We start from the raw sequence: 285,768 nt of genomic DNA on the forward strand, positions 1-285,768 counted from the left end.
GAGATGAGGTGACAGAAAAACGGAGAGGAACACAAGATAATGGAGTTAAGAGACGAGAGAATCAAATATGGTTGTATTCACAGTTTAAAAGCAGGCTGGATCAGAGAGAGTACCAATAAGTGCTTCTCCTCCTGAGAATGCAGCTCCCTGCGGCTCATCGTCTGAGCTGGACTTTCCCGGCATCTCCATGTCTGCTGCCTCTCCATTTGGCACCTAGAGACAAAGTAGAGGAGAAAATTATAGCCGTGGCAGGAATTTAGTCATGAAATCAAATATGTGGGATATAATGCAAAACCACTCCCCATTATTCATCAAGTATCATTTTACAGATAAAAGTCACACCATAGTCAGGTAGCGATGGGTATTTTTACTGCATTTGACCACATATTGGGACAAGAAACAATCACATTCTGTCAAAAGCTGGTTTGGTGTCACTTCAACTTACAGTAATGTTGTTTGACTGAACAACCTCTGTAAAAAATGTGATGAACTTGATGTGAGGATTTCCAAAAAGGTTTGAAAGGTTTGAGGTCCAAACATTATACTGTAACACAGGCCTACATCCCCATGAACACTGCACACCTCAAGGCATATATGTTTGAATCTTAGCTAAACAAACTATGGACAGTTTTTCTACCCATTTCATGACTGGGAGAGATGCACCAATGATAAAAGATATGCATGTATTAAGACTTACGTTGTTGCTGTTTTGATTGTGAGACTTATCCTGTGTTAGACTGAACGGGCTGACGTTACCACTGGAAGGTGATGAGTTCATCCTAAAGCAACACAGACACATATCAACTTATAACAGCACAATGTAACATCTACAACAACTGATAATGCTTGTTTTTACAGCTGGAACTGTGAAATGTTGTTTAAGACTTAATTAACTCACATTAACAATTCCAAACAGAAGTAACAGAAGTAAAGAGGACATGCTCTGTTGTGAGCTCACACCTGTTAAAATCCAGCAGCTCATTGGCAATCTGGGTCCCTATGCTTCCAGCATAAATCATAGTCCCAGGTGTGGTCGAGATGCCTGGTATAATTGGAAGGGACTTCTTGCCATCTTCTAGCAGAGTAAAAAGTCAGACAACATGTACTTTACAGCGTACTATGACTTGTAGATCTACATTTTTCAATTATCGCAGGCCATCAATGAGATAATAACTTCTTTTGTTTAGGCTGACCTTCAGAAGTCTTGGAATTGCTCGACTGTTCAGACTTGTTTCCTGACCGACCGATTCGACTGTGATCATGCCTTTTCATGAGATAAGAAAACAGATGAAGTGCTGATTAAAATACTGTAGGTCTTATTCTCAAGTAAAAGGTATTTAGGTGATGCACAAAGGGACTGAAGCATATACTCACGATATAACTGTGTTAGTTGACACTATGTATTCTACTTCTTTGGTCCAGGGATTTACAAAACTAAACCACTGACTTTGCAGTGTGACGAAAGAGCCATGTTTTGTTTTGAACTTATAGCAGTTTGTCTCTATTTTCTCTTTACTCCGCAGCACTACGAAGAAAAAACAGTGAAAGGTCGAGTTAGAGGGCTCAACGGTGGAAAATTATGTGCTAAAGGCAGAGGAGATTAAAAACAGGTGCAGCGGACACGAAACATGGGCGAACCATCGTGATTTGGCAACACAGTGGCGACTTAAATAATAAACATATCAAGATCTCAAGAGACAGAAATATAACTGAAGAATGTAGGCATCATCATAGCAGATAATAATAATAATGCTAATAAAACACCAAGACAACACAAGACAATTAGGAGAAGGTGTCAGGTCACCGAAAAATGTCATTTACCCTTTCGATGTCTGTCAGCTAAATGTGGCAAGTCGTCTTGATGGAAGTACTCATAGCATGATGTCCCAAGCAATTCTTGGGGAAGATAACCAAGAATGGTTGTCGCTCTGCAGAACAGAAGGAAAAACCTCTGTGTTAGAAGTGTTAGTGTAACTCTAATGTATTTGAAATACTGCATGTACAGTTGAGCAGTCTCAGAAGGTGTTACAAATGTCAATGGAGGATATTTGAAATGTCTCAATGATAATACATTAGGTTATCAAAGTCATGCACCAAGAAACTATGACCCTCTCAAAACCCCTTACTGAAATTCAATTCTACCTTTGATCGACAAAGGTGAATTTGCCATCCATGGCATAGCGTGTGATGAACTCTGTGGGTTTAACTCGGACCTCTCCATTAACCTGGGGAGATGAGTGGGAGTGGACGCGTCCCATCGCCACCAGGCAGCTGAAGTGGGAGCTGTCCTGCTTGTCTCCCTCACCCTCCCCCTCTGCTCCCAACTGATTGGTGGGCCAGCTGCGCATGTAGCCTGTGCAGTGGACTGTGCAGTACTTCTGCGACTCTGTGGGCACATGCAGACATAAATCACATAATACACACATAAAACAAAAACTAAATAAACTTTACACCAGGAGTTTTCAAAGTCTGACACCGTTTGGACAAAATCAAGACAACAGTGTTCCTCTAAAGCTCGGCCCCACAGCGCATATTCTTTTCTTCATGTCCACAGGTTCTCTGTACTTTGCACATACTGTATCTGTATATGAGCAGATATAGGAGGCTGCTCAAAAAAATACCAGAACATCCTGGGCCTCGGTACTGTCCTGTACTGTAATATTCATTTTGTCCATATCACAGATTGTTAGAGATTTTCATATTTCTTTGTTTTATTTCTCTTTAAAAGAACATCATGCTCTAGGTTTTTGGAACTACAGTTCCCATAATACTTTGGGATGTAAACAGGAAATATAATGTTATAGATTCAAGGAGTTGCGCTCTGGACTACAACTTGATTTCTGCTTTTTATTCGTTTACATCTGGGCAAATTAGCACTTTTTGCAATGGAACCACTGGTGTAGAGATAAATATCACAGTATTATTTTGACACTGAGGAAAACTTACAAACCTGATTATTGTCGGTCGGTAGTTGTCTGGAGTTATAAGAAGTTTCTTTTTTTCTGATTTCTAATTGGGTTTATGGACATTTATAATCAGACTCCTGACCAAATTGCATGATTCACTTCACACAGTACATTTGCCGTTTGTCTCCCCTTTAAATCTGCCTCACAGATTGAACAGCTCGGCTTTACACAATACTTCTCAGGAATGGAAGGGATTGCTGACTAATATCATATTTACTATGAATGTACAAAAGTGATCTGCTGAATAATCTGCAGCTGGGTAATTACCCTTCTTTTTGGAGGTGCTGGCTTGAAATTCCTTCTCTTCTACTTTGACAGAAATTTTGTTGTACTTCATGCGGCAGAAGAATGAGCGCCGTGCACCAGAACACAGCCGCGCTGCACCGACTGGGAGGTCAGCCTGGACCTGCAGACCGGCTACAGACATGACAGGAGGGTTAAATGAGCTCACACTCAAACACACACACACACACACTCAGACACACAAAAATACTTTACTTTTAGCATCTATTAGCCGTTCACGGGGGTATAATTCAGAAGCTGACAGCTGCTCCTTCACTTTTCCCATGTCCTTTGGGTGTATATAATCAAATAGACTCTGTCCGATCAGCTCCGCCTGCAGGAACAACAAACAGCTCATGAAGCTCACCTATAAAAAGACATGTGAAAACCATTCTGCATCTAAGGCAATTCCTGCTGACAAATAACAAATGTAAAACAGTACACCGATTGTGGACTGCTGACCCCAGAGCACACCAGATACTGAGTGGAGCAGAGATGCAGGAGAATAAAAAAAAAACACAACGGCTCATTTCTCAAAGCTTTCTTGAAGGCCGGTGTATAAACGTCCTTTTCTGCCAGAAATCAAATATATCATATATGTACATTAAAGTGCCCACAAATAATTTGTATGCATCAATATCTTTGTTTTAAATCATGTGTGTCTTCTTTCCAGTGAGCAGTTCAAATAAGAATTTGGCATTTTTTTTGGAAAAATCTAAAAGACCTGTCATGATTTAAAATGTACCATTAAGTAGCACTAGAATATCATTTGAAGACAATCCACAAAAGGGAATACAATACATACTATAATACATTTCATTTTAGGGTTATTATATTCAACTTGCATGAATAAACAAAGACTTACTGATATGCCTTTTAATGGCATTATGCAAATATAACCATTGAGTTTGTAAATCTCAATGTAGTGTATTTCTGTGAAATCTGTACACACAAAGCCAAATGCGTCGCTACAGGCCCACGCACGTGCTGGTGGGTTTTTAGTCCATGAACACTGGCGCCAAGAAAGCACAACCCATCTGGTGTGTCCGGGGCTTGACATGAACAAGGATGCTGCAGACACAGTAACAAATGTAAAAGCGTTACCCGACTATAATTTAATATCTTCGTGACGGACTCTGAGACAAAAACTATTTTCCCACGATCACAGCCCACTACAAACAGGAACCCATCCGCAGCCTGCACGACAAAAAAACATGGGGAAAATGGGGGATCCAATGTGATGAAATGGTCAAGACAAAAGTAAGAGGCCACTGAATACATTTTTCATTTTTTAAAATACATGCTGTTGTATTTGATATAGTTTTGAAACTCAATATAGGGGTTTCAATTACCATGAAGAAAATTCAGTGCATCAACGTTGAGGAGAAGAGCCTCTCTGATGATGGTTTATGAATGAAATGTTTAATAGACATCATCAAGTGATTGAAAGGTCATGCGCTTAGCTTTACATTAAGATCACTTAGAAGATGACCTTAACAATAAAAAGGTATTCCCTCGCAGTTTCAGTTTCTCAAATTGTGAGTACATAAGTAGTGAGTTGTCTTGTCTGTAGGCTTACCTTGAGGACAAGATGTTTGAGCTCCTCTTCAGGAAGGAATGACGGTTTGTAGCTGGCTTCAGAAAAAGAGCTTCCTGAACCTAAAAATAGACAAAAATGTTACACAGACAGTCTAATGTGAGATTAATATAAATATAAATATTAGGTTTTAAGATTAATTCCAGTTCATTACAACCTGGATTATTTTCATTGTTTTAGGCCATTGTACTCACCCTGTCTGACGTGTTTTTAGCTAGTTTCTCACATTCACTGAACTGTCAACTCAGTAAGAAACATGTGCAATCATGCAGGTCTAGACAGGTAGTGAACAAACCCTTGTGTCAAGTGTGAAAGAAAATAAAAGCAAAGGGTAAAATCATAATCCAAACTGTTAGTTCAGAACCTGCTATAAATGCTGCAGTTTTCCTGTTCAATGAAGGGTTGTTATCAATTTTTGTGTGTGAGCTCACTTTAAATTTTACCTCAAAAGAAAGTGGTCCAACTCAACCGTTTGCTTGTTTAAAAACTGCCGGTAAGTGTAAATTTCTTCACCAGATGAATGGGCCACAAAAATAAAACCAAAGTTGCAATAAACCAGAATCATCCCTTAATTAACTGAATGCATCAGTGATGACAAAGTGAAGGTAGATGGTTTTTTGACATGAGTGGCCATCGATGGGCGTGGTACCTTTGAGAGATTTGAGGTGCTGCACAGCCATTCTGAGCACAGTGAGTTTGTCCAGCTTTCGGGACATGGGGTTACAAGTAGGGATCATGGCTGAGAGTTTGTCAATGAGATTGTTCATTTTGTCCCGTCTCCTCTTCTCAATTTGGCTGTGTGGTTCCCTGCAGAGTCATGAGATAATAAATAATTTAATTTCAGCTAAATTTTACAGGACTTAAACAATGGACATTTTAAGATTGATGATAATATTACAAGGTTGTAGGAACATTATAGATGAGGTGATGTCACATAGAACCCTACCTGAAGCATTTAATTTTGACATGTTGGTCTTCTCCATCTGACCTGTGAAGCAGAAAAACACACATTTGAAAGGGATTTATGCTATGCAACAATATGAAAATGCACAATAGCACAAAAGATTTAGGTCAGCTCTGAGAGTCCTTTATTAGCGCACAGTACCCGTTTTGATCGTCTTCCATTTCTGCATCAAGGATGGAAGAAGATTTTGTATCACTGGGAAGAAAATTCCAGAGTTAACAATAGCAATCAGCAACAATTTAGGTCAGTGGATTCATGAGACTTTCTGTGAGCCAAATTGAAACAATCACTCCACTTACTGGTTGTCCATGCTGCCTTTGCGCTTCCGGGGCATCTCCATGCTCAAGGACATGCCAGCAGCTGAGGACGGGGTCATCAGGCTAGGCAAAGTCATAGAACTGCATTGGTTTTCCTCAACCAGCACGTCCTCTGAAACACGCAAGGCAGAATGAGCTGTAATACGGTCTGCTGCAGTTCTGCAATTTTTATTATCATACACATGATCACAATGTTCTTATGGGAAGCTCACAAAAGCCACTTCTTTAAAATGGCCCCACATCAGTCTGCTTACCGTAGTAGTAGTAACAGTGTTAATAAAGGAGAGACAGAACACTTTCTGTTCATAATTTCTAAATTTTTTAAAAATCATAATATTTTCTCATCAGATTCTCTATTTTGCTCATCCGAAGTGAGTCTAGTTGTTAAAAGTAGCTAGAAGTAGTTTTTATCTGCATTTGTTGAGAAAATGCAAGCCAGATCAATATCTTTACAGCATCTCATTCCAGGAATCACAACTGCTTTTGTCCACAGGAATCGCCAAAATTATCACAAAATGAAAGTCTTTTCAACATAAATACATGTCCCTGGCGTCTTTAGACACTTTCAAACTATGAGAAAAGACCATCCTCTCTCCTTTTCTCCTGCTCCATCTTTTTGTAAAAGTGTGTAAAAACACTCAGTTTTAGATTTGGCCTTGTCTGTGGTGTTACATGCAGGGATCTGTTGATCATGTGACCTCCTCCAGCCAGGTTTAGGTGTTGTCGGCTACAAAAACCCACACAACAGTCTTCGTGTCTTCCCATGTACCTTATTTTGGATGGAAATGTGAGGAAAATGTGCTCACGGCGACTGCAAAACACATCTATCTATGTATGTAACATTATTTTACTGGGGACTGCTTTCTTAACAAGGGCTGTTAGGCAGGATAGTCCCCTTCCGAGCAGAGTTCTTGCTTCACAGAGACAGCAGAGATAATGCCAAGGTTGATGGGTGCTGCCTGCTCAGGCTTGTGGGAGCTGACCAATCAGAGCAGACTAGGTTTATTTTGGGGAGGTGGGCCTTAAAGAGACAGGCTGAACAGAGCAGTATGTTGTATACACAGTATGAGAAACAGAATGTGTGTGTGTGTGTTTTTTTTTTTTAAATGTGAACATGTAAACATATCCTAGTAAGACACCCAAATACAAGAATTAACTTGAAAATGAGCAGTCTCCTTTAAGATGTTAAGCTGCTGATGTTTTCTAAATTCAGTGGTGGCCTTTAATATTCACAGTAAGGTCAGCTAAGGTTTAGCATTGCTGTTTGTGATGAAAAGGCCAAAAGCTGAAATCTGCAGTGCATCTGACCAACAGTCTAAAGCATGTACGTGACCGACTATGGATGTGTATTGTTTGCTGCATTTTAAAACTTTTGTTACATTTTGTCTCCGTTTTTCATGAAAAGGTATTAATTTAGCGTGTGCATTCTCTGTATGCATGCTTTTAAATCTAATTAATGCAACTGTGCCAAAACAACTACAAGTGCTCAATTAATGTGAAGCTGGAAAAGGAAGACTCTCACATGACTGTAACCAGCATATGTTTAATAATGAGTTTTACATTCAGCCGCTTGTCAAAATGGTCTCAACTAATCCATTGTCTTTTTCTCACGTGCCACAGAGACTTCTTAAGTGTCTTTCCAACCAAAGCCAACAGCAGGTGACTGGAGTGTTAATCAGTGAAATCACCTGCTGTCATCTCACCTGCAATGGAAACTTGTATACTCTCCATGGCTCATTAGTGAAGGACTTATCGATTAATCAATTAATCCTTTCAGCCCTACATCTCACTACAGCTGAAATCAATTCATCAGTGTCAGCCGTCAATGCTGAAAATACCTGAATGGATGCGGGCATGTGTTAATGGAGATTAGTAAAGCCCAGCTGCTGTGATGGAGCTGTTCAGAGACTACCAACATGATGCTGCAGATCATCTGCCTCCCTCTCTACATCTTAACAGCCACTGAGTTGTCTATGGCAGAGAAACTAAGGAGAGCGGCACGAGACAGAACAAATGCGGCTCATTTCCATCGCACCTATTTTTAGACCGTGTGACCCAAATAGCCATTAACAGATCAGCAACAACCTGATTTTTAATCCCTCTGCCCCTGTCAAGATCTGTTGGATTACAGGGTTACAAAGAAGGTAACTAGATGACTGGACATCAGGCCACACAGACATCCCTTGTCAACTCCCACAATCCGTCTCTCCTGCTCACCTGTTCATTAACATGCTCATTCACTCAATCCTTGAATGAGCATGTGCTGGATTTAAATAACCTCACAAGCTGTATGTCCTACTCGTGTTCTCACACAGAAACACAACTACAAGAAAATGGCTCATGGGTTTGTCACACTAATCATACTTTCATCAGCTTTGACATGTCACCATCTTTGGAAAAACTGCAGACGTGTTAATAGTTATGTAGATGCAACAATATTATGTGTAAAACAGCAATGACCAGACAAGTCTGGAAAAAATGGTGGACTTCACACTCATGCAGTTAATCATAAACACAACACCTGGGACCTGCCCACTAAGTCCACAATCTTCAATGTCAGCTTAATAGCTTTATTTGGTAACACTCCATCAGACGTCTACGCCATTATAACATACACTTAACTACACGCTGATTTAATGATAATTATTGTGTTGTTAGGTAGAGAAAAACATGTTCTATGGAAAAGCAAGTGCCGAATATAGCTTCTACTATAACAGTAGAAAATAAATGATTCTGGAGATTATTATTTCCATATAGTCACAGTGTGAGATCCTCTGCAGCATGCAAAGAGGGTCTTTCAGTGAACATGTCGAACAGATCAGGCAATATGACAACATTACCCTGGACTGTAATTATACAGGTACTAAGCAAATCTTGTCCGTCTAAGAAAACACAAAGATTTCTATTATTAATAATCACAGCAGCTTTACTTGTGACAAAGGTGTTTCAATAAAACTAATCAAACTAAACCCTACAAATCAAAGTCAGTTTTTGTGTTGCCAAGTTGCCAGATGGAGTCTGATGTCCAATATGCACAAAGTACAAGACCAGATTTAGTCTTTATCGTTTGCTTGGGATCTTGAGAAAGTATAGTCATACATGCCCGGTATGTGAAACTGTGTTCAGCTGGTGAAGTGCATGTGTTGTCTGATTAGGGGTCTGCAGGGAAAGTCCTGTCCATAAACTTACAATGCTGCTAACTGCTCAAAATCCTGATTCTGAATGAAAAATACTAGAAAATTGTATCAGATGTTGGCATTTTTATCAGATTTCATGCACCTCCCTCTGGAGCCACAAAAGGCAGTACAGATATTTTTTCCCACACATGCAGCAGTTCTCCCAAAGCCAAATTTGCTGGTCATGGAAGACGATACGTTTACTGGTCTTCCAATAATTTCCCAGTTGTTTACTGAAACTATCTATGCGGGGACAGACTACTGTCCACATCTGCTTACAATCAGTGGTGTGGAATTTTACTAACAGTGTCCATATCTTTTAAACTACACACAAAATACGTCAAAAGAGTCATTTGCAATAGCCAATTTTAATGATCCTGGTGTTTGACCTACATTTTATGTAACAGCACTGAGCCCACTAAAGCAGCATAACAATTCAATATACATTATTGTAACCTTTTTTTGTAAAAAAAAAAAAAAAAAGAAAGAAAAATCTTGGCATTGGATATATCTCATCATCAATTCAATATTCATGTATAAAATCTGCTCAAAGTGGCTAAGCGTATCTCAGGCCAAACATTCATCACAATCATCCAAAACAGATGGTCTGATCTCTTGAAAACATGAAGCCCACAGTAGCTGCTTCGGCTGGTTGTCGTGGTTTTAGTTATGTGTCCGTTTAAGTAGTCGAGGGACATTATATCAATACTGTTCACAACTCTTGTTTATGTCCTTTGGTGAAGCTCGTCTTTGACTCATTTATCACAGTTATACTTAAACAGCTGCTGAGCAGATTATTGACATGTACAGATGTACAGTCAGTGTGTGGAGACTTTGTAATGGTACAAATAATTCACAGCCACTCCTAGCTTACATTAGACAGTCGGGTCGAGCCATCATATAGGTATTTAACGCTAGCTAGTGAGGCCTAAACAGCAACAAACATCGACGCTAATTCAACACACACTGTGACAGCAGGTCAGTCATGAAGTCCGGACTACCAAAGGCTAAATAATGTGCAAAGGGACAGACAGTCAGGGGCTGTGACACCACCTCATACTGACTCTACCGATTTGGCACCGTCGCCCTGATAAACAGGCCTTAGCAACCACAGCTAAGCTAACATTTCCACCATTTAGTCGTTTGAGTTAACATTGGCAGACACCACACGTACAGTTTACGCGTTAATAACGTTATTCTTAATGACTGAATGGCGGAAATATAGCTTTATTCCCCACAATACTCTGGCGACATGACAAACAACGCCGGGCACAGTTACATAAATGGCGTAGAGGGCGAGTTTGCTCTACTGATCTACTGACCTAGTTTTGGAAAGCGCAAAGTTGCAGTGAACGAAAACACACCTCGGCGCCCCTCTGCTTGCTGCTAAATATCACTGTCTCACACACACTTTGGCTCTGCCGCCGTCAACACTCGCACTCTTGAATGCTTTGCTGTTGTTTTGGTTACCTGCCGGTTCGCCTCCCGCTCTGTCACCGCCGCCAGCCGCTGCGTTCCTGGCCGACATGGCTGGAGCCGGAGCCGGTGCGCTGGGGCCCAGGACTCCAATGCATGGATGAGGCGGTGCGCTGCTCCGCGATGTGGCTCTGTTACTGGGACACGGTAAGAGGGAGCCGAGGCGGCGGCGGAGCGATACACGACTGCCTTATTATTTTTCCCAAATGAAGAAAAAGAGAGAGGGCGCTGAAACGTGCGGTACAATCAGGACAGCGGAGCTCGGAGGGGAAACGCGGAAGACAGGAAACAGTCTCCTCCTACTGGCGCACCGGAGTCACCGCTACCACTGCTGATTCCTCCTCCTCCTCCCCCCCCCTCCTGCTCCTGCTCCTGCTCCTCCTCCCCCCTCCTCCTTCTTCTTCTTATGGTTTTTGAATTTATGACGAGTGACAACCAACTTTAAGGTGCATTACCGCCACCTACTGAGCGAGTTACTCCTTGGGGAATGAAGAGGAAGTATATTTCACTGAACACTAATTTCTCTCAGTCAGTCCCTTTACTTTCAGGTAGTTTCCTTGATCCGATGTCCCTGAAATACATTCTTTAGGCTCCTCATCTCCCTTTTAAACATTTCAAGATCTACTTTTGACAAGAATTATATGATTCACTGACTACATGACAGTATTCATATAATCGTGTGGGATGTTTGCCAGATAAATGCAGTGTTTTACTAAGTCTGGTATGTCCTACTAGATAGATAGATAGATAGATAGAAATACTTAATTCTGGTGTCACAATAGCTTAGAAAGTTAAAGTGACCACCACCATGACTACAAACAACTAAGCAAAATAAAAAGTAAAGGTAATAAATAACTAAATCAGTGGTGGCCGTCAGGGTTACCAGGTGGTTAGAGTGTTTGATGTTTATATGGAGCAGGTGCACAGCAGCGCAGCTGTGGCTGCAGTGAAAGGTGACTTGTTGAATTCTTTTAATTGGGTTTCTTGCTTTAGTGATGACATTCATTCTCCAGCATGAGATACCTGTCTGCGATGCAACGTCCCGTTACACTGCCTTTCTGTATAATATTGATGGTTTCTATAGCTGTGGCGTCATAATGATGGTATTAAGAGGTGGTTTGATTCAGGTAGGATGCCACTGAAGGCCCAGGTGTAAAATGAACGGCCCGCCACTAAACTAAATAAAGGAAATAAATACAATGTAATATGTAATATGTGTAAGTGTATGTAATATACACTATAAGAAGTACCAAAATGTAATGCGCAGAGTGACACCATAGTGCAAGTTAAATAAAAACTGTTTTTAGTGAGTGGGATATCCATGATTGCTTAATGTTTCAGAGCCTGCTTAGCTAAAGCTTCTACAGTTTCATTGATCTTAATCCCTTTGTGTGCTGGTAACCACATAAAAGTTATTAAAATGTTAATATTTTTAAATCTGTATAGCATTTCATATATTTCCTTAACTATAACCTTTCTACTGTGAGATTTATTGACTATAAAGACATTAAAGCAGAGCATGAAAAATAGGATAATGATCTTCTTTTAGTAGAAACTTGTAAGGATGGTATATTAAAAGCAAAACCCGTGTTCCCTATCCCTCCCTATCTTCAACCAAGACTGCAACATTTCCAAAATCTTTAAGAACCCGCATTTTCCCAAAAACATGAAATTCGATAGAGGAAAACCACCAGGGCGGTGTTACTGACAATGCTACCATAGGGATATTTCTATTCTGATTTAATGTTATGCTTCAAGCCAATTCCTCACTGCTCCATGCAAAACACTCCAGTTTGGCCCTTTCTCATTACCAACATGGGAGAAGTACTTTTGTAGTTGGATGTCGATCTTCAAAATGCCATTGAAGATTTACCCAGTAGTTTTACGGTGGCCGGGAGGTGCAAAACAATTTTACAATACGAGAAACACTTTTACAAAGCTGGAGACAAATTTACATTTTAGAAAACATTTTTACAAATCAGAAAACATTTTTACAAATCAGAAAACAAAATTACATTGCCATAACACATTTACAAGTCCTGAGACAAATTTACATTTGAGAAAACAAATTTACAAGACGTGAAACTTCTGTGCTAGTCACAGATTGTCCATAACGAACACCATATTCGAACACAAGGGCGTCCATCGGTGCATGTGGCACCAGGACGTCCTAGGCCGGAGGTCGATGATCGACTTTGTTGTCGTGTCATCTGACCTCCGTCCGTGTGTTCTGGACACAACTGTTCACCACCTGGTGGTGAGTTGGATCCGCTGGCAGGGGAGGAAGCCGGAGAGACTCGGCAGGCCCAAGCGTATCGCGAGGGTCTGTTGGGAACGTCTGGCGGAACCCGCTGTCGCTGCGGTTTTCAACTCCCACCTCCGGGAGAGCTTCTCACAGATCCCGGGGGATGCTGGAGATATTGAGTACGAGTGGACCTTGTTCTCCACCTCCATTGTCGGCGCGTCCGCTCGAAGCTGTGGCCGTAAGGTTTCTCTAACACAAATGGCGTCTGGAAGTCTGCATAAGCAAGCACCGGGGTTGAGATAAGGGCAGCTTTAAGTTGATGGAAACTCTGCTCACACTCTAAATCCCAAGACCTGGTTAAAGGCTTTTGGGGTGTTTTGTCTTTTCTACCTAACCCTAACCCTAAATCTAAGGTTGAGAACCACTGAGCCCCTGCAAGCGCATCCAGCGATTAAATTCTTGGCAAAGGAAAAGCGTCCTTTCTTGTCTTTGCAGGCTGCCATCCATCTTCTGAGCAAGAACTATTGGAGATGAATATGGACTAGTACTCTCTCTGATAATCTGGCTTTGTAAGAGTTGTTTAATGTGATTAAACAAACAATAATAACAGTCATCCCCAAACCACAGAAGGACAAAAAATACTGCCAAAACTATAGAGCGATTTTAATCTTAAATACAGATTACACACTTTACACCTCAATTATATCAAACAGACTTCAAACATTTGTAACAGACCTAATAGATAAAGATCAAACTGGCTTTGTTACAGGTAGACAAACGCAAGACAATATTAGAAGGACATAATATAAACAAAAATAATCTGCCAACAGCACTGATTAGTCTGGATGCCGCTCTTTATTAGATTGTTTGTTCGCTTACACTTGTTTATTTCAGTGAACTTTGTAAAGCACTATGAGACATTCTGTTGTGATATTGGGCTATACAAATAAAATTGAATTGAATTGAATTGAATCGAGTAAATTGGAAATTTCGACACTTGACTCTAGAAAAATTTGGTTTTGATAAAAAATCAGTTCAGTGTATCAAGTCAATTTATGACAAACCCTTAGCTAGAATAAAAATTAATGGCTCCCTTTCCAAAAGATTTTTACTACAGAGAGGAACCAGACAGGGCTGATGTCTAAGTCCTACTTTGTTTGCCCTATATATAGAGCCATTGGCACAATTAATTAGACAGGACACCTCTATAACAGGAATAGAAATCAGTAAACAAAAACACATAATTAGTCTTTTCGCTGACGATGTTATGATCTACTTAAAAGACCCAGTAAATTCTTTCTTGCCACTCATGCAAATTCTAAAGCAATTCGGCAGGTGCTCAGGCTACAAACTTAATATAACTAAAACCCAAATCCTCTTATTTAATTGCTCACCAAACCAAAAAATTTAAAGAACTCAAACTAAACTGGAATGCAAAGTCACTTAAATACTTGGGAGTAAACATAACTAAGAACCTATCAAAATTATATGAAAGTAATTATGGCAGTATTGATGCCAACATAAGAAAAGATCTTGAAAGATGGTCTACATATCCAATTGGGTTTACGGACAGTGACTCAAAGAGGTGAAATCATAAGCTTCCAAGAATTAAACAACAGATACGACTTAACAAATTAAGACTTATTTAGATACTTTCAAATGAGAGATTATTTCCACAAAAAAATGAAGACGAATGAGGATAGAATACATCCTATTATAAAGATATTTATACAAGCATATGGTAAAACTACTCCTAAAGTTGTATCCACCTTGTACCACTGTTTACTGGGATCTAGAAGCGACTCGACATTATATGTTAAAAAAAAATGGGAAAATGAATTGGGTGAGGAGATCCCAGAAAAGATGTGGAGCGACATGTGGAAAATACACAAAACAACAACACAAACGCATAAATGGAGAGAATTTACGTGGAAGAACCAGATTCGTTATTTCATCACACCTAAAATCAAAACAAACCAAATAAAGATTCAACAACCATGCTGGAGACTGTGCAACCACACAGAACCAAATCATATGCACATATTTTGGAGTTGCATGAAAATACAACCTTTCTGGGAAAACATACATACTACTTTGTGTGAGGTTCTGGGCTACAAAATCCCCCAATCTTGTCAAATACTCTATTTAGGTCACTTAGATGGAAATGTACACAGAAAGGACCAATATCTGACTGTCTTGGCTGCGGCCAAGAAGGCTATTACACAGAACTGGCTTAAGACTGAAGCACCAAATCATAAACAATGGCTGTCTCTGATAGAAGAAATACTAGAAATGGAAAAGCTCACATACAAGTTAAAAATGAAAGAAGATAAGGGGCTCAACCAATAGCTCAACTGGCTCGTGCACTGGCATTTTTGGACATGTAACAGGTACATAGATAAGAGCTCCAGCTGGAACACAGAAAGACTTCTTACCCTCCACTCAGGGCTCAAGAGAGTTTGCCATGGCTTCCATCATCTGGCAGTATCTCAAGGCTCTCCTCCAACCTCGGGGTGCTGTTTTCAAAACTGGCGCCTCCCACAGATCAGGGCCATATTGCTTGTACAGTTCACCATACAGAGGGGTAAATACATTCATCCCCAACACCCCTGGTACAGATGCCTTTTTCTTTCTCATGTGACCATCATTGGGATCTTCTACAATCAGTACCCCTTGATGGGGCAGACAAATCCCCAGAACCACAACATCTAATTCAATGTAACCCAAATAGGGGTTTTTTAAGCCATTTGCTGCCTTAAGCCCTAACCAGCCACAGTCCTTAAGTTTTTCATCAGTAAGGTGAGAAAAGTTCTTTTTAAAAGAACTCTCTGTAATGGTGGTGACCATTGATCCAGTATCTAACAAACATGGAACAATTATCCCCCCCAGGTCAATTTTCCCCTCCAGGTATTCACCCACTAAGTGGCTAAAATCAGGGTTGTCACTGCCACTGGAGCCTTGTAACTTTCCCACCAGTGTGTGGCTCTGCACACTGGCGGGTTCTAGTTTTCCACCGGCTTGTTTACTGGAGAGGCTTGTTCTCCCTCCTGTTGAATTTTTGCACTACGGGATGCCACGGGGAAGTACCTGGCAATGTGTCCAATTTGCTCGCACCTAAAACAAATTGGTTTTCCATCTGCAGTTCTTCGAGGTCGAGTGGTATGGGTGCTGGGGGCAGACAGTTTGGGCGGGGCTAGTGCCTTAATGACCAATTCTAGCTGTGTCTGCTGCGCTTTCAATAAGGACTTCAATTCTGCATATTTTGATGAATTTGTAATTGCACTTTCACAGGAAACATGTTCTTTAGGAGCTGAGATGGACTGGCTGTATCTATGCCGGTAAGGCTGGTTCTCATACTGTGCCATCCACTGGATAGCCTCAGCTCTAGCATCACGAATAGGCCACTGGGGGTTGGCAATGACTAAATCTCTCAGCCTTATTCGTAAGGCCTGATCTCTAACACCATCACTGAACTGATCGCGGAGATCTTTTGGAGCTTTCCTTGCAACCTACTCGTCAGTTTTAATAATTTGATCCATCAAATCCATTAAAGAATGAGAATAGTCAATTAAAGTCTCTCCCTCTTGTTGCTTACGGTTAAAGAATCGACGTTGTAGAGAAATATGAGAATGCAAACAACCATAAACTTCTTCAAAGATTTTTTCAACACTGTCTTTCTGATCCGTGGGCAAAAACTTAATTTCAGTACGTGCTGCGCCCTCAAGATGGTCACAAACTATTTGAACTCGTTCCTTTTCTGTCCTGCCTCTTGTTTGTACAAACCCTCTGATCTTGTCCATCCACTCATCAAGAGTCAGTGAATCTGTATTGTCCAGTTTTCCTGAAAAAGTGGGCAGCTTTCTAACTTGCTGCACATACACTACAGAGTCACTTCTCGCAGTCATTTCAGATTTCAGATTCAGCCGCTCCTGTTGATGTCGAAGGCCTCTCTGTGTCCACAGGTGCAGCCCTCAAGCTCCTTAGTTCATTTTCCAGTTCCTGTATCCGCTGGGCCATGGTTTGCTCCTCAGTGCCTTCCATAGTCTCTACTCCCCTGGAAGAATACAGTGGTAGTCCCGCACTGGTGCTTTTACCCAGTATAAAGATTTCCAACTGTCCCTGCTGTCCTCGCAACAACAAAACAAAAAAATACAAAAAAATACAAAATACCTAAACAAAACAAAATACAGTCACTTCCCCATTTGATCCTGCCGACAACGCCAAAATGTTGAGCCTGACCCCCCAGGCCAATCATTAAATACAATGGAGTACATGGAATGAAGGTGTACAAATGTTAATATTTATTATCCACAGTGCATATCATAAAATCACAATCCTATTTATCCAAGCGGGGTTAAATTATGTATACTATCAATACCTATTGGACATGAACCCGATAGACTAGGGGTGAAAATCAATGCAAGCTTAAAACGCCACTGCACATCAATTTCATATCAAAATGGAGACCACAATCAATTCACACGTGACTATAACCGGCACACATAAGTCAGGTCTCAGTACTACTAGGGATTATAGTTGATAATTACCCACCACGGATCTTAAACAGGGAAGTGAATATACAAACAAAACAATTAGCAAAAATTAAAGGAAGTTAGTCCGCTCTCACAGGATGCACCCCCAGGTCTTTACATCCACGGGCCCTGCAGGCCGAGCCGACTAACTCAAACAAATCCTACAAATGAAACTAAAAACACACGAACACATGAACAGTCACTGTAAAAACACAAACAATAAAAACACAATTAACTAAATAACTGATTAAATACACCCAAAGCAGAACAACATTTTTAATAAACATCCTTAAAAACCGCATACCTGCTACGCTGGCACCTCACACGCAGCAGGAAATCAATCCTCTCATAAAAACTGTGTGGCCACCACTGATGGGCAGTAACATTACTGTAATCTAATTACTTTTTTCAAGTAACGAGTAAAGTAAGGGATCACAATTGCAAAAACAGTAATTAGATTACTGTTACTTTCAGGCTGCGTTACTGCGCTACTGCGTTACTAAATCGTGATCTTGTTTTGTGAGACTGTCTCGTGACAATAATGTATTAGCGGCGTGACGTCAGTGGTAAACAACAGACACATGAAATGAAGAACAAGAGACAGCATGGAGCGCGGGAGAGAGCAGGAACATACCGCGTTTAATGGTTGGAAGTACCGGCATTACTTTGAGTTTGACTCTGTAAAAGGTGACAAAAATATTAGCGTCCGCTGTACACTCTGCATGGGAAGAAAACTTTTATCCACATCAAAAAATTCCACCTCAAATTTAACCAAGCACCTAGCTAGCCGGCACGGGAATGTCAAACTCTCTGAGAAACCCCCAGTTCCCCCCACCGACATGCCCGCTGAGAAAAAATACCGACCCAAAGCGGTGTCAAGCTGCCGCAGAGAAAGTCATTTGCAGGATACCTTGAGAGAGAATACGCCATAATGGAAGCTAATTTGAAGGCTGCACTCAGAGATGTAGACTTTGTTTCCACCACTGCTGACATCTGGACAGTGAATAACAAAAGTTTTATGGGTGTAACAGTTCACTGGACTAATTCCACTTTACAGCGCAAAAAGGCCGCCCTAGCATGTAAGAGAATTAGAGGCAGGCACACCTTTGATGTAATTGGAGCAGAGATTGAAGAAATCCATTCAACATATGGACTGCATGGCAAAGTTGTTGCCACTGTAACGGATAATGCATCTAATTTTGCCAAAGCATTCAGAATTTGTCAGCCTTCTAATTTAGAGTCTGAATCTGAAAATGAAGAGGAAGGTGATGACCAGGAACCGACTTTTACAGATGTCATAGAAGCTCTTTCAACCACATCTGGTGATGGACAGTTTAGCCTCCCTCCACACTACAGGTGTGCATCACACACAATTAACCTGATTTCAACAAGCGATGTTGACAAACATCTAAATTCCAGTGCAGACACCAAGGCTGTATATAGGAGTAGTATAGCAAAATGCTCAGCTCTTTGGACTAAAGCAAGTCGATCAACATTAGCCTCTGAACAGGTGGAGGAAGTCAGCCGCAGGAAGCTAATGGTACCCACATCCACAAGGTGGAATTCCCTGTACGAGGCCATTTCCAGAATCATCACAATTCCAATGAATGAGCTGAATCCCCTGTGTGTAAAACTGGGAATCAAGTGCCTTAATGAAAGGGAGTACCTATTCTTACAAGAGTACTGCACCATGATGAAGCCCCTGACAGTAGCACTGGACATCTTACAAGGGGATGAGTGCACCTATGGGGCTTTACTACCAACACTCACAAGCCTGATGTCAAAGACACTTGCCCTGAAAGATGACCTCTCTAGAATGACAGCCAGCCTTCCAGATGTCATTGTAAAGGTAAGATTATTATTTGATAATTGATTTGGGTGGATCTGTTGAATTTATTATACCATTCATGGTGGGCAGATGTTACATTTTGTTTGTTTTAAGAAGTGAGTAGAATTTTTAAAATGATAGAATATAATAAAAGATCAATTATTCATCCCCTGTTCAATATCAGGGATACTGAGCATAATTGATCATGAAAATTAATCTTAACATCAACAGAAGATTGAAATAGAGGTCAAAACAGCCTCAACCAAAATTAAATCTCAGACAGTATTGATAGCACATGAGATGGTTTAGGTCAGTAAAGCCCACAAAATAATTAAAATAGCCAATTATGTAGTAAAATAAATATAGTCTTAGTTATATCATATTGTATTTTACAGGCCATCAAGATTCGTTTTGATGCTGTACTGGATAGCCAAGAAGGACTTCTTGCAGCAGCCACTTGTCCCAAGTTCAAACTTCGATGGCTGAGAGATGAGCGTAGGAGAGAGCATGTGAAGGAGCTTCTGACAACAGAGTGTCGTAAAGCTGCTCCTGTAGCTGACAATGCTAATGTGTCCCAACTGGCAGCCTGAGAACCAGTCCACAGAAAGCTTCTCAGCAGAAAAAGAAGTAACTGACTATTTAAGGTCAGGGTATGAGCTTGAGATTCTGAATCAGTTCCCAAACCTCAAAAAGATGTACATGAAATACAACACTCCACCTCCATCCAGTGCACCAGTGGAACGGCTGTTCAGTTTAGGTGGATTGGTGCTTTCCCCGAAAAGGAACAGACTGTCTGATAGGAGGTTTGAGAAGCTTCTGCTGATGCGATATAACCACTGTTTCACTCCAAAAGAAAACAAAAAAACATAGGGCCTAGTCAGGGTAGCCATAAAATGAGACTGGACTAACAGCCCAACTGTGGCATGTGGCAGCATTTTCTGTTTTGGTAAACTCATTATTACTCCTCTCTGCACTTTGCCAACTCTTAAAAGATGTAAATGTTAATCATTTGGAATACAGTCAGGAGAGACTTTGCTTTTATTTATTTTATTGCTATATTTTTTTTACACTTATTCGAATGGAGTGTACACACAAAAAAGATTTTTATTTTTGTCGCGTGTTCGTTTTTTTCGATGAAGGACAGGCAACTTCTCTCATTTAAGGTGTTTTATTTTCTGTGTGAATAAGTATTGAGCTTGGCCAAGGACTCAGTCTGAGCTCTGAAAACCACAGTCAGCAAGCTATTAGTCTGTAGCCAACAGGTCACAGAGTGAGCCCCGAAGCACATATGCAATAACAGTATATACATTCCACCAAGAATACAATTATTTTTGATTGGTTGTCTAGGTGGGGAGTAGCCTCCCACCAACCTCGTCCTTGGAGCTCCCAGTACTGGGTGTGAAATGTAGTTTATGAGGTGTGTAGTAGTGCATGTAAGCGTGCTTGTGCTTTCTTGCCATAAACATCCCACTTAATCATCATGTGTCTGGTCCCTTCAGAACCTGGGGCCAGTGCTTGTTCCCCTCTTTATCAACTTTGGGGTATGGCTCTTCCCTGTGGCGGTGCATTGCATTAATATGTCTCTCCCTGCAGATTAAAAACAGTGCATACATTGTCAGTAAGAACTGAGCTTCCAGTGTTAGCAACACAAATGGTTCTAATGGTTGATTATATAGTGTTATTAGTTCACTCACAGGTCACTTAGTTAGTTCAAATAAAGGTGATACAGTTTATTATTAATATAATGTTAGTCATACAGTTATTATTGCTAATTCAAATCCAGTGTTCTGTAATTAGTTTTACATATAGTGTTGTTAGTACAAATTTAAGGCACACAGTATTGTATATTTGGCCTTTTTATAAGTAGTGATTAAAAGTAGTATTAAAAGTAGTATTAAAATTCCCCACATTTTATATGCTGGAATATGCAGAAATATAAGTTAACAGAAAAAAAACACTTGCTTTATTTTATTAAAATATATTATTTTATTAATAGAGACTGTTGCATTTCATTTCATTTTTGGTTGATGCAATGTGCATAAGTTTATGTGCATAAAGTTAAAAGACTGAAACTAATAAAACAAGTTTTAAAAAAGATAGTTTCATTTGATTCAATTTTATATAATGGAATATGCAGAAAGAATAGAATTAGGCTGAAAGGTCTATTGCTTTATAGTGTATTCAGGTTGTGCATCATGTTTTTGAAAAGTAACTAAGTAAAGTAATTAAAGTACCTAATTACTTTTAAAAGTAAGTAATCAGTAAAGTGACTGGATTACTTTCTTGGAGAAGTAATCAGTAACTTATTACTATTTCCAAGTAACTTGACCAACACTGGTGGCCACACACAAACCACCGCTGAAACCTCGTACAACAGCAAGCCCCCCTCCTTTCCGTTTACCGCTCCTGGTGCAGTCCCTGTCGGCCCGAACAGTTTGGAAGCCACCAATGGAAACATTGTCGTCGTGAATGTCCTGATGCAGCCACGTCTCCGTAAAGCACACCAGACTACACTCCCGGTGCTCCATCTGACTCCTGGCTAACGCTGTTAGCTCCTCCATCTTGTTTACCAGCGATCTCACGTTGCCCATAGTAACGATGGGGAGACAGGGTTTACATTTCTTTTCCTCCATACGCCTCCGTTGTCTCCTTCTGGTTTCTCTCCTCCGCTGGTTCTTCTTTCCTCTGCAACCTCGGTGTGTTTTCCTCCACAATTCTTCTGGAATTTGTGAAGCTCTCGTGGTCAAGATGCCAGCAGGTTTCAGAGCGATCAGCTGATCACTCGTGTAGACAAAACGGCTACCAACGGCCATATGTTTACTGCACCCGGCAGAGTTAAAGTAGTACTTTCACAGCAAAAAGATGACAAGAGCTCTCTCCACCAGCATGTATTGGAGAGGGAACGTCTTAAAAAATATTACCAACAAAAAAACTAAAATAAATAGTTAAAAAGTAAGAAAAAATAAGAAAACGAGCAGGAGCAATCGTAACAGGCAGCATATACTTCCGTACATGCGCACTAAAAACGATAGCTCACTTCCTGTAATCTGCTCATTCTCCTTTGAAGTGCATTCCATTCCACGATCACGCCATAGAATGTGATGATGTAATAAAGGCATAAATGAAGTAAGGCGTTGTCCTGAGTTCTTACCTACCTGGATAATTTGTCTGAGCTAGGTCAAGGAGATTTCAGCACTTCAGAGACGTTTGAGGACAGAAGCGGACGGAAAGAACAACTAACCACAGATAAGTAACTAGTTTTGAAACTATTCTGTCTTTTCAGAGCCTGTAACAGCTTCATTCACACAGTAGGTACATGTCTAAATTAAATTTGAACAGCTCTCTGTGCAGTTCAGAGGTATCACAGGAAACATATAGCTTGTATGTATCAAGTGAGGCAGAAATGACTCAGCCACAGGAGCTTTTAAATGTTCAGGAGCTGGAAATTAGCAGCAGAAACGATCAGGAGCAGACGGCTGAGAAAAACAGTCTGCAGGAGTCACTCCAATCAAAGGATGGGGTGCTTCAGTTGGACTCAAAGCAGGTAAGGGACAGAATGAACCAACTTACAAAACAGGTGCAGTCTCATAAGGAAGTGATAAATACACTGCATAGGCAGTTGAGGCAGCTCAATTCCCAGCTGGAAGATATGATACTGGAAGTAAATTGTCTGTGGTCAGGGAAAACCAAGCTGCAGCAGTCACTCCAATCAGAGGTAAGCAATCTGCAGTCAGAGTTACAAGGGGCGAGGGACAAGGAGAGATACCTTACACAACAACTGCTAACTCATCAGGAAGAGTTCAATAACCTGCATGGCCAGTGGGAGGAGCTCAACTCACAGTTGGAGATTAGCAGACTCCAAGTGACTAACCTGAACGATGGCAAAACCAGGCTGGAAGACTCAGGCAGTGAACACGCAGAGATCAACGAAGAACTGGCCCGGGTCTCAGTTCTTCTGTCTAAAGAGGAAAATGTCAGGAACAAATATGACACTTACATTAGAAAGCTGGAAGAGGAGAGGTTGGTTTTGAGTGAGGAGAATGTAAGTATGGCTGCTGAGCTGGCAAGGATTGAATCTCTGAGAGAGAAACTAAGGGCTGATAATCAAAGTCTGTCAGCAGCAGTGCATGATCTACAGGAAAATGAGAAGATCCTAAATGACAATCTCATTGCTGAGCAGGAGCAATGTAAATCTCTCCGAGACAAAAACGATTCAGTGGTTGAACACCTGAAGGCAGACTTGCAGAGTCTTCAGAACTATATCACAATTATGAATGAACAGATGAAGATTCACATTTCTGAGGTGACTGAACTTGAATCTCTGACAAATGAAAAACAAGCAGAGATTGAACAGCTGAGGGCAGTTGTGTATGACTTTGAGAATCAAGCAGTGGCTCAGCACAACCACAGTGCTGAAGGTGAGCTATTGTGGAAGGTGGCCCATCTTGAACAGCTGAAAGAGAAAATGCTGACAGAGAATGAAAACCTGTCGGCAACAGTGCATGAGCTGGAAGAAAGCCAAAACATTCTCAGGGAGCAGAATAAGATCATCAGCACTGAGATGAGTCTCCTTGAATCTGAGACGGAGGAAAAACAGGCACAGATTGAGAATCTGTGGGAAACAGTTCATGACCTGCAGGAACATGAGAAAATCATCAATGCACAGAACAAGGACCTCACTGATGAGGTCGCCCATCTTGAAACTCTAAGAAAGAATAAATTACGTTTGACTGAAAGTCTGAGGGCAACGGTGCACACTCTTCAGTGTCAAATAAAGGAAGCCAATGACATCCACAGGGAAAAAGAAGAATTAATACAGAGGCTGACCGATATAGAATCTCAGGCAGTGAAAAACCACGCAGAGAATGAAAGGTTGAAAATGGCTCTGCATAATCTTGAAGAGCAGCAAGTTTTTCTGAATGAGCAGAATGAGAGAGCCGTTGCTGAGCTGGCTCGATATGAGTCTGCGACAGAAAAGCATTACGAAGAGAAGAAAAACCTGAAGGCAGCTGTGCAATATCTTCAGGATCAACTGGAAGAGACTAATCAATTAATGAGGGATAACGATGAGCTAATATTAAAGCAAAAGAAGCAGATTGCTTCTAAGCAGGAAGAGATAGAGAAGCTTTGTAGCCTCATAACCAGTTTGAAACAATCTAACCGTGACCTTAAAGACCAGCTAGAGATGAAGAATGAGGAGGAGATATTAGCTGGCATTAATTTCAAAGAGGAATGTAGGATTCTTACTGAAATCACAGAACTGGACTCACCTGAGGATCAGAGAGATGAAAGTCCCCTTCAGACTACTGCCACTGATCAGCAGCAGTTAAACATTCTTACCGCTGAACATCAGGAGCTGGAAAGTCTGAGGACAACAGTGCACACTCTTCAGTGTCAAGTGAAGGAAGCCTGTGATATCCATAGAGAAAAAGATGAGACAATACAGAGGCTGACCGATGTAGAATCTCAGGCAGAGAAAAGACAGGCAGAGAATGAAAGGTTGAAAATGGCTCTGCGTAATCTTGAAGAGAAGGAAGATTTTCTGAATGAGCAGAATGAGAGAGTCGTTGCTGAGCTGGTTCAATATGAGTCTGCGACAGCAAAATATTGCGAAGAGAAGAAAAACCTGAAGGCAGCTGTGCAAAATCTTCAGGATCAACTGGAAGAGACTAATCAACTAATGAGGGATAACAATGAGCTAATATTAAAGCAAAAGAAGCAGATTGCTTATAAGCAGGAAGAGACAGAGGAGCTTCGTAGCCTCATAACCAATTTGAAACAATCTAACCTTGACCTTAAAGACCAGCTAGAGACGAAGAATGAGGAGGAGATATTAGCTGGCATTAATTTCAAAGAGGAATGTAGGATTCTTACTGAAATCACAGAACTGGACTCACCTGAGGATCAGAGAGATGAAAGTCCCCTTCAGACTACTGCCACTGATCAGCAGCAGTTAAACATTCTTACCGCTGAACATCAGGAGCTGGAAAGTCTGAGGGCAACAGTGCACACTCTTCAGTGTCAAGTGAAGGAAGCCTGTGATATCCATAGAGAAAAAGATGAGACAATACAGAGGCTGACCGATGTAGAATCTCAGGCAGAGAAAAGACAGGCAGAGAATGAAAGGCTGAAAATGGCTCTGCGTAATCTTGAAGAGAAGGAAGATTTTCTGAATGAGCAGAATGAGAGAGTCGTTGCTGAGCTGGTTCAATATGAGTCTGCGACAGCAAAATATTGCGAAGAGAAGAAAAACCTGAAGGCAGCTGTGCAAAATCTTCAGGATCAACTGGAAGAGACTAATCAACTAATGAGGGATAACAATGAGCTAATATTAAAGCAAAAGAAGCAGATTGCTTATAAGCAGGAAGAGACAGAGGAGCTTCGTAGCCTCATAACCAATTTGAAACAATCTAACCTTGACCTTAAAGACCAGCTAGAGACGAAGAATGAGGAGGAGATATTAGCTGGCATTAATTTCAAAGAGGAATGTAGGATTCTTACTGAAATCACAGAACTGGACTCACCTGAGGATCAGAGAGATGAGAGTCCCCTTCAGACTACTGCCACTGATCAGCAGCAGTTAAACATTCTTACCGCTGAACATCAGGAGCTGGAAAGTCTGAGGGCAACAGTGCACACTCTTCAGTGTCAAGTGAAGGAAGCCTGTGATATCCACAGAGAAAAAGACGAGACAATACAGAGGCTGACCGATGTAGAATCTCAGGCAGAGAAAAAACAGGTAGAGAATGAAAGGCTGAAAATGGCTCTGCGTTATCTTGAAGAGAAGGAAGATTTTCTGAATGAGCACAATGAGAGAGTCGTTGCTGAGCTGGCTCGACATGAGTCTGCGACAGCAAAATATTGCGAAGAGAAGAAAAACCTGAAGGCAGCTGTGCAAAATCTTCAGGATCAACTGGAAGAGACTAATCAACTAATGAGGGATAACAATGAGCTAATATTAAAGCAAAAGAAGCAGATTGCTTATAAGAAGGAAGAGACAGAGGAGCTTCGTAGGCTCATAACCAATTTGAAACAATCTAACCATGACCTTAAAGACCAGCTAGAGACGAAGCATGAGGAGGAGATATTAGCTGGCATTAATTTCAAAGAGGAATGTAGGATTCTTACTGAAAATACAGAACTAGACTCACCTGAGGATCAGAGAGATGAAAGTCCCCTTCAGACTACTGCCACTGATCAGCAGCTAGAGACTCCTGTCGCTGAGCTGGAGTCTCCAGCTGCTGAGGTTCCTGCTCAGACCACAAGTATGTGGCGTCGCTGTTCTAAAGGACTACTGAAAGTATGTTTACACGCTGGCATCTTCACTTTAGGTGCACTTATTCCTGTGGGTGTCATGGCCGCCACACTGGCTGCCCAATCCAATACAAACCTAAACTGTATGGACTGTGTCAACCAGGTGATGGCACCCTTCTGCAACTACGGACACATAGCTCCTCTTCCCTTCTAAACTACTATACATCTTTAGAACGGATTCTGCAATCAAGGTTCAGGTAATTATTAATCATCAAGAAGATGACACATTTCCACTAGTAATATATCTGCATATTCTCCCATACTGCATGGGTTTTCTCCAGGTGCTCTGGTTTCATGATGTGCAGATTACTTTAATGTAGCATAATTTGGTATGGATAATTGATGTAACAAGAAAATAAAATAAAATAAAGCAAATGAAATATGATTTTGAAGTGTAATTGAATCAGTAAAATTAGACAGAAATGGAATAGGATTTTTAAAAAACTAGAACAGTAACACTGTATCTGTACACTGTAACTGTATCAATGGAAAATATAATACATTTATGTATGCACACACTAACACATATTGCTGAAAAGTTGCTCAGAAAAGGTGGTAAGTAAGAGAGCACAAAGTTAATAAAAAACAGAAAAACAGGATGCAAATGGCCTTCAGTGGCGTCCTATTGTGGGTTAAAAAAAACTGCTATTAATACTTACGATTATGATAAAGTTTTAGCTCGTGCAGGTCGCTACAGATAAGAATCGCTAGCTTTGGCTAAGCTCTCTGACCAGCCAGTCAGAGGACGTGAAAATACTGACGTCATCGTACGCCTGCTAGAAGGCCCTGGGGTCACCAACTCGAAATCTGATTGGTTAAAGCAACAGTTTCATTGTGATGATCATTGTGAATCTTGATCTTGTGGCGATGAAACAAGTTCCACATGTTCTGGCTGCGTGGTACTTTGGACATTGAGGAATAGGTCAACATCATCCTCCGCTCCACCAGAAAAGTGGAGAGGAAAAGTCTGTTTTACCTCTGAGGGACCCTTGGCACCACTGAAAGGTGGAGCCAACCCCCCCCCCAGGTGCGACAAACTTGGGAAGGATGAAGAACAGCTTCTAGTGGATTTCTCAGAACAAACTCCTGTGCTCCTGTGCTAATCATCAAGAAGATGACACATTTCCACTAGTAATATATCTGCATATTCTCCCATACTGCATGGGTTTTCTCCAGGTGCTCAGGTTTCATGATGTGCAGATTACTTTAATGTAGCATAATTTGGTATAGATAGTTGATGTAACAAGAAAATAAAATGAAAAAATAAAATAAAGCAAATGAAATATGATTTTGAAGTGTAATTGAATCAGTAAAATTAGACAGAAATGGAATAGGATTTTTAAAAAACTAGAACAGTAACACTGTATCTGTACACTGTAACTGTATCTACAATGGAAAATATAATACATTTATGTATGCACACACTAACACATATTGCTGAAAAGTTGCTCAGAAAAGGTGGTAAGTAAGAGAGCACAAAGTTAATAAAAAACAGAAAAACAGGATGCAAATATTCCAATGCAATATCTTATATATGTATAATATACATTTCCCACATCAGATCAAATGATATTGATGAAACAGTTCATTCTGTAGGTTTTTATTCCCAGTGGTTTCTATAAACTGCTTAGTGCATAGTGATTTTCTCAGGATACATTAATAGAGTACCAGAGAAGGTCAGATAATAGGTCCCACCGACATGACTATGGACTTTATCTCATTTGACCGGTGGCGGGCCGTTCATTTTACTTCTGGGCCTTCAGTGGCATCCTACCTGAATCAAACCACCTCTTAATACCATCATTATGACGCCACGGCTATAGAAACCATCAATATTATACAGAAAGGCAGTGTAACAGGACGTTGCATCGCAGACAGGTATCTCATGCTGGAGAATGAATGTCATCACTAAAGCAAGAAACCCAATTAAAAGAATTCAACAAGTCTCCTTTCACTGCAGCCACAGCTGCGCTGCTGTGCACCTGCTCCATATACATCAAACACTCTAACTACCGACTCGGCTCCAAACACAGAGTCATTCAGTTGCCAATACCAGACATTCCCAGCAATACAATTTGCTCCTCTGAGCCTGTAAACCAAAGGTATCGCTTGTAGTTGCTGACCTGAAAGTGGCGGACGAACCCTTTTCCCGGCTGGGACAGGCTTGCTAGCTTCCGGGTGGGCCGGCATTTCCTCAAAATGTCGAGCTTTTCTTGGAAAGTCCGCCTTGAAAATGGATTTCTAAGTAGATCTGTGACCAAATTAACATCTTCTCCCCCGTCAGCCATTGTGGGTTAAAAAAAACTGCTATTAATACTTACGATTATGATAAAGTTTTAGCTCGTGCAGGTCGCTACAGATAAGAATCGCTAGCTTTGGCTACGCTCTCTGACCAGCCAATCAGAGGACGTGAAAATACTGACGTCATCGTACGCCTGCTAGAAGGCCCTGGGGTCACCAACTCGAAATCTGATTGGTTAAAGCAACAGTTTCATTGTGATGTATTTTAAGCTACGGGCGCCTGCACTTTTGATTCTGAAGGCCTCAGGGCAGATTTCTTTGACCCTGGCAACACATGATGGCTGAAATAATATTGGATAAAAGTTCTAACATAGACATACACTGCTGGAAGCACCCCAGTCAGAGACACAGAGACACGCTATGAAATGAAGAACATAGACTATTAGGAATAATCTAAAAAGATTAATGGGAAAATATTAAAACGTAAATCAGTGATTCTGAGTTTAGGCCAGCAGAGAAGGCCTTGCTGGCCCTGACGGCCCACCACTGCATTTGACTAAATGTTTTGGGCAATGTGTTCATGCTCATTGCTGACGAACATGTGTGTCACTTTCTCAGTGCAAACACCAGATGGTAGTCATGACTTTGAAATGGATGTTCCAAACATCCTTGGCTTCATATTCAGACATTAGGCTATATTGAGATTCAGAAAGTACTTTAAATCAGCTGTTTGCTAAATCCATTAATTGTATTACTGTGGTTTAAGCTAATTTAACAGTTCCTGGAAAGCAGCAATAGACACAAGACTGCCCACTTGAATATACATCTAGTTTAGAGTTACATTTGAAAATGTGCATCTGTTTACATCTTTTCCAGCTTTCTTCCACCGTAATGTATGCGTGTGCCATTTTACCACACTGCTGTGTAACTGTAGTCACTCCATTGTTATTTATTAGCTTAAGAGAACAGAAACATCAGTGGTCTTGCAGGTTGAATTTGATCATTTTGCTCATCTCAAAATTGTATTAATCAATTACTGAGCGACAATGTGTGTTGTAAAGACTATTACTGCCATTTTGACCACACAATAAATCTAGTTTCTGAGGCAGTATCATAGGTAGCATTATAGGTAGTTTCCTGTTATGGAGGTGGGATATTTTATTGGTACAGAGAACCTGATTTATTGGAAGATTTCATTGGACGTGAAGCTCTCAGTTTATTTATGGAGTGCATACACAGCTGGAGTACCAGCACCACCCTGAGCACTTGCTCTGCAACAGCCCATTGCTAAAACAGACTCTTGGGGCTCAGGCCCAAACCGACTGGTCTACTGTTTAAATTTTAAAATGTCAATTTCTAAGTTTTTAAAACGCTGCATGTTTGATTATCTGGAATGAAAAAAACTCACTCTGGAAAATAATGAGATCCTGCAGCTGACAAAATAATCAGTGTAAAATGGTGAAATGAGATATGGTGTTATCGCTTAGCTCTTGAATGCTACAACTTTGTGGCAGCAGGTATACCTCCCTTCACTCCCTCATTAAATGTAGAAATTGTAAATGGCTGTTATGGAAAAGCATGAGCGTAAACCTGGAACTTTATGGCTCTGTCTTAGGTTACACCGCAGCAGTCACCACAGCTACCCCCGTCTCTCCTCAATGCAACTTGTCAAGCTCATGTATATTTAATCGTTGGCTCACTATCAGATGAACTTAACTAGCTGAAGGGGTGGTGCTAGGGAGATGATGATGCGTAAAACGAGGGGCTGGGTTTGGGAAAACCAGCTACACCTGCCCCTCCTCTCCAGGAATGGATGAGTTATGAGATGGAGAGGAGATCTAAGCGGCCCTTTCAGTTCAACTGCAGACAAAAGGGAGCTCACAATGCCCAGAGACTAGAAACCGGATTCAGCATTTCCATTTCACTCATCAGTCTTTCTTGATCTTGTGGCGATGAAACAAGTTCCACATGTTCTGGCTGCGTGGTACTTTGGACATTGAGGAATAGGTCAACATCATCCTCCGCTCCACCGGAGAAAAGTGGAGAGGAAAAGTCTGTTTTACCTCTGAGGGACCCTTGGCACCACTGAAAGGTGGAGCCAACCCCCCCCGGTGCGACAAACTTGGGAAGGATGAAGAACAGCTTCTAGTGGATTTCTCAGAACAAAGTGTGTCAGTGAGGTATAAAGACACTATTTTGAGATAAAGGAGGAGAGAACACAACAACACAGAGAAAAATGCCTTTTGGTGGGTTAGCAGGTTTGAAGGAGCAGGTGCTTAAGCCTGGGAAGGAGGAAGTGAAGAACACAGTGGGGGACTCTCTAGGAAAACTGCAAAGGTGAGAGGGTTTGTATGGAGCGTGGTGGGCAATAGGCATGAAGACTGTGTGCAGGGTCTTTGATGCACACTCCACTGTTTTTTAGATGTTGTTGGACTGCGCGGAATAAGCGAACAGTCATTTCACTCATTATCCATATATTGTTTTCAAGATGGATATTACATTTTAAAATACCTTTCTAAACTAAGAGGGATGAAACATCTATCGTCAGAGGGATGTGGAGAGCCTGGATTCGCAAATGCATTCTCAGAGATCCTGACGATAAATAAATATTTGATTCTTGTGCTTGCCAAGCGATTCCAGTGATGTAATCACAGATTTTATTTTAAGACATTAATACATATTTCATATCTGATGCATATTTCACAGAGGAATGTGTGTGGTGGTGGCGCAGGGAGCCCCCCACACAAGGAAGATTGTTGTCATTTTACGAGATGAAGTACTAAGTAGGCAATTTCCTGAAAGATAAATATTGTGCTTGTATCCTTAATGTGCATGCACTTTTGTCATGAATAATGAAAATACAGTGACTTACGTTATAAACAAGTAGAAATGGGAATGGGACTTGTAGTCTTTTCTGTTGATATAAATACAATAGCAATAACACCGACATTGTAGATGGTGAAATAACCTTGCAATTTTTTACACTTCCAATCTAAGAAAAAAAATCAATTTGTTAAATTTCTTTGCAAAAATTTAATGTTACACTTTTCATCTAGCAGTTCATATATGATTTGAAGAGTCCACTCCATGATGGGAGACTTTGGCCAATCACAGGTCCTCTCAGAGAGAGAGAGTTGCTACTGGCTTTTTTACAAACGCAGATGCTGCTAAAATAATGGTGGATTCAGTGCAGAAAAAGTTGCTGTCCCAGCATTGGCAACAACTGTCTACACTGCAAAGCCACTCAAACAAAGAAAGACGGACTTTATTATACAGAAAGTGAGAGGATGGGATGAAGATGAGGGGATGATTTTAAAAGCATTAAAACACAAAACTCAATATTGGCAAAGCGTTTCAGTGTCATGTTATTATCTTATAGTATCTAAATGTGTTGCCGTGGGTTGTTAGATTGTGTCATGATTCAGCATTATTATAAGACCTCTTATATCCATATGTTGTGTACATAGATTTACCATGACGGCATGATGAGTAGCTATGTTGAGTGTTGCTAAAAGTTCAGTCCTCTGCTAACCATGTTAGGCTTGGTGGCTGTGGCTAATTCAAGTTCATCTTTAAGTAATGTTCTATGAACAGCATCAAGATTACAATCAGGATCAGGATGATCTGATGAAGCTTTACTTTCCTATAATGTGTAGATGTGTTGCAGTGGTTTTCTACGTAGAGTAGGTATAGTTAAGTCTTCTGTCAACTGTCTAACGGCCTGCAGGGGGCAACTCCACTGGCTCCAAAAAGAAGTCCATTTGTATGGAAGTCTATGAGGAAGTGATCCTACTTCTCAAATACCTCAGTCACTACTTTCAAGTCTTCTTCAACATAACATGATGTTCGTTTAGTAAATTATGCTCTCATTTAGAGTATGATAGACCATATAGCAGGGTAGACTTTAGAGCGGGACTACCTTGTGACCATCCAATCAGAGGCAGTCTTTGTGGAATGACTTCTGGCTCCAAAAACCAAAATGGCAGCAGCCACAAAACCAAGATGGCAATGTCCATAAAGTCTTGAGGCTTCAAAACTGCAGGCAACAAACCAATGGCTACGTCCACTTCTTATACGTCGCTGGTCCATGCTAGTTTCGTGGGTGTTTTTTTTATTTTTTATTCTTATTTTGTCTTTACCAGAGAACTGCCTCCTCCATTTTAATTCAGTTCACAAGTAACAGTATCATATTTACAATAAGTGCACTATTAGACTGAATATATTTCTAACTTAATTTATTTTTGACCAAAAAAAAAAACTTTCTTTTCCACAACAGTGTATTATTCTACAAGTGCTTAATAACAAAAACGTATCCCAATTTCTCATGAATTGGTGCCTTGCTGGAGGAGACTTGCAACATAGATCTGCTGCAGGCAGATGAAAGCAGGTCATGACAGGTCAGGACAGCGACAGAGTTGGGTACCAATGGTTAGTGAAACAGGTGTAGAGAGTGATGCATCTGAAAGCAACCTGAGAACAGCAGTGCAGTGACCTCTTTAGTCGTGTGTCTTGGCTTCACCTCCTGCCCTCTGTGAGAGAGCTGAGGAATTTGTGCTACTGTGCTATTTTCCTTTTCAGGGTGCAATTTCAGCTACAGACAAAAGAGACAGGAATTTTAAATGATTATCATGTGAATATGACACAAAACTACGGCTTATATATGCTTGTATGGGCTGGAGATGAATTTAGCTAAAAAAAAAAAAAGGGAGGAAACAAGAAGGATATGGATGAAGACAAATATTTTACATACAACTGAACAGATAACAATTGACTAGTACCACAGATGCTCGCATGGTCTTACTGTGAAATATTTTTCCTGATATTTGCTTCTTAGGAAAATAGATGGTAGCAATGCAGAAGAAGAGGACAACATCGAACTGACGGAGGATGGACGTCCAGTAGCATCAGCACCGCGTCCTGCCCCACTGCTGGACTGCAGCTGTGGCGGTCTGCCCAAGCGCTACATCATCGCCATCCTTAGCGGCCTGGGCTTCTGCATCTCCTTTGGCATCCGTTGCAACCTTGGTGTAGCCATTGTGGAGATGGTGAACAACAACACCGTCTATATCAATGGGACTCCTGTGCTTCAGGTAGCTGGATCAAATCAGAGTTTTTTGGACTTTGTCGATATGTCTTTTGTCTTGCTGCTCAGAAAATAGTCCGGCCTTACGGAAGCAAACCTAATTGTAGTTTAACCATTTAAACAATTCTTTTAGGGATCTGTCCAGAAAATACCAAATGAATCCAATTTGGTGGTAAATGGGGAATTTAGTGTGCTTCTGTTTTTTAACTGTCTTTTCAGAGAGCTCAGTTTAACTGGGACCCAGAAACAGTGGGGCTGATCCATGGTTCCTTCTTCTGGGGCTATATTGTCACTCAAATCCCTGGAGGTTTCATCTCCAACAAGCTGTTTGCCAACAGGTGATAATGATAAATGTCAATAGTTCCACTGACACCCTTCTTTATCTGTGAATATGTTTGGGTTTAAAACAGTTGGCTTGAAAACGATTTGACGATGATGCTTTTGACTTTGAATGTTCTTGTAAGAGCTGTTTTTTAACCATTCTCTGACGTTTAATTACAAATTAATTGATAATGAAAAGTATCAAACACAGTGCTGAGAAAATGGATGCTGTTGCACATGAGACTGTTCTGTGTGAGGTGTGCAGAGACAGGGTATGTCTTTTGTTGTTATATCTGTTGATATTTGAGGCCATGGTGGCTGCAGCCCTGACCACATATGTTAAGACAGGATCACAAGCAAGACTAAAAAAAGATAGAGGTTTGGGGGAGCGCCTCATCTGCCTGTGTGGTTTAAGGGTTAAAGCTGTGCGGTGTGGTGAGCGGTGCTGATGGAGCAGATAGCAGTCCTGTAATAAAAGCTTCACAGGAAAAGAGGACACGCCACTGACAGAGTTAATAATGAAAGATCCTGCCTCTGATTTCTTTCTGAAACACCAGCCACTGGAATATTACAAGTGTCACTTACACACTGTTTTGGAAAAAGAGAAGGAAGGGGGGATGGGGTGAGGGAGGAAAGAGAAGGGAGCTAAGCGGCCCTGTGGTGATGAGGAGAAACTTGTGGATTGAATGGGATGTCTTTATCTCAGTGTATGAAAGGCAGAGGCGTGAGATCTGTCTCATTATAAGGCTGACTGAGATGCTTTGACCGTGAGATATTTGGAGATATACTGCCTGCCAATATTAGACATCTACACAAGCTTTCAGACACTGGGTCGTATGTGTTTGTTGTGTTTTTACTTGTGACAGACAGATCAGACAAATATCACAATGTAAGTCAAGGTTATCATTTCCAAATAATTTGGAATGTTTTGTGTAGTTTAAATTTCACAGTTTTATTGAAAGATTAATTGAAAGTGTACTATTTTAACACTTTCTCTATAATTAATATCAAATTGGATAGTTTTCTTCAAGAAACAGCTCTCAATCTGTAATATAAATGATTCAGGAGGAAATTTATGTTACCAATCTTTCATTTTTATGTGCACACATGATATGCTGACAAATATTTCTACAGGGTATTTGGGGCTGCCATCTTCCTGACGTCGGTGCTCAACATGTTCATCCCCTCAGCAGCCAGGGTGCACTACGGTTGTGTCATGTTTGTTCGCATCCTGCAGGGTTTAGTGGAGGTAAGAAAAGAAATGTTAAAATAGTGACTTAACCACATAAACAATACTTTGATATTTTAAGAAAATATCCATCCATCCATCCATTGTCTGTACAGCTTATCCTTAAGGATCGCAGGGGGGCTGGAGCCAATCCCAATTGATGGGATTTAAGAAAATATGCTAGTTTGATTTCTTCCCTGTTTGAGTTACATGATGTGTGATCTTTAGAGAAACTGGTCTGGCTGTTTACAGTTTTTGGGCCAAGCTAAGCTATCCATCTCAGGTCAGTCAATCCAAATTTACCGTCCAAATACGAGAGTGCTATCGATCTTCTCATCTAACTCTCAGCAAAAATCAAACAAGTGTGTTTCCCAGAATGTCCAACTGCTCTTTTAAAGCATTTCCACTTTAAAAGATGAATCCCAGGATACCTCTCAAGTCAATCTTTGACCTTTGATGTCTTACACATTCTGTCCCTACTAGGGTGTCACCTACCCAGCATGTCATGGGATGTGGTCCAAATGGGCGCCACCTCTTGAACGGAGTCGACTGGCCACTACTTCATTTTGTGGTGAGCGATGCCTCTGTTTCCTCTTGTCAGAATACTCCAAAATACCCAGCCTGATGGCAATACAAAGCTTTTCACTGATACAAACCTGTTTCTCCAACCCTATAAGTCATAATGGAGCTGGTCAGTAAATGGACATGAGAGAGCTTATTTTGATTTGCAGATTTAGTCTGCTGCTGCATCTGCTGAAATTAAAACAACCTTGTTGCACTTAAAATTGGTACCATGACAACCCATGCATCAAAACCCTCTTGACATTGTCTGTAAATGAACACCGCTCACCTGCGTACTCTAAAGGAGCTTCTCCCTCTATTCACCTAAATGAAGTGTCACATTGCCTACTGTCCAAAAGCACTCTCATGCTCCCTGTTCTATTCAACACAACAGTGTTCATGAATCCGCCAGATAATAGGAAACACATTAAAACACCCTCAGTGCCAATGGCTCATTTTGACAGTGTTCATTCAATGAAACTAATGTGTTTCTGTGATCTGTTTGTTTTTATTAGGACACATTTTCAATATGCTGTGTAGTTTTTTGCGCAATTGAAGGCTGTTGCCCTGTAACTTCATAAAGTTAAATATTTCTGCTTCAAATTTAGGAAACAAAAAATATAAACAAGATAGAGTGGATATATTTTTGGTTAATTGTCATTTAGGATATCACTATTGGTATAATAATGCCTTGTCACTAAAATCTGACACCAATTGTTCCCAGGATCCTACGCAGGAGCAGTGATCGCCATGCCTTTAGCTGGAGTGCTTGTTCAGTACGTCGGCTGGTCTTCGGTCTTCTATATCTATGGTATGAATGAACATGACAAAAAAAAATCACAGCAAACACTTCAATCACTCACCGTCATTAATACATGAAACATGTATTGATCTTTAACTCGTGATAAGAAAGCTACTGAGAGTGTTCCCCAAAATGTCAAACTATATCTTTAAGCTTAAGGGGAGAGCGGAGTGAGTTGAGCCAGTTTTTACTTTATACATCTTTACACTGAGGGCATTGACATTAATGTCTGCAACTAAAATATGTACATGTATTTCAGGATGCGGTGCATCCCTGGTAATAATCACTTTGGATCTTAAATAAACAGTTTTCAAAATATGACTTTCCAAAGTTTCCAAAGTGGCCTCTTGGCTCAAATTGCCTATGATGAGGGGTATGTTGGAAGAGGATAAGTTGAGCAACGTGGGAGTGAATTGTAAAAAGTAAAACTCAACCTTTTCCCCTCCTACAACCTCATGCTATATCAAAGAAAAACAAATCCAATGCCAAATGACTTCTTAAAGGTTTTATTTCAAGATAAAGTTGAACAAAATCACATTCAAAATGAACAACAAAATAGACTGCAATTAGCTATAATTAACTATTTCAACTGTGTGTCCATGAATCCTAGCTAATTATTTCAGCTGTAACTTTAGCCAACTATGTTGGCTATATCTTTTAGCTGACTTTTCAAGTGGTTATCCAGACTTTACGCTAAGCTAAACCAGTTGGCTAATGGTAACGTAAACAGGAAGTGTAATGGTGTCACTGAGCCACTAAATTAATCTGTGTCGACTGAAATGTGACTCAGAGTAGAAGAAGAAGAAGAATGGGGAGGGTGGGAGGATTTCTGACTCAACATGCATCGGTTGGACGCTGCTACAATATAGAGTTACTGTAGAATTATGCTTAGATAATAGTGGAGACATGTTTAGCCACTGGCTCAACTTCCTCCAGGCCTCTTGGCTCAGAATTACCCCACTCCTGCCATTTTAATGAACTTGTATCACCCAGCAGTTTAGAGCTAATGCCGTGCTAACAGTGTAGCCTCATACTGTAATACTGACTTTTTTCCAAACTTGTCTTTAATCACTCAGACACAAGAATCCTGACTCCTTGTACATAAAAAGTTTACTTTGAATGGCAAAGAAACAATTTTAGAACATAAATGTGCTCACCACTTGCTCCATGGGGCTCTCTCCATCACAGGGAGAGAAACTTGGACAACTTTTCAAGAGTGTGTGGTCACATATCTAATTTTGTCCAGGGCTGTGCTCAGAATGGCATACTAATTTACAATTCATACTAAGTATAACGTCAAATTGAGTACGAGGTGTGTTTAAACTGTATGGTATGTGGATTTTGTGTATGTGAGAAATTCTCTGATGTATCCTGTATTAGCAGGAATTTAAATTATTCCCCTGTGAGCTCACTGGTTATACTCAACCGCCCCAAACTGCACTGCGTCTCCTCACACTGTCGTACCATAGGCGGTTCAAGCGCCACAGTGTGGCTGGTGAGAGGCGTGGTTGGATAAAATAAATAAGAATGATGGCGAATAGTGATGCACAGATTATGTACGTATAGATTATCCGCCACCACCCACTGTGGTGTGTGAACTTTTGGATGTGCAGAAGATCAAAGAACATGAACTGACATGAGACAGATCCTGTCTGCTTGTCTGAAGGTTTGAATTATTGATGAATTTGAATATTTAATAATTAGTTTATAGTTTACCTTGAAATGACACTGAAAAATATATTGAATGGCAGTGAAGTGGCAGACGCTGATTTACAATTTCATTCAGCTGTAGCTCGGACCGGTGATTAGTACATTAATTAATAATAATGAGATGCAGAAAAGAGGCAGTGTTTGAGCATACATCAGTGTGAACGGTCTGCTGGTAATGGCATTCTTCATCTTTCATTTAATAGGCAGCATGCAGTCATAACTGTTTGCAGGCAGTATGTTAGTATGCCATTGCGAACACAGCCTATGGTTGCCTTAAAACACCTTACAGCCATTTCTTTTCAATTTAACAAATGTATGTAAACCAGCAGCGGTGAGGCATATAGGCTGTTCATCAGTTGTTAAGTCATTATAAACATTAGGTGTCACTTTATGACATGCAAAGTGCTTTTCATAATCTTTGACTGGCACGCTGCTCTGTGGCAGTTGTACTTTGTATGCTTCGCACCATATCCGTTATCTGAATTGGTTTGGAGTTTGATTAAAATGATTAACACTGACATAAAAGTCATACTTTGCCAAATGTGTTTTAATAAAGATCTACTCTGGTTCTTCTTTGATATAATCTCATGATTTATTGATGTAAATTAGCATTTTCCTGTCTGGGCAATATGACTCATCCCTTGTTCATTTCATTTCAATAATAATGAAAATTCTTGTGGTCCAGAGAAGGTCGGGCCCATTTTAATTAGTTTGTCCTGCCCTCAAGCTGCTTTTCAGTGCCCCACAGAACCTTCACGATGAATGTAAACACCTTAAAGTGTTTATGTACAGAGGAATGCATTCACTTTTTTGCTGTTGCCGTTTTGTTAAAAGGGTGTTTTGGGATTCTGTGGTATATCCTGTGGCTCTTGCTGGCATATGGAAGTCCTGCTGAACATCCCACAATCACCGACGAGGAGCGGACGTACATCGAAACCACCATTGGTGAAACAACCCAGCAAATAAGTGTGACAGAGGTGTGTACGCATCATTCAAAGATCATTTCACCAAAGCCCTGACACATACACAGCTCTAACAGCAGACACTGACTTATCTCCCAATCACAGAAATTCAAGACTCCGTGGCGTCGTTTCTTTACCTCCATGCCCGTTTACGCCATCATCGTGGCCAACTTCTGCCGCAGCTGGACCTTCTACCTGCTCCTCATCAGCCAGCCGGCGTATTTTGAGGAAGTCTTCGGCTTCCCCATCAGCAAGGTTGGCCTTAATGACAATGACAAATATCCACAGAGACAGACTTAATTAATCACAGGACTCATTTACATGACGGCCTCCTGAATGTATGATCTCCCAACAGGTGGGGATCCTGTCCGCTGTTCCCCACATGGTGATGACAATTGTTGTTCCTATTGGAGGACAGTTGGCTGACTTCTTACGCAGTAATAAAATCATGTCTACAACAAATGTGCGGAAACTCATGAACTGTGGAGGTACGTCATTGGAACCTAGAAGCAATACGTTTCGTCATTCCTCATTCACTCCCTGTTTTTACTGTATTTTAAACATTTATCATTAACGTTTATCATTTCGTTTGTCACATGAGCTTTTGACTCACATTCTCTAACTGTGTTTTTATAGGATTTGGTATGGAAGCTACTCTGCTGCTGGTGGTGGGGTTTTCTCACACTCGAGGTGTCGCCATCTCCTTCCTAGTTCTGGCTGTGGGGTTCAGTGGATTCGCCATCTCAGGTATTAACACGTCTGCACTGAAGAACATTTGTGTTTCACCTGAAATTATACACTTTCAGTTTGACTACTAAACCTAAAACATGACAGTTTTGTTTGAATGGAGGCAGCTGAAAACACTCAAATGCACAGGATGTTGCTGTTGACACAGTGTCTCTCTCTGTGTTTTCTGTCTTGTGGATCATGAAAGACTTATCTAGAAATGAAATGCAGCACTACTTTTCCTTTGGGTGTGATGCAGTACACAGGCACTAGCCCACCAGCCCTACTACACAGGCATTTCTCCTGAATATTTTATAGATTGCTGTCAAGACAGCCAAAACATCTCAGTATGCGTGTGGATCTAAACCATGCTCACTTTTACAAACATATTAAAAGAGCCAAAAAGAAAATCATGAGGATTTATATTATTTGTTTGTAATTGTGTCATTTTTTACTTACTATCAAATGTTCTGCATACTTTGTCTTCAGGTTTTAATGTCAATCATTTGGATATTGCTCCTCGCTATGCCAGCATCCTGATGGGCATTTCTAATGGTGTGGGAACGCTGTCAGGAATGGTGTGTCCTTTGATTGTTGGAGCCCTCACTAAACACAAGGTACAACAAGTGGATTTGTAACACTGCAGAAACAGTTTTGCATTTATATTATGTACGTACACTGATCAGTTGTTTTACCAGGATTTCATCTTAGATATTTTTCTCTTATCGTGACTGTAAATGAATACTAATGTGTCGGTCCTTTGATCTCATATTCTGTTGAAATTCCTTTATTTATTTTGAATTATTGTGAGCTCTCTGTGTAAAACATCAGGGGAAATTCACAAACCCTTTCGCTCATTGCATATATAAAACATGTATAGCACAGAATCACAGTATGTAATCTTACATTAATCAATGGCTGTAGCCCTGTAGAATTCATTATACACATTGCAGTTGCAGTTTTTCCAGTGCCACGAGTAAGGCAGTGGATTTACATCATTACCTCTGTGGCACATAATCAAAAGATCAGTGCGTCTGCTTTTGACAGAAATTCATGACTCATTCAGATTCATTTCCCCACAGACTCGCCTCGAGTGGCAGAATGTCTTTCTTATTGCGTCCATGGTGCACTACACTGGGGTCATTTTCTACGCAATCTTTGCCTCGGGAGAGCAGCAGGACTGGGCCAACCCTGAGGACACCAGCGAGGAAAAATGCGGCATTATCGGTGAGGATGAGCTAGCTGAAGAGTCAGAGCTCAACAACGAGAATGTGCAGGCTCCTAAAAAGAGCTACGGAACCACAGACAATTCATCTGGTCGAAAACAGGGGTGGAAAAAGAAGAGAGGGGTGACCATGCAAGAGGAGGAGGAACATTATGGGAACGGCGACTACCAGGACGGGTACCAGTGAGACGCACTGTGGGGCAAAGGACTTCCAAAACATTCAAATCTGATCAAGGCTGAACGTTTGATTTCACCCACAGAAATGTGAGAAACATCCGAGAAGTGACAGGAGCAGCAACATCATTAAGTACCTCAAGACGGCCCTTTTTCATGTGATGTACTGTGATGTTCCGGTATGTCTGCAGCTAAAATCAAACATTTGAAACTAATTGGAGTGAAATGAAAAAGAAAAAATATTCATGAGAAAGTACATGATATAATCAGAAACTGAACAATCAATTGAATCTACACTGACAAACACTGTAGACTAGTGTGCTTAGTTTAATGGAAACTAAACCACTATTCACGAACCAACTAGTGCTGTGTTACAAAAACATCAGAAAACATATCAACTTTTAAACCTGATGTTACTCTTCCTGCAGCCTGCGTTGATCGCACTTCCGTCTGTGCAAGCAAACGTCGACTGCACTTTATGTAGCTTACTTTTAACCATGTGAACAGTTCTCGAAATATTTTGTGTCAGCTATGCAACGTGAAAAGAGACGTGCTTTTGGAATGTAAAAATGGGTTTTGACAGAAGACCACAGTGTTAATGTAATGAGCCTTATTCTTCTTTTTGCTTGTATGTATTTGCTGTTGCTGAATGATCGCACTCTGTCAGCTTGGCCCGCTCTCCCTGCCCGAGCAGGTCTTTGTTGTTCACCGTCCGTCTATAATGCACTTCTTCCAGCTTTATGTCAGCTTCATTATTTGTAGTGCTCTGGGCTCACAATGGGACGAAGTGGATGGTGACTCCAGCGCTGGCATAACTCTATGAAGCATTTAGTGTAACTCTATTTATCCTTCCGGTGGTTGTCTTTTTTTTGCAATTTCTCTTGTTGTTTGATACATGAGGACCCAGGTTGTTCTAATACAATCTGTAATGTTTCACTTCAATCATAAAAGAGTATGGGAAATTTACATGTACTGTTCATCATTACTGCTAAAAAAGAGAAGATCAATTTTGTACAGTCAATTATGATTATTGTTTGAGAGAGCATTGATTTGATTTGCACTTTACTTGAACACGCTGGGGATGTAATAAACTACATTTCTATTCTGTATTAAGATTCTTTAGAGGCATAAAATCCTGAAGCTTTAAGGTTCTGCGTACTTTATGAGATTATTCAACATTTCATGTTACTTTTTGTGCAAATAGCTATTCTAATCATAGACTCTATATAAGAAGTGGACGCATCATCATGCTTTACTGAAGAGGACTTGAAACCTGCGATTGAGACCAAAAACTCTTTAGGAAAGTGTTTGCTGTGGTAATAAATCAAGTGAGAAGGAGGGTCAGTTTGTCATAGACTTCCATACAATCAGACTTCTTTTTGGAGCCAGTGGAGTCACCAACTGTTGGTCTTTAGAAAAAATGCAGGTTCAACGCACTTCGCCACTGGCTTCACTTTTCAGACCTCGGAGCAACGTCCTTTTCCTTCATACAGTCTATGGGTCTAATGGGGAAAAATACAAGGATCAGCACTAAAAAGCCAACAGCAGAGGCTGATGGGAAAGACGTTCATTTTGCAGGCATTTAGTCATTAACAAGGTTTTAGACAAATCAAAATTTTGAGTTTGAGTATTGGGGAAATTCTTTTGAATCATCCTGAGGCGAACATGAATATATGGACCAAATTTAATTTCTGCCAGTTTAGTATTTGACAAGGTTTCACTCAAAGCCAGAGTGGATAGCCCAGTGGCGATATTAGAGGAAAGGTCACGGGGTCACCAAATTCAGTCAGCTTCATACTCTGGGAAACATTAATGTCTGGACAAAATTTCATGGTAATACATGCATTTGTGATTTTCAGCATGGCTCAAAGTGGTGGAGTGACTGCCATTGCCATCCATAGAGTTGTGCTGGTTAAGAGGAAAGAAATAAACTAGTGATTTCTTACTCAGTTGTATTTTTTAGTTCAGCTATTTAAAATTAGTTTTCACCTCTAGAGCCTTTTTTTAGATTTAAATTATGAACATAAAGCCTTCATAACATGACACAATGTGCCCTTAATACATTTTAACTTCTTGTTATCTTCTGTAACTGCTTGACAGAATAGACTGTCCCTGTTTATGTTAGTGGGCTCAAATTAGACATTTTTAAATATTCCACAGGCTGCTCTGTTTCCCATCACATCGTGGTAAACATCCTCTGTCTTATCTCTATACATGCCTGCTTCATTTTCACCACGGAGGATAATTACTGGACAGGATATTCCTCACCAGTGTCAGACTGGCTTCTCCAAAACTACTGCGGCTTGTAAAGAAGACAGAGGAAGCAGTTTTATTGTGAAATACACCTATGTACATATGTTTAACGCCTAAAATTCATGCTGTGATCTATGAAAAGTCTAATGATTGTTCCCTCTTGCCTGCTGATGAAAAGTTTCAAGCTCATGGACTTTGTTGCTGGTTGTCCTTGAGAGCATGTGGGTGATTATGTCACTAGCCAAGGTGTGTTTCTGTTATTTCATGTGCGCGTCACTCACAATACAGTCTGTCTGGAATGAGAAACAAAACACCAAGGTGAAAGCTAAGACAAAATCCCCAAGTTAAACCCAGTATCCATTCTAGTCCTCATCATACCACATGAAGAAAGATATTGAAAACAGGTTTAAATGAACCTCATCGATACTTGTGAGAACCCAGACTACTGTACATGTAACTTAAATGTTCACAGGAGTTGTATTCGTCCCTTCCCAGAGGCCTTCTCATTCCCCACATGCTCTCAAACACAGACCAGATAGTCCACAAACAGCCGGCAGCCAATGGCAAAGGTTCTGTTTATTCCAGCAACACTGTCTGTTGACTCAGCAGGGCCTCTTTAGATGGAGCAACAACCCATCAATGATTAAACTATTGGTTTTTGGACAAATTAAGGATTACAAATTAAAGATTCTGATTTTCATCTTAGAGTACACAAAGATAAAACGGGCAGTTATGCTGAGGTATGGAAGTGCCAGTATAAATAAATCTGGTGTAGACTGCCATGATAAAATGACCCAATAATCAGTTCAAGGACGGATTGCCACAGTCGGTTTTTTGTCATATGCCAGTCTAACTCTTGCAATGAAAAGAAGACACAAATAACGGCCCCGATCCTCTGTTTTCATTCACTTGGCTTGCATGTACTGACACCAGTTGCTTGCTAATGATGGGATGTATGTTCCATGTGTGATATTTGGGTGGGTGGGATTTCTGGTCTGCTGGAGAATTCATGAGGCTTGCTCTCTTGTCTTGTAAAGAGGGATTTTTTTTTTGAGGGGTGGGAGAGGTGGGAGTGTGTTGGGGGGGGAGACATGGACAGGGATAGAAAGTTTAATTAATAACCACCATCCATTTCTCCCTGACCTCAGCTGGTCACACATGCTTTCACTGGAGCCCAGACAGAGGCAGCTTAATGTTCATTAGCAAATATTGATTGAGCTGTAGCTCGCGGTGTGGATATCACAAACGAGGCTGGAAAAGAGGAAAGTTAGCAGGCAGGAATACAACATTAACTGACAGGGATAAGGTAAGAACTACGAGATGAAGTCTGAAAGTATTTCATGTTCACAGCTGAACAGGTGGCTCCTTATGAGTCCACAGTGTGCCACTGTGCCTGAGGTGTGTTTGGCCGATGTGTGGGTTGTTAGAATGGATGGGGCCTCGTGGGTTGCTTTTGGATCTCAAGGGAAATTACACTGTGTTAATTAAAAAAAATGTGGCGGATGAAGTTTAGAAAAGTATGTTTCACTTGTGACCATGTTGTGGCCTTGACACCAGAACAGCCGCGGCCAAGTTTAACTACGTGTCTGTTATTCAGGAGAAACCCTCAAACTCATGTAGTATTCAGGTTTTACCATATGATTAAATAAGCTGTATATGCTAACTAAGACTGCTTACATTATGTTTACTAAAATTACATTAAGAAAGACAACACCGATGTTGTGATACATCCTGTCAAGTGAGCCCTAGTGACACACTGTGCATCTGAATATGTAATAAGGCAGGGCTCATAATAACCACTCTGACAGGAGGCAGAAAGAAAAGACTCTTTCCACGACTTGCTGTAAGGGAGGCCTTGTTGTCGCCTGACCTACATCCCCCACCTCCCTGCAGGCAGCTCCTGAACATCTCATCCCTGTGTGGGAGAGACGACCTGTCAGGTGGGATGCAGAGAATCCCAGTCTGATGTTTAATTACATTGTGGTGCAGCGTTCAGGGGATCCTGCAGACCAATCAGTTCACGAATCACATTGTTTTTCTGCTTGTTCCCAGAAGTAAACAGAGGCTCACTACTACTTGCAGCCCAGTCCAACCTGTGTCTTCTGAGTTGGTGCCCGACGACTCTCCTGAATGAATGAGTGGATGGGCCCCGACATCAATGTGGTGGGACCACTTGAACTCCCACCCAGCGATGAATTCTCCATCCCGGAGAGCTCTCACTTGTTTGGTAAGGAAACAGCTCAGAGGAAGACCGCAGAAGAGTCTGCAGCCACACAGTGGACCTTACATCAGCATGCTTACATACTCACAGTGACAACATTTAACATGATGAGCTTTAGCAGGTGTTATGCTTACCATGTTCACAGTCTTAGCTCAGCATGTTGGCATGCTAACAGCGGCTATATAGCACTAAACACAGCTGAAGGTGGAGGAAATGTTATTAATTTCCACCTGTAAGTGCACCGATATGTAAATGAAGTGTGATTACATGTCACACATCACCTATAAATTAGGTAATTGAATATATGATAACATACACATGAGGACAATATACCCATCTCAGTCAGTTACTAGTAGCAGTCATCACACAGTCCCCGTTTAAATGTCCCATCAACATTAGGCTACATTTAAAGAAAAGCACTGCACACACACTTAGACTAAATGTATTCCAAGAATGCCGTGTTCTTAGATTCATATGCTTTTGAATCAACTAATGAATTGAAATTGAAAATGTCCAAAAATATCCAGATACTTTATAATAAAAGGGAAAGAAAGAAAAACTCGTGTTGTGGATGAGGGACTGGAATTTGAAAAAAATATATGGATATATGGATATAAAATATTAAAACTACTTAGCCAATAAGCAGTAAAGTAAAATAAAGGTAAATATAACACATAAATGACTGAATGTCCAGCCTCTGTCACTCAGATTAGTTGTACTATAAATGCAAACTGAAAGAAAAAAGACTAAACAGAATCACTGTATGTCGTAACAGCATCAACTTTGACATAGTGTTGAATAGCATTCAGTTTGAAATGAATTCAACTGAACATGATGGTTTGTAACAATGAGATGGACTTTACTGATCCCCCATCTGGGGAAATTCACAATGATGGAGTGCGTGAGTTTATCTGATAAACTTCTTGATTAATTTTAGATATTTCAAATTGCAAACACACCTACTGTTACCAATTAGACCTTAACTTTAAAAGAAAACTAAACCAAGAAGGCAGAAAATAAATCGCAGGCACCTGCAGAACCTTTATGGCTGCATGTGGATGACAGGTGCATGAACCATCCTCCTGTCTCAAACAACACCATGCAGCAGTAATCAGCTGGTGCTATTACCCAGGTCTACCAATGACTTTACACATCAGACAGCTACTTGTAATTAAGTAAGGAAATGTGACTGCGTGGTTAATGAGTAGCTATGGTAACCTTTGCTCCCCTTGGGATTTCTCAAGCAAGCGCCCAGCAGTCCAGTGCTTGATCTGCTGTTCTCACGTCTTTAAAGGAAGGTTTCCCATCAAAAGAACTAAATGGAAGATGATTTGTTAGGTAGAGGCGAAGGAAGGACTGATCAACACAACACAGGTGGACTGTCGGGATCACAGAGTAAAGTCTCTGAATAGTTTGTGTGTTTGGTCACATGGAAATGGCCATGGTGCAGACCAAGCCTTCAAGAGGTCAGTGTTACATACAGGTATTGTATTCGTGTTGAATGGGACAGTTTGCTTAATGACAGATTCGAACGCCTGGTAATATTTTGGTGCAATTGAGGGATTATTCTTGTAGATTACACATGGTCTAGAGATGGTACTCGGCCCCTTTTCTGCTATTTTTACAGGAAAGTTCATGAATATGCCACACTTGCTTTGAAAATCAATAGTGACAATCTGCGTGTAGCCATTTCAAAAGTGCTAAGTGCCAAAAATGTCATTCTGAAAGACACAGTGTGCTCTGTGCAAGCGAGTTGTTAATCATTTATGGGTTTATAGTATGTGTTGTGTGAGTTCCTGACTACTGAGACAGATTTGATCCAACAAGCTGCTACAGGGAAGCAAACTGCTTTTGTGGAGTTTTTCATTTTCAGAATTGAGGTTTAATATGATAGAGGGCATCATGTGCACAGACTGTAAAGCCCCTTGAGATAAACATGTAAATTCAAGGTACAACAATTAAAAGTGACATTGATCAAAAGTATTTCAGCGTTTCTGAATGACTACCTGTGATGTGACTCACTCATGGTGATAATGCCACAGATAATGATCACCAGATGCCGTGTCCCTCAGTGCTACAGAACTTTCAGCATTTTAGCATCTTTCAGCTCATCGTTTTGGTTTTCTGGCCTGGAGCCTAACTGTTTCGGGTCACTCTCTTTGCTCTTGTTTGTGTAATTTCCAGATGCTTCAAGCAGCAGACGCAGTGAGGCATTTAGCAGCCAAGAAGCCAGATATTTTCCTCTGGAGTTGCTGGAGACTAAAACAACTAAAATATAGTCAGTGTTGTGTCTACAGCTTGCCTGTTTAATTTTGGGATCTTAAACAGATTTTCAAGTTCTCCAAAGCAAACTTGCAGTCCTGAGATCTCAAAGTAAATAGACATTATTTGAAATTAACTTCCTTTGGTATTTGACTGCTTTCTGACACCTTGACTTTGTCCACGTTATATTGTGTTAACTTATACTAGTGACAGTTGATTCTTGACCTTGAAGCGGTAGTTTAATCGTACCTCAAGGCCCATTTACAAGGTTTATTCTAAGCTTTTAACCACCATCTCATGATCTTCCTCAGCAGATTGAGTCTGCTCAGCAGACACTGAAATAGCTTCAGCTGTCATCGCTTGGTTCCATATTTATGCCACGTTACGACAATTAAGCTTTCTCCGTTTGCTAAAGACCACAAGAGCAACAAGATGCAGTTAAAATCTCAGAGAAAAAGCGAATAAGTGACCTTGAGTTAAGGGTCTGTGCATCCTGTTTTCAAGCAGTTTTCTAACCTTTCTCCTACTTGTCTCTTAGATATCCTGGCAGATCAAGGAAGTCCTCTCCTGCAGGATTCTGACATTTTACCCTTCACCAGCTATCCCAGCATGCAGTACCCGTCCATAGAGCCTCCCACGCCATACTACTCCAGTCAGAGCTACTACCCTCAGTACAATGGAGACGAATGGTACTCACACATGGGGATATATGAACTGAGGAAAGGACCCTTGGAGGTCAGCTATGATGCTGAGATGGAGGAGGTGTCCGCCGTGGTGCCTGCTGTGTGCAAGAGGACCCGGCACATGTCGCAGGTTGGAAGGGTCAAAGGGGAGGAACTGTGTGTGGTGTGTGGAGACAAGGCCTCTGGATACCACTATAACGCTCTCACCTGTGAGGGATGTAAAGGTGAGCGGATATTCTCTGCGCTGGATTTAAATTGACAATTTATTTGTCTTTTTTTTTACTCCCTTCTCTTTTTGGCAGATTGCATTTTCTACATTTGATTTTAACAACAAGGACTGTTGGTGCGGGAAACTTTACTGTTTACTTACTAACTGTCTTAGACATTAATTATCCCTAAACAAACTCAAACACAAGGTTAGAATTATATCCTGTAAATAAGTGTGTTGAGAGTGTTGGTATTTTTCATTGGCGACCTATGAGACACTGTATTTATCTGAGGTTGAATTTGTACTATCTAAGGTACACATCCAGACTCAGCAGTGTAGAATGACATTTAACCCACATTTGACCAGTAAAAATTATGTTATAGTTATTAGCTATTGATTTTGGAGGCCACCCAGGCAGGGATGTTCATTTATACAGTCCAAACAGCAGCTTTGGAGGCACATGGACACTTGTAGTGTTGGGTTTGACTAAGGAGCAGGTACGTGACACTTCCTCACATATATTTATATTTATTATTGTCTCAGGAATATACTTTGCTGCTGCATCTGATTTACTGTCTGTATACAGTTTTGAAAAAGACAGATTAAAGGTTCAAGTTTTATCAAACTCAGGCAAACTGTGACTTTCTGAGCTTAAAAAAAACATTCAAGTCAGCTGAAAGAGAACAAAGGATATACGAGGAGATATATGAGGAGATATTTCACTTTACAACCCCTCTCCATGTAAAGCCATCCATTGGGCGACAGTGGAGTCGAGGCCTTCAGCAGCTCCTCCCCAAGTTTTTATGACACGGTGAATTTGCTGTGATTCCTGCCATACCACAGGGTGAATGGGTATGAGTGTAATTCCACACTGTGAGGTTGGACAATGCCTGGAGTGCAGCAGCTGGCCTGTCCTGCCATTCGACTGAGAATAGGCTCAGGTCTACCTGGTACCGCTGCCAGATTAGGTTCCCTCTCAGCTTTCTGCTGTACAATGCAGGAGCAACCTGAGCTCAGTTACGCTAATGCATGTCATTCTGCTTAATACTACGTCAGAATGTCTAATAGCTGTTCCAAAGTGTGTGTGTGTGTGTGTGTGTGTGTGTGTGTGTTTTGCTCTGTTGCTCTCAGTGTACATTGATAGTTGGGTTCTCTCTGTGACATTATTAGAATACTTTGTGGCCTATGAATTTTGAATGTATTTATTTATAGAATTATGAATTTTCAATTGCATCAACTCTCAATGATCCCATCTGGATGAAAATTCTGAGCTTTGTGTGAAATACATGCTGAGTGAAGGAATTTATAGGATTTATTTTTATTATTTATTTAAAAATAGCTTTACCACAAAAAAAGCATTTACTCAAGTGCAGAAGGATTATGTGCAAAATGTTCTTAAAGCAGCTATAGTCAGTATTTTCCTAATAACAGTGGCTCAAGTGACTATGTGTATGTGAAAGGGCTCTCTTGTAGAGATGAATCCACAGAGTTATCACCCCGACTCAGCTGCTCCCCTTCAGCTCTACAGAGTATTTTAGCGTTTCACCGTTTTGATTTGCTCTCACCACTAAAAGCAGTGACTTACTTGCATCAGGTGACCACAAACACGACTCCAAATGAATGATGATTTTGCTCTGTGTGTGCTAGATTTGTGCACAAACAACTATTTGCTAACATATTGTATGTAGAAGGCCATGATACGCCAGCATTATGGTTGCAGTTTACTTCTGAGGCCCACAAGTAGCCAACAACAATTCAGATTCAAGTATAAACTGCTATATCATAATTAATATTTTTTATTATTATGTTATCTTGAATGTATTGCAGTCCTTTAGTGTTGCTGTTTGTTTGTGGAGATAATCTACACAACTTCATATAGTTGAATTTATAAGATTACATGATATTTATAACATAAATGTGAATCTTAATCTGCAAATCAACTAATAATCATAGCTGGTTTTAAAAGTAGTTGAGAATTAGTAAAGAGTACATTCTGAAATGTAGTGGAGCAGAGATATAGAATACTTTCAAATGGAAATGATTTAGTACAAGTACCTCAGAACTTATTATTGTTATAGCGTGGCTTAACAAAGCATACTGTATGTGTCCATCAATATCAATATCAGAGTACAAATTATATGATCAATGATATCAGCATCTTGTGTACCTGGCTGATGAAAATGCCTTGTTTTGTCAACTATTTTCAGGTTTCTTCAGACGCAGCATAACAAAGAATGCTGTGTACAAATGCAAGAGCGGTGGAAACTGTGAGATGGACATGTACATGCGCAGGAAATGCCAGGAGTGTCGGCTGAGAAAGTGCAAGGAGATGGGCATGCTGGCTGAATGTGAGTATCTCTGATCGGTGAGAGACCAGAACAATCGATGATCAATACAACAGGGAATTGAATAATTGGTGACATATTTCTACTTGCTTTCATGCATCAATTCAAACTGATTCGTAGCGTCCACGTGCATCAGCATTACTGTCTGTTCAGTGGATTCAAGAAAGGCTGTCAAAAGCTGCCGTGGTGAAGCCCTCATTTTCTATTCTGACATGGCCTGTTGAATTTTATGGGGGAATCGAATGTCACATATCAGACAATAGAAAGCTCCAGCTTTTGTTCCTGTTACAGGAATAGAAAATGTGAACATGCACCCCTGAAGTCCTTGGAGGATTATTAGTTATTGGGTCTATTAAGAGCTGTCAGTTGAAAAGAGCAGGAGGACGGACTGGACTCCTGTTGCTCATAAATAGTGCAGGCAAGTTGTGATGAATATTGCAGGCTGGCAGGCATTCATGGCTCTACCTGCTGGTAGCAATGCTGGTGGCAATAACTCCACAAATTAGTCATTTTTCTGGTTATAGTGTGAAAAGTCACATACTACTTCATCACTCCCCTCTTCTGACTGTCCTACCAAGTCTAAAGAGCACCAGTTTTCAAACTGAATTTACAAAGTTGAATAGAAATGTACAAGGACTAACAAGGATGTACCTCCATGCATTATTGTTAGAACAAGTTATCCTTTTAAAGGGTGGTGAAGTGAAAATATATTTACCCTCAATGGAAAATGCACTGCAGCAAAAGTGAAAGGGCACTAATTGAAAATGAACATGTAGTTATAAAACAGAAATTAAATAGTAGAATTGAATGACACTGATATGTATGGATCATGTTACAGTGGATATGATACATGATGTTGAAATATTAATGGCAGTAAATTATGAAGGTATAATTAAGAATCTCACCTCACTAGTCATTCTGAGCAGCATTTGATCTAATGTTAAAATACAACTTTAATATGGCCTCATGATAACAATGTAAAGTGTAAATGCTGTTGAATAAAGAGCTGTGAGGTACTTAACACACATAGTGAAGCCTTCATCACCGCTGGCAGGCCTGCTGACAGAGATCCAGTGTAAATCCAAAAGGCTGCGAAAGAACACCAAGGCCTCCCCGGGACAGTCGCCTGGAGACGAGACAGAGGGCGCAGACCACACAGACAGCAAACAGGTCACCTCAACCACCAAACTGTCAAAGGTGATCACAGCCTCTGCCCCATCAGTCACCGATTCTCTCATTTGAACTGTGGCAAAAAGTGTGTCACAGTTGTTATGTCCGTTTTCTGTTTGTATGCAGGAAAAAGTTGAAATCACCAAAGAACAGCAGGCGCTCATGAAGGTCATTGTAGACGCTTACAACACACATCAAATTCCTCAAGATGTGGCCAAAAAACTGGTATATACTCAAATTACTTTTCTTTGAACTAGTGCAGTTACTGACATTAAAAGATGCAACAGATGTGTAGAAAAAGATCCTGAGCTCGGACATGACAACATGCTCCGATCTCTGATGCTGCTGTAGCCACTACATGTAGATGCTAACCTACAGCGTGAGTGACTTTATGCAGCTTAGTCTGTCTTCTCATCTTTTTCTGTGATGTTCGCTCTTGTTGTTTCCAGCTACAAGAACAGTACAGTGCAGAGGAAAACTTCCTCCTATTGACGGAAATGGCAACAAGTCAAGTTCAAGTTCTGGTGGAGTTCACAAAAAATATTCCAGGTATTGTTTTTTAGTTTGCAAATCCTTTAGAATACAAACACAAAAACAGACAAGTGTTTTTTGCTGTGTGTAATGAATGGTGTGATGCCTCTGGCAGGCTTTCTCTCTCTGGATCGGGAGGATCAGATCGCTCTACTGAAGGGTTCGGCTGTGGAAGCCATGTTTCTGCGCTCGGCTCAGGTTTTCAGCAGGAAGATGCCCAGCGGACACACAGAAGTTCTGGAGGAGAGGATACGCAAGAGTGGTGAGTCAACAGAAGAGATGCACAGAAATGTAAAGCGCTGTCTGACACACCATACTGTGCTTTTGGCACTCAAACTCAAACTATTGTCCTCTTAACTTTCATCACTCAGAATAATCCACGTGATCCAAGTGTGAAATTAGAATATGTTTCTTAATTCATGACCTTTGAGAGTCTCACTCCTTTGCTGTAACCTGCTGGATGCACATGCAGCATCGTGACTTCTTTAGATCCACCTGCAGGCATGCAGCCGAGTCTAGTCAGATCCTCCTTTAATAATTGATCTGCACGATCTGTGATGCGGCTGGGTTGCTATGTACTGACCTGTTGATCTCTGGCTGGGTGTAGGTTACACGTACACACACACACACACACTCACTGGGTACAGTTTCACCCTGTTTAAGCTTGAGTGCGAACCTGCAGGCCCTGCTCCTTTGTAGCTTTGGGCTTGAACTGACTGTTTTTGCAGCCTCTTTATGTACACATACAGTGGGGCAAAAAAGTATTTAGTCAGCCACCAATTGTGCAAGTTCTCCCACTTAAAAAGATGAGAGAGGCCTGTAATTTTCATCATAGGTACACTTCAACTATGAGAGACAAAATGAGAAAAAAAAAAAAAATCCAGAAAATCACATTGTCTGATTTTTAAAGAATTTATTTGCAAATTATGGTGGAAAATAAGTATTTGGTCAATAACAAAAGTTCATCTCAATACTTTGTTATATACCCTTTGTTGGCAATGACAGAGGTCAAACGCTTTCTGTAAGTCTTCACAAGGTTTTCACACACTGTTGCTGGTATTTTGGCCCATTCCTCCACGCAGATCTCCTCTAGAGCAGTGATGTTTTGGGGCTGTCGCTGGGCAACACAGACTTTCAACTCCCTCCAAAGATTTTCTATGGGGTTGAGATCTGGAGACTGGCTAGGCCACTCCAGGACCTTGAAATGCTTCTTACGAAGCCACTCCTTCGTTGCCCGGGTGGTGTGTTTGGGATCATTGTCATGCTGAAAGACCCAGCCACGTTTCATCTTCAATGCCCTTGCTGATGGAAGGAGGTTTTCAGGATACATGGCCCCATTCATTCTTTCTTTTACACGGATCAGTCGTCCTGGTCCCTTTGCAGAAAAACAGCCCCAAAGCATGATGTTTCCACCCCCATGCTTCACAGTAGGTATGGTGTTCTTTGGATGCAACTCAGCATTCTTTCTCCTCCAAACACGACAAGTTGAGTTTTTACCAAAAAGTTCTATTTTGGTTTCATCTGACCATATGAAATTCTCCCAATCCTCTTCTGGATCATCCAAATGCTCTCTAGCAAACTTCAGACGGGCCTGGACATGTACTGGCTTAAGCAGGGGGACACGTCTGGCACTGCAGGATTTGAGTCCCTGGCGGCGTAGTGTGTTACTGATGGTAGCCTTTGTTACTTTGGTCCCAGCTCTCTGCAGGTCATTCACTAGGTCCCCCCGTGTGGTTCTAGGATTTTTGCTCACCGTTCTTGTGATCATTTTGACCCCACGGGGTGAGATCTTGCATGGAGCCCCAGATCGAGGGAGATTATCAGTGGTCTTATATGTCTTCCATTTTCTAATAATTGCTCCCACAGTTGATTTCTTCACACCAAGCTGCTTACCTATTGCAGATTCAGTCTTCCCAGCCTGGTGCAGGTCTACAATTTTGTTTCTGGTGTCCTTTGACAGCTCTTTGGTCTTGGCCATAGTGGAGTTTGGAGTGTGACTGTTTGAGGTTGTGGACAGGTGTCTTTTATACTGATAACGAGTTCAAACAGGTGCCATTAATACAGGTAACGAGTGGAGGACAAAGGAGCCTCTTAAAGAAGAAGTTACAGGTCTGTGAGAGCCAGAAGTCTTGCTTGTTTGTAGGTGACCAAATACTTATTTTACCGAGGAATTTACCAATTAATTCATTAAAAATCCTACAATGTGATTTCCTGGATTCTTTCCCCCCATTCTGTCTCTCATAGTTGAAGTGTACCTGTGATGAAAATTACAGGCCTCTCTCATCTTTTTAAGTGGGAGAACTTGCACAATTGGTGGCTGACTAAATACTTTTTTGCCCCACTGTATATCCCATATCACAGAGTTTACTGTTTGGTGGATTTAGAAAATCATTTATATGTATGCAAGGTGTCATTGTGTCAACCAGGCTGGACAGTTAGACAGACAGCGGCAGTGATGGCAAGAGTGTGTGTGACTCACTGGGTCCCTCGGTGCAGCTCTGCTGTGAATGGTGGGGATAAGAGATATTCACACTAAAGGCCAGTCTGGGAGAATAAGGGAGCAAAGCTGTCTGAAGAGACCATTGTTCCTTATCAAAACATCAAGAGTGCCATTGTCCTCTTCTCTCCCTCTGAGCCCCACTGGCATTTCTGAATGCTTGATGATGTGTCCGAGCAGACAGGCACCCCCTGCTAGTTTGAAGTGCGTCGAAAGATGGAACTGTTGCCCGTGTGCAAGAGCAAACTGAATGCAAACATTTGAAATTATATAGAGAGCAATCTGTTATAATCATCCTTGTTTATCATTGAATGGATGCCACTTAGGTTCATAAATACATTATACAGTATATTCATAAGCATAGTTATGTTCTCTCATGTCCTCTTATATCCTCATCCCTCCTCTTCTCCAGTTAACACACACCTCTGTACAGGACAGTACTGTGCAGCACACCTCTGACCCTCAGTTAGTGTTTGCACCACTGAGAAATCAGTGTGGCCAGCTGTTAATGTTAAAAGCAGCCCTTTGAATCTAATCTGAGGAGAAACATATATATTATAGGTTATCATTGAGTTCAGTGTGGGATTTATAGGCAAGGAAATGTACTGTAGATGACATGCTGTCTCGTAGATTAGGCCCGGTTCAGCTGGGAATCAAGGAACCTGTGCGACCACTTCTCCTTGGATGATGATGATGTACAGAAATGGTTAGAAATGCATTCTGCTTGTGTTAAAAATAACACCAGGATGCTTCTGTCTAGGTACTGTGGATGATCGTATAGGTGAACATGCAGAACAATGCAGATCAGGGAGGACTGTTGATTAAATGTCCTGGCTCAAAGTGCAGACTGTTGTGTAAGCCGGGCTCTTCCTTCCTCTGTGATGTTCTCCACATGCTTGTGCCTGCTGTGTATGTTCTAACCTCTTATCTTTGGTCTGGACTAGGGCTTTATTAATGTAGTGCTGTATATGTGCTGAAACTGCTGTAAGTAATTACACCAGGGCGTAAAAGACAGCTCATTACATTGTTATCACTGATCCAACATCTGTACTTGACTTTACCTTATCATAGAGGTTTTCAAGGACATTTACTTGTGCCCATTCACTATGAATATTTAGAAATTTTTTTTTTTATTCTGCAGGAATATCAGAGGAATTCATCACACCCCTGTTCAACTTTTACAAAAGCATCGGTGAACTCCACATGGTGCAGGAGGAACAGGCTCTCCTCACCACCATAACCATTCTGACGCCAGGTGAGCCAGCACCCACAGCTCTCAATGATCCAGGAGTATTTTGAAAAGTGGGTTTGTTTTTCCCGACACTCTCTCTACCCCTCCTTCCAGATCGGCCTTACGTGAAGGATCAGCAGGCTGTTGAGAGACTTCAGGAGACCGTGCTTGACGTGCTGAGGAAGCTGTGTGTCCTGCAGCATTCGCAGGAGCCGCAGTACTTTGCTCGTCTCCTGGGCCGCTTGACGGAGTTGAGAACACTCAACCACTACCACGCAGAGATGCTCACATCCTGGAGGATGAACGACCACAAATTTACCCCACTGCTCTGTGAGATCTGGGATGTGCAGTGACACGCCGGGAGAGGTGAAGGGAGCGGTGACATAAGGATGATGACATGAACGTTTCAACTTGCGAGACAAAGTCAGGGTCCAACTGCAGTGCATATTTATATTGGATGATGTCTGGAATCAAATCCCTGCCCAAACTGTTTGCCTGAACTTGATGGCATTAGTCGTGTATTGACTCAGTTCACTGTTCACTGTAGAGTATTGTTTGTGTTTACTCTGCTCGTCATAGTGCCTGTTTACTGTGTGATTCTTGAGACTTGTGTCATTGTTGAGATGTTTGAGAATAACTTTGTAGATCATTTAAAAGATCCTGAGGTCCTAGCGTGAATCAGTCAGTCAGTCAGTACAAACACTGGAACATATTCAAAGCAAAGACGGTGCTCATAAGAAGTGTAAAGTTTAGATTACATTGAGTTTAACAATGGGTTCATTTATTTTTTATTTGTAGTGTAACACATAGTACTCATTACATGTAGATGGTGTAAATATGCAAAAACTGTATGTTCGGCCTCAGTAAATAAAAAAAAAAAGATGACATCTGGTTTTCCATTGTGCAGTGGCGGGCCGTTCATTTTACACCTGGGCCTTCAGTGGCATCCTACCTGAATCAAACCACCTCTTAATACCATCATTATGACGCCACAGCTATAGAAACCATCAATATTATACAGAAAGGCAGTATAACGGGACGTTGCATTGCAGACAGGTATCTCATGCTGGAGAATGAATGTCATCACTAAAGCAAGAAACCCAATTAAAAGAATTCAACAAGTCTCCTTTCACTGCAGCCACAGCTGTGCTGCTGTGCACCTGCTCCATATACATCAAACACTCTAACCACCGACTCGGCTCCAAACACAGAGCCTGTAAACCAAAGGTATCGCTTGTAGTTGCTGACCTGAAAGTGGCGGACAAACCCTTTTCCCGGCTGGGACAGGCTTGCTAGCTTCGGGGTGGGCCGGCATTTCCTCAAAATGTTGAACTTTTCTTGGAAAGTCCGCCTTGAAAATGGATTTCTAAGTAGATCTGTGACCAAATTAACATCTTCTCCCCCGTCAGCCATTGTGGGTTAAAAAAAACTGCTATTAATACTTACGATTATGATAAAGTTTTAGCTTGTGCAGGTCGCTACAGATAAGAATTGCTAGCTTTGGCTAAGCTCTCTGACTGACATTGCGATGTATTTTAAGCTACGGGCGCCTGCACTTTTGATTCTGAAGGCCTCAGGGCAGATTTCTTTGACCCTGGCAACACATGATGGCTGAAATATGATTGGATAAAAGCTCTAACATAAACATACACTGCTGGAAACACCCCAGTCCAGAGACACAGAGACACACTATGAAATGAAGAGCATAGACTATTAGGAATAATCTAAAATGATTAATGGGAAAATATTAAAACGTAAATCAGTGATTCTGAGTTTAGGCCAGCAGAGAAGGCCTTGCTGGCCCTGACGGCCCACCACTGCATTTGTGTAATCTGCAACATCAACTAACAAAACAGTGACTTTTGTGCCTTATTTATGCCTAATTTACTAATATTTCATTCCAGAACAAATGCTCCCCCATTAAAGGACCATGTCTGTTTGTGTTTTTGCATGTTTAAGCCAATTTTCTATAATTAAAGAATATTTAACATTACTGACCATTTTAATGTATTCCATTACAGTTATAAATTGGTTTGGTTCCTCTTTCTTTCTTTCTTTCTTTCTTTGACAGAGTGGTACCTGCCATTATTATCACAGTACTTGTTACTAATTGCAATAGTTATAGTAGAAATGGCACTGAAGCAGAGCTTTAATAGCTGCAGCACCACCACCTGGTGTTGTTGCAGTAATAATAGTAGCTGTGTTGAGGATCCATGTTTTGAGCAGCAGACATTTACCTCAGTGTGAGAACTGTGAATATGAGGAGCCACAGCAGCAGCCCCACACTTTGCATTTCGGCAGAGACAACAGAAAGTTAACTGACAGTGAGTTTCACTTGTACTCAGGGCAATATATTGTATCATTGGCATTAGAAGAATTAAGACCTTTTCAATTCATTGAAGTGTATGAATTTATTTAGTAATTCACTTGATATGCACACAAAGCATCAGAACAGATACAGATATATCCACATTATAAAAGTCCCATAGCATGACTGTCACTCCTCGTGACCATGATGTATCTCTAAATCTCATTTTTACAGTAGGAAAATGTTAATAAACTATACATCATTTACATAATTTTCTTGTTGCCATGTAATAATGATTTTTGCATGTAAAGAAGAAGAGGTTGTTATATTTGTGATGTCTCACAGCTAAACCCACAGAAATAACCATGTTGCCTGCTGGTCAGTGTCCATAATTGTATCCTTGCTCCATCTTGTGGAGTCATTTGGCAACAAATCTTATCCCTATTCTCATTTACTGAAAAAAATAAACAAAACCGTATAGAATCCGCATAGAAATAACCTACAGACTTTCTACAAAAACATCAGGATGCGTTGTCTTTTTTATTATTCTTTAAAAACGACATGAAGGGGTAAAGACATTTAGAGGTAAGTTCTGTCCTGGGTGGGCGAAGGCGTGAGTGTTTCTGCTTCAGGATAAACCAGGAAGCCAGAAAACGTGGTGTATCTCCCCTGGTTGCTGTAGACAGCGTACTGCTCATCCTGCTGACTGTACAGCCACACACTGTCGCCCCGGCGGAGAGACAGCAGCAAGCTCTGACTCTGCATCTCCCGTCTCTTCGAGGTGTCCTCGTCAAACACCATTGCCTGCACCTCGCCCTTCCCCGTCATCAGCTTCACAGAAACAGCCTTACGAGGGTGTTTTCCCACAGTGAAGGCGAAAAAGTATGCGCCTGGGAAGTGGCAGATGAACAAGCCTGAGGTTTTGTTGAAATGCCCTCCGATGTTGACATATTCCACATCAAAGGTCAGAGGTGGCTTGTGCTGCTGCCTGCTACTCTGACCCATGAATGTGGATGTCCGTGCCGCCGAGAAAGCAGACCGGGGCTGCTCTGAGGATTGACCTCTGGCCCAGGGATCAGCCTCAGGGGGGCAGTTTGAGATGGACATGCCTGGTGCAGACAGGTGGTTGCTGATGTGGCTGGTTGGGGAGATGTCAGGATAGACCAGGTAACCAGAGAAGGTGATGTAGGGGCCAGCATTGCTGTACAAAGCATACTGGGGACTCTTCTGTAAAAGCAGCCACACTATGTCCATTTCCTTCAAACTTATCATTACGCTTTGGCTTTGAACTTTCCTTCCTTTCTTGCGGTAGTCATCATACGCCATAGCCTGCACCTCCTCTCCGTTTTTCACCAGTATCACAGAGAGCATTTTCTTTGGAAATTTCCCCACCGAGAAGGAGAAGTAGTAAGCCCCAGGGATGCGGCAGCGGAAGTGACCGGTGTCTGGATTAAAGTCCCCTCCGATGTTGACCATGAGCTTGTTGAAGGTCACTGCCTTCTGCTTGCCTCCAATAACACTGTTGCTTTGTGTGGCAGAGAAAGCAGAGCGGAGACCTGTTGTCACCGCAGGGGCGTGAAGGGGTGAAACTGCTCCAGAGCAGGCGATCATGATGAAAACACATGCCAGGTAGCAGTGTGCGCTCCACTGAGCTAGAAAACAAAATCAAAGATATTACATTTACAGATGACAGAGATAAGTCACTCAACGTACTAGAGAGTTACATATTTGTGATGTTTGTCCTGTACAAAATTAAAGTTAACCTGGTGGTCTGCACTCCCAAATCACCAGATAAATCTGAAGAGATCACCAGATGATTAAAGGAATGGTTCAACATTTTGGGAAAAATGTTTGTCCATTAAACAAAGGGCTACAGGCAGACTGGAAATAAAGGGAAATAGCTAGTTGGCTCTGTCCAAAGGTAACAAAATCCGCCTGCCAGCACCTCTAAAGCTCACTGATTAACACATTATATCTCATTTGTTGAATACAAAAATGTGCTTTGCAGGGCATATTATGTAAAAGTAACAGTAACTGAATATTTGGTTTCATCTCATTAAAAAAAATAACTTAGAAAGGGACATGAGAACATTAGGCTGGTTTTGCCTGTGATGAGTCAGAAATTGTGTGAAAAAGGGGATCCCAGCAATATGTAGAATAATGGAGGATATTGAAAGGATTTGAAAGAGAGCTATGGATTGAAAATGAGGATTTTCTTTTAGGTATTTACAGTTGAGGGATTATGTTATAAAGGAAATACAAAACTCAAGAACCTTAAAGGGAATTTTTGATGTAATGGTACGGAAATACAGTCGGATCAGATTCAAAGCAGTCTCACTCTATGTGTTTCACCACAGTCTGACACACTGTAAAGCCTCCTCTACTGTGTATATGTTAAGGATAAATGATAGAGGGAAGTGAACACTGTAAGTACAACAGAAGAAACGCTCAACGTGTGTGGAACAAAAAATCTCACACTAAATTTCACCTAGAAGAAGGAGTGAATAAACTGGTTCACAACAAGGATGTTTGCGGGTGTGTGGGAATAGAGAGACAGAACACACACACACATTTTTTGAGGAATGTAATAAATTACACTTTTGGACATTCTGCAATACCAAAGGAATGCAAAGTTATATACCCTGGAAATATAACTGACCGTGTTGTTTATGATGATAAAAAGTTAACCAAGATATTATCGATCACAAGCAAGAAGGCAATAACAAGAATTTAGTATGCAGTAAGGCTGACTGTCCTTATTGCGGTGAATAAGTCACAAGTTAACATCTGCAGTACTTTTGGTAGAATGCACAAACATAAAGGTCAATAAATATGTACGTTTAGAAAAAAATGTAAAAGAGATTGAGCTTTGTGTACCAGACTAAGCATAACCCATAATGCCGCCATATAAAATACTCCAAGTTGATAAGGAAATGTGGCTAAGCCCTGTCAAGATAGATCTTGCCACTCAGATCAAGCACTCTAATGTGGCTGATATTGTCTGTTCTGTCTGTGCACTGACAGAAGGGACTAGATTAGGTACTGGTTCATCTGTTCCTGTGTGTGTTGAACAATGGAAATTTTTTGGAGGGTTGGTGAGGTGAGGCGAGGCGAGGCAGAAAGCTGAAGGACACCACTGCAAAGTGTAAATGAAACATTATTCTGATGTATGGATAAGTTGCAAGAAATTTGTTATTATTATCATGGAAATATTTCCAAGGAAATTGAAGTTTTTGGATATTTTTAGGGACTTTGTTTGTATACGTTCCTGAAGATTTAATCATTTTACCCCCACTCATTAGATTCAGATCGACAATTATCCGTATCGGTCTTTAACAAAATTACTGAGCCGTTAACATATTATTACATTATTATTACATAATAACATATTATTATAGCGTTTGCATTCAGAATCCATCTAAAATCCCACAAGCTCTGATCGGTCCGAGGACGACTACATGAGTGGAAACCTTTTGCACCTGTAAGTAATTATAGGCTCAGATTTTACACCTGGCTGTTTCCCCTGTTGCCTGTAATATACATATTTTAGAAACCACTAATTATAGATATTTAGACCTAAATGGAAACCAAAGGTCAGTATTAGGAAGTGAGTGAGCTGGAAAAAAAATAGCCATACAAGAGTTAGATGGTATCACCATCAGGTTGAAAAAAACTTTTCAAAATAACATTTTCACATCAATCTGCAGTGTAACATATTTTATTCTCACTGAGCAGAATTCACGTTTGTGTAACAATAGTGTAAAATAAAGCCTGAGTACAACAAACTAGATTAGAGAATCACCTGTAATTATGTAATTATGACTAAATTCAACAATAGATAAATAGATGGATAGATGCTCCTGCCAAAACAAATAAAGAGCAGATCATGCATGCATTTCTTATTGATTCTACACACAGAAGAGTGACCTATTGCAGCGCTATTACACCCACCTGTTAGACTCTGTTGGGACAGAAAGTGCATGCTGGACTTCTTCTTCTTCTTAGTCAGCTTTTTAAACAAAGTTCCTCCTAGTCTGCTGCACTGCTGAGGCCCATGTAACAGGCCTGACACCCAAAGGGACGATCCTTTTGTCCACACAGGCATGTCAGGAGGAGGAGCTCCAAACCCCCTCCAATCTATAGTTCCCTTTCAGCCCACAGTGCAAAAAAAGTGAAAATCTGCATTGTCTTATTGGAGAACTCACACTTTGTTGTGTCTAAAACAGGCAGCGTAGCCGTGGGACACAGAGTTTGGCTATTCAACTTCCTAATCAATTTAGATAAGGAGGTCCTGGAAAATGCAAATGGAAAATGAAAGAAATTGCCAAATAATGCATCATTAGTGTCACTAGCCAAGGCTGTTTTAAAGTTGTCCTGGTCAGATGCTGTAATGATGCACTCTTTAGATGTGATATGTTTCAGTGGTATAAACAAAGTGTTCATTGAAATATCTTTATTAAAATAAGCAAAATCAAGTCCTGCTTTCAAATTATAATATGTGAAAATGAATAAATATTGCAAAATAGTCAGTCGGTCTCCCCCAAAAAACCCTTCATAAACTCCAACTGATCCAGAACTCAGCAGCTCGCATCATTTCTAGGACACCATCCACTCATCACATCACACCCATCCTGCAACAGCTCCACTGGCTCCCCATCACATAGCGCATCCAATACAAAATCCTACTCCACACATACAAAGCCATCCACAGCCTCGCCCCTCCATACCTCTCTGACCTCATTCACGTCTCTGTACCTGCCCGCACCCTCCGATCCTCTTCCTCTGTCCATCTCTCGGTCACCATGGGGGGCCGAGCATTCAGCCACGCGGCTCCCCAGTTATGGAACTCACTCTCCCCTGACCTCCGCAACACTGACTCCTTACCCCTCTTTAAAACCAGACTCAAAACCCATCTTTTCAAACTCTCCTACTCCCTCTGATCATTTTGCACTGTTTCTGTATTTTATTGTTTGTTCTTATACCTGTTTTTATACCCGTTTTCACTTGTTGTATTGCACTTTTATTTGTATTTTGTATGGCGACCTTGAGAGCCTTAAAAGGCGCCCTAAATAAAATGTATTATTATTATTATTATTCTGTCTATGTTTGTGTTAAATGGTTGTAATTACTACTAAATTGTATGAGGTTACACTCTGCTTTTTTGATTCATGCAAAGACATACAAAACCACAAAGGACAAATTGACATGGCAAGATAAACACACAAACTAACAAAATGTTTTCAAGAGATTCTTGAGGACATTCTGATTTTTTGACTATGTAGCTTATAGAAGTAAAACCATGACTTCTGTCAATGTCATTGCTTTCCTTAGATCTGTAAAATACTCATGTCCTCATCAGTTCAGTGTATAATACAGTTTTCTTTAGACTTTGTGACAAATTATTTGTTATTAGAAGAGACTGATATTAATCAAAGTGAATATTCATACAGTGCTTAAGGTTAGGAGTTGCAGGGCTATGGTGCCTTCTGTGATACACCTGTTGGTGCATGTTTTATCCCTCTATCCTGTCTCAGACTCACCAGGTGAGTTACTGTCGTGACGCAGAGAACCCGGAAGACGTGTGTTTGCTGTCAATGCCAACAACAGAGAGGAGGCACTGAGAGCCCAAAGCCCGCATTTACGACAAGATGGCAGGATTGCCCCGCAGGATCTTTAAGGTACTTATTTCACGCTTTAAACAGCAGCAAGTGTGACTTTTCTGCCATGGGTGAAACTCTGCACACACCGTATAAACCTGCCCTGCTCTGCTGCTCCGCCCGGTTGTCACTGATGTGTGCTAATGTTAGCATCCAGCTCGCTAACGGCAGTTTGATAAAGTAACTTCCGTTTCATTCCTGTGCCCACATACACCGAGACCCAACGGGTTAAAACACACCGAGGCTTTGTAAAAATGTAGGATAAATGTGGCGTCAGTCGGGATTATCTTTTCTAAATTTGCTTTTGAAACACACAGTGTGTCAGGCTGCTGCTGGTCAGACTGACTCGTTGGCTAACTGGGCTAACTATGCTAACACGGCTAGTTTGGTAGCTTTGTTTGTCTGAAGCGCTCAGTGATAAAACCAGGAACACTTAAGAAACTAACCAGCCTGTTAGCCTGACACTCCCACTCTTATACTTGATGAGAGGTCTGCCTCCTGTAATGTTATTGTTTTCATACAGCGAAGTTCATTATTTAGTTTCTAGCTGGTAGCCAAATGTTAGCTAGTTACGTGCGTACCATAACTCAGTCATAAATGTGGTGACAAGCTAAAATGAAACGTGATACTTGAAACAGAAACCACAGAGTTTAGTGCAGACCTGTGGGCTCTATGGGGCAGCACCAGCAAACTAGGATGCTGTTAAAGGAGTTGCATCAACCACATGATAGTGTTAATATAATCACTTGTTTTTAACAAGAGTTTCTCTGCTCCTCCCAAATACAAAAAAACCCCTTAATGAGTAGTTAAGGGCTGATTTACAAGTGCATTGCTCCATCATGACAGTCAAAATAAAACGAAGATAGTGCCCAACTGTATTGTACATTTCATTATTTATTCATACAAACTGATTGATTAAACATTTGTTTTATAAAACACAAACTGTTTGCAGAGACAAGAGTAATGTGTTAAATTGTCCGCAGTTGAAGATCTGGAATGAAATCTGTAATTTATTATTTTATATAGTTGATTTTTCAAATTTGATATATTATTTTTGAATCCCTGCTTAGCTTTGGTATCCACAAATGAGTTGTAGCTTTTTCCTTTTTCTCTGGCAAACCTTTACAGTGCCATTGTTGTAAGTAATAATAAAATACTGGCCATTCATTCTGTGTACTTGTGTATATCAATCAGTGTGTGATTTGCAAAGAAATAGTGCTTAGCCTGTAGTGAGATTTATTGCACAGGTAGGTGAGTAAACAGACCACAGACTAACTTTGGTGGGAAAAGGTGGGAGTGCTGGGTGGGAACAGTACTTAGCAAACCGAGCTGTTGAGCCCTCGGAGCGTGTGACTGGGACTGGGAGCCCCTCTCCGTCTGTGTTTTCACTGCATGGTTTTGTCTGTGGGTTATCTGAAACATTTCAGGAATCTCACTCCCAGTTGCATTCAGGAAAAGTCAAAAACAGGAGTGCCCGCTGTTAACAGGAGTGCCCGCTGTTGGCAAGCTTCATTTGATGCTGTTTTTTCACACATAGTTGGTTATGCTGTTACTTATTTATTGTTCTGTTGTAGTCAAGTGTGATGCATGAATTACACATGGCTGCATTTCTAACAGGCACTAGGGGATACCACGTTTTTAGATATGGCAAATAATCAAAGGGCCTCTTGCGTTATCAGTGCTACAGTTTGGAGATTGCAGAACCAGAACGCACAGTGAAGAGAGAGTTGAGTTGAGAAAACTCCAGTTTCTATAATGACGTGCATTGCCGTGAGCGTGAAAGTAGTTTCCTCATTAATGGCGTCTCTCAAGTGTTTCAGTCATGCTGCCTCATGCAGACCACAAGAGGTGACAGGTACCTGCTCCTCATTCCCAGTGAGGGTGTGTGTTTCTGCGTCAGTGTCCTGTGTAAAAGCCAATCACATACTGCACAGACAGTCTTCCGAACCACAGCCGTGAGCCACCATTGCTTTTGCTTCGTAACTCGCTGAAATGTGTGGGATTACGGTTGCTCTGTGTTGCATCCCCTTTAAAAATCGCACAATTTTTTCACCTGGTACATTTGTGTTTCAGCACTCCCCTGTCCTACCTGAACACAAAAGAATTGCATTCTGCCTCTATGTAATATCATATAAGGCGTATCTCTGTCTGAAAGGGGCCATATGGTAGTGACAGTGCATTTTCAGTACAAAGTGAAAGCTCTCTGTGGCACTGACTGGTAACACGGTGGCACAAACTTAACTGCGTTTTCTTCCTGTGTTTTTCTATACCAGGAAACTCAGCGTCTGCTTCAGGAGCCCGTCCCAGGTATCAAGGCAGAGCCAGATGAGAGCAATGCCCGCTACTTCCATGTGGTCATTGCTGGACCTCAGGACTCACCTTTTGAGGGGGGCACATTTAAACTTGAACTCTTTTTACCAGAGGAATATCCCATGGCAGCTCCTAAAGTACGCTTCATGACCAAAATATATCACCCCAATGTAGACAGGTTGGGAAGAATATGCCTCGACATTTTGAAAGGTAAGTCAGTACTCTAAGGCCACATTTTATGCTTACCCAGCTATGGGTGGCAAACATTGTGCTTTACCTTTTAACAGACATGTTCCAGTAGACAGAAAATGTGTCTTTTCCCAAGCAGCTTCAGAAGCCACTTATCATGTGCTCTGACTTTGGCCTGTTGAGTCTGGCTTGTTACTGTAGGAAAGCCTGAATGTATTGTGTTGTGTGATGTTTGGCCTGTGAATGAAGTGAGGGATTTGCCAATTTCATCTTGCTCAAAAGATCAAGGGCCTCTTATGTTACACTTGTGACCCCTAAATGGAGCTTTGTGCCACTACGACTGCTTATCACTGCTGTCTCTTCAATGCCCCTGCAGCTTAAAATAGATACACTACTCACGTGCTTCTCATTCACTCTTTTTTTTTCTATTTTCACTGTATTGTTCCTCCGCTTTTCTTGGTCTCTATTTTAGTCTTATTAATCTCCCTGTACTTTTCTTTTTTTTTTTTTTCCCAGATAAATGGTCGCCAGCTCTGCAGATTCGCACAGTGCTGCTATCAATCCAGGCGTTACTAAGTGCACCCAACCCTGATGATCCCCTAGCAAATGATGTTGCAGAGAAGTGGAAAGCCAATGAAGCTGAAGCCATAGAAACAGGTGAGAGCTGTGATCTGGAGGGAGGGTTTATGACACTTTCCATCGAACTCCTAGTTTTCTCCTTTTCCTCACTGTCATTTCGATTAAAGAAACATGGAGCCCAAATAAACACATACTTGTGAAAAAAACCCACAAACCACTGTGTACAATTTACGTTGCACTTTGAAGCAGATTTTTTGTGTTTGGTAGTGAATTACTTTTCAGCTACATTGAGCAGATTTATACCATATGATTAACGTTTCTTATTGCTGACTTTGTAAACCAGCCACATTGGTAAAATAGTGTGTGACTCATGTTTATTTTTTTTATTTTACAGCCAAGTCATGGACCAGGCTTTATGCTGGAAGCAAAAATGAAGTGTAGAGCAGCCTCACAAGTGGAGTGAATATAACTCCTCACGTTCTGCCAAGACTCTTCCAAATTCATTTGCATATATATATATATATGTTTATATTTATATATATATATATGAACATGAATATATTGTAAATGAAAAACAACTGCTGAGAATTGGTGACTTACATGCACACTAGTAATGAAATGGCTCTTTGTTGTCCTAACTCACTACTGTTCAAATGCATGGGCGGAGGTTATAGATCTACTCACCTGGCTTTCTTTGTCCATTGATTTTGAAAGGCCGTTGCCAACTGCTGCTTTTAACAAGCATGTTTAAGGGGAAAAGGGTGGCCTGTTTCCCATATTTTCAGTGGGGATGTGGGTTTGGGGGTTCCAGATCAGCGGAATAGGTTTGGAGGAGAGACTGGCTGTATGTGGTCAATGTTGTATAGTTTTTACAGTTCTTTTAACTAAAGCAGCTAACTACTACTAGCCCACTGTCTGTAGACACTCACCTGGAGGCGGACCAGAGTATCGTCCTGCGGAGACGGCCCAGCAGGATGATAAACAAACGCAGCGCCACTACTTCTTTAGGTCACATCTGGCTGCAATAAGCACACAGTAATAAGACTGAAAACCAAACTGAGCCTGCCACTGTCACATTAACTTTTCCAGCCGCTCTCAGTGTGAACTTGTGGATGGCAGGGGGGAGAGTGAGGACCTCTCCTTAGTTTTAGCACCTGTGTTTTATTAGCATATCCAATCTTTTATATGTGAATCTTTCTTGCTGTTGCCATACTAACCACGCTGCTTTTCCAGCCATATGTTATATGTGCTAACGCTACAAGACTCAGTGGGGCGTATTGAGGGACTGATCTATATGAGAGCAGGTACTCACGCTGTTATGGGATCAAACTCCAAAAGCTGAAAAGTCTGTTTGTAAATTCATTCTTTCTATCAAAATGGGGAAATATTGTTTTCCTGCTCTCAGAATGCTATGATACAGTCCACCTGCATACTTTTATGTTCTGTAAATAAAATTTGTTAATTAATAAATAGTCTCCTGGGTGTAATTCTTGATGGGACACGTGTGGCGAATACTGCTGTTGATGTGTGTTGTACAAGTTCAGTAGCTGGCTGGTCTGGCAGTGAGGTACAGTACGTGATTAAATGTACTTTGTTACTTTCAACCATTAAGAATTAATCTTTACTTTCAGGTACATTTCTTATTTTTTTAAATTTCACCTTTGGTAATTCCAACTATTTAGCTACTGAAAATGTACTAGAGGTGTGATATTGTCCTTTCCATGCACAACTAAACATCCTTATGCAGAAGATGCTTGTATATGCCATGTTGTTGATTCAAACCATTAAATTATTACTCTCTCTTAATGCAATGAAAGATGCTCCTATCAACTTAATGCAAATTAAACCAAATTGAATGTTGTTCTCTAAATGTTGTGGTTAAAACCTTCACACAGAATAAATGTGTGCTGTGTCTGCTCCGGGCACGTCGGTCCGGTTCAGTCACATTAAGTTATAAAGTTCAAAGGGGTCTCCGGCGTCGTACCACTGGCCTGGAAAACTGAGGCCTGCATGCTCCTGTGCCTCTGATTTTACTAATGACCTTTTTACTAATGACCTCAGAAACATGCTAATCCTTGTGTGAGCCATAGAGCTGCTTTGGATGTCAGTCGGGATCATTCAGAGGATCACAATAATCAAGACAGTCTTCAGTGAAGACCACACGTCCAACTACTCAGGCGTTGTCACCAAGGTTTTAACACGTTCACCTTTGAACACCTCCTATGGTTCAGAGACAGTCCTCCTCCACTAGAGGGAAGTCCTGAGCTCTGCAACTTTTACTGTCTTCGGTGCATTACAGGCCTCACCACCTCCCCACGAGAGGCATGCTGCTGTAAATAACCAGTGAGTGTTGACACCTCACCGCTGCACTGAACTGGAGCTGTTTTATTTTTATTTGGCGCTGGAACAGCAGGGACAAGCCTTATGCTTCCTTCATGTACTGTGGGAAGTTTGGGAATCACGAGAATCCAAACACGACTGGTAAAGATTATTATTGTTTCTCACATGTGCCTCGGCTGCCAAGATATGAGCTTAATATATTTTGGGATATAAATATAAATGTCATGCAAGTGTGCTGCAGGGAGTGAAAGGCTTATTTATTTATCTTTGGGGTATATTTGGTTGTGTTCGTCTCAGTATAAGTCAGCTAGTAAATCCTCATTATGCCTTTTAAAATTAATAAAATTTTAGATATGAAACAGGAGAGAAAAGAGGGGAGAGAAAGAAGAAATTTGAGAGTTGGTGCTGTTATGAGATTTGTTTTGCACTGTTGAAATAAACGATGGAGGATGGCATGTATGGCTGCTGATAAACTGATAATACATTTCTGAAATAAAAACACACTGTTGGTTCAAATAACCTGTATTAGCATCCCAAGCATGAGGGTTGAGGAGCTCCACAGCGGCACCTGAAAGCAGCATCAGTGATTCAAAGAGGGGCATCACTCACGCACGTGACGTTTAGGGTGATTACTACGCGCCCGCGCTGAACACCACGTCCGCGTGCGGCTTAAAGACACCCGGTCCGTGTTTGGCCCTTTAATCTCCGCCTTTCTGCCGGACGTGAAGCCCGGGTGAGGTGGCAGCTCTCTGGCCAGCCGCCAGCTGCTCGCCGACCTCCGTCTCGGGCGGGTTTGTTGAACCATGCGTGCTGACAGCGGCTCCAAACCACCGAGGTCGGTCCAATGCGCGGCCAGAGGCGGTCTGACTTTGTCCCGGAATGAATGAACCGGGTCTGCAGCTGGGACTGTCTGAGGAAGACTAAGTTTGGAGGATTTCGGGGGGCCTGCTCCTGCTCCTGGTTCTGGTCCTCCCTCCCCAAACAGACTCACTCTCTGTCGGACACTTCAGCGTCTGGTTGAATCCAGATATCCGCTTTGTCTAACTCTTTTTTTTTTTGTTTTTGTTTGTTTGTTTGTTTCTCGGCATTCGACGACTGGTCATATAAATGATGAAGTTTAAGCCCAACCAGACCAGGACGTACGACGGCGAAGGGTTCAAGAGGAGAGCGGCGTGTTTGTGCTTCAAAAACGAAAAGGAGGACGAGGTGAGTGCAGGGGATGGTGGTTAAACTGTGTGGCCACTGGACATTCACTAGAGTCCCACTTCATGAACTCTGGCTGACTGTCATACTGTACCAGGCTTTATCACTGTTCACACACACACACACACACACACACACAGCCCAGGCTGGGCCCCACTTTAATATTGTGTGTGTGTGTGTGTGTGTGTGTGTGTTCTCGTGTCTGTTGCCTTTTGTTGATGTGCTGAGCAGAGGTGAACATAACTAGGCTGAAGGGACCTAATAAACAACAAGGGGCTCTCACAAGCTGGCACCCAGCAGGAGAGCACCGTTTTCATTTCCTGTCCAGGAGGAAATCCACACAACTCATAATTCAAAAAGACAAGGCACCCTCACTGCACCTTCACTGAACTATTATCACTGACGGTCCTGCACACTCACAGAATTTATTTAATTATTTACGTCTTTATAATCTCATAAACTTTAGTGCCACTTCTCATATGTGGTGCACCTCCCCCTGTATCCTCCTCTACTTTAATGCACACATGGCTACAGTGTTTGGTTTCTAACTTGCACATCAGCTGCTGTGGTTACTGTACAGGGTCATTTCCATATCACCACCCCATTGTGATCACTAATCCTTCGCTGAGGCACCATGAAACCAACTCCTGCACTCTGCAGTTGTATGTTGTATGACAGCATTAGATTGCTGCAACCTTTGTCTTGCTAATTCATATTTAGTCTGTATTTAATTATACGCCATAAAGCAAACTTGGTACAGGTGGGACTTGTTGCACACACCCACTCAAAAACACCTACTTTTAAATAAAAGTAGTGATTTCTATAGTTGAATACCAAATGCATCGTGGCACCCAACAGGCTAAATGGGGATATACAGTGTATGGACACTGACATTACAAATGACCAGGTTTGAATATGTCTCCCTTTAGACTCATTCTGCAGCAAACATCTCTTTAAGGCATTTTCTAGCACATAAATCATTTTCATGTGATGCTGCTGAAATGGAGGAGTTATTAGGTTGGGTTAATGATTAAGGCTGAGTTGATACAAGGAAGGAAGTTATAGACAGAGGTCCTGGTCTTGTCCTAGATCACAATGTGTCTGCCTAGTGACGGCGGCTCATCTCAGGACCACATGTGATAGGGGGAGAGGGGCCGTTGGGGCCTGGTTGGAGGGGGGGGGAGTTGAGTGTTACACTGTGTGCTAAACACCAAGTGACCTATCAGCTGCAATTTATAGAAACAAGGTGCAGGCACTTGCTGTCCCCTGACAGATTTGCTTTCCTGCTCGTCATGCACCCGCCCTCTCCTCTTCCCCATCACACCCTCCCTTCTCTGTTGCTTTTCATCACGATGAAGTGCTCTCGCATCGCATGCCGTGCTGCTCTTGTCCTTCATTCTCACTGACTTTGCTTTGATTGCATGTGTCACACTTAAAGCGGTAAACCGTCCATCCAGTCTGTATCTCTGGTTTACCGTCTCTCCCCTCAGCATGTCAACGAGAGTCCAGGAGGACAGAAGCAGGTCAGGATGACTTCACTTTACTGTAACAACACTGTGATCTGCCCATTTCCACCTTTCATTATAAAACAGCATTATTATAGTTTATTCTTTATACAATCATACCTTCTGTACCTGGCATATAACATGTTAGTAATTATCCTGTAAATAAGAAAACATGTCTCCAATTTATCAGTGTGTCTCACTGTATAACGCTCTGGGCCGCATGGTAATCAATATGGCAACTAGGAAATCAGTATCACAGTATTGACAGGAGATATCAAAATATATCACTATGGCAAATTTAGGCAAAATCACATACAAAATCTTCAAACTTTTGAGTTTCATCAGACAAAATCCTTTATGCATGTAAAACAAGAACCTCACTGACTCATTTAGTTTATTAATAGAGTTGCCTCAGAATAATTCTGACAGTTGGATCTTGTAAAATGGTCGCACTGTGTGTTAATATCATCACAGTATGTTTTTAAACAATAATTCTGTGACATAGGTGCAACAACAACTGAAAATGATGCTGAAGGCTTCATAAGGAGTGTGTTAGTGGCAGTGCTATTTAATGCCGTACTCTATTATACAGCGGCTCATGTTATTGTAGCCAGTCGCTTTATGTTCAGGGAACAGCACCAGGATTTTTGCTCCAGCCTCTGGCCTCATGATGCCCCATTCAGGTAGCGCAGCACGAGCGTGTCTGTCAGTGTCCTAGCTGTGGTGTTGATCAGGTGACGATCGCCGTTAAGCCGATGTGGACGTGCGCACTCAAAGCTCGTCCTCACTCTGAGGTGTGTGGTGCCTGGTGGGGTCATTACCCTCCTCTGCTCTGCTCTTTTGTTTTCATTCAGAAAGGCGACTGCTGAGCTGGTGGTTTTTGAGTGCCTACGTGTTTCACATGGCGTTTGTGTGAAATTGCGCATGCATGTGTGTGTTTTGTGCATTTGTGTCACTGAGACAGCTGCCAGTGTTTCTGCAGCGCCCAGGGCCCTGCACTGATGCAGCTATTAATCTGCATCATCTTCATCATCATCATCATCATCATTCAGCAAACTCTTTACACCACATTAATGTGAGATATAGTGCAACTATTGGCCATTAGATAAATTAGTGCTGTGCCTGGTTACTGTTTGACATCACAGGGTGACAAAAAAATCCATCTAAACTCTATTTTAAGTCAATGTTGTGAGACATGAAGTCTTCCAAAGGGGGTTAATACTTTGTTTTGGCACTGTTATTCTAAGTTCAAAGAAATGCATGTAAAGTTCTGCAACATTATTGATTTAAATTGGATATTAAAGTTAGAAGGTGCAGGATTGCTTCAAGAGATGCATAATTATTTTGTATCATCTGGCATCTTTTCTTTTTTTGCATTTATTGTTTCAAGTCATTTTCTGATCATAATGTGAACCACACACTTACGATAATATCTTCCCGATTTAAAATGATCGGACTGTGAACCAGTGAGTGAAGATCCAGCTGTGCAGGTTCAAGTTTCCAGACTTTTTTCTACTGCAGATTCATTTGAACGTGACATTACATGACAGCAAATCCATACATAAAGATTGACAGGGTTGCCTGTGCTCAGAATACATTGTACGGTCTCCAGAGAGTTTGTAAATGTTTGGACAGAGAGAGTTTTGTCACACCCACATGCATTTAAGTATTTATATCGGTGATCCAAACGAAACAGGAAACGGTAAACAGGGGCTCTTGGTGAGTTTTAAATTGAGCTGTTATAGTGTGCTAATTCCCGATGAGGTCAACGACTGAACAAGTTCAGTTAACAGTGAGACTGCCAAAATAATGCTTGAATAAAGTTTTCCTGTGGGCTTTATCTTACTCTTGACCTGCTTTCAGAGTGAGTTACAGTCAGGGGGTCACACAGCGTGAAGTTTCACTCATCACAGTCATTTCTGTGCAATTGAGACCAGCTTTGACGGCAGTGACGATGTTATCATTAGTGCTCTTCACAAATCTGCCATGCTGCTGCTATCAGGTCTCAGCAGGAATGCAGACATATCTCAACCTAAGGACACCTCAGCTTTGACAGTTGTTTGCCTGTAGAGTGTAATATGCATATAGTGTTTTTTTTCTAACCAATCTTTGCTGCTGAGAGAGCGATCACAGGGTTATCCAGTGTCTGAGAACATGGTGTCTGCAGAATTCAGAAAGTATTCACACGTGAAGTTAATGTGGGTCAGTATGATGCTGGATAAGGTTTAAGGTCAAGTGACTTCATCTCCAGAGGGGCACTCTGCTCAAAAAAGACCAAACTGCAAGTGTTTGAGATCAGTTAAACATAGTGTGTGGCTTTAGTTGGATGATTTCAGATCAGACTGCTGGTTTGTCTTCTTTTTTTGTCATGTTTTATAGCTCCTCATGTTTTGAATGCTTTATTGTTATCTGTTTTTAAAAGTTACTTTATTATTTGTCAAGCAAATGATGGCTGAAGCACTGCAGTGTCACCTGTGGGACTGTTTCAGAGAGGTTTTTATTTTCACCTGTATTCAGTTTTAAAATGGTTGCTCATGGTAATATTTAATTGTTTTGCATTATATTATATAGTCTACCTAAAATATGAGATATTCCCTATAGGTGTTGCTTTTATTGTATCATCAGTGATAGCGAGTTAGGTTGTAGTGTAGGTAATGATATGTCAAATAAGAATAATAATGATAATAATAGTAAACTTAAACGTGGCTTTATTTGTTTTTCATGCAAATCAGTTAGTGCTTCCGAAGCAGGAACATGTAGCATTGAGTAACTGGCTAGCAGATGAAAAATCACTGTGGTTCCTCTCATTCACCTATTTCAAATTATATGGCAGAGAGTGTGACCTTCTCAGCAGCTCAGCCCACACCGCACTTTGCATTAAGTAAATGAAGTGAACGAGCGGTATGACATGCGAGATGTTCGATGCACGTCCCGCTAAATGAATAGCACAACACTCCAGACACCTGTGTTGATGAGGGACTCTAAACATGCCGTTGGCGTTGGTGTGTTTTTTGACACCCCTGAGCTCAGCAGCAGAGACCTCACGAAGGCTTTTCTCCTTGGAAGGTGTTACTGGTGAGCAGCAGTCGGCATCCGGACCAATGGATCGTGCCAGGAGGAGGAATGGAGCCCGAGGAGGAGCCCTGTGGGGCCGCCGTCAGGGAGGTGTACGAAGAGGTGAGCTCATCTACTGAAAAAAAAAAAAAAAGAAAACACAGAATAAGGCTCGATGTAGCTGTTTGGCACTACATTATAGCATCTAATATCCATATTGATGTTTTTACTTACACTTTACATTACTTACATATTTAATATACATATTTAAATAATTTTCTGTGTCTGAGGGAGTTCTTTTTGTGCATAGCTTTATTTAGTTATTAGTTATCATAGTGCAGCACAATAATGCAGGTGAAAGTAGGACTTCATTGTGGTTGAGCTCAACTGGTTGTGGGAATTTCCAACATGTGGCTTGTGATAATCAGCTGATCAGCAGCATGCTTTTCACAAGCTATGTTGTCATAAAATTAAAGTGGAAGATAAACAATAAGCAAACATGGACTTTGTGAACTAGGTCATTTCATGTGTTTAGATGCCAACTCTGCAAGACTCCGATGTCGGAATTTGTCCTGAAATCAAACGCATTAATAAGAAAAGTTCAAAACCCCCGACTCAGGCCTGCACTGGCCTGGATAGAAATATTCGGCAATGATGCATAAATGGCCAGTTAATTGTTGTGTGGTTAAAGGGGGGGCTGCTGATAGTTGGCCAGTGGAGTGTTTGGCGTGGAGCGAGCTATGAGCTTCTGCCTTGGATAGTAGCGTACTGACAGCTTTGAAGTATGGCAGTGACATTTGGGAAGGGTTTCCAGTTACTCATGTCCTGTGCCTCCCAGAGAAGACATGTGCCTGAATAAGAATGAGCCGCAAACCAACTAAACGTCAATATGTCATGTCATATTTAATACCCCGCTGTCAAGTTCGACACATTGACCTCATGTTTCCCCACGTGATGGTTTTAATTCGACTATTTTGAAATGTAAACGTTTTTACATATATGCTACCTCTACTACATATTAATTCTTGGCAGGTTTTGAGTGTGTAAAGTGTAGGAAAAATACCAAAGAAATGCAGTCAGCTCAAAAGGCAGAAGACGGTGTGCATACTGAAAAATGCTTGATTTCTGAGTGTGTTGTTGATGAACCCACAATGCTGTGCACAGTGAGGACTGCTTGCAGCTGCACAAAATTAAGATAAATTGCAAATTGTGGTTAAGCTGCTCCAGAAAGAAAGATATTTTGCTTTCTATTTATGTTCTGATTCCGATGTTAAGTATTTATTGTATATTTACTGTAAAACAATACAATTTAAATATATATTATTATGATGGTACATACTGTACTGTAAGAATGTCTTATTGAACCGGGACACAACAGTCGTGACAGCCTGTTGTGGACTTCCTAATGGATCCTGGCAGCTCTGAAATGAGAGGCCAAGTCTGAAACATGTCCCTGGAATGCCTCTGTGTGTCTCCCAGCCAGCAACAGGGAGTTTTTACCAAAAGTTGATTATACATGCCAACTTGACTTGGAACATGCTCTACAAGCTGCCCTGATTTATCAATACATTCTGATATTGTGCATTTTGTGAGGGGGAAAAAGGTTATCTACTTGTGAAACCTCATCTCAGGATGTAGTTTGTCTAAAAAGGATGACTTGGAATATGTTTAGTACCCTGAAGAGGTTAAATTCACAAAAAAAGCAAAGACATCTGAAAATGTAAACTCATTTTATAAAGCTGTTATTTAAAAAAAAAAAAAAAAAATTCCTATCCCATTAATTATCTCGCGACCCCATTAATTGTGGAACATCTTGTTGGGGTCTCGACACCCACGTTGGAAACCACTGCATTATGGTACATGTGACATGATGAAGCTTCCACATCTAAATTCATTGGCCTTCTATAAGTAGATTTGTGTCAAACTGTACACGGGCAGAAATGGACTGTGCACTTTACCCTCTGTCTCCTCATCCTGTCACTTAGACTATGTTTAGGCCTACCTGGTCACCCCCTGCTATGTTGTCTCACAAGCATTTGGCAATGCCAGGATCCCTGGTCAAACGTTCTCGCTGTGCTGCCGCTTTATAAAAATACTCCACAGGGAGTGTTTTAATTCAGCTTTGTTAGTGTCAGAAGGATGAATTTATCAGTTCCAAAAATCTATTAAATGAGTATCGTGTAATGTTCAGTGCTTGAGATACACAACACTGAATGGTCACTCACATGTAAATGTGTTGAATCACTCTCGATTGGTTTTCTTCGTGTGTGTGCAGGCTGGTGTGAAGGGAAAACTTGGCAGACTACTCGGGATTTTTGAGGTAAGCTCGTCAAACTGTCATGGAAAATTTTTTAATGAATTCTAACTTGGCATATATTACATCATAACGCTGTTTAAAATCCTGTATCGACTTAGCTGGTAACTCTACTTTCGTGCCTTGAATGCCTATGTTGGCATGCCTCATGCCCGTGGGTCAGTCCTCAGTCAGCCAGAGTGTTGACTTCTTTAGCTCACGTCGTGTCCATAAAAAAACAGTCCAGCTTACATCATGTCTTTACTGTATATGCAAGCTTTGCATGTGTTGCGTTGACACAGTTTATTGCAGTGATATAAAGTAATGTCTTCATCTAAATCTTTACAGCACAACCAAGACAGAAAGCACAGGACGTACGTCTATATCCTCATAGTGACGGAGACACTGGAAGACTGGGAGGACTCTGTCAACATTGGTACGCCTCTATGTTTAAGTCTCACTGTGTCTTCGCATTGCAGGGTTTTGCATAAATTATGCTGCAGGTATTTACCGACAACAAATGCGTCTTCTCTCAGAGCTTTGTTGAAACGAAATCAATTTGAACCATATACGTTGGTTTTCTGGGCAAGACTATCGGTGCTTACATTTTGAAGAGGTGTTGATCCTCTTGGTCATAAGATGAAGCGCACCCAACCAATTTCCTCCATTTAGTTAGTAATTTGGAGAGGCACCGTCAAAGTACTGGGGAGGTTTCTTATACACACACACAAAAAAACGAGATGCATGAGTGTGTCCTTGAGGTCCAACAAACATGTTTAATGTATTTCTTTCCTTGTAAAACCACACTTGCAAAGCCAATTTGTGGAATATTCTAAATCCTGAAATGTGTGCGTGCATGTTTCTCAGCTCTGCTGTGCCTTTGTTGGGTCTCTGCTACGCTGCTTTGCATGTTAGCACGACTGACTGTTGTTTAGTGAAATTAGCATAAATCCTCTTGCTGTATGTGATACAAACTGTTGACCACTAAAGCACTACAGGAGCACAAAAAAACTCCACCTTTTTAAGTTTTAGAGCAAATAAAAACATTTTCTGTAAATCCTATTATTACACACACCATTATATTTCTGAGCACAATGATAATGGTATTCAGTCATTACATTAATATAACCCAATTTAAATTATTTTATTGTCTTTTGACAGTAAAAAAAAATCATTTGTAGTTCACAGGCCAGAGGAGAGAGTAGCGACCATAAGGGGAAACCATTTAGAAAGACTGTTGAGGCCTCCAGTCATCACCTTGTAAACTGAGAAACTGGGACACATGCTTATCAATGAAGTTAAACCACCTGATCCACTGTGTTTACAGTCCTAAAATACTGACAGAAAAAATGTGGCAACACTTTGTCTTAGTTTCCCCACAACATTCTCGATATTTTGCTCCATTTCATTAACAACGTTCTTTCAAACATCAGGATGTAATTAATTAGACCTGAAAGTCAATTAATCAATTAACAGAAAGTTGATCTAAAATATTTGGATAATCCATCGATGGTTTGAAGTAATTTTTCAAGACATTCTCTAGTTCCAATCTCAACTTTTAGGACTTTGTGCTCCTCTTTGTTTTATTTGAAACTGAATTTAAGGATTATGGACTGTGTCCCCACCGGCTTTTGTGAAGAGCACAATAGCGAGCTTATTTTTAATGTTGCCAGTTTGAATGTTGTGTTGATCATGTACAGTACAGAAATTTGATCACTAATGTGTCTCTGGGGACTTGGTAACTCAAAACGTAAACTATTTCTAACTGGTCTGGAAAAAAAGTGGTCATGATAATTTACTCCCCTCGCCCACAGAAATAGAGTTCGGCCTGTTCACAAGGGGGAGAAATGTTTGCTGTGTCCAGTTGTTTTCCAGTTATCATCACTCTCCACAGCCCCCTCCTCACTTGTCCTCTCTTGCCCTGCGTCAGGGCTGTGACTGAGTGGAAACGGCTCGGCACTGCTGGTCTAATTCCCTCTCCCCCTCTGCCGAGAGGCCAGCCGTGGTGTCAACATAAAGTGGCTAAACCCCCGTCCCGCCCCTCTCTCACACACACGCACACACCACCCTCTAATAATCACAGGCCACAATGAATTCCTTTACCAAACTGCTGCTTGGAATTGAATGGGAGGAGATGTTGGGTATAGTATAAATAACTCCAGCTGATTGTTTACTGGACAGATTGTTTTTGTGGAAAGTGCTTTTTTTGGAAGGTATGGTGACATGAGGGCTTCATAAACACTAACTGAAGTGGGTCAGGAATGTCCATTTCCACTCCGACTTTAGTGCTGCAACATGTACGTGAACATTTACTCTTGAGCGCCTTGAATAATGTTGTGGTTTAGCAATTTATTTGCGGTGAGCAATTTTACTCACCGCTCAGCCGGGCATACAGTAACACTGGTACAAAGCTTTGGTTATCTATCAGTTCCATTGAAATTAGTTCTGATTAAGCATCATAAGGGATGATGGCAAGGCCAAGCCTCTACCATTTGAGGGCAAAAAACCCTCCCAAATAAACAACTCAGTTATGTGAAGCTGAATGATGGTTGAGTGGGAATAACGGACAGAGAGGGAGAAGGAGACAAAAATGCAGGAGGGATATCGAGATGAACTCAAAACGGAGACAAATGGTGGTGTGGAACGGTGCCATGCTGAGGGTACTGAGGGTATAATAAGGGTCCATCCGTCTGTTTTTTTCACTTACCATGGGCTGTGTTGTGGTGGCAGCAGGCTAAGCGGGGTATTCCAGATGTCCCCAGCAATGTTTTCCAGCTCCTCCTGGGGGATCCTGAGGTGTTCCTAGGCCAGATGAGAGATGTAATCCCTCCAGTGAGTTCCGGGCCTACCTCAGGATCCCCTGCTAGTTGGACTAATCAAAAAACCTCCAAGGGAAGCATCCTAATCAGATGCCCAAACCACCTCAACTGGCTCCTTTAGACGTGGAGGTGCAGCGCTCTACTCCGTGCTCCTCATCTTATGTCTGAGGCTGAGCTGCTCCAGCTGTAAAGACTGTGAAGACGATTACTCCTTGAGGTGGATGGCCAATCCACGCCCTGACTTCAAAAGTTCACAAGCTTTTTCTTAAATCAGTGTCACAGCTTTTGTCAATAAGATTCGTCTTTTTATATTAGTTTCTTAGGATAATTACTATCTCTAAAGATAAAAAAAAAAAATACGAAGGAAATGGCAAAACTACAAATGACCTTACTGATGACAACTTGCCCTTGTCTTCTTTCTCACAGGAAGGAAGAGGAAGTGGTTCAAAGTTGACGAGGCCATCAGGGTGCTGCAGAGCCACAAGCCTGTCCACGCAGAGTACCTACGCAGGCTCACAAACACCTGCAATCCCTCCTGCAGTCCAGCGTGCAGCCCGACGAACGGCAACACCCCGAGCTCCCAAGTGACGGACAACAGCACACCTCACTGTGTCGTTTGCTCCACGCAGGTCTCAGATCTGGTCAGCAGATAGGAGCGTGGGCAGCAGCCAGCCATTCTTCTAAGAAGACACCAGCATGGACACCTTCTCTGAAAAGGACTTTATTGCATTACTAACGCAGACTCTTAACATGTACAGTACGGACTTCCTTGGAGTTGATTTGAAACTGATTTCTAGTGGGCTTGAAGAGTGACAAAAATATTTTCTAAGTATATTTAAGATTTTTTATGTGAGTGTTTTTTTTAAACAACCATCACCAGATAATAGAGCAAATGTGTCCCTGTAAAGCGTTCAGATTTAGGTGGATCGTCTTGATGTGCTGCTAACAAAATGTAAAGGTCTGTTTTAGTTTTACATGCCGAACATTTGACGAGCAGTGCACCAAGTGTTTGGGAGGTTTCCCGGAGGCGAGTACTGGGAAGCGTTTATTTCCAAGAGGACTCACTGAGTCACTTCCACAGTGACTCAGTGCCAAATAATGTCCTTTTGCCAGAGGAGTAGCTATGCGTGTGTGAGTATTTTGTCACAATTCATCTTTTTTTTTTTTTTTTATTAATTGTTGTGAAACCTATGACTCAAGGCTTGTGAGGTCTTTCACCTAAAGAGAGCTGAGGACAAAGTTCTCCTGCTTTGATGCAACAAGTGTGAACAGCATTGCTTCTCCTGTAATCACCACCTTTTAAAATACACACCGTATCATGTCCAGTCACTAGTAACAGTGTAATAAAGATTAGGGAACTATCTGCAACCTAACCACTACGCTGAAATGGAGATGTAAATAGTCACTCCTCAAGCAACCTTTTATTTGGCAGTTAGATAAATATTAGCTTTTGTTTAGAGCAAAACCTGCAAATGTGCCAAAGGAGGACAGTATTCAACATTACAAACTCAAAACTGTATCATACAAGACATAATACAATCCTCTGAAGAAACAATTCGTATCAAGTGCATTTGGCAAACATGAAGTCCTGTTAATGGCTGAGAGGACTGTAAAGAGGCCTTGGTTTTAGAGGAGAACTACAATATAGTCTTTTTTCCTGCTAAGTGCCTTCACTTGCACAACAGTAAATTGTGTCTGCCTTACACACACTGTGGGAACCAGCCCCATGTATTTCTCAGCTGATTTGAACAATGGGATGTTTAAAGGAAATGTTGTTACAACTGATTGTACAGCATTAAGTATGCTTTGACTGAATTTATTTATTGATGTGTCATAGGGAACTACCCCCTCTCCATCACGAACAGGAAACTATGACAGGAAGTCAGAGTCATTGTGTGGCCCGGACTTTTTTTGTCAACATCCCCAGAAAGAGGCAATTTATGTGATAAGTTCAGTTTGTTGCCCATCAGTGCTCTTTTACTGAAGGAGCATGGGACAGATCAATGATTAACCCCTTTTTCTATTTGTGCATGTGTGACTGGAATATTCTGCTGTGCACCATCATGTTGTATATAAAACCTCAAAATAAAAAAAAATGTTTATTGATCATCCCCTTTGCCACACATATATATAAATTATATATATATGTGTATATATATATGTGTGTGTGTGTGTGTGTGAATATATATATATATGTGTGTGTGTATATATATATATATGTATGTGTATATATATATATTTTAAATCAGTGCAGTAGTACATGACAGCACTTGTTGTAATGTTGAATGCAGCCTGTGTGTGTGTGTGTCCTGCTGAACCATCCTCGCCATGACCCGCCCATTCTCCGCCGCTGCCTGAGCCTGGTCAGGTGCTCGTTGGAAAGAGACGTAAACTTTGAATTTGGACAACTGACTGGATTTAGTGTCCGGACAAACACAGTCGAGGCCATGCTCAGACGGATACTTCAAATGGTAAGCGTAATGATGCGGCGAAGTCAACGCTGTCGCTTTTGTGTGGTTAAAACGAGTCGTTTTCCTTGGGAGACACAGGCCTATCCTTGTCTGTTTTCATGGCGGGGGACGCGCCTTTTACCACACAGCGTGTCGCTGGTGGGCGGGGTTTTTATTTTCAGCTAACGGGAGCTCCTCGCTTGGGAAAATCAGAGCGCGGTGAACACATCGAGCGCTCCTTGTGTTGGGTTGACACAGCTACATGCTAACTTGGTTCGCTTGATTGATGCTACTGTTGACAGGGATGTAGCAAGCTAGTGCCTGTCTATAAAACGCAGTAGCGCACTAAAAGCAAACGTGTCCACCTCGACAGGGTTAGTAAAGTAAAGAACAACTTATCTAACTATCGTGCTTGGTCAGTGAATCATTTTATCGTCATGGTTTCCATTTTATGGTTAGCTAGCGGTGTGGTAGCGGTGGGTTAATTCATCGTCCACTCACCACATGCTAACGCTGACGTTAGCAACACATTGACTGTTGGGAAGTCCTGTGTCAACTGACTACCTACAAAAAAACACAAGTCTTAATTTACTGGGCTTGTACTGGGGTTATTGGTGACATGGTTTTCACTATATAAAGGTATAAGTTGGGGTAATATGTTAGCTACAGAGCTAGCTTCTGGAAAGGACTACATTTACCACAGGGCAGTGCTGACGCTAACTGCATCACTGTGTACACTTTGATGTCCAGGCCTTGTAATCAGGAAAATCCAGTTTTTAAAACACAAAACACTGAGATCAGACTGGGACCATTAACCTCCGATGGGTTTTATTGCAAACGTTTAAGAAGCCAAACATGTAAACTGAAACATTGTGTGCTAAGAATCTCTGCTTCCCCCCCTACCAGTACAGTAGCTTGTTAATGATTCAAAGCGTGTAGCTAACAACACAGACATTATCACAGGCTCAGGGGCTCATAGGAGACAATATGATTTAAGGGGGTCCACTCATTAATACACATCTGTCCTCCATGTTGAAAGTTTGGGCAGCCGCTGACTAGTTTATGGGCACAAACACTCCTTAAACTATAGACCATATTGCAAAGATTATGATGACAATGCATTTTATTACTGTATCATATCAGAGATAATCTATCACCCTGTTTTTACGGTACTGATGAAGGAGACTTCATCACATTTTAAACTCTAGACTTATTCATGTCAATCCATTTCAAGACAGTATAATAATTTCCTAAAACAGAGTTCTCATTTATGCATAGGACTGCTGCTGGATCAAATCTAGAGAAGAATTGGTTTTATTTTGTGGTTAGGACCATCATTTGTATTTTGGTAAAGTCACTGCAGGGTTGTTTTATGTGTGTAGTTTGTGTGAGTTGTGTCAAAGGCTGTTCCATGATATAAATGCTTAGCCCATTTTCAAAGTGGTGTTTGTCAGCCCTCCAATAGGCTCTGAGATACTGGATTCAAAGTGCTAGCACACACACACACACACACACACACACACACACAAACCCACCCACCCACACATGTGTTCACCTGATTCATTCATGCAGACTATCAGCAGCCCAAACAAACCCTTTTTGTGAATGGATCACTTCTGAGCTCTGTGGAGAGTTGATTTTTTCCTGTTGGTCTGCCATCCTCTCAGCTGCAGTGATCTGATTTACAGGGTGTGTTGTTTAAAATAACCTGACCAGTTGCCTGTCCTCTTGAAGGGCCACAGAAATGCATGTATCAACACTGTGAGCCAAAGGCAGCATATTAATTGTTAAAGTCACATAATGTTTAATGATCGATGAAGTTGAAATGGAATATCAAAATGCCTGCAGTCTAATGTAGTTATCTGATAGGCCCAAAATCTGCCGAGTTAATTTCATTGAAAACTCTTATCATGAAAATAAAGGAACCTGGCAAACATACGTTATGAGGTTTTTGAAAACTAGTGGGGGAAAAGTTAAGCCAAGGATACAAGAAAGTCCCTTTCGTAAGGTCAGTCATAAAAAATGTAAGAAGATATGGCACAGCTATAAATCTCACCAGAACAGTCTGCCCTCAAACACAGTGCATCTGTGGGAAGAGCACATGAGTGAGGAAGACCAGGGGCCTGTGGACAAGCAGATGGGAGTCACTGCTCTTACGTTTGCCTGGGTGCTTCACCATTCACAGCTTTGGGCCTGTTGGGGGGGGGAAAAAAACTCATCACATCAGGGTTACTTTTTGCTAAAAGTCGTGGGAGACTCTGAAACAAAGCGAAAGAAGATTCTATGGTTTGATGACATATAAGTGGAGCATTTGGTAATATTAGTTCTGCTATTACCACTACCATTACTACAAACTTTATTCGTGTAGCACCTTTCATACACGAAATGCAGAACAAAGTGCTTCACAACAAAGAAATCACATGCACATAAAAATAATGATAAAATATAAAAAAGAAAGAACTAGTCGAAAATATAATTAAAAGAATTTTGGGCCTGTATCAGGAAAGTCACAGCTAGTTAAAGGCTAAAATGAAGAGATACGTTTTTAGCTTAATTTTAAGAATATTTAGCGAGGTTGCTTCCCTGATATGTGTAGGTAGTGTGGTCTATGAGTGTTTTTGACAATGGCTGCATCCCAGATTTTCTGTCAGCGTTACAGGAAACCAGCTGCAGATGAGCATGTTGTTCTTGAGGGCAGATAGTTAACAAGGGAGTCAGCAGTGAGCTTGGGCCCAGCCAGTGAAGGGCTTTGTATACAAAGAGGAGGACCGTAAAGTTCATTGTGAATGTTACAAGAAGCCACTGTAGCAGCTGAAACTAGTCGAGCAGAGTTTTGAATGAGCTGAAGTCTCTGAGTGATGTTTTTCAGGAGGCCTTTAAAAACTGCCATTACATTAATCAAGTCAGCTTGAAATGAAGGCATCTGTCAGTTTTTGTACCTTATTGATTTATAAATGGCCGTACTTTAGCTGTGTTGAGACCCAAAAGGTTACCATCCCTACCTTAAAGCATGATGGTGGCAGCATCATGTGGCAGAGGGTTATGGGAGTAAAGGGAAAAATAAACACGGCAAATGACAAAATGAAATCTTGTAGTTAGGGTTAGGAAAAAGTGTTCGTGTCATGAAGTGGCTGAATCTAGACCTCAATCTGACGGAGAGTTTGTGGCTGGACTTGAAACGTGCTACTCACTCATGATTTCCACGCAACATGACAAAGCTTTGACAGTTTTGCAAAGAAGAATGAGGAAAAGTTGAGCCATGTCCAGATGTGCAGCGCTGACGCAGACACATTCACACACACACTGAAGGTCGTAATCGCTCCCCAAGGTGCAAATGTACTTTTCTGCTGTTCAGTGTCAGTAAAGTTTAATTATGCTCTTTTTATAGACATTAAACAGCAGTTGGAGGAGATCTGGTGTCACCAAATCCTACACTGTTTCATTCATTCATCACTCATTTCATGAGTGTGAAAATTATTGGTCACTTGGTCCAGCATTTACACAGATGCAAACAAAACACAGAAAGAGCACAAGCATAAAAGTCTGTATATGAGTGCATGTAATGTTTTAATGTCTCTGGAATATAGTTTATTACAGTGATTTAAAATTTGTAGAGAAAAGATAAATATTCTCCTGCTATTGCTTAACTGTTTCTCTCAGGCAGTTATCAAATGTGCAGACTAATTTAACACCGACTGGTTCTCCTCCTCAGACTCCTGGGAAGGGAGGCTCCCAGAACGCAGAGTCAGAGCAGCCCAGCACAGATCTGAACCATGATCAGACATCTGAGGTAACATTAACGCTTGGCTTATCTTTACTGACTTGTAGCTTTTTTCTCATCCCCACCAAAGCAGAGCCGCATAATTTAAAGTAAAAAAAAAAAAGAGCAGTTATTATCACATGGTCGATTCTGATGGTGTGTTTCTGTGTTCAGGGCTTCATCTGCCCTCAGTGCATGAAGTCTCACAACTCTGCAGAGGAGCTGTTCAAGCACTACGAGCTGTTCCATGATACCGGAGACCTGCCCGCTCATGTGGCCCCCACTCGGTTAGTGATAGAGACGTTAACGTTACATTAATTATGACCCCATGGTGAACTTGACAAAATAGAGACTTTGTGTAATTTGGTGAACGCACTCTTTCCTCCTTTTAGGGAAGACCTTACAATGCTGCGGCAAGAGGTTCAGGACCTGCATGCTTCTCTCAAGGTATGATTGAGTTCCTGAACCGGACAGAGGTGTGCCAATTGTTAGTTCATATATATACTTTATTGTGTGTGTGTGTGATTTCACTTGATTAGGAGGAACGATGGTTCTCTGGAGAGCTCAAGAAGGAGTTAGACAAAGTCCAAGGACAACTGAAGCAAGTAATTCCTTCAAGTTATTTAATATGTATTATAATAAAATGTATGCTTGATCAAATATGATGGCAGTGCTTATTGTTACTGTACATGTTTCTCTCTTTCCCCTGACTCCACAGAACGATGGACAGATGGACTCAGATGATTCAGGTAGAGCACATTTATATTTAAAATACCTGTTGAAAAAGATGGCAAACATCAATCACTAATACGCGGTGCTCTTTTCTCAGTCCTTGAAAGGAAGTTGAACGAAGCAGAGACAGAAAAGTTCAACATCAAGCAGATGAAAGACCTGTTTGAGCAGAAGGCTGCCCAGCTGGCCACAGAGATAGTAGGTTAGTGTGGGGTGAGGAAAGTGGGAGGCTTGTGTCTGTGGGTCTGCGTCATTTAACAGCACTGAAGTTGTCTGTTACTGGACCACTGTTAAGCTCAATCCGTCCGTTGTGCTTTATCTTGTGTACGTTGTTGTTCACTCTTCAAAATGTGGTTCTACAGCCTGAAGGCATAGATTTCACATGTTGTATACTGATGCTTTCCTCAACTCAGTCTGATGATGTGAACAAGTGAGGTGTGTGGGTTGTTTAGATTTGATAAATTGAAAGTTATGAAATTGTTGAATTCGACAGACTTAAAGTCCCGCTATGATGAGGAGAAGAGCCTAAGGGAGGCCTCTGACCAGAGGCTTGTCAAAGTGACCGAACAGCTACAGAAAGAGAAGCAGGACAACGAGAGACTCCAGACAGAACTGGTACAACAACACACTAAGCTTCCCTTGGTATTTATTCCCTTCTCGCTGGGCATGAGACATTGTACTTTGTGTAGGCCTTTCTTTCATGACTGTTGTGCCTTTGAAAGAATAACGCTGAATCGACACCATGAAATCTGTTTGGCTCTGAGCTGTTTGGTGGAAGAATCAAAGCAGATCTTAACCAGACAATCCCTTCGCCGTTGTTATAGAAACGTGAAACACCACCTCAACCAAAGAATTTATATCAAAAGCGGTCCAGCTTTCTTTAAAGTAGAGTTGTGCGGTTGAAGTTTTATGCTACGTCTGCTTAAACGTTTTTACGTACTCAGAGTGGTTTAGTTGAGGAATCATACAAATATAGGTTTAGAGCTCAAGCTTCAAGGAGAGGCAGCAGCTTCTGTTGATGTCTCATCTACTGCACTTTGATAAAGGACTCTTGGATTTATTGGGCTGCCACATTGTTGCTCAATATTTAAACATCTTGTAATATGCTGGAGACATCCATGTGCATTTGAAGAGCTCCGCTGCCACTAAGGACATCTAGTTATGATTAATCTTGCTACCAAAACAGCCCGGTCTTCACGCCGTTGACACAGTGCCTCTGCTCTGACCCCTAGCTGCAGCGACCAGGAGTGGAGGATGTGGAGGTCCTGCAGAGGGAGCTGGTGCAGGTCCAGACACTGATGGACAGTATGACCCGTGAGAGGGAGGAAGAATCCGCAAAACTCAAAAACCACTATGAGCAGCTGCAGGCTAATTACACTACCTCAGAGGTGAGGACGGGGGGGGCGACAAAACGCCTAATGTCTTGAAGGTCAAATGTAGTTCTGGTGTCTTACTTTTACTTTTTCCAGGCGTGTTGCGACACAAACTGCTGCACAGTGATTTCTATAATCGCCTGCAAGATTGTAGTGGTGATGTGAGATATAGTTCAGAAGTTCTAACATCATACATTTCACCTGTCATTGGCTTAGTTGTGCTTTTTGGCAAAGAAACAGCATTTGAAATTATTATTCCAAAATGTCTCTGAAATAACTTGTGAAATAGTTCCGATGTACTGTATTTATGTCGTACCAGATGGCTCTGAGCCTAATTCTCACTTATTAATGTCTGGTGAATAATTCAGCCCTCTTTCCTGCATTTTTGATCCCAGAGGGATTATTTATAGGGTTCTGTCAGGCAGCACCAGACCCTGAACCTCATCCACAGTATATCCATTAAATTTTCTCTGAAGTTTTTCTATTTTTACAGATCAAAGAGACACAATGAATATTTTTGAAAAAGGTCGGGTTTTTCATTAAAGTGGTTGTTTTGTTGTTTGTTGCAAGTGGTCTGACACAGTAGTTGTAATTCGTTGAGGTTCCACAGTTTTGAACAGTTTTTGCGTCCAGCAGCCGGTGAAATGCCAACATTGCATCTAAAATATAAAGCAACAGTTAACCCTCAGGTTCATGCATCCTCTCTTGTATAGAAGATACTGATTAATGCTGCCACAATGAGAAGCTGTCACAGTGAAGTGTGGTAAATTGGACAGGTGATAAATGGATTAATGGATCCCAGCAACATCTTGTTCTGTGTTTCAGATTTGCCTTTTGCTGTTGTACTGTGATTTAACTTTGTCTGTGTCTCTCTTTCCCTTCCCGTCCTCATCTTCTGCTCCTCACATATTGTATCTCTCTCCAACATTCACTCTTTCTTCAAGATTCGTAAACTAGAGGTAAAACATGTTGTTTCAAGTTGGCCGCAAATTTGGTTTCATTCTTTTGAGTTTCTCTGAGTTTGAAAAATGTGTTCCCACTTCATGTCTGTTTATTTGGGGAGCAGGGTTGATGTTGTGCAACTGAAGTTTTGTTGTTACTAAGCCATGTTTGGTTTGTTTTTCTTCTTTTATGTCAGTCCTTCACAGTATTGCTTTTGTTCTTTGAGTATACACTAAATGGCTTACAGAAAGAGTGTAACATGTCTGTCTATTGTATTGCAGATAACTATATCCCAACTAAAAGCAGAGCTGGAGAAGGGTCCACAGGAAGCAGCTGTCTACACACAACAGATCCACCAGCTGCAGACCAATTTAAACAATTTGCAGCAGCAAAGCCAGGTAACACACACACACACACACACACACACACACACACCACCAGAACCAAACTGCTACAGTTATATAGTCTAATATCGGGACAGTCTTGCCATTCTTAGCAGATTACTGCAGGTGCAAACTTGTCTGCATCATGCAGCATACAATTGTGTCAGATTTACTTTAACTTCAGTGATGCTAACAGGCCTTGCCAGCTGCCCCTAAAGTAGGGAAGAAGCCATCTCAGTGTCTCTAAACCTTCCTCTGTTGCCTGGCATCAAGCCCCATCACAATGCCCTGCTGTCACCAGCCTTCTTTGGCAACCTAGACATGTTGATAAAAAAATCACCTATAATTAAACCAGCAGGGGGGGATCTCTGCCATGCCAGCTCTGTCACTTGGGGTGAAACACAATCACAGGTAACTGCGCTAGTGCAATGGTAACTGGGCAGTGACAGCACAGGGTTCCTGCCAGAGATTAAATCCCCTCACATCAGGCACATCAATGCCCTGCCAGCCGAGTAGGTTTCCGGGTAAGAGGGGGATTACGGGGCTGAATGTCCCCACGCCTCACGCTTCTTTTCGCAACAGGATACCCTGAGACCTGATACAGATACTCCTCTCATGAGAATAGAGACAAAAGTGATGGAGCAGACAGCGAGACACAGAGGACTAAGAAAGGGCAGGTGAACATTTTCATTGGTCTGTGACTCCAGGATTAGAGAGGAGAGACTCGGCAGAGAGCTGTGACAATGACACAGGAGAAGGACAGTAACAAGGCCTCAAGGAGGAGAATAAAAGAAGAGGAAAAAAACAGGAAGTGTCTACAGAGGGTTGTTAATGTTGGTCAGCTGCTGTGGTGGCCTGCAGAGGTTTATTGAACGTCTGTAAAGTCCAGGTGCCCTGTCACACTCCCTAGTTAGCAGCACGCTCCACTATTAACACCATTTTGCTCTTTATCATCCTGTTGCCGAGTTTACTGCCGGCTCCAGGACAAGTGCTGTTCACACAACGTGGTATTCCAAGTCCTGTGTCGTAAACCCTCCCCTAGAAATGCCATACCTCACTTTACTCTTGACTCTTGACAGCCGACTGTTCTTTTCCATAGCTTATATCACATGAGGTGTTGGTGTTTGTGCCTCGTTGTAGCTCCTATCAGGCCAACTCCTTCCTGATTAGCCTTTAAAACACTGTCAATCTTTGTCCTTCTTCACGAGAGCCTGCTTCCTCAAGAAATGTCAGAAAACATGATTTTACATGATTTTACTCACTGTTGTTTTGTTTTTCCCTTGCTTGTTCTCTAGCTTTCAGTGCTATTCAGGGACAACTTCCACCCCATTATTCCCAAACTTCTGGCCAACAAATGCTGATCTGCCTCATGTTGTCCTCTCCTCTTCTCACAGAGCCTGTCTGAAAAGTTTGCACGTAAGGAGAAAGAATATCAGGAAGTGGAGGAGCGTCTGGGAGCTGAGAAGACTGCCAAAAAGGGAGTCCAAGGCAGCCTGAAGGAGAGGGAGCTGGAGGTCCAAGAGCTCCATGCCCGGGCCACAGGGGCTGAGGCGTCCCTGCAGAAGGCCCAGACGGAGCTTAGAGAGAGGGCAGAGGAGGTGGGAAAGTTGAAGAGCGAGATTACAGAGCTGGAGGTGAAGCACGCAGAGCTGAAGGTTGAGAGGAAACAGTTGGAACAGCAAAGGGAAGAAAAAGAGAGCCATGGTGCTCAGCAGCAGACTGAGATCGGTCAGGTGAGTAGTGTGGACAAAGGTCACACAGACTACTGCAATGCAGTAAGGGCCATAGCATATGATTCAGGTCATTTGCATACACTAATGGGGACATTGTCAACCTTGCAGAGGGCATGTGTACATTGCTGCAACAAGCCAAAAAAAGAAATAACTGATGGACAAATGTCAAGCAGTAATGTGTTGGAACAGAGTCAGAGAGGATTCAAGACATCCACTTCCCTCATCCAAGTATCTACTGTATGTTAATCTCCATTTTAATAATCGCCCATCTCTCTTCCTAGTTGCATGCCAAACTGCTGGAGGCGGAAAGGCAGCTGGGCGAGGTGCAAGGTCGCCTTAAAGAACAGAGGCAGCTGTCCGGGGAGAAACTAAAAGACCGTGAGCAGCAAGCAGCTGATCTGCAGCTCAAATTGTCGCGTGCAGAAGAACAGGTATGCACTGCATGGAACTTTTATCATCGTTTCAGGGAACCAAATTATTGTAATAGAAGAGACAGAACATCTGTGCATGAATGTGGCTTATGTGTGCATCCCAAGATATAATGTATACTGTTTCAGTTACGTTTGTTGATTAAAGAATAAGGGAATCAATAATCAATGCAAGTGAGATAAAAAAAAGAGATGATAATAAATCTTCTAAAAGCAAACAAATCAAGATAAAAACCTAACAGAGATAAAGGGAGAATAAGTAGGATTCTCTTATAAAATACTGTACAGAATAATGTACAAACAAAAATAATCCAACTCAGTCATCATTTATGACCTACTAGAAGTGTGTGGCGGTGTCTGTAACTGCAGAGACCCGCCCCCTGCCTGTATTTTTATATTTCTATGTGTTTGGGACGTTTCTGGTCATCAGCCAGGAGGAAGCTCTGAAAATGACCAACAGATCCCACCCACTCTACCTTTAATGAAACTGATAATACAGAAACTGTAAAAGCACATATGGCTGTGAAATTAGCACTACGTTTAGGTTTAAAAACAAATAAAGGAAAAGAAATAAATGTTTTTCTGTGTTTTGCTTCTTAAGCTGAAGGAGAGTGCTAGTAAGAATACAGACATGCAACACCAACTGGAGAAAGCCAAGCAGCAGCACCAGGAGCTGCAGGCGCTGCAGCAAAACACCAACGGCAAACTCCGGGAGGCACAGGTACTGTTCATAAGAAAACCCCTTTGGTAACTATACTGGAGAGCACTGTGCAGTATACACAGTCATCAAAGGCGTTGCAAAGAGTTGCGAGAATGTCAGGGGATAATACTGTGATGATTGATTTTGAACACCACTTATTGAACCCAAAAATGTTATTTTAATGCAACTAAATATAGGTGCTTGCTGCATGTCAGTGTTGTCTGGTATATTAGTGTGAGTAAAACATTTTGGTAATTGGATTATTCCATAAAGCCCACTTGTAGAAGTTTTATAGCTTTATTATTCTGATGAAATAACATTTTGTCCATCCACAAACAAACCAGTGCATTATGCCGATGTGAACATTGGTGTTGTCCACAGTTCATCTTGATATCTACCTCATGCGCAACGTGAAGTAAATACTTCTGGCCAAATGCCTCATGGCTTGCCTTCATGCTGCAGAATGACCTGGAGCAGGTGCTGCGTCAGATTGGAGATAAGGACCAGAAGATCCAGAATCTGGAGGCTCTGCTGCAGAAGAGTAAGGACATTGTGAGCCAGCTGGAAGCAGAGAGAGAAGACCTGTGTGCCAAGATCCAGGCTGGCGAGGGAGAGACGGCTTTGCTCAACCAGCTAAAGGAGAAAAACCATGCACTACAAGAACAGGTCGGTGCATCCCCCTCTCACAAACCAGCATCATACAGAAAGGCCAGTTTTGTTTCACGGTCATGACAAAGCTCATAATCTTTTCTGTATTTGTCTGTCTGAAAGGTTGCACAGTTGACAGACAAGCTGAGGAACCAATCAGAGAGCAACAAGCAAGCCCAGGATAACCTACATGAGCAGGTTCAGGAGCAGAAGTCCCTGCTGCGTTCAGCCCAGGACCGAGCTCACACCATGGAGACCTCAGTGACTGAACTCACCGCCCAGCTTGCAGACAGCAAGGAGAAGGCAGCCCAGCTGGATGCTCAGGTACGCCTCTACACAAACGAGTCCTACAGATTTGTGTGTGTGTGTATGTTTTTAAGACATTTTTTGTAATGAGAATAAAAGTTTCTGTCGGTGTGCTTTTCTTCAGCTGAAGGCAAAGACAGAGATGTTGCTGTCTGCAGAAGCAGCCAAGGCTGCACAGAAGGCTAACCTGGAGAACAGCCTGGAGACCGCTCAGCATGCCCTGCAGGACAAGCAGCAGGTTAGCGCCTTCTTTGAGCCACTGATGTTGAAATTTGGCTGAAACACAGCACAGCTAGCTTTCCTTTTAAAATGTCACTCGCTGACTTATACTGTGTCTTCCTTTCCTTCTTCACTCTATTCACCTTATCCCCTCTTATCCTGCACCCTCTCCCACTGTCTTGTATAGGAGCTGACTAAAGTTCAGAAGAAGGTAGAGGAGCACGCCCAAAGGCTCAAGGAGAGACAGGAGCAGTGCACACAGCTGGAGACCAGTCTGAAAGAATGCAAAGACAAACTAATGGCTTCAGAACAGCGTATAGAGCAGCTGGAGGGGCTCAATAAGGTTTGTGTTGAGTCTTTATTATGGCTACCTGATATTGGACTGGATGATGACTTATACTAGGCCCCTTTTTTCCTGTCTCTAGTGCCTTACTTCTTGTATTTTTTAAACATTTTTTTTATATAAATTAATCTGGTGTTTTAATCTGACAGAAATTGGAGTCACAGGTTGGGGACTTGCAGGCCACACGGGACCAGGTGCAACAGGAAGTGCAGAAGCTCCAGAAGGAAGGGTCCGAGGTTAAACGGAAAGCCAAGGAGCTGCAACACTTGCTGGAAACGGAGAAAGCAGGGTGAGATAAACTATACTGGTGCATTAGCTTTATTAAATTGTGATATAGATTTGCAAGTGAATAATAAATCTGTGTAAATGCACTTGTAACTGTGTTGGCTTTCCACTGTTAAGGGCAACAATGCTACAAGAGGAATTAAAGAAAAAAGCAGCTGCTGTAAGTGACATTCAGCAGCAGCTGGAGCACAGTGAGCAGGACAAAGCCGCTCTGAAGGTGAACCTGGACAAGGTGACCCAGGAGGGAAAGACGAAGCACGCAGAGCTGGACAGGAAAGCTCAGAGCCTGGCTGCAGACTTACAAAAAGCCCAACAGGAGAAAGAGGCTCAAAGGAAGGAGCTTGTATCTGTGCAGGAGAACCTTGGAAAAGCCAATAAGGCACTGAAAGAGAGTCAGGGTCAGCTGGACACAGAGAGGAAGAACCATAAGTCAGCCATGGAGGAGAAGGTAGGTTCATTACGCTGCAGTCAAACAAAACCAGTTTAGACCATTTCACCATTATTTTTTCCAACTATTTATCAAGTTTTTTGAATAAAGAGTAACAAATAGCCACCTAATTACAGCATCAGGATATTGACAACATAAATCTGTCTTTATCCTCAGGAAAAGTCCAATGGAAAGGCCAGGCAGGAGCTCCTTAAGAATAATGAGGCCATCACCAAGGCAATGAACAAATCTAAAGAGCAGCTGGAGCAGATGAGAGAGGTAAGCCTCTGAAAAAAACTGGAAGATCACACATTATTGTTTGTATTGAATGTAACTCTCAAAGACCTGTCGTGTTTCTGTAAATGTCAGGCAGAGAAAAAGTTGAAAGTGCAGCTGACCACGTTGGAGCAGCAGCACTCGAAGACTCAGGAGGTGCTGAAAGAAAAAACTGATGAGTCAGAGAAGCTGCGGGCACAACTCAAGGCAGCCCAGGGGTCCTTTGAGGAGGAGATGAAGAAACTGAAGGGCCAAGTGGCACAGTTACAAGAAGTTAATGCTCAGAAGGAAAGTAGCATTCTTAAATACAAATGCAGACATGCATACTGTTGACAGTCACTCTATGATATTACAGCTACAGAGCTGTTGTTAGGTCATTTGTATGCTGACAACTTTAAGTTCTTATGTGTGTATCTGTATGTTTATGACTGTGTGTATTCTCTACATGTCTCCAGGCAGAGGAGGAGAGTAAGCTGAGGGCGCAGGTGTCAGGGTTTGGCCAGGAGCTCGCCTCTGAGAAGAGTCGGACGGCAGAACTGCAGAAAGCCTTGGAGCAAAGCCAGGAAAGCCTCACTAAGCTTCAGTCTGACTTCTACGGCAAGGAGTCTGAGGTGTCTGCTCTGCGTCAAGACCTCAAGGTAGATTTATGCAGGAAGAGCTGGAGGAGCAGAGACTGGTAGTGTGTTAATTTAATCAAGTTACATAAAATGTTGAGTTGACAGAAACACTGTGATGCTACATCACTATTAGCTCATTCTCAGAGATGGATTAAGGTCAAGGAGTGATGTTGATGGCTCTGAACCAAGACTTGCAGACTGATGACTAAAATGTTTGCTAAACAATATTAACACACACTCCTCTGAGTGGCTGCCATAGCCTCTGCTGTTGTTATTGATTTCTGTCCTGACTCCCCACACTGAGTGACTTTTGTCTGACTGTAGGCATCAGAGGAGAAGCTGAACCTGGCTCAGGAAGAGCTGGCTGCCAACCGAACCCACCAGACAGGTTTAGAGGCTCAGATCAAGGAGCTGCAGACGGGCCGCGCCTCGTTGGAGCAGCAGCTGGCAAAACGGGATCAAAAGCTCCAACAGCAAGAAGAAACCCAGAGGGAATTACAGAAGCAGCAGGTCAGACAAACTGATTTACACACATAGACTTAAACACTTACATGACTTGATATGATTAAGTTCATTTGTTGTATATTGTGCTAACTCATCCAGGGTCAAGTTAAGGAGGAACTCGAGAAGGAGAGGAGCAAAGTGGAGGATCTAAACAAAGCCAAGGGCGTCCTGGAGAAGAATAACACCAGACTGACTTCTGAATTAAAATCACTCACGGAGAAGAGCGAGAAGGTCAGTCACTTTTCATACAATGCAACTAACAATATCGTTCTTTTGATTTAAACGGGGACACAGATGCTGGAAAGAAGGCCGCCATTTATATCTCATACTGGCTGAAGTGACCTGCTTCCCATGCTTGTGTCTTATGTAAACAGCTTTAGTCCAGGATACTGCAGGTCATCAGGGCCACATTCTTCAAAGCTATAACTGGTTGTGCTTGAGTTGACAATTTGACGTGAGCCTGGATTTTCCAGCTCTTCAAAGCTGCCTTAAAATTGATCTAAAGCTGTTGTCAGAGCAATAACTTCCTAAGCCCAAACCTGCTCAAGCCTTTCAAAGTTCAACTCAATCTGTGATCTCATTTTCAGAAATGACCTACTGAGACCTCAGAGCCTTTACCAACCAAATATTGTATGTTTTGTGGCCTTTCAGGAGCTGGGTGAGTTGCAGGAAGCCAAACAGCTGTTAATCCAGCAGAAACTAGAGCTGCAGGGCCAGGTGGAGGCAGCACAGAGTACCCTCGAGCAGGAACGGAAAGAGCACCAGGCCACCAGGGACAGCAGGAGCCAGAGAGAGGAACAGCTCGTCGCCCAAACCAAGGAAGTCCAGGAGAAGTTGGTAAGCTCACCTGCCAAATGCCATAACGTTATTTAAAATGAATGGTTTCAATGGTCATCCAACTCCCTTTTGTGACCTCCTCATTGCTTCCTTCCAAAGTCGTCAGAGAAGCGAGCCAGAGAGGAGCAGGTGAAGCGCGGGGAAGAGGCGGAAGCCAAGATGGCCGCGCAGGTGACGGCTCTGAATGAAAATGTGGCCACGCTGAAGAGAGAGTGGCAGGGCAGCCAGCGGAGGGTCGGGGAACTGGAGAAGCAGACGGATGAGCTGAGAGGAGAGATCGCTGTGCTGGAGGCCACCGTCCAGAACAACCAGGATGAGAGACGGGCTCTTTTGGAACGGTGAGATGTCAGCGTTTATTGACCGGCCTCGAAGCTCACAGAAGTAAAATGACAAGAGCTGTAAAAGAGAGGAATGACCTCTAAGGTCAAGCTAAGTTAGTTTTCATCAGGCTTTTGCTGCACAGATGCTTTTCAGGGGTCACATTTAAATTATTCAAACCATCTGCGTCCAGTGCAGGCCTCAGATGGTACCGAAGTATTTAACGTCAAAACTGGCACTTGCATCCAGTTCCAAGAAAAACAGCAATAAGGCTTTTGTTAATAATGTAAATCATCTTTATTACAAGACTAAATTAGAACTCTTGATCACCTTGCCTTGTCTTAGCTAGTCACTGTGAGCTGCTGAAGACTGCCTCAGGGTTAGTTTTGCCCACATCTCTCCCAGAGCTTTGAATTTGCTCTGTCGCTGTTTCAAAGAACTTCATTTCCTTGTGCATAACGAATGATGAGTAAAATGATTATGTGAAATTCATTATATTAGGCTTATTACAGGCAGCACTGTTACAGAGGAAACAGGAAAAATTTGAGTCACGAGGCAAAAAATAGCAGAACATGGAGGGAGGGCTGACTACATGAATGAATGTAAGTTAGATGGTTCTATACATGTCCAACAGTTTCCTGCTGTGATCTTCCAAATTCCAAACATTTAACATATCTACAGTACATTTATTTAAAAAAAGGAATGCTTTACATACAGTTTAAGCTCTACACGAGGCTGTAGTTGCATGTTAGTGTATGTGACATCCCTGCAGACGTATATTTCAGAGCAAATAAACAGCAGAGACAAATCGTAACTCCCCTAAACACATTTAAAACATTTCAAATACTAATTAACAAAGTGATTATGCAGCCTGAGTCACTAACGAACATGCACACAAAACTCATCAGTGTCCTGTGGTTGCGTTGCAGCTGTGTTAAGGGTGAAGGGGAGATGGAGAAACTGCAGGCCAAGGTGGTGGAGCTCAGGAGGAAGCTGGACGACACGACAGCAGCCATGCAGGAGCTCGGCAGAGAGAACCAGTCGCTCCAGGTCAGTCATGAAACACTCGACTCGCAACGAGTAAGAAAAACGATTAAAAGAAATACTAAATTAGAGATGTGTGTGGCAGCGATGTACAGCAGCTGCCACCACGTCGTCTTGCTTCACTGTAAAGTTTGATGCTCTGATTGTAACTCCTGCTGTTGGCGATCTCAGATCAAGCAGTCACAGACTCTGACCAGGAAGTGGGCCGAGGATCACGAAGTGCAGAACTGCATGGCCTGTGGGAAGGGGTTTTCTGTCACTGTCAGGAAGGTAAGAATGCAAATTTCCCCAATGTGGGACGAATAAAGGTTTATCTTATCTTATGCAGTGATCAGAAGGATTGATGCTCAAAGGCAACAGGACACTCGTTTGATAGTCCGCCTTGTAATAAGCACCATCTCTCTCCTTTTCCTCTGTGAATATCCAGCACCATTGCAGACACTGCGGAAACATTTTCTGCGCCGAGTGTTCAGCGAAGAACGCCCTCACGCCGTCCTCGAAAAAGCCAGTACGGGTCTGCGAGACATGCTTCGAGGAGCTCCAAGGCTGATTTCCCCCTCTCGTCCCTACACCTCCCCCAGTCCCCTCCGTACCCCCTTTCCCTCCCCTTCCTACTCCAGCTGGCAGAGGGCGGCGTGTCTTTGTCATATTTAATGTGCACTATAAAGGACAGACCCAGTGCGAAGACTCCCACCTGCTTGTGACCTCTGGCTCTGGTGCAGAGGGAAACAGTTGAAGGGTTTTGACGAAGAGACACCAGAGCCACGTGATGGGAGTGGGTGGGACCGGTTGGGATTGTCTGTATCTGTTTTTTGTGCCTTTGCTACTCCTGTGGACTGCCAGAGAGCGGAGACAGTGAGAACTCCACACCATCCATCTCTTTTAAGTACATCTTCACGTCTCCAGCGTTGTTTGGCGTCATTAGAAACTGCGAGACGGTTGCGTGGTATGTTGTTAAATGTTTGGCATCAGCCGTGAGGAGGTGTAAGGTCTGTGCGGCGCTGCAAGAGTGACCGGGGGAGGAAATTTGATAACAGTGATGTTGAAAACCACTGCTGCCCTACAAAGGTAAATGCAGGTAACTATTTTGTCAAAAAAGCAAAAACATTCTCTGTATATCTACGTCAGTCTGATCACTAAGAAATTTAAATTCAGATTTTTATAGCAAGTCAAACTGAAGTAACCATATATTTTGGCAGAAATACTGTAATTAATTGTGTGTAATGCAGATTTGACATGTAAATACAAAGGTGTGTTGAAGTGTTGTTTCCCCCCCCCAACAGTTCATTTGGCTCTAAAACAGGCCACCAGAGTTTATCATCAGAAGGTTTAATTTGATGTTTTTGTACAGGATTTCATAAAGATAGGAAGTACTGATTTTAAATGTAAGTTTTAATTGTGTTTTGTAAATTCACGTGAAGAGCACTAGATTCTTTTTGTTGACATTATGTTGTACAGTATAACACAGCAAAAGTTAAGCACCCACAGTTTGAGATTTTAGGGTTATTTGTGTTGATGTAAATGATCAACTGTAAAGAGAAGAAAACAATTCATCAGTTGATTTCAGCACCAGCAATTTCAGATCAGCAGTGAGGTCAAATCAGTTACTGTGTGTTCCCTTTGTGCGGCAGCGTGTTGTGCATTTGTTAAAATTTATGTTTTCAGCCTATTTCATGACCAAAGAATGTCTGCAGCAGGAATACAGCCGAGATGAAAAGTTTGTTTCATATTTCAGTATTTTTCTAAGCGTCTCATTGAAAGCTTTTGAGTTGTAAATCACAGGGTCCTGAATTTGTATCTTGAACACAGCATGTATTATGACGATCTGAGAGGCTTTTCTGTGCGGTCGGTTGTTTTTTTGCTGTGCCACGTTTCTCTCTGCGTGTTTATTTCTACATATTGTGGTGCTTTCTGCAGACTGGCAATGATGCCGTCATTGAAGGTGCCTGCATGTTTATTTAATTTTTTTTTTTTCCTGCTGCTTGTCTCCACTCAACAGCACTGACTACTGCTGGAGCTGTGCGTGTGTGTATGTGCGAGTGCTCTGCTTTGAAGCAATAACCGTAGCTGTGTGTGACGTTGCTGTAACAGGGTGTGTGTGTGTTTTAGTGTTTAGGCCTGCTGCGTCCGTCTGCTGAGATGCACTGTACGAATGTTGGCTGCTCAGAACCTCAGCATCTCTCCGTCACGTTGTTCGGGGATGTCGGTGCTGCTTTCAGGTGCAGCGGTTACTGACAGTTCTCTGTCCAACCTGTCTGCAGATGAGGACACTGTAACAGTGAATTCCTGCTTTGTATAATTTCTAATTGTTGTCAGATATTGGTAAGATCTTTTGTGCAATTGTCTAAAGACTGGAGCAGGCGAAAAACACTGTAAGCCAGGCGACAACGCAGGCTGTTCTGGCATTTTGCAACAAGCAGCTTGTTTCAGACTTTGGCTCACCAAATTAGACCTTTTTATGCTTGTGTGCTCACTGAAGAACGTCCATCTCAGCTGCAAGCTCTCAAGAACACCTGTCTCTTTTTGCGTTGCATTGATTTTGTTACGTCTACCTCAGATTGGCGCTGGAAAAGCACTATTTCTAAACCTTAGAGATCACAAACATGTTGTGTCATTGCCTGCATTTGATCAAGGATTTATCTATCAAGCTGTACAGTCCTTTAAAACCTAGAGAGATGATTTGCACCTTATTGTACTCTGGGCTCGTCCGTATGAGAACCCAGCCACAAGCGTAGGACCACCAACTTTATACAGGCTTCAGCATTTCTAGCCCTGATGTACTTAACTGCTCATTAATACTAAGGCTGTCATAATTACCTTTGTAAATGTTTGTAATGAGAGAGAAAGAGGAAGTATAAAAACACTTGTGGATGTAGAAACAGTGAAAATGTGCGTGGACTCATCAGTGTCTTACTCATTTTTACAAAACGGCACCACAGACCCGTGCACACTGAATTGTGGCTTGCTTCGTGTTGCTGTCAGTTATCATGCATGATGACTTAACCGGCCCGTGGCTCATACGTTTTCTCCATGTTTAGAGTCATCACATTTGATGGTTGTGAAGGTGTGCCTTAGGCCAACGTCTCGTACGTCACCGCTCGCCATTAGCGGTGACACGCACCATGTATTACCACAGTCGGGGTGACTTCATTTCACCTGAAGGGAACGAGAAAAATAATGTAATTTATGTTCACATGCACCATTTTGATTTTTAATTCATCATCATGACAAACCTAAATAAAACCAGTATGTTTCTATTTTCTTGTGACTTATTTTTTTTAATTAGTCATTGAAAGTTTAATTTAAGAAATGGAGTATAAATGTTTCAATTTATATATCATATCACATAGCATGTGATATGATCAGAAGCTACAAACTGGAACTCTGAGTGAGTTTGTTTTAAGTCCTTGAACGTTTTGAGTGGAAGAGAAGCTTTGAAGAAGCAGACAAAATGTTTTTAAAAAAAAAAGGAAAAACCCTCAAGATCACCTTTTACTACATAATCATTTATTGTAAACTACTGCAGCAGCTGCCTTTAAAGGCAAACATTTAGTTTACAAAATGTTTCTAGTGCGAGTACAGTTATTTACAGACAGTCAGGAGACAGTGAAGTGCACATTGACAGAAGGGACATTTCAGACGGCCTCTTGTGCTGCGTGATGGGTCATATCTGTGACGACTCCAGCCACAGTGAGGTGCTCTTGACTCGCGGCTGCTGAGAGTCCAGCTTCAGCAGCGCCGTCACAGCGCCCTCTATCTTAGACATCCACACTCTCTGGAAACAGTCACACACAAAGGGGTTCAGACAGAGAAACAAAGTTAACCATCCATCCGGCTGATAAAATGGTTTGCTCAGATTTACTTATTTGTACTTCTTGAACCTATTGAATTGGCTCACATCAGCCATCACAAATTCTGAGCTTAAGTTTACAAAACAGCCTCATACATGTAAGATCATTGTTGACTAGTGACTTCAACCATTTTCCTACATTTTCCAAACTGCATGGCAATTTAAGAAGTTTCAAACAAACTCGCAGATAAAGAAAATATATTTTCATAAATGAAACCTGGTAGATTTCAAATCATATTCTATGTCAGTAAATAACTGCAAGCTTATGAGGCAGACCTCCATTAAGTGGCGTGTGGGTTTATCTGAAAATCCTCTAAACTCACATACAGAACTACCATCACCAAAGCATACATTTTTAAAGATTACTTTGAAATTCATTGGAAGTGACCTACCTTGGCAGACTCTGACGCAGCTTGCAGGATGAAAGCACCGATGCATTGCTGGTAGCGGTTCTGGTGCATGATTATGAAAGAATGAGGCAACCCCGATGCTACAAATGACAGCATGAAATGACAAATATCCCATTAACATCAACTGTAAAACACAATACTGGCCGTAAATGTCGACAGAGAGAAGTTAATCAAGGCCCAGCGTGACGTTTTGAGTCTGCTGTGCGCTCTCACAGTAAATGTGTCCTTTCTTAATTACTGCTTAAAAGCCAATGAACTCAACAAGTAACAATGTCTAAAATACTCTTATTACTTGACGCGTTGAGCTGATCAATGTTCTTGAGCTGGAGTCGATCCAGAGAGACGGGCTGGTCCAGAACCGTGAAGGTGCACCCGTCCTTCAGCAGCTGATCCAGCTCCAAGTTCTGTGGCAGCCTCAGAGGGTTCTGCTCTGGACCGATCGACCGCTACACAGGAAGACAGGACACTGCATGAGCCTCTGTGCAGCATAAGACAGCCCTGGACTGAATATCTATTGTCATCCTGATCACACAGAGAACAGGACAACAGCACGTGACGTACCTTCTTGTTCCTCTTTATCTTTGTGATCAGCAGGAATTCGTCAAACAGGAACAGATAAACATCGATCAGCTTTGTGTTCTCTGGCAATGAACCAAACAAAGATGGTGTAAGATTTTGTTCAAAGTGAAGCACTAAGCAGGGAAACATTGTTGGAGGTATGCCAGCGTTACACACCTGTGAGCACCAGTTTCCCTTCGTGCAGCAGACTCCTGTGAGAAATGAGATTCTCCAAAGTGACGGCTTTTAAAAGATGTTTCAGATTCTGCAAGAGAAGCAGTCGATCAGTTAAGAAGAAAACTGTCACCTTTTGACACGTAAACTGATATTGGAAAGGTCAGAGTTTCTAACACCAGCAGCTAATGGCCGAGTACCTGTAAAATGCAAACACTCTGGAATAGTTTTCCATTTCTTTTCATGATATCGGATTTCACATTCAAAAATGATTCGATAAAATGATTCAATCATCTTATCTGCACACAAAAGTATTGGTGGTGGTGCATAGCTGTGACTTTTAAGCTTTGCTCTGTTAACAAGGCCACAAAGACAGACACAAGCGTGTAGAAATAAATAAATAAATATATGACCAGACAGACCTCAGGGACGAAGGCACGCTTGTCTCTCTCCCACACAGGCAGCCACACCAGGGCATCTCTCAACTGTTTCACCTTCTGGTAGTTATCCAGCCATTTGACCTTTCCCTCTAAATCACCTGGAAGCAGAGAGACATCATGTGAAACGAGGACGAGAACAGACTAAAACCTCTGACTGGATTGTACTGTTAAAAAGTACTACATAGTTTTAGGATCAAATTGAAATTATTTGTACTTCAGTCATATTAAAAAGATCTACTTCATCATGCTGTGTGGTTGCCGGGTGTGACCGTATCGTGACAGATTACAGCACACTCAGTTTTTTATGGTAAATAACCCCCACACACCCAGAGGACATTGGCCTGCACATCTTCGCCGTGGTTAAGATACTGCTAGTCACCGGTGCAGCTCCGCCACACCTTTTTAATGGTTATGGGAAAGTGTGTAATTAGAGATTTGTGACTTCACGCTGTTTGCTTTTGTATGGCTATTTGTTCAATACAAGATGACATTGAGGTGCAGCGCCTCAGCACATTTCCCACAGCCTGTCTGTCTAGTTACAGAGTAAACCGCCACAACAGGTCTGCAGACAGAGGCATGCGGTGAAAAATAAATGATCAGGGCCACTGGCTGACGTCCAAAACATGCAGCCTGTTTGCCCCGAAAGACACAAACGGCTTTGTTTGTGTTGATGGCGACGCTTACATCTGCTTAACATGCTTCTTATGTCTTAATATTTGTAAACCACCTGCTGACAAAACAATTGAATCATCGCTGAGACAATATCAATCAGCAGCTGAACACATCTGTGGGAAGAGCTTCAGGTTATGTAACTAACTCAGTCAGAGTTTGCTCACATTTTGGAGTGATGCATTTTTAACTAAAGTACTTCAGGTTGTGTGCTGCTCACATATAGACGTGTCCACTTGCTCTGCTATAACCTGCAGGCCTCTGGTCTCATCCTCCGTCTGGCATCTCTTTGCGATGTTCCGCAGTAGCAGCGGGTATCGAGTTAACCTCTGCAGCGGCGCTACCAACAGGTCGCGTAGTTGCAGCCTCCGGCACTGTTGGTTCCTCTCGCACCACTGGGGAGAAAGAGAGAGAACAGGGTCAGAGGAGGGCTGACGGCAGGAAACAGGGGGAGGTCAGAGGGGTGAGAGAGCTTGTCGGGGCGTTTGTAACAACAGAGGGTATAATGGGAGTGGGCAGTGAAAAGCATGTGAAGAGAAATGAGACCTAAGATCAAAACACAATAAAAGGTCTAACAAATACATAAGCACTATGACAGGGAAGGTCTACACAGGAGACAAATGGTCACATTCCTCTCTGTGGCAGACCGTGGTGACACTGAACTGGTTGTTTGCCGTTTAGCCCGCAATGTGTCCTCTTCTATACTTGGCATGGCACTGCCCGCCATGTTGTTCAGCGAGTTCCCCCTTGTACCTTCACGTAAGATCCAAAGTCCTCTCTGGGCTTCAGGCTGTCCAGATAAAGCAGCGCTGCGGAGTAGTTGAGGCAGTACTTCTGCAGGCAGTGGCATATGCTCTCCTGGAAAGCCTGCAAACAGATAGGAGTGTTATACAAACATTGAAATACAGACTGCTGCGTCACATCAGCCATTAGGCTGAAGATAAACAGATCATAAAAAAGGAAAGGATGTTGCCAATCTGGGTACAAGCACAAAAACCTCAGCTGTGAGGTGAATCATTTCCTCTCTGCTGCAGCTTGTGATGCACAATCTAATAATATGATGAAGAGGTTTCTATTATTTCCCTGAAACAATTTCTTCCCTGCTTTCTTTGGAGTTTAAATGTATTTATAATCAAAGGATAAATTATTAAAATGAAAGTGCTGTAGATTTGTTTTGTTTTTTCTCAGTGCATAAGAGAAAGTGTGAGCTCTTTGGGGCAGCCTGATGCAAACAAAGCCATGAACATGATTTCTTTGTATTCATATTTTATTCTGAAATGGCTCCTGAAGAGACTGATGACACTGACAACAGATTAGGAACACATAATGGTAGTGTTGCCTTTGCAAAACTTTTATGCATTTCACTACTACAATGATCCAAAAACAAAAGTGTGAATCAATCCGGTTTAAATTGTCTTTAAAGTGTAGCATTACTGTACACGTGTCCAGCAGACATTTAGAGAAGTTTGTCTTCAAGTGTCAACTGTCTCCATTTCTCTTCAATGTCTTATCAGCGGAGTTTTACAATTGAACATATGATTGAGTGTAGATTGCAGTCAGGGGAGCCACACTTGCCTTACTCAGCAGCTCGAGCAGGGTGGGCCCGCCACCCTCCGTAATCTCCAACGTGTCCTTGATGACGCGAAGGAGGTTGTTCAGGAAACCAAAGCTCACCTGCAACAGAAAACTCTGAGTCAAGTGTCACAGCACAGCCAGGCGACACTCTCACCTCTCAGTGACGTGCAGTTTGTTAACAATGAAAAAGCAGTTATGTAAAAGCGGAATCGAGGACAGAAGGCTGCAATTTTATTACAAAGATACTAATTAACGATACTAAAATCAACCGTTATTAATATGTCATCCCTCCAGTGTCAATAAAATCAGTTATTCACTTTTAGTGAAAACTTATCAACTTTTAGTTTTAGTTAGAGTTAAGATCTGCTGTCTTTTACCTTTTGATGCCACACAACAAACAGTGTTATTATAATGCAATGAGGGCTGCTGCTGTTTGTAATTATTTACACAACACATCTAAATCTAGCTGGCCTCATGTTACTTATTTGCATCATGTCTCACCAGGCAAAGCTCATTAAGGTTGGCAAACAGCCTCCAGCAGTCCACGTCGGTCAGGCAGTTCCTCGTCTGCAGGGTTGTGAGTGTGGCCAAAAACACCTGAAAGCAACAAAGAAGTCAGAGAGAGAATGGGCTCGGGCTATCTGCTGCGCTAGCATTAAATTTCTAATCCACTGCTGGAAAGAATGGAAAACCTGAAGAGTCTTTTACATGAACCTCACTCACAGGAATTCAATGACAGGACGAAAGACACAAAGCAGCAGTGTTGAGTTTCATTTGGGTTTGGTCTATTTATTTGTGGTCCTGTGTGTGTGTGTGTGCGCACACACATGTATTTGCATGTCCATTAGGAGGCTTTACATGGACACTCACCTCTTTGAGAACCATGAGCTGATCCAGGAAGTAAACACACTCGCTGGTGAAGAGTTCCCAGGAGGCCTCCTGTCTCTTGAAGCCCTGAGGGTCAGAGGTGGCGCTCATCTGGGAAGACTGGTCCCGCAGGAACTCAGCTAGGGAGTAGTCCTGCACACAAGAGCAGAACAGAAGTGACTGAACAAGAAGGGAGGAAAAAAAACTATTCAGAAAGACTTAAACAGGAATGAGACATTTATTTTCACCTCAGAAAATTTATTTGTATAAATCTCAATATTCTGTCACTGTGAAGCTCCTACCATCATCCTGATACACTCGAGCGTCAGCCAGTGTTTGTTTATAGACACGCGTAGGGTCGCCCTGGCAGTTTACTGCCAAGAAAATCTGGTTCTTGCACAACTTGTGTCATTCAACTGTTGCAGGAGCTTCACTCTGACTGCAGTGCTCTTACTTCTGAGTCACCTGTTAAACACTGAGATCTATTTGGTTTGGAAATCTGGATCTGTTAGTCGTTCAAACTGACTTTGCTTGGATTAGAAGTCACTGCAGTCAGAACCAACGTGATTATATACAAAACAAACAGTCCGGGTGCTTAAGAGCTTTTGCTGCTGACAGTGTTCATCTCTTACCTTATACCTCTGAAGGTCAGAGTCTCTCCAGTCCTGAATCTGTAATGTTGAGAGATGTTTTTCGATATCTGATGCTGTGCCTATCTGATGCTTCCCTTTAGTCTGAAATGTTAAGGAAAAGACAGTTACATTAGGCACATTTTGTCAGCAGACTTTAAGTTATGATGTGTGTTGAAATCAAGGAAAAGGGATGCAGACTCTTTTTTTGGCACGGTTTAAAAACTATGTTCAAAAACGTAACTAACAAGTTTGGCTCAAGGTTTGCATTGCAAGTGTGGACCAATTACAAAAACTGTGTGAACCAAACGGGATAAGAGGAGCCACAGTAATCTGCTTTGAGAAGTGGGACAGAGAACAAACCCGCTGCTAAAGCAAAGCACATCAAAACAAATTACAGGCACACTATTGGCATCCACCAGCCACACACAACACCCAACAGACAAACAAAACACCTACCGTACTACGCCTCGAAAAAGGCCACTTTGATTTCTTAGTGTCTGTAAAAATACAACATAAAATGCTGATTATCGACAACAGAACAAGAAAGAATGTGTGCTGTGCAACATGTGGGATTAGAATCAAACAAACAAAACAGTGTGCTAGGATAAATACTGTGGGGGACTGGGATGCAAACAATTCAGTTATTTTACCAAAAGTGAGAGGCTCAGTTACATTAAAAGTTACACACAAATAGTGCAAGTGTTGCGGTTTTTCTTTTGGACACGATTTGTGGTTTTGCGCCACAGACAGACACACTGGTAATGTGCATCCTTTGAAGCAGCAACAGACAAAGAGTAACTGTAAGCTTTTAACCAGAGGCGACAAGAAGCGTTTTAGTGCTGGTTCTAATTATCTGCCCATCAGAGTCTCTAAATAGCTTCAAATATGTGCTGCACATTGTCCTTTTCAGAACCACCAAGATTGTTATAAAATGAAAAAGACTTTGAGTCTTATGAATAATTGTATTTGCATTCAAGATTTATGCTGGATTACACACAGAATTTAGTTTTGCCTCCAGGATGGAATTTTAACAGCTTTCTAACGGTGTCAATTATAAGAGCTCAATAACAAACAGCAATTCGACTATTGAGCGAAATCGGAGAGGTTTTTGGTTAAACTGACAACCAAGTTTACAAAAGCCTTTTTACTAAAATATAATATGGGCAAAAATGTACAGAAGCAAAATTAGCTCAAAGTAAGTTGTGTTCAGGTTTATCTAAAGACAAACCACGTTACCAACCCTCCTGACTTCATTGGGGTCAAAGGTCGACACCTAAGATGTGAATGGCTTCTAAAAGCATCATAACTAATATATAACAAAGGCAACTATTTACAGCCTCTTCCCTCATTATCAGCAGTGTGAAAGTTTGATGCTCACATGTTGCTTTGATCACCATGACAACACCTGAGGACGGCTTACAGCCAAGTGTGATAGCTCCTAGGGCGGGGCTATTTACATACTGACTGATAGCAAGAGTCACCATCAATTAAACTGGAAGCATCACTTAAAACAAGGGGTGGACCAGCATTACTCTGCTGGGACCGATGGGGTTAAATCTGCCACAAGGTTGTCAAAGTCAGAAACAATACCATTAAAACTTGATATATAATCTATTTTACCAGAGAAATTTGAACCATTCAACATGTCAGCCGCTCCATTGGATACAAAAAGGTCTCCTGGTGAAACATCCAATCCGGACAAGCTGACCACCACGGAGCTCCGTCTCCTCTCCTGAAGCCTGAGGGAACAGCAAAGAGGTGAACGTCTTCAAACAGTGTTGCACTGCTTTTTGCCGGCGAAACACGCTTCGATTAAAACTGGCAGTATCACCTGACATTTTCCAAGCAACCTCATCGGACATCTGAGATTCACGGTTATAAGAACCATTATTGTGCTATTGTAAACGTAACACAGCACGAAGAGAATAACCGTGGTGCCAGCCACAGGAAATAACTGAATTCCTTTTGTCATTTTACATGGTTGAAATACCACTGACATACCATCTGCATTGTGCAACAAATTGGCCATAAACATGAGTAGCAGAAACTATAAAGGAGAAGTGTTGTGTGTCTGGCTTATGCGTGGATAGCTGCAGATTAATGGTCCACCCTTTTTGTGTGTAAGGAGGCGAGCTGTCAATGTGTGCCAGTTATAATCCTCTTGGTCTCCTTTTCGTAGTTAGTAACCGGGGAGGCACGGCTGTGGCTGGAAAAACACAGGCCTGTCTTTTAGCCTCGAGCAAAGCTCAAACAGCCACTGTTCTCAAGTGTTTTCACCTCTGCTGTTGTACTGCAGGGATTACGGCTGGGAGTAAAAATGTGTTGAAATTAAGACCCGCATAATAATAAAAGGAATTCAATTGTGTTATAGAGGTGAGGGTGATGTTAAATAAATATCTTGAGAGGGCAAGGCCATATGAATGTTTTCTATTAAAGGAATAAAAAGATTGTAAACGTAGAAAAACTTGATTGGTGACTGTGTGACTCCAACAGTCACAATCCCAACTGTGCCAATGCTAACAAGAGGCTGTTAGTGACTTAACATGGCTTCCATCGGCAGAAATAAGCTGCACGGCAACCAGACTGGCTGGTTCTGCCAGAGGTAAGGTTCACTTTCAGCACGCTGACACTGATCGACAGCTGGCCACTGACCCATGTCAACATGCTGCGGTTTCACTTCTAACTTTTTCACGGCCTTTTAAAAAAAGAACTGTTTTGAGATCAACAGCAGAGATAAAATGATCGCATGAAGCAGAAATAAAAACCTGAAATCTATGGTGATAGAATCCATTTCACACCAGTGATGGATTGTGATCTCGTTGTCCTTATATCAGGGTGGACCAACACACTTTGTGTCCGATAAAGGTTATCAGGACATGATCAGACCACAAGGAAGTCTGGCATACAGATAAAGGCTAATTCCTCTGTTTGTCATAAAAATACAATGAACTAGAGCAGAAGTACAGTAGAAGCAAGAGGAACAATGCTGGTGCTGGTTTCGTCTAGTATTATATGTAAAATCTGCTTTTGTTAGACTGAATGCCTCTTCCTGGTACAACCCATAATATCCCCTCACACACTAGCTCCATTTCTGCTGCTGTGCAAATGAGCCTAACTCGAATGCACATGTAGGCCACATGGCTGCAGGGCCAACCTGTGCACTTGGAGGTTAAGTTAGTCTACAGCTGAACTGGTACGTTTTTTTTCCTCCGGGACACTTTTGTTTAATTCTGAAAGCACCAACTGTTCACTGCTCTCATTGGCAGCGGCCGTGTCCTTCCTGGTAAACTGATACAGCCCCTCTCCAGATCAATGTATAGACGAGCAGCGCTGAATCGAGAGTAAAACAGATAACAGCAGCTGCACCTGAGCACTGCGGAGGACACATGGCTAATGGGACAGTAAGAAAGCCACGATAACTCCTCTAAACCAGGTCAGTGCCTCCTTGCAGTTCATTCCACAGCATCCTCACAATGACATCCTGTTGCTCTGTGGCAAGAAAAAAAAGCGCTCTCTGTGTCGGCCCCTCTGCCACCGAGAGCACTTGTAAAAATGGGTGTTTTGTTCCTGCACAACAGGGGAAATAATGATGCTCAAAAACAAAACTGTCCCATCCAATGGCTCGCAGGGCCCAGTCACTGTAAAAGGCACAGTGCCAGGGTGTAATTACAGGGACAATAGCTGCCTAATTATCCAGTGAGGGGAAGAGCCCGGCAGCCCATTAGGAGGGGTGTGGGTGGCAGAGGGAGAAAACAGCCTTAATGAGGGTTTGTCTAGTCCATACATAACCATGGGACTCTCAAAACTTAACCCACCAAGCTTATGTCCCATTAACAAAGACATGAATGACAATGAATGCACAATGGGGCTCCTTAAACCCAACGTCCAATCATACTCGCTCATGACCGTCCTGCGAGCACAGGAGCCACGGCGCTCATGGTGCTGAGGTGACATGTTATAGCTCAGATATGTGTGTTGCTGGAGTAATTTGACACTGAACAGAAGCAGCGGTGGTTCACTATGGAAATTAGAGATGATCAGATACAGGGAAAGTTTCGCTGCATTCACGACATGCAAACACGTTCTGACAAACTTGGAAGTGAGGTCCTGGTGTTTCTGGCTATGCTGACGGCGCACACAGACGACATGCAAAACAGTCCAAAGTACACTCACCGACTATGGAAACGCTCCTTCTCCTGCAAAAAGAGGAAAAAAACAAACTGCATCGGTCAATGGGGAACCAGAAACTGTACCCGTCTATACAATAACACATGACTGTTTGCTAAAAACACAGATTACAGTAAATGTACTGAGATGGTTAACATTTTTAGTGGCTCTGTGGGAAGCAGAGACAGGCTTTTAAGTTACAACACAAATCAAAAACTATTCAAAATCTGATAATTTTACACCCTTTAATACTCTCATTTGCTTTAATGCTGCCAAGCCTCCAAAGCTGTAATAATTTCACTACTTATACGCCATATTAAGACTTTTTTACTGTACACTCAGCATTAAATGGAGACCTCCTACTGCTCACCACACCACTATATCACTTTCAAAGACATTCAAATTTGAATCAGTGTTTTAAGTGGTCGCTTGGATTCAAAAGCCTCTGATATCTGAGGAGAATGTCGGGACTCTATTGAGAATGCACTCGGTTGAATACCACGAGCTGATGAATAGGTCTCCCCATTATCTTTTTCCATCGCTCACTGACCCCTCCATTATTGGGTGACTGCTGACTGCGGTGAATAGGGGCCCAAGGAGAGCACTTCCCAGGGCTCTCCAGGCAGTGGGCTTGGTCAGAGCTGTCAGTGCATGTAACTGCTGATTCATTTGCTGTCAAAAGCTCGCATTGTGAGTGACCACCGCAGGAGGCGAGGCCGAATGAGGGAGAGAAGGTTTCCCCAAAGAAAGGAATGAGTAACCATTTAATTTCTAAATAAAAATCCTCAGCAGACTACAGCACATGGCTCGGGGTGATGGTGGGAAGAGGTGTGTGCGATGATGAGGGAATCGAATGATTTCTGCCACACAAGTATCAGTTAAAAAGCACGCAGAAACCTGGTGAAAGCTCACCTGAACTTCACCATCAGGAAACCCCAAATCTTTAACACGAGTGGGATCAGAACTGCGGCATTCTTGTCTCTTGGAAGTGATACCGTTGTCAAAAGTCTTTGATCTTTGTGATCTGGTTCTCTGTCGGCCGCAGGATGAAACGGGCTGATGATCGTGACAGATCTCTCCATCGGAGAGCGGGCTCGCCGCAAGAGGAGACTTGACTCTGTGTCCCGGGGACAGGGGGCTGATGGGGGGAGTCGTGCCCACAGAGGATGGCTCCTCCTGAGTGCTCCCCATCCTAATGGGGTCCCAGGTATCCATCAGAGGACGGCGGGTGCTCCTCATCCTCCTCAGGGTGGGAGACGTGGAGATGCGCCCAGGGGCCTGCCGGTCAAACTGGAAGAAAGGTGCTACCAAGCCGTCCACCAGGGACGAATGTCTCAGCTTGGAGTGCGTCCGTGTCAGATCTATGTGCATTATGACCGGGTTGCTGGTCTGACTCTCCTTGTGCTCGAAGGGGCCCCAGTCCGTTTGTGTCTGTGCGTTCGCCACACCTGTGGTGACAACTTCATTTTCAACCCACTCGATGTAACTCCAGTCCAGCTTCTTCTCGACATCCTGGTCTTTATCTTGTAGGATAACGTGCTTCAGCGTAGACATTATAACCTCAAAGGCATCGTAATGCAGCAAAGATCAGAAAACGTGTGATCCAACGGTCTGGTTGCTGTGCCTCCACTGAGTTAAGGTCAGATGATAATCCTGTTACATTCCAGCAGTGTTTGCACCATTCACCTCCCAAGCTTCTGAGGGGGGGGGAAGCAGAAAATGTGTCAATACCCACAAGCAAAATGAAGCAAGCTGAACACAAACGCACCCTCCAGATCTCCTGAAACCTTCTTTTGATTTGAACCAGGCTGGAAGCAAAGTGCACTTACAAAGCTAAAGCATGGGTGTATAATTTAGAGTCCATACAGCATGCAGATACAGTAGACTTAGTCAGAGCAACCGTGTTAGAGACAGAGATAGTTCACATCAGCCCTGACAATGTGCTGGGACACACAAAGGAAGCCCTGCACCTTATTTCAGCTCCGGTGTTTGTACACAGTTACTGGTTTTCTCACTAAACATTTCACACAGTCCTTTTTTCACAGGTTTTCCCGCCGCATCGGCTACATTTCACTGTTTACTCAAAGCAGTGAACTCGGCTCGTCCGCGAGGTAACGAAGGTAAACCAGGAGACAAAGTTAGTTTATGACCACCGGAGCCCGCACGTGCTCATCAGAAGTGAACAGGTTACTTACATCCACCGGAGCCTCGCGACCGCCGCGACGACTGGAGGAGAGCTGAAGTGAGACCTGCTGCTGCTGCTGGTGGTGCTGGTGGTGGGGGAGAGTCCTGGTGGTGGTGGGGGAGGCAAACCGAGGGGCTGAACTCAAGACGGAGCCGGCAGAGTCAGAGGGAGGAAGTCCTCGGTGATCAAGGTGCTTTTAGTTTTCTGTCACAACACTAGAGCGAGAAGGCGAGACTGAGCCGCGTGCACGGAAACATCAGCACTCTCTCCCCTCCCCTCTCTCTCTCTCTCTGTGTCTCTGTCTACCCCCCCCCCCCCCCCCCTCTCTCTCTCCCCCTCCCTCCCCCTCTCTCTACTTCTCTCTGTCTACCCCCCTTTCTCTCCTTCCTCTCTCTCTCTCTCTCTCTCTCTCTCTCTCTCTCTCTCCCCCTCTCCCTCCACAGTTACAGTAAGGAGTCCATTGACTTGCATGTAGCCATCTGGTCTTGTCACTGTGCTCTGATAGCAGGTGGAAACAAAACTCCTCCCTCCCCTGCAGCCTGGATCCAAATACCATGAGATGTACTAGGAAGTTCTCTCTTTACTTGCTAATATCTGAAAGTAAAAGCATTTCACTGTTGCAGTTGATTGAGGTGCAAATTACTTCTGAAGATGTTGGGATGTTCAAGCCAAACAAATACAGCGCATCATGTTTTGTTTGTGGACCAAATAAATGTAGTTTCCAGGAGGTATAAAGGAGTATAAAGAGGAAATATATTTGTGCTTATATTGAGTAAATATATTAATACTTCATGTAAATTATCATGGTTTTTATACTTTGTATTTTGTATGATTTGGCAGTACTGTAGGGCCATACTGATAAAAGCTCATTTAAACCCTTTAACCTTCTGCTCGACCATATGGTAGAGCATATTTTGACTCACTACATCTTATTGAAAAGCATGCTCTGCATACTAGTGGACTTTTTTAGTGTAACGTACCTCAACCGAGAGGTAGAGGTGGCTGAAACAGGTGGAATTAAGTAAAACATGTTTTTAAATAAGATATAGTGAGTCAAAATGTGCTCTATCTTATGGTCGAGCAGAAGGTTAAAGGGTTAAAGTAACCCCGCTCACCATATGAAATAAAAAACTGTAAAGTGCAGCACTGAGCCTCCTATTTTCTGTTAGAGGCATTGTATTAAAATGACTGCTTCCAGGCAGACATACACCAGTAAACAACTTTACAGGACAGAAGTATTAATCAGTGATGGAAGAGAAGCCTGTTTCTTGTTAGTTTTTTGAGGGGGTGGCTGTAATTTCCTATAATCTTAAATCATTTTGTGTATTTAAGATAAAATAAGATAAGATAACGTTTATTGATCCCTCAGTGGGGGGAATTTGCTGTTACAGCAGCTCAAGGGAACAGACAAAGCACACAGTTAAAGAAATAGAAGATTAAATAAACATAATATATACAGAAGAAAAACTTAAAACATTATGTACACAGAATACAATAATTACAAAGAAACAACAACAGGGTGGGATGGGATGGAAACATTTGTTTTGGCCTATAATCTCAATCAGTGTGTAGGCCATATAGGTTCAAATGTGTTACTGCGGACATGTTTGAGAGACGAGCCCAGTCGTTGGCACCAGCATGAAAGAGCCTTTTCTGCTCTGTTTGTATTCAACAGACACAAAGTCACCTGTTAGTTCAGTCAAAGTGGACACTAGAGGGCGATGTAGGCCGGGTGATGGGGTTGCTTGTATGACACTGCAGCTGAGCGTGACCCCTATGAGGCTTGATCTCTAGCGACCTCTAGTGTATGATAATAAGTAGCACATGACAAAGTCCAAAACCACTGCCCCTCTTCTTCCTTGGAGGCATCTGTTAGTGATTCACTGCAGCCATTCAGACCTACTGCTGTTCTCCAGTGAATCAGAGAACTGACAGTCCTGTTTTCCAATATGATCACGCCTTTCTCTGTAGAAATAGGTGCGTCTCTGTGATTAGATTAATAACAATGTTTAAGTTCTTGAGAAAATGATTACAAGAAAGCTCACTGTGACAAAGTGTAGCCTGGAGAGGAGGTCAAGTCCTCCTTCTTTCTGTGTAAGTTTGTTCTAAGGAATTATTAATGATGTATCTTCCTATAATAACCCGATGACTGTGTGTGTGTGTGTGTGTGTGTGTGTGTGTGTGTGTGTGTGCAGGTGGTCCAGCTGGTGGACGAAGGATAAGAGAAAAACAAAGTGCCTTAGGACAAGAAGATGTCTTGACCATATTCAGAAGGTCAAATAAGATATTAGTGAAACCATGTGCTTCCTGTCGTTGGCTCCAGTAAATGTGAGTTATCTCAAAGTGCTACAATAACTGAGGAGAGACTGTCTGTCCTCCGTCATATCTGCATTTGCTCACCATGGCTCTCTCTTACAAGCAATAAATGTCTACTGAGAATCAGAATATTGTGTTTGTGGTATTTGATTACCAACCCTCATCTGCACTATAAACAAGAAGTGATGTTTCAGTTTACAGGACACAGGATAAACATCAGCTAAAATTAGATTTCAGATGTTTACACGTCTCTGCGCACACGTTTGGCATCATGATCATTGTAATAATCACAATAGCCAGTGGTGGAAGAAGTTTTCAGGTCTGGTCTAAGTCCTGGATTAACTTAAGTACTTAGATAAAAGTACAGAATTATTATCAGCTGAATTTCAGTTAAAGTATCAAAAGTGAGAGTATTCATTCTGCAGAAAAATGTCTCTTGTGGCTGATTATTGGGACTTTATGCATCCTTGATGTATATGCACCGTTTTAAGGTCGTAGCTGCTTGAGGTGAAGCTGGGTCCAGTGGTTCCCAACATAAGGGTTGGGGCCCCTCTAAGGGCTCACGTTTCTGTAATTTTTGCTTTTTGTGAAGTTTTGGATTTCACAAAAAAACCTCTTAGCCTTGAAATGTTGTTTTAAATGACAAGTTTATGTGTGTTTGTGTGTAAATACAAACAACTCAAAGACATCTGATCTGACATCATGTGACAAGGAAAAAAAACACAATGTTTTCCAAGGCTTTGGCAATGTATTGTATTTTGTAAAAGCCCAACCTGAGAAGCACTACAGCTGTAAAATAAATCCAGTGCAGTAAAAAAATCCCACAGAAATGTGATGGAGTAGAAGCATAAATTAACACAAACCACAAATACTCACTCACTGAAGTCCAAGCGAGGAGTAAATGTGTTTAGTTACTTCTTACCACCGGTCATTGTGTATTACAGGCTAGAGGCTACTGGCCCCGTGTTGCTGTTTTTGCCCAAAACGAAGTGCAATAATGAAATGAAATCAGAAAGTGTGAAAAAAAATGTTAATGTTTGACTTATGATTTCCACGGATGTGCTGTCCGGCATGCAGGCGTCACCCTGCTGGTAAAACAGTTTCATTAAAAGTATCCATGAAGTACTTTTAGAAGTGTTTGCCTCCTGTTTTCTAGTTTCCAAGACTAATTTGTTTTCTGAAATGATGTTGCGATATAAATAAAGATATGTAATATAACTATGAAAGTATGAAATAATCCTGGCTGACTTCAACTATTTTATTCCACCCTGCTTCTTCTCACAATTAGAGCATTTATTATTATCAGTTTTATTCAATTTCAGCACAAAAGTTTGTCTTTTAATTTTAAAAATGTCATTATAACAAGGTGGAGCATTATTTCATAATATTTAGCTTCTTAAACATACAATTCCCCCACTTTCATATATTGTATTAGTATTGAGTATAACTTTCAGAAACCAGACATATTCATATGTTTCTGCCTACATATTCAGAGGTCTTATGATACAATATTCTAACAGAAACAACAAGTAGTTTCCACCTCTTGCAGTCTGATTTCCCAGCACTTCTCTATAAGTTATTATTTGTCCACTCCTAGAGCTGCTGGCACATTGTGATGTCAGTTTTCCTCCCAGACTTATAATTTACTGACTTGGACTTTTCAGAGGGCCTGCCCTGAATAAAAACAAAAACATGTCATTGAACGGAACTCTCTGAGAGCCCTGACAGCAGCAGTCTCCTCCCCCTGAGCTCAAGTAAGTGGATGTGAAGACGAGCACTCTGCGGGCTGCCTGACATACAGGAAGAAGTTGAATAAGTCCAAAAACTCAGTGCCTTGTTGAGAGAAATCGCCACCAGTTCTTTTTTTTTTTTTTTTTTGCACTTTTCCCCCTTTAACCACCCGCTGAAATGCAGAGCTGGAGGAATGAAGGTGAACCTGAGGACTGCTGCTAAACTGGAGGCGCTGTAACGCGTGGATCACTTCACACGAAGAGAGGAGCAACTCGTTTCTAAATGGAAAACCGAGACAAACCTACAAACTATCCTCAGTGAAAAATGTCAGAGCACAGGTCCAGTTTTCTTCACATCGGAGACATTGTGTCTCTTTACGCGGAAGGCTCGGTGAATGGCTTCATCAGCACTTTGGGGTATGTTCCTCCTGTCGGCCTCTCACTTTCTACCCACTGGGGAGCCCATATGGATTAAACCTCATATCTCACCACTTTCACTTTGCATCTGACGCCACTTATCCCTCTTTTGTCTACATGCGTTCACTTTAAACTGCTCGATTCAAAACTTGAGGTGCGACTGGTGGCCAAGGCCTGTCAGCGCGCAAAACGCTGCCTCTCAGGAAATTCTTCACGTTTACGCAAATGTATCAGGAATGCAAAGCAGCGTGTTACCCAGGTAGAAAAGTGGTTACAAGCAAATCTTTCTGCTGTGGTACTCAAAGTAGGGTCCGGGAGCCCAAAAGGGCGACATTGGGAGGTGTCAGGGTGGCCCTCAGTAAGACAGAGGAGGAGTAGCACTACGTTTTCATTCATTTAAAGTGAGGATTTCATGCTCACTCCTCCTTACCTGCAGCAGGAAGTACCCCAGACATATAGATCATAAAATAAATCATTTAGACAGATTTAGATCTTTGCAGACATTTGGATTTTGTCTGTATGTGAGTGTAGTTTAAGCAAACTGCATTATCTCCTCCAATAATCCCATAAGGATGTATAGAATTTACTTGAATAAAAGAGAAAAACATCTCTATATTAGGAGTGATACAAATACTTATAAGTGTCCTTTCAATTTTTAATATTATATTGTATAACAGCCAAGAGAGTGACTGTCATGTTCAGTCACTAGGCCATCATTTAAAGCTGTGGTCAGACAACCTGTGGGTTGGGAACTCTGGAAAGAGACACATGATAAATCTAAAGGTTCACAAGATAAGGAGGAATAATATCAGAGTTTATAGTTTTATTTACAATCAGGGGCTCTTGGACATGTTCCTCTTGTGATGAAGGCTATGTATGTAGACGCTGCCTCATGTTAAGCTGTCACAACCATAAAGAGTTCGGCAACTTCTGCTTCAAAGTTTGATGTGAGCTTTAGGTGTGTCATAGCTCATACCACCTCAGTCAGTTCTCAGTCTGACTACCATGTGTAACGCTGCGTGTAGGTGTGATGGAAACTGCTTCTCTCTCTCGCACAGAAGTGCAAAAAATGCCACGAGCGGTTTGTTTGGCCGTAGTTCCTCCTGAGCTGCAAGGTGAAATGCCTCGCTGGTTCCGGGTGCACTCTGGCCTCCAAGCCTGCAGAGCAAGCTGGAAAGATCAGCTGGCCCTGAGGAACGAGTCTGCCCCACCCACCTCCTCTCCCTTTTCCTCACCCTCTGTTTATCACTCTCGCTTCCATATTCTCCCTTAAATTCCTCACGCTAGCAGCAACTTCACCGTGGCTGGGATTTCCTAACATTAAAGCCTCTGCTTTAATGTCTTGTGCTGTGCTGGTTCAAAATAAAACACGATAGCACCTTGACTTACAGCCTGCTTGTGTGCAACAGTGTTCCCTGCCTCAGTATCTGCAGGAGTGCACACAGCCAACCTACTTTCTCTTGCTTTTGTTCGGACCCTTAACTGTAACAGCCTCTGCTGATGCAAATGTGAGCAGGATCAGCTCTGAGGGGCTGTAAATTCCAAAATGCAAAAGTGCACTGCGGCGATTGTTCACACCTCCTCTTGTCGTGAAGCAAAGCAGGGAAACCCTTATCAGCAATTCAATAACTCATGCAGTTCGACAGGAGCGCTGAGTATTTTATCAAGGGCTGGGCTGTGCCAGAGCTCACCGAGGCCCAGAGAGAGCGGCAGTATCTAAAGCAAAGACCCTGCGGGAACCTCCCTGAGCCACAGCCCCCTGTGAGCACAATGCAGCCTCGGCTGCACTAGGCTACTCATGCCCGTGTTTGCTTAGGATAACATTAAATCTAAGCGTTCCTCACACACTTTACATTCCAAGCACTCAAAAGCCAAATGACCTTTTAAAGTTTGTTATAAGGTCATCTGGCTGATCCTGATCCATTAGAGATCTTGACCTCTTCGATCTCTTGCCATGCTACATCTTTAATTACCAGAAATGATATTTTTGTGTTTCATAGTGTCACACGTGTAGGTAAGAGATACATTACAAGGCAAAGATGAAATAATTCTGTATTCAACATTTAAGTGTTTTTGTATATGAATGTTTTGATTGCATGATATACTGATTTATACCTTCCATTAGCAGCGATATGATTACAGGACCCGCGTAATGAAGAAGTGGTGACGCAATTAGATTACTGGGCTGCCTTATCAGCAGGTTGAAACATGCACTAACAGACATTGGTTGTAAAATCTTTCACACATGTACACTTTTGTTACATGAGTCATTCTTCTGTTGCCTTTTGGTTTTTCCTTAACAGAAGGGACACACCGCTCCCGCTGCTCTGTGTGACATACTGTATTTTTTCCTGTGTTGTTGTGTTAGTCAGCTCAACACAGGTAATGGAGCTAAAATTAGCTCGACTGTGTCCTGCCTGGTGGATTTATCATTGGTTCATGTTTAACTTGGTTACAGAGCAAACTCTGGCTTTGGCTGTGAGTGTCGGGCACCGTCAGAGCCTCAGAGTTTGAACTAAAGCCCCGCTCTCTGCGGATATTAAGGTTACTCATTCATGAGCTTGAGGGATGTCTCCAGAGAGCCTTCCTGTTTGGCCAATTAGCATTTGATTCCACTTCCTATTTGGCCCTATTGTTTCTCATTTAGATGCAACTCTGATACAGAGTTGGTGGAAATAATCCACAGGCTGTGTAATGACACTGATCGAGCGCCGTGGCATTAATAGGAAATGGCTCAGCTCACTGCAGCAGGGCTGCCAGCTTCGTATGAATTGGAGGAATTGTGCATTGCATTATGTTTCTCCTCAGTGGACGGGATGAATGGATGTGCTTGTGCACCTCGGCCTTTGGCGCTAATGGGATAAAGGGGGCTGGATGATATGGAGGCTTTGATACAGAAAATCATAGCTGCTGTCATAGAATATATTCTAGCAGGTTGAAGTTAGATAATTTCTCTGGTTTTAAGACATTTGCAGCTGTAACACTGCAAATAACCTACAAACACTGAATTTCTTTAATGACACACATTAAAAAAAAAGATGGTTTGAAGATAAAAGCATAGTTTCACTCTGGAGTATTTGACATGTGCATTCTCAAACATGGTTTGGTCCGCTTGGGCCTTGTCTTGACTTAAATAAAGTGATTTCCTGAAGGTGGATTAGATACTCCAGGGATATATTCAGTCTCAAATAAAACCTTAAAGGCAAGCGTAAAGTCAGATTAATGAATTATTTGCTCTATTTAAAACTACACCAACCAGTGGCACCAGCTAAACAAGGATTTACTGACAGGAACCTCTGATCACTTTAATGTTTTAGGTATTCTGATGGTAAACCTGCTCTTTTTTTGTTTCCCTTGTTTTGCCTGCTTTAACTCCTCCAGTTTTCATTAAATAGTGGACTCCCTGCATTCTAGATCTCATGAGCATCTTCATTCTCAGTCTTCTGTGTATAGACTGCCAACACAGGTGGCTCAAATGAATCTTGTTTAACGTGTTTTTCAGAAAGCCAGTTTTAAACCAGGGTAGAATATTCTAGATAAAGACCCACTCAGACCAAAGACAAACTTCATTTCATCAGATGTAACTCTTCTTTAACAGATTGTGACAGATGTGATCTTTCATAAATGTGATTAATGAATGAATACCAACCTTGGTACACACCTGGCACAGTGTTTAGCCAGTGCTATTTGCAACATTAATTTAGGCCTGTCAGCTCTGTTGTATTTACTCTAGATATCTGTCATCAGATTCATAAGCTAAACTGAAAGTTGGATGTGTGAATTCCAGTGGCCTGCTGGGTGTCACTAAACCTGTCAATAAAATGTCTCTAGTGTTTAAAATAGTCAGTAACTAGCAGATAAAAGGCTTGGATTTGGGAAACAAGGCAGTTATTAACAGGATGACACCCTTCGATTGCCCTCTAATCAACCCTGCACACAAACCACATGGTTTCCTCTGGTGGCAGCAGCTCACTGCAGCCCGTGCATGCTCTAGTAATCTACAGAAAACTTTTCAGAGAAGTCTTCAATGACCAATGTCATGTTCCCTGTCAAAGCTACATTTTACATATTGATATCTGGTTTTGTTACGGATCATTACACACATTTTTTTTCTGTCCATCTGTTTTCACTCTGCATCATACGAAAGTCACAGAGACTTGGATGTAACTTTTACCCTGGTGTACCTATCTCGATATAAACCACAAGACTGAGCAGATCTCCCCCTGCTGGGCTGGAAAGTGGAGATCAGAGCGGATTAAATGCTATGAGCTCTGTCCAGAACTGTTCAGAACATCAGTGCAGATACTGGGAGAGCTCTAAGGAGATCGAGATGACGGTGAACAGAGCCGCCACTCTTTCTTGTATTGCCAGCTGAGTTTTCATCCCGCCGGTGACCAATCAACCGTAGAGCAATTTTGAGCCCTGTATTCAAATTATGGGTTTTAAAAGAAGTCTGAGACTCTGCTTTGTGTGTTTGCATTTGACTGTGGTACCGCAACTAGATTACCGCTTGGGCCATGTCGAGTTTTGTATTTAAAGAGAACAATTTATTGGAGAATTTCCATATTTTTACCATATTGTGCTCTTCTCTGCAGGCTTGTTGATGACAGATGTGTGGTCCAGCCTGATGCTGGAGACCTGGCCAACCCTCCCAAAAAGTTCAGAGGTGTGTAGGAAAATACCAGTACACACTGGTTCAAGGTTACACACACACACACACACACACACACACACACACACCGAAACACACTTTTTTGAACTGTCAAGGCTAAGCAGACCGTTTGAGCCCAATGTTGTGTAACACAACATTGTGGTTGTAGAGAAGCTTTTATGTGTTTAAGTGACTCTGCAGGCCTCCGGTGGGTAAATAACCTCAAATTAGCCTAAAAAAATGTAGTTTCACCACGTTAAGAGCCTTGAGTGGCACTTAGAAAGTGACTCCTCTGTGCCTGAATGCTTGTCCACCTCTCCAGACTGCCTCTTCAAGGTGTGTCCCATGAACAGATATTCAGCCCAGAAGCAGTTCTGGAAGGCAAAGCAGGGAAAACAAGGAAACAACAACACACAAGGAGACCTGTTTAAGAAGTTGCAGGTATGACTGTTTTTTTTTGTTTTTTTTGTCATTGCAATCTGCATCTCAATCCTCTTTTTCATTTGCTTTACTAAATCTCTGCTTCATTACCCAGCATGCAGCGGAACTGGAGCAGAAGCAGAACGAGTCAGAGAACAAGAAGCTCCTCGGAGAAGTTGTCAAATACAGTAATGTCATCCAGGTACAGCCCGTCTCCTCAGCAAACACCTGCGGCGTCAGATTGTCTTGAGCCCAGAGCCTTGCTTTTGTTTTCTTGTTTACCAAGGTTGTGTCATCCAATCCCTGACGCCTCAGGCAATCCTTGGTCCACACTGGTAGTCTTTGGCTTCACTGATTGCTAACCTCTCGCTTTAGGGGTTGAATTTAGAAAAGAAATTATGTGTTAAACTGCTGTTGTTCCGTTGCTTCATTAAACAGCACTTATCAATAAACAACTTGTCGGGATTGGCTTCAAATGCTGGTATAATTTATTTCTTTGTGGAATCAGGAAATGTGTTGTGTGGTATTACACACGTTTCTTCAAATGAGGTCAAACTGAATAAAATAGTAATCAAATAAGAGGCTCCCTTGAGTCCTGTACTTAAGTACAAATTAAACACACTTGAGTATTTTCTTTTCATGCCACTTTTTACTTCTGCTCCACTACAGTTCTGAGGGAAATATTGTTATTTTGAATCTGTTACAATAACCTGACGGTTTTAACTTCTAGCTACTATACAGATGAAGGCTTTTGCAAGGTGTTTTTAAAAAATGCTTTGTAATACTGCAGATTAAAATGTCCAACAGCAAATATAAGTAGAGCTGAAACGATTAGTTGTTTAATTGATTAGTTGATTGTCAGAAAATGAATTGGCAACTGTTCTAAAATTTGTTTTTTTATTTTCCATGGAAAAATACATAACATTTCATGGTCCAAGCTCATGTGTCACATGTCACAGTCACATGGGCCATATGTATTTGTACCAAAGTACTTTCCCAGTGTTCTATCAGTACTTTTACTGAAGGATCTTGTATTATCTAAACACCCTGGTTGTTCTGCCTCAGCTCCTGCACATTAAGAGCAATAAGTACCTGACGGTGAACAAGCGTCTCCCCGCTCTGCTTGAGAAGAACGCCATGCGGGTTTCTCTGGACCCGGCCGGAAACGAGGGCTCCTGGTTCTACATTCAGCCCTTCTGGAAGCTCCGCAGCGAAGGAGATAATGTAGGTTTCCCTCCTCTTAGCGCCACAACAACTACACACTCCTCTCTTTTACAAGTACAGCAGATATCGTTCGGTATGTGATCCGACTTTTTCATCCTGTACACTGTCAGTTCATTGTTTGTCCTGTTCCAGTAACATTTCTGATTTTGTCCTTCCCCTTTGGCTTTAGCATCCTCTGGTTAAAGGTATTGCCCTTGATTGTGCATGATGTTTGTGCATTTTTCAGTCAGACACAGAATATCATATAAAAAGCATGGATGCACTGGCCTTCCCATCGCATGTAGACTTTAAGGTTGAGCATTCAAAGCATCCAGAGAGTTGTTTCTTTCTATTTGCTGTATGCCACTGATGCTGCTACGTTGTATTTGTTTTTGAATATTCCAACGTTGGAATAAGCGCGATGAGCCACACATTTCTGAAGCCACAGTGTGCTTGTGTGTGGCTGGTTAACATGAGATACAGTGTAGAGTCTATTCTATCTGAAAAAGGTTAGAGAGCATGTATTATGCAAGCAATAGTACAATAACTGTGTACTTTCCAGTCACTGAATCTGTGAATGCAGCACCACTCACCATAGTATGAATAAATGTGTTGTCTGTGAACAGCTGAACCACTCTTTCATGTGAAGCTCAGCCTGTTGCATATAGTGCCTTTTTTTTTTTTTTTAAATGTTCATGTTTGCAGACCTTAGACAAGCCTCTTGCATGGACACACTCTTACTTTTTATTTGATCTATTTGAACACTGCTGGAGGTTTACCAACATGGGTCTCCTGCTGGGAAATGATTGGCTCTTTTTGGGTTCAAGGTGGTGGTCGGAGACAAGGTGGTGCTGATGCCGGTGAATGCAGGGCAGCCTCTTCACGCCAGTAACATCGAGCTGCTGGACAACCCCGGCTGCAAAGAGGTGGGACTAGTTCATTTATGCTGTTTTGATCAGTGCTGAAACAATAGAGGGGCTGCCAGATAAAACCCTATAAATACACTTCACTGAGACAAACCTGTTGCTCTTCCTCTACCTGTAAATTATTTATGATGTAATGTCACAGTCTTTGTCCAAAGAAGAACGTGTAATCCTTTGGTGATGTTACAAGGTTTTCACCAGGCAACATATGGTGCCTGGTGAAATCCTTGCCACATTGTGCATACTAGAAATCTTTAATTTAATCCTGTGTTTTCCCCTTACCCGCTGCTTTGTGTTACAGGTCAATGCAGTTAACTGTAACACCAGCTGGAAAGTCGCCTTGTTCATGAAGTTTAGCGACTACAGGGAAGACGTGCTGAAGGGGGTATGTTGTTTTATCGCTTTTGGATCTGTTTAGCCTGTGCATCCTTTTAGCAGAGCTGCATGTAGTTTGTGTGTCTTCAGAGCAAGCAGAATGCAGTTATCTTGCAGCAGTCTCATTTTTTGTACGTGTCCTCTGCCAGGGAGACGTGGTGAGGCTGTTTCACGCCGAGCAGGAGAAGTTTCTGACCTGTGACGAGTACAAGAAGCAGCAGCATGTCTTTCTCAGAACCACACTGCGACAGTCTGCCACATCTGCCACCAGCTCCAAAGCTCTTTGGGAGATCGAGGTAAAACTCACAGAAGAACGAACAATATTTCGCTTTCATTTTGAAAACCCCCTTGTCATGCTCATCTCTCCTGATTGCCGTGTTCTGACAAAGTAAAATTGGCACATAATTGGCCTTTAGTAACAGCCAACCATGAACTCTGCACTCCTCATAAATCACCACAATGTATTTTTAAGCCTTGCCATTTACAGTTTTGTGCTATTAAGGACCATTTCTCACAAATGTCGGGCATAATGTTGTTTTTGATTCTACAAACTGTACACCAAAGGTTAAAAATGCAAACAGGCAGGCATGTCTGTCACTTAAACCTGTTAGGTCTTTGTAATCCACTGTCTATTGTACTGGATGTTCCTCCTATCAGCTTTTACAAAATGAAGTTCCTCTTGTCCTTCTGGTGTTTGTGCCAGAATGTACTTATGTTACCATATCAGTTGCTGACATGTCGTTGGGTCAGCATGACAGAGGCAAATTCCTGGGCTTGGCACATAGGAAAACTCTCATTCTGACACTGCAGGGATAAAATAAACTCAAAATAATAATATTCATATGGTTTGGGAATTATTGTCGCTGTAGATATCAGAAAACGGATGCTCCCAGGTGTATAATGCCCCTCTTTTGTGTCTCTGTGCCAGGTTGTGCACTATGACCCCTGCAGAGGCGGAGCCGGCCAGTGGAACAGTCTCTTCCGCTTCAAACACCTGGCGACTGGAAATTACCTTGCAGCTGAGGTGAGTTTTACTCTTCAGCCTTTCTCTTGTTATTGCATTTTCATCTATTTAATTTTGTGGCTCATTATCATTGTCTTTAATTACATAGAAAGTAGCTTGCACCAACAATCATTTTGTCTGAATGTTTGTTGAGTCACTTTGAGTATTCGTTGAGTTTCTGAATAAGCACAGTTGAAGGGGATTTTTGGTGATGTGCTGTAGGTGGCAGTATTCCCATTGAGATGGCCACTGTCACCCATCTTCGGCTGTTGTATAGTTTGGATTTGGGTGATGGGGAATGATAATGACAGGAGTATTGCCAGAGCTTTCTAGATTTGAGGTCACTGAGTGCTCAGTTTCTCTGCAGGTGAACCCTGAATTCAAAGACAACACGGTGGAGCCCAGAGGAGAGGTGAGTCAGTCAAACAAGCACATTTAGCTGCAAAATCAGAGATGCATAACCTCAGACTGGCCACAACTAATAGATTCTTCTGCATTGTTTTATATGCAAACAATTGTAATTCGAGACATCTGCAATGCAAATATATTGTCATTTTACACCACAGATGAGGCAGATTGCTTTTGACTGAAAGAGAGAATGAGTTAGAGAACTGCAGAGAAGATGATATGAGTGTTTCGGTGGAAAAGAATGATTATCTCAGCACTTATACATTGTCTGTCCAACTTTGGGCCCTTTGCTGTCTCCTCGCCCTTTGGTTATGCAATACTGCTCACACAGTACTTGGACAGGCACACATACACACACAAACTCCGAATCTATATCTAGACATTTCTTTCAGCTCTTAGCTACATTGCACATTTGTATTCTGGCAATGCAAGGAACACACAAACTCTCTCAGTCTCACACACTTTCTCATGCACATGCTGAATTTCAGACACACAGGGGGCTCCTTACATAACGTCTGGGTGTGGGGGTGCCCTGTGAGAGGGGATGGAGGGGAGGCAGACGTGCTGTCTGCTCTTCTCCACTCGCCTGTGCTAAGCTGGTGGGGTGAGTCACCAGCAGAAAGGGTGGGGGGGGTAGTAGAGGAGTGGGAGGATAGAGAAGCTGAGGCGTGGAGGCAGCTCTGGGGAGCTTCCCATTGACATGCAGAGAACAGTGGGAGAAATTAACCCTCGCCATTATCTGCTGCATCTGCACAGCGCAGACTGTACCAGCCTACGTACTGCAGCAGTGTCTATCGCGGCACGCAGAGGAGTCATGGCTCTCTGGCTACATTTGTGTGTAATTTGATGCTTTCTTAGTGTAAGACGCTGTGACAGTATAGTTTGGCTCACATCCGTCTGTCCTCAATTATAGATTTTATCAACAGTTGGGCTCATTTATCAGTATTTACGCGAGCATGTGTGGAAAGATATGGCAGCTTGACACAAAACATGTCTGTGCTCAGCTTTTTGTTCATGCAGACGTGAGGCTGACTTTTTGAAATAGTGCAAGATCTGTATCATTTATGAAGACTGTGAAATGTAAAGTGTGTGAGTGCAGATTAAGATTCAGGCCTTATAGTATTGTACTGCTGTGCACACTGCCTTTACTGCTAATTGATCAGAGGACAGAAGAGTAACTGATCATTTATGTTAGAGTATCCTGTGTATCTAATGTCACCTAAAGGAGTATACCAAATATTTGCTGGCTGTAGCCATAAAATGTGAGAATTTGTTCTTTTTTCTACACTTCATTAGTAGAAGCTGGTTGTTTCTGAATTACTGTCATCATCTGTTATTTTCCCAATTTATCATTTATGTCTATAAAATTTACAAAAAAAAAAAGTTACTTCATTTCAAGCATATTTGCTTGAAAAATGGCTTAAAAGATTTATTTTCTGTTGGCGAATTGTACCACGTTGCATGTTTGGATGGTCAGTCATTTGACACATCACCTCAGGCTCTGGGAACGTCTGACTTGAAGATTTTATTTTATATATTTAAGTTATTACAATGAACGTGTGGAGAACAGCTTACAGAATAATCAATAAAGTAATAATTATTTGCAACCATAGCTGTATTCAGTAGACATGAATGTGGACTGAACATACAAAGGGACACGTGGTGTAGTGTGCTGTATGTTTAAAGTGGGACAGTATCAAATCCTCTGTGCATTGATAAACAACTGTCTGTGCCATATAAGCTCTTAGACTGCTGACACTAATGTCTACTTCGCCTGTGTGTGTGCTGCAGAATGAGACGGATATCGTGTTCTCCAAGAAGAAGCATCAAGCAGCAGAGAAGATTGCTTTCACCCTGGTTTCTGTTCCTCATGGGAACGACATTGCCTCTCTGTTTGAGCTGGATGCCACCACTCTGCAGCGGGCCGACTGTCTCGTGCCAAGGTCAGTCACTCACATGGGGCCAATAATAAGAATAGCAGCACATCATCTATGGTTGCTGCATCCTCAGGGGAATTTTTCACAAGAGTTAACAGCAGTTCTTGTCAGAAAATCTGCCGTTAGGGTGAGGTAATGTCACTTATTTTGACTCCAAACCATCTGCTTCTGTTCATTTTCTTCAGAACTTTCTGAAATAGTACTGATTAATTTCTCAAATAAGTGGAACTGAAATTGGTGGGCGCTTCTCATTCAACTGGCATAAAATGCATGCAATGTACACATATTTTATAAGAAGACAAGAGTCTCCAGCCATGCTAGGTGCTTTGTGAGGCTGTGTTTAGGCCCAGTGGTGCTTTGAGCTAAATGCTAACATGTTCACATAACTGTGTTAACATGCTAGTGTGATATTATATCCCATATTCTGCTCATTTTAAAGTTCATACTTGTACTTGGAGGTCCTACTAGAGCAGGTTTACATGGTTTAAAAAACACATTATTTTTCCAATAGCAGACGTGGCTGCTGCAGCTGTTTTCAGCCTCTGTCTGAACGCTCCGTTTTAGAAGAACAGAACAATCTGCTGCTTTGCTCTCGCCCTCGAAATCTTCGTGTTACCAGGAGCTGGTGTTAGTGAGGAAAAAAACAATGGTGGACAGCGAGATGGGCTCAGGAGGTTTTCAGTGGGTGGGCACAGTCCGTCTGCTGAAGGGTTGGAGAAGGTCACATTATCGACATCTTTATGACATCATACAGGGAGCAAAATCTAAACGGAGATTTTTCACACTCTTTTAATGAAAGATGGAGAAGGAGAAACAGAGAGAGGATGGACTTTTCTGATAGTCTGAGGGTGTCTAGACACACCAGCGGCACATATTTATGTTGAAAAAAACATTAAAAAGTGGACTTTGCATAATATGGGACCTTTTAAATGGGTTCAGTTTAGTGTGTCAGCAGGCTAATTCATGAAACACAGAGTTAAGGCTGATGGGAATATCACTTTGCATGAATCTGGCCATGTACCAAAGTAGTATCGTCAAGGTTGAAAACAGAAGCGTTAACCTCACGGTGGCGCTAGAGGAAAAGTCAGGGAATCTCCAAAGTCAGTAGGTTTTATCGTCTGAGGCAGGAATGTCTGTACAAAATGATCTTTCAGTCTAAAAGTGGTGGACCAAAGGGCGGGCAGACAGTGCCGTCCCTAGAGCCACACTTAATTAAGGTTAATATTTTAAGACTGGATATGAGGCTGACTGACTCACTGGGACGGATTCCAGTTCAATTACAGCAGCAAGAATACACTCAACTAAAAATCACGGTGGTGTAAATTAGTTGTGGCATCCTTCCACAGAAACTCCTACGTGAGACTTCGGCACCTGTGCACCAACACCTGGGTGACGAGCACCAACGTCCCCATAGATGCAGAGGAGGAGCGTCCTGTTATGCTCAAGGTCCACATTCACACACACACACACACACACACACACACACACACACACACACACACACACACACACACACACACACACAAGTGAAATAAACTTGGGTGCATTATTTGGAAACTTGTTTTGGCTGTCCTGTCGCAACAGATTGGCACCTGTCCCACTAAAGAGGACAAAGAGGCTTTTGCCATCGTGTCTGTCCCCCTGTCGGAGGTCAGAGACTTGGACTTTGCCAACGATGCCAGCAAGGTCCTAGAGTCCACTGTGAGGAAGCTTCAGTACGGCAATATCGCTCAGAATGAGAGGAGGTACAGATGCACAAGCATGATGACACAGGTGACACAAAGGCGCGTGCATAATTTATGATTCATATGTTATTTTTTCCCTTCATATATATTTCAGGTTTGTGACTAAGCTCCTGGAGGACCTGGTTTTCTTTGTGTGTGTTGTGCCAAACAATGGCCAGGATGTTCTGTCTGTGGTCACCTCTACACCAAACCGGGAGAGACAGAAACTCATGAGGGAACAGAACATCCTCGCTCAGGTCAGTATGACCCCCCCCCCCAATACACAGTCTTGTCTTTCTATAGCTTTGAGGACACTCATTGACATAATGCATTCCTCAGCCCCTTACCCTAACCACAACCTAACCGTAACCTGAAAACCACATCTTAACCTTAACATACACACACTGTTGTTCTCTTCCTCCAGATCTTTGGGATCCTGAAGGCTCCTTTCACAGATCAGGGAGACGGCCCGATGCTAAAGTTGGAGGATTTGGGAGACCAGCGCTATGCTCACTTCAAGTACATGTTGAGACTCTGCTACAGGGTGCTACGTCACTCCCAACAGGACTATCGCAAAAACCAGGCATGTTTCCGCCTCAAGCACAAGTCTAATTTGGAGCATTCATTGAGTTGTTATCGGGCTCACTAACATCACTCGTTGTCACGGGGATGTGGGGTGGTTCAAGGATAGAGATGGCTTTTGGCAGTATAGATTCTGCCAGACTGTCCAGTAAAATCTATGTAGGGACCACAACTGCTGTGATGATGCTCTTAATCAAGAAACCTAAGTAGTGCTCAGTCTTTTAATTGATTAGTGGAGCGACCCAAATAATTCATGACAAATTTAATAATGAAAGTGAGCTCATATAATTTTTGAATTAAGAAATAAAAGTTATATTTATACGGAATAAAAGGCAGCCATTCTCAGCTCAATATATACGCATGTCTTTCGCACCTACAGTCTTTCTTGTCTGGGTACGACTAGTGGCTGATGCTGACTTTAGCTAAACACGCCTGCGAAACTTTGAAATTTGTGGTTTCATTAGATGACTTTTTGTTGTTTTTAATTTGCTGCTCTTGTGCTTGTTCCTCTCACTCTCTGCCAGGCCACCTACTAATTATCTTAATAAAGCAACAGGCATTTTTCAGAGAAGATATTTTGACATGTCACAGTAGGAAAACCATGTGTACACATAAAAAAAAAAAAAAATAAATAAAAGTTGATTACAGCGTATAGTTTACTGGGACGCTTCAACAGAACAGAGCCATTATTAATGGTATTAGTATCACCCATGTTTTTCTACTATAACAAGTCACAAAATAAGTGAAAGAGGCCCTCGCTGACTAGTGTGGGAAGATTGAAAATGCATTGTGACATTCGATATGCCGTTATGCCATAATTACCACCTGTAGTCACAGCAAGTGAAAGTTAGAAATAAAAGTTTTGTTTGCTGGTGATACGTGTATTTTAGGGGGGGTTTGTGCTCGCCAAGCAAACTAAGCAGCTGCATAACCTCACTTGGGCTTTTCTAAGTTTTCAAATAAGTATGCTTGTTGTTATTCACAGCATTTCGTAAGCTAAATGATTAATCAGATACCTGGAGAAAGTAGCAGGTTGATTGATTGATAGAAGCCAACCCCCCTGATGAACATTGTCATAATTTGCTGCCCTTGACTAATCACATATCTGTCGTGTTGAGCTGCTCAGTGGCTAACAGGCTGCAGATGTGACAGGCAGCTCTCAGGTGTAACTGTGTGTAACGTCATGAATTTGAATCAGGGTGTTTTTTTTTTTTTTCCAAAGTTATCTTGTTCAACAAGTTCTCAGTGGAAAAATGCTTAAATTAACTGAACACACTAGATGCAGTGATTCAGCACATTTTTATGCTTTCTGTGTCACTCTACTTACTTACTTTCTCGCCACTTAATTACCACTTACATCAGAAATGTTTACAACTATATGTTTTTTTTGTGCCACGTAGGAATATATAGCCAAGAAGTTCTCAATCATGCAGTCTCAGATTGGTTATGAGATCCTGGCTGAGGACACAATCACTGCCCTTCTGCACAACAACCGCAAGCTGCTGGAGAAACACATCACGGCCAGAGAGATTGAAACCTTTGTCAGCCTGCTGAGGCGCAACAGAGAGCCCAGGTCAGACATGCACAATCCCAAAGATTAGATGACCCAAGTGAGCGAATAAATAATGGAAAATGTAGGAAAAAATCTGACATTTTGCATGAACATTAGTAGCCCCGCATGAGACTTTAATTGCAAGTGGTTATTTTGTAACATAGGGACTGAAGAAACACAGTATTACGTAGAATAATTTACATTTTTACATCGAAAAAGTGGGACAAACAAGGATGCTATGTACAGTCAGGAACACACACATCATTACACATCTATGTGTTCAATCAGTTCATGTGTTCCTATACTGAAACTTTGTGGTTGTAAAACATTTGTTAAACACGATGATTCATGTCTGGTCTACTCTTCCAGATTCCTGGATTATCTCTCTGATCTCTGTGTGTCCAACAAGACTGCCATCCCCGTCACACAGGAGCTTATCTGTAAATTTATGCTGAACCCCACCAACGCAGATATCCTCATCCAGACCAAGTGAGTCACTGCATGTGGAATCTATATTTAAAACATCCCAGTTGATCCTGTCATATTTCAGTCTTTCATTTTCAAACACCCATAAACATGAACATACAGTACTCTGTGCAGCATGTGAGAGCTGTTTTCCTCCACTGTGCCTCTTCTGAAATAGATATTTTCAGCAGCAGCAGCAGCAGCTCCACAACTGTAATGTGTGCATTTTTTCTAGTAACTGCTTTATGCCCACCCCCCCATCAGACTAATCCCCAACACGGAGACCACCCTGGAGTCTTCTCTGCTGCAGGAGGAGGTGGAGGAGGAGGAGGTTTGGCTCTATTGGATCGACAGCCACAAGGAGCCTCATGGCAAATCCATTCGCCACCTAGCCCAGGATGCTAAGGGCAACCACAAGATGGATGTAGACATCATCACCTATTACAGGTGATGATGGCATTCTTGCATGTGTTACACCTTCTTTCCCCAGTAACATAAAAATAACCAAAACAAGCAAGCAAAAGTGTATGCCCCTCTCTCTTCCCCTGTCAAATTTGCAAAACAAAAATCCCCCCACACATTTTTATTTTTCTCTCCCCGTGTCCCTGGCCTCCTCTGTAGGTACCAGCTCAACCTGTTTGCAAAAATGTGTCTGGACCGTCAGTACCTCGCCATCAACCAGATCTCCTGTCAGCTACCTGTGGATCTGATCCTGCGCTGCATGTTTGACGACTGCCTGCCCTACAACCTCAGAGCCTCCTTCTGCCGTCTCATGCTGCATATGCATGTGGACCGTGACCCGCAGGAGGCGGTAGTGCCTGTACGCTACGCCCGCCTCTGGACCGAGATCCCATCCAAGATCACCATCCACGAGTGAGCGTCCATCTGTATCATTATCTGCGTCACATACAGGCGTATTTTGCTACCGCATGGCATGCAGATTGCGACTATGCTCTTCTGCAGGTTTGAGTACGAGTCCACTGACACCTCAAGAGAGGAGATGAAGAGGAAATTTGCTCCCACCATGGAGTTTGTGGAAGAATACCTGAGGGATGTGGTCAGCCAGCCTTTTCCATTTGGGGATAAAGACAAGAATGAACTCACACTCGAGGTAAAACAACCTCAACGCGTTGCATATGTTTTCATCCACATTTATTCTCTCCCGTTTTTAATCACAGTGTGCTTGTTTTCCTTCTCTCTTCCAGGTGGTGAATCTGGCTCGTAACCTGGTTTACTTTGGTTTCTATAGCTTTAGTGAGCTGCTGCGTCTCACACGCACTCTGCTGGCCATCCTGGATATCGTCCAGCACCCCCTCACCTTCATGAACAAGCTCAACAAGAGCCCAGAGGCTGGTCAGTGCTGTCAGCCAGTATAAGTGCAATGTTTCATTCACTTTGGTCAGCTAAGGTTTACTTTTTTATGTAGCGCTCAGCAGAGTGGATGGAAAGTTTAAAGTGAATGAATAAAACTGTATTTTGTTGCTTCCTATTTAAGGAACTAAGATGATTAAACTGGGAGGATAATTCTGTAATTTGGATAATAAGATTTTAAAAAGCTAATGAAAAAGCTCACCTTAACTTATCATCAAATAATTTGTGTTCTCCAAGTGTAGTACAGACCACAGCCCAGCGTCAGCAGTCTTCAGGTCTCTAGATGGGAAAGACCATGCAACACTTAATACGTATGCAGGAGCAAGGCTATGCATAAAAGCAGTAAGATTAAGAATTCCATTGTGGAAGTAACAGGGAGCTGTCAGAGAAAGAAAAGAATCAGGATGATCAGTGTTTTGAACCAGATTAAGAAGCCTGGGTGTCAGTGGATCCAAAATTCAAGGTTAGAGAAATAGAGACATGTCGATATGAGGTTACAGATGACTTTGTGCAGATCAGAGAAAAAAAGAATAAATCTGCACTTGGAAATTATGATGGGTAGATTGCAGCTGATCTGAAATGCTGTTTTCAAAATGTTTAACAGTAGTGGACAAAGTGGTAATAAAAAGGGCAGTTTGGTTTAATCGACTGAAAACCAAAACTGCAGATTTATTTTTGTTCAGCTGGAAATTCTGGGCCATGTCCTCAGGGCGTTTGTTGTAGCTTTGATGATACACATTGTCAAACTTTCACAGGCTTGGGCTGAAATATGTCAACTATGTGAGTAGATTTTAACGATAGACTTTACACATGCAAGATGCAAAAATGTGTGAAGATGATTGTTTCCTTCAGGCAACAATGTCCTGCGTACGATCCATGGAGTCGGGGAACTGATGACTCAGATGGTGATGAGCCGAGGTGTGCCGCACAGCCTCCCTGACACCCCTCCCTCCCTGCGCTATGGGAAAGGACACTTACTGCCAGACATTGAGGATGTCATGGTGATGGACACCAAGCTGAAGATCATTGAGATTCTGCAAGTAAGCGCCACCTACTGGAAAGTACTTTTAGTGATTTCTGGTGCAGTTTTGTATCACTCAACAGTTTAGATTTCAGCGTTTTCATCCAATTTTTGTGTGCTTTTGTGTCACCCTATTAGTTCATCCTGAGTGTGAGGCTGGATTATAGGATCACATACTTGTTGTCCATCTACAAGAAAGAGTTTGGGGACAAGACCATAACCGACAGCTCTGTCTCTGTGGCTGAAATGCTCCCAGTGACACGTGAGGCTTTATTCTCTCTCATTGCAAACACTAAATCGGTCTTTAGACGTTCTGAATGAGCTGTTTACCATTGCAGCCTGCCATCCTTTGCTGACCTGTTGTCCTCTTCGTTTTGTCTCCAGCTTCTGAACCAGACATAGATGAGATTACAACCAAAGCAGAGAGCATGTTTGCAGGGAGGTAGGTGAAGCTGTGCTTAAATATACTCAAGCATTCACAAAGAGAAATGCAAGCTGAGTGTTTTTGAACAATCCGGTTGCTTAGACTCTCTGAAAATTTCTGCATCAGTTTGAATTCCAAGTTTTATTGTGCATGTGTGGGCGTTTGGATTTACTGTGTGCATACACATGTGTGATATCAGCTCAGAGTTAAGTGCGGTGGAGCTGGATGATGAGGGTGGTCGGACGTTTTTGAGGGTTCTGATCCATCTCATCATGCAAGATTACCCCCCGCTGGTGTCTGGCTCGCTGCAACTCATCTTCAAACACTTCAGCCAGAGAGCCGAGGTGCTGCAGGCCTTCAAACAGGTAGTGACAGAGTGTGGTGTTAGGCACTTCCTCAGTTAAGTGATTTCTGTCATGGTTGATGTAATCAGTTTTGAATTAGGAGGGTTCTGCAAACGGCCAAACAGCAGCGACCGTAAACTGTCTCACTAAGAGCTTCCTCAGCTGGAATGTAGATCTGCAAAAGCTCCCATTGAGCACTGAGACGTCTTGGCAAAGACATGCTTTCACACACATTTGGTCTTTTAATATCTTTTATGTCTGGTTTATTTCTCATCCACAGTTTTTCTTGCATGTGTCTGTGTGTTTTCCAGGTCCAGCTGCTAGTTTCAGAGCAGGATGTGGAGAATTACAAGCAGATCAAGGCAGACCTGGACCAGCTGCGTCTGACTGTTGAGAAGTCAGAGCTGTGGGTGGAGAAGAGTGGAGTCTACAGCAGTGAAGACCTGGTGGTCAGGCAGGGCAAAGAACAGAACATCGAGGTGCTGTACCATCATTTAATGGTATCCAGCTTCTAAAAGCAAAATTCAATATTTCAGCTCTCAGTGTAACATTATTTCTCCACAGGAAGTTACTATATTTATCTTAAACACCCCATCAGTCATTTAACTGGCTTCTTTGTTTGTTGTTATTGTTCATCAAAGCTGATGGAAAGCTGTTTTGACAGCTTAGGAATAATGAATAATAATATCTGGCAGAACAGGAACTCGCTGTTAATCAGTTTTTATTAGTCAGGCCTTTAACATGTAGTGTATGTGTGTTTTTTAAAACATCATTATTGCTACAGTAATGTAATGATGCGGGGACTTTTCCCATCACGCTGTGACAAATGTTGAATGTAGTTACTAAAAGCCTATTTTCTCTTCGTCTGTGTGTCTTGCTAGGAGGTCGTCCTGAGCCCAGTACAGGATGGGGATAATAAACCTCAAATTGACAGCAACAAAGCAAACAACTACAACATTGTCAAAGAAGTGAGCGCCATGTCTTTATTTCCGGGTTATTCCTGTCTCCTAGTTGTCTAGTGTGTCTATAATAGATGTATGTCTGACTCGTAGATCCTACTGCGCCTCAGTAAGCTGTGTTATCCCAGTAAGAAGAGTCGTGTGCAGCAGCAGAGGCTGCTGAAGAACATGGGGGCCCACACTGTGGTGCTGGATCTGCTGCAGATCCCCTATGAGAAAGTGAGCGTCGACCAAAAGAGCCAACTGAATGACTCGTCTCACTTGATGGTCTTGTGAAATCTTGGTTTCTTGATGTGTTGCTGTCTTACATTCTCTCTAATGGTCTTACCTTTGCACAGAGTGATGAGAAGATGAACGAGATCATGACCCTGGCACATACGTTTCTACAAAATTTCTGCAGAGGAAACCCTCAGAACCAAGTTCTGCTACATAAACACCTGAACCTCTTCCTCACTCCAGGGGTATATTGCTATGACCTTGCTGTACTTTTTCCCTGTTGACACGCCTTACTGTTTGGGGATGTCTAGTAGAGCATGCACTAATATCAGCAGCATAACAACAGGAGAACAGTTTTCTTTGTTTCTGTTATACAAATGAATCAATATACTGTTTTGTTGAAGATCATCTTTGTCTTAAAGACTCAATCACGACTCCTGTTTGTCACCAGCTGCTGGAAGCTGAAACCATGCGTCACATCTTTATGAACAACTACCAGCTGTGCAACGAGATCAGCGACCGTGTGGTCCATCATTTTGTCCACTGCATTGAAACACACGGAAGACACGTTCAGTACCTCAAGTTCCTGCAAACCATCGTGAAAGCTGATGGGAAGTATGTGAAGAAATGTCAGGACAAAGTCATGACAGAGGTGAGAATGACATATTTGGTAACATCAGTTCAGTTCTCCTAAAGCTCCAACAGTATTATTTTTATCACCTGAAAATGTAACATGTCTCAGTGATTACTATGGTTATGGTATGAACATTAATGCTGTCTTTGCAGGGAACACTACTGGAGACGTCTCATTTCTTATTTTCGCTTTAGTACAAGGATGTTGCAGCATTCTGTCATTTTACACAGTCATGTTACAGTGTGTACTGTTTCGTTGCAGGAGCAGTTTACTGCATTAAATCACATTTTTTAAAACTCAGCTCAGTGTGATATTGTTGTGTTAAGAACTATTTGCAGATTAAATTGGTGCATTATTGCATTCGTTGGCACAGTATAACATTTCAGTGTAACATGTTTCAGTGTTATGGTAACAGTGGCGAGACTTCAGGTGAACCCTGTATTTCTTGTAACGTTTCTGTTTGTGCGTTAAGCTGGTGAACGGAGGCGAGGACGTGCTGGTGTTCTACAACGACCGCTCCTCGTTCCCAGTGTTGCTGCAGATGATGGGCTCCGAGCGAGAGCGGACAGACGAAGATGGCTCTCTGGCCTACCACAACACGCTCGTGGAGCTGCTGGCTGCCTGCACCGAGGGCAAGAACGTCTACACTGAGCTGAAATGCAACTCTCTGCTACCGCTGGACGACATTGTCAAAGTTGTCACTGATGTCCACTGTATACCAGAGGTAAAGGGTGGATAGTTTTACTGGAAAATAATCATATAGCTTAGTTTATTACATTTTGGGAACAATTTAAAGCCTCTGTTATCTGAAAGTAACCAAGCATCTTATTTCTTTAACATTCCAGGTGAAAACTGCTTATGTGAACTTTGTGAATCACTGCTACGTGGACACAGAGGTTGAAATGAAGGAGATCTACACCTCTAACCATATCTGGAAGCTCTTTGACAACTTCCTGGTGGACATGTCCAGTGTAAGGCTCTGTCAGACTTAAAGGCCACACTTGTCTACCTGATACTTTTTTAATGAGGCAGCATACCTGTCAAGATACATTGAGGCTCACTTACATGCTACATCTATTCACATACTGTGAGGGCAGAGAAAAAGACGGGCAGGGATGTGATGAGAGTTTGAGCGTGTTCAGAAGTTTTCCTCTGTTTCATTTTTGTATTTAAGGTGTGTAACACTACCACAGACCGTAACCATGCTGATCTGGCCCTGGAGAAGTATGTGACAGAGACAGTGATGGCCATTGTCAAGGGTTTCTTCAGCTCACCTTTCTCTGTCAACCACTCCAACCTGCAGGTATTGTTTTTCACCACTGACAAGCAGGTGAAATGTGCCCGCAGAGGGAGACTCACTCATGGCACGTCCAAAATCCTTTGGCAACTTTTAGTTACTTTACAGTAAAAATATTTGACAGCATACTGCCTCCTTCACTGCACCTTCACTTGGGACCTTCTTGTTTCATTGCAGACATTTGTACCCTGAGAAGCTGCTTGAGGTGTTTTACGCAGAAGTCTGTACTAATGTCTTCCATCACATTAGACATTGAAGTGATCCCTTCAGGATCGTCTCTGTCTTCTTCTACACTTATGTCCCATTAAAAAACATTATTCCCCGCTCTCTCTCTCTCTTTCTTTTTTCCACAGACGAACCAGTCTGTCTTCATCAAGCTGCTCCAGTCTTCTTTCAGGATCTACAACTGCACCTGGATCAACTCGGCTCAGAAGGCTAATATTGAGAGCTGTATTAAAACACTGGCTGATGTTGGTGAGTGTTAAATGTATTGAGTAAATTATTGTGCTAATTTTATACCAGAGATGTGTTATTTTTCATCACGTATTCACATGATTACTGTCACAGTACCATTGACCACCAGGGCTGCCAGCTCTCATGCACTCACTGTGAGACTCATGCAATTCACACTTTTCACACGCTGTCACGCCAAAAGTCCACTTTGTCATGCATTGTAAAACAAATTTATAAGGGGAAATATAAAACAGTGTCCGCACAGCTGCGTACAGTGGCTGTCTGTCCGGCCGCTGATAATGCTGCGCTGTCAGCCCGTCATCCATCCACTGCACGTCCGTACGCATTGATAATGCCATACTGGCAGACAGCTGTCTGTCTGTGGCTGTGTCTTGTCTGCTACAGGTAGTTACAACAAAGCACACCAGAGTTAAAGCAAAGCCTCCATTCCCACATACAAACCCAGTAACACAAGTGGGATTCGCATCCTGTTCAACTCACAAAGTCAAAATGGTCCTGTGTTTGAATTTAACTATGTTGGCCACTCATCTGTTTCCCACTTTAAATAGAGGAAAGTATTTGATCCTGTTTTATTGATCCTATTGATGTACTTTCTGACCCTGTGTTCATATAATACAGTGTGTTCATATAGTCCACTTATTCACAGAATGTGTATATGTGAAAGCTTTATTGTCCAATGTCAGTGTGTTGATAGCTGCATATACAACTCTCACAATTTAAGGACAACACATCATCTTGTGTGGATTTGATGGATAATACTGACAGTTTGACTCAACTAACATCTAAACAGCCATGAAAATGAGCGCTTTGTTGCAACTAATCATTTAGGCGAGTTAAAGTGCAGCATACAGGCCAGACAGGCCATCATCTGATGAATGTGTTATGCTGCAACAGTGCATCATGCATTGGTGTTCACCCTGGCTCATCGGTTAATGGCTTCATTTAGCTGCTGAGGTGAGGATGAACTGCCTTTGTAGTCGTCTCTCCTGGAAATATGTGTGGAAGCACCTCTAACCACCATGATCTAAAGAAAAATATGACAAAACCAAAACAAAATAGTTCAGCCAACTCTTTCCCTCTCATCTATTTCTAGGCCAGCTTTCTAGTTTAATGAAATCTTATTTGCTTGTTTTCTGGATAAAGTGATCATGCCGGATCCACTGCCTTTGAGCAATGTGTTTCTATCCTGCATTTACTTTCCATACAATTTGTAGATGGAGCTGGGCCAACCAGATTCTCCTGAGAGTACAATTTTTCAGTGCCCTCCTGTCCCCTGTCCTCCCGACTCTACATTTCAGCAAAAAAACGACTCCATAAATTCACCAGAATGCAGAAAAACTGTCTGAAATTAACAATTTTCTAGAGGAACATCGCCAAATACCCTGGTTAGGTTCAGTCTCCCAATGATATGTGGAGGTTGGCAAGCATGCTGCTCAAACATACTTATGATCATTGACCATGATCATTTATCTGGCTTTTCGTCTATAAATGCTTTAAAATTGTGAACTGAACTGAACATGATTCCTTGGGGTTGAGGAGTGATGACCCTGACCGCCGTGGTGGGTAAGAAGGCCCGCTGATAAAAGACACCAACTTCACTGACATCAAATCCCACTCCAGACTAAACAGAAAAGTTGGCAGCCCCGTTAACCACTGGGATGCTCTTCTGAATCCACTGGTGTTTTGGTGCCTGTGCTGCATTTACTGTCTGATCAGAACAGACAAACTCACCCCGACATCTAACCCCTTGTGTTCCTCCGTTCCTCCCCAGCTAAGGCACGGGCCATAGCCATCCCAGTGGACCTGGACAGTCAGGTCAACACTCTGTCTCTCAAAGTCCATAGCAATATGGTGCAGCGAGCAGCCAAGGACTGGAGGATCTCTGCCCGCACACGACCCCGCAAGGAGCCCCTGGGTGGCCCTGACTACAAGAACATCATTGAGAAGCTGCAGGTGCAGTGCTTTAAGCTTAACATGCCTGCAATGATAATCATTAAGCAATGTTCGAAATCTTTGTTTAGCATGTGAGCATGGTAACATTTGCTAGTTAACACTAAGGTTGATGGGAATATCATTATTTAGCAGGTATCTTGTCATGAAATTTGATCTAGTGTTGAACAAATGAAGATTTTGACTAGATGAAAATTCAGGGGATCACCAAAGTTATTTTAAGTCATCCTTCATGGCAAACCATCCAATGTTTGACACGCTTCACTTAAAAACCAAAAGCATTACTTGGCTACATCTTCTGAGGACCATAAATGTCTGTGTAAAAGTGGTTAAAATATTACAGTTTGGACCAAAGAGTTGGACCGACCAACCGACACAGCCGACTGATAAAGCCGTATTGCTGGCGTGGCTAAAAAACGACATGAAGAGGAGCGTCCAAATTGACATCTTAACAAGGGCTTAATGTATGATGTTGAGCCGTATCAATCTGTCCAGGACAGTGTTTGATTGAGCCTTTATGTGTGTCTGTCTGTGATGTGCAGGGGGTTGTGTCCTGTCTGGAGGAGCAGTTCAGTCCGAAGGTTCAGGCAGAGTTTTCTGTTCTGGTGGATGTTCTTCACAGCCCGGAGCTGCTGTTTCCAGAGGCTGCTCGGTTACGCTGTGAGAGCGGAGCTTTCATGTCCAAGTAAGTCGCTGTCCATAAACTGTGTCTACAACAAGAAACACATCTTTCATTTTTGAAGGCCTTGAAGTCACATTTTAAAATGTTGTTTTAGCTACAGGGAGACCGGCAGCATGGCTGACGTAGTGTTTTGCGGCTAGATGAGTCAGGATTTTTGACAGAAGTTGCTGATAGCTGTTTTTTGATGGCTACTTTTTGCTGATATTCTGTATATCATAAGTTAAAGATTGACATGCCAGAAATGAAAAATAGCATTAACTTACACTAATTAACTACCAACTGTTTTTGTTATATTCATTTAGTTGTTAGGGAGGTTTTGGAAAGGGGCTAGAAATGAAGAAACACAATTACAAAACAACATATTTGAAATTCAATATGACATTACAAAGATCAACATTTAACTTTAAGGCAAGCTATAATAAATATTTAAATATGTTAATTCAGTGTGTCAGTAGTCGGTGAAGTATTAAAATATTAGATTTCTGATACATCATCAAACCTCCAGGGGTGCTGTTACTCTGCTGCTGTTGTCTGACCTCCCTGGAGAACAGAAAAGGAGATTTCAACTGTGGCGATCAATAAACTATTGTTTTGTTTTTGCTTGTGAGCCATTGACTGCATTGATACAGTAAATGATACACCACTTCTCCCGTCACTCTGTCAGACTGATCAAACACACCAAGAAACTTATGGAAAAGGAGGAGAAGCTGTGTATCAAGATCCTGCAGACACTCAGAGAGATGCTGGACAAGAAGGAATGCTTTCAGGAGTCTGTGAGTACTCGTCCCTGCATGAGGACTGAAACATGGTTTTCATTAAATAATTGTCAAATTAAAGTTTAGAAGTAAAATTTCCCACAAGTAAATACAAGTAAAGTCCCTCAAACTCCCACTGTTACATAAAAACCCATTAATTAGGTAATATTATCATAAAGTTTATTGTGGATTTCGCCCTGTCTTTAAAGGACAGCAGTGCTGTACTCCTGTCAGCATTGCCGAGGAGTCCTTGTTTTCTCCCAGGTCTGTCGGCCCAGAGCCCAGACTCCCCTTCATCAGTATGCTGTGGGCCTTTCTATGTTACATAAGGCAGGGAGGCACTTGAGGACACACTCACACAGAGAGGGAGAATAGGAGGGAGGAAGTAAGGGAGGGTGAAGGAGGAGGAGGAAGAGGAGGAGGAGGGGGGCAAGCACTGAACAAACAAATCAATACTGCAGCGAGTGTGGGGTGGGGGTGGGGGGGTGCAGGAGCCCGTCTCCTGCTGCACCCCTCTCTCAGCCACAGGCCTGGAAAGTGAATGACAAGAGCTGGTGGTGGAGACTTAAGGAGGTGACTGCGTGTGTGCTTGTGCACATCAAGGGGGTGGAGGGTGAGGGCCAAAGTACAAAAAAAAAAGTCAGGTCTGTAATCACCTTTGGAAGGTTTAGGAGAGTTTGTTCCAGCTGCACGGTGAGAGGAGGTGACACAACATGAATGTGCTGCTCCAGTCAAGACTTCAATCAGTGTGCATCTGAAGATAATAAAATAATAAAACCTTTATTTCGCAATGCTTGGAACTGTTTATTGTTCTAAATGTTGTCCTGAAGATAACTGGGGGAAAGCATGTGTTCCTTTCCTGAGACCATGTGAGATTTCATGCAGACATGATCGTGCTTGGCTGACAGTGCAGTCCCACTAAAGGCTGTTTTAGCTGCACCAGAGTATCACTTGTTAAAATAGAATACATGTATGTGCCTTCATCCTCTCTTTCTGCGTAATTGCATTAGTAATACTGTCAAGACTACCTTTCTCAATATAGCGCATGCCAGCCAGTGTCACTTGCAGCTGCTTGAGGAGTCAAGAGTTTTGTTTTCCCTGTTTGTGTTTGCATCTTGTGTCAGTCAGCCAAGCTGTTTTTCGAAAGGCAAATTATTCAACAGTTGTGTGGAACAAGATCAGAGGAATTCAAAGTGGAAAAACAGTCACTTTTTAAAAGCGGCTCGGCGCATTCGAGAAGCCAGACAGTGCGGTAACGATATGTGAAATGTCAGTTTGTGTAGGTGTGCGTGAGTGTGCTCAGGCATGTATTTGTGGCCTCTCTTTGTCATATCCCCGTAGCCCTGAGCGTGGAGCTGCAGCCTCACTGCACAGGAGAGAGAGAGGGGGAGAGAGAGAGAGAGAGAGAGAGAGAGAGAGAGAGAGAGAGAGAGAGAGAGAGACGATTGATGGAAATAATGAGAGAGGGAGAGGCAGACAGACAAAAAACAGAAGGAGAGAGAGACAGAGTGACAGCATAGGCAGCAGAGGTTGGTGGCTCCCCTGGGGTGCAATGAGTGGGTGGAGGAGAGTGAGAGAAAGAGATGGAGGGAGAGTGATCAAGGAAGGGAGGGAGGGAGGGAGAGAGGCAGCCATGTGAGGAGCCATGTGAGTGGAAGGGAAAAAAAAGTGGGCAGCGGCTGCAGGGTGAGGGATTGGAGAGAAGCGGAGTCTGCTCAGTCCATGAGGAGACAGGGCAGGGGGTGCGCTTACGTAACAGCCTGCAGTGGCTGAGCCAACGTCACGTGGACCATCACGTTCTCCCTCCCTCCCTCCCTCCCTCCCTCCTTACTCTCACTCTTCTGTCCGCTCACTGCCTCTCTCTTCCTCCTTTGCCCCCTCCATGCTTTGTCTCAGTCTATCGCATTCTGTCTGCTGCCTGAGTTATTTTCTCTATCTCTCTCCCTTCTAGTCCCACCCAGGCCCTGATCTCTGTTGCCTGGGTCATGCCAGGAGCGCTGGTCGGGCAGCAAGGGGAAGATCTGCAGCAGTCACTGCATAGAGATGTGTTGGCTCTTACTGCTGTGCTTCACTTGTTCTGGCTGTCAGTTAAGGGCAGCTTTATAAATGTTCATGCTCCCACTAGCCCTCAAGATGGTGAGGGAGGCTTTCTGGGGAGGAAAAATACAGAGACAAATATTATGCTAATATTACATGGGGCGAAAATGTGCATGAATTAGCAGAAAATATGTATGAATTGCCATCATAGACTTAAATGGTAAATATTATTTCATGTATCTTCATGTATTTGACGTAAAGGGGGTGAAGTTATTCTGTAGTTTTCTAATTGTTAAAAATCCCATGAAAATCCAAGCAATTGCAGCGTCAGTCCATCTCGCAAAACTGTCCGACTTCTCTACCCCGTCTGTGATACTCGGGTGCAAGCACATTTGTTGCTACTGAAGACGTAAATCTTTAAAAGTGGGTCACAAATACATAGTTTCATTACATAGTAATATCTTGAATCATCTGGGCACTGTAGTTTTTCCCACATGATACTCAAACAGGAATGAATATTGCATTTGTAAAGGACTATTTTCAACTGTGGATTAATACACGTTTGATGCTGAATATTTAAAGCAACAGAATGGTGCATGTTGTCATTTGCCTTAAAATGCCACCAGGGCGGAGCATCGTGGTGGCCTAGTGGCTAAGACACACATAACATACTGTGATTACAATGTCCTCTGTTGTTGCATGTCACACCCCGACTCTTTCTCCTCATTTCATTTTAACTATACATAAATGACGCCAGTGCATTTCCATGCAGTGTAAATACTATGGCCAGCATTGAGTCAAAATGCATAGACTCTACAGTACCCAGGTTTATCATAATGAAGGAACCCAATTTTTGATAGTTTTGGCAGAGAGGAATACGTTATATCAGGCTCTGGGTACACAGACAGTGCTTGCTTGTGGGATCAGTTTGTTGTTGGTTTTATTCTTTTCATGGGATTGGTTGGAAATAAGAAGAAATATACATTATCACTGGACTTGTCCTTTGGCTCAAGTTGTATTTATTAAGTCCTTGATGTTTTCTGTGAACACATGCATGCATATGAATGTAATGTGCTGTCATGTGTATGTGCACGTCAGCGTGTCTTCTTATTTACAGAGGATTGAAAAAGCCTGTTATGTAATATAAACCTCTCTCACACTCTCTTTCCTCCCTCTCTTTCACACTCATCTCTGTCATTCACACGCTGTCTGTCTGTCCATCTGTCTTTCTGTCCGTCTTTTTCTTTTCGTCCCTCTCTCCCTCTCTTTCCTCCTTGCTTGCCAAGTTTCACACCACCTGCCCAAGGCAAAGCAGATTTACAGATTACCACCCTCTCAATGCTAAGCGCATCACACAGACGCATGTAGACGGAAAGCTTTGCTCAGACATACACACACACACACACACACACTCCCAAACATGCAGTGCCACGCTGGCTGTCTGTGTGTGAGCTCATCCTGCAGGGTTTTCCCTGTTTGTCTGTCTGCTGATGGGAGTAGTGGGACATGTCTTAGGCTCATCCACAGGGAGCAGGCTTGGCAGGCAGGCAGGCAGAGAGGGAGCTGGGTGAGCTCATGGATATCTCCTACAGTTTGACCTTTGGCTGGATTCAGGCTGACACAGCATGCCGGATCTAGTCAGAAAGTTGGAGTTATGAAATGTAGAACCCAAATCTTAATGTTTCATGAATTTATGGAATACCAAAAAAAACCCAAATAATTTGTGTGGAAATCTATTTGTCCTGTATGTTTTAGCAACTGAGTTTGTGCTTAGAAGGTCCTTCCTCCCCTCCTTACCTCCTTCCCTCTCGCCCTCACAGCCCCTGATCCATCAGTCAGGTGTGTGTTGAGTATTTTGTTTTGGTTTCCATAGCAATGAGGGATTAGCACATGTTGTTTGTCTGTCTGGTCTGGCTGTAACTGGGCACAGGAAGTCTGTGTACCCTGTGCAGAAATGCCTTCAGACCAGGAGCACAGTGCCTGCTGAGCTCTTCTAGCTCCTAGCCACGACGTCCTCTAAAAGCACTTGTAAAAATGCAAAAGGCCTTGTCTTCATTCAGCTGACGACCACTATGAATGAGATGAATTGTCATTGTGAACAGTGATTCGACACAGTTCACAGCATGTTATTTGAATTTGATTGCATGTGAGTTAGGTCTCTTGTGCTCAGGGAGGCACATGACAGGCGACCGGATGAATAACATGAATTGCAACTTGTGTTTTGAATGATTAAACTGATAATTTGACTTAAAGCTTTCGGTTTTGCTAATGCACAAAGCTATGGGACAAAACTATAGAACCGCCTTTGAGTGACATCCAGTAGCCCTGCGGTAAATATGAATCTCATTTTCCTTGATCACCACTGTCAGAGGTCAGAGGTACTGAGGGTGTGGTTTGTAGTGCTATTCAGAACATTTCCCATTAGAAGCCTTTCAGTCAATGTTGCAAACACAGGTTTCCTGCGTTTGACCCATACTTTACGTCATCATCAGTTTGAGGCCTGTTTTCCTCGTTACCACTCTACATAAAATGCTTGGTACTGGCAATTTAGGTAGCAACTGCCTTGCCTCTGTGCCCCTCTGTAGGTTCCCATTTGTTGCAGTCATGACGCTTTTATGAAAAACGTGATCACACCTCTAATAAAGCTATACATCTGTATTCCACTTGACTCACTTATGTAGACTCTTTAATTGTGATTGTGCACAGCGGTGCCCAGAGCTAAATGCTAATGTCAGCATGCTAACATGCCCAGAATACTAACTTCAGCATAGCAGGTATAATATCGGTGGTTACAATTTGCTACCAAATACGAAACACAAATACAGCTGAGGCTGATGGGAATGCCATTTTAGCAACCTGATCATGGTGCTAGATGAAAAGTATGGCACCATCAAAAATATTTGGGGAACATGAATATCTGTACAAAATGTATCACCAACTCATCCAATAGTTGTTGAGATATTTCAGTCTGGACCAAAGTGGTGAACTGACCGACCGACAGACAGGCTAACACCACATCCATAAAGCCACTAGCATAACTAAATCTCTGCAAAATGTAATTTTATGGAGGGTTGTTTTATTGTAAGACATTTCTCTTATTGTGACCACCTTGTATGCATGCTCAGGTACCAGTGTGGCACACCAGATAAACGAGCCTCGGTTGGACCTCGCAGTTAAACCTACATTCAACATTACAGTGTTCCTAACAACCACAATCAGCACTTAACAATGTTAGTGAATCACATGTAACACTTCCATGATGAACCCACCAGCTAACAGTTCTCCTTTTTCTGAATACTTGTTTACGCTGCTCGTCTTGTATTTCCCTGAATCAGTCTCACCAATTGCTCTCACATGCAGGCTTAATTTGTTTTGCGGATGTACTTGTTTGTTGGGTAAAAGCATTTTATGTGCTGCTGAAATGCAGCTTGAAAACATTGTAAATAGCGGCATGTGATGCACATGTCTCTGACAGAATTTTATCAGATGAGTGTACCACGGTAGGGCCTGTGTACGAAGCTGCAGAGCCACCTGTAGTGACTGCTGGTCATGAAATGTTTCATACCCTGCCGAAGGGAAGAGATTTGAAATGAGGAAGAGGAGAAATGTAAGAGAAATGGTTCTGACTGCCAAATTTAGCTCAGTATAGGCCGGCATTACAGTCCACTAACAATATTTCAGTCTGTTATTAACACTAGCAGCATATAGCTCTAGCTGCTGTTTACTCATCCTGTATCCACAGCTGTAGCCAGAATTTTTAAAATCCTCAAGTCATAAATTGAAGCCAACTGCTTATAAACTATCAACTTTTAACTACAACACAGTTTTCATCTATTTTCCTAATAATTAGCACCAGTTACACTTATTTCCAGAAGTCTTAGGAACTCCTTGAGGAATTTATGGGTCCATAAATCATTACCTTTTTATTTCCAAATATGAATGACACCTGGGAAATAGGGTGGGTCTAGAAATACTGAAACAAAAATGTTTTTTAAAAAAAAACAACAAAATTCTCAGAAAAAATACAAATTACATGGTGTCACTTTTCTCTGGAGTAGCTTACAGCTCTGCCCATGTCTTCCCTCATCTCTGTCTTCACTCCCTTACTTCATGTTCCCAAAGTGTCTGTACTAAAGCGTCAGGATAACGTGACTGTATGAGTCTTGATTTCCTGATTTTGTCCTTTTGGTGAGATAACTCCCTCGGCGAGAAAGCCTTGCAAAACACTGTGATATGGATATGTATTATATTACGCACCTTTTCATTCCACCCCCCCTAACCCTAACCCCCCCCCCAGTTCCAAGCTGTGGAGGAGCTCACTGACTCCTTAGAGACTGAGGTCTTTATTAGATAACATGCAACACGTCATTTTATACTGCACATGATCTTACTGAGTTTCAGACTGAGTTTTAGTATCATGTGCTACTGACAACAACAATAGAGGGTGGAGTTTCACTTTAACAAAGTGTGCTGACTACATTTTCTGCAGGGACCTAAATGTTGCTTCCTGATGGTAAAGTTGTTCAGCCCTCAAATGGCCTGAGGGGAGTCTCAACTTGTACTTTGTCACAGTGTACTTGATCAGCGTTCCCCACTGTTTACAAAAGACACACACCCGGAGTCCTCTCGTATTTCTGTTGTGGGAGAAAGTAAAACAAAAAAGCAAAGTATTAGCCCTTCCGATCTGAACCTCTGTTTGGGTAACATTCTCCTCCTCTGTGGCCTGAGTCTCCTCTGTTATCGACCTTGTCTGACCCGAGCAGCTCAAGCCTCCCCCGCCTGTTCCTGGCACTGTCTGTCTTGGTTCACAGCTGGTGCTGCCCTCCGCTGCCTGTGTGAGCTTTCAGACCACCTAAAGAAGCACAGGGCAGGCTGTGTCTTTGTCTTTTTTTTTTTTTTTTTTTTCCTCCATGCATCTCTCTGGAGTCGGAGAGATCTGCAGACAGCAGAGCTGCAAGCGGGCTGGGGGAGGGAGGCGGGGGGAAGGGGTTGCGTGGATGTCCGAGGTGGGGATCGGCAGCTCATCCCCAGCTTGGACACCAGAGCCGCAGTGTGGCGTGCCGGTGCACATTTTAAAACGCCGCGTCTGTCTGCTCCTCGCTAGGTTTTGTTTGTTCCTCTCTTCTCCCCCCCGCCTTTACTTCTGTCAGTTCTTCTACCTCTATTCCTATCTCTCTTTCTTTCTCGTGGCTCTTACATCACCTGACTGGAGTTTTTTCTCGTCTATGCAGCAGCAAGCAGATGAGTCAGGCTGGGCTGACTCTCTTCTGCCACCATCCTGCCTCCCCTCTCCTCTCTCTCTCTCTCTCTGCAGACCTAGCCAGCAGACTGCATCACCCAGAAGGGAGGTGAACAAGAGCAAAAACCTGTCACCCCCGCCTCTTTTTCAACTTCCCCCCCGCTGGAACATTTCTTTCACTGGTGTTTGAGAGTTGTAGCTAAACCAACACGTCCTCTGTCAGAAAAGGGGAAATGTTAAGTCAAACATGATTCAATCTGCAATCTGTCAAAGAGTGTGCATTGGGATGCGCTGCCTTACAGAGTGCAGTGCTGCTGAGTTTGTAGTTGCTCTGAGAATGTGTTAAAATGAGAGAGGCTAGCTCAATGGATCCTCACCTTCAGTTCAAGAAGTGTGCGTGTGTGTGTATTTGTGAGACAGTCAGCCAGACAGTGCAGGCAGACAAGTGTCTCTGCTGACTGCAGATGAGATGGAGTGTTTACTGACACAGGGAGCATCAGCTACACGTGCTCCTCCATATCTTCAGTGTTCAGTGCTCTTAGTTTGAGGCTCTCCTGCTGGACTGTTCCTGGACCTGTGCAGCCTTTGTGGTGAGACATGGAGGTGCCTCATTTCCTGCACCTCATTGCAGTTTTGCAATGTTTGCAATGCACCAGCAAATTACTGTAAGGAACACCGACAGCAAACAACACTTACAAAGGCAGCTACACAAATGAGTCATATAAAGCTGAATTTCAATTAGCAGTATGTGTCAGCTTTAATAGAGGTGTGACAACCACAATAAGGAAACTTGCAGAGCGACACAGAGGTCAAATAAGCAAAATTGTAACAAAGGGAAAAGGTTCTGACATTGTACAATATGCCAAATGGAAAATGTCATTAGATGAACAATGAATTGTCATTATTGATTAATCTGAACATATACATTTCTACTGATATAACAAAATGATTAAACTTGAATTCAATGATTAGTCACATATTAAAATTGTTGGCGATAAACATTTTGTTGATTGACTAGAAAATGGTCATTTCAATTGGATCAACACCTCAGTGACACCGCAGTATTTTACTGCCAAGATCTATTGTGTTTAGGTGTTCATGTTATTTTGTCCACCACCTGTATGTCAGGAGAAGGCTGATTGTCCTAACATGTTTCCATGGAAACCACAGGTGGCTCACTATAGTCCATTCATCCTTTTGCTCCGCCCTTCAATCAATCTGCTCGTCCATCTGGTCATTCATCCTTCCACTCCATTCATCAATAATGAGGGGGGGGTGAAGGGCATCAGAAAAAGGGCAATTTGAACCGCTGCCATAGAAACGGGTGCGGACCACCCTTAGAGTCTATACATTCTTTATATGCCGTCCGTCGATTGATACCTCCTGTTGCAATAAAGCTAGGTGGTGACAGGCACAATGCAAGTCATCCACCTGTCAATCACTCTCTCACTTCGATTACACAACCACAGTCGGGAGATTATCTCCATGAATCCTTTAATCTCATTTCTGCTCGTCTGCGTCAAATGTCACAAGACGCACAGAGATGTTTGTGAGAGATGGGAAGAAAATAACTAGTCTTATGACAAATTTTCCGCTAGAAGCGCACTGGTGTTATGCATTGTTTCGTGCTGCCTCCTTTTATCACTTTTTGCTGCTGTGTGCACCATTTATGTGCATTTTTTCCAATTGTCAGCTTTTATGTCAATACAACACATTTCAGGAAAGACTAGCACAAATTTCTAAACTGAAATAAAACAAACCTAAGATGAAAAGAGGTTAGCTTAACTCGGCGGCCAATTTGTTAGTAGACAGCACTATTACTGTCATGCTCCTCAATGAGAGGCTCCAATTTCTTTGTTGATAAGGGCATTGTCATCCAGGAAGCCATCGCTCCATCAAGAAAGAAATGCATCATGGGATGACGCTGATCATTCCCATTAGGTGTAAGATGAAATCTGTGCAGCCCCCTCTTGTTTGAATGATTGGATGGATTTCATTCCAGTGAACACACCACAAATGTTCGCTTGGATGGGACATTTGTTAAAGTGTCCTTCTCTCTGATGTTATTTTTATGGTTGTGGCCCACAAAATGCTACTTTTTCAAAATGTGTTCAAGTGTGAATTTCCTGGTTTGAGGCTGGTTTTCTCTCAGACTGTGATATGGATTTAATGTTATGATTTCTGTCTTCACAGGGAAACGAGTTGAGGAAAATTCTCCTCACACGCTACTTTGGAAATCAAAAGCTTCTCTCCAAGTCAGAGCTTGGGAGTGGAAACAGCTCATCTGGCGGCTTTGTCAAGCCGTCATCCGGAGGTACTGAGAACCCCAAATAAACCCAATAGACACTGCAATAACTACTCACTGCAGAGGAAACAACAGCAGCTAACATGACAGCACTCTGCTTCCTAGGAGAAGTGCTGTTTGACGACTTCTGGCAGATGTTGAATCTGGCTAAAGGGATTCCTTAAGCATCAGATAGATAGACGGATAGATAGATAGATAGATAGATAGATAGAGTTAAATAGTCACACTATGTAGTCAAATAGCTATAAAAGCATCAAATACATTTTTATCAAATAAATTCATATATATTATATATATATTGGGGTTCAATAAGTAATGATCACTCATGTGTGTAGTTATATCTGTTAAGAGCACAATTATGTTAAATTATGATATTTAATCTCTGCAGGAGGTTCTCCCATGCTAGACTCCGACAAGCCAGGCAGCAGTGTGGTGGAGATCCAGTGTCTCTTGGATAACGTTGGGGCATCTGAGCTGGTGATTGACCTGATTGTGAACACCAAGAATGACCGGGTGTTTGAGGAGAGCATCCTGCTGGGCATTGCCCTTCTCCAGGGCGGAAACACACAGATACAGGTGGGCAGCACAGACATTGATCAGCTAAAAGCCAGAACACAAACACACACACACACACTCGACTTTAGATTTATGTTGATAACTACTATGCTCCCACCCAGAATTCCTTCTATAACCAACTGTACAAGCAGAAGAAGTCTGAGAGGTTCTTCAAGGTTTTCTACGACCGCATGCGTTTGGCCCAGCAAGAGATCCGAGCCACCGTGTCTGTCAACATGTTTGAGCTCAGCTGCAGAAAAAGGGATGACGACAGTGACGCCAGTAGCAGCAGGTTAAAGAAAGGTAAAGTACAGAGTAATGATGCATTTTAACCTTTCTGTACACAGCATGGCTCCTCTGCCTCATTCCTGAGTACAGTTAGACACATGCAGCAAACCACGACATCAAAATGAAGCTTAAAGTAAGTGAGGTTTATTTAAAGTCAACCAACTGGATGATAATGTCACAACTAGAGAAGTGCATTTAAAAGTGACTGGGGTGAATTCCTGATCGCAGCCAAGTATTTCCATAGAAACCTGGAGTGAGTGTGAAAAGCAACAAAATGGGCTCAAATATGACCTTGGAAACCTTAACGCTTTTCCATTATGTGTGGTCCTCACGTTCACCACGGCCTTGCCTTTAAACGATAGTGGAGTATAAACCCAGAATGATCTTTGTTGCCCTGGTGACCTCTGAGCAGACTGTTGTTCCCAGTTCCTGCAGTCACATGTCAGAGGCCATGTGACGGCCCACATCAGCCTATCAAAAGGCCATTGTATCAAGACTGGGTACTTTCATGCTACAGAACCCCACTCAATAATCGCCCACTTGTCGAGGGGGGGCTCAGACTTTATTTTTATGTCTAGAATGCCACAATGCAGGCTGCCACTCATCATTATCTGAAATAGTAACTTTTAGCATATTTCAGATTAACTTGTTTCCCTCCGTCCATTTCCAAAGATATTCTACAGTCCAAAAATAAAACAATGAATCATGTTTTCATCATCTCTTTGTACCTGCATGCTGCGCTCTAGGGAAAGACTCAGGGCTTCATATGAGGGAGGACATGCGAGGGCAGCTGAAGGAGGCCTCCTCAGTCACCTCAAAGGCTTTCTGTGCCTTCCGAAAAGAGCTGGATCCTGACCTCGAAGGCCTCGGCCAGAACAGCGACATAGTCGGGGCCGAAGAGGCTTTAGAAGAAACCCAGATGAGCCCCACCATCACCATCATGAAGCCGATCCTTCGTTACCTACAGCTGCTCTGTGAGAACCACAATTCAGACCTGCAGGTACTGACCTCTTTTGTGATTAGTAGGGTAAGAACTGTTAAAAGTGGCTGCTGATTGAACTGTTGTTTTTCTGCTCTGACTCCAGAACTTCCTGCGAAACCAGAACAACAAAACAAACTATAACCTGGTGTGTGAGACTCTTCAGTTCTTGGACTGTATTTGTGGAAGCACCACTGGAGGTCTCGGGCTGCTGGGCCTCTACATTAATGAGAGTAATGTGGATCTGGTTCGCCAAACTCTGGAGACCATTACAGAATATTGCCAGGGACCCTGCCATGAAAACCAGGTAGGGGGGAGGATTGGTTAGTTTAGTGGTAGGTAGGTTTTGTTTATTGAATAGTTATGAAGACGATATGTTAATGTAGTATTAAACAGGATGATGAGAGTATTATTTTAGGAGATTTTGATCATGTATCGATGATATAGCTTGTTTGAGGGGGTGTTGATTTAAAGCCACAGTCACAGTGTGAAATCGTAACTGTCAAAAGGTGTCACATTCATGACCTATGGTGTGAGAGAAAAAAATACTCACTACACTGGGAAAAGGGACATTAAAGTCTTGTATTTCTTGAATTTCAATACATGCTGTTTGGCAACTGACTTTTATAAACATGTTTGAGCACCAAGATGTTGGCTAGCATTATATATACAATACATCCAGACTCTCTTTCTGTCTGCAACATACACAGCACAGGTTTTTCAGTATCAGCTGTGGATTAATAAAGATCTAATACCACTCTATTCTGTGGGTGTTTTTTGGTGAAATCTGTTGTGGTCTAATGTGCTTTCGCTCTAACTGTGCCCTTCTTATTTTACCAGACCTGTATAGCCAAGCATGAGTCAAATGGCATCGATATTATCATAGCGCTGATTGTCAACTCCATCAATCCCCTGGGAAAGCATCGGCTGGACCTGGTGCTGGAGCTCAAGGTGAGCAGTAGGTGTCTCTGAGAGGCAGCTCGCTGTGACACGTAACCGCTGACAGCCATTACTATAGCAACAATTGAACTGGTTTACAGTAGTAATTCCCTATCGTGCTAGAGCAGGGGAATGTGATGGCCGATGTCTGTTTGCTACACATTATGTGTGTATCTGTTTAACTGCTGAGCTGTTTGGTCTAACAACTCATTCATGAAATTACAGCATTCAAATGGTTTGATTCTACTGAAAATAGCATCCATTGAGTCATTAATTCCTGAATTATTCAGCTCTGTAGTTTGTAGTTAATCAAAATGTAAAAGCTCATTGGTGAAGCCTTGTGTTGTAGAACAATGCCTCCAAACTCCTCCTGGCCATCATGGAGAGCCGCCATGACAGTGAGAACGCAGAAAAGATTCTCTACAAGATGAGACCCACTGAACTGGTAAGTCTGTCTTTAGGTACACAGACAGACAGACAGACAGAGACACACATACACACACACAAATCTGGGTCCCATGTAAAATCTGTAGGAGTAACTTTTCATAACTTTTATGCATCAGGTGGATGTAATGAAGGAAGCCTACGCCCAGGGTCTGGAGAGTGAGGAGGATGAGGACAGTGTAGGAGACAAGATCAAGCCCAGAGACGTCGGACACAACATTTACATCCTGGCCCACCAGGTAATACAAATGCCCAAGCTTGTTTTTGTCTGTGACCGAGGCATTACTGCATTTTCTCTGTCTGTCTGACCTTCTGCCGACCTCAGGGCTGTGCACCGCGCCAGTGTGTGTGTGTGTCTGTCCACATGCATGCTCCTATTTGAGTGTGTCCTCTGTGCTAAATGATGGAAGACTGCTCTTCTATGAGCGGACCGCTCTGCCAGTTTTCTAAAATTAGATTTCAGGATGTGACACTGGCTCTGCAGACGTAGGTGTTCACTGAAGCAGGCAGTCGTCACTGTATTACTAAACAAATGTGGTTGGCCTGGTCCAGGGTATTAAAAGTGAAGAAATGAGATAGGTGTGTTCTGCCAGTAAGAAAGTAGTTGTGCTGTGCTGTGCTGTGCTGTGCTGTGCATGTGTCCTGTATTTACAGTGTATGTCAGTTGAAGTGAGCAGACAGTCTAGCGGGATTTCACTTCTGCCTCTTTAGAGTCAAGTGTCAAACAGGGTATTTTTGTCCAACCAACAGACTGGTTTCATCATGACAAGGAAGGGGTTTTTTTTTGGCCCTTGTTTTTTTGTTGACCGCAGAAACACACACGCATATCCACAGATGACGCACATACTTAGACGTGAGCTTATCCAGTATCTTTTTGAAGATATGTGGTATTTGCTCCTTGGGACAGCTGCTAAATGGTGTGTGAGATTATAAATTAATAATGAACAAGTAAATAAATAGTGTGAATAATAAACAGTACACCATAAGAACATGGACAGTAAACTGCTGTACATACACTTCTGTACAAAATGCATATACAAATAAATACATTGAAAAAAGAAACAACCCCACAGCATTCCACTGTTACACTATTGTCCTTTATAATTTCCTCCTACAGCACTCTGTCAAGGCATGTTTTAATCAAATACACTGATAAATTTGGACTTTTATTAGGTCTTAACTGCCAGATGTACATAAAGACAAACAAACACAAGGATCCAGCTATACAAACATAAAAGCTTTACAGAGCTTTATAGTGAGTTTCAGCTCATTGGTTTAGCAGAGTGGTCGCAACTTTAATGCTTTCTTTCACTCTCACAGCTCTCATAGCGTCGTATTCAAAGCAGGCGGCTTTTATCATTGAAAAAACTCTAAAAACCTACATTACCTGCTCAGGAGCAGAGACAGCAGAAGTCAGCAATTAATTGTTGAACATGGTGATGCATTTAACAGCTTAAGAGTCAGATGTTTCCCTCAGGAGTTAACGGACTACAAAAATGATGACGATAGTGTTGCTCCGTAACTGCTAGATATGTAAATAAGTAACTGTTGGTTACGGTTAAGGTGGTGATATGACGTGTTCACACTTTATTTCTACTAATATATAACTGGCCAGAGAAAAGAGTTATTTCAGGTTCTTTTTGTAAGTTCTTGTCTTTAGATTATAATGTATTCCATCTACTTTGGCCAAATATCTTTAAATGTCTCAGTCCTCTTCTTGTCACGTGAGGTTGCATTGTCTTGTTTTTACTTCTGGTGCAGTTGTCTGATGTGTCCATATTTAGATTTTGTGTCGCAAGATGATTTTGTTGTGATTAGGCTTGGGAGTAATTAGTGGGATTCGGTGAGAATTATCCCTTGGGGTCAATCACGTCACCGTTATTGTTATTATTTAAAGTCTCTGTGATCTTTAATCGCTCTTGGACTGACTAAGATCTCTGCCTTGAGGTCCGGTGGAAGTTCCCTCCTTGAGTAACTTTGTTTTTGGAACCTAGCTGGCCAGACACAGTAAGATCCTGCAGCAGAGCCTGAAGCCGGGGTCGGGGTTTGGGCCGGGATCAGGGGTGGACTCTGACAATGAGAAGGATGACGCCCTTCTTTACTATGCCAAGCACACGGCTCAGATAGAGGTAAACCTTCCCTTCATCCATTCATCCTCTGAATTTCTAAAGCGTTATTTAACAAGCAAATCACATTTTTCCACATCTCCCTATAAAAAAAATGCGCAATACAAATCTGTAATGAGGATTTACTGGATCTCTGTTTGCCAGATCGTGCGTCATGACCGCACCATGGAGCAGATAGTTTTTCCAGTCCCTAACATCTGCGAGTACCTCACAGAGGAGTCCAAGATGCGCGTGTTCACCACCACCGAGAGAGACGACCAGGGCAGCAAGGTTAACGACTTCTTCCAGCAGTTTGACAACCTCTACAATGAGATGAGGTGGCAGAAGAAGATCCGCAGTAAGTCTTCAAATTCTGGGTCCAATGCTCGGAAAATAATGATGGCGGCAGCACAAGCAGGCTGCAGGATGGGAATTCATGATCATCATCCAGAGTGTCTGCTTATCGTTAGGCCAGAGTAAATTGAAGAGCCTGCAGCAACATTGTGTGTTTGTGTCTCTGTACTTATGCTTCCTGTTCTGTGTGTGCAGAAAATAAGGCTCTGTTCTGGTTTTCACGCCACATCTCTCTTTGGGGGAGCATCTCCTTCTACCTGGCCTGTCTGGTCAACATCGCCGTGGCTGTATTCTACCCCTTTGGTGATGATGGAGATGAGGGTAAGAGTTTCTTTTTGCTACTAGAAATTATTTGTGTAATATGTTGTAAGATGTTGGTGGTTGAGGCTAAAGCTAGTCTGACGGACATCGTTCATCGTTAGAGCTGTAGCTTCTTCTCAAACCCACATATGTTTTTTTGCTCGTCAGCATGTGATATTGGGCCTCCACCAGACTTATTTGAGTTGTTTTCTCTTATTGAGCTACATCCAAAGTGTTGGACACGTTTCAGAAATCCGCTGTAGGTATGACAGTATAGATGCTGATTTAAATTCCATTTAACTTTTACCATTAAATAATCAGTACGAGAATGTGGAAACCAATAACAAGCTGTGGCTCTCTGGTGTGGACAGCTCCTGGTGCTGAAATATCATCTAATAAACTCACAGATGAAAAATACTGTAGAACCACTTCACTTTAATTAAACAGTGCCTCATCTTTTTAATTCATCAGCTTAATTCTACCAACAGGGACATTTAGTTTTACAAACAAAATAATGAGGAGATTCTATCATCTGATTAGTCATGTGTTTTCACTTATTTTCCTGTTTGGACTTCAGTGTACAAAATGTGCTGCGCTCCTCACTCTCTAGTTACACCTGCTGAGGTGAGACTTAGACTTTAATCATCTTAATTTGCGTGTCGAGTTTGGTGACCTCATGTAATTCCCTACATAACCTGTGGTCAGGTTAACTGAAAACACCTGTGTCTGTGACTTTTTTCCTGCTGTTCCACGTCATCTCTTTGAATTGCTTTTATCTGCAATGCTGTCAGATTGGATTCAGGCTCTGTTAAATGAGTCACGTTACCATCAGTCACATATTCAGGGTTTTTCAAAGATATTTTACAAATGTGAACAAAATGAGTTTTGTTGTTGTGTCATAGTGTGATCAGACGGTTGGAGCGTCACTAAAACGTGAAGCTATATGTGGATCTTTTGCCTCACTGATAAGTGTTGAAGTATTTTCCTGAAAGCCTCTTATCAATAAATCATCAGAGCACTGCAGTTTCCTAAAGAATCGTGAGCTTCACTCCGGTGGTTTACAGATCGAGCTGAGGAAGAGACGGCTGTTTGAGTGATGAAGTTGACGGTCCCTATGGACTACTGTTTGACATTTTAAAGTGTTGCCTCTGACTGTGTTGTATTAAGTTAGGCTCTTAGCTCACATGAATAATTCACTAGAGAAATGCCACAATGTCTCAGAGAATTGATACTTGGTACCTTGATTGATGCTTTATTCTTCCGCCCAGGCACCTTGTCCCCGTTCTGGAATATCTTACTGTGGGTGGCGTTGGGAGTGTTCACCACACTACTTCCTGTCTTACCCAAGCCGTGGGCCATCCTGTTCTTCCTGGTCTCCCTCATTTTACGGGCCATCTACACTATGGGCCTCGGTCCTGCTCTGTTGTTGCTGGGTACTGTCAATGTAAGTAATGGAAGATTTGACACAGTGTTGTTGGGGGATTCGTCCGTTCTTGCCTCTTCAGACATCAAAGCTGTTGAGTTCCTTTGTATCCCTGAGCCTTGTTTTTCTTCTCTTTCAGCTGTTCAACAAGCTAGTTTTTCTTGTAAGTTTTGTGGGCAACCAGGGGACGTTCACTCGAGGCTACAAAGCGGTTGTTATGGACATGCTCTTTATCTACCATTTGGGCTATGCCATCATCTGCGTCCTGGGCCTCTTTGTACATGAGTTCTTCTACAGCTTTTTGGTAAGAAATCTCTCACGTGTTTCACTTCTCTTACGTTGTGACTGATTTATCCACTTAGCACTTTAGTGGCAACATAAATCAATTTGCTGATGACTCACTGATGCCGATCTCCCTCCTCAGCTGTTCGACCTGGTGATCAGAGAGGAGACGCTGCTCAACGTGATAAAGAGCGTGACAAGGAACGGCCGCTCTATTATTCTGACAGCCGTCCTGGCCATCTTTCTTGTCTACTTCTTCTCTATCATCGGCTTCCTCTTCCTCAAGGACGACTTCCGCATGGAGGTGGACCGCCTTCCTGCACCAGGTCAGAACCTCTTAAACTGTTAAAACACTCTTAGTCGTTATGTTTAGTGCATTATGCACGGTGAAGAGATGGGCTGCAACCTTTAGTTCCAAAATAATTATGGTAGTGCTTGTGACAGTATGCTAATTTTTACTTACTGTATTTTCTGTTAAACTGTGGCTTCGCTGCTCCTGAATTTAACCTTAGTTAAGCTAAAACGTGTCCTTAACCTGCACTCTTTTGCAGCACTCTCATAAACGTCTGTGTTGTCTGTGTGGTATTTTCCTGCTCTAAACTTATCAATAACTCAGACTCAGACAGAGTTAATGAGTTTCAAACCTCAAGAAAATCCAAAATAACTGAAAGACAAGGCAGGTGTTGGCTCTATATGCAGCGTATAAGATCATTTTCATTTTGTTTGGTATTTTTGCCTTTTATTAGATAGTGACAGTGGAAAAGGTTGCCAGCTGGAACTGAACTAGTGATAGTTGCAACCATGCGGCCATTCGGCATGCTGTAACCACTTGGCTACCAAGTTGCTCCATATCAGACATTGTTGACAATCATTTCTAAACCTCACAATTAATCCACTGTGGTTTCACTGTGACAGCTGGTCCACCAGATTGAATGTCATGTATTTTCTGTTTTGTTATTTACCTTTTTGGATTACAATTTCCCCCAAAATAGAATCAAGAATAGAATCAATGTTTGCATGCATATAATCTCCATAGATGAAATGTGGACACTATACTGTAGACTATATACATACAAAGACACATGTTTTGAAAACAGTGGAGAGTGTGGGGGTGTTAATGAGCGCTGGCACAGTGCTCTGATGGTCAGGAAGACAACCTGCTAGCACATGTGCACCTGTTGCATAACCTGGTGGCCGCGCCATCCTGTGTTTTGCTGAATAGAGCACAGCAGACACAGCAGAGCAGTGGTGGGTTATGTAACCAGCTGGGCTCACGCCTGTCTATCTGTTAGCTGTGGGGTGAGCTGAGGCACAACCGGAGGTCCATCAAAGCTGAGGAGCACCCTGTTCACACTGCTGCTGCCTCGGGCTGTGACCCGTTCGCCCCGCCTCAGCCCCCCTGTCCCATACGCTCTGCTTCTTCTTCCTCCTCTCCTTCCTCTGCCTCTTATCTCCCAGCCCTGCCCTCTGTCAGAGAAGAAGGCCCTCTTGGTGACACTCTGACCCAGGAGTACAGTTCTCCTTCTGCCTGTCTGCCTGAGCTGATCACGTTCAAGCACAGCTCCTCTGCTGCTCAGAGCTTTGCCGATGTGCAAATGATTTGTTCAGGTTTTTTCAGCAACACTTCACCGCCCACCCAGCAGCTGCTGCCTCAGTTTACATAATGTCTGACTATATCTTTCTTGCTGATTTTACCCGTGCTGATGAGAATTAACAGGAAGGAGTCTCAATGCCAAAGCACAATTTAACCATCTTCTTTCATTTGTAAATTCTTAGAGCTGTTATCATTAATCAACTACACATTTCCCTTTTTTTCTCTTTTTTTGTTCTTTCAAAAGGAAAAAGGGAGCTATTGAGTAACAAAGGAGTTGCTGACTCATGTATCAAAGATAGCTGTCCTGTTTTAACATCTAAATCTGATCCTGGTAAGTTCTATTAAGTAAAATTAAATTAAATATATAATATATACAGTATCAGTCAGAAATTTAGATGCACTTTCTCCTTCGAGTGAATATGAAGGGATGTCCAGACTTATTTTTAAATAAATTTTGTTCTAATTTTGTATAGTACATTTAATGAAAGTCACTGTTGAGTGAACAAGTCTTAAGATTTTGTGGTTTGACTGAGGTGTGGGTGTGTAAGTGACCTTTCTGCCAGTAGTCAGTTCCTGAAAGGTTACTCACACTCACAAACACACACACTGTGACACACACGCACAAATATACACGTATGGGCGTGCACACAAAGAAATTTGATGAGGCAGAGGGGGTGACTCACTCTCCTGTTTGTTCTCCTGCGTTTCCATGGATCACCTGCACCATAGGGGCACACACGTGATCTCATCCACATCCTTCATCTCCTCCTTGTCCTCAGTGGCTGTGCTGTACCTGCCGTTTCCTATTTACAGTATATGTTCACTTCAAATGTGATATAAATAATACATTACATTTCTTCATAGTTCACACAGCTTTAATTCCTGTCATTTTTCTGTTTTATTCTCACATTTGAAGAGTCAAGGGAGTCTGACATATCCATTTGATCTTTAGTCACACCATCATAAGCTGTTCCCATGAAAAGGTGTTTTACTATCAGTCTGTTCTGTATAATCAGAACAAAACATTTTTAAATTACTGTAGGTCAGACTGTATTTGAATAATAAAGTGTTTTTTGTTCTTGAACGTGAATGTTTTTAAAACCTTTCACACACTCTTAGTTCACATTAATTAAATTCAGTTCAGTTAGATTTACATGAATGATTTGAAAAATAAAGCCAACGTTGTGGCTGTGAGAGTTGCATAGATTTACTTGATCCTTTAATCTACAAATGAGGAGAACAAAGTGCTGAAAAGCAGAAGCTACAACAGAAGTGTTGTATAACGGTCAATCTTGTGTAATTTTTGGCTTATTGGATTTTGAGACCTTACTGGCTTTCCAACATAAATGTAGATATTTAGAAGCCAATACAGCACATTTTCTGTCCTTGTCTGATGATTTTTATGTATTTTCTGTAAATTCTATATATTTTTTATCTTAATAGCTTATTTGTTGATCTCTATCCTATTCTATTTCCCCCCCTTCATATACTGTCCTGTGTGCCTGGTTATAGATGAAGACGATGGGACAGAGCGGGTGTGCGACACTCTGCTCATGTGCATAATCACAGTGTTAAACCAGGGACTACGTAATGGAGGAGGTGTGGGAGACATTCTCAGGAGACCTTCCAAAGAGGTAAATCAACCACAAAATAAAAAAAAATTATTATATTTTTAAAAATATATATATACTGAATGACTCGTATAACTTGATGGCCTTTGTTCTGCGTCAGGTTGTGTTTAAGATGCAATTAGATAATTGTAGAAGTGACAGTGAAAGTTAAACGATACGTCTCTCTTGATATTTTACCTGTAATTGGACAATCCAGGAGCCTCTGTTTGCCGCCCGAGTGGTTTACGACCTCCTGTTCTTCTTCGTTGTTATCATCATCGTTCTCAACCTCATCTTTGGTGTCATCATCGACACTTTCGCTGACTTGAGAAGTGAGAAACAACGGAAGGAGGAGATTCTGAAAACCACCTGTTTTATCTGTGGTGTGTATAGCCGAATGGCTAACTCAATACTGTATGCAAATGAGAGTGAAGTGACAGAACATTATATTTGGAAGAACTACCATTATATTAAGTAGAGCTTATGGTTTGCAGGGTTGGAAAGGGACAAATTTGACAACAAGACTGTGTCCTTCGAGGAGCATATCAAATCCGAACACAGCATGTGGCGTTACCTTTACTTCCTGGTTCTGGTGAGGGTGAAGGATCCGACCGAGTACACCGGCCCTGAGAGCTACATAGCCCAGATGATTGCGGTGAGTAGACCAAAAATACACACAGGAAATGATCACATAGCACCTTTGTAATGTGGTTTTCTGCGCCTTTATTCGCACAAGCTGTGCTATGACCAAAATACTGCAGCTTAAATTAGAGAAGAACTTGTTATTTTCCGTTTGCATGATGTATAGCAATTTGATCATTTAAAGTTCTAATCTCAAACATTTTCATTTAAATAAATTTATGTAAAAGTCACTATCTGTCACTGAATGAAGTAACACAATGGTGACTGAGCCTATGGCCCACTGAGCTCTTACATTTGTGGTATTCTTTGGTGTTATAATCTGGATGTCTGTGGCGACATTCATGGGAAAAATCTCAAGCAGCGCACAGTTGGTGCTGGTTTTCCATCAGGCTGCAGTGTTTTCTCCACCAGGGAGGGCTGGCAGAAGTGGCGTACTACTTTTTTGTAGTCTTAGCCAGTGTTGCGAGTAAACAGCTACTACGGCTGACCACAGAACGAAAGAATCAATGACTACAAATGATGAGACAACATCAAAAACCAGTGCAAATCCAAAAAATAAAAGAATTTGATGTTCAGATGACAGCAAACAGTCTAAAAAGCTCATTAACTGTCAGCGAGGACACTTCTTGGATCTTTGGGAAGTGAGGTCCAAAAACACACCAGTAGTTAGTTCTTATCACCATAGGTGCCGCCAAAGAGAACAAAACAAAGATCTTCGAGATTGTTATTCCAAGAAAGAAGGCTGCACTCTACAATTTCTTTTTTAAATTGTCACATGAGTACATAAACACATCCAAACCTCAGATATTTTGGTTATTAGTCCAGGAACATATGGACAAACACATTCATTTCATCCCCCAATTCATGATTTGTTGGCACGCCGTGCTAATCAGTGTGCAGATGTCTGTGTCGGAGTCCTGAAGTTGTGCAGCCTTCCTCACTTTGCAGACTTGCACAGTACGCCAGAGAAGCGTAAGCCTCTACAGCAGACGAGCGATCGAAAAATGAGACTGAGCCTCTAGGCCTGTGCCAAGCATCCCAATTTACTCTGCCACCCCCCCCCCTCTCTGCTGGAGAGAGATGGGTCTCTCTGCTCAGGTAGTCTTCAGTATGCTGAGCTCCTAACCTGCTGGGACACAGTGTGGTTAAATAGTAATTAAACCCAGTCCAGCTCTATTATCATCAATTCACCAACTTGCTGCACTGACACACAGACAAGAAGTTGAAGGATGTAAGAGCAACTAAAGGTGTTGCCGTTAGGTTAATGGATTCAAATGAAGCCTCAGAGCACAATGGCACATTTTGTGATTAACATTTGGCCATGATGGGCATAAGAATGGTGCATTATAATGAACAATTTGCATAACAAACAGGTGACAGACATTAAATTAATATGCACCAGCAGGTCCTCCAGTAGGTCGGTTCTGTGATGCCAAGCCAAGGTATCGTTGTGTGATGAGGTAATGATGAGTCAGGAATTCATATTAACACCTCCTAATATGCTGCAGAGCAGAAACACACAGAGAAGGATAACAGACATGGTCTAAAATCACCGTGGTTTGCCTTTTGTTAATTCACATATGTAGCACGTGTGTGTTCTATGAAAAAGTATATTTTTTCAAATTGGCGCCTTTTAAAACTAAAGATGCTGTCCTGTTGTCAGATGCTAGCGTAACGGTTTCTGCCACAACTACCTACTTGCAAGGATCATGAAGAAACTAAAGCATTATTAAAGGTTCAAAATGGGTAATAATACAGTGTTAACATTATTGTCAGACTAATGTTTTAATGGCTTGTGACCTTCAGGGTCAACATGGGACAACCAATCACATCACATACATGTGCACAGCAAGCAGAAGAGATATTCACACATCCATGGCTATGAATGTAGCTTACCTCGCCTTGACTCTTATGGTTCACCTTCTGTGACATTGTAGTCTATGGCCTGTTTGACAAAATGAGTGTGTGGAACTTGACAGACTGACTTTACTTCAGATGGTGTACAAACATGTACAGTACAATAATGGCAAAATAAGCAGTGTGACATTAATACTTTAAATGGAAATGTAATGGAAAAACAGCTGAATAAGAGAGTAGAGAAGTCCATGATGTTTAACTCTGCAGGTGCCTGCTGTCCTCTCCACACCTCAGCCACAGTAGGGTTTGACTTGATGTCTAGGGAGGGATAAGTGAGTGTGTTTGAGTGCAGTTGGGAGGTGGGAGGGGTAGTATGCATTTTAATGCTCCATTTGTTAAGCCCCATCTTTACTCTAATCTCCACTGCACTACATTTTGGGGCGACAACTCAACATGAAGCCACTGGACTAATAAAAACTCTGCCCTCCCCTCTCCCTGTTGGAAAAGAGCTGAAACCTGATGACCTTAAACACACACACACACGCACGCACACACACTAACTCTCATAATGAGTGCATCTGGCTGGGTAGGATAGAGCGATGTGGTGCCAAGCAAAAGAGAAGGATCATGTTACGCTGAGTGTCTGTTCTGTTGGTGTGTTGTGCATGTGGATGTGAATCAGTGTGCGGGTGTTTGTGTGTAAAATTATGACAGCGACTACAGGCCTAGCAGGTACTGCAGCAACCACAACGCTGTTACATAACCCATCTCAAGTGGCCTGCTAATAGCTCAGCCCTGCCTGGCACGTGCTCTCCTGTCCCTTTCTCTCTCTCTCTCTCTCTCACACACACACACACACACAGACACAGAGTCACCGTCACATCATGAACCCTTCGTTTACTTAACAGCGCGCATGTGACACGTTGTCTGTAACAAAAGCGGCAACAGAAGTGTCTGAATAGTAAAAGGGCCTTCTCTTGTAATGTAAAGTGAGGGGAGAGGTCAGATTTTGCTTTATGAGATGTAGTAGGACTGTGTGCTCTTTAGAAGCTACTCAGCTTAAGAACTTGTGTGTATCTGTATGTGTATGTGTTTGTTTGTGTGTGTGTGTGTGTGTGTATGTGTGTGTCTGTGTGTGCGCTAACTGTGGTAAGTGATACTGTCTGCAGGTACACTCTCTTTGTGGTTTGTCGTTGTATGTCTTGACACGCATTGCACAGCTACGCTATTCAACAGCCACAGCTTTAGTATGTTTAGCTTAAATTCCTGACCAAAGTGCACAATACCTCATATAAGGTAAAAATGTACATCACTCTGCATAAAACCCCAAATTCAGAGAGCTACAATGATATTCATGTTCTTGAGGTATGGTGAGAATATCACTATAGCAACAGATAGTTTATTATTTCACTTTATTTCTAAATGAATACATTTCCACACCGTCTAGAGTCTAAAGCACAGTGTAAAGTTTAAAGCAACCACAGCCCATTGGCGTTTCCAATTTTTTGGATCAACAGTGATTAATAACCCAAAGGTTTTGAATTATTGAATTCTATACAGTTTTTGAATTATAAACTGTATATAAAAAGGAGAAAAGCAAGCAAATCCTCATATTTTAGAAACACTAACCATCAAATGTTTGTGGCTTTAGTTAATAAATGACTCAAAACTATTCTGCGCAGGTCAACTAATGGATTACCACTCACTCATACATTCATTAATACCTTTACTAAATTGACTGTCTCAGAGACAGACAACCCTTTTTACCAACCAAATAGTTGTTTGAAAGTGTTGATGAAGCAGACTAGACAAATGGATTATATTGTTGCAATATGGTTGCATTTGCTGTCATCTCAAAAACAAAGTAATTGCTACATATAATAAATTTTGGGAAAATGTAGTAGTATTAGTTGTAGTTGTAGTGAGACACAACAAGAGCACATGTTTTTCAGCCTTTGCCTTTGAAATTTGTGGATAGTGTCTGACAATGAGAGAATGTGTGCAGCACTGACCTGACTTTTCAGATTTGTGCTGTAGCTCACTGCCCAGCTGACGTACATAATGTACATGAACGTGGTGAAACACACCAGCGGTACGGTGACGGCAGCATGAACGTCTGTAAATTCATGCTCGCTGAGGTGTTTAAATGGATCAGTGAAGCAACACTAAGTCCTTGACTCATTCAGACAGTGCAGCACAGCTCATAGCGAACTATTGTACGGTCTGATGAAGAGCAGCAACACGTGAGTGGGATAGTTCAGATTCTGTACAGTCGCTGTTTAGCTTTATCTAATTTATCTTAGATGATGCTTCAGCTGAAATGCGTGAGTGTGCGTTCAAACAGGATATTGTACCCCCCCCCCCCCCAATAATGTTGGTCTCTTCATTGAATCTTTGAGGTTACCTAATCCATCAGTTATGGATGACTTGATAAAACAAGCATCACATAGTCCTCAGTTTCAGTGATGTTCAAGGTTTGTCTTTGAGCTCACAGAGTCTTCGCTGTGTTTTCGCAGTTGTGAGAAAGGAAACTCTTCTTTTTTATTCTATCAGTCCCTTGATGCCAGAGGCCCTAATTAGGCCAAGATTTTCAGGCAAGCTCTTATAGAATGACTCGATTCATACTGTGTAGCTCAGCAGTCACCCTTAATCAGTCTAACTGCTTCCCCTGTAGCCAGAGATGGAATCACTATTCCAGTCAAAGTAAAAAGTAGTCAAATAGTTCAAAACAACCAGAACAAAAGTACAGAACAGTAGTGAAGGACCTCATTTTGAAGTGAGTCAGATACACATGTATATGTTGTTAAAATTGGCAGCTACCTGTGTTCCTGAGAAAAAAGCTCACATGCTGTAAGTCGTGTCAGCGTAATGAGGGTCTGTGGGAACATTTGCAAAAGTGACACCTCAAGTAATGTGAATACCTAATTTTAGGTGCAAGTACTGAGAGAGCTACCCGGTAACACTAACATGTGTATTTGTAACCAGGTACTTTTCACCCTCACGTCCATTCTTCACTTGCCGCTTTCTCTGCTTCTCCATTTCCAACCCTCAGCTCCACACCAAGCTAAAGGTTAGCATGACAGCATGGCAAGGTCTTAGATCTTTGAATGATAACTTTTAGCTTGGAACGCTGCTAAATGTTGCATGCTAAATGCAAGAGTATTAGCATGTTAGCACGTCAGTATTAAGCTGAGCCTGACAAAGTACAGCTGAAGCTGATGGATGAGTGGCTAAATGTACAAGTCTTTACAATTTAGAATGATCAAAGTTGGGTCAAATGAGACAAAGTAGAGCTGAAACTGACAAGCCAAGTCTGAGATAACATGAGGCCACACAGAGGATAAATCTCTGTTCATTTAGATAACACAGTTACCATAAGTTAAAGTGAAATTAGTGGAAGAGACGAGAAAAGTTTTCTCTAAACTTCTCATCTATTCAACAGTTTTGTTGTGTGCTGCTGTCGTGACTGTAGACTTCTTCTTGTTTTTTGTTAACCTCAAATTACTGGTAAAAGTTCAGTTACAGTGCCGCTCTGTTCGTGTGTATGGTATAAATGATTAAATATGTCATATGTGCCGTGCATTTTACAGCCAATTTCTCCCAAATCGAAAAATTATTTGTAAATTTTAAAATGAAGCAAGGCTTTGTCAGTGCTGCTTGTTAAAGTAGTAATGATTTAGGCTTGCAGGATTTTATTAGGAGTGGTATTCCCATGATATGTCAGGGCCATTAATGTGGCACTCAGCAAAGTGTGATAAGCTCATTAACAAAGGAAACAAAAACAAATAACCCACACGTCCCACATTCCTCTCCGTCCTCTGTCTCTATTCTCTTCATGTCCTCTTCTCTGTCCTCAGTGTCTCACACTCTGATCAGTTCTTCTATCCCTGCAGTCTATTCTTATATAAGAGTAGGTGGGAGAATACCTCACTCCTCCTACTGGACTTAATATGGTGTCAGTCAAATCCCACTCTCAGCACCTTTTAAGTATTTTTTATCAGAGGAACTGGCAAAGGAATATTACATAAGATCAGCTGATGGCAGTCGTCGCTGTGAAATCTATCTCTCTTTGCGAGACGCACAAGAGCATGCGTGTTGTAAAACACACACTCCTGCTCACAGTCTGCTATGTACATATCCATGCAGATGCACACCAACAGTACACACACCCACACATGTACAAACACAGACGCACTTAAGTCCATTACATAATGCTATAGGTTTGTTTTGCTCACGGTTTTCTCGTGGTGTTACTGCCGATGGTTTGCTCTGTCCACTGCACAGTCGGAAAAACATATAATAAAGTAAATGTCTCAGTTCAGCAAGATAACACAGACACACACACACACAAACACAATGAAATATAACACTACACTCCCAGTTGTGTTCTCGATAGACGACAGTGACTCATCCTCACATCAACAGTGTGTTTATGGAGTGGGTGAGAATTGAAATGCAAGTTACTGTTCGTTTAGTGTATAATTGCTATCCGCAGTATCCATGAGACAGCAGTGCTCCTTAAAAAATGTTACACTGTCAAGCACGAAACAGAGAGTAGCCTCCATTCTGATGGAATGATTAATATTAAATCTTCATGCCTGTCTCCGGTTACCATTAACTCCCAGTCCTCCTGCAGTCTAGCTTCAGCTTTGTAATGCTCACTGCATGTCTATGCAAATCCTCCTTGTCGTTGCCTGTGCCAACATACCCTTGCTGCCATCTCTCTGACCTACTGAGTCAGCTCCATTTTAGTCTTTTATTTCTTTCACCTCTCTGACTGTTTCTTACATATCCTATCTCTGTCTCTCCTCCCAGGAGAAGAACTTGGAGTGGTTCCCCCGTATGAGAGCCATGTCTCTGGTGAGCAGCGAGGGAGACAACGAGCAGAATGAGATGCGCTCTCTGCAGGAGAAACTGGACAGCACTGTCACTCTGGTGGCTCAGCTGTCTGGCCAGTTGGCTGAGCTAAAGGAACAGGTAGAGTGCCACTTCAGGGAGTTTTTCATGCTGTGGTGGAGAAAGCTCTGGCCTGGGCACCACGGTTATCTGATGTAAATGCATGATTAATAATCTAAAGTGAAAAAGTGTATATCAATGGAACATCTTTAGATGCGTGCTGTTCAACCAACTCTACCTAACCTTAAGACTCGTTTCACCTAAAAACAACCACAGCAAAAGAGGTCACATGAAAAAGGCAGCGTCAGCAGTCTTGTTTTGCTGTCTATCTCCGTCCTAAATTCAGTAATCTAGATGGATTCTATTAGAGCCTTGATGCTCCTGAACGCAGCACGACAGGTGACTATCACGTCAGCGATCAACGCGACGGAGAGCCGCCAGTGGGCCTCTGGCTGTTTTGGATGACTAGCTCTGCTGCTGCAGTGTGACTGATCACTCACATCACCTGCCTCCCCTGCATGTGATTCCAGTCACAGGCCTGTCCTTGTTCCTCTTCTGCCAGATGTGTGAAAACAGCTCCTACTGGGGGAGGATTGCACTCCAATAAACAAAATAACAACCTCTGTCGACCTCGGTAAACAGTCTATTCTGTAACGTCTCCCAGCTGGCCAGGATCCCTTCTTTAACCCCTGTAACAAACAAGTTTGTGTGCTGTTGAAGTGTACATAAATTTGAGCAAGACACTGAACACTTATTTCTGAATTAGTTCGGGTCAATTGCAGGCCATTTATGGTTCTGTTTTACAGTAGTCTATACTGACTATAATAGGTTGTCATGGGGTTAGCAAGGATTTCACTCCACCTTTATGATCAACGCAAATTTTACTGCACACCACAGGAGATGAGTGAGTCTAACCACAGCTGTGCAGGAGGAAAGTTCCTCCCTCATTCTAACCTCTGCTGACCTCTGCATTTTACACTATCACAGCTGAAATTGTGTGTGTGTTTGGGTGGGTGTTGGAGTTCTTCTCAGCGCACTAGATTTCCTTTAATCTGCATGTACAGTTTCTGGTTTATAGAACCACTGGCCTTCATTTATGACGTCAACACTGAAACCACTGCAAATGTGATGGTTGTGGGAAAGCAGATGCCTCTGATTCATGAACACCCCCCCACACACGCACACACACACACACACACACACACACACACACACACACACACACACACACACACACACACACACACACACACACACACTTTCAACGTGCAGGTCACAGTTCTGCATATGACAGTATCCTCTAATGAAGTTTTCAAGGGACATTTTAGCTTCCTGTCAGAGCAGCGGTAGAGCAAAGCCATTTGCACTGTGGAGAGAATTGATCTCTTTTATAACATCTCAGTCAAATGTTGGAAAAGAATTTTGAAATTAACAGCAAAACTCATGCAAAGTAATTGATTGCAGTGTATGAAATGGCTAATGTTAGAAGTTTTGCTGTGCCATTCATTATTTTTTGAAACACCACTAATCCAGATTTATTTCTGTAAGTATAGACTAAAAGATTCATTTTGTTTTGTCTAAATAAATTTGCTCACTCATAGAGTTGAGATTTTACCTGCACTCCAGTTTAAATCCATAAACACTCCCCTCTGGAATGTGACAGTTATATGTGAACATAGTGGGAACGTGGTGTTTCTCATAATAAATTGTCCACTTGAACAATAACGGCACAGATACAGGTTTGCATATCATGTGTAATGCTGCATGCAAAATTAAAAGCCACATCAGGTTCATGTTTTTCTCCCTCTACAGATGACAGAGCAGAGGAAGAACAAGCAGAGGCTTGGATTCCTCGGTCCTCCCCAGCCCAGCCATCACATCCCGGCCCACTGAGGGGCCCAAGGCTCAAACGGGACACAGTGACGGGCCGCTCAACTGCAGGCTCCAGTAGAAACCTGACAGAAATGCAGAAACTCCAGCCTTATGAACAATACCTGTGCTTACAAAGTACAATTTACAATCACAGGTGTCGAAATGTGAGGCCAGTAAGTGTTGACACAACACGTTTGCCGTAGTGCCTTTTCTATGACACAGTCACTGCCTTATTGGGTGCAGACGGTGCCTTATGTGCTCACCGGCCACGAGGAGCGTGTTTTACTCATACAGAGGAGCTCATCTCTGTGAATGGTTGGCCAGGCATGACACACATCTGCCATTGTGATAGTGTGCCAGATAGAGTTCAAGGGAAATGTTAAGGTTACATTAATCGTTAAGTGCTGTCAAGTCTGTGGATGGCTATGTCTCCGTTTTCATTCGACTGTCGCAGAGTTTAAACGGGCCGACTGTCTGCACAGAGGTCAGTCTTTGGTGGTGAAAAGAAACATTGGGGGTTTCTCGCATCACAGATTGGCTTCCAGGGAAAATGTATGTATGTGTGAACATCAACTGTTCTCCCCTTTACCTTTTTAGTTTTCTAACGGTATTTATTAGAAAATTGGTGGTTCATAACTGGAGTATTATTTTTGCATTTTGGAAAAGGAATCATGCTGCCTTATTAACTTTTATAAACAGTACATTGTAATTGGTGAAAGTGCACTTTTAAAAGAAAAAATGTATTCAAATTTAAGCCTTTAATGAAAACTTTGCTCATTTGTGGGTATTATTTTGCATGCTTTGTGTTGTGTTGGTTAAAAATGTGCACTGCACCATGTCAGATGCCTTTTTTTTTCTTTTTTACATATCTCTACAGAGTATATAAGTAACAGAAATGTGAATAAAGATGATTGCCTGTGCAGAACTTGAAATTTCTTTTAAATCTAAACCTTGTATTGGTACATATTGTAGTCCTGACTGAAGATCGTAAGCTTACAGTTCTTTGTTGCAACATGAACATTGTCATGTCTATAGAGATGTCAGCTAATACTGTAATATTTACTGTATCTGCTCATATCATCTTCCTCTACTACTGTTTCTTTAAGTTTTTGGTGTAAATCATTCTCACTAGTCTCTCATGGACTGGAACTGATTAATTCTGTTGTGTTTTAAACTTGCACAAACTAATGGCAGATTACGAGTGCGTTCACTTGATGGTAACTGACCTGTAACACTTTCTGTGTATAGAAAAATGTGTTTTATGTGCCCAGATATTGTAATAAATTTGTTATTAGCATGCTGCAGCTTTTGAGTAGATGTTTCCTCTGTTTCTGTTGCTGCTGCTGCTGTTGTTGTTGGGGATGAATGGGCACTCCCCCACACTCACCCCCTCTGGTACCCTCTGCACCCACCCACCCACGCACACTATGTTTACTCACACTTGTTCTTGTTTACGAAGGGATCACAGGACCTATTAAAAGACCTTCATTCAGACAGGATCATATTTCAGCTTATGTAGCAGGGGTAGTCATCTAATATCAAAAGCAAAGTTTACAGATGCTGCTTTTGTTTAGCTCCCTTTGACATTTAATTGCAGCTAAGCTGATATGATATACAGAGACTAGACCAGATGCTGAAATTTAACCTTTGTTCTTACATCAGTGTTTTCCAGTGATTAAAATACAGACATAAGATGCAGAAATGCTTAAATAATGTTTTTTGGAACAACAATTCCCAACCAAGGATACTTGTGCCCAGGAAAGTAATGGATAAATGGATGGTATAGATAAGATGGCTAAAAAAGGATAAATAGTTAGCAAGAGATAATGGACAGTTAAAGGTTGAAGTAAACTTGACCAAATAGGGTTAGATAACATCCAGTCTAAAATCATTTGAAACATGAGGGTCAGTGGTGATGAAGGGTTCTGTAGTTCAACTGAGCAGGGTTGTGGGTGCACAGCAGAGCATCTTAAGTTACTGTCTTTACGTGTGTCTGTCTATTCAAAAAGCGTTTCAATGCAGCGTGTTTATTGATAAAGAAATTAAATTTGTTCATACATAGGTATAAAGCATTGGTTATACTGAGGCCTTTTATCTGCACATCCTTTAACACTGTTAGTAATTTAGCACTCGGTGCTTGTGGAAATGGATAATTCAAAGTAGAGGGAGGCCGGTTGATTGTCTGTATGTTTGTGCTTGTGTAACATATTTGAGATGATAAAAGAATCACATAAAGGCCTCAACTGGTCTTTTATCCCGTGCTGTCATTTACCCTCTACAGAGAAGCCCATCCTTCTTGGCTTCAGTTCGCTGTTTACGCTGGCAGGCCTGCATTTTCTCCTACTGCCTGTGACAGCCATTAAAATTAGCTCACGCAGTGCCATAATGGTGAGCAGCTGTCACTGCGTAGACAAGAAGGGTAAAGTGCAGCATTACTGGAATGCATTGGACTCAGAAAGCGAAGGGAGGGGAGAGGATAATAGTAGGACCATCATTACTGACTGGCAAAAGTCTTATTGCCATAGTGTGATACCAAACAAACATGCACTCTTCATCGCTTCTTAAACAAACCATTTTATCAGCTGAGATTTATTTTGGTGGTGTTGATCATGGAGAGAAAAACATTAAACGTTGGTGTCCACTTACCAGAAAAACTTTTTAAATGACTTAGGTGGGATAGTCAGCTTTGGATAATATACAAGATGGCTTCATTTGATCCTCTCCGTGCACACTGAACCTTAAATGCACGTGAGCAGTTTATTATTTACTTTCTGAACGCAACCTTAGGCACACTTGGATCACAGTTATTTTTGAATCTCTTTGCAAACCACAGTCAACAGTCACGTACTTAGTCCGTGTGTATTCAGTAGTGAGAGTGAGAAAACACCCAGAGAAGGTCAATAAATACAAGGCAATGTCCCAAACACCTCTGTGGCTGGAAGCAGCGCTTTAGTCACCACAGCAGGAGTGAGTCAGGAAATTTGACTTCAATGCACTGAAAGGACCAGACCAAAAGGAAAGAATGTAAACTAAACAATATATTCAGCTGGATATAAACAATATATGCTGTACACATACTAAAATCATCATACTTAGCGATATAATTGAGATATAAGAGAATGAGACTTGAGTCTATTGTTTTCAAGTCATTGTGAAAGTTGTGGTTTGTATCAATACTCATATTGAACTTCTGTGGTCTCCTTTAAAGGCTCACAGCAGCGTCAGTGGCCACGAGAAGCAGATATCTGTCAGTGTTTTTGGTCTTAAAGATCAATTGATCTCACAGAAAGTCGTGGAGGAGGGTGGAAGGTCCCTCTTCCCTGTCATTTTTTATAAATAAACATGCCCCCGTGATGACTGGCATGTGACTTCCTGTGTCTGGCTTTGAGATTGAGCCTTTGTTGTCACATGACGCATCAACATCGTTGCACTAAAAGAGCACATGGAAAAACACTGCATCACACGTAGATGCAGTATGTACAGTGTGAGATTCTGCAGTGTGTGAAATGCATCATTAAACAGAATGAATAAATCATTCTCACAATAATGCAATACTTTTTTTTTTTTTTTTAACATCCTGGTGATTCTCTGCTGATTGTTATCCAACAGAGCTCCATTATCACTGAAAAAGTTGTATTGTTAGGTTGAAAAAAAACACAAATTCAAATGATGACAGTAAATCACAGCCCGGCTCAGACAGAGACGACTTTGTCTCTTGCTGATTTCACAGATTAGTCATATGTCTGGATTCTGCTCTAACTTTAAAAACTACATAGATGTTAATATGGATCACAGACCCTGTTACAATGTGCGTCTCCCAGTATCCTCTCCCCGTATCAGTTTTAATGATATGCTGGCCTCATGTTTGGGTATCCTGCATTTTGTGCAGCGTAAAAATGGCTATGGGTTATGTTCCCAACTAATAATATAGCAATTAACTGCAAAAGCAAATCCACTCATTTACTTATGAGTGATGTTTTGGGTCTGAATTGATTCTTTCTGTGGACAAACTGTGGTGACAGAACAGGAAAAAAGAAACTGCATATAACTGAAACAAAGTTTTGTATTTGTAACCACAAACAGCATGACAGTCTTAAAAGAGGAAATGCACTTACTGGCATCTTTTCCTGCCCCAAATAAAACACTCCTTTCTCAAACACCATATTTAAGGCTTCTGTGAAATGTTGAAAAATATTGTTTTTATCATCAACAGGCCTTTTGTCATCACTGACAAAACAGATTTAACATTGCATACCAACTAGCCTCCTCATATAAGCATCATCTAATCTACAGCAGAAAGCCGGCACGTATAGACTGTAGGTGACTGCTTTCTGCACCTGAGATGAGGGTAAGTATGAAGCGGAGCCTCTGCGTGAGGCAAAGCATTTTAAGAATACAAACAACAAACAAGGTTCTACCTAACCTAACACGTTGTAAACACAGTGAGATGATTTAGTAACCTCAGTCCAGCTGCCGGTCTGAGTCCCCCCTTTCCTTACCCCGGGCCCTTCTCCCCTCCCTTTGTGGCTGCAGTAGTTTGACTCCTACAGGCTGTTTGAGTCATGCTGGCTACTGGCCTGGCATCCACCTTCACAAGCCACAGCCCAGTTCAGCCTGGATCCAGTCTCACCAAGTGTGCTCTGCCCAGATTGTCTTACTGCTGTCAGGATCCGTTTTAGTGCATATAACTAGACTGGGGTACCACAGGGGTATATTTACTTCTATCAGCAGAAAACTACTTTGCTTTTGTTTCATTGTACACAGTATTCATAGAGCTGCATATCTTTATGGTACCAAAATGAAGAAAAGGGGGTTGCTCATGGTTCTTCATGACCTTAATCCACTTAGTTGGGTGTGTGAAAATGTTTTTACAGCAGGCTGTAAGCATTACAGAGTTAACAACCTCAACAGTATGTAATTTTCTGATTGTAAAGCATTCAACTAATAATGAATGTCTTATTTTGTCATTACTTACATTTGCTACTGCTTTTAAACAATACTTGACCTGTTTACTGTGTGCAAACTGTTTTCTGAAACTTGAGTTGGTGAAAATTTAACATTTCAAAACCATAATTTGACACCACAGTGATTCAGTGCTCCATCTAAAGCACCACCAGAGCAACTGATCGTGATCATTAAGATCATGTACATTTTTGTAGTTAAGTGCACAGCAAATGAGCTATTTTGGCTTCATTGTTGTGCTAATAATCTGTATAGCATTGCATCTGTATAGGAGCTGTATGTCAATATGATTAGAACCATTAACTACAGTACATACAGTAAAATGAAAAATTAACTATTGTGGAACACAAATAATTAGTTGTTTTGCACCTCTTCATTGTTTCAAGTTATCTTTATGACATTGGCACCTGGAAGTACAAAGTTACTTATATGAGATATAAAATTTGTGCAAAAAGCCATTATAGTACATCTACCACAAAAGATTAATATAAACTGACATCAAAGAAAACACACACCAAAAAGGCAAATGTCCCTGTCCTCCCTGTCCAGAGTGTAATGACACAGTTGGCATCACCATCCATCCTGATCTGGCTGATCAGCATCATCCCATCAACTGTGTCATCATCACATTAGACCTTCTGCCACTGCTGGGAGGAGGGCGAGCCAATATGAAGGCCGGCGAAAAAGACCTGGTAACGGTGCTTCCACATGATGAAGGCACCGACGGCGCAGACAAGCGCTTGGAGCAGGTTCAGCACGATCTGGAGCAGGAAGTAGAGTGTGAGTGTCCCGGTGATCACCTCACAGTCGCTGACCCCCTCGTAGGTGAAGGTACGGGCTATTGGGTCGTCAGGATCCAGTGTGCACACGCAGTCTTCTCCCACCTGGTGACAGCTGAAGCTACTGGCCTGCGAGTAGTGGTGTCCAGCAAACGACATAACCAGCACTGAAATGACCAGGCCGATTGTACATAGGATAAAGTACAGGAGCTGTAGAGGGCAGAGGACGGGTCAGAGGTCATACACTTTTACCTTGAAAGCTTTGATCTCAAAACCTTTTCTCATCTTCAAGTCGATGTGTGTTTTTTATACTAGAAATCTGGCTCCTGCTACCGCCTGTTGTCTCATGATTATCCCAGAGTGCCAAAACTGTAGCTTAGAAACAGACATGTTGGCTCAGTGCCCATGGCAAGTTAAGGAGATTACCCACGATACTACAGGGCAAGGTCTGACCCTCAGAGTAGGAACCAAGCTCTCGGCACAGATGAGACACAGCACATGCAAGACTGCCCTGCAGCTACAGCCGCTTCCCACCTTTAGTGCACATCCTGTCTGAGTATGTTGAACAACAGAGAGTGTCTAAAAATACAGTTGTAAAATGTGACAGAGGCTTTGTGTTGTTTATGCAACTGCACAATCTCAATAACACTAAACCCTCATCTTAATCCATCGCTTATATAACAGGGGCCCTCATTCGCGGGTGTATTTTGCTCTCAGTTATATGCTGCTTATGGAATTATGCAAGTGATGAGCAGTGCTTGATTTGAAATGGCATTTATGTTAATTTTGGACCAGCTGTGAAATCTGGAGTACGGTTGGTTACTGGGAAATGTATGTGGAGCAAGTGCATCAACAAGTACTTTGTTGAACATTATGTACTTCACTAAATGGAGATGATCCGAAACCCCAAAGCAGTTAGAAACTGCAGAGAGTCAACACTCATATTGTCGTTGTTTACTGTTCATGAAGTGTCCTGGAACACTTTTTAGTGAGCACTCACTAACTCAAAGAACTAATGCTTGACAAACTGAGCATCTTGACACAATAAGTGATAATTATCAGGAGCCAGGGCCCCCATCTGACAACATATGAACTAAACGTGTTTACTGTAGTGCGACAGAACTACACTGGCGTATTTCAACAAGAAAAAAACTGGCATCATTTCACAACTACTTATAATAAGACCATTTAATATTTCCAAAGTCAGCTTTGCAAAGAATTAAGAAAATCCATTATTTTGGTGTTACAGATACTCTGATGGTATTTAAACTACACAATACAGACCCTGTTGGAATTAACTTTTTTATCATGCCTTTCTGCAAAGACTATTTTGTAAATTAGCTGCTCTTATTAAGGCAAAATACTGTTGAAGTGAAACACTCTTATTCACAGCATATGTACATATTTGAACCTGGTATGCACACACGAGCCGCACACAAAAAAGCCGATGCTGCTTTCAAGGACCTGCCTCTCAGTAGCAAACAATACTGGACTGATTTTAATTGCCTTGAAATTCCAACTGCATATATTGTACAGCTAATTAAGCTGTACACTCACGTCACATTAATGAATGCGCTCATCCTCTCAGGAATCCCAGCAGAGCTCTTTTACACAGGAATGCAGTTAAATGCCTTTCTGTCTATGCCATTTAGACTTAGAGTTCCCCAAGAGCAGCCATCTAACAATTACAGTATCTCATTGAGGAAAACTTTGTTCTCTGCAAAGCTCTTCTATGTCTGGAAAATACACTGACCCATCTAATCACAGCTTTTACTGCAACTAAATCTGCAATATACTTTTAGTCATTTCCAAAGAGATGCGTTGTGCATTAATTAGGGATGTGGTGACTCCATAAGTGACACATTGCCATTCACTGTCCCTGCTGTAGACTCACCTTGCCAATGAACTGCATAGACGTTCTCTCATCAGGGAGGTAGGTGACACAGTACAGGATAAAGCCCACGATAGAAACCAAACACAGCTGCAACAACACATGGCAGTCACTCATATAAGGAAATATCTACAGGTATATATATGTAGATATTTACGAAAATTTCTACAAAATAGTCCATTTGTGGCATTTTAGTATCACAAAGAATGCAAACAGCCCATGCACATACACATCTGCCTTGTTGCTGTTATATAGTATGCAATGCACAGTATGTTTGTTTGCTGTTAGATTCAGTAGAGAAACAAGAATCATGTTCTGGAAAATATGCCATATTTGCGCCCAGGTCTTTAGGGGTGTCTCTCAATATTGCATGATTGCATGATTCAGCAGTAAGCTGTCACCTGATTACATTATTACCTCTCTCTCTCTCTCTCTCTCTCTCTCTCTTTCCCTCTCTCACACAGACATGCTCACACTCTCTTCAGTGTCCAATTGGAGTCTTGTGACTAACGTGCAGCATCTTATTTGAATGTTTTTCCCAGGGTTTCAAGCACTCAGGATTCTCTGGAAAGTTCTTGATGACCTCAGTGTTTTTCACTTGGCTGAATCTCGTGAGGATCTAACTCGGGATGTTGGTGTCCAGGGATGTTTTTGAGAGCAGATGGTGTCTGTGATAGGCTTAGCTAGGATCCAAATAGGAACAACATGTTTTTTTTAACCATAACGTGACCTTAAGTCTTATTCAAAATTATCTAAAATTGAAATGTACCTTTGTGTTGCTTCACTGTTCTCTTGAGATAAAAAATAGAAAGAACCATTTTATAGTCTCATCAACTTACATGTTAACTGAACTTTAAAGTTCAAAGAACTTTATCACAAATTTAAAATGCTTTTATTGTTTGAGGGTTAACTAACGTTTAAATGTTTCTTGCGAATGCTTCAACTGGTTTCACTTCTTACATGTCAGCAGACATTTGAGTTGCTTTCATGTTTTAGACAAACAAACCAAACTTCCCACAGGGCTTGACCTGAAATTTCACTTGCTTTCAGTGCTTTCGCTTCAACTGATTTCAACTGTGCTCAGCTCTCACACTCGGGTGCTTTAACTGCTTTCAGTGCTCACACATTAAATTACATTTGGGCTTCCTTTGTCTCTTGCGCTTAAGCTGCTTTGAGCTGTTGCTCCTCAGCTGTTAATTTAGCTACTTTCAGTGCATATAGACAAACTGACAACTAAACTCAACAATATTTCATAGGCAAAGAGTTCACGGTTTAAGACATTTAAGACAATTATATGTTCTTTGGAAAACGTAACCTTTTCTGGTAGGCTAACTGGAAATTACAGAAATTATTACACCAATAACCCCAATATGAATATACAGTTTATTTTGTTAAATGAAATGTACAGTGTATTTATATGTGTGTGTGTATTGATGAGGAAGGTGTCAATGAGGTGCTAGCAAGCACATTGTGCACATCACCTTTTTTAAATAATCACAAGGTATTTAGATGCTACTTGGATGTCCAGAGGTCAAGTTGGAAAATGGCATGCTGTGATTGGCTGGATTGTCTCATCAGGCCAGATGTTGAGGATTTGTTGGACACAGAACAAAAAACAACAGAAGGTGCAAGCAGGCCCGTGTGACCGAGACTGATTGGAGATTCAAATGTATGCATTCAGGTGAATATGACAGATGGAGATTTATTAGAACATGACAATAGCAGTGATTTCCCATGCCTACAGTGATCGTCTGGCTGAGGCAGGTGGGTGAGGGCCAGTGTTGACATGCAGTGTGGTGAAGATGGACAGCACACTGAGGGATAAAGCTGGGAGTCATGCAGAGGGATCAGACTCAGGGTTCATGCAAACATGTCAATGTGGTGGCTGATGTTAGAGCGAAAGGATGGAGCTTACAATGATCCCAGCCCAGTGTGGAGTCTCCCTGGCCAGGAGTGAGGGGCTGATGGCCAACATGAGGAAGGCCACGGCTGTGACGGCCACCCCCAACAGCAGCTGTAGCAGGGCGATGAGCAGAGGGAATCGACAGACTCTGCACTTATGGCCGTCCTCTGGTGCTGGGCTTTCATCTCTCTTCTTCTTGCCCTCCGTCTTGTCTGAGGAACCTTTCTGCCCCTGCCCCATTTCGCCTCCTTTCTTTACAGTCCTTTCCTTCCCTGTACTATCGACTTTTACTGTTGCACTGTTTGGGGTGGATGAGCCTGTCTGCCGTCTGCCTCTCTCCCTTTCCCTTCCCCTCCCTGCCAAGGCCTCCTCTCACCATAAGCCCCGCTCGGCTGCTATTTGGAAACAGAGAAGGCTCTGAACTAATATGGAAAACATTTGGACTGGATTCCTAAAGCGGCTCCAGTGCCACATATAGAGCAGGCAGCATACTGTGGAGGGAAGGAAGAGGAGGGAAGGGGGGCGGGAAGATGCAAAGGGGGATTCCAACACACGACTGTGAGATGATTTCATTTATAGTTACATTAGGGACAAGAAAGGGAAAGTAGGGAGACAAATCAGCAGGTATGAGTTAATGAAAAGCCGGCACAGAGGAGGTCACACTTCATTTGAGGGCTGGAGTGATTGGATCATTCTTTGTCAGCACTGTTACACAAGAGAGCCATATGCTGCCAGCCAGAAAAAGTCACATGACAGGAAGAAGTAATGTGATCATAAGGCATGTGAGGGCATTACAAGGGCTCAGATTTTAATGTTTTCCAGCACTTTCATGTTCACAAGAGGGGAACAGGTGTCACTGACAATCAGATTAACTTCCTGGAGTCATTTATAAAACTTTTAATTCGGAACACCATATTTTATTATGGAAAGTCCTAGATCTTGCCCACTTTTATCACCAGTAAATACAGCAAAAACCGAAAAACCAGAGACTTTGAATTATTTTGGGGGAATCTGATGACCCTGTGGATATTAAATGTTTGAGAGGATCAGACAAATCAAAAAGTCAAAGTCACAAAACCTCATTTCGCAATTATCCCGCCAACCTTTGCCACGTAATTGTTAATATTTTATTATAAGATAAAGACACTCAGATGAAGGTGGGAGAGCAGCACTCTTGCAGAGGTTAATAAAAAACCGCGACGCACGTGTTTGAGCACACAGCTGGGCCGGTGCCATGGTTACTGACAACGCAGCTTTGAATGGCTGGAGGTGCATGAATAGGTTATCCTGCTCTGCTCCGGACAACAACAGGGAGCGACAGCGGCGCACCTTGAATATTTGAAATGGGTCCCATGTTTATGCTCTGTGTTTACTTCACATGAACATGATTCCACTTTATATCATCATGGGTGCTATGATCTTATGGAGAAATAAGCAACTTCACAGCTGCATTTAAAAAACCTGCAGTATTTTAAAAAGTGATAGAGGAACATTTAGGACCCTCCAAACTGTAAATGTGATATTTCTGTCTGGCTGCGTTTCACATGTTAGTCTATGTGGCCACTTACCAGCCCACGTGCACAATAAGAGATGCTATATGAGACGTGAAGTTTAGCAGGCACATTATGTTAAATTCTCATGTGGATCAGCACGTCCCTCTCCACGCATGTGCGCCCTTTCATGCGCTATATTTTGCGCGTGATTCACGTTCCAGCAACTGGGTCGAAAGTGTTTGGACTACATCGCTATAGGAGCAGCAGAGATAGCCGCTACAACACACAGAGGTCTAATTACCGGACTTTGTGCTGGTGCAGGCTACACGTGAGTCGGAAGCTGTTCCCTACCGGAGGCGCGCGTGCGCTCTAACCACGGCACCGACGGCTTTGCGAAGTGGCAGCTCAGGGAACTATAGACATCAGTCTGAAGCGCAGCTCCAGTGGAGCACACGCACTGTGCATCATCTCCCTCAGCCGTCAGTCCGTGGGTCGTGGAATAACAAACATCCCCCTAAAGAAGCTCGGGAGCGGGTGAGCAGCAGCAGAGAAGTGATGGATGAAAGAATACCGCATTTACAGGACAGGCAGTTCATGGAGCACGCAGATTTCCTGGGGTGAGTGTAGCTTTTGGCAAACTCTGTCAAACTATGCCTAATAAACTGTTATGACAGCCTGGTGAATAATCGGACGCTCTCCTCTTTACTCCAGGGTGGATTACCCCTCTCTCTACATGTGCAAATCCAAAAGAGGAATAAAACGAGAGGATGGTGGGAAGGTGCGCGCGGTTTCTTAGACTAAGGAATTCTAAATATTTAGTTTGGTGTTTTCAATAATCAGCATTTGTGCATTCATGAAACTTTTGTATATGTGTGTGCTTTGCCACGACAAACGTTTGTATTTTTTTTTTTCTTTACCAGCAGGACGCGTATAAGTTACCACACCGGTTGATAGAGAAGAAGAGGAGAGACAGAATCAACGAATGTATCGGCCAGCTCAAAGATTTGTTACCCGAACATCTGAAGCTCTCGGTGAGATCACGGCTCTGCAAAAAGTTTTTACGTGCTCAGCGAACCTGCTTTTATGTGACAAGAGATCTCACGGCTGAACCTCTGTTTCTCTCCATAGACGCTGGGGCATTTGGAGAAAGCGGTTGTCCTGGAGTTAACGCTGAAACATTTAAACGCGCTGACTGCTGTCACTGAGCAGCAACACCAAAAGATTATTTCTTTGCAGAATGGTAAGATGAACGTCTTAACGGATGCATTTCTAGCGATAAACTGTGCTAGATAGAGAAGTGTGTGTTTATAAAAGGAGAAAATGTACATGAATAGAACACAACGTGTGGAGAGATAATGCGCATTTTGAGAGCGCCCCGGCAGAATAGTAAAACGTGCTGTTGAAACGCGTCTTCTTGCCCTTTGCTTATGATGTGCTTCACCTCACAGAGGAATGCTCTGTTTGGACTGCATGTTTCGCAGGGGACCGGTCGATGAAACCCTCCATTCACGCAGATCTGGACGCGTTCCACTCCGGGTTCCAGGCCTGTGCCAAAGAGGTCCTGCAGTACCTGAGTCAGTTTGAGAACTGGACGACACGAGAGCAGAGGTGCGCGCAGCTCATCAACCACCTTCACAAGGTGCTGGCGCAGTTCCAGTCCGGCGCGCCGCCGCTCCAGCACCAGCTACCCGGCGGGGACGCACAGGACGGGCAGAAAGCCGACAGCCAAACCAACTGTGTCCCGGTCATCCAGAGGACCCAAGGCGGGGAGCTTAACGAGAATGACACAGACACGGACAGTGGATACGGGGGAGAGGCGGAGAAGAGCGATGGCAAAGAGAAAGAATGTGAGCGCAATAAGGCGCAAGGACACAAGGCGGTGAAGATCAAGCAAGAGTTTGGAGATGATCGCGCCGCCAAAAAACCAAAGATGAACTGGCCTGGGAACGGGTTTGGCGGCACAGACCCCACCAGGCCCGATCTGGCGTTTATGAACTCTCTGATGGGAATAAGCAGTGTGGGACAGCAGACGCCTATTTGCATGCCTTTCTACTTCATCAACCCCTCGGCCGCGGCGTCTTATATGCCTTTTTTCGACAAAAGCAACATTGAGAAGTACATGTACCCCGCGGCGGCCGCTCTTGCGTCACCTTTCCCCTGGCTTTACCCTGCGCACGCGTCCGCGGCGGCGGCCGCTGCTGCAGCCGCCGCTTTCCCGGGCTTGTCTGCGCACTTTGGAGCCTCCTCTCAGTCCAACGACTCCCACAGTCCAGACAGCGACGAGTCACACGAGGCCGAGGCCGGCTCACCTGAGGAACGCGAGGAAAGTCCCGCGAGTGACGACGGGGAGGGTGACGTCGCCGACACGTCCCAGGAGGGCAAGAATAGCCCACACGATCAGTTTTCTGCTTGTCAAACGAGCTAATCTGTCTGTGTTACCTGTCTGTGCACTCCACTGCTGAGGAGGCTATGTATTTCATTTTTTAAAATTAGGCTACTTTTAAAACGAGGTTTCACAGAGGAGTTTCTCATGTACAATATCTTGGCGAAACAGGGGACAGTTGTGACGGTGTGTGCCTTTTGCACTTATGCTAGATTAATCAATCTAAATGATTATCGACAATGATTGACATTAGTAGCCTACACGGCTGTGTTGTACTGGAGTTAGTTTTTTATCCTCTTTGATAAAAATATTTTGAAATGGCAGCATTGGTGCCAAAAACTTTGAGTACTACAACAGTGCGCAATATCCCAATCAGCGAGTCACTTTGGATGTATGAAGTTGCAATTGACCTCTGCCAAGGTTGTTAAGAGCCTGGCCGACTCTGACTGTAAATATTATTACCTGGAAGAGTCTGATTCATGTAAATGTGCACTAAATGGGCCTATTAAAGAAGCGCTAGCCGAAGTGTGACGCTCACAGTACCTCATCCCCAACTTCACATGCGGTTAGGCTGATTACTGTCCATCCTGAGAAGACATGAATGGTACCCCCCCCCCCCCCCTCCAAACACAAACACCATCTCCATCATTAACAACAAATCCAAAAGTCAGCCACTTCAACACTTACACATTCATAATAATAAAACTATGGGAGAGGCACTATACCTGATGCCTGACCTTATTTCTGATGATCTGAGTTTACTCTGGTTTCCTTTACTTGTTTGTTCTTGTGAGGAAAGAAAAGAAGAAAAAAAAACAATCACTGAAATCATTCAGAATAATGGAAAGAAGAAACCCTTTGTTCACAAGGGGCTGCTTGACCAGCATATTGTACATCCCCTGAATGAAGCATTTCAGCACAGAGATGCAGTGACCTCCTGTACCTCCAGGAAACATTGTAGGATAGCACCTTATAGATCTTTGATATTGAATGTACCTGTATTTTCCCAGCTGTTAAAGTTTGTATGTAGGATGATCTTTACTCTTTGAGACGTAAAGTGCACTTTTTTCTGCTTTTGCTCCCCCCTCAACGGTCACCTTATCATTTTAAAAAGCCAATCACTGTAGTTCTTTGAATCTTTTTATTGTGTTGACCTGTCTTCAAATGATGATTATAAAAAAGGATTTCATTTTGAAAGTGAGAGCAGAGGCACCACATGCTATGTGATGATTTCGCGGACTAAAGTGGTGATTAACTTTTTTTGCCCAGTTTTAGGAAACACTGCTTATTTCTAGCTTTTTCGGGGCAAAGTGACTCAAATTGTTATCAGATCTGAAAACCCTGCACCCAACTACACATCAGACTCTCCCTGATTTCTGTGTTATATGCTATAATTATGTAAAACCTTGCTTTTCAGATATTTGGCAAAGGTGGGAAAGAAGCCGTTGCTGTTTTAGGAACTTTAACTTTAACTTGGCCTGTTTTCTAAGACATTAATTCCTGCAAATGTAGTGTTGTTCAGCTTTTTTAAGTTTCACATGTGACTGAATAAACAGACGATTTTCATTGTATTTTGCATACATGACATTGCTTTTGTAGATCTCTTCAGCTGGTTTTGCCTCAAATCCGTTATCAACTGTTATATAAAGTGGCATGTGTGTCTGTAAATAGTTTTTTTTTTTGTGAATATACCATAAAGTATACATGTCTATGTCAATGTTGTAGAAGTCTATGGTTTTTTTTTAAAGATTTAACTGAGCAACTGTTGCACATTTCGTTAATGCTTTACACATATGCTGTTATAAATTATTGCTGATGAGTTGTAAAATAAATATCAAAACTAAACTCTGCTTCTTATTTGATACAACTTCTGTTCATGTTCACAGTCTCACGAATGCGGGATAACTCCAGTAAGCATGTGTTAAACAATGACACCAAGTTATGCATGAATAAGACAGATAGTTCAGAGTACTGCATTAGTAATAGGTTATAATAACTGACTAAACAATACTGGAAGTCCAGTAGATGAAATGTATTGTTTTTAGAGCTCTAATCAGCTGACAGGTCACAGCAGAGGAATGTACAGTAAGCCAAGGCTTTGAACAAATGTCATGTGATGAAAGGATGATGAAGTGAGATTACCCACGGTCCGCAAAGGCTGATGAAAAACAAGGGGCCTCCTCCCAACTTGTCAGAGCTTTAAGCAGGATCAAGTCCAGCCTGAGCTGTGGCCATTAACTGGCTCACTGCAATATCATTTTGATAATTAATCATTTCACCAGTCGTGAAATTTCAGTGTCTGACGTTGTTTTCTAGCGATCCTGGCAATAATGAAGTCCAATTAATGCCAGCTTATCCCTGTCAAGGTTCGGAAAGAATGTCTGAGTTGCCTTAAGGTGCAGCTCTTCTTCAGTACATCTGCAGTGTAGAGATGGACCAAGTACCAACAGACTCAAACTTCACTTTTTCTCTCTATGATCAAATAACGATAAGGTCCCGTCTTTATCCACCAGTTTTAGCAACTGCATCTGTGCCTTTTTATCATCAGATGCCATCCACTTATAAACCTGTCATCACTTGCATGAATATGAATGTTCTAAGTTGGAATTTCTTATCAATTCTTTCTTTTTTGGGGTTAATAAAAAAGTAGTTTTCTGTTGATTCTCTCCCAGCCATGTTTCTACCATTACTTAGTAAAGAGCTCCGTCTACTGGTGAAAAGCCCAAAAAACATTTAGCGCACATACTGTACAAAACTGTACACATTTTCTGCCATTTACACCCACAGGAAAACAGTCACAGTTAGCGGCACAAGCATCAGTTGTGACACATCGAAGTTTGTCAGATGGTTTATTGAATCATGCAATCCATGTCATATCAGCAGCCAGTTACAGCCATACATCTGTCAACATGTTGCAGTATATTAAGGCAGGAAAAAATAAAAACAGGTTATGTACAGTCGACATCTTACAGTTCTATAGAACGTATGCGATTGTAAACAGTGACCACAGCTATGTATCGTCCCAGGGTGGAAAATGCACACAAGTGGTTTCTTAAAGGGAAAATCCACCCCAATATATATATTTACACTACCATTAGTTTAAACCTAAGAACTGTAATTTTAAAACTGGTCTCTCCTTTAACTCAAAAGCAGAGAGACACATTGAAATGATGATGTTTTTGGACTTTTCTTCTGTATCACATCAACTATTTATTCCTGGGTGAACACACTGATCTACGCTGGTGACTACAGTTTACAGTATGTGTTGCATGATGAAATAAATCTGAGTACACGTGAGTGCATTTAACAGCACATAGTATTATGGTGACGATAACACAGTAGCACTATTGATAATGTTCTTTCTATTGACATTTCTACAAAATACTGACAGATAAAACATAATTATCGTTTCCTCTTTGTTGCTGTGCTATTTCCATTTGTCTCTGTGCAGCAGTGTGGCACTAATACATCTAGGGACAGTGATCTGCCATCACTGCTTCAATGTCTCTACTAAAGCTTCACTGTACATTATTTTAATACATCAACTGTGGAATGGATATAAGGCACTTTGATGTGTTTAGCAGCTGAACTACAACCTAAGAGGGGCTTCATACCTTGGCTAGTCTGACACACACACACACACACACACTCTCACTCTCATACAAACTGTTGCTGTAGCTATTAATTGTATTATCACATGCCACCGTTTTATGACTCAACTAATTGGTTTACTGTACTGTGGGTGCTCTGCACATCCAGATATGGCTATATTAACATCACAATCATGCAACAAGACCTGCTGATCTTTGGCCACCGATCCTTGCAGAAAAACAAGCATAATACATTTGGCAAAAATATACTGTGTAGTAATCTTAACAACAAAAAGTAATCTTAAAAGGATAATTAACACTGTTTCTTAATGCCTGCAAATTACTGCAGGAATGAGGGCACTCAGTTTTGTAACTGAATGCATCGTTTTGTAATAAAATATAATAATTCACTAAGTAAAGCTGAAAAGTAAGAAAACATTTACAGTAAGCCATCATTTTGGTACATACAGACAGCAACATTCTTCAGTAACAAAACTATTAACCATTTGTGCATAGTTTTAACATGAACAGACAGTTACAGGAATAAATTCTGATATGCAACATGATAGACTCCAGACAGTTTTACAATAGACACAAGTGGATCCTTCATTACTTCTCTAAGAACCAATCATATGCTGGGTAAAATGTATTCACTGCAGAAATTACATATGACTTTAGAGATATACTTCATAAATTCACATACCAAGATTCTCAAGAATACTGTTCGAAAGGCAATCGTTTTGAATCATGATGCTAGTGAGAAAACAATACAAATCATTCAGCAGGTACTAAAGTGAGAGTAAAAGTACATTAAGTGGATATGTTTATAAAGGAAGTCTACAACAGCCTGATGTTTAAGAATGTTTATTATGTCCACAGACTGTCCACCATGACACATGGTGCTGCTGATGTGTTTTCTTCATGCCGTAGCTTTTAATCATCTTTCCTTCCCTCCAAGTGCTCCATGACTTCCATTTTAAGTTCCACATTGTTCCTTCACTATTTGAGTCTTCACACTCAAGGTTGCCCTCATGTAATTGAGACAACAGTGCATAGTAGTGTGCTACTGAGGTATCCTGTACAAAGATATCCACTTACAGATGTGTTCTGGGGTGAAATGGGCCCTGGAGGGGGAGCATGCCGAGCTCCCTCCCAGCGCAACTATCTCACACATAAATTCCCTCTGGGTTCAGGCCAGAAGTGTGAGGGCTGTGGAGGACCCGGAGGTGACTGGACATTGTGTGGGATGACACGGGACGCTTCAAGGAGCCAGTCAGGGGAACTAAATCTGAGAATGAAAACACATAAAAAAAAATTAGAAACATAATCTGAATAAAAGGGTCTTCCGAAGGTTTGGTGCTGGAACTACATGGTAAGATTTTCATCCAAATGTTTGCATCATTGATTTTTAAATAAATTATTTAAAATTTAAAATAAATACTAATAAATTAACTGATAAAAATAGAAAAATGAAAAAATACAGAGCCTGCATTGTGCAATACGATAGCTCTGCTATGATGCCACCAGGGGGCAGTACTGAGCCATGCTGAGAATCTGCCTATGCAGTGAATTTTATGGCCAGGCACAAAAGCACTTGCTGATTTAACACGCATGATCTGGAAAGTCACTAGAAGGACATGAACACTCAAGTCATTACTTTTTATTGTTGGCAGTCATCAGCATTAAGTTTAATAAAGAGACCTGCTGCTCTAAATGATGCAACGATGAAGTACATGAAATGCAATCAGAACAATATCTGGGATCGGATGTTTCTCCATGTTTCACAAAACCATGGAGTTCAGTTAGGAGAGGACTGGGCTGAACTTTGTTTTCTCAAATTCAAGTCAAACACTTGATATAGATTTTTTTTACAGTGACCATCAGTTCAAGTCAGGGACATGTGAAATACTACAGTAAATTATACATAGGTGTACTTGGTAATGGAGATTTTAATTTGTTAAACTTGCTCATGTTTGTACATTTGGATTTGTGCACTCGTTTCTGTGCTTGCAGGCTCATCTTTTATGTTTGACCTTAAACTTGTTCCTCAATATCAGTCTTAATTACTTTATGTCCCTAATAACATTGTTAGTTCTACATTACTGTAAAGTTTTTTAATAGCCAGCGGGCCAATGGCTGATGTGGATAGTCTCTATTGCATTGCGACTGCGCTCCCATAATTCAGTGCGCTTAGTTTCTGTGTCAGCTCTGTGCTCCTGGAGGGTGACAGAGCTTTGGTCCAATGAGCCCATCACAGAAACTGCTGAGCATGTGATAGAGGAACAGCGTGAAGGAAGGAGTGAGGGATAGACAGAGAAAGTGGGGTGAATGAATGACGCCAGTTTTGCCTGTATCCAGGCAGCTGTTGGCATGGAGACTACAACTGGTACAACTGCCACTGGAGAGGGTAAAAACTAAGACTGTACTCCTCACTACCCTCGCCTACTCTCCATTTTGCCTCTCTCTCTCTCTCTCTCACACTCACACACACACATACATATATTTGGACACTAAGCTGAGTCATTTTCTCTCAGCAGGCTGTCAAGACGAGGTAGAAAAATAATAAATGCCTTGATAGAACTCAATGACTTTAGTAATGAACAGGCAGACTCAAAGACAAGCTGCACTTCCATACAAATAAGTAATGTGTCTGTTGTGCAAATAGAAAACAAAGACAGCATGCACTCCGACATGAGGAGTCCCCTCTGTAATGTTTCGGACAAGGACACATTTCTTAAAAAGTTGCCCCGTTTCCACGCATCACAATGTTTGAGACAGCACGCTTCACATGTGTTTGTAATATCTCAGGTGTGTATAATTATTTTGTTAAAGCATATACAAAGGAGTCCATTCTTGATTCTGGGTGTTTGGTCACCTTTGGTGCTGTTTTTTTGCTGTTTTGAGTCTGACCAGCTCAGATCAGTTAAGACTTAAATTACCCTTATGGCACCTACATACTACGCTACATAGTGTAACCACAAGGTCAGCTCCCTATTTGTCATGTATGTCGGCAAGAGATACCTGGTCATACACATGTGACTACTGAGTGTGACTGTACTCTTGTAAACTGCAAAGGATATTTCTCAAATAAATAAAGTGTCTATAACAAAATGATATTACCTATACCCTGACTGTTGTGAATACTTTCATCCTCAGTAGGTTCAGCTGGCAGCACTGTGACCTTGGTGCCGGTCTGCTTGATGAACTGCTGCAGGTTAACCTGCCTAAGCTCCTTGGTCAGCTGCTCCAGCTCGTGCTGCATGTCCTTCAATGAAACAACATGAGAGAGAGATTCTTCAGGAGGTGACACTACACATGCAGATTATATGAGACTCACTGAAAATATTATTTTAAACCTTAGCCTTAGACTATTTTAGTTACTGTTCAACAAAATCAAAACACATCTGGTGTCTTGCACTGGCATGAACATAATCATAGCCTATTAATCCTTTTATACACCCAAATACAAAAAAAAAAGCTCTTTAACAGTGATCTAAGTGAGACACAGATTAACTACTCAAGGCTGTCACTCGTAGTCCGAACGAAAACACAGAGCCATAACTCAAGGTCACACTTATCAAATAATTGGATTTTTTCATTGTGACACATAATGTCAGAAATTGCTTCATGTTTCAATAATTGAAACACAAACCAGAAAGCGGGACAAATAAACGATTAACAAATAAAGCAGAGACACATTCTGAAAATTATGAGCATTATCTGACCAAGCATTGTTTATGATTCTTCCTAAACTGTCTGATAATGTAAAGATAACTCCATTGGTCTAACATTTCTATAAAATTGCAGAACTGATAGAAAGTTTACAGTTCGGCCAGAGATTCAGGAGTGTTATGCTAGTAGCAGCTAGTGTAGCTCGAGTAGAGCGTCCTACAGAGGTCTGGTAAGATCACTTCTTTTTAGCTCCACACCCACTGATTTCTTTTCTTGTAGTCTTTAACTGACGCTGACTCAAATGACATCACTTGAGGCAATTTATCAGATTTCATCCTGCTCCTTTAGAAGCAAAACAGTTTTAAACAACCTTTTTTCACCTATGCAGTAGCACTCCCAAGATCTGTAAACAGATTTTGATGTGAAAGACAAAACTCACTTTCCTTTAAAACTGGCAGGGATTCAGCATCACGCTGAGAGACGATTCAGGTGAACAGATGCTTAAATGCATTCTCACTGATGGATGGCCTCCCTTATCACCACATCACTCGCAGCGCTATAGGAAATTGAAATAGTACTTGAATGCATGCATATGTCTCACCTGCAGTTTCTTGCCACTTTGTCCAAGAGACCTGTCCACGGCTCTGCAGCTGCTCTCCAGCTGGACAGCCTGCCTCTCCTGGGCTTTCAGTTCTGCTTTGACCCTGATGACCTGAGCCCGAGCCTCTGCCTCACTGACCCACTGGGTCTCCTGCCGCTCCCTCTGCAGCCGCTCCTCTTCCAGGCCTGCCTCTACACCCTGATGGGACAAAGAGACAAACAATGTGGAAAAAAAGGAAAGCATCCACTGCAATATAAATACGTTACTAGTACCACTGGTAATAGTTAAACAACAAGATGAAAAATTTATTGTTTGATTCTTAGCTAGTTGTTTTTATCTTTTCCCAAAATTTCCTACTAAATTACAGCTTTGATTCCAAAAATCTCCCATACATAGCACACCTGTACCATTGCCAGCTTTTCTTCAATCTCCATTTCACAGCTTTGAAGGCGTCCTCGTAGCTCCTGCAGCCTTTCCTCCAGCTGTCTCTCACTCTCAAGCTCAATCTGCAGTTCAGTGGCCCAAAACTCCTCCTCCTCCATCTCCACATCATTCTTCCTCAGATGCTTCTCCAGCCTCAGGATCTCCTCTATCAGCCCTCCTCCTCCACCTGGCTCCCCAATGCATCCTCCACCTCGCCCCCCTCGCCCATCAGCCCAGACCTGGAGCTCAGCCTCGTAGGACTCCAGCTTTTTCTCCAGCACATTGAGAGTCTCTCTCTGTAGACCTACCAGTCGGACTAAATCTTCCATGCGACAGGCCCACAGGCCAGGTGATGCAGTCCCCATGGCTGGTCCTGCATGATGGTGATTTCCACTGTTTCCCAGGAGGAGTCTTCGTTTAGCATCAGCCTCGCCGATTCTGCCTCCACTGAGGATCTCTCTGAGGCCTCTGGGTGCACCAGTGAATGTGAGAGATTTGCGGCGCGGTTCACGGCGACGGAGGGAGCGGTCGTTGGGATGGCGAAGCTTTGCTAAGGGAGGGAGGCTCTGTCGATGTAGCCCACGTTCAGGCCCCCTCAGGGGGGGTCCTTCTGAGGGAGGTCGTTCAGTCAGGGAGGGGCCTGTGCGATGCAGGATGAGCTGCACATCACCGGCATACTGACCCCAGGTGTTCAGAGAAGCCACAGGGCTCTCATGAGGGGCGAGGTGACGCTCAGTGTCCCGCCATTTTTCTACTAGAGTGTATCTCCCAGTGCGACCTGTAAACAACACACAGAACAAGCTCATAAAAAAATTACTTGTAACAGATTCTTATGCTGACTGTTATTTAAAGCTGCTTCAAGCAATTTTGACCACTAACAAGAAGAAATACTCCAAAATAAACTCCTAGAAAGGCAGCCATTGCATAATATCAACTTATGAAACTGTTGAGATAACATGTTAGCAAACAACCATCTTTTTACACATTTAGCTGATATGGAGCAACATTATCATCCTGTTGGAGCCACACTTCTGTCCACCTAACTACCCAATATAATACAGATTTAAACCAGCTTGTCTAAGTGTGGTCTCTAAAAAACATCTCACAGTGGTTTCGTAATGTCATTTAAAGAAAACACTGGTAGTAATGTGTAGACAGAAATACTTGTAAAATGCAAAAGAAAAGTACTAAATCAATATTGATGTCTGATCACTTATCGTGGTGTATATGTTTTTAATAGAAAAAAGGCAGAGGAGGGGGCTCTGAAGTGCTGCTTTCTCAGTTTGGCAGGAGACTGAAGGATGAGTCAGACTTTCCCTCCTCCTACCCTGCGCTTTGTGGGAAGTGATGTCAATACAGTCTGTGCAAGTGCCCCCGTTCCTGAAGGAGCCATATGGGAAAGATGGGTGTGCTTGGATCCAAGAAAGTACCAATAAAGCCTCTGACTATGACCCACTGTATCTCAGCAGGAGATTAACATGCAGGCAGAAGATTCATATACTTATTTATTTCATAAGGACTTCTTTTCAAGTAACAAAAGGCAATTTTGATATTCTACAGTTTACAGATGTAGGCTGACAAAACAATTGATGACAAGGCTTCAAAATATCAAAGTGTGAAGAAAACTGTAAACCAGAATACAATGAAAGTGAATACTGTGTTAACTAATGAAGAACATGTGTTGTATCACATGGGAGAGAGACGTTTTTAGATTGGCAGTCTGTGCTCTTGAACAAACGACTTTAAGATGGAGGTAAAGCTAATTATAATACAATCAGATCATCCTGTAACTAACATGAAGGAGGTTTTGTCCGCGCTGGCAGGGCAACACATGGAGTGTTAGTTAGATTGTCTCCACCCTTTGCACTCAATGATTGTGATGTGGTGAAGCAGTTCAAAAAAACTGAAATAACTAAATGACAAAAGTGGCTTTGGATTAGAAATTCAACGATGGCAGACGTGGAAATTTCAATTAAAGTCCCCTGTGAAATCAAAACACCATAATGCCATCTAATATCAGTGGTGTACCAAAATCACACAATCAGTGGGTCCACATGTACTCAACATTGCGTGCCAACAAGAAAAATTGCATAATACATCTTTCTGGATCCACAAAAGCTACTGTATTCATATATGTGACAAAAGAAACTAATAAAATAGTGACTACACTATTGAATTCCAAAAGGTCTGTATGTCAGGTGTGCTTCAGTGTGAGGTTTTATGGAAGAAAAGTATCTACCTATGGCTTGTGCCAGAGCAATCACCACTTCCTGGCAGGTCGTTGCCTCAGTGACCCCACAGACGACCCTCTGGACTCCATCCACCCAGACCTTTAGCTCCATGTTGGGTCAGAAACGAGGGGGCCGGTAGTGGTGTGTGGGCCCCGGCATTATTGAAGGCTCCAGTGGTGCAGGGCAGCTTAGGCCGCTCTGGCTGCTTCACTGGGGAGGAAACACGAGGGGAAACAGGAAACAGTTAGTCAGGATGTGCTCAAGTCCATGGTTATGACACTCAGTCACTCAGTTAAAGGATAAAGTCTTACGACACAAAGAGACGCAAACAGTTCTACCCGCGATAATGTCTACTAATACAAGTACTCAAATAAGCACAAAATACAAGGTAAAGTCAGGCAATTTCAGCAGCAGCTTATGTAAAAAGGACAGAATGGACTTCCTACAGCCAGGCATGCCAAGACCAGCTGGCGCATAACGCTGTTTCGTTCCTCTCTATGAATAGGTGCATGTCTGTTGGGGGTGCAGGAAAAGTCTGCCAGCAGACATTCCCAAGTCTCAGTTCCTGCTTTTGTACAGAGAATTACATGGAAGCTGTGAAGAGAGAGCAGGAAGACTCACTCGAGGGGACAGGAACAGAGAGTGAAACAGAGAGGGGATAAAAATGTAATAATGAAAAAAGGAAAACGTGGAGAAAAAATTTGAGAAAGAATTACAGAATAACACAAAAAAGTAGAGTGGGGTTTTGTTTTGATGTCACAGTCATTTCCATTTTTCTGTAACACATGCAACATAGTTATGGCCTGCATACTGCTGGGATAGGGTCCATTATTCCATACTGAACCATCAGAACAGTCAATAAAATATTAAAACAATAAAATATTTCAGATGGACTGTCTTCATCAGTGTGCTTTGATATAATAGCTACTGACTGACTGCTGATGCACTTTAAATTCTCAAAAAAATCTGCTATGCAGATGTGCAAATGTAAACTGGTTACTCACATTATCAGATTTACTAAGCACACATTTAAAATGTGAATAGTAGCTACAACATAACGCAGTGAAGGAAATACTCATCTAAAGGGACGTATCCTTCAAAATGTTCTTCAAGGACAGAGTACTGGGAGAGAATGAATGGCATCTCCCCAGATCTGTATCACTCTCCATGGATCTAACCTTCACTCCATCTACACTACTGAGTCAAAAGGTCCTTTTGTTTGCCAACCCCCCACTAATTACACCTCCCCCTGCCCACATATTCCCTACACACACTCACAAAGTCATCCACACCAGCCTGTCCTATCCAACACCAATTGCTTTTCTAAGTATGGTAAAGACATTAGGCAGGGCTATAAGGTAACATTTGTAGAGTTAGACAGACAGATGGAGCTGCAACTCATGACTTTCATTGTTGTTTATTCTTTCTTTTATTTTCAGTTGATTGATTATTTGCTTTATAATATACCCTTCAGAAGTTCCTACAACCCGAGTTGACATCTTCAAATTGCTTGTTTTACCTGACCAACAGTCTAAACCCCCCAAAAGACACAAAAAACTTACACAAAACAGAGAAGAGAAATGTTTGGCCTTTATGTTTGATAAATGACCTAAAGGATTATTAGGGTGTTCCATTTTTTAAATTTGCAGTTCATTACCAATGTAATGTAATGCAATGTAATTGACAAATGATTTTAACTCTACAAACAAACACAACAAAACCTCAGGCAGTTAACAGAGATTTAGGGACTCAGATTAAAGTGATCGTTAAGTGCACAAATGCACTGTGTATGTATCTAATTTTGTATTAATCCAATACGTACAGTCAGTGCAGCTGTATGTACGTGAGTGCCACTTGTCTGTGGCCTGGCTCTTGATCACTCTATTCTTGGCGTATTCACAGCTGGTTGGAAAGTGCTATTGTCCTTCATTCAGTCTGCCCTTAAATGGCATTAAGGGCTGAAGGACGGAGAAGAAAAGGAAAATAGTCACACACAAGCTGTGAGATTTTTCTGCGGTGACCCAAAATACAGTCACTGTGTAGTTTAACCCTTTTTCCAGGGGGATGTGGAAACAGTAATAGGGGCTGAGTAGGTCTTGATGCAAAGCAGGCATGGTGGATCAGCCAGGGAGAAGGTTTGGATACCCTGGTGGGGGAAGGGGAAAGTGCCTAAAAAATACAACCTATAACAACACTGAGTCAGAGGGATTTACTGAGACCACTGCATGGAACACTGTGCATTGCATTGACAATAACAAAACACGAGCTCAAAAAACAAAACAAGCAATTGTTCAAATAAAACAGAATATTTCATGTGCAACAAAACAAACCTTGCACAATCTTGCACAAGTTCAACAAGACACAGGGGGGGATTTATAAATGTCACTTGCTCTGGTCCAGGCATGAAACATTTTTATTCATTAACATTAACTCAGAAAACCCAACTGATGATACAGGCACAGTGGTATGGGGCACAGTGCCATCCTGAGCTCTGCAAGCTCTATTCCTCTGGCCTGTCGAAGCCACGGCCTGGGGAGATGCCCACTCCCTGATTTGTGCAGCTCATCTCATGCCAGAGAGGCATTTCATGAGACAGAGGACGGCTTAAATTCCTGTGAATTCTATCTAAGCTCAGTTGAGAGATGATCAACTGCAGCAAAACATCCAGATCCTCGTGGCTCCGGAGCACGTTTGTTTCAGCCTCATTTTGGTTCAGCAGTGTTGACTCGAGATGCATTTCTCTCAGAGCAGTGAGGTGTGTGAGCAGCACTGAGCAGCCCTCCCACCCGGCTGCTGATGACAATTCTCCAGACCTACAGGAGCACACCGAGCTGGCAGGAAAAAGGCTTCAACTGGCTGCTGGTGTAAACAACCTTCCATATGCTCCTGTGGGTTTTTCAGCACGACCAAAACACTGTATCATACATCATGAAGAAATACGGTAGGGGTTTTTACCGTAGGAGCTTAAATATGGCACTGCTTTTTGGGGGATTTACAGTCCGTCAAGCATCTTGAACTGGCCTGAGCATTGTGCAGTTTACTGAACAAGGGGGTATTTGAGGAAAACAAAATGCGGCATTCACTACATTAAAACAGAATCGAGACTGAGCTTGAGTCAGGGGAAAGCCTGGAGGGCGGAAACTGAACCAAGCTGAGAGAAATGATCTCTCAGGAAAACACCAGTGTTCCACAAGTAGATGCTGAGTAGATGCTGTTACACCCTGGTTCCTCTCCAAATTTGCTGACCATTGTTCACTAAGTTGGAAAACAATGAACCCATTTCATGAAGCACATGGGCATTGTAAGTTTGAAGGAATTTTTATATCCAAGTAGGCAATTAAAACAAGTAATCTATTTATTATAGAAGGTTTCTGACATGCGCAAAACTCCCCCACGCTGCTGTTGATTTAAGACAATGGGATAGTTCTTACAGGCTGAAGCGACAGCAGTCTGTTCTAGTACTTAAACCTCCTTGCCTATTGCTAACCAAACTTTAATTCAAACTGCAATCCCTGTAGAGCAACATGTAATTACTAGCAATTTATACTGTGCTGTAATTGGTAACAGATCTGTTGTGAAATAGACCTCTGTGAGCAGACGCTGGTTTATTGTGGAGGCGTTGGTAGTGACTCGTTTAGAGCTAACTGGAGAAATCTCTTTCCTCGTGTTCAGCTTCTCCAGATAGACATCAAGTATAATCCTTGGGCCTAAAACACATTGGCTTGGCAACTGTACAACATTAAAGTAAGACATGGTGACAAGATGGGTCCCCTGTGGTTTAAAGCTAAGGGTCTTGCAGTGGGAACCAGATAAAGACTTTCCTTATCCTCAGTACGCCAGCTTGGTGGATATACAATAGGCTCTGTAAATGTAAACGTTACAGAGCAAAGACTGTTGCCAGAGACAGGCCTTGATCCTGCAGAGTGGAAACTGATAACATCCAGGGTATGCACTCCTGGGCTGCAAGCATGCAATGGGCCATGACTTCAAGGGACAAGACAGCTATGTGCTGGTCTGCTCTGTGATCTTGACGGGGATGCAACAGGCAACTGCATCCAATCTAAGGTACGTTTAAACTGGATAATCATTAGCACAAACATGTGTTTGCAACATCTTAATAACTGCACAGTGAAATGTGCAATATGATGTAACTGAAAAACAAAAAAGACGAATAACATGTGCGATGGCTTTGTCTTCCTTCCTGAAAAGTCCAAAACCCTCTGCTGGGTACAATGCCATCATCCTCTCAGTTGATTTTGTGTCTCTGCTGCATTATTCTCAACACAATGACAAGACCTAATGCCTGCAATAGAAAACTGTTGATTAATAAGCAATTAAAGGTCACACTGTATCACCACTTAATCAGAGGCTAAAAGACAGTTGTAAACTTTCCTTGCAGAAGACAATGCATTTTCTTCTTCTTCTTTTTTTTGTGTAAAGCTTTTTGAAACAGCCCAAATACCTAAAGCTCCGCAGTTACCCAAAAATATACACAAGGAACATCATTATACAAAAGTAACAAGCAATGTGCAGCACTCCCTCACAGTTTTACTTCTAACTCCAAATTGTCGCTCTGAAGCACCAGTCTGAAGATTGGGGTATTTGGGATTAAACCCACATCCAGTCACGGTACAAACAACACCCGCAGCCCCTGAGAGCTCTTCAGTGGCCCCTACCCTGGAGCAAGCCTGCCTTTTTCTCTCTGCCTGGCTGATATTAAACTATTAGGCGCTGGAGCAGCCTCCCCCCCATTTGGGAGGTCAGCGCTGGCAGGATCTTGAACATCTGGACGGCACGTTCAGCCAGCAATAATGCCGCCTTTGTTCCCTTGCCATATTCACTGCTCACTAGGCAGCTTTGAAGAGCCAGCAGGGCAGGCAGCAGGCTCCTGCACCGGGGCAGCAGCACAGCGGGGCAACAAGAGGCCTCTGGCCAAGGTTTACATGTTACAGCGGTTTGTAAAACATCATCTGGTGCTGAATGATTCTTGTATGTACGCATTTAGAGAACTGAAATAGTTTTACAGCAGCAGCTGAAATGGCAGCCACACACGAAAAGTGGCAAAACTTATTTATTTTTGCTGTCTGTAGGTAGTTCTTTGCAGCCTGGTCTTCATGGTGCTGTGGCACAGTAAATACAGCAAAGGCCACTGAATTACATGACTCTATTTCCAGACTAAAGCAGCTCTTAAACATCACAAAGCATAACACTAGGAGACATAAATCCTTGACTGAGTGCAACAGCTCCACAGGTTGGTTCTGCTACACCTGGTGTATATCTGTAAGTAGAGTGGGGCACTAGGGCTTAAGGTAGAATGAACTGGAAGTGACTTTATATTGAGATTCTGTTGTTATTACTGATTTTTAACGACTTGTGACAACATGAGAGAGAGTATAATCATGCAAGATGCTGAACATGATGAGAGAGAATAGTATGAAAAAGGACAAAGCAACATTTGTGAGTGAACGCTCTGCAAAACATCCAGGGCCTGCAAAGATACTAAAGTCGCAATCATCCGAGGACACCTGAAAATGCTTTTAACTGAACTTAATTCTCAAACGAACACATGCAAACACAGTTTAGGGGTGGATTAGCTGGATATTTCGGCACTACACACCCTGACAGACGTATCAAATCAGTACCTTATGGCAGTGCAGTGCACCTCTACCTCATATTGTTGCTGTCGAGTGGGACGAGGCTGGAGAAATGGCGATAATAATGGGCTGTAGTGGGCTCACAGAGTAGCCCAACTATTCTACTACAGAAATGTTTCCGCTATCTCAGCCTCACAACTACAGCACCGCCTGCTATTCTTAGGTCTGTGAAATGGTCTTACCTCTGAGGTGCAAACGGGATTCAGCTCAGTGCTTCTCTATCCGAAGTGAAGTTCGGGGTGAAAACACAGGTAGAGGCGTGAATTCCGCAAAATGCGTCCTTCTTACACCATTGCCCAGTAAATCACTTCCAACCAAACTGCGACAAAGTAACGTTTGGCTGCTGGACGCAAAAAAACTAAACAAAAGGCTACAGACGTCCTCAAAAACACATTATTGACGTTTCGGTCGTCCGTCCCAAAGTTTGTGCCTGCCCTCTCTGTGCGCCAGTCTGCTGCGGTCTCACCAATAAGCTGCGGAAAAAGCCCCTCTCCCCGTTTCATTAGGCTACTCCTGCTGGTGGATACATCGCATTGGAACTGGGACACCGCAAGGCATTGTGGACTGTTTAAAGCTGCAATACACTGCGAGGGGGCGGGGGGCGATCAGGAGCCAACTTTTACAAACACACACACACACACACACACACACACACACACACACACACACACACACACACACACACACACACACTCAGGACATCTGAGCAACAGAGTGAGAGCACACAGACTGTTATTTAGATAAGATACTGACACTGCTCCATGTACAATACTTGGTCAGCAGTGGCTGTGTGAGAGCGAGGCCGGCTCAGTCCTTTTTATTACACCAGGAAGTTGAGACATTTGAATAGAAATGTATCTTAGGTGAGTCTTTTTGGCAGATGTAGTGAAAGTCATTCATGATCTGTTTTTTTTAGACTTAAGAAAGTTGTGCATCGCATTCATTCAAAAACTACTGCAGAATATCAGCCTTGAATTTACTCTGCTGAATATGGAAATGTACTAATATCACGTCATACAATTGCAACACAAGAAGATATGAGTAAAATGGCAATAATACCATGCAGATGAAACAGTGTGACATATTTCACACCATAAAGGCAAAGTGAATTAGCTTCCATATCAAATGGGGAACACACACGGTGTCTGTCATAATGAATGTAGTGGTTAGTGATGTAATATGGCTAAATCTGGTAGAATGTGTTTATTTATTGGACATTATCAAAGAAATTAAAGTAAAACAGTAACTAATTTTCTTGCTCTACATTCCCAAAATTAAACTGCACAGTGGTTGGATACAGCCGATGATGTCAAACTTATATTTTCACTTCACCTGACACACAGAAGTTATTTGTAAAAGGTGAAATTAAACATGCAGTACATTTAGCTGGAGCAGCAGATGGACCTTTAGCAATGGGGCCCATGTATGAATGGAGAATTACTGCCCTCTTGTGACAGAACAGACCTCTCTGTCATCTGCCATGTCTCTAAATATGGTCTTGTCTCAGCAACTTTGTTGGTTTCAGGAGTCCTGGTAGGTGAAAGCAGCAGGTTTAAGCAGGTTTAAGAGTCATTAAATGTGGTTAAAGACCACTGGTCAGGATTACAGCTTTTTTCTTTAAATACGAAGTCTCCTGTAAAGCTCAAAGCTGTGAGCATTTTATAGAAAAGCATTTTATACAAGTGAAATAATCACCACTGACAATAATAACCACTAGTTGAATCTGTGGCAAGTCATTTATGTAACTCATAACATAAATGATGGCTCTTTAGTGTCCCAATAAGCCATTACAGTGAGTCAACATCATTACTGTTACCAGGCACACGTGATTTGCCTCCTATGACATCAAAATGCCTGCTATACAAAATGCCAATTATTTCTATTTTGTACATTATAGTATCTGCCAATAGAAAATGTGACAACTTTATGCTTTAGTGTTTTTAGTAATAATACAACTTCTATTGTTCTGAGGCAGAGATTTTATACGTAATAAACAGCTTTACTGTGTGCATTGAAGTTTTAATGTGTATTGTACCTACAAGTGAACCTATATTTTGTGTGCAGTGTATCTAAACCTGCAGAAGGAACGGTCTCACATTTACTTTACACCATCACACCATAGCTGCCAGTAAATCATGTTTCATATAAAACTGTGTATCCATAATGACACAGAGTGATTAATAGCCAATGTAATGAGGTTGTGGACAGGAATGAATTATTGTTTAAGTGTGACCTTTCTGCCAGTGAAACACTGCCAAAACACTGTTGTGATATTATTACACAAAACACTGTAAAAACATTAAATGGAACATCCTATTTCACATACTTCCTGTTGGAGGGTCTCATCTTTAATAATGGATCGTATATTATTTATTTCTTGTTTTTTTGTTTGTTTTTGGGGCTGATGCACAGTGCCTTTCTTTAAGATGCAGAAAAAATAAGCCAGTACTTCCACACAGAATATAGATATCTAATCTATATTTTGTGTCTGTAAAATCACATTCTCTAAATTGTACAGTGGTTATTCATCTTTGCTTGCCATAGCTGCTCATCAAACATGTTTGGGAAATTGGTATCAGCACATTTTAAACGGCACGGGATCTCCTCAGTAAAAACAACACTGGTGAACATAATCATGGTTTACAATGGGCTTTCACTTATATCTGAAATCACAAAGCTCACATAGCTGTGGTCTCCATCGAGCCTGGACAACAGCCAGACAACAAGTCAATAGTGACCTCTAGCGTGTCTGCTGACTGGAGTGAAAACAGCGTGTCGTATTTTTTTTCTACTTTATGCCCTTAATAACTCTTGCTTAGCTGTATTATTGCTTTGGGCTGTTACATTTCACGGATCATGTCCTTTGATATTACACTTAGGCTTGCTGTCTTTTTTTAAAAGTCAATCCCTCCCTTTTGTTGACCGTCTTGGTAAAAAAAAAAAAAAAATCCTTCAAGTAGTTAAAGTGTGTTTTAATTTATACTCCCCCCCTCCCATCGTCGTCCTTTAGGGTTGATTTTCTGCATTTTGTTTACAAACCAAATGTTCCTGCGCAAAAAGTGCGCAGGAGGCATCCTGGTGAACACTTTGGAAAACTGACAAGGGATTGCCAAATCATTTCCTTGCCTGGGAATGACGTCCCTGCAGCACAATCCAGTTATATTTAGAGCCTATATATAGTGGAGTCGCCCCCTAGGCTTTGTTGACTCTGCAGCAGGCAGCGGCAGGAGATCTCCACACTGAAAGGAGACGTCCTGAAACTGACACCATGTGACCTACATAGATACAATATTGTTTGTGAGCGTTAAAGCGTTAATGTCAATCACTCTGTCTGCCTTCAAATGACATGTTATCAGAATAAAAAATCTAATCGAGTTTGCGCATACAAAACGTGTATAATAAACACAGGCAAAAAGGGTGAATATAACATTTACACACATTTATGAATTAAAACACCAATACAAATGTTTTCTGAGGACAATAAGGAGCCTATTCGTGCCCACATTGCGACACAGGGTCGAGTGAAATGCCCCAAACCGGTTGAAATCCCCAGCTATGCTTTCTGGGTAAAGTGCGCCCCGGTATCCGCCCATATTCGCTTAAAGGAGGCCAACCCGAGCAGCTAGGCCGGACGTTGGATCAAATGGAAAGTTCAATCGATTAATTTGCCCACTTTATTTTTTTTTCTTTTGCATGCTCCCGCTTGCTCCTGAGACGAGACAGACCGACTTAAATGCGGGCGTTTGGGAGTGAAATAGGAAATGCAGAGATCGTGTGAAACCAGAGGATTATCAGCTTGACTTATTTGGTCGCTACTTCGGACGCGGAACTCCACTCGCTAAAAGGTAAAACAAATGGATAAGATTCATACATGTGTGTCGCTTTATTGGGTTTGTTGCTGCATTGTTCTCCCTGATTTAGCGGATAGGTCAGCTGTGTAACCACTGAACATTATCACCGTAGTGGAAATGTTCATTTTCGTTGTGAGTGCAAACTACGCCCAATTGTTAACCCAACGTCTGGCCCTGCAATGCAGACCTTTGGGCTAGCCTGTCAATGGCGGCTCCAAAATCTGCCCCCTTCCCCTTTGAATGAATGATACCGACTTTGTCCGGACACACGACGCAGACAGTGCTGCATTAATGAGCTACTTTTGTTAAACACGTTAGCTTAGCTCACGGGGGCTAGTTAGCTTACTTTTGAGACTGTGGGCGAGCTCCGATGCTAAACAAGCTAACCGCACAGCAGCCTGGTTATTTAAACACAGTGCTCGGAGGTTTTCTCTCAACCAATCTGGCAACCCTGCGGGCACAGAGGAGTGGATTTAAATCAAATTCCTTTCAACTTTTAAGCCTGCTCTGGGTGTTATTGCAGGAGCTTTCATTGAGAAGTGGGGAGGCCTGTTTCAACCTCGGCTAACTCACAAAGGTGACAAAACTGTTACAGTGTGGGTTAGTATTTATGTGGCTGGCTGCTAATCAGCCCACCATTTCTGCATTAGCCCTCAACCATGCAGGCGACTCCCCTGGTGAGATGCTGTCTGAAATAAACAAGTTTACACTGAGAATAGCCTTGTTGTCAGTGGTGGATACTCAGTGCCATCCAGATGGTGTCAACATAAGGCATCAATAACCATGACTGGCATAGTCATATTTTCAGGAAATGCCTCCGCATCATAACTGTACCACAGTTTGAAGCTGAGCTGTCAACATGGCAGTGTGTTTTTAACTCTACTACAACACAAATAAGGGCAAGACGACCAAGTTCACTAGTCACTGAACCAAAAACAAGCTGCACCATCATTACACCTCAGTGTGTTGCTGAGTAGACCTGATGCACATGTACTACATTTAGCCATTCAAAGGTGCTTTGACTGTCTGATATACTTGAAAAGTGACAGTATTTGTACAGACATGACAAGCATGTGGCAGACGACTTCCATGTGCTGCTGGAACGATCTGTGACATTGTCAGCCGTCTTATCTGCTCAGGTAAAGATAAGATTGTTTCCTAATGGACAGAGCAGCCTCAGCGTGTGTAAATCGCAGACTGCGTGGGGCATTTCAGGGAGCGTCTTAAATGTTGGGAACGCGGACGAGCCTAGTAAAAGTATAGCATTTGCTGGCCAAATACCTATCAAACCACATTCTCCTTTTTGTTTGTCTAGAAAAGGCAATAAGATTCAGTGGAACTCCTCCCTGACTGCAGGCTGTGCAGAGCTGTGAGCAGCATGTACTGTAACTTCTGAAAAGGCCAGCTGCCACTATTGATGGGCGCTGCTTCACAAAGCAGTCAGACAGCAGAGAGCCTCCCAGTTGCTTGTCAATTTTGGAACCTTAATGTAATGTCATAGATTTCTGCCTGGGGTTAGTTTTTGTTGTCTGGCTGCTACTCAGAAAATACAGCTGGATGTGTTGCTGCATTTGATGATGGGATGTTCACAGCTACCTATTTTCTTTTTATTCTCTACCTGATTATTTGTTATTTTTGCAACAGTTTTAATTTAAGTTATTTATAAATTGGGCTTTATTAACATTTGATTTATTTCAGGGCTAATAATGATTTAATATGTTAACTCCCCCTGAATTCACTAGCAGTTTTTCAGTGTTTATTTTCCCTCATTTGTACATAATTCCTTGCAGGTGAACCATAATTTATTTGTTTGATGGTTGTAGTTTCCCCCACAAGCTTCCTATTATACTGAATACGAACATCTTATAAATGAAAAGCAAAATAAAGATGATGTGAAATGTAATTTTGCGGTGAATCAGCAGTGCTATTCAAAGTGTTAAGTGATATTGAAAGACGCATTTACTTTTTTATTTATTTTATTTTTTTCAGTCAATCCTCAGGCTCAGACTTGACAGCGTGCCAGGCAGAAATGAAGAGATTCAAATGAAGATAGTAGACAAAATTGTTTTAGCAATAATTCAGTACTCGAGTTTCAACCATCCACAGCAGAATATAATGTATTAAGTGCAGAGGGGTTTAAACATCTGAGAAATGCACTACTAAACTCTTTTTCCCTTTTAAGGCTTTGATCCTACAGATGAACTGTCACTGTCTGTGTCTTTGGAAACACCTGAGTATAACATGCTGTTTTTTTGTTTGTTTTTGCTTCCACAGGTGAATCATGACAGAATATAAGCTGGTAGTGGTGGGAGCTGGTGGCGTTGGCAAGAGCGCACTTACCATTCAGCTCATCCAGAATCACTTTGTGGATGAATATGACCCCACCATCGAGGTAATGAAACTTTATGTGTGCATGCATGTACATGTATGTGTGAATTTGTGTGCTCAAGTACACGTCTGTGCTCATGGTTCTGTTTGTATTTTGGAAGGGGGCAGAACAAGGAGACACTAAAAAAGGAGTTGCAGCAGGTTCTTCTGGTTTAAGTCTTAAAAAGACACCAAACAGGTTTTTTAATAACTTTCCATGTGTGTCTGCCTGCCTGCTCTCTCAGGGGACCAACCTCTACTGAGCGATTTCATTCAAGTGTTGTTGTGCAGCTGCAGGTTAGAGCTCCATTAAGGATTATTTGAATACAAGATAACATCTGAAACAATTGCTGCTCACTGGATCACACCGTAATTATTTGTTTGATCAGACTGAGTGTGACCATCAGTGTGATGAAAAGCTGGAGCGCTTTGACACAGTGGAAATTGGGACCTCATTATGATTTGAGGTCTGCTGGAAAATGGAGTGGCCTACTACAGCTAGAGTGGGGCAATAATTTAATGCAGTCATGTGATGTCTTTCAGCAAAATCGTGTCAATGCAAGCATGCCATTATGAAACAATGTCAACAAATTTAGTTTGAATTAGTAATAGATAAAATGCTGAATACACTTCACTGTGCTGAACATGTTTTGCATATGTATAAATATGAAAATTTCTTGTGATCTTTGTGATATAAATACAATTGAGGATCATAAAATATGTTGAATCGCAGGAAATCACGCATTCTAAAAAGATGTTGCACTCAATTATAACATGGATGTTAAAAACACATTTAAGTGTAAAGAAAATGAATAATTGTTAAAGTATGTGATCCACAACCAACTCGGATGCTCAGGGTTGATCGTTCTCTGACCTCTTCCTCTGTAGGACTCTTACAGAAAGCAGGTAGTGATTGACGGAGAGACGTGTCTGCTGGACATCCTGGACACTGCAGGTCAGGAGGAGTACAGCGCCATGAGGGATCAGTACATGCGGACAGGGGAGGGCTTCCTCTGCGTCTTTGCCATCAACAACACCAAGTCCTTCGAGGACATTCACCACTATAGGTGAGCTGAGAGACTGATGGTCTCTGCAGTCTTTGGACCCAGTGTGACTGCAGTGTTTTGAAGTGCTAATATTTTGGGGTGTCCTAGTGGTGTAAGGTGCTGACCATGTAATTCTAATGTCCAGGGTCAAGTCCAACTGGAAACTCTGTCTAACCCATAGTTTCAGCTCTCTACTGTCTAATAAAGGCAGCCTCAAACATATATACATGACAAAGCAATAAAATTTGCCGCTAAAGATTTTATATGAAGTAGATTTATTGTAACTTCCTTTGCCACTTCACTGCTGTGCATGATTTTGTTCATGCCGATGCTCTTTTTGATTTGTGAATCAAACATTTTGGGGGAAAAAATCAAGGCAGTAGTTAAAATATCCACATTTATTGCACCCCCATATAATAATATGGGGACAAAATGATCTTAGTGATAATCTCATTGTAGAATTTGATGCCACATCAGAGTTTGAATACTTACCATTTAATGTATTTTTGAGGTAAAACACTAAAATTCTGATCATGATCGTATTCTAGTTACTCTGAACTTAAAATGAAATTAAATTTGTGTTGTGTCTGTCAATGTCCAGAGAACAGATTAAGCGGGTGAAAGACTCCGAGGACGTCCCCATGGTGTTGGTGGGGAACAAGTGTGACCTCCCGTCCCGGACAGTGGACACCAAGCAGGCTCAGGACTTAGCACGCAGCTATGGCATTCCCTTTATTGAGACCTCAGCCAAAACCAGACAGGTGAGAGCCCAGCCAGAGACGACCACGCCCTTAAGACTCAAACAGTTTAAGTTTTCAGTCTGTCACTAAACTGCTGGAGTGTTGCACTGCAGGTCTGTAGATCATATTGAATGGAGAGAAGTTGCATGTGGTCTCAGCTGTACTGGCTTGACTGACACAGCAGTCTCATAAAATTCACTTTAAAATCAAATTCCTTAATTCCATAGAGATCAGGCTCGCAGTAATTTTGACATGTTCTTACAAAGGCTTGATAATGACCTGGATCACAAGTAAGAATTAAAGTCTTGAGTCATGTGGTGCTGTTGATTCAGTGTCTATTATGGTCTTGTTTATAATAATGTTGCTTGGAAATGTCTCAGGCAATGAATGCGCCGCGCATCGTTAAATCCTCTTTGGTTAATTGAATTTTTTTTTTTTAATTTATGGGTGATAAAGTAATCATTGCATGCTACTTTGATGTGTTTATCTGAAATTATATCATCATTAGGGCAATCTTCATGGGATCCAACATTATCAATAATCAGCAAATCAGTAAACGTGTGTCAAGGAGTCTGCATGAAAGGACAAGCTGTTGGCAATTACTCAGGGGGTTTAATGATTCTGCTTACTGGTTACTGTGACTGGGTGTTGGAAGACTTGCCGTGGCGTGGTCGAGTCAAAGGGTGTGTGTGTGTGTGTGTGTGTTGTGAGCATGGCCTTAGGTGGCTGGCTGGCGCAGTGATCTGTAAACACATCTTTCCTGGTCTCTCTGACCTGAAGTGAATCACAGCTCTTTCTGGTGCGGGGGAAATTAATGACACAATGATTTCTTACAGCTCTGTTCACCTTTTCCCACCTGAGTGTACCAATAATTCACCATTCACGTGCTGCTGCTGTTGGACCAGCAACTGCAAACAAAGCCACCCAGTGTTTCCCAAATCTCAGTGATTTCATCTGACTTCTCTGGGAAACTTAACACTTAAAATGCTCAATCAAATATGCTCATAATGCACGTACTTCTCCTTTTTATATTAGCCTTGAGAGGTAGTGATACTCCACTCTTATCTTTTTAGTGTCCCTCACCCACCGAAGGCTGAAAAGATGTCTGCTTTTGAAGTTCATTTTTTTTAAGTTCAGTGTAAATGGATTCCACCAATGACACTTTCATGATGAAAATTAGATATTAACATTCAAACCACTGCTGCACTATAATCTATAACCATCCATGTGTGTGCTCGGTGTCTTCCAAACAAGTATAGTTTTGCCAAAATACAGCTCAACACACTACTTTTGTCAGAACTTCAAAGAGGGCAAAAGTGAACATAGTCTTTTTGGCAAAACTATGATTGTTTGGAACATACCGAGTAAGATTTTATTTATTTTTTTTTAAGGATGCTTTGATACTTTTCTTCTGCTATTAAAACTTGCCACCATTGGAACTCAATCCTTCCACAGCCCCTCTTCATTGAGAGGAGGGAAATGACAAATCTTTTCAAGCCTACAGGCGGTGAGTGTTTGGAATAAATGAGACAGATTTTGGGTGGAGTATCAGTTTATGTAGACGATGAGGCCAGCGCAGATGTTGCAGGTAGACCCACCTCAAGATATCGGCCTGCTTTGCTCCTCTGTATCTGTAAGCTGTAACACATGCACCCATACAGTATGTACTCCTGTATTCCTCAGCATTGAGGGAAGTTGTGTCTTATACTGCAGAGAGTGGAAGATGCCTTTTACACTCTGGTACGGGAGATCAGGCTGTACCGGCTCAATAAGCTCAGCAAGGAAGAAAAGACTCCGCGCTGTGTCAAGCTTAAAAAGTGTGTTGTGATGTGAAAGGGGTAAGTGTATGCAGCCGCGCGCCCACCAGCTCTGTGTGTGTGTTAGTGGGGATTGTGGAGGAGGCAAAGGGAGAAGACACTCAATGAGAGCTGGTGCTTCATGGGTTCTTACAGTTAACATGCTGGTTTCATTGGGACTGTGGTGAAGCTCTAACAGGAGGCTGAAACGGCTGATGATTTCTTCCCTTTTCAGTGTCTCTGTGTATTATTCCTGATTATTATCTAAGGCCGTTTTCACACTGAGTTTGTTTACTTGAGTCTGAACATGAGTTCAATTGACCCCCCCCCTTCTGCTAACCCCACTGGTCTGCTTTCACACTTGTCAACTTTTGTTCTGATCTGGGGGTGCGTTTGTGTAATTCTTTGCACATCAAGGTGCACGCATTTGCCCTGGTTTCCACAAGGAAAGGACGACTAGTCAAAAGCCATACCACAGTTGGCTGAGAGATTCAGAAAACCTCTTTCATGTTGACTTGATAAAGCATTTTTAGTGTGCGCTTTAGAAAAAACACCCATATTATCCAGGCTAATCATTCACTAAACTACCAGTGTGAAAGCGTCCCAATCTGCTGAAATCATCGTGGAGAAAGGGTTATGGGCTGGCGAGCCGATATACACTACTCACAAAAAGTTAGGGATATTCGACTTTCAGGTGAAATATATGGAAAATGTAAAAAGTGAATGCTACGGTGATATTATATCATGAAAGTAGGGCATTTAAGTAGAAGCATGCAATGGTAATTTTATTCATCTTAAACAATTTATTGAAAGAAAATCAGTGGTGGGTATACCACAACAAAAATTTTTCAGTGTCTCAATAAATTGGGATGTGGCCAAAGGACGTCCACTCCTCTTCTTTCTGTGACTCTTCCAGTCACTCTGTATCACTGTTACAACCTCCTGATGACACTCTGTGACCCTCTAAACTCAGTTAACACCTCAGTCTGAGGACTTCCTGTTTGAAGCCTCGCAATGGCGAGGTGCTGTTGATCGATTGTTAGGTGTCGTCTTGGTCTCATGATGTCAGAATGTGAACAGCACGATGAGGAGGACTGTTTAAATACCAATTCTAACTGAAGCAGGAAATGTTTTGGTCGATTCAGGGATCAAACCTGTTGTGAATTTTGCTGCTAAGCTTCTTGTTAGAGAACAGCAACTTGTGCAAAAAGTACTGAAACACTGAACAGTTGGACATGTGCATTCAAAAGTTTAGAGAAGGTCACATTAAGTTCACCTGGAAAGTTTTTAGAATGCATTTTAAGTTCATCCTGAAATTTCACCTGAAAGCCGAATATCCCTAACTTTTTGTGAGTAGTGTATGTGATTTAAAGGAGATTATGGTGGGACCAAATCATGTGCTGAAACATTTCCAAGGAGGATGGTGTTTAAAAAAACTGGCAGATATGTTGTAAATGAAAAGTGTGTGTGTGTGTGTGTGTGTGTGTGTGTGTGTGTGTGTGTGTGTGTGTGACAGAGTTTTTCTTGCAGTCACAAATCCCTTAGTCTTTATTCTTTCCTTTCCTGCTGTCTTTGTCACAACCTGAAGTGACCTCCTTACTCTGCAGCTCCTGAGATTCACCATCATTTATTGCACAACACAACTGTTCTAGTCCCCGGTGTGGCATCAGCAGACACTAGCTACATTCACATGGAGCCTTTTATTTGCTAAAAATCACAGCGAGAGCATAAAGCCTCATTTAAACACCTCAGTCAGAATAAATTGGCTCATTCAAAAAAAGTCATTCATTTTTGAAAGTGGCTTTCCAGAATACCACAGACTTTTATTCTTGACGCAAATCAAAGCTGTTCAGTGGAGGATGATGACTATCACCTTTTTTTTTTTTTTTTTTTAATTTGTTGCCCATTAGAGTTTTCTATCACTTTTCTGTGTGGTGCATCTCTCCCAGAGGAACCATCTTCTTTATTAGTTTTTAGGGAGATAAACAGAAGGCTTGCCTTCTGTTCACGAACTCTGTTAGCGGAATATTTTTATAAAACTGTTGCTTCAGTACAAACCCGCAGCAGTTGACGAGTAATAGTGCCAAGTCTATGATGCAGGTCCATCTTATTTTAACACTTTGCTTGTGTCGGCCGACTGCACGTAGACGACTGCAAATGTAAACAGGACAACTTGTCCTCATTTTATTTAACGGTCATTTAACGTGGGAGCTGTAAATTGGACTGATTACATTCAGAAGGAAAGAAACTGGCTCATGTAACTGCAGCTACTGTCCATGTGATTTTCAGTGGAAACACCGCTGATGTGTACTCTGAAATACATGATTCATTAGTTATGCACCTTTTATTCAGCTGTGTCTCGCATAGCCTCAAGTGGATCGATGAATGTCCCTCTACTCCGATGTGTCAGGCTGATGAACAGAAAATAGTGAAAACTGATGTTAAATGCAGTTTGACCTTATCCAAGATGATATTTGGAGATTCAAGTTTATTTGATGGTTTTCAATTGGAAAAAATAATTCAAATAATAAAATTCAATATAACTATGCCAGGAAAAGTACTGCATTTAGTTTCTTTGGTAGTGGAACACACCAGGTCCAGGTTACACATTATTATTATGGTATGAAAGACTGGAGTGTGAATTGGCGTTTGATCAGTTTTTCTTTACTTGTTCTTCATAGAGTGCAATTACCCTTAAAGTTTAGCAGCCTTTCCAGTTTCACCTCACAATCCAAGAACATTGTCAGTCCTAAATGTTTGTCGAGCTGTATAATATTTGACTGTTTATTTTTGTGTAGGTGTTTATTTGTATTCTGGTATGAAAACACCGCAACTATAATAATGTTCTCTTCGTATTTGTTCTTTTTTCCAGGGCGTTGATGATGCCTTTTACACATTAGTGCGAGAAATCCGGAAGCATAAGGAGAAGATGAGCAAGGAGGGCAAAAAGAAGAAAAAGAAGTCCAAGACAAAGTGTACACTTATGTGAATAATCACCCCTTTTCAAGACAGACTAAAAAAAAAAAATAACTATGTTGAACAGTTAAAGTAATACATTTTGTACATTACACTAAATTATTAGCCTCTTTCTCAATACCCACCATACTGAATACTAAACTTGACCCGATTTTTCTGCCTTTCTGTTATTTGCTACTTCGACACCAATAAGCTTTATTTTCAGTTTAGTGCCAGTTGCCCACATGTGTTGGTCCAACAGCCTGTTTGATTTTATAGGATGATGCTGATTTGGAATAATTTTATAGAACTGCAGAGCTGTGAGCTAATTGCATCGCAGCTCATGTTTGACAAATTAGTGTTATTATAAACAATTGAAAGTTTTTTTCTTTTTTTTTTTTTTCCTTTGCTTAAAAGGTCATGACCTACAAAAGTTCTGTAATGCCCTTCTAAGTATGGGATGCCAAAGAATGAATTTTCATCCCGATTCTCATACACAAAACAGATATGAAGAAAGGACCAACGTTCAGCCAGATGAGATCCAAATGTCCCAGCCACTGTGTAATTTCCCCATCTTAATGACCTCTAGGTATGACTTAGTTATGTCACTGATATAAGTATGCATGCAAACTCCTACTCTTCTCCGAATGTTTTAACACCCTAATTAGCTATTAATTGATTTACAATTTGTCAATGCTTTGTACTGTGTGGGGAGTGATTTCTTGCCTACATGAGACGTTTGTTATGTTTTTCTTTTTGCATGCATTTTGTCCTTGATGACACATGGTATTGCAAACTGCCTCGGTTGATACATTTAGCAGAGCCAACAACGAGGAACTCTGACCCAAGCGGACATCATACAGTCCAGTTTTTCAGGTTTATATAAAGTAATCAGTACTTGCTTTTGTGAGAAAGAAATCAGCCACTTATGCTTGATTAATGACACTTTCAGAGATCCAGATTTTTACCCATTTTTGTGATAACAAAATGGGACTAACAGCCAGGTTTTGTGTCGGCCAGTCATTTAATGTTGCAGGGATTCATGCCTCGTCACAATCTAATGTTGGACAGGTTGTTTGACCTCGCTGGTCACACATTTCCTGCTTTTGTCTTCTCAAAGGCTTGACTGCAGGATTGTTTTCAATTCATCCTGGCAATAATCATTTCATTGCTGTTCCTGTCAACATCCTCCTGATTGAGGCTCTGTATTTAAACAGTACGAGGACCCCATATCAGTTCATTCAACGTTAGTTTGGTTTTAAATTTGAGGATTTTGTGATTTTCCGGTGGCTGGCCATAGAGGTGTCATGCCTTGCACATTTTCCTGCGCTGTTGACTTGTTTGCTTGTGACAGGCTAGAGAGCAGAATGCATCTTTTTTTCAAGCAGCTTTCAGGAATATTTCTCTTGGTGTGGTGTCACAGAGGTTGTTCAAAATGTACTCCAAATGGATTTTCAGATTCTTCCTTTTTTGTGGAGCGCTTGAAAGAGTTTTTGGATTAATTTCCTAAAGTGTTGAAATTGTTTGGTGGACTGCCTTTCAACAGAAATGATTGTCCAGCAAAATAATTTGTAATTTTCTCTCACAAAGCTTGTGTATCGTGGTGATGTAACTGGAACTGATGTTTGTAAATGAGGCAATAATTGCCATAAAATTGGTTTTTGGAGAAAATTGTCTGAATTTATAAAATAAGTCCTAGTTTCTTTCCCAGGTCAACCCATATTCCACCTTTTTTCCATTGTATTTACAAGCTGTTCTCCTGGGGATTTTTATTTGCCTTTTTATGTTTGCATTAGGTGCTACATTTAGACGGTAGAAAGAGCCGAGACAACATTTACTTTGTCCTGCGTGTGTGCTCAAGAAATGCACAAAACGCTCTTTTAGGGGAGCAATGGTATTGACACAGAAAATCCAGACATGATACATTTTGCTTTCAGGATTAATGAATTTTGACCTGGTTTATTATTACCTCCTTTTTTTTTTTTTTTTTTTTCATGAAGTAGATAATAACTGTTAATGCAATTTTAATTATGGAACCCTCTTGTTAACAATACTGTTTCAAAAGTAGTTATACTGAAATGTTCCTCTTCCTTTTATTGCGTGCCAACAGCTGATTTCTGAAATGTATCATTTATACCTGGATCATATTTTAACAACCTTTGTATAGTTGTGATACTGAAAGGTGCATATTTTGTAAATTGTGCTTCATTTCGTTGGTGTGTCTAAATGAATGTTGCTTTAATGGAGTTTCACTCCGCTCTGTGTATGTGACTAGAGAGTATGACTGGGTCCAGGTCTAGGGAAGTGAATGAATGACCACTTTACAACACACCTGTTGTGGGCAGTGTAGAGTGGTGATCTGATCTCAAATGAGTCTATTTTTTGCCATGAATCTCACCACTCCTATTTAATGTGTAATAAAGAACAAAGTAAAGAGGAACTGATGTCTTTCTTTAAATTGTCCTTTTGTTTCTCACTCTCTTCATTGACTTACATTGTCTCATTGCACATGTATGCTGCACTATCAACTACAATATCATCAGCATAATTATTATATTGGCACTAATGCACAGTGTTAAACATGAATTTAACATTTTGAAGTATTTCATGGTGTGCACCTCTATCATGGCTGAAGCTTGCACCAGTGTTGCCCAGCAGGTGGCACTGTTCACTCACTTTAGCAGCTGAAAGATCCTGAAAGACCACAAAATCTATGAAAGGGCTATTCTCCAGCTGCTCACACTCCCAGACAGAGTGAGACTAGATTTGGTTTTTTACAAGTCCATGTGCATGTTCCAAAATAAACCAGGACTAAAAATGTTGAGTGAAAAATAGACTGGTATTCTAAGCAGAAATGTTCCCACTGTTTAAAACCCATGGTCACTTTTGGTGACAAGAAGTCATCTCATGCATTGTGAAGTTGATTATCTTTGAGGTTTAGTGGAAATGAATCATATGAGTTCTAAGGATAAGTAAAAGATTCAATTTAATTGACAGTTTTTTGTGGCTAATTGTGAGTAAATCACTCTTCCTGTCCCTCACAAAAGAAAGAGACTGTGGAAACTACTTAATTGTTTAGGTGTTAAAATTAATTAAGTTCATCGGAGTTTAAATTCCATGATAATGATTGGCCCGATAAACCAAAATGCCATGATTATTATGATCATTGGACTAATGGTTTTAAAGGTAACTCATTAAACTTAAGCAAATCCCAAACTTGAACATTATTCAGGAGCCAGTCCTTTGGCATGCTGCAGCAGAACAAAAAGGACAAAACCCATTCAAATAAATACAAATAACGATCATATTAAACGTATATCTTATACAAAATGGAGTGGTCTGGACATATTACATCATGAAAAGTAATCAACTGTAATATAGATATAGATATACTGTATGGCCCTGCTTTTGAAGCAGGACTAAAACTGGTCTGAAACGGCTCTGTATATTGTACCTCGCTTTGGGGTTAAAGGTTTAAGGTTACTATAGATACCTGCTGCAGCATCTGATACAATGAGCTTTAATCTTCTAAACTGACATGACCATAATGTCTGACAGTTGAATTTCCTAATTCGAATGAAGTGACGTCAACAGGTTTGTTGAATGGATGTACACAACTATTAATGTTTTGGTTGAATAGTGATGTGTGGTGTTACTACAGTTGCAGACCTGGGTTTAGAGTGAACATTAATGACCAGGGATTTATCCACGGCAGCAGTCTAGTTTAAAAACACGTGTTCAGTATCCTCTGTGAAAGACAGGGTTGATATGTGAACATTATATATGTGAAGACATTTAAGGGGTTTGTCCCTTCAGAATAAAGGTCAGGCCCAAACTTGCATTTGATGTCAGGACATTCTTAGAACTGAGTCAACACTTTTATTTGTATTTATAGTCTTTTCCATTTCTTTAATTCTGACCATGACTGACAAGGTTAAGATTTGTTTTGCAAAAGTTCTCATGCTCATTTACACATGCTCAGTATTAAACAACTCAGAAAAGAGCATCATCAACATTTAATTCTGCCATCGAAGGTAATCCATAACTTTGAATGTGTTTCAGAGTATTTTGCAATGTGGCATCAGAATACTAATACCAGGCTATAATCTTGAAAGTTCTCTTCTTTTATATTAATGTGCAAATTTGCTTGCTTCTGTTTTCTGCATGTAAACAAACATACACAGGACTCTCTCTGTGGCAATTTTTGTCCAATTGCTTTCCATTGTTAAAATGAAATATTCAACTGCTGACTGTGGTTACATTATGACCTTTCTGTCAAGCAAAACAAGATTAATGGTTGATGAATTTCATTCTTACTGGGAATTACTTGTATCATTCTGGCTGTTTTCAAAGCAACTACAGTTAGTACAGAGGATAGTTATAAACCTGTAGTAGATAAAGGACGATAAAATGATGATGATAAAAGCAATGAAAAACTGTCCAAAATAATGTGAAGCAGTAACACTGGGATTGTCCATACCAGTACAATAATGCCTGGAAAAATCTGTTATATTTCATTGTTATAAGCTCATTTAACTTGAAAGTGAAAGCTACTCTTTCCCGTTTTCTCCCTCATCAGATGACACTCAAAATTTGTGCTGCTGTTTTTCCGGTATATATCTGCCCCTATTGAGAATGCACAAAAGGGACATCTGCAAGGGATCTGAGTTTAGTTGTGTGTTTATTTGCCATTAGTAAGTTGATATTGAACACTGAAACTGAAACTGAGGTTATCCAAAATCAAACCAACACAAAGAGAAAACTGTCACAAAAAAAAACAAAAAACAGCACCACCGTCAACATATTTGTGGAGTTTTGGGCATTTTATATCCACGCTGGGTGATTCAGAGGTCAACATGACTCTGTATTGGCACACTTTCATCTAAAATCTCTCTCTACCAGCTCACATTTTATGTCACAGCGACAGAAATTGTCCTCCGGGCTTCAACATGCAGAATTGGCTGTTGGAGGATGTGCTTGTTTAGTCATATTCTGTGAAGGGGGATGTCATGTAGCATCAAAGATGAGGTATTTTCCCTTGCAGATTTCCAAGTAAAGTAAATGCCTGCTAGATCATGACCAGAGACAGTATACAAGCTTCAAAAGGACAGGCCCGTGTATGTGTCATATGCAGGCACTGCCGGGATAATTGGCTGCAAAATATTGTTGGGTATACAGGCAACCTGTATAGCTGCATCCTGTTGAGTGTCGTACAACCAAAGCTATTTATTGACATTGCCATAGTCATTAATGAACCCCTTAGATGCTGTTGGCCAAATATAAATTAAAAGTGACAAGTGACAGCAATTTTGTCCTAATAGCCCATTTGAATCTTCCGTTTCCTTCATAATTATTCTACACTGGAGATGCAGAATAGCCTGATTCAAAGGAAGTTAAGTTGTTTCCAAACTGTTGCTGTGAACAATAAACTATGTTAACATATTGTGACAAGCTCCATTACTCTTTCTTCTTAAACAATGGGGCTACGGTGCCTGCCACATAGCAGCCAAGAGTGAAAAAGAGAGGAGATCTAATGAATTATGCAGAGAGAGCTTTCTCTCAGCCTGACAGTCTGAAACCAGCCTGGAGAAAATTGTAAGAGAAGTACGAGTCAGTGCAGCCATCACAAATCCGCCTCCCCTTCCCCCCAGGGACCGCCAAGGCCAAGGCCTGTCAATCAAGCGCCCCCTCCCTAAACTGTAATCTGGGGACAGCACTGAGAAGCCTGCAGGTCTGATAAAGCGCTGAAAAGATGCCCCAGAAACCAATCCGCGGCACTCTGGGCTCCTGTCAGGGAGAAGGGCGGGGGAGGAAAAGACACAGCAAATGTTCCTAAATTGCTAACAACAAGCCTCAGACTGGTTCCACTCAGAAACCACACGACCCAGGCTGGCAAATCCATCTGCCTGTTTGGCCTGTGCACACTATACGGAATGAGCTCAATCACAATCATCAGTTCTGACCCCTGTCAACGTGTGCAGGGGAGTGAATTCACAATCATCTGACTGTCTAACCTCTGCCTTGTTAGTGCACTGAGCGAGAGAATTTCCTCTTTATTTTAATGAAGCATGGCTTCCCTCCCTGGCAGGCAGCTGAGTGTGGGGCAGAAAGAGCGCAGTCTGGTAATGAGAGGCCAGAAGGTTCAGGTGTCTTCAAACCGCAACACATAGAAGAGACTTAACACAGATGTGTTTTCACCAGCCCTGGAGGAAACAGAGAGCTGGATGAATATTCATGGTGCGGTGATGAATTGTGTTGCCTACAGCATCGTGCCACTTTGAAAGCCCTCATGCTGCTTCTTTTATCACAGGAGGTCTTCGCCACTGAACCTCACGGGCCACAACACAGCGCCCCAGCATCCAACTACCAATTATCATCCGAGATCATTAACTTGTTATGTTGACACAAACACTGCAATTTCAGATGCCCTTCTTTATTCAAATGACCCTATTCATGAGGAGTGGCTGACTGAGTTGATTGGATTTTTTTCTCGCATGCCTTGCAATCACTCAACAAGTGATGTTTGGACACAAAATTAATGAACAGCGTGCAATGCTTTGAACTGTGTGCACGCTATGTTTCTAGATGGATAAACAAGCTTCATAATATCTTTCAAAGTATGCATCAGCACAGATTGATACAGTAATGGCATGCTGTTGAATGTTTATACTTTGTTCTGTTCAGACGCATAATGATGGTAAGTCAACAGGCAGAGAGATAAAGGGATGGAAGGACGGAGGCGGAGTGGGGTGGCAGGGTAGAAGGCCTGGGGATTGAGCAGCGTCATGTTCAGCAGCCCCAGACGGGTGATTCATACCAGCCTCATCACTGGCAACAGACAGGACATCCAGGCCTTTATTACCTCCATCCATCACCATCACTTCATCAATCTGAGCTCCTGTGAGCCAGCTCTCCAACCAGTCCCCAAACACCCATCCCAACGTGCTGCTGGACAGAGATTTACACCCACCCACTAACGCCGTCTCCTTCTCTCGCTTTAACACACACACACACACACACACACAAAACAAGAGAGATGAGCTTCTATGTCGACTTTAGACACACTTGCGTGCACACACACACACACACACACATGCTCACACATGGGGAATGAGACAGAAAGAGAGGGAGTGTGTAAAGGCCATTCTGCAACCAGACATGGTGTGAAGCTGTTCCCCTAAGGGTCTCTGGCTGACAGGCTATCCTGCATTCTGAAAGCCACTTACACTTCAGCCTCATCATACCACCTGCTGCTGCTGACCAGTGTGTCAGGGGGGCATATCATGACGGATATACTAAGCTGTAGGAGAAATCTTTAAATCATTCTCACTGCTCCCCTAATTACAAAAAACCATGCAAACTCTACCATGCATACATCACACAGGCCTTGATTTCCTCGTCCAGCTGGGCACAATATCATGCCGTTACTATCTAATGCAATCCAGTACAACAGCCCTGCAATAAATGCTAACGCCTTGTTGTTGCTGGTGTTGAGGGAATTCTGGTAATGTTGAAAACTATAATGTTGCATTGGATTGCATTATATTTTCAAAGATAAGGCTAGCGTTATTCTGTAATTTCCTTATTGTTATTGTATCCCATGAAAAGACCAAAACCAATAATGTGTTAGTCAGTCTCTCCATACTTTCTGACTGCCTTTCCCTGTCTGTGGCACTCAGCCCCAAGCTCACTGGCTCCTGCTGAAATCTATTAAACAGTACATATCTGTTATCTGGGCTCTTACGGGCATCAGAGCAAGCTGAATTTCACTGAGACATTATCACCTGAAGTAATATGGCAAATGTATTAGCGTACATTCACATATTTACACATCCAGCAGGTCAGAGCAGCATGAGCATTCATCTGAAGTTGTGTTTATGTCCCTCTGATAAGCCCAATACTGATTCTCCATTTAGTTCTGAACCCCAACTAGCTGCTAACTTAATCTGATTTATATTTCAACTGAACTCAAGTCAAGTTTTATTTGTATAGCCCAATGTCAACAATCACAATTTGCCTCAGGAGCCTTTGCAGCATGAATGACACCCCCAAGAAGGAACAACTCCCCAAACCCAATTAAAGGCAGGGTACGCAAATTATTTTAGCAACAGTTTCTGTTGTATTTGTTGAAATTGTTATACCAACCAGCAATCAATAAATGAAAGGCTTTAACAAGGAAAGAAAAGACTGGCCACAGGACTGTAAGCTGACCTGCCTGTCTACTGACCTGGATACCTGTATGAACTCATTGCACATGAGCTGAATCTTCCACAAGGCTCGGCAGACTTATCACTAAAGCTAGCGAGCGCGTCACGCAAGAATGGCAGAAAAAGTGCAGCCAAAATCTGAGCTGCTTTTACCCAACACAAAGCACAGACCAACTGAGCCGAACCACTACAGAGAGCCGGGACTCTCAAATGTATACTGCGACAGGCTGTCGTTTAGCGAGCCATAGACCCATGGAGCAAACACATGAGCACAAAGCATAGGCTCTGAGCTGAGTGAGCAAAGGTAACATTACATTCATGAAGACTAATTTGATGTGTTAATGTGATTGTGACATTCAACAGAGCTGTTTATTTGTTGGACAGAAAAGCTGAGAGGTTGTCAGTCGTTGTAAAGAGAACGGATGAGAGACCCGGACGTGGAGCCACGGTGGTGGTGGCTGGTCTTCTCATCACTGTTGCGGACCCTCCAGCAGTAATCAGGCAACATGCATACATGTGTTTTGGGGGAGTTGCGTCAGAGGGAGGCCTGAAGGGAGGGGTTGGGATATTTTCAAATGCATACATAAAAAAATCTAGATACTGCTAGTTTTTTTTTAATGTTACAATGTGCCTTTAACAGCGGAAAAAGGAAGAACCCTCAGGAAGAGCAATAGAGGAGTAATCCCTCCCTTCCTCTATGAATTTCATGTAAAAATTCTGATTGATGAAGCTTTACAAATTGGTTAAAACATATATTTTCAATTTTTTGAAAAGCTAAATAAAAGCTGGGCACCGTAGTCTTTAGCAAATATCACTCAGAGGACATAATTCATTTGTTGGGGACTATTTTCAAATGTGGATTAATACACATTTGATACTAGTTTTTGGACAACAATGGAGCCTGATGGAAAATAATAGGAATATCAGACTGCGGCTACACAACAATATTTGTTATTATTCATTTGTTAGTTTTGATCTTTCGATGGGATTTGTTGACAACAGGAACAATATAGAAAATCACCAGCCTTATCTTATAAGGTGTTCATGGCATATAGTGCTGCCTGGTATGTGTGTAGCGAGGGCAAAATACAGGAAGGAAGGAGGCAAAATTCAACAAATCTTGCATGAATCTATTCTAATGCAATCCAAAGCAACAGCATGACAACAACCTCAAAACTTCCCAAAGAGTTGAATCAACAATCCTCTGGCAGCCTCAAAACAAATACAACTTTATAAGCTTCAGTATTTATTGCAGGTGTATTTGGTGGCACTAAACTGTATCTGTGACCGTGATAATGTGTCTGCTGCGTACACAGAGAACACAGAATCAGTGTTCACCATAAATTAACTATTGGTAAAACGATAAAGCTCAAAATTATCCCAGAAAAAAACAATGTGCTCTGCGTTTATAGGATTAAAATGGTGCGTGATTAATGTTTTGCTTCACAAATAATAATAATTTATGTTTTATTCACAAATAACTTCTCAGTTTGAAGTTTTTCGGCTCACAGGCTGCAGAACTTTCTCACTTAAATAAATCATTGTTTCCAATTAGTGTTGTATTATACACTTTGGGTAGAGAAGTACATACTCCATGAGGCCATGCCCAGATTGTGAAGGGGATTTAAAGGGCACAAAGAAAACCTTTTTACTTTTGGACATTGTGTCATATTGATTTATGGATGCTATTATATAGCCTGCTACCTATTCCATACGTCCATGTACACAGACCTTTGTCATAGGATATGATGTGACACAGAGGGTGTCATTAGCGAGTATGAATATAGCCAACTTGGGGGAGATAAATCAATGTGCTGTCCAGAGAAACATTTCACTCTGGGCCATGTAACGTTATTGATTTACGTACCACATAGTGTTCCAGTGGCTTTTAATTTATCTGAAAAAATCTTGAATAGTTTTTGGCCTATTGAGTCCTAGCTTTATTTTTTGTGTCAGATCCAGTGCTTAGAACAAAAAGCACAGGCTGCGAAAGTAGCACACTCAGAGATGTTTGCTTGCTTGATCACATGATGTAAGTGATGACAGGGGAGAGAGATGGAGGTGGTGGGGCTTAACAGAGGGAGAGAGGGGAAGACACTTTTAATGTAAGTGTCCATCAGCGTGGGGATGTTTGGGTAATGGCGGTTTCCGTGGCGACAAAGCGAACAGCAAATACACTAAGAGAGAAACATTTTGTGCTTTTGGTGGCACAAGTTGGGAATCTGGTTTTACAAATACTTCCTCTGAGCTTTATTGAGATGTTTTCACTGTGCTTTGTTCACTGTCTGTTAGTGTGTGTGTTAGTGTATTTGTGTGTGTGATCTGTGTGTGCTTGTGTGTGTGTATATTTGCACCAGGATGTAGGATATTACATTCACACCCTCACATGCAGATATAAATAGGCGAGCCAGAATACAGGGGAAAGTGAATAATAATTTGTTTCACTGGCAGCTGTTCAAACTTACAGTCTGTCACACTAGCATTACGCAGAGCAAGCAGAATGCAGAATTTGATGACAAATATTTGGTGTGCAATAAATTCAATCTGCAACTAATTTCTGACAATACAGATGAGATTTATTATACGGCAGATTTGAGATCATTATAAAAATGATATAATTTCATCTCCTCTTCCCCCCTCTTGTGCTCACTAGCTGTTCTGATTTGTTTGACAAATGAGTAAGTAAATGTGTGTGTGTGTGTGTGTGTGTGTGTGTGTGTGTAGGTTTTTGTGCCTTTTTACTTGTCTAGTTTTAGGAACCTACAGTATATATGTATGTGTGTGTGTGTGTGTCAGTGTGTGTGTTTGTGTGGCAGCGTTATCTCTTCCTCATTCAAGTCATGTCACAGGCCAGACACCATTGTCAGGAGAGGCTTTCATCGGCTGACTTCAGATGTGCCTGTCATCCAGTCCAATTATACAGAGAGAAATAGGTATTGTTACACTCCGGGGATTGATTCAAGACAAAATAGAAAAGTGAAGATAAGACTACACAGTCATCTATGTCCATGCGCCACTTGCTTGGAGTCACACACACTCTTGCTCGCACGCACAGATTTGAAATCACATGGACGAGCAACTTCAATATCTCGGTGATAACAAATCCTTACAAGGTAACACGGCCTCACTTCTGTCTACAGTGGAAGCATGTCTGGCATGTAGGTTACAGTAATTTAAAATGGTGAGAGATCGAGTGCTACAGCTCCGCCTCAGCCTCACTGTCAGGGTGATAGACCAGCTTTTTATGGAGATAACTCCAGGCTGATGGAGCAGCTGGGCAATACTGGGCTTAAGATGGCTTCAACCTGCTGCTGAGAGTGGTCCAGAGCCACTCAAGCGTCAGTCAGCACTGCTGACATGAACAGCCTCGTTTCAGCACTTGCTGAATTTTCCTTGCTGCTCTTTTGGCTCTTCCCTCTCCCTTACAAAACCAGAGAAAATGTCAAAAACCACCACTTACCTCCAACCAGTCATGGAGAACAGCTCCAATTTATTTAATATCACCTTGTCATGGCACTCAGATCATGTTTTGCTGCCATGTTAGTCAATTCTAGACATTCAGTAGCCGTAGAGAGCAGCTACAGGACTTCAAACTGTTGACACTCTGTGTCCTGAAAAGTTTGCAGGCCTTGTTCTAAATGTGCTGTATTATCAGACTGGTGGATGATTAAGAAGAGAAACAAAAGTGCAGCCTTTCTTAGAGGCTCCATTTACCTCATCCGTCATTTCATTAAGTTTGTCAGGTGTATCCTTGTTTATACACAAGAGTTGTGACAGCTCAAGATGGCAGACGTCTCAGTTTAGACAATCTCCTTATGTGTAGTCAACCCTGCGTCTCAGCCGAGCCTCCAGTGTCCTTGTTCCTGATGGTGATTCACTGATGTGGAACGCAGTTGGTTGAGATGCTGGAGGGCATGGGGAGAAGGGATTTGCTCCTCGGCTAAGTCTTTTCTCTGTGCCGATTCCTGCTGGGCAACGAGAGGAGATTTAAACTCTTATATATACACTTTCAAATGTGCGTGCGCACACACACACACACACACACACACACACACACACACACACACACGCTCACACACATCTGTTTTCCTGCCATCAATCTCCTAAATCCACCCAGGTTGTTGTGAAAGTGATAAATTCAACCATTTAATATCCATAATTAATAATTCATTACACACAGTGCAGTGCACAGATTTAGATTAGGTTGTATTTTATCTAGGTAATAGTTGTACCCTTGAAGGTCATTCTGAATGTTTTTCATTATTGTTTCCTAAGTTTATATTCAATACGTGCAGTAACTTATTGATAATGTGACTGAAATGGGCAGAAAAATAAAGCAAATCAATTAAGGGTAACATGAGGATTCTGTTTTCATCTTACTTCTAACTATATTCTTCTTGGATTAATACAACTGACGGGAATCCATATCTCTCTAGTACATGTAAATATCTTCTTCCACTCTGTCAGAAAGACCGTGGATTATTATATATAAATATAAAAGAAATAGGTTTCAATTCAGTATTTGTGTATGTAAGGATTGTGTTTTTTTCACAGGTATATTTTGAGATGCACTGGCAACCCCCACAATTTGCACTTAATGAATTAAAAACCCTTGTAAAAACAATATTCTGAAACACAGACACAGAATTAGCACGTAATGCTGTTGGTATCACAGTTTGAGTAACAACAGTTTTATTTTTGGCGAGCTGTTAGTCAAAAAGTTAAACAACTGACTGCTGACGGCCAAAGAGAAGTGAACAGACGAGGCTTTCCCTGATGCAGAAAACTAGCTGTGTGGATTTTTCTTTTCTTTTCTCTTTTTGTAGTGAATAAATGTAAGTGAACCAAGTTATCTCGCTGTCATCCCCCTCCCTTCTGCCTCCCTACGCCTGTCTTTCTCTCTGTGTGTCTCTGAAATACACACATACTCTCTTGCACAAACGAGGGAAAGTGTCACTATGGAAACAAGGAGGCGAGATTCTAAAAGCTACCTCTTGAGGCGAGAGTTAAGACAACAAAAAGGAGTCCACAGTGTGAGTGGCAGAAAAGCAGAAATATACACAGCATCTATACTTCCCCCTCCTGTTCTGCTGCTTTGAATGTCATCATCAAGCCTCCTTGTCAGCCCTTTACCTCACTGTTCGGTGTCTTAACTGTGTGCATCTATGTCTGCGTGCACACATGTATGAGCATTTTAATACACTTTGCAGCATTTGCGTTTAAGGACTGAGGCTAGTGCTGTGCCTGCAGTTGAATGGATGTGGCTCTGTGTGTGTGTGTGTGTGGGTCTGGGTGTAATATGCACCACACATTTCTTTAATAGGGCTAATCCATTTTAATCCCACCTGCCACTGTTACCTTACAATGATGAATGTAAGCCTAAATTAGTTGAGACGCAGAGAAATGCCCGTGGGAGACAGAGGAGGAGGCTGGGAGGTAGATGTAAGTCTCTATATGTGTGTGTTTGTGTTTGGTGGTGTGTGCACCCGCGCGCTTGTGTATGTGTGTGCGTGTCAGCCCGTGCATGTGTATTTATTAAGGTTTCTGCAGCGGCTGAAACAGGTTTTTCCTCCCCGTTCTGTTCAAGGCTATTTTCTGTGGGTCTGCAGGGTCACTGCTGTCCTTAGTGATGTCTCCTTCAGCCGTAATCAGCACCATGGACAGCAACACCGATCTCCACCACGGCAGGCACCACAGCAGGCATCCATCTCAATAGACTCAAAAAGGCTCCCTTTGCTCAGCTCCTTTACTTTCTCATTCCTGCTGATCTAAAAGAATTGGATAGGTGAAAGCAGACTGCCCATTAGGCTTCAGTCTTGATGTACTCCTCCAATCGTTGATCTTTAACAGGAAAGGAAAGGAGATGCGGGGAGAGAGAGGAAGAGGGAAAGATAATTGTGAAAGACCTGCAGGCAACCACATCTATTAATAACACCTCAACTGGAAAACTCCTAGTGGATAAGTTTCCTCTGGGATCTCAGATTCACATGCTTGATTATGAGGGGTGAAATACAGTATGAGCCCAGGCTGCTGTGAACAGTGAAGTCCCAGTTTAGCACTTGTTACCATGTATAGAGACACAGTTTTAGTGCCAACATCTCTCACATGTGGTGGCTTTGAAAAATAGTAGCAATATGTGGAAGCAAATGAAAGAGAGAATAGGAGGAGCAGGGGAGGGAGAGATAGGAGTATACTACTGTACAGAGTGAGTGAGTGGCTAAGTTAGGCTGAGAGAGAGGGAGATAGGGAAAGCGAGATTGAGAGAGAGAGAGAGAGAGAGAGAGAGAGAGAGAGAGAGAGAGAGAGAGAGAGAGAGAGGGAGTGAGAGAGAGGGTGCAGATAGCGGGAGGGGAAAACCTCCTCTCTGAAAGGGATGATGTCAGTCTCTGCAGCTGAGCCCCGGTCCCCGACTCGACAGGGTGAAGACTCTCCTCGAGAAACAGGCTGGCAGGCACAACCACATCCACAAAGAGAGAGACAGGGGTGAGAAACAAACAGAGGGGAGAAGCAGGGAGAGTCTGGTGAATGAAATCCTGCAGGTACGTATGCCATGTTATCAACCATCTCTGAGTTCATTCATTAGTGCCTATTGTTGCATGCTGCCTGCCATTACGCTTTAAATTGCTGCCAGCATCTCATTTGTTCAAAGTAATTATAATGTTTTTAGAATGTATTACAGCGGTGTGTGTGTTTGTGTATGTGTATGTGTGTGTGTGTGTGTGTGTGTGTGTGTGTGTGTGTGTGTGTGTGTGTTCAGTGCACACTTCTATTTCCCAGCCTGTCTGTGTGAATTTGCGTGGGTGTGTATATTTTAGCGGGGGTGTGGGAGGAGAGTGTTCACTGTAAATGAGAGGGCACACATGCACGCACTCTCACACACACACATGCACACACATGCACGTACACATTAGCTGAAAGTTTTTAATGAAGAGAAAACTGCTGTATCGAGTCCTCTGGGGAGGAAAACAGCTTCAATTATTCAAATCCAAATCAGATGCAGGGTCCCCAGAGCAGAGGGCATGACAGAGATTTGAGATTAGAGTGTAGGGATTTTGTGCGAAGATAACGTATCAACATGGAAATAATGCTTCTTTGTCTGTTGCGTCATTGTTCCTCTGTCTGCATAAGAGATTTGCCAGGTTAAAGCAATGCCCTCTGGGATACTGGTGGTCAGACAGGTGACATAGCTGTGGTGAGTCATCCTGTAACATCTGTACCTGACACCTCTGCTTCTCACGTAGATAACAGGTTTGCTTATGCTTATGCACAAGGGCTAATGTCACTGTTCAACCTATTCATTTACGTTCTTTGTCACACAATTTCAGCCAGTCTACAGGATGCGTTCTGCATTATATGAGAAAAATTGATTTTGTGTGGCTGAGATTAGTTATGAATGTCACCGCCGGCCTGACAACAGCACATGCAGGGTCACATTCAATAGGCAACAACAAGAGATGACACTGACAAAGGATGAGATGTGTCTTTGTATTGGAGAATCCTGCACAGCCTGGACTGTGTGTGTGTGTGTGTGTGTCCTTTCTTTTCTCTGTCTAATGAACTCACAGGCCATCAGACAAAAAAAAAAAGAAAAGCGCAGGTCACAGAAGCATTTCACCAGCAGCCATCCATTTACACACTCTGGCTGTTGGCATGCCACTCAATTAGTCACAGCGTGGATTACACTCCACGAGGGGCTTGGGGAGAGAATCACAGTGGAAATCCAATTTTGTGCCACATCAAATGTCAGGATAGATCCCTCAGATTCTCTGTGATAACCACAGAGACAGCGGGAGGTGTGGCTGAGGGAGCGCACTGTGGAGGTGGAAGTGGAGGAGGGGAGAGCATGAAGGTTAGTGAAGAAGTAATAAGGGGTGGTGAGGGAGGGGTGGGAGGACAGAGCGAATCCCAGAGGTGCGAGAGGCATCCCTACTGGCCAGCAGGTCCAGCTTCATATATAAAGGGTCATTTGAACTGTCTATGTGTGATGTGGGGGATTCTGTCTCTCATATGTGCAATTACAGTTTGGTCGATTTCAAAATGTTATGCCAGGAAGTGCAATTTTTTCTTGTTGTCTACACTTACCTACCAATTATCACCTGCAGATTTTCTCTGTAGTCTACCAATGAAGTAAAGGATTTCACTGCAGCAGCACAGAGAAATGGAATGGATCTGTAAAAAACAGGTATAAACAAAATGTATTTTCATGTGCTGCATATATAAGCCTAGCCTCTGTTAGACAGTTAAACTTGCAACCAATCCAGCAAACTAACTACTAAGTGTGCGTAACAAACTTTCTTTAAAATCCGCGGTTTGTCATCTGTGAGGCCGGCCGCACTGAAGACACCTGCTGTTGGGTGCAGTGTTCCAGTCAGTGCAGGCACACACCAACAGGCTTTCATTTGTTTGCATAGCCCCTGCAGAGCAACCCCATTTATTCCTGTAAACCTGGAACATCAAACAGGTACTTTTAGCCATTGTGTACAGCCTGTTCCCTCTCTGGTGCTGACTGCAATGACAAATGGTTGAGTAGATAAAGGCTCCATTGGCAGTGAGGAACACAACTCCCTGCTAAGAGGTTGTAATTAGGAAATCCAAACTGTGCTTGACTTTATTTTATGTTTCATCACCCTTGTTATCTTTCCTCACCATGATTTATTTTTCTAGGCTCATTTGCTTAGTAATTCATTTAGATGCCACTACTGCCCCAGTTCCATTGGCTCTTATTTCAGGTGCCACTCTTGTGAGTGTAGTTTCCCTGTATACATGTCTTATAGCCAGAAACCCCCATTTGAAGAATTTAAGGGGGTAGACAGTGTTTTGACGGTTGTCGGGAAAAATTGGTTTGATAACTTGATTTCAAAGATTTCTTTGTCCTCTTTGTTCACACCAGGGGAATGTGTTTATATTGAATTATTCATACACATTCTCACTGTTGAACACAAATGATTTCAGATAACATCCCAGTGGAAATTCATCACGATCTCCCCCTGTGTGTGCAGAGAGGGATGCTCAATCACTCCTTCCTCTTCATGCGACAAATCCCTCCCCATCCATCTCTCTATTTATCTCTCTCGGTGATGGCTGAAACCTCACATTCCCAACAGAGGCGACCTGAGTGGCCCCTCAGCCTGTGTGTCATTACCGCTGACCAGCAGCCCATCTCTATCTGCCCCTGATCTCCCGACCTCCCTGAGAGGCAGCCAACAGCACACTCCGCAGCGAGGGGGGGAGGGAGGAGAAAGGAAAGGAGGGAAAACAAGGGAGAAGGGTGGATGGAAAGGTGAAGGGGCAACAGGCATGGATGGAAGGCGGAAAACAGAGTGGGAAGAAATGGGGCGAGGTGAACAACTATGGAAGGAAGAGAAAGGAAGTAAAAAGCAGGTGAAATACTGAGACAAAGGTGAAAGAGGAAAATGGGGAGAGACACTGGCAAAATGAGGAGGGGGGTTGAGTTGCTGAGTAGCAAATTGATGGAGAAGAGAGAAGAAAAGCAGGAGAAAAGGAAGAGTGGGAGAATGAGGGTGGCAGTAGAGGAAAATAGTCGGAGGGAAGAAAGTCAGATATCAGATGAAAGAGGGAGGGAGACTCAGAACTGGAGTGAGAGGCAGAAAGAAGAGGTGCTATTTCAAGACCATACTTACTGATAATGTCACTCTACTTCAAAGTGCAAAGCGTTCCTGTCATGCTCCTGCATGACTGTGCCTCTGGAGAATATCCTCATAGATCAGATCATAAAAGGATGCCTGACAGTAGGGTGCACAGAGCTCCTGCTCACACTATGTGACAGATTCTAAACTGTGACAAAACATACTGAGATCTCTGCTTTCATTTTGTCTTAATCAACACACAGCTGCTGACCGCTGGACCTGGACGAGATTCATCGGTGCAGTGAGACCAAGAACACCTTAGAGGATCAGGTAAAATCTAAATCTATTTAAAAATAAAACGTCAGCCATCATTTTTAGAATAAATCACCAGCACTACATGACACAAATCAGTACAGTTGAGGAGGAAAATAGATCAGCATGAGGAAACATTTACTCTGAAAAATTAAAAGTACATAAAATGCATGTGTCACTGTTATTTGGCCTCTATTGTAGTTGCTCAGATTGACATGCTAATCATAGGCATTTCATTTAAATGGCTTGATGGCTCAGACGTCCCTGACGTCATTGAGCATACAGTCTTCAGGCACCACACTCATCACTGAATCCCCGACTACACTTCCTGCAGTGTAATGAATTTAATCTCAGTTTGGAGAGTGAACCATGCATCTTCTCTGTAACTGAATATTTAACTAGCATTTATATTGAAATTTTCACATAGGCACTTGTTGGACTCTTAATTAACTGCATACAATACATCGTGATCTATTTTCTATATTTTTTCATGATTCAATTGTGTGTTTAGACTTAAACACATTGTAATCAGTAAGTAAGTGTTCTTATGTTTTCTAATTTATGTTGATACTATTGGATCAGTGGCATCCATCTACAGTAGGAAGTCCCGCACACACAGATGGTGATCAAACTTCCCACTCAAACTCTTTTCATTTGGCTTGTGCTGCGCGAACCTACAAATGGATACTTTACACTGTAAGGTGTGAGCCCTGTGAGTCTTACAGGTATCAAAATTATTCATCACAAATGCTTCTAAGTGTTTTATCCAATTTGTCTAAGAGATCAGAATATTTTCTGAACATCAGAGTGATTTCTCTAAAGAAATTATAATGAATGGATAGAGTAATTATCCTGGCAAAAGGCTGCCATGGCAGCTGCTACAACAAAACTGAGGGTGGATTTACACCTTTAATGTGCCACTCATGACTTTTACTGTACTGTAACAGAGGTCGAAATGCAACACATCAGCCAGCATTCACCTTCATGAATGTAAATGATGTCCTGCTGGAGAAACTTTGAGTAAGTGAGAGTGGAATAGAGAAGCAGATATAGATTCAGATCCATAACTCACCAACCACTATGCTTGCTGTGTTTTCTGTTGTCAGTGAGTCCAAAAATATGGTCTCTGTGGGTGCTGCCAAACTAGTATTCTTCCTGAATTAATTAGAGAAGTTATTTCAGCAACACTGTGGTTCTGTTTTCCCCACACTTCCTTTGAATGTCTGCCATGGTCACTCAAGATGGTGTCAGAACCAACGCATGGACTGATGGTTGTTTATTATGTTTAAAGAGAGCACAGATATGTTCATAACACTTTACAAATGTATGAAAACGTGGTAGAGTGATTATGACCTTGTCATGTGTTATGGATGTGCCTGTGGATGTGCCTGACGTGTTACGATGCCATTTAGCAACTTATGGTGCATTATCCATGTTATAATGTGTCATGTACATGTATGTAATGTACTCTAGATATATGATTTGAAGGAAAAGATGCTACATTTCCATATGTAAGAATAAGATAGATACATCTGTTGACTAGAGTCTGATCTTTAGTTCAGATCTCAGTCCACAGCAAACTACAGAGATCAAGTGTTACGTTTTATTTTATTCACAACAGCTGAATGCTTGAGTTTCAAGTAATTGATAATATGTAGTAACATCTTCTCTTCCTTCCCCTTCTGTCTACCTTCACTCTCTTCCCCAATCATTCTCCCCTCTTGTCTTTTACAGCCTTTTTTCTCAGGTTTCATTGTGATTCAGTGGATGACATGACAACATTCCCCCCCCCCGTGTGTTTCTACATGTATGCCACTGCGTACTATGGCTTTTTATTCCTATGTGATGATGAAAAATGTTCGTGTAGGAGTAGAAGCCATTTTACACGTGGTGAGAGAGCAACATGACAGAGGCATGACAGACGTGAGGGCTCTTCACTGCCTGCTCGACAGTGCTCGTGGAGACTAACATATGGTTGGATAAATGTAACTGTCTTCTGTTGAATATTTCCCTGTTGTAAAGATACATTCATGCTCATATTTCATATGATGAGTGAGCTCACTGAAGTGCTGACTTGAAGACGAAAAAAAAAGTCTGACTTTGTTGTGTGTGCACCTGTTTTTGCCTCCAGGCGCACGCAGCCTCCATTGCTCCCAGTGTTTGATGCATGTGGTGACAGCTGTGGTCCGCAGGGATAAAAGTTGGAACATTTGCAAAACATGCCATGAACAAAGGAAGAAAAGAGCAAGGAGAGACCAATACAGATCTTTAATAGTCAACTATAAAAGAGGCACTTAGTGAACCACTTTACAACTTGCAAGAGGCACTGCATTTCCCTTTCTTCTCAATCTGATTCTTTTGCACATTATTAAAATAAATCTTTGACATGAAGCATTACACCAAACAATAATCTACCTACAATATCATACAATATAAGATACATACAGTATAAACAAGATAAAGCACCTTTGTTGACCTAGTAAATACTATTCATAATTAAACAGTTGGAGTTACAGACACGTGATTGAGTTTGTGATTTGTGTGTGGTATTATCAGTGCATGGGAAGAACTCCGAATACAGGTGTTGGGACTGTGATACCCTTGTATGCACCTGAGTTTATACAATGGAAGCTTTCCTAATCTTCTATTAGCCCACATATGAAGGTCTTGGATGGTTTACACAGTATCTTTAATAAACTACAGAGAACCATTACGAACAGTTGGATGAATGTATTGTAACTGCTACAGATCTCATGTTCCCTTCCGAGGACATTGGCATTCACATTACAATGAAACACAATGTAGCACCAGGTAATGTTTATACAAAAGGCTAATAAGATGAATGTCAATGCAGTACAGTAAAGTTAAAAATAATACAAAATGAGTATGTTGGAAGCATGTATGAAAGGTGCACAGACAATAGTCCAGGTCAGTTATGATGTCATTTGGTCCTTTTGCTGAAAGACTTAAACCGATAAGATCATGTTATAAATGCAAAATGAACATGCATTTCTTAGAAAAAAAAAAATTAGTTTACTGTATTTTCAAGTATTCTTTTTTCTCTCCTTTAGGTTAATGAAATATAATCTCTGAAACAGGTAATATCCACAAAGGAGAAGAAGAAATAAAAGTTCAATTTTCCCAACTAGCATATTCATTTTTGACCCAAGATTCATATCTACCGTTTGTCCTCACATTTGTGTAATAAAAACACATGTACAAAGAAGACATAAAGTGACTACGTAAGTATTTAAAAGATAGCATTTCACAGAAAAGAGCTGTGCAATCTCATTCACCATAATGAATTGTCTTAAACATTTATAACTGTGAACTTGACAGTCCCTTATTCACAGATCCCTCACGCCCTGCTCAGTTAATAGATTCTGATGTGTCCTTCCTTAAAGGAATCTTAAAGCTTGTGAGTTTTTGGCCAAACAGCTGGCTTAGGAGGTGGTTCTGGGACTCTGCTGTCCGGTACGAGTGGCTCTCCATTGACCTAACCCCCATCTTTGGCCTAGATTTATTCAAAGAATTGTTCATGGGAACTGAGGACACTTTAGAAATAGGGGGATGCAAAGGCCGCCCCAGAGGTCCCTTCTTGGCTTTGTAATCCCCATTAAGAGGAGTCACAATGTCAGCTTTCTTTTGTGTACAGCTATCAAGCAAGCTTCTTTTTGACTGCAAACCCAAGTTTGTGCTCTTGTACTTGGAAATGATTTTGTTACTGACTACATCGTCCCGTACTGAAGACAGCACAGGGTAGTCGTTGGGTCCGTCTGACTTTCTTTGCAGAGAGGGATTTGCACACTTGCTGGGGCGAAATTTCTTTTTGGCTCTAGAGTCAACACCAAAGTTCTCTTGTGTGGCTGGAGGGGAAACTCTTTGCAGGTTATGGGGGGATTTGGTGTCTTTCCTCTTCTTCTGCGGTCTCATAGATTCTTTGTCCTCATTTGAGGCTGAGGCATTGAGGGACACCTTGGAATGGAGGACTGGTGCAGATTCTGACGCCTTTGTGCTGCTACTTGTGCTGCTTTTAGTGCTGTCGATTGTCTTGGGTGGGGCAACTTTGTCTTTCATCTGGCTGTTACATTCATGCTCGGCACCGTGAGATAAAGTCAGTTGTTTGCTGTCACTGTTGGAAGCTTTTGACGTGTGATGCAGCTGTTCATCATCCCTCTGTTGGTCCATCACATCGGCTGCTAATTCATGCTTTGCTGACTCAGGTGTCTTGGAAATGATTTGATTTTCTCTTAAGCTGACAAAAAAATCCTCACTAGGTAGAAGTGAATCTGTTTTTTCTTCAGCCTCAGCTGTGTCACCTTCAGCAGAGCTTTCCTTAGCAATCTCCTCCCCCACACTAGTGCTCTCTTTAGATGCTGACCACGAGGTTGTCTCTGATCTAATGCAGACCAACTCATCCTCCTCTTTCACGTCGCATCGTTCAGTAATTGATTTTCCATTACCCTCTTTTTCAAGAACAGGTGAGATGGTTGGGTCAATTTCCTCTTCCTTGGGCGTAGCAGCCTCTGGAGAACCAATATGAATACATTTCTCCAGCTCTACAAGTAGTTCAGAGTAGTCCTCAGCAATGTCTTCGGTCTTCACATTTGTACTGTTTGTGTCACTTTGGTATTCACTTGTGATGGTCTGTGTGGAGTCGTCTGCTGTGGACACACAGGGTTTTGAAGACTGTGCTTCGGAGTTTTGATTTAAGTGCAGTGAGCTCACACTGGCAATGCCACTGTCTGAGCTATTTTCTTGCAAACTGTCAGAGAGAATTCTCCTCTTCTTACTTGCAGGCGAATCACATTCATTCTCTTTGGACGCAGATGCTTTGACAGGTCTGAGAACACCACGGAATTTGAAAATTTTGTTCCCCCCTGACAGGTGTTTTTCCATGTGACGATCAAACTGTTCCTTCTTAGAGAAGGTATAGTTACAGGTGCTGCAGATGAAGGACTTTTTAATCACGTGCATGACATCAGCACAGAGCTCGCAGGTGTAGAGGGTGGTGTGTTTTGAATCTAACTCATCCACCTCCTCATGCGCTCTCTTCAGATGGCCTTTAAGCTCCTGGGCCTCCTGATAAGAGACGGGGCATTTGTGACACAGGAAAATCTTTTCCAAATTGTGAACTACTAAATGTCTCTGGAGTTTGAATGGTTTTGGGAATTGTTTCCCACAGTGGTGGCAGTCTCTTGAGGGATCTTTGCAGTTGGGATGCATCTCCACACTTTTAGGTGTCTCTGTTTTGTGAAGGACCTCAAGTGGGGTCAATGTGCTCTGCTTCCCACCTACTCCGCTGCTGCTTTTAGATTTGTGAACTTTTGGCTCAGCCCCCTCGGAGATTTTCCCTTCTCCCGCAGCACTCTCTGCAGCAGCAGCAGCTTTTTCCTGTTCTTTAGTGGCTTTGCTGGACTCTCTGTTGGCTTTGCTGGGGCGGTGCTGCATGATTGAGGTGATAAAGTTCTTCACTGCTGTCTCCTGCATGAAACAGCCTGGAATGCCTAACAAGGAGCCTTGCGTCTGACCCCTTCGGGAAAACTGAGTGGCATGCTCTCGTAAATGCTCATTGTACATCCACACATCTGATATCTCCTTCAAGCACATTCCACAGGTCCAGATACCTGTCTTGTTCTTGGCATGCTTCTCCCTCAGATGGTCCCTCAGTTGCTCCCTGGAGCTAAACTTGCGCTGCACACACATGTAGCAGGTTGGAGGTGGAGAGGGGTTGTGGGAGAGTTTGTGAAAGTTCAGCTCGCCTAGGGTGAGGAACCAAGTGAAGCACACTTTACATTTGTACTGCTTATCTTTGACCTTTATTCCACTGTCTTGCCTTTTCCTGCCTCGCCGCTCCATTAGTTTCTTGGACTTTTCATCATCTCTGTTCTCCACCTTCACAGTTGGAATAGGAGGAGCCACTGAGATGTCTTTATTAGAGTCAAAGAACTGAATCTCAGGAAGTTGAAATGTGGTGTTGATGTTTTGGATGTCAATGCTGTGGAAGGTCTGGACACTCTTTGTGACACATGGCTCTACAGTGTAAGGGGCAGAGGGAAGGGGCAGAGGGCAGGGTACGACTGGCGCTTCTGCTGTACAGCTGCTGGGATCAGAGGTCACTGTTGAGCCTGCGTCAAAGCTGCTGAAGTCATTGGTGCCATTCCATTCAATCGAAGATTTATCAATGGTGCTCTCAAGTGGATTCAAAAGGTTGTTGCCAAGTTCTTTAATACTCTCATGAACATCATGCTGATCACTTTGTTTAGCATTTGACAATGGCGTGGCATCAGCCTTTACTGTGCCGTTGTGGCACATATTCAACAGGATGGCATCATTGATAGATATTGTCTCATATTCACAGTGGTTAGTCGGATTGTCAGTGAATGTCTGCTCTGCTTGGTTTTCCATGTACTGGTCTTTCTTTTGTACAAAGGTTTCTGAAGGAGGGTAGTCCTGAGTCACATTTGAATTGGGTGATAGCTTCTGTCTTTTGTTTCTTTTGCTGTACACCCTCGGGCACTTTTTCCTTTTTGCCTCGTCATCTCTGGGGAACAGCTGTGAGAATGTAGTGTCGTCATCAAGTAAGGCCTTCAGATCAGGACTTAAGCCGGGAGGACTGAGAGGGGAAGAATTCAAACAGGAAAGAGGGTGTACTTCGTCTGAAGGGCCACTGTTTTTCTCACATTTTATCTCTACTGCTGCTTTTCTAAAAATCTCTTGGGCAAAGCTTTCTTCCGATCCTTTCTGTTCATCACATTCTCTGGTTATATCACTTTCCACATTATCATCTGTACATACTTCCATATTTGCCATCTCTGTCATGCTAGTGCATTTCATCTCTTCCGCATCGGTGATTGGATTTTGCTCCACAGTTTCATCAATTACATTTAGCTCTTTTGTTGGAGACTGGGGTGTATTGTCAAAGCCAGAGTTTGAAATCACATTGTGAAGAAATTTCTCAGTTCCAGTTCTGTCATTGATTTTCACCTGCTCCTTGGGAGATTTGGGATGCTCTTGTAGTCCACTGCTTTTGAATTCAGGAGTTATAGCTTGAAGTAAGTCTGTTTTTAATATATTCAGAAGCTCATCAGAGAACGGGTCGGGCATTATGTTTACCTCGCTGTTTTTGTTCTTTCTAGCTTTGTTGTTCTTTTTTGCTTTTGTTGGCAGCAAATGGTTTTGATGACCTATTTCATCCACTGCCACTGCACTGGCCTCAGTTGCTATTTCCTCCAGGACTGACTCAGTCTTTGCTGCTTTAGATATGAAAGTGCTACTTGTCTCAGGAAGCCCATTTATTTTTGTTGGATAACAGGTCTGTGAATCATCTTTATGTTCTTTCTCTGTAGTTTGTGATGCTTCATAAATAAGCATAGTTCCCTGATGGCTTGATGGTGTGCTCTGTGGGCCAATGTGTTTTTCCGTTCTGACCAAATGTTTCATGGCCTTATGCCGCTTTAACCCTGGCACAGTTCTAAAACACATGAAGCAGATTTCACAAAGCACTTTCCCCTGTTGAGAGTTGTTCTGTGTCTTTTTTGGTGTTATTTCTTTGTGTACTTGGTTTGTTGTTGAACACTGGCCAGTCTCTACTGCTGGTTGCTTCTCTGATAGGTCTGGTGTAAGAGGCATTTGTTCATTTTCACAGATGATGAGTGGCTTATGAGTGGGCAGACCATCTGAAATGTCTTTTCTGATAAGTGTACAGTCCTCAACAGAATCCTTGTTAGAATCTAAATTCTCTGTTTCAACCTTTCTCAGTAGGTCAGCATGAATAGGCAAATGCTCGACAGGTCCAACTGGATCACAGCAAACTTCCAAGTCTGTCTTTGCATCACCAGCTGAGGAATCTTTGCTGTTGATTTCAGTTGGGAGATCCAATGATAAACATGTAAATTTCATATTCTGCTTGGGAACAAGTGGTTCATCTGACAACTTGTGCTTGGCTGCGGGATCTGTGTCTGTTTCAGTTTTGTTAAAAATCAGTGCAGGGTTAACGCTAAGGTCACATGGTCCACAGTCATCTCTGGGACTCTGCTTTGTGTCGGGATTCTCTTCAGGTTTACCAGCTGGTGAAATTGGTATGTAATCATATTGATTCAGTTGTGGAGGTTCATCTGAGATGCTGTTGTAGTTAAGAGGACTGAGCCTGAAATCATACATTGGATCTCTCTTTTCAAAGCCATCGGGTACTTCCGGTGGTGCTGCCGAGCTGGTTGCTGGAAGCACAGGGGGAATGGTGGTGTCAGAGCTGGGGATCACAATTCCCAAGTCCAGAGGAGGTGGGCTTATCAAAGAATACTCCATCTCAGCTGTCGTGTTGAGTTGTTCATCACTGTTTAAAGCCTCTTTATTGCTGTCTTCTTTGTTTATAGGAGACTTCATATTTTGAATTGAGCCTTGGTTGACAGACATATTATTAGATTTGCTTTCTGACTGACTTGAATCCTCTTCTATGTCCCATTTCTGCATGGACGTTTGATGAGACGTTGATAGAAGAGGGCTGGTTGGTGGCGCAGTGTGTAGAAAAACACAGTGACTCTCTTCCACCTCTTCTCTGCATGGTGAGTTTTGGTGACTTGCCATGAAATCAATGGGAAGATGTTCTTTGATGTCTTGAACATTTAAAATCTCTTCTTGTTTCTGGATAGTCTCAAAGGCAAGACCTGCTTCGGGTTTTAATGAGTCATTTAATGTAGTAACTTGGCAGGAATCAATGTCAATGATGCCATCAGACTGTGAAAGAATCAAAAGATTACTCTGTCCTTCTATGGACTGGGTGTCCTGGAAGGGTGTGCAGTGACTAGTACTCTCTGTATCAGTTTCCACCAGTATTGGACTGCAGGGCTTGTCTGCGGTGACTATCTCCACTGACATATTAGTTGTTGGACTTGTGCTGCTGTTTTGAGAGGGAGATAGTTCAATCAAATGGTCCTGTTCTGCAGTTATTTCCTTTAGTACACTGTCACAACACTTCACTTCACCCACATCTTCAGGACTTTCATGGTTATCAGTGGGTTGTTCTTTGAGTGCCAGTTTGATCACATGCTGAATTTCCTCGCCTCTCCCTTGACCGGTGCCAGGTACAGCTGGTGATACAGGACGGCTAAGGGATTGACCACTGATTCCCTTCACTGCCTCTGCTTCCTCATAGCTGTCTGTGATCGAGCGTTCTGGACTGTCATTACTGTTTTCAAATAACTGATTCACATTGTCTGCTGCATTGCTATTCCCGTTGGACTCCTCAACCACATGTGGGCCATGTGTCACCACACTTGAGCAGTGAGCTGACTCAATCAAATTACTATTCTCAGTGATATCCTCCTCTGATGTGACTTTAGTCTCAGGCTTACTATCATTGTTTTCTGTGGGCTCACTTGGCTGCGATGAAATTGGCTGGTTTCCATCAACTGTGGGGTCAGCGCTGTTAGAGAGAGATGACTGTGACTCATTCAGAATGAATTCAATATCATCCTTCTCCTCATTGATATTTGCAGGTGATAATATATTCTCCTTCCCTGTAATTGCTTCCTTTTCACTGTGATCTTCTCTCTCAACTGCATCAGTTGCCTGACATTCAATTTCTTGATGTTGTTGGCTTGTGAGAGAGGTGACATTCGGCTCCTTGTGTTCTGATATAATGGGTTCTTTTTTGAATATAGAGTCTGAAATCACCTCCAGGCTTTTCATGAGGTTTTCTGTGTATCTCTTCTGTTCTAAAATCTCCTCCTTTGTTTCTGCGGGAGTCTTTTCTTCAGTTTCTCTCTCCTCTGATTTCTGCTCGTGGTGGAGCTGTGGGCGTACAATATGTGAGGCTGTGGTGATCACATCTGGTGCATCATCTTCTTTATCAGTAAAGCGTTCAAGTGCCCCAGGTTCATTGTGAATTGGAGTGTTGGGACTGTGGTGTCCCCCTATTAGCTCAAACTGGAATGGACTGGCCCATGGTTCACTGAAAGGCTCTGAGGGCAAACTGGTCACTGGTACATTAATGGTTTGCACAGGGCAGCTTATATCCAGACCATTGCCTTGACTCCCTGACTCATCACCAAGACGTAAAGGTGAAAATTTGCTCATCTGCAGCTGCTTGGGGACATCCTGAGCTAGTAAGGGTGGACTCTCCAACTTAGTTGTCTGCAGCTGGTTTTCAAGCTCATTCACTATTCTTTTTATTTCTAGCTCATCCTCTGATGCGCAGCTGTTGAGATTTCCACTGTAGTCAATTATTTTCTCTGGCAAAGACAAAGGAATGTGATTGTAATCCGGTTTCTTTTCATTTGATTTGTCAGAGTTGCCTTTGTACTGAGATATCTCATCTGGTAGCACAGGGCTAACTATAAGGTTCCAGTCTCTTTGTTCCAGAAAGGGAGAGAAGGAAGACACAAACTCTTCCTTTTTATCAGCTGTGTTCTCTATTGAATGGAAACCCTCTTTCTGAATTGGCATGTCTGAGTAAAGACCACTGTCAAATCCTGTGAGGTCCCCGAACATTGATGAGGTGTCAAATGAAAGTGGGGATTTCATGAGTCCCTGTTCCTGATCCAGAGGGTAGGGCATGAGGTGGAGTGTATCTTTTTGTATCAACGGGCTGTGGTGATCACTTGGAGATAGGCATACCTCATCTATCAAAGAGGTGCAAAGAGATGCAGGCTTGTGTGTGTCTGGGTCACTGACTAAAGTAATAGCCTCTTTCACTGTGCAGACACTGTCACTCTGTTTTTCAAATGTGGTACTGTCTGATAGCTCTGGCTGTGTGGCTTGGGGCCCCTCTCTCTGTTTGCCCTTTGTGTTTCTGTCAATATTGAAATCAGTTTCTTTGGTGATGGTGTTGGAGTGTGAGTCAAACTGTAACGGCTTGTTATCTGGACTGCTGCACTGTGTTAGTTCTTCTTTGGGACACAGATTGTCTGTTCTCTGCGGGGTGCTTCTGTCCGCACCGACTGTTGTGCCAGTTTCTTTTCTGTGAGACGCCAGCTTCTCTCTTGATTTTGTATGAGAGCCTCTGTTTTTTTCAGCGTTTTTGATTGTGTCTTTTGCTTTTTGTGGAGATGAAACTGGATCAGAAATTTCTGGATTTGAATGATACTTCTTTGGATCCTCTGTACCGTCTTTGCCATCAGAAAAAATGGCCTTGTCAGTATTATACTTCTTGACAGATTTAGTGAACGTCAGTGCTAGTGTGCTGGACTCTTTACATAACTTCTGCGGGGAGGATCTTTCGTAGGTTTTCTGCTCTGGGGGCTCTTTCTTTTTGATGTCTGTCTTCCTCTCACAGTCAGAGTCAGTGCGGTCAGTGCTTTTGGGGCTGTTGATACTATCACTTGAAACACTCACAGATGTGCTGAGTTCACTGCTTGTGGATGACCTGCTACCCCTCCTTCTGAGTCTCTGGTGAGAACCATGTTTCTCAGGCGAGAATGAGACCTCCTCGCTTTTCTTCACCTCAAAACACTCCTTTGACTCATGTCTCCATGCTGCCTGGTCCCTCTCACTCCTTGCTCGCCATTTGCACTCTTTAGTGTATGTGTATTTACACCGACTGCTTTGATTCAGCCGGCCTTGGCTTGCTATTTTTACGGGCTCACATTCATCATCTGAGTCTGAGACATAGTCGTATTCTCCAAATGCAGGGTTCTGTACAGTGGGAGTCAGTCTCTCCATCACTAAGGAAAACTGGAGGTTTTTGGTACCTTTAACGTGAAGCTTATGGAGCTTATTTTTCTGTTGAACTATTTTGTGAATAAGTTCTTTGCTCCAGGTGCCCCCTCCAGTGCTTTTCCTCTTGCTCTCTTTCACTGCAGTTCTTGAGGTTGGAGATGAGGAGGCCTGTGACTGGGTTGACCCTCTAAGTGCAGAGCTGTCCTGTAAACTTTTAACACCACAACGCTCAGAAAACTTGCTGGATAAGAGAAACCTTTGTGTATTTGTGTTTTCGTCCTCACTCTTGCACAACTGTCTTGCCTCTTTCACTTTGCTGTCTTGTTCCCTAGTCTTCTCCCTTGAGGCAATTCTTGATTTTTTATGAGAGACTTCTTTTTTTATGTTAATTTTCTCATCTTGTTCCAGATTCAGAGATATTTTCTCAAGTTTGCTTTCTGTGTACTGTTTATCGGTCTCAGGGCTCTCCACATCTGAGTCATAAAAATACTTTCCCTGTATGAAAGACCTGTCATCCTCTGCTGCTTGTTTATTTTTGCTCCCAAAGACCAGGGATTCTTTGGTTTTCAGACATTGCTTGTTTGATGTTGCTTTAACGGTGGTGAGGTCATCATCAGCAAATGCATCGATAAAGCTACTGTCTATCTCTGCATTGTCTGATTGATATCCCAGTCCGTTCAAGGCTTCTGTGATTAGACTGTCTAATTTGGGATCCTCCATTTCCAGCTCAGGGAGAGGGACAGGGAGGTTACCAGGACCAGAGAACAAGCTGAGTTTCATTGGATCATCTTTATTGTCTCCCTTTGTTTCACTGTCAGATATCAGTTCTCCATTTTTATTGAGGCCTAAAAGAGATAGGTGAAGGTCAGACGGGCACCTTGACATTGAAACATTTGACACAGTTGTCACGGTCTTTGATGATTCTGCATGAAACTTTCTGCTGTCCTCCATCTTTGATATGTCTTTGATGTCATTTTGTACAAACGTATGCTGAGCACAGTATTGCTTATGGCCTAGAAATGAAGCCAGGTTGTTGAAATTCTGATCACACTGCTTGCAAGTCAGAAGCACATCTAACTGGTCAAGATTTGCTGTGGCTAATGAGGTCGCTAACAGCTGATGTGCAGAGTACGGCGGCGGAGGCTGGTGATGTTCCACCCCAAAACTGTCCATGTAACCTTTGCTACCATCCATAGTAGTCTTTGGATGTGTGCTGTTCTGCAAGTAATTCATCATATCATCTTTGGCTCTGTCTGGTGCATAAGGAAGGTTTCGTGGAGCATCAGAATGAAACTGGTGAGGGTGAGAGCTCAGGTGGTCTGAAGGTAACTGCGTTTTGACTTGGGGCTGGTGATAAAACGTGTGAGGGGTTGCTGACTTTGACATCTGACTGTCCTCTGAACTGATGTTAACAGGACTGGTGGATGCTGGGGAGAGGGAAGAGCAGGTACTACTAGACGCCGGGTTATGAACTGGTGAAGGTAAAGGAGATTCATAGGGTGACACCATCATAAGTCCCATAGGTGGGACCTGTAATGGAGGATAGCTATAGTTTCTTGATGGTGCTCCTGGAAGAGACTGGTTTAGTCCAAAATATACCGCCTTGTTTTTGGATTCACATACTTGTGCGTGGCTCATCTCTACTTTAAAAGTTGAGACTGCATTACTGCTGTGTTTAACAGTCTCTTGTCTTTGGTTTGAAAACCCATCACTAGTTCTGCTGTTCAGAAATGAGCTGGGGTTTTTCTGGGAGCTATGTTTATGTGATTTGCTATCATCCTGCCAGTCAGAGGGGGAAACCATGTAAGCCAACTTTTGATTGCTCATTTGCCTAGATAACTCGATTCTGTTTTGGTTCGGCAAGGCAGAAGTTGGCCGAATCTGCTGCCAAGACATTCTGCTATTTTTAGATGAATTTGGCCTTTGTTCAAGTGCTGGCTTGTTCTGAAACTGAAACTTGTCATTCATATCAGAATACTGCATTGTGTTTTGATCAGCTGGTGAATATGTCTTATTAGGCCCCTCCCATGAGTGTGGTAACCTATTTAGAACCTTGCTATTGATGTTTTTATCAAAGGGCATTGAGCCTGTGTGAATGTTACTGACTGGTGGGTTGTTAAATGTTTTGCTGGGAAAGTGCATTTGGGAACCTGGACCTTGTGAAATATTTCTTGCATGGTGCACACTTCCCTGAATGAGTGTTCTTTGGTTGGCAGCTGTGTCTTTGGGGTGACAGTTCCTCTTAATCCCCGAGGTGATGGCTGCATCTCTACTGTCTGCCTGTCCAATAGTGTCTGTGCTCTCAGGCAGGGCAGTCTTCCCTTGCTCTGACTGCTGTGAGCTGGAGCCAGAGCTGTCACTGCTCGCTGAGTCTTCACTCAGATTCCTTGGACACTGGATGGAGGATGCCACCCCTTGAATAAACTGCGACTGTGGGGGTTGAGGATAAGAGCCTCTATCCTCTGGCTGCTGTTCATTACCGAACTGAGTGCTGTTCTGAGCAATGTTCTGCCCTTCACCAGGAGTAAAGGAAAAAGAGTTGTGGGTGACATGAACAGAACCTAGGGAGGAGTCTGTAAAGTCTTGGGATTGGGGGATCTGTTCACAGGGAAAAGAGTCAGAGGCTGATTCCTCCAGAAAATGATATCCATATTGGAATGCACCAGGCACAAAGGCGGTTGCCTTATTAGCTTCAGTGAGGGCAGTGGATTTTTGTGATGAAACCCCGTAGTTAGCACCATTGAAAGTTCTTTCAGGAGACTGCCATGTATTAGAGCCACTCAGCTGATAGTCAACCAGGATCAGCTGGCTGCCGGAGTGTGCGCTGTTGTTCTCCATTGAGGCAGGCTGCTGCTGCTGTGACAGGGGTGGATGTGGGTGGGATGACGTTCCACTTGAGGAAGTCAGTGCCTGTGAGGTATAGCTTGGGGAGGTAAGGTTAGAGGAGGTCTCCTGGAAGCAGCGGCTATAGTTGACTTCTTCTTGCTGTAGTTCGGCTTCTCTCTCTGGTATACTGGGGACGTGGAATCTGTAGCTGCCCGAGACTGGGCCACGGCTGGTCTCCAACTTCTTGGGTGGCGAAACCTTCTGCTGTGGGTAGGCAATACCAATGGTGGGGTTGGAGCGTGGATTTGTGATGCTAAGTCTGTACAGCTGCTGTGGGTTGCCACGCTCTGTCTTTCCCGACCGCTTTCCCTTCTCTCGGCTGCGGCCTTTTCCACTTGGGGACTGGGGGCTGCCTTTACCACTCGACCAAGTCCTGTCAGTGGCAAATTTTGATTGGTTCTGGAGTGACCTGAAATCAATCTTCCCTGTCTGCTGAGGCCGTATGACAGCCTCACGCTGCTGAGGACAGTCCCTTTGCTTCTCTACTTTTTCAGCTTTGGGCCCTCTGCTGCTGGCTTTGGCCTCAGTGCCTGTGCTTGAAAAGTGCTCTGAAGACTCTTTTGTGGTTTTGTCTCTCTGCTGTTCCAACGTCGTCCCCTCATCCTGCAGTTTGGACTCAGCGTCCAGCTCTTTGACAGCATGCATTCGCTGAGTCTCTCCTGCCATGGTGCACAATGCGTGCTGTGAAGGCCTGGTCCTCAGAAGTGCTATCTGGGAGACAGGGGCATTGTCTTCTGGGTAGTATGAATCAGTAATCGTCCAGTGGCAGGAACTGCAGGGACAGGGCTGCTTGCTGAAGGCTCATCTCTGCACTTCCATTATGAACCGCTGATCTGGCACCAGAGCAAAGCAGACCTGAGAGGAAAAGAGAACAGAGAGGATCAGATGACATGCTTTTACTGTTTAATTAAAAAATAATAATGTAAGTGATTTAACACACGAGCAAAGAATTAAACACCAATCATGAAAGAATTATTTATCTCTAAAATAAGTTTTTAAAAAAACACATTGAAAATGGGAAAAAAAATTATTGTTATTATTATTATGACATTATATATGCAGATACAATTTTAAATGTGTGTGAGTGCAATTGCAATATTCCTAGTTTCTACCAGTAGAGAGCACTATTGCAGCATTTCACAGTAGCACTGTCACTGCACAAAGAGCCAGTATAGTCAACAGGGAATTCCAAAATACTGCCAAACTCATACTCCAAGTCTTGGAGATACTACTAACACTTAAATTCTTTATTACAGACAACAATAAAGAGACATTTCAAACAAGTAAATACAACAACAAGTAACAAGTTTCATCTGCGTGTTGGATTCCTGCTTTTACAACAGTGAATTGATGGCTGTACAAGTATCACAGTCAAAACCCTCTACATAAACAATCACACAAAGAAACCAGTTTGGTCTTGCAATGATGGAGCTCACTACAGTACTGAGGATGAGAAAAATACAGTACATGGATCCAAAAAGCACTGCCAGTAAATGAATCACAGACTCCTTAAGAGCAGGGACACAATGCCACAGTGTTCTATTGCTACAGAGGGCTGCAGGTTTAGATCATGGAGGAATATCAGGGATTAGTCAGTCAGCCATTAGACAGTGAGAACTGTGGGCACACTGACGTTTGTTGCCTTTCCTCAGGCATCTCAGACACAGCTTCTCAGGTCCCAGTTTACTTTGGCCCTCCACTGCTTCTGCTTCTTTTGAGGTCAGACCAGATGAAACTTGGAGTTTGCACCATATTTCTAGGCCTGGTAACCAAACTTCCATCCCACCTTGTTGTCTGCTTCCCCTGGCTATTACCAAAGCCAGCGTTGGGGGTGGCCTATGGACTGGAGAGAGTACAATTTGGCAAGAGGATTTGGATTCAAGCTTTGTTTTGGATACTATTCATCCTGCTGAAGTGTCTTTGAGCAAGACACATTCCTGACAGTTTTTGGGGTGCTCTTATGGTTTTCTTGGGAGGGCCTGAACCTGGAAGGAGTGACTAAAACTAAACACATTACATACTTTACATTACATTACATTACATACATTAAACTACATTCAAATACAGCTGTATGAATGTGGACATGTAAGCTTTGCACTGGGCCTCTCCATCAGGTGGCTGACTACCCAGCAGATCATCAAACACAGCTACAGCTGGATGCATTGCTTCTCTAACCATACATTTTTTACACCAGTTTGGGGAAAGCAGCCAAAATATTAAAACTATATGTCCACATTTACCACCAGAGTGCAACAAATTTCATAATTCTGACATCTCAAATTTGTGTATAAAACGAATTATACTTAATGCCAATGTCCTTTTTTGAGTTGAAGAAGGAAATATATTCGAGTATGTACCAAAACTCCATTATCATCAGTCTATCAGGAGATTTTGGCCCTCTATGAATCATTTTAAGATCAGCATTAGATGTTTGCATTAATTTCCTGGATGCCTCTCTATCACTCAAGGTTCTTATCCTTTATCAGCAAGCTTCTGGTAATGCACTGAATTAATAATTAAGAATGGTGTTCTCCAACCATATACATTTTTTTCCTGTTGCTTAAGCACCACCAGGGAGCAAAATAGTCACAGAAGTTTTCTTTTTGTTTGCAAGATTATCACCACAGTGTGAGGTGAGGACCCAAAGTCAAGTTTTTTATGAAACATCCACTCTCAGGAAGGTGTACTGAATATGAATTGTAGCACCTCTGGTAACTGATTAAGTTCTCTTAAAAACTTACAGCTCCATGGAGACAAAGAAAAAGATGCACTTTTTTCTGCAACACACCTAGATTCCTTTCGTAGAGATCCTATCTGCATTGGGATTATGATAAGATTGTTTGCCACAACATTAGTGCTGATTATCAGGAAGACGATGACAGATGGAGCACAAATGAATTCTTTGTGAACCCTTGTAAAATAACCAAACCACCTACAATCATGATGAAACATAGTCCTGTTCACAATTAAAAGCACAGTATTTCTTAGGAAAATGTCTTAGTTTGCTTTATTAATGGTATAAGTCAAAAGTCTGCATCGTGTGTTGACTGTTTTACAGTGTAAATGAGAGCTCACAGCCCCAGAGGTGTGGATTGCAGAGGCTTTAGGGCGGCCTGCTGCAGACATGTGGTCCCAAAGAGTACATTTATTCATTTTACAAAAGCAAGGCCCTCACACAGGCAGAGAGAGGAGGACAGGACCTGGGGATGCAGAAATCAGATAAGATGGCTTGGCCTTGGGCTAGCATTGCGACTTGAGGGCTATGTTTATGTCCACAGACCAGTAGCCCCAAATGTCCAGATACCACCTGACAAATGGGACAGTGAGATATGACCCTCCACCTTTACCCAGAGGGATCACTCTCTGCCATGTGTTTCCTTGTCTCATCCTCTGGTAAACCTCCCAGAGGTATTTAGCAGGTTGAGAGGGAGGCTTGAGGCTGAGACCTGGCAGAGTTTAGGCCTGGTTGTGAAAAATCACATCCCCTCTACAGCTCCATAGCATCTGAAAGCCAGAGTGTCTGCAGCTATCTCTGCCACCGGTTGGGGAAACTGGTGTGAATAGCCCTGCCAGCATCTCCACCAGGAAGTGCTTGATCCAGCTCCGCAGAGTCAACAGTCACAATCATAGACCCAATTGTATTTGCCCAGACCATCCGCTGAGGTTTGGGGATGAGGAGGAATGCCTCGAGTAACAAAAAGAGCAGTATGAGGATCACAAGGGCCTTACAGAAGTAGCACCAAAGCCTCAGCTGTCAGTTTACAAAGAGTAACGGCTCATTTATACTGTAACAAATGCCTTGTCCACTGCCCCTACAGCCCCGAGCAGCTCAATATCTCACTTGCTACAATCTGCTCCACACAAGCCAGAATTACTTCACACACAGACTTTATGCATATCAATCTGCCAATTTGGTGGCGTCTTTAGAACGGCTGATTCAGTTTTATCTTGAAATGTATAAATTGCTCTTGGACTGCATATAAAGACAGTGTGGTGGTGACAGAATTGCAAGCTGGGCACAAGTGATATCAAATCCTATGTGACTGGTCTAAAATTTGTTCCATAAAAGTGTGTTTTAGTGGAGTTTTACAAGTCAATTAAGGCTATGTGTGTGTGTGTGTGTGTGTTCTTTAGGCCGCCTGTCAAATCACCAAGTTTCTCAAGCAGCGGCGCCCCATATAGCTTCACCACAACACCACCCTGATGCCTGAGACTGCTGAGTGTTGAAGAACTGGTGTGTTTGTGGTATAGGTGCATGTGTGTTTTAGTGTGTGTGCAAGCGCATAACTAGAACAAAACTGGTGAAACTTGACTTTTTTTCATTACTTACAAGAGCATGTACTGGTTTCTGTCGGAGTTGATGGAGTGCGTAAAAGGCACTTGAATGAAAACTCAATTTCCTGAAAGTTTTTTTCCTGTCATTTTGGTGCAGGATGTATGTAGTGTCGGCTTGAGTGAAAATATGCTGGTAGCACTGTGAAAATCTCTGTCGACTCATCACATCAGTGCTTTAAGCTCGTAATTGCTTTTGCAATTTCTATTTTCCAAGAGGCCAAAGCCCCCAGTAAGCTCCATATCTCAAAAAACTAAATTAACTTAAAAGACTACAGGCTCAGCGTCTCTTTCTTCTGAGCAATTCAACATTTCTGGTGATGTGTGTTCTGTAACAGGAGAGCACCCAAAGGTGGCTAAAATAAATGGTAAAAGCAGACCATAGCTACCACGATAGGCGTTATTAAGAGTGCAGCAATTTAACATTTGCGTAAGATACCGCACAAAACAGTCAGATCCTGAAGACAATGACTCTCCAGAGACACAAAGCATCATTAGAGCCAAGAGAAGGGCAGCAGCAGGCTGAGCAATCCACTTGTACAAACAATGGCTCCCTTTATAATAATGTAAATCAATAACTGGCATTAGTTGGAATTTCCCAAATTGTTCAGTTTTTCCAGATGCTCGCTCACTGAAATATTACCACATAGTAGTTTCAAAGACCACTGAGAGAGGGGAGACAGATGAAGATGAGGGATGATGAGATCAGAGGTGGTAGAGAGGAGAGGAGAGGAGAGGAGAGGAGAGGAGAGGAGAGGAGAGGAGAGGAGAGGAGAGGAGAGGAGAGGAGAGGAGAGGAGTAATCTTGACAAGAGTAGCAGGGAAGGCCATTAAAGAGTGGTAAAATCATACAAAGGGCTGAGTGTCAGGAATTGAATGGGGGATGTTAAGCATGCTATGCAGTCCAGTAGGGTGTGTTATCAAAGGGATGCAGGGGGGGAGGATCAGGTGGCAGAATAAAAGCTGTCTGACTGCTCTCCTCACACCTCTCCCAGCATGACTGGTCCAGCGAAGGGAATGCGCAGTGAGAACGGCTGGCCCAGGCCCATGCCGGGGCGTGCTGCCAAAACCCCAGCCAGCGTGCCTGCCTACTCCTCTGTATTTTTGGAAACATCCATTATGCAAGCAATTTGCCTTTAAGCTCTCTGCGCATATGTCCATTCAAAGGCAGGAGGAGAGATATGTCAGCGATGTGAGGAGAGCCCAACATGCTGTCACAACTATACCACCGCACAGTTATTAATACAAAAGCTCTGGATGTAGAAGTGTGAACAGCCGAGGTCTGTCAGTGGTTTACAAACTTAATTTCTCAATTTATGATTTACAGAGAATAATTAATGAGTCATCTGTCTCCCTCCATACTGGTGACGTTTTGTCAGAGGCCCTCAGAATATTTGAAAGATGCCAGAGAAACCAACGCTTGAGAACTTCAAATGAAACAGTGAGCACAGAACTGAAGGAGGCTTGTTATACTCGTGCCTCCCTACCTCCACCAGCCCTAACCCCACCCTTAACCCAATGCGGTTAGCTGCTCAGTGGGGAAGATGGAAGGAGTACATGTGTGTGGTGTGTGAGTCTGTGTGTCTGTGTGTCTGACTGTCTCAGTATGTGTCTGTGTGCATGTGTGTGTGTGTCTAAGGGGGGTTTGGTGTGTAATTCCAGAGGCTCCCCTTACCCCCTCCCAAGTTTTTCCTCTTTCTCAGACGAGTTTTTTCTTTATTTATTTTTTTTCTAACCACTGGATTCTGGCCTGATTCTGTTTCCATATTGCTAACCACAGCATTCCACAAACATGATGGAATCTTTGTTTAAAGGTTATTTTTTCCTCTTTTTGACACAATTTCCCTCATTTCTGCATGTCAATGGAACAGTACTTGTGTGGCTGTGCAGAAAACACATAAAGTGTGTGACAGACTTTAAAACTTGATTGAGTAAAACAGGATATTAGTGAAAGGGCAAGCTGGACAAAATTTTCTGACTCGCGCTTATAACCACGATAACCTTATCCTTAATGGACATAATCCTTCTTTTGGCTTTTATTCCTCTCGCATTCCTTTTTTCAGCGTATCAATATTTGCTTGTCCCTTCTTCTGCCCGGGCCAAAGTATTTGGTTGCCTCTCAAAATCAGCAAAGTTTTATTAAATGGAAAGGACACTTTGAGATGGAATGGGACAGGAATTAATTAATGACAGCCCACGGTAACCTCAAACTTAATTATCATAGTTGTGTCTGAAGCTAAGCTCCACCATTTTATTGGGTGAATATCTAACTGTGAGACAGTTTGTATTTAGATGTTTAGAAGGTAAGGGACACTCAATTAATATTTTCTTTACCAAACCACACGCCTTAAGAGACACCATGAACCCTCAGCTGGTTAAAAGTGGGTGAGAAATGTTGAATCTGGATGTGGTGGATGGACCCCCCACAAACATAAACATGAGGTGAAGGATGAAATATGGCAGTCTTGACTTCAACGGTTTCTGCCAATCACTACAAGGAAATAATAAATCTTTAGTTTTAATTGTGTTTTAAAATTCTACAGAGAACCTGACCAGCAGAGAAAAGCAAAGAAATAAAACTGAAAAAAACCCTCCATACTCTCCCAATTCAAATATTGCCATTCAGCTCCTCCAGATATGGAATGAAAACACAGGCTGGACCCCCTCTCATCTTCATTCTTTCAGCTTTATACTGACAAAACCAAACGTGTGCAAATCCACAGGCGGATGGAAGCAGCTCACCCACACTAACACAAATGACCCTAAACAGCATGTAATTTGGTATTTATCTGATATAAATAACATTTTTGTAGCTCCACAGTTGTCCAGTCATTCAGTAGTTTCTACAAGCATTACTTAACAGGCTCCCATTGATCGATGATAATTCAGGGACGTATTACAGAGAAAGCCTTTTATTTATGTAGGAACTGCATGTTTAGCTCCATTGACATTAACATATCCGCTACCACAAAGCAGCTAGAGGCAGTAAGAGGCATATGGGCCCACTACCACATACAGTGGGGCAAAAAAGTATTTAGTCAGCCACCAATTGTCCAAGTTCTCCCACTTAAAAAGATGAGACAGGCCTGTAATTTTCATCATAGGTACACTTCAACTATGAAAGACAGAATGGGGGGAAAGAATCCAGGATATCACATTGTAGGATTTTTAATGAATTAATTGGTAAATTCCTCGGTAAAATAAGTATTTGGTCACCTACAAACAAGCAAGATTTCTGGCTCTCACAGACCTGTAACTTCTTCTTTAAGAGGCTCCTCTGTCCTCCACTCGTTACCTGTATTAATGGCACCTGTTTGAACTCGTTATCAGTATAAAAGACACCTGTCCACAACCTCAAACAGTCACACTCCAAACTCCTCTATGGCCAAGACCAAAGAGCTGTCAAAGGACACCAGAAACAAAATTGTAGACCTGCACCAGGCTGGGAAGACTGAATCTGCAATAGGTAAGCAGCTTGGTGTGAAGAAATCAACTGTGGGAGCAATTATTAGAAAATGGAAGACATACAAGACCACTGATAATCTCCCTCGATCTGGGGCTCCACGCAAGATCTCACCCCGTGGGGTCAAAATGATCACAAGAACGGTGAGCAAAAATCCCAGAACCACATGGGGGGGACCTAGTGAATGACCTGCAGAGAGCTGGGACCAAAGTAACAAAGGCTACCATCAGTAACACACTACGCCGCCAGGGACTCAAATCCTGCAGTGCCAGACGTGTCCCCCTGCTTAAGCCAGTACATGTCCAGGCCCGTCTGAAGTTTGCTAGAGAGCATTTGGATGATCCAGAAGAGGATTGGGAGAATGTCATATGGTCAGATGAAACCAAAACAGAACTTTTTGGTAAAAACTCAACTTGTCGTGTTTGGAGGAGAAAGAATGCTGAGTTGCATCCAAAGAACACCATACCTACTGTGAAGCATGGGGGTGGAAACATCATGCTTTGGGGCTGTTTTTCTGCAAAGGGACCAGGACGACTGATCCGTGTAAAGGAAAGAATGAATGGGGCCATGTATCGTGAAAATCTCCTTCCATCAGCAAGGGCATTGAAGATGAAACGTGGCTGGGTCTTTCAGCATGACAATGATCCCAAACACACCGGCAACGAAGGAGTGGCTTCGTAAGAAGCATTTCAAGGTCCTGGAGTGGCCTAGCCAGTCCCCAGATCTCAACCCCATAGAAAATTTTTGGGAGGGAGTTGAAAGTCTGAGCAACAGCCCCAAAACATCACTGCTCTAGAGGAGATCTGCATGGAGGAATGGGCCAAAATACCAGCAACAGTGTGTGAAAACTTTGTGAAGACTTACAGAAAACGTTTGACCTCTGTCATTGCCAACAAAGGGTATATAACAAAGTATTGAGATGAACTTTTGTTATTGACCAAATACTTATTTTAAAAATACTTTCTGGATTTTTCTCATTTTGTCTCTCATAGTTGAAGTGTACCTATGATGAAAATTACAGGCCTCTCTCATCTTTTTAAGTGGGAGAACTTACACAATTGGTGGCTGACTAAATACTTTTTTGCCCCACTGTAGGTGAAAGTCCAGAGAAGAGAAAGGGCCTGCAGAGGCAGAGTTACAACCAGAGTGTCAGTGGCCTCAGGGGACTCAGCAATTTTCTTACTGACCCGTCACCCTCCCATGAATCAATGAACAAACTCACCTAAGACATGCATGCACAGGCAGGCAAGGCTGTAGTTAACTGTGTGCAAATGTCACATGCCACATGTTTTGACAGAAGCTCTTTTAACCTCATACGTAATGCCTAAATGGCAAAACACTTATTCAGCAATACACACGCTCCTATTTGTACAGCATAACCAAGGGTGATGTGTCACAAAAGCTCGATAATGATTTTCACAGGCGGCATAAAGCTGGTGCTTCACAGTAAGAGCTAATGTTTTGAGCAGTCAGGAAATTCTATATTCTCCTGCAAAAGAACTAAATGCACACCTACCAGCATCTGGAATTTGAAGCATTTCATGAGTTCTTGTGATATGACTGAGTTACAAGTATAGTACAGACCATATTAAGTTTGATCTTGTAAAAATAAGTGTAACATCCTGGGTTATTTTGTTTGTTATATATGCAGTTGTGATTCTGAGTGCTTTAGGACTGATGAGTCTCCACACTATCACATTGTGTGTGTCTTTTAATGATAAATATATAAGAAAAAGAGCCATAAGTTCTTTGCCTCTGGAATGGCATTTGAGAAGAATTATTAAGTGTGATTTGGACAGCATGGGAGTAGCAGAAATCCATCAGAAGATGTCAGACTAAAGTTTGTTTGGTCAAAATGTACCTGCAGGCCACACTCATAACCTTTCACCTTCAGGTAAGACCTTTGCTTGTATGACTTAGAGGGAGCTTTCTTTGCATATATTTCAAGAAGACAGACACTCAAGTTCCAACATGTGACCGTGAAAGGGGTTTTCCTTAAACCTTGGGAAAGTAGGCTACAAAAGTGCACCACATATCAATGCCAAATGAAACAAGATAATTCACATGAAACATTGGATATTCAAAAGCACTATTTGTGAATGAACCTTTGGTCTAAATTCATGTTTGCAATTATGAGAGAAAGAGAGCGTTTCAGGTTTTACGTGAGTGCGTGTGAGTGCATTTGCACACTCAATTGGGCATCTCTGTGAGTGTGCAAGTGCTTTCATGCATTCAGTTTTCATTGTGTGACCGACATGCAGTTTGGTAGTGGAATTTTATAGAGTTGTATATATAATGTTACTTTTCTGGGCCCCAGTCGATGAATCAAAGTGCTTCAGTCAAAGTTAATGCTGTCCTATTGGGGTCACGGGCTGGAAGACAGACATTTAACTGAAAGGCAGAGCAGACTCGTGACAGGAAGTGATTCATTTCCTATACACTTGGCACTAGGTAATATGTGATATATGCTGAGAGAAACAGCTGAAAAATAAACCAAGATGGTGGGATGAAGAAAAGAATAAAGCCTGAAAACCAGTTGTTCGTCAGTAAACTTCCATCTTCTTAATTTTCTCTCCTGCAAACCACAGAGCCAAATGCCCCATTCTGCCTCTTTACTTTGTTCTTTCAGTCTTTCTTTCTTGCTGTCTTCGTTTCTTTCTCCAACCCACATGCACATGAAAGCAAATCTCTTCAATTTGGCATTAGGTCACAGGACCTGAGGGGCAGGTGGGGGATGGTGCTGAGAGGAAACAAAAACATTTGTAGAAGATTTAGGATGAATGTTAGTGGAGGAAGCGCGTGATTGACAGTCATGCCTAATGCTAGAAGCAACACAGCTAACTCAAAGAATAAGATCATGAGGAGGGTTATTTGGAGTTAAGTGTTTTGGGGCGAAGCTGAGAAGTTTCTTTCTCCAGCACTATTCCAGTACGTATGGTAAGAGAAGGGTGGAAAGGGTAGCAAAGAAAAAAGACATTGAGTAATATTTTTCTCTCCCTTTTTTATTCCTCAGTCCAATTTGCACCAAGGCCAAAATCAGTAGTCCCCTGGCCAATGGTAAAGAGGGAATTCCAGGGACAGTGTGTGTGAGTCAGTACCAACATTTTCCAAATTCACCCTGCCTGCCTCTCTTTAAATAGTCCAAGGAAATGTCCAAATGACCTAATTACGACTCAGGCTTTCCTAAGTAGCCCGTGTCAACGCATGACATGGTATTCAAAAATATACATAGTCACAAAACAGCAGGGCTTTGGTGGCAGAGAAGCATGCCTTTCATCTGTTTGGTTTTATTAGCGTTATGGTGTGACAGTGAGCTGGATTCTGTCTGTGTGTCCATATTCCTCTCTGTTGTGTCTGGGTTCTCAAAACTTTCCCTGGCCTGTGCAGACCTTCAAAGGCTCACTGGAGCTAAACGATTTGCCAGAGACATTGATTCAACCAGATCACTTAATCACATTTTAATCTACGTCACAATAATACGAACCACAAACTCTGTTTCAGTAATACATTCTGCATTACTCCAGTGCAGTCAAACTACTGCTGAAGGCATGGATGGGCACTCACACACAAAGGGTGCCCTGCCCGAACAAACACCATTTAATAATCGTTTCTATTTTGGGGCCCCAACACTTCGGTCCACTTGAGCAGCTTAGTTGCACCCAAAGTAGTGCTTGGAAACAATAACAATGAATCCTTGTCGAACAAAAGCCTCATTCATACCAAATGAAGCTCAGATGAGCTGTCATTTAGTGATATTTCACCAGGACTCTAACTTCATGCTTTTACTGCGTTTGTTTATTTAGCACTGCAGGGAGACGAGGTGGTATGCATCCTGCTCAAAACCACTTTATGGTAATGGTTTGGAAATAGCCAAGACAATTAAAGCAAAATGAAGGGAAAGTGATGGACTAGTTGGAGTGCCTCGAATTCCTGCTCAGTGTTTAAACTAAGTGCTTTGTCAGTGAGCCACCTTTGTGAGTGAGGCCCTTTTTATTTGCAGCTGCGAAAACTAAGCTATAAATACTGAGTGGGGGGAACGATGACCTTGGGCAGTTACAGGATCTGAAATCAGATATAACAGAGTTCAGTAATTCACCTACAGCAATTAGGTCGCCTGGGAAATCCAAAAGTCACGATGGGTAGAGGGAGGGAGGGGAGATATGAGGAAGAGGAAAGGAAGTCAAGCAGAGAGGAGACAGATTCCAGCTCCTGGGGCTTTAACTGCTGACTGCCAATCTACTTCCGATCCGGTATGGGAACTACAGCCTTTCTGCAACAGACACAGTCCAACAGGTTCCTCCACATGTGCCACAGAGAAGTGAACCTGCTGCACACCTGTAGCTTAATCTTCCATTTCCAATTTCATTCATTCATTTTTATCGTTGCTAGATTAGTAATAATAGAACATTTTATGGATAACCATTTACATTATTGTCTATCCATGTCAAATTTTGGCAGATACCACAGCAGCACTCTGGTAGACATCTTTCCCTGTCTGATCTGTGACTAGAGTAGCAGAAGCCCACACTGTTACTGTGCTCTTGACTTGTACCCCATCCCCTTTCTGCATCATTCCCATTTTTTTGTTCCTCCTCTTACTGTCCCCTATTTTATCTTTTCCTCTCATCTCTCCCCTCTTGCTGCCTATTGGTCCCATGTGGGTGTGTCCTGTGTCTTGCTGTGGCGCAGCAGGAGGACTACCTGATGTGTCGCTGTGCAGCACGGGACCGAGGGGTCTGCTGTTGAAAAGGGGCTCTGTGCTGCATCTGCAGATCGCCTTACACAACCACTTCCTGCTTCCGACCCACTCCTCACAGGCAGCCCTGTGTGCCAAGGCCGAAAAAAGCGCAAACAGAGGGGTTCAGTCCACCCAGGGGCCGAGCACAGGACCCTATTCATCCTCTCCCCAATGCTCCTCCCTGCTTCTCCCCTACCAGCCTCAGGATGGCTTAATTTTAAAATTCACAAATATTCCTCCCTCTAAGGAATTGAGATCAACTGGACACTCATTCCCTCTTTTCACTGGTACTTGACAGACAAGCTGTGTCACCTCTGCCCCCAGACTGGAGGTGTAACGTGCTAGGCTTAAGTATTTCTGTGGTATCTGTCTGCCCAGCACAGCCACACCTCTGGCATCTGTCTAGTTACATAAGAGGGGAAAGGGAGGAGCAAGGGTCATAGATAAAAGGACAACTTCGAGCTGGGCAGAAGAGTTATAGAGATGCTTCATTGGTAAATGAGTCTAGTAGTTTCCTGTGAAAAGTCTGTCAGTGTGACTGGATGGGAACCCTCACAGTCACAGTTAGAGGTGCAGAGTACAGGGTAAAAAAAAAAAAAAAAAAAAAAATCGTTCCTGAAGGGGAGAGCAGCCGATGGGTTTGGGTGTTGGAGTTGTGTTGCTATTCCTGGAATGCTCACTTTGTCCCATCTAGACCTGGCAACAGTGGGGAGGACAGGAGCTTGGGGATAGTTGACTCCCATTGAGTTGGACTATTTAAGCAGGGACCCAGTGAGGGCCAAGGGGGCAGGGGTATTTAAGATTCTTGGGGAAATGGCAAAGTGGGCAAATAACTCTTAAGACAAACAAACCCAGAGCTTTAATGATGAGTCTGTCACTGGACTGGATGTTTTTGCTTTTCTCCCTGTATATTACAAGGGGAGTGCAACTGACCTGAGCCACAGTCTGTTTTCACTACTGTCCTTGTCGTTTCTACCTTCGGTCATTGGACACTGCCTTGTTTTTCTACTTTAAACGCATTAAAACAGCACCCGATACGTCCATTCCTACCAGGGGGATAGAAAAACATTTAGCCTGCCGGCTCCCTGGGCTTCCCCCTCGGATGTCAGCCTCAGATGAGGGTGAGAAGAATGACGCTCTGTACGGCCCCTGCAAGAAGCCATTCATACTGCCACAGTTCAGCCACAGAGAGTGTGTAGCACTGACCCATGGTGGCTGGAACAGAACCAGTACTGATCCAGTCCCTGCTGTCCCAACACTGCACAACACCAGTATTGATCCAATCCATGCTGGACAAGACAGCACTATTGAGACAACATATCCACTGATTCAGCAGGATCACGGTTGGGTCCGACCAGCGTAGAAAGCACCACCACTCATTCATCTGGAACGATAGACCTCTGCAGTATCCTGCTCAATTGGCTCAGTCAACACCTGCACGGATGAGAGGTACATCAAAATACTAAACTCCTTCTGAGACTGAATAACTACAGTCTGTCAGAAACAACATTGCTATTACTGATTGAGCTCTATCAAGGCATTGCAGTTTATCTAACGGAACCAAACCTGTGTTTACAGGACTAATCTCTGGTTGATCAACAACCTCAGTCAACCTGGACTACTGCAAATTCTTTTCCACACTCTCCATTGCCTTTGCCATGTTGAACAGGAGGCCTTATTATAGGTCAACGGCTGACTGCAGGCTGAGGAACAAACCAAAGCCCCTGGCAGAGCTCACGTTGTTCCCCTCAGACCTGCTCAGGCTCACTGGAGACCAGTGCTGGAGGCTGGGATAGAGAAAGTGGCTTCTGTGCTTCAACGATGCCCAACCTCTCTGGCTTCACATGCCTGTGTGTGAGGCAGCAGCTGGGCCAAGCCAAAGAGCGACCCAAAGAGAATACTGTGTACTTTGGAATATTTTTCTCAACCCATGTCTTATGGAAAATATACCAGTTCAGGAGCACTTAATAGAGTATTTATGTAAAATTGACAAAGATAACACAACTTCTTTCCTCCAGTGATATGTGTACTTTTTTGACGGTATGTACGATGAATGAGAGTGATTTATTCAAAGTCCATGAGACGATGCTACACCAATGCAAAATTTCTTCTGACACAAGCCTTTGCTAAGTTTAAACACACTGCTAGAAAAACAAAAAAACAAATCACTAGGACAAAGGCAAATCACTAATTGTAGTTTTATCAACATGTCTTAAATCACAGCTGTCCCCTTATCAAACTGGTCTTTTCTACGCTCCCTATCTGTGAGCTGGCTGATAAGGCCTGACTTGGGCACTTCATTTAGATACTCTTCAAGGTGCAGCAAAATAGTATAAGCAAGCTGGAGTAATGCTGTTCTCCATCACATGAATCATACTTTCCCTCTCCTTCCTATTTTTACAGCTGCTGATCATCTAGATCTGCTCAAACGCTTTACTTCTCGGTGACTGAGAAAGACAAGAAACCCAGAGTGTTCAAGACTCAGGTTCTCACAGTCACTCTGCTTCCTCACACTGTCTGCATAAACAACCACCAACGATCCCCTCTTGACCTTCAAACGCACGCAAGCATTCATGCCCACAAATGTATGTGTGTGAGCATAATGCTCCATGCACATGCATTTCAGGAAAATCTAATCTGAGAGTGAGTAATGATTTACAGGCTCTGTTTTTCTACTTTGACTTAGCCAATTGACTTTAAACCACAGGAGGTAAAACTACAAGAATGTGATGCCATATCAGGCTGTCACAAAATCAGCACTTGGAAAGGATTAAACAAACACCGAACTATTGTGCTGACGATGGCCAGTGCTTGAATCAGAGACATGACACTATGAGTCACTAAAAACTATGAAAACCAAAATCAGAAATTAGGATAAATCAGTGACTAAAATACACAAAAGTCAAAGATGGAATTAGTTAATTTTTTTTAACTGGGAATGGCTGTTTATCTTTTTCACTGTTTATATGTTTCACTGCACACAGTTATAATGATGATTCACATTTTGGACAGCTTGTAAACTCACAATCAATAACATGAATTCAATTAAATGGCTATAGAGGGTGTTACTGTTCAGTTTGCCAGCTTTCTTTGCTTTCAGAGCTACGCACATCAATCAGATGAAAACATTTCCATTTGCACAAGCTGAGGTAAGGATAGCACACTGTAATTTATGTGTCAACCCCTGTACGCACGAAATGTGCTAGTGTTGCACCCATGAGCAGCTCTGATGAATAAACCATTTGGCCAGGCTGTTGAGATCGGAAACCCTGTCACAGCCCATTTGAAGGTTGAGACAGAGGGATAAGCTAAGGTCTGTAACCCTGTGCCTTTGACCTCTCAGCTCAGCATTGTATTCCTAATGCTGCCTTCATACAGCTCCACAGGAAAAACTGCCAGTCTGGGCTGTGGTCTCCCTTTTGAACTTTCGCCCTCACTTCAATTTGTCATGCCAGCATCGCGTGCCCAACCATTTGTGTTGGCACAGCTTGCATCTCTGGGCCAGCAGGAGAGCCATTAATCTAGTGGGTCTTTAGAGGCCATGTGAGGACCACTGGTCACAAAAACACACCCTGACCATGGTCAAAGATGCAGCCAGAAATAGTAACTATAATTTCAGAAATACAATATATTTGAATCTGTTGAAATGCGAAGCAAGTAAGAGCTGTTTCGCATGTAAAATGTGATTACCTTACATGTCTTTGGTCCTATTTTCCTGTTCTGTTTCCACTCACTGAGGAGTGACTATGTCTGATGTATTTAGAACATGCATTAGATACACCTGCTTTTGCATGCAAGCATTGCACACCATAGACATAACAAAAATGTATGGTTGTCATATCATGTCCTCTTCACCTTGTACAAAATTAAATCGAAGACCAAGAATGACATCAATTTTATATCCTTACCTCAACATGTCAGTAGAGGGTTATAGTTGCTGAACTGTGTACACAAGAGGACACAGACATTATGTGTCAACACAATAGGAAACACTGGATTTACAGGCAAAAAGCCTCCAGTCAGCATAAGAGCCTTGATCTGAACAAATGTGCCTGGGAATGCACAAATACCATGCAGCCTCCCTCCTTTCCGTGCTAATGCATTTAAAGTTCATGCACTGAAAACTATGTGGAGATGTTCCAAGAAAAGAATAACAAATGAACATGTTCCCATTTGATCAGCGTTTCATCTCCAGACGGTAGATTCATCCCTTATCAACATCGCTATCATGCACACAGACAAAGGAGCAGAGGGCAATTATGATGAAACATATTTGTAAAGTTGCGAGATGATTTGATATTTACAAGCATCGACCGACCACACAAATCAAAAACCTACATTTCTGTTATGGTGTTTTGAAGTGTCAGTGAAAACATATGGTAGAAATGTACAATGAACCCAAGGACATGCTCTTTTCTTACACTGGAAATACCTTACTTTCCATGACGACTACATCATAGAGAGCAAGGTATTCCTTCAAAGCAGCAGTGAGAGCAAGCAGAGAACATGTGAGGACAGCACTGTGCATATGTGTGTGTGTGTGTGTGTGTGTGTGTGTGTGTATGCGCAATCTTGACTACCGAGTCGAACAGTCCACACATAACCAGGTCTTGTGCACTTGGCTATATTCTAGGAGGAATTTATGAATGGCATTTGGCTGGTCAGGGGCTTAGCTAGTTCTGTGGTGTTTCTTTTCTCTCAGACTTCAGCTGCTACTGCTCCAGCAGGCTTGAATAACCTCGGTGATGCAATCTCTCCACAGACGCACAGCTGATGTTCCATTGTTAAAAAAATAAAAAAATAATGGTAGTAAGAGCTTAGCGCCCCTGCTTTAAGTGGGAAAAATTACATCACAGCAGTAAAAAGTCACCCCTGATAACATGTGTGACTTCACTATATTTGTGTGACTTTGCTCTGGGCTTAAAGGGCCCGTGTGTCATTCATCAGCTATGTTGGTAATTGCGCCACTGTGATTGTGTGCTTGGCAGCCAAAACTGTGCTCTTTATGTCATCTGATTAAATATCTGAACAATATGCGAGTGCTGACAACCATAGTGTGAGTGTCTGACTGTATAATAAGCAAGCAGTAAGGATGACGGTATGTCTTTACTAGTCCCTGCTTAAGCTAGAATGTTGAAATGAGAAATGAAAAGAGCTGAGTCTTTAACATAGGTCAGAAGAAGGGTGTTGTGACCTACAGTGGATTGACCACCTGGTCGAAACCGTGCCAGATTTGCTCCAAATTGTTCAGAAAAACAAAACCATGGGTGTGTGTAGTCTGGAGAAGTCTCCTACCCTTGGGCAGATGGATGTTAGTGAGTTAGACCAAATATTGTTTTAGTTTTCCGTGGGAGGATCCCAACTTCCCAAAAACAGTGTCTAGTATTTTTAGGACCCGTTCCCCCTTTGTTAGATCCTTCTCATAAGTCTTTGGCGCAAATCCCCAAATCCCAGTTCCCACTGAAAACAAACCACCACTCACCTGTTCCATTCATTTTCCTGGATGAGGGGAAAAAGAGCAACATAAGAGTAAAAGAGATGAGGATGACACATCAGGCAGGGTGGCTGGCTGAACTGGTACAGTAGCAAGTTGTGAGTCAAATGCTGAGACTGGAAAGCAGTGAAGCATTTGAAGAATGGGTGACTATGTCCTGTGTGTGATTCACCGCTTGTGTGGTGAACATCTCAGAGAAGGGCCATGCCACCGGGCCCTGTAAAAGCTCGTCTGTTATTCCACATTTCCAAGCACTAGGTGCTTTTATTGCTGCACCAAGACTCACAAAAGCCTTGGGGCCAAATAGGTGTGTAATGGTATTGCATTGAGCCTGGCTGGCTGACTAGCGTAGTGAGAGGGAACAGTTGAGAACACAGGAGCCTGATCCACTCAGCAGTCTCTAAAGCTTCATGAACTCATTCCCACTCTATTGAAGATTCATCTGTCCCAGAACTCTTCCTTCTTTGCCTTTTTTGCTCTTTCTCTGTCTCTGCCCTCCCACCAGTGCTCCATTTTCCATCTTAATCCCTCCCTCTTGTCCCTTTTCACTCTTATGTTTGTTTGGTCCTCTGTAGCACTTTGACTCTCTCTCTCTTTGGAGACAGACTCTTTAACAAGCCTGCCCCAGTGGGCAGTAGACAGAGAGGGGAGGTTATTTTTAGATTGCGCACAGATTAAAAGTGGAACGTTTTTCCTTCATCCTTGTAAAGAGTCCTCTTCCCTCTCTTTCAGTCTGTAATGGAGTTTAGCATCTCTGTGGGGGATCTCGTGTTACCTCCCCCACATATACTCCTTTCTTCCCCTCCGCTAGACTCATCTAACCCCCCACCACCAACACACTCATCCTCTCCAAACACTGACATCATTCGACAGACCTAACTCCTTCCTCTGACTGTGGGGGCTGTCCTGTTCTGTTCTGTTCTGTTCTGTTCTGTCTGTGCAGCATAAATTGGGTGAGTCTAAGCTAGCTCTTGACACAAATCAAGGAATGGGGGAAAAAAACAAGCTGTCAGAAAACACACATCTGCTGCAGGAAAACAAGCCCGATATATCATTACATTCTCAGTGCAGTTCTCCTTACATGACCTTTTCCTCAGTGACACTACCACATTAGACTGGTGGTGGCTTTTAAACACACATACTCACACACATGCACTGTTAAAAGGGTGCTAAAAGAATAAATCACACATCTGCATTAGGTACAATTAGGCCAGTGCTTTATCCAGGAGTCTGGGAGGTGACGGGTGAGCTTACTTCAGCGTTTTCCTGTCTTGGACCAAAACCAAAGTCTGACTTCTGACTTTCCTTCTGTCTCTGTACAAACACACACACACACACACACACACACACACACACACACACACACACACACACCACCATGTGGATCACCTCATCTCTGGCCTGAACTGGTGAGGAGAGAGGGGGAGACATGGCTCCCTGGGTTTTACTAGTCCTACTCTCAGTGACCCATGCCGGGGTCTAAAGTCGGATACAGCTCCTGTTACTTTCCTTGAATATGGTCCCGTTCCTTTGAAAATACTCTGTTTTTAGCATTGCAGCTTTTCCCTCGCCCTTAATTTTAAGGAGTGAGCACTTAAGGAGCGGGTGATATTGCGTGGTAGACGGCCTGGCAGGGACCAAGCAGGAAATCTTTCATTAAAACTCACTCAAAGTCCATCATGACTTGAAGCTCTGTGTTAGATATTGAATAATAAGTGACATAGAGCAGTTCTGTAGAAGGGTTTATAATACCCTCCATCACAGCCTGACCAATGAGCCCTGGAAACACAGCTGAAGACCAGCAGTCTAGATAAATCATAGATTAAGAACTAAAAGTTTAAGCTTCTGCTTTGACAGCTATGTTTGAAGTTTTCTGCGGGCCTGTGTGTGCTTGATCAAAGACTATGAACTTTCATGATATTCTCACAATGGAGCCTGAACAAAGAGCAAAGACTGTGAGCGAGCTGTTGTAAAAGACGAGTGAAAAATGAGGAGGGAAAGTGATAAAGACAAACTTAGGGAGAAAACGACATCTAATCACAGAGCACTCTGGTGTGTAAGAGCACATCAAACCACTTGAGAATTGCTCTGTCTTAAGCTAATTTTATTGATGCTTTGGGAACTGCAGTTTGAAAATAAGGAACACATTTGGGCTAATTGTTGATCACATGTAAAAATATCTATGAGGGATATGTTACTTTATCCAAAACATATGGCACAACTGAGAGAAGCTGCTCTCCAACAAATAAAGATGTATCCAACTGCTTTACCGAAACACTGCCACCCCCGCTCTTTCTTATCCTTCCCTTCATCTCACTCACTACGAAGATGATGGAAAACAAAATGTCAGCAATAATTGTGAACTTCTTCCGTGAAATAAAATAGCTGAGTCCAAGTGTGTTATTTCATAAGCAGAATGCACATGAGTGCCTCTGGGAATATAAAGAGCCCTATGGCAGCTCTGGCTCAGGCCCAGTCTTTGCTGTAGTTAGACAGAAACCTGATAGTAATACCTCTGATCTGCCAACTCCCTCTCTCCCTGCTGCTTTCCTCTGAGTCTGTCATGCTAGCCAAAGGAGGAGCCTGGACCACAGTGGCAGTGTAGCATCTCACAGAGCCATGAGGATTCAAAAGGGCCAGACTGAGGTGGCTTTCCCTGCAGCATCAGGGAGCCTGTGTTTATGTCTGGAGAAAGAGTGGTAGAGGTGGAGAGACGACAGAAAAGGACATTCTCAGAAGCAGGGAGAGTGGCTGCAAGATAACATCGGCGCATTCTGCTGATAGTAAGGGGGGATTCCCTTTCCCAGTTGTACGCCTGTGTCTACAAGACAACTAAGCTCCTTAGATGTGTTTAAGCTTCTCAAATAAAAGTAGCTGAGAGAGGGAGGCATTTGTGGTCCAGGTGAAGATCTGACTATTACGCTTTCTATTGTTAGAAGAAATCCCAAGGTTTCCTTTTTCAGACCTGCAGCAAGAAAAAACCTTTCTGCTACAGGGCTACAGAGCATTTATGTCGTTAGCATACCTGGATCTGTGCCTCCTGCAGAAAACATTCTCATTTAGCCCAGAGTCTTTGGGAATTGCAGGCAGAGGTATTATGACTATGAGGTTAATGACTTGAGCTGCTTGATACAGTCTCAGATGCAATGCCCTCTTACTAAGTGCTACTCATCAAAAAACAAAATATAAATCTTTGAAACTAACTGAACAAGACTTGGTCCATTCTAGCTAAAACAGTGCTGCTCGACCAAGATCCTTGGGACCCACTGCCCTGCATGTTTTAGATGATTCCCACTTCAAAACCACCTGATTGAAATAAATAGGTCATCATCAAGCACTGCAGAGAGTTAAAAGATAGTTCTTATGATGGTTCATCAAAAGTGCTGTAATGCACTGTAAAATTGAAGATTCCTGTCTATTTCATGCCTGCAGAAAAAAAAAAAATGTCTGCAAAAAACATACGTACTCTATTTAGTTACTATGCACAACTATGGCATGATGTTACTTTTGGAGGAATCTGAACCATACGTAGCTTTCCAGAGTCAACATCTTAGGATAATGCTGTCGGCATGAAATTATTTAATACTGTGTTAACATGTAGCAGGACAGCCATCCCAGGGCTATGTAAACACCACACAACCCAGAGCAGCATCAACCCACTGCACCTCACACTGATGAGACCATTGTTAGCCCACTGTGAGTGGATCACTCCCATAATCTGTGAATACATCCGCCTCCATGGTACACTATCTGGCTCTGTTATATTTACTTGTAATACCACTGCGCCTCACAGGGAGAAGCTCTGTTAGTTTAGCCCAGCTGCACAAGCCCACTCACTTGATCTGGCTGAAGATGGAAGTCTTATAACCTACTGAGCAAAGTAGGACTATGTGGTATGAAAAGATGTACACCACTTGGTTTCTAACTGTTTTGTCAAAAAGTTAATCTGCTATCCTGGCTTTAAAGAGAACCTGGAGGGCTAATACAGATTAGAAACACACTTATCTCAAATATCAGCAGTCATGATCCGCCTCAGTGGTTGTCTGGGAGCTGATAGCATCTTGCAGACTGTCAGTCTCATGTCTGACATCAGATGGAGAGTGAAACAGATTGGCAGATGAAGCCACACTCTTTGAGTTCCCCACTGCTTTAACCTCTCCCATCTGCGTCAGCAGTCACACATGGTTCACATAACAAATCCCTTTCTTCTCCATGGGAGTTTAAGGCTACATGCAAACACGGAAATGAGATGTACACTACTGTGCTGAGATTGAATCTGGAGGGGTGGGCACCAACTTTCTATTGCAGAGATATAACCAACAGATAGCCATGAGAAGCAACAAGGGGCGAATTAAACAAAAACACATTTAGGTGTATGTATACATGACGGCATGCACACGTGCCTGCATACACACACACAAACACACACACACGCACAAACACATATAAATGTAAACTCTCTCACCTATACATACATACACACAGATGCAGTCAGCTGTGTTCATGGCGATTACCATTGTACACAGTCAATAAAGTCAAATGGGCTCAGGCAGAGCAAAGCCAGTCGGAAACATGAAGTAGGATTGCTACCACTGTGACAGGAAGCCAAACTTTGCCTCCAGGCCTGTTTTTATGTTTAAATGAGACTTTTTTTCTTGGATAGAGAGATTTTGTGTTTTTGCGATCAGTGAAATTTATTTATGGGTTGGAAAATTCGGCTGTACACTGATGAAGAGAGGTAAATTTACATGAATAATCTGGTCTATTATTTTCCTTTTTGATCCCTTTAGATTTACAGCTTTCTTTAATGTAAAAGCAAATGCAGAGTCTGGGATAAAAACAGCAAAATTTAATTGAAAAAAAAAAAATCAAGCAAATTAAAGGTACATTTCAAACAGTCTGACACTCCCCTTAAATGACAATGTTTAACTTTAATTTATACTGCAGTTTGTCATTACTCCACCCTGTCACTTCACCCATCTGTACCTCCCATTTCTACAGCCCAGCCACCTGTTTTAGCCCAATAAAAAGTTAGTGGAATACCCTTAAAAAGTGAGTGTGTCACACTCAAAAGGTTTGTGTGAACAAACCGCATCTTTTCCTCACTGAGTGACTGTATATATTCTGACTTGCAGCTCTTGTTCTATTTCCAACAACTTTGGAGCACAAATACATCTTGACAAATGTGAGGGGAATGTAGAGAGTCAAGAGCTTTTTAAAGAGACACAGGCTATCATACTGTGGATCGGAATAGACAGATATCAACATTTCTATGGACCTAATGGCATCGACTGAAGAAATATGAAGAAATCAGTATAATAGTTGGCAATATTTAAAAAAAATAAATAAATCCAATCCCATGTGGCTAATATTGTTTCCAGAATTAAGTATTAATTGTATGATCTTACATTCCCATGCTGTGTTAGCCTCCATATCACTCACTGTGTAAGTTTGCAAATGTGTATGATTGTATGTATTCGTTTTAGTGTGTGGGTGGCACTTGAAGATTCTTTAAGTTGAGGGAGTTCACGCACATGCACATGCGCGTGCACACACACACACACACACACACCCTTACCCTCCCTCCCCCAAAAACAGACTGTGAATGTTTGGCTGTGCCAGCTGTGTGAGCTTGAGGCTGGGTGTGGGGTGTATACAATTGTCTGACAGACTGCATGGTGTGTATACACATAGTCATAAACAGAATCTGGAGCGGAAGCACTGATCACCTAGATGTGCTTGACCTTATAACCCTCGCGCTGAACTGTTATGCTTTCTCTGTGTGTAATACTTGGCCCATACAGCCGAAGGAAACACTGGGCTCTGCACTGGACCATAGCCACAGAAACTGTTTGTGTGTATGAGTGTGTATGTGACACAGGACACACTTGCTAGAGAATTTTCCTGATTTCATCTTTTCGTTTATGGTCTTGTATGGAAGTAAATATAAATTGTACAAAAGTCTGTTTGCATGTCTGCGCATGCAAGTGTGTAAACACGTCTGTGTCCAAGTCTTTGATGTTGACCACAGTTGCATTGCACTGTAGTGGAGGGAAAGAGAGAGAGAAAGAGAGAGAGAAAGAGAGAGAGATCCACATTTTTGTGTCAAAAACATCTGCATTTATGTATAATTACTCTAAAAATACAAGAACAGAATTATATGTGCTGCAAAAGTGGAGAAACTCAATCTGTATTGCCGGCTTGTTTGGAGAGAAGCCCCTTAAATATCCTTGGAATAAAACAACAGCTATGGCTGAACACCTGTGGGAACAAATGAATAGTTCACCTGGATTTTCAAGGCTGTCATACCACACAGGTGAGGCAAGCAATGCTTTTAAAAACATTCTAGACTCTGTTTTCACAGGACAACAGTTTTACATTCAAATCTGAGGAATCTATATCTTTAAAACGACTGAGTGTCAAAGAGCGCTTATGAAAAACAAGCAATCAAAATGCTAAGCATTGTCAGGAATTTGACCTTTTGCACTGACACAGTGTGGTGTGGATCAATGGGTGGCCATATATCTCTGGTAGGGTATATATATGTCCATTTATGTCTAATGACTGTTTTATTCAAATGCTGCTTGCTCTTTTTCTGTGTATGTGTGTGAGTAAGTGTATATGGATGAATGGAAGTACACCCATCGCCTGCTGGCACTTCATGTCATTCCACCTTTCAACTCCTGAAGGGGCCAATAAGTCACTGTGAACTCCTTGAGCAAACACTCTGGAGCAAGGAAAGGGAACAGTGAGGGATGGAGATCTAGCAAACATGCCCGTTTGAACCGGAAATATTCAGCAAGGTTAGAGCCTATACTGTAGTTGTTTGAACCGGGGACACTAGGGAGGACCTGGCAAATATATGTGTGTTTGACGGCCAAACAGTTCTGAAGGCAGAGCTCTCATGGGGAATCTGACAGTAAAGCCTGATACTCAGCTGCTGCTGAACCTCCACTATCCTGACAGTTTAAATAAAAAGGCACAATAAGCTCAGTCACCGAGGAAAAGATCTCCTCATTCCCCCATGAGGAAAAGGTGCCATGCCTAACTCGCCCATAGCTGCAATACAATGGATTTCTTGCGTATTTAGAGTGGTGCAGAATACACTATACACATACTGTAAATACACATGCCTCACACAGTGAGAGATAGAGAAAGAGATTCATTATCCCATTCTTCAATGGCACGAGGTGCTAGATTCATTGACTGACAGAGCTAATTAGAGAGGTATGAAAGTTTAGGCAGCATGTGACTCCTCTGACCCATAAAAAAACTTGTCATGTTTGTTGGTTCAATTGAGGGCATCATCTTTTCATTTTATCGAACTACGGTATCAAGTTTCACTCAGTTATACCATAAACAGCTGTCGTGCAAGCTTCAAGTAAAACCCAGTGTTGTCTCTTCGTATGAGTGGCAGATAACTCAAAAATAATGATGAAAATGAGATAACGTCAGTAAACCAGCTAGATGATGTGAGATAAAAAAAAACAAAATCCATCTTCCTCACTTTCGTGAAAAGTGGTGCCTCCTCTGTGAACCTTTTCAAAATGACATGTCTGTCAACGCTTATAATGAATGTGGTCATCTGTCCATGACACAGATTGCTGCGCCACGGATGACAGTCATCAGTAGTCCTAGACAGTAGCTTTGAAGTGAGACCACAGCGCACTTTCCACCCAGTTCTCATGGCTTTCCCTTTAAATAGAGCATGACATCAGACTCTGCGCAGGTCTGACGGCCCAAGCCCAACACAAATGTGTCCAAACAATGCCACATCTGGAGCGAAACACAGGAGTGAGAGGGAAAGAGCAGGAATGTAGCGGAAAAGGGGTTGAAAAAGGGAAAGCGGTCCTAAAGCTGTTTAGCTCTAGGACCCTAGCCAAGGCGTCTGGGGATGTGCCTGAGCTATAATTTACTGGTGATTCCCCTTGCTACCCTCCCCCCAAAGAACTGATGTCACTACTGCAAGTGTCAGGCAGAATGAAAAAATGTGCTGCTGCCTTTCATTAATACAGTCATGTCTGTTTTTGTCAATTTTAACATGTTGATAGGTCCACTAAAGTCCACCAACACTGACTATTATCAAACAATTCCTACAGACAACCACCAACTGCTGTGCTACTTTAGTACTATAACCTCTAAGTTCCCAAAGAAATTCAGAGAGAAAAGCAATTTCTTATTTGATTTGGCTCATTCTTATGACTTTTCTGTGCAGATGCAGGAGGAGGTCTTCAGAAAGTCTTCTCAGGCAGCCTGTTCTTGTTGTCACTGTCAGAAGCAATCAGAGCTGCTGGGTCTGCATTCACGCAGCAGAAGCAGTGGAGGAGCGCACAAATATTCAGGCCAATTTTCTGCCTGTTGGATAAAGTGTCTAATAAACACATGACGTCTGATCCAACAGTTATTTGTCAGCAGACACATAGTGTACTGCCTACAATCTGACAGATAGGCTTGAACTTATGGTCAAGAATGCTTAAAATGAAGGGCACAATTCACAAACGCTTGTGCGTACATGCACACAGTACCATAGTAACCCACATACACGGTCTGGGAGTATGTGAATATGTGGATTTGTGTTGGAGCTCAGGGGGCCCTTTAGATTGAAGGTGTGTCTTGACAAACAGAGATGTACGGTAGGATGGAAAATATGCTGAATGTATCCTGTTTGAAGAGGAGGTCACAGATAGGGAGTAATAGGAGGAGAGGAAGGAGGTGGGGAAAGAGCTGAAATGATGGAACCTGAGGGACTCTCCCCTCCTGCAAGTCATGTGTTTTTCATCTGCACTGCACTCACTCTGCTCAGCTTAATAACACTTAGCTTCCAAATCCTATTTACAGGCCCAGTTCTAGGTGTGGGCTGGATAGGAGGAGCGCCACCGGCTGTAGAGGGCACCAGAGAGGATGGAGGACAACGGAACTGATAACTGTGATGAAGCCTCAGGTTTTAAGGGCCCTTCAAACTCGTACCAGTTGTGACAATTTCTGTGTGATGATCACAAAGCTGCCTTGCTGAGCAATTTGGGGGTGACAGAAGAGCTGAGCTGAGGAAGAGATGGAGACAGGCCTCAGCTCAAGCAGTTTAACTCTGAAACAACCTTTGTGACAAAACTTCTGGGGGTTTTGATTTTATATCATGAAATGAGCAGAGAGAGAGAGAGAGAGAGGAGTACTGTTTCCAGGGGCCACATCATATAATTTTTTGCAAATCAGAATGGCAGAGCAGTGTATGTGTTTCCCGAGGGAATATCTACAGTACGTTGATGCCAGCTGTCACTAAAAGTTTAAGGAAAACACTGTGGTATGGCAGCATCTTCACAGTTTGCTCCAAGTCACACATTTAGCTTTGCACCTGAAATGTGACATATGTACATTTTTAAATCTAGATGAGCGAAACAATTAAAGTTGCAGAGGGACAACAATGTCAGTCAAAGACAAACTGGTTGAAATGGTTACCTGAGAACCCAATTTAACCTTACTTGACCAATAAGAGGCATTTTCCTTTAATATATTACATAAATGTATTACTTAACACCATGACACCGGTGATGAAGGGCAGATTAAACCAATGACATGAGGTTGAGGTCACTGTTCAGCTTTCATTATTGAGGCCTAATGAAAGTCAGCTCAGCCCTGCCAGGAGTGAGGCAGAGAGGTCAGAAGTCATGACCGCATCACTCAACATGGCAGTTCAGGGATGAATAACCTCCCTGGTCTTATGTAACCTTAGTGACTGGTCTTGACAGTACCTGCTGAGCTGATAATAAACCAACCGTATATCCATTATCATGCCCCCTTAGACACTGAACTAGATTTAATACTTAGAGTGAGTAGTCTCATAGTTGGGGTATCTGGTTGAGGGATTGTGATTAATAGTCTTTAGTAAGGTAAAATGAAAATACAAGTGTGAGTTAATCATAAAAAGAAAAGAAAGAGTTTCTCCTTGGAGTGTTAAATTGCATGTCCTTTCTGTTCCCACTTGAATCTCCACACTCTCTCTGGTTGCAGTGAAGTCATCCCGCCTCCATACATTTTCATCATAGGATCCCTGTGGATGTTTAGAAGACTCGCTACAGTCCTACTTTTGCAAGTGTTGATTTTTCCATGCTATTCTCTCTCGGTAATCATGCGTGCGTGTGAAGGTGGTAGCGGGAGAGAGTGGGGGTGGGGCTGTCAGGGAGTCTAGAGTTACATTAACGGACAGTGTGAGAGGCAGGAGGTGGTAGCGGGGTCAGGGGTCACGGTGCCCCGACAAACAAATGAGCCACCCAGTGAGGAAGTCAACAAGAGATGCTTTCCCCTGCAGCCCCAGCAACAGCAGCTGCTGGCAAACATGTGTGTGACAAATGTGCCATCTGAACCAATGACAGGGTCTCAATCATCACCATATGGGGTTGCCACACAAACATGTCACACAAACACAGCAGACAGGGTGGGAGAGAGACTGCAGGGAGTGCGGAGAGAGAGAGAGAGAGAGAGTGGAGGGGGAGGCGGCAGAGACAGCAGACACAATACAAGATAATGAGGCAGATAGCGACAGGATATGTTAAACTTGGTATTGGTCATATGAGAAATGCAGCAACTTGGAACAAGCTTCCCTAAAAGCTCACTGGTGGTCTGTTTACATACAGACAATCACACAGCTGAGCAGACTGCTTCAGTAGGGTTAAATGTTATGATGACTCCCTGTTGGGAAAATCATGGGAGAGTTGCTGCTGCTAGCTGGACTGAAATCAAGCAGGTTTTACTGTGGGTTCAATTGTTGCCCTTTGGGGCTTAATGACCGGCAAACAGTCTCATGATGGCCTCTTTCTGCCATTCTATTCTACTAAAATCCCCATTTATATACACTATCCTGACACAGACACACACACACACACTTTCCACACTTTCATTTCCTAAACTTATTTGCATCAGCCTTCTGTCTATCCTCTATCTCGTGCTCTTTTTGTATTTTCCTCTCTCTCTCTTTCTCTCTCTCTCTTTCCCCCACGCCAGCTCTGGAAAATACATTCGCACAGTTCAACAGTGACACAAGGACCGTCTCCTTCATGGCAGACCATGCTTGTGTTTTTTCAATTAAGCCGGGCTCCTGTACACTATTCATTTGGGAAACCATAATTCTCATGGCCCAGCAGAAACTAATGGAAAGTCGCTTAGGTTTTTTTCCGGGAGAGGTATCGGAAAGACCCGTTCCCTAGAAGCGTGTCTGACTAGTGGGGATGGAGAATATAAAACCATAGGAATATAGTATGAGAATACAGGAGGTGTTGATAGGAGGTGAAGGCCTCACTAAGGGGTATAAGGGTGCAAGAACTTGAGGGGTGAATGGGAGCAGGAAGGAGGAGAGTGAAAGAATACAGATGGATGGATTTTCAAGGGAATGTGGATGAAAGTGAGTGAGTCTCAGGCCGGATCTGAATTGCCCAGCGGGGAGGAGGATAGATCCACTGAAATCACTTCAAAGCCTGGTGTCACTGGGCTGCAGATGAGTACAGACTGTCTCTTGTCCTTTTTTATTTACAGAGATGAGCCCCAATAGCCTGTAGCATCTATCTGCCTTAAACAGCAATCAGCAGTGCAAATAAACATCTCCACACGTGTCCGCACACACACACACACACACACTCAGGTGCTGTGACACCAGACATACAGCATTTAACAGCTCATTTAGAATTAGAGCGTGGTATTCCTGTGTGACTCTACATTACACTAGCAATAGCCCAGACCAACTATAAAAATCAACACTGTCATACTATATTCATCTAACAAAAACAATTCTAAAAAACAGAATTATCATTGAATATCCACTTGCAGTCCAAAAGTTCCCATCCCATTTTCATTTTTCCAGAATGTCTCAACCTCAGTCTGACCTTCTTCCTTGCCTAACCAGTAGGAGACATTTATCACCATTAACATAAACCTTTCAGTGAACGCTGACTCAGTCTGCGTTCATACATAAACAGTGCAGGAAATGTGCGCAGGCACAGACACACAGTATATTCATGTGTGCATGCTCACTGATGCACAAACACACACCTACCTACCATTGCACATACTGTATGTGCGCGCGCACACATACACACGCATGCACGTTGAAAGTGGGAGGGACTTACACCGGACGGCCCCCATTGCAGCCCTCACCCCCCCCCACCCCCCACCACAACAATCAACAGAGAGAGACAGACAGTAAAGGAGAGCAGTGAGAGAGAAAGAGAGAGAGAGAGAGAGAGAGAGAGAGAGACAGACAGGCAGGAGCAGCACACGAGGAGGAGGCAGTCTGTAGTCTTACCTCAAGAGTAATGCTGTGGAGCTGATACAACTGAAAGCCACATGACTGTCTCCCTCAGTCTCGGTCTCTTTGTATCTCTCAGCTGTGGCTGACGGGCGCTGACGTACAGGCAGCGCAGCACAGAGCAGAGCAGAGCAGCACTCGGCACACTTCACAGGCAGAGAAAGCAGTGGAGCTGCGCAGACCCTGGGCCCGTCCGCTCACACTCTGCCTTCTGAGGATGAAAAGAGAAGACTTCATTACCAGCTGCAGACCACGCCTCCACCCCTCCAGTCTCCCTCCTCCCAGGCCCTCTCTCCCTCCCTCCCTTCCTCCCTCACTACCTCCCCGCTTCCCTTCCACACTCCCAGCCAGTAGCACGCTCCAGGGCCAAGAGAGGGGGAGCAGACTGCCAAAGACAACCTCCCATCCCACCGCCTGCCAGCGCTGTGCAGTGCACACAGAGAGAGTGGGACAGGGATGAGGAGGGAGATGAGACAGAGAGATGGCGTTTAGCATATGGTTTGAATACACAAACTGTTATTTGTTTGTTTTGAAATTTTACATTACTGCAGAGTTGTTTCAGCTTTACAGTTTTGCCAGTGAAGAACTTGAAAATACAACAAGGAAGGAGAAAATGCATGCGTGTGTGTGTGTGCATGTGTGTGGGCGGTGGGGGGTGTTAAATGAGTATAAAGTAAAAACGAAGACGGAAAGCAGAAGGAGGAGAATTAAATTTGGACCAAGTGAAGACTGTGAGATTCACTTGAGAGAGAGAGGGGGGAGAGACAGAGGGAAGGACACAGACAGACAGGCAGACGGAAAGAAAAACACAGACACACTCAGAGACAGACATAAAGCAAGACGGGTGATCAATTTGACAGTTCCAAGGAGAAAAGTAAAAAGAGAAGAGACATATTTAACCAGGGGTTGTTGGAACTTCCAATTAAAAATGACTGTATGAAAGATCACATCAAAAGACTGTCGCTCAAGAAGAAGTATAAATGTGTGTATGTGTGTGTTGGGTTCTGTGGGGTGGGGACAACGTCTGTCACTGTGTGTTTGTGTGTCTAGAAACCTGCCTCTAAGTGTCACCAACTCACCAACTGCCTCCCTTGTCAACACACAAAATAAGGATGACAGTTTTTGTCCATCTTCACTGTCTTTCCCCTGCTTCTCATCCCCACTGCCTTTTCTTCTTCTGCCAAAGTGAACTCTCTCCCCATCAGACGGGGAAAATAGGCCTAAAAGCACTAGCTGTTTACTGTCTGTAATTATGAGGGGCTGGGTACACTCAGCCCAAGCAAGCACTGCACCCTGCCCCCAGTGGCACCACACACAAACCTAGCTCTGCCAAGTCTGCCAGTTTAGACCCGGCCATGGCACAGACAGAGAAGTGCAAAGTAAAAGAGAAGAACAGTGAAGTTTAAAGTTTCAGGTCAACTTATAATTAAGAAAAATGTGTTGGCAAAGGGAAATTCACACAACTTACAAAAAGAAAAAAAACAGACGATATGGTGTATTCTAAACAATTTAGGTTCACTGGCAGTCAAACTGTACTGTAGGTCCTTGACATGAAATAGCAAAAATAAAAGTTCAAAGCAGTCATTGTACAAGAATCTGAGAGAGCTCAGTTGCTGGTAGATGCTGTAGGTCAGGCTCCAGTTCATAGAATAACGGTTGACCCTTGATCATGCTGAAAATTAGAAAGAGACACCACCACAGCACATCGCTACATTCACCAGGACCGCCACTCCCACATATGGTGCCCCGTTTGAAGTACTTTCACAGAAAAAGGCAGCACTGACTTTAAATGAAGTTGCACAAGTCTAAGATCCAGTAATACTTTCTTGATTCTTCAGTGAAAATAAGTAAAAGAACAGTGAGGAAAGACACAAATGTTGTGTTCTACAACTTCATGCAGAACGCAGGAACAGCAGGAAAAAACGTGAAAGTGATTCAAAAGATCCCCCAAAGGAACAAAAAGAGCAGAAAGTGTGCATGATGTACAGTAATAAAAAGGGCGCAAAGTTTTGATGAGGTAAGCAGGGATTATATAGATCTTTGGCGATCTCCCACACAAACATTAACACCTACACAGACCCTCTCTGTGGCATAATGGTGTCAAATTTAAACAGGTCCACAAAACAGTACTTAAGGTTATGGGCTGCCTTCATTGTAGGTTGTGAAAGCCTAGGCCTGGGGTTGGGGTTGGAGATGGCTGGAGTGGATTGGTTGAGGGATGCCAGAGAAAGGGGAGACAGACTCATTTCAGTGCACTTTATTGCTAAGAAACACTAATCCTCCAAAACCAGAGACACGGACAGCCCTTCTGTGGTGCTTTATGTCTTTAATCTGGGGCTTTAGTAACAAAGAAAAGACTAATCCAACATCTGAAAGCTGTTGTTTGTTTACTGTCTACTGCGTAATCATGTATTGTCATTACCATAACACTAGTAAATAGATAAAAAAATAGCACAAAGTGGCCATATAATGAGGAAAATTTGAACAGTAATGAGAGGCTGTCAGTCACACTTTGCAACAAAAAGACGTGATTGTGTTTCAGAACCTACAACTGGGATTTAGGCCTGAGGTGGAATATAATGAGAGGATACAGTAATCTATCCAGCCACTAGGGGCTGAGTTGAGCTGTAATGTACATACAGTCCATTTACAGACAGGGACGAGGCAAAGTTTGGTACTTTTTAAAAAAGAGCATCTTTCTCACACTGCTCACTGTTTCTGTTTTTGGGAAGATTAACCTTTGTGACTTGATTTCATAAACAAGGTTATTGTAATGCACACATTGTGCAACGACTCATTAGGAAGATAGAAAAAGGAACAGATATTATCATTTCTTGTGAATTCTTCTACTGTAAACCATATTCAGTCCAAGGACCCACACAAACACAAGCTGCATGTGTCACGTGCATGCCACGTACGACTTGGTGCTTATTACAAAAAACAGTCAATGAGTCGTCTCCAGGCTTAAAAAAAGAGAGCTGTATCATATCAGAAAATGCCAAATGACATCCCGATCGCATATGAAAGCAAAGATTACGATGCACTTATTACAATGACAACATCATATATCAAAGAAAGGGGATACATGGGTGAATATCTAAATAAAAACAGCCTCTATACTGAGCAGGCTGGAGGAAGAACAACACCATCATCTCGCAGGAACTTCAGGTTACACAAAAGCCAAAACATTCTGTCTCTGTGATTGTATTTCAAAAGCCACAGGAAAAGGTCTGACTGTGAGGTATCGCACACATTTGGCAAAACAACCAGGCTGGGATGGGCCAAATGGGAGCACTATATCATAATGAAGAAGAATGAAACTTTTTAAAGCCAATAACTCCAAGAATAGTTTGTGGTAAGCTCTTATATGCATGCAAGTGACCAAAACAGGATAAAATGGAACAAGCGCATACAATAAAATATAAAGATTGTGTAGTGCATTAGAGACAACTTGCCCCTGGATGGCAACTGAGATCATAATAGACTTCAGGATTCAATCATCGCTTGTTGTGAAATTGAAATTTCACTCTTAATGACCTGAATTGAAAACAGAGTCAAGGCAGATGGAAAGAGAGGGGACTTTCTGTGTTGTTAACACAGAAAACCTTTGTGAGATGTATCAAAGTGAGGAAGTCTAAGGTCGATTCCTGAACATTTCCAGGATGAATATGGAGATTGTTTAAACCCAGCCCTGGGGCCTGTGCATATCAGGACACCAATGGCTTGTATTATACTAGTCTAAACAAGTATTTTTAGTTCATACAAGGCATTACAGAAACACAGTTCTATACTTTACCCACATACCCATATCCTCACACTACCAACCGTCTAAAGTCTACTAAGTCTGACTAAATGGTCGCTCTCTCTCTGTGAAAGAAAAAGTCATATAAAACACCAATGCTAAACATATAAAATGTTTTAATGGCATTAGAGTATTCTAACCTTCACCCTGGAAGTAACACCTGGGTCAAAAAACGAATTAAACTGAGAGTTTTTGGAAACAAAGTTTGACTACTATACATTTATTACTAAATACAATTCCTTAAAGCTAAATATAGCAGTAAGAAAACCTTTCCCTAAATATATACAGAGGCTTGTCTTTTCCTCAAGACAGAGAGACAACATTGCAGAACCCATTCTAGACATAAAAGAAAGAAGGATGAATTAATGTAGCCATGGTAAAATGGGAATGGAGTCAAGCATAGCCTGGCTCTGTGCCACAGCAGTTGTTGCACTCTGAAGCACACACATTCATTAGTGTGCGGTAAGCAGGACTTCATCATGAACAAGACTTGACAAACACTTGAAGTGTCTGAAGCTGTTAAAGATAAGATCAAGCTTCAGGTCTGTGTATAATCATTAGTAGACATGCGTGTAGCTTCGTGGCGTTAAACCCTGTAAATTACAGTAAAAGTACAGTTTTTCTAGATGTAGATGTAACATGATATCTGCAGCTTGATTTGGCCACAGTTGCAGTGAGGATGTATTGTGCCAGGGTCCTTCTAGGTCATGCCGCTGAAATGCCCAAAGCCCATGACAGGCCTCCCCATCGCCACCAACACAAACACTTTAACTCTCAAATAAGGGCGCTGAGGGTGTCTGTATTCCATGACTCACTAACTGCTACACACCTGAAATGTCCAAGAAAAACAATAATATTAAGACTTTACAGCAGAAATAGGCAGTATTTCACAAAAACAGGGACTTGTTCTGAGTGTATTGTGTGTTTGTACACTGAGAAAGCAAGGGCCCCAGAAAAATGAGACTGTGGGATTCAACTCAGACACAGGTGATGGTGGCTAACCAAAAGGTTTTACACATCCATTCCCTCCCTCTGTCTGTGCAGCTTTTGGGCTCTGGTAATGCCGGGCTAAGCAGCCAGCCTAAGCTCTGGGAATTTCACACTTATGATGGCCATGACCAGCAGAGCAAAGCCCATCACACCCTGGTGTGCCATTTCTGACCCAGAGAGCCCAACGGCCACGAACACATGCTCTCCCCAGGGCAAACACGGGGCACCCCAGCCAGTGTAGACTTAGCAGCTTGGCGATGTGTACTCGCCCCGCCATGTGGACTAGGAGTGATGATGTTCCCAGGGAGACATGGTGTGGGGGTTTGGGCTGGGAGAAGGTGGAGTGGGACTGGGGGGTTAGAGGTGAAAAAGGAAGAGTTGAAGAAAGGGGAAAATGCCAACCCTTAGTGACTTCTTTTAACAGACTTAGGTTTAAGTTGGAAAATTATTTTCCTAGTTTCTTCAGAAAGCTGTAAACTTATTGCCAGAGAAGAACATTTCATAGGATGATTTTTCAAAACCTCAAACGTTTTGAAAATCATGACCTAGTTGTCTGTATTGTGAATATTAGATTAAGACTGGTGCTATGACACATAGATTATGGTTGAGATATGGTTAGGGATGGACAACTAAAACACTTGTAAGGTTAGTTGGTTATGTTCAGGAGTAAAGGGATGCGTTAATTTCATGATTCTGATATTTCAGCTCAGGGCATTTCCCAATAACCATAAACCAGATCCATAAAGCTGTTCTCTTTTTCCCATTCTGTAGTTTACTGCCTGGAACTAATTGGGATCATTTGTATTTAAAGTAGCATAAGGGCAGACACTGCTGTGGCAAACTCAGTTGGCAGCTCGCTGTGACTTAATGAATGTA

General features: G+C 42.3%; 15 protein-coding genes across 23 annotated transcripts in view; 9 read left to right on the top strand and 6 right to left on the bottom strand.

Moving 5' to 3' along the window:
• The window catches only part of bmal2 (basic helix-loop-helix ARNT like 2), a 13,975-nt gene extending 2,938 nt beyond the window's left edge, over window positions 1-11,037 (bottom strand). The window contains exons 1-16 of one of the 2 annotated variants that reach the window (XM_070830043.1): window positions 10,773-11,037; window positions 6,109-6,238; window positions 5,951-6,004; window positions 5,792-5,833; window positions 5,495-5,652; window positions 4,828-4,907; window positions 4,353-4,445; window positions 3,465-3,582; window positions 3,234-3,383; window positions 2,143-2,386; window positions 1,822-1,928; window positions 1,375-1,525; window positions 1,194-1,264; window positions 961-1,072; window positions 698-779; window positions 114-213 (exon numbers count right to left, since the gene is read on the bottom strand). In XM_070830043.1, the coding sequence (XP_070686144.1) occupies window positions 114-213; window positions 698-779; window positions 961-1,072; window positions 1,194-1,264; window positions 1,375-1,525; window positions 1,822-1,928; window positions 2,143-2,386; window positions 3,234-3,383; window positions 3,465-3,582; window positions 4,353-4,445; window positions 4,828-4,907; window positions 5,495-5,652; window positions 5,792-5,833; window positions 5,951-6,004; window positions 6,109-6,238; window positions 10,773-10,830 (1,750 nt within the window). In that variant the 5' untranslated portion in view covers window positions 10,831-11,037. Of the gene's footprint in view, window positions 1-113; window positions 214-697; window positions 780-960; window positions 1,076-1,193; window positions 1,265-1,374; window positions 1,526-1,821; window positions 1,929-2,142; window positions 2,387-3,233; window positions 3,384-3,464; window positions 3,583-4,352; window positions 4,446-4,827; window positions 4,908-5,494; window positions 5,653-5,791; window positions 5,834-5,950; window positions 6,005-6,108; window positions 6,239-10,772 lie in introns of both variants that reach the window. The other variant, XM_070830042.1, reaches the window with a different exon arrangement.
• An 11,749-nt stretch (window positions 11,038-22,786) lies between these two features.
• On the top strand, window positions 22,787-26,851 carry LOC139201272 (putative leucine-rich repeat-containing protein DDB_G0290503). The gene has a single exon (XM_070830547.1). It carries the CDS (start codon window positions 22,787-22,789, stop codon window positions 26,849-26,851), a length of 4,065 nt encoding a protein of 1,354 aa, XP_070686648.1.
• Window positions 26,852-31,174: 4,323 nt separating this feature from the next.
• Window positions 31,175-41,743, top strand: slc17a8 (solute carrier family 17 member 8). The gene is made up of 12 exons (XM_070830831.1): window positions 31,175-31,275; window positions 33,773-34,028; window positions 34,241-34,359; window positions 35,477-35,591; window positions 36,054-36,141; window positions 36,856-36,942; window positions 39,478-39,620; window positions 39,711-39,860; window positions 39,961-40,093; window positions 40,242-40,352; window positions 40,821-40,948; window positions 41,414-41,743. Exons 1-12 carry the CDS (start codon window positions 31,175-31,177, stop codon window positions 41,741-41,743), a joined length of 1,761 nt encoding a protein of 586 aa, XP_070686932.1.
• Window positions 41,744-47,453: 5,710 nt separating this feature from the next.
• nr1h4 (nuclear receptor subfamily 1, group H, member 4) lies at window positions 47,454-57,999 on the top strand. 2 transcript variants are annotated; one of them, XM_070830403.1, is made up of 9 exons: window positions 47,454-47,670; window positions 49,005-49,373; window positions 51,565-51,705; window positions 52,733-52,899; window positions 52,999-53,097; window positions 53,322-53,421; window positions 53,519-53,665; window positions 57,042-57,155; window positions 57,246-57,999. In XM_070830403.1, exons 1-9 carry the CDS (start codon window positions 47,634-47,636, stop codon window positions 57,482-57,484), a joined length of 1,413 nt encoding a protein of 470 aa, XP_070686504.1. In that variant the 5' UTR covers window positions 47,454-47,633; the 3' UTR covers window positions 57,485-57,999. The 2 variants fall into 2 exon arrangements, with proteins under 2 accessions (XP_070686504.1, XP_070686505.1); XM_070830404.1 differs by having other exon boundaries at window positions 52,757-52,899.
• Window positions 58,000-60,018: 2,019 nt separating this feature from the next.
• On the bottom strand, window positions 60,019-63,421 carry c1qtnf13 (C1q and TNF related 13). Its single transcript, XM_070831404.1, has 2 exons — window positions 63,391-63,421; window positions 60,019-61,091 (listed from the first exon to the last, which is right to left on the bottom strand). Exons 1-2 carry the CDS (start codon window positions 63,419-63,421, stop codon window positions 60,019-60,021), a joined length of 1,104 nt encoding a protein of 367 aa, XP_070687505.1.
• A 1,602-nt stretch (window positions 63,422-65,023) lies between these two features.
• On the top strand, window positions 65,024-69,644 carry ube2na (ubiquitin-conjugating enzyme E2Na). Its single transcript, XM_070830212.1, has 4 exons — window positions 65,024-65,117; window positions 67,370-67,616; window positions 68,112-68,252; window positions 68,569-69,644. The coding sequence occupies exons 1-4, from the start codon at window positions 65,088-65,090 to the stop codon at window positions 68,613-68,615; spliced, it is 465 nt and encodes a 154-aa protein (XP_070686313.1). The 5' UTR covers window positions 65,024-65,087; the 3' UTR covers window positions 68,616-69,644.
• A 1,541-nt stretch (window positions 69,645-71,185) lies between these two features.
• Window positions 71,186-83,461, top strand: nudt4a (nudix (nucleoside diphosphate linked moiety X)-type motif 4a). The gene is made up of 5 exons (XM_070830044.1): window positions 71,186-71,720; window positions 76,289-76,399; window positions 78,552-78,596; window positions 78,918-79,005; window positions 81,815-83,461. Exons 1-5 carry the CDS (start codon window positions 71,622-71,624, stop codon window positions 82,039-82,041), a joined length of 570 nt encoding a protein of 189 aa, XP_070686145.1. The 5' UTR covers window positions 71,186-71,621; the 3' UTR covers window positions 82,042-83,461.
• A 282-nt stretch (window positions 83,462-83,743) lies between these two features.
• eea1 (early endosome antigen 1) lies at window positions 83,744-102,970 on the top strand. 2 transcript variants are annotated; one of them, XM_070830350.1, is made up of 29 exons: window positions 83,744-83,859; window positions 87,551-87,628; window positions 87,773-87,885; window positions 87,991-88,045; window positions 88,138-88,203; window positions 88,317-88,347; window positions 88,428-88,532; window positions 88,824-88,972; window positions 89,563-89,718; window positions 90,927-91,043; window positions 92,423-92,761; window positions 93,043-93,192; window positions 93,791-93,910; window positions 94,352-94,555; window positions 94,661-94,861; window positions 94,968-95,081; window positions 95,250-95,405; window positions 95,555-95,694; window positions 95,808-96,138; window positions 96,295-96,396; window positions 96,487-96,685; window positions 96,853-97,031; window positions 97,335-97,520; window positions 97,614-97,745; window positions 98,166-98,351; window positions 98,451-98,689; window positions 99,599-99,719; window positions 99,885-99,983; window positions 100,141-102,970. In XM_070830350.1, the coding sequence occupies exons 1-29, from the start codon at window positions 83,836-83,838 to the stop codon at window positions 100,261-100,263; spliced, it is 4,215 nt and encodes a 1,404-aa protein (XP_070686451.1). In that variant the 5' UTR covers window positions 83,744-83,835; the 3' UTR covers window positions 100,264-102,970. The 2 variants fall into 2 exon arrangements, with proteins under 2 accessions (XP_070686451.1, XP_070686452.1); XM_070830351.1 differs by having other exon boundaries at window positions 88,824-88,945.
• Window positions 102,971-103,198: 228 nt separating this feature from the next.
• Window positions 103,199-115,447, bottom strand: plekhg7 (pleckstrin homology domain containing, family G (with RhoGef domain) member 7). Its single transcript, XM_070830638.1, has 17 exons — window positions 115,251-115,447; window positions 113,968-114,752; window positions 113,062-113,084; window positions 110,509-110,627; window positions 109,345-109,385; window positions 108,889-108,990; window positions 108,260-108,409; window positions 107,891-107,986; window positions 107,390-107,488; window positions 106,568-106,681; window positions 106,035-106,209; window positions 105,128-105,243; window positions 104,709-104,796; window positions 104,535-104,614; window positions 104,266-104,419; window positions 103,956-104,053; window positions 103,199-103,488 (listed from the first exon to the last, which is right to left on the bottom strand). Exons 2-17 carry the CDS (start codon window positions 114,607-114,609, stop codon window positions 103,378-103,380), a joined length of 2,208 nt encoding a protein of 735 aa, XP_070686739.1. The 5' UTR covers window positions 114,610-114,752; window positions 115,251-115,447; the 3' UTR covers window positions 103,199-103,377.
• A 4,004-nt stretch (window positions 115,448-119,451) lies between these two features.
• On the top strand, window positions 119,452-176,087 carry itpr2 (inositol 1,4,5-trisphosphate receptor, type 2). Of its 2 annotated transcripts, none has more exons than XM_070831489.1 (57): window positions 119,452-119,703; window positions 124,299-124,369; window positions 124,677-124,795; window positions 124,890-124,976; window positions 125,840-125,998; window positions 126,805-126,903; window positions 127,202-127,285; window positions 127,425-127,571; window positions 128,204-128,299; window positions 128,646-128,690; window positions 130,478-130,629; window positions 131,970-132,069; window positions 132,208-132,368; window positions 132,463-132,604; window positions 132,772-132,930; window positions 134,330-134,502; window positions 134,851-134,970; window positions 135,211-135,393; window positions 135,568-135,819; window positions 135,910-136,057; window positions 136,152-136,299; window positions 137,170-137,357; window positions 137,477-137,600; window positions 137,723-137,780; window positions 137,962-138,127; window positions 138,418-138,606; window positions 138,988-139,074; window positions 139,159-139,284; window positions 139,404-139,526; window positions 139,733-139,933; window positions 140,388-140,639; window positions 140,761-140,886; window positions 141,090-141,218; window positions 141,566-141,686; window positions 143,458-143,639; window positions 144,179-144,321; window positions 144,983-145,091; window positions 154,543-154,663; window positions 155,043-155,230; window positions 155,332-155,512; window positions 156,244-156,497; window positions 156,583-156,783; window positions 157,317-157,427; window positions 157,765-157,860; window positions 157,979-158,098; window positions 159,854-159,988; window positions 160,130-160,322; window positions 160,514-160,639; window positions 161,887-162,062; window positions 162,181-162,345; window positions 162,466-162,649; window positions 164,162-164,248; window positions 165,430-165,551; window positions 165,745-165,910; window positions 166,022-166,182; window positions 172,842-173,003; window positions 174,735-176,087. In XM_070831489.1, exons 1-57 carry the CDS (start codon window positions 119,612-119,614, stop codon window positions 174,813-174,815), a joined length of 8,091 nt encoding a protein of 2,696 aa, XP_070687590.1. In that variant the 5' UTR covers window positions 119,452-119,611; the 3' UTR covers window positions 174,816-176,087. The 2 variants fall into 2 exon arrangements, with proteins under 2 accessions (XP_070687590.1, XP_070687592.1); XM_070831491.1 differs by having other exon boundaries at window positions 138,418-138,585.
• Window positions 176,088-178,845: 2,758 nt separating this feature from the next.
• sspn (sarcospan (Kras oncogene-associated gene)) lies at window positions 178,846-184,767 on the bottom strand. Its single transcript, XM_070831530.1, has 3 exons — window positions 184,342-184,767; window positions 182,430-182,516; window positions 178,846-180,745 (listed from the first exon to the last, which is right to left on the bottom strand). Exons 1-3 carry the CDS (start codon window positions 184,567-184,569, stop codon window positions 180,386-180,388), a joined length of 675 nt encoding a protein of 224 aa, XP_070687631.1. The 5' UTR covers window positions 184,570-184,767; the 3' UTR covers window positions 178,846-180,385.
• A 1,400-nt stretch (window positions 184,768-186,167) lies between these two features.
• Window positions 186,168-190,050, top strand: bhlhe41 (basic helix-loop-helix family, member e41). 2 transcript variants are annotated; one of them, XM_070831078.1, is made up of 5 exons: window positions 186,168-186,439; window positions 186,534-186,600; window positions 186,743-186,853; window positions 186,951-187,062; window positions 187,304-190,050. In XM_070831078.1, exons 1-5 carry the CDS (start codon window positions 186,378-186,380, stop codon window positions 188,245-188,247), a joined length of 1,296 nt encoding a protein of 431 aa, XP_070687179.1. In that variant the 5' UTR covers window positions 186,168-186,377; the 3' UTR covers window positions 188,248-190,050. The 2 variants fall into 2 exon arrangements, with proteins under 2 accessions (XP_070687179.1, XP_070687177.1); XM_070831076.1 differs by having other exon boundaries at window positions 186,262-186,439; window positions 186,746-186,853.
• A 990-nt stretch (window positions 190,051-191,040) lies between these two features.
• Window positions 191,041-204,895, bottom strand: LOC139201907 (ras association domain-containing protein 8). 3 transcript variants are annotated; one of them, XM_070831352.1, is made up of 6 exons: window positions 204,559-204,895; window positions 198,731-198,932; window positions 196,476-197,269; window positions 196,069-196,266; window positions 194,916-195,060; window positions 191,041-193,083 (listed from the first exon to the last, which is right to left on the bottom strand). In XM_070831352.1, exons 2-6 carry the CDS (start codon window positions 198,831-198,833, stop codon window positions 192,962-192,964), a joined length of 1,362 nt encoding a protein of 453 aa, XP_070687453.1. In that variant the 5' UTR covers window positions 198,834-198,932; window positions 204,559-204,895; the 3' UTR covers window positions 191,041-192,961. The 3 variants fall into 3 exon arrangements, with proteins under 3 accessions (XP_070687453.1, XP_070687452.1, XP_070687451.1); XM_070831351.1 differs by having other exon boundaries at window positions 194,922-195,060; window positions 196,470-197,269; XM_070831350.1 differs by having other exon boundaries at window positions 196,470-197,269.
• Window positions 204,896-207,968: 3,073 nt separating this feature from the next.
• Window positions 207,969-219,571, top strand: kras (v-Ki-ras2 Kirsten rat sarcoma viral oncogene homolog). 2 transcript variants are annotated; one of them, XM_070830045.1, is made up of 6 exons: window positions 207,969-208,221; window positions 210,502-210,619; window positions 211,483-211,661; window positions 212,242-212,401; window positions 214,094-214,218; window positions 217,049-217,135. In XM_070830045.1, the coding sequence occupies exons 2-5, from the start codon at window positions 210,509-210,511 to the stop codon at window positions 214,211-214,213; spliced, it is 570 nt and encodes a 189-aa protein (XP_070686146.1). In that variant the 5' UTR covers window positions 207,969-208,221; window positions 210,502-210,508; the 3' UTR covers window positions 214,214-214,218; window positions 217,049-217,135. The 2 variants fall into 2 exon arrangements, with proteins under 2 accessions (XP_070686146.1, XP_070686147.1); XM_070830046.1 differs by lacking the exon at window positions 214,094-214,218 and having other exon boundaries at window positions 217,049-219,571.
• An 18,815-nt stretch (window positions 219,572-238,386) lies between these two features.
• Window positions 238,387-250,447, bottom strand: znf469 (zinc finger protein 469). Its single transcript, XM_070830548.1, has 4 exons — window positions 249,634-250,447; window positions 249,082-249,408; window positions 239,980-241,272; window positions 238,387-239,931 (listed from the first exon to the last, which is right to left on the bottom strand). The coding sequence occupies exons 1-4, from the start codon at window positions 250,445-250,447 to the stop codon at window positions 238,607-238,609; spliced, it is 3,759 nt and encodes a 1,252-aa protein (XP_070686649.1). The 3' UTR covers window positions 238,387-238,606.
• Window positions 250,448-285,768: the final 35,321 nt, after the last annotated feature.

This window comes from Pempheris klunzingeri, chromosome 5, assembly GCF_042242105.1.
Source record: "Pempheris klunzingeri isolate RE-2024b chromosome 5, fPemKlu1.hap1, whole genome shotgun sequence".
Lineage (NCBI taxonomy): Eukaryota > Metazoa > Chordata > Actinopteri > Acropomatiformes > Pempheridae > Pempheris > Pempheris klunzingeri.

What these genes read in the sequence shown, in the direction of transcription:
- LOC139201907 (XM_070831350.1), bottom strand. Translation starts at nt 198,833, where the DNA reads ATGGAGCTAAAGGTCTGGGTGGATGGAGTCCAGAGGGTCGTCTGTGGG. An exon ending in TGCTCTGGCACAAGCCATAG is followed by an intron (nt 197,270 to 198,730) that starts GTAGATACTTTT and finishes TGTTGTTTACAG; the next exon opens with GTCGCACTGGGAGATACACT. An exon ending in TCACAACAGTCAGGGTATAG is followed by an intron (nt 193,084 to 194,915) that starts GTAATATCATTT and finishes TTTCATTCTCAG; the next exon opens with ATTTAGTTCCCCTGACTGGC.
- sspn (XM_070831530.1), bottom strand. Translation starts at nt 184,569, where the DNA reads ATGGGGCAGGGGCAGAAAGGTTCCTCAGACAAGACGGAGGGCAAGAAG. An exon ending in CACACTGGGCTGGGATCATT is followed by an intron (nt 182,517 to 184,341) that starts GTAAGCTCCATC and finishes GTGTTGTTGCAG; the next exon opens with CTGTGTTTGGTTTCTATCGT. An exon ending in CTATGCAGTTCATTGGCAAG is followed by an intron (nt 180,746 to 182,429) that starts GTGAGTCTACAG and finishes TGCCCTCTACAG; the next exon opens with CTCCTGTACTTTATCCTATG.
- ube2na (XM_070830212.1), top strand. Translation starts at nt 65,088, where the DNA reads ATGGCAGGATTGCCCCGCAGGATCTTTAAG. An exon ending in TGCCCCGCAGGATCTTTAAG is followed by an intron (nt 65,118 to 67,369) that starts GTACTTATTTCA and finishes TTTCTATACCAG; the next exon opens with GAAACTCAGCGTCTGCTTCA. An exon ending in AGCTGAAGCCATAGAAACAG is followed by an intron (nt 68,253 to 68,568) that starts GTGAGAGCTGTG and finishes TTTATTTTACAG; the next exon opens with CCAAGTCATGGACCAGGCTT.
- nudt4a (XM_070830044.1), top strand. Translation starts at nt 71,622, where the DNA reads ATGATGAAGTTTAAGCCCAACCAGACCAGGACGTACGACGGCGAAGGG. An exon ending in AAAACGAAAAGGAGGACGAG is followed by an intron (nt 71,721 to 76,288) that starts GTGAGTGCAGGG and finishes TCTCCTTGGAAG; the next exon opens with GTGTTACTGGTGAGCAGCAG. An exon ending in GACTACTCGGGATTTTTGAG is followed by an intron (nt 78,597 to 78,917) that starts GTAAGCTCGTCA and finishes AAATCTTTACAG; the next exon opens with CACAACCAAGACAGAAAGCA.
- LOC139201272 (XM_070830547.1), top strand. Translation starts at nt 22,787, where the DNA reads ATGACTCAGCCACAGGAGCTTTTAAATGTTCAGGAGCTGGAAATTAGC.
- nr1h4 (XM_070830403.1), top strand. Translation starts at nt 47,634, where the DNA reads ATGGAAATGGCCATGGTGCAGACCAAGCCTTCAAGAG. An exon ending in CAACCACCAAACTGTCAAAG is followed by an intron (nt 52,900 to 52,998) that starts GTGATCACAGCC and finishes GTTTGTATGCAG; the next exon opens with GAAAAAGTTGAAATCACCAA. An exon ending in GTTCACAAAAAATATTCCAG is followed by an intron (nt 53,422 to 53,518) that starts GTATTGTTTTTT and finishes TGCCTCTGGCAG; the next exon opens with GCTTTCTCTCTCTGGATCGG.
- eea1 (XM_070830350.1), top strand. Translation starts at nt 83,836, where the DNA reads ATGCTCAGACGGATACTTCAAATG. An exon ending in ACCATGATCAGACATCTGAG is followed by an intron (nt 87,629 to 87,772) that starts GTAACATTAACG and finishes TTCTGTGTTCAG; the next exon opens with GGCTTCATCTGCCCTCAGTG. An exon ending in GATGGACTCAGATGATTCAG is followed by an intron (nt 88,348 to 88,427) that starts GTAGAGCACATT and finishes CTCTTTTCTCAG; the next exon opens with TCCTTGAAAGGAAGTTGAAC.
- plekhg7 (XM_070830638.1), bottom strand. Translation starts at nt 114,609, where the DNA reads ATGTCTACGCTGAAGCACGTTATCCTACAAGATAAAGACCAGGATGTC. An exon ending in CTTTTTCGAGGCGTAGTACG is followed by an intron (nt 108,991 to 109,344) that starts GTAGGTGTTTTG and finishes TTAACATTTCAG; the next exon opens with ACTAAAGGGAAGCATCAGAT. An exon ending in AGCGTGCCTTCGTCCCTGAG is followed by an intron (nt 104,797 to 105,127) that starts GTCTGTCTGGTC and finishes CTTCTCTTGCAG; the next exon opens with AATCTGAAACATCTTTTAAA.
- slc17a8 (XM_070830831.1), top strand. Translation starts at nt 31,175, where the DNA reads ATGCCTTTTGGTGGGTTAGCAGGTTTGAAGGAGCAGGTGCTTAAGCCT. An exon ending in GGCCACTACTTCATTTTGTG is followed by an intron (nt 36,142 to 36,855) that starts GTGAGCGATGCC and finishes AATTGTTCCCAG; the next exon opens with GATCCTACGCAGGAGCAGTG. An exon ending in TTCGGTCTTCTATATCTATG is followed by an intron (nt 36,943 to 39,477) that starts GTATGAATGAAC and finishes TTTTGTTAAAAG; the next exon opens with GGTGTTTTGGGATTCTGTGG.
- bhlhe41 (XM_070831078.1), top strand. Translation starts at nt 186,378, where the DNA reads ATGGATGAAAGAATACCGCATTTACAGGACAGGCAGTTCATGGAGCAC. An exon ending in CCGAACATCTGAAGCTCTCG is followed by an intron (nt 186,854 to 186,950) that starts GTGAGATCACGG and finishes TTCTCTCCATAG; the next exon opens with ACGCTGGGGCATTTGGAGAA. An exon ending in GATTATTTCTTTGCAGAATG is followed by an intron (nt 187,063 to 187,303) that starts GTAAGATGAACG and finishes CATGTTTCGCAG; the next exon opens with GGGACCGGTCGATGAAACCC.
- kras (XM_070830045.1), top strand. Translation starts at nt 210,509, where the DNA reads ATGACAGAATATAAGCTGGTAGTGGTGGGAGCTGGTGGCGTTGGCAAG. An exon ending in AATATGACCCCACCATCGAG is followed by an intron (nt 210,620 to 211,482) that starts GTAATGAAACTT and finishes CTTCCTCTGTAG; the next exon opens with GACTCTTACAGAAAGCAGGT. An exon ending in CCTCAGCCAAAACCAGACAG is followed by an intron (nt 212,402 to 214,093) that starts GTGAGAGCCCAG and finishes CTTATACTGCAG; the next exon opens with AGAGTGGAAGATGCCTTTTA.
- itpr2 (XM_070831489.1), top strand. Translation starts at nt 119,612, where the DNA reads ATGTCAGAGCACAGGTCCAGTTTTCTTCACATCGGAGACATTGTGTCT. An exon ending in AGATCATTGAGATTCTGCAA is followed by an intron (nt 137,358 to 137,476) that starts GTAAGCGCCACC and finishes TCACCCTATTAG; the next exon opens with TTCATCCTGAGTGTGAGGCT. An exon ending in TGAAATGCTCCCAGTGACAC is followed by an intron (nt 137,601 to 137,722) that starts GTGAGGCTTTAT and finishes TTTTGTCTCCAG; the next exon opens with CTTCTGAACCAGACATAGAT.
- znf469 (XM_070830548.1), bottom strand. Translation starts at nt 250,447, where the DNA reads ATGGCAGGAGAGACTCAGCGAATGCATGCTGTCAAAGAGCTGGACGCT. An exon ending in TCCTGAAAGAACTTTCAATG is followed by an intron (nt 249,409 to 249,633) that starts GTGCTAACTACG and finishes CTCCTGGTGAAG; the next exon opens with GGCAGAACATTGCTCAGAAC. An exon ending in AAGAACACTCATTCAGGGAA is followed by an intron (nt 241,273 to 249,081) that starts GTGTGCACCATG and finishes CTTACACTGTAG; the next exon opens with AGCCATGTGTCACAAAGAGT.
- c1qtnf13 (XM_070831404.1), bottom strand. Translation starts at nt 63,421, where the DNA reads ATGCACTTTCTGTCCCAACAGAGTCTAACAG. An exon ending in GTCCCAACAGAGTCTAACAG is followed by an intron (nt 61,092 to 63,390) that starts GTGGGTGTAATA and finishes TTTGTTTTCTAG; the next exon opens with CTCAGTGGAGCGCACACTGC.